The following is a 262697-nucleotide window of genomic DNA, read 5'->3' on the forward strand; positions in this document are numbered from 1 at the left end:
GATGATCTACCATAAGTTAACAATATCTTGCTGTTCCAAAAAAGACAAATGCCATGCTGAGATGTACAAACAGGGCTGTAGCCTGCAAGACACACACAGTAATTCTACTACTTTACTCAGTGCTTGTAAGGGCCAAACAAGGACACTGTCCATTTCTGGGCACTGGTCTGCACTAAATGTGGAGACATGCTGGAGAGAGGCCAGAGAAATGAATCAGTTATAATCTGAGCTCAGAAAAGCACCTTTATGAAAAAAAAAATTAAATTAAATTTGCTTTGTCTAAAAAAAAGAGTAAAAGGGGAGGTGAATCAAATCCCAAATAAGGTGATTATGAGCAGGGAGGCACTGGCCTGCACGTGGTAGATGGGAGAAGAAGACATGCTTAAGTTGTAACAAAAAGCACTAAAGGTAGATGTGAGAGAACGTTTTCTTTGTAAGAGCAGAGAAGCCTTGCAGCAGGCTGCCCTGAGTGTCTGATGGGTCTTCTTCCCGACAAGGTTTCAGAGAAAATATGCCTGGAACTGCACTACTATTGCTGAGCCCTTCTTGGGCTAAGGGGCTGCTTCATGGTCCCTTGAGATCCTTCCCATGCCAGCTATTAGATGAACCTGAGCACTGCTGTTGAGAGTTGTGGTTAGTTACTGTTTGATTAGTAAGTACTTCATAAGTAATGCATGCCATGAGTGTGCCAGTCAGCTTTTTCCACCCAAAATCCCAAAGATGTATTGAACATTTCTGGCTTTTCTGCATGATTTAGTCTGACAACTAAAACTTTCATTCAGCTGGCAAAATGGTACCGATTGCTGCAAGCTTTTCAAACTCACAACTCTACCCTGGGTACCATCCCTCCCCACCCCAGCTACTGCTCCTGCCATGACAGTAGTTGCCTGATAGTGCATCCTGTTCCTGGAACCAGTTCAAGTTCCTCCACTGAAGCTTAGAAACTCTCTTCCAAGACAGTTCAGAACAAAAATGTCAGATAGTTGACAAAACAGTGGGAAAACTGGTGAGGATTATTTTTAAAAGGGAAGGGGGATTAAAAATCAGGCCATGTTAAAAAAAAAAAAGAGAAAATTGCTATTCATTTTTTATATTTTTCTTGCAAAAGTAATCTTATGGAATTGTATTTGCTGAATATATGTACAGCAAAAATGTGTTCTGCATTGAAGAGTTCATAATCAAAGAATTTATGTGCTAATACTAAATAATGTTTTACATGCAAAAACATTCGCAAAGGAAAAAAATAACAATGGATTACAAACTTCCATCTTAATTCAGTTGCTTGTTAATTTAATCTTTTTTTTTAAATTTATTATCTGAAAACTGCAGGACCACAGTAATTTGTTCTATTAGTAGTATAATTTCCACCTGTAGTATACTAAGTTTTATGTCTGGAAGCATACATCAGCAGGTAATTCAATCATTGACTGTGTAATGCTCTCCTTTAATAAGGAAGAGGCTCATAATCTTAATCTAATTAAAGAAAAGAGAACTGAAGAAAAATTTGCCACAACAGAAGTTGATACTGGAGGATATTATCTGGGCCACTGGCAGCAAGCCCACAACTATTCATCAGGAAACCAGTATCTTCAAATATTTTCATCTTTAGGTGTGGAGGGTACTTGAAAGCAGCTGGCAGTCCCATGTCTCCCATTAAATGAGGGGTTTTTTCCAGCTATAGCTGGATTTAGGTATGGAGAGTTGTACATTTGGACACTGAGATTTATGAGGAGCTGAGCATACACTTAGTTTTGCTTTTTTGTGCCAGTGCATCTTTGGACATTTATCCTTCAGTTTGCTGCCTCAGGGATGTGCTTTATATATACACAGCCCATCTTATTCCCAGACATCACCTCTGATGTTATTTCAACTCTATGTCCTCCCTGAGAACTACGAGTTCCAAATTATACAGGGGGATACCAACTATTGCCCTGTACCATGAATGAATAATTTTGTTTTCATTGTCTCTTCCACTGTCATGCTCTTGAATGACATTTTGGACTAATAAGTGCTGCAAATGCTGTTTTAAAATTGAGTGTATTTTACCAGTTTGGATCTTTTGACTTTGTCTGCTGTGAGAAAAGAGAAATAAGAATGTGAATTTAATTTTTCTACACTTCATACTTCAGCCATGTACTGTCTGGTGGTGAGAGCTCCTAAATATTCAGTAGCATCAGCCCAAACCCCTCCACAGCATCCCAGCAAACTAAATTATATTGTCTGACTGCTGCTGATGGAAATAGTTTCCTTTTTCATAAGCGAATAACCCCAAAGGCAAAAGAAAGCCTTATTAAAGTAAAAGCAGAAAAATAGAGTAGTAAATCAGCAGGCTGTGGTCTTCCCACAATACGTGGGGGAGTCACTGATCCCATCCCACCTTGGATAAGTCCCACACATGGTTCCTTGCCCACTCTCCAGAGACCCCATCCCTGCACCTGTCAGGGCATGCAGTTCCCCAGGTCCCTGCCATCCCAGAGGGAGCTGGGGGAGGGCATGAGCTGGGCTAAATAGCATTAGTCAGACCACCCCATGCCTTTGCAGTGTCTCTTCAGAAATTACTCTCCCTCTTTTAAACGTCTCACCTCTAAGCGCTGGCCTTGCCTGTGCTGGTCCTCACCTCAGGACACTGTATCAGCACTTCACTAGTGTTTGTATCTTTCCTGAAACCACAGGTGATGGGAGGAAGATGACATTTCTCTGACTGAAATATAGAAAAGTGTTTTGTTCTTTATTCTGTTGTGCACTGAAGGAGCCAAAACCACTGTCCATCTGCCAGGAAAGATCAAAACCCAAACCTTCGGGACACTCACTCGTTGCACAGCTCTGTCCCTTCCTAATCCTGTTTCTGGTTAAAATTCTATCATCCAGCTGTTAAAGGGCCCCATGCCAATACCTAGACATATTTGGATATCTAGCCAAAGATTTGATTGCCCTTGCCAATAAAAATGCACTTGTTCAAGCCAGGGCCAAAGAATAGTTTAGAGTGGACCCGCCACAGAGAATTGCAGTGTCTGCCCAGCTGTCTAAGTGCAGTGACCACAGAGGCATGAGAATAACAGGAGCTTTGTCTCTCCTCTCTCATTGACTGCTGCTTCCAGACCTTCATTGTAATGAAAATGTATGAAATAGTTCCACATGCTTGGTGGTCATGCAACATGCATGATCATCCAGACAGGCTATTAGAAGAAGCCTCGTGATCACAGTTTTTCCCTGCAGTAGCTCTTTTTTTGACCTAGGTGAAGATCAAATCCATCTCGGTGCATTTAGTGATAGTAAGTCATCCTCATAAAAAGGTTCTCAGCGCTTAAAAACTGTTGATGACTTGCTTCAGAAATTAATTGTCCTCAGGATTAGCAATTTATGCCTAGCTTCTCCTCTAAATTTGACTAACTTCAGATTTTTACTAGTAGCTTTTAGACCTGTTTCAAATAGGCTGAAGAGCTGTTAATTGTGAATTTTCTGTGCTATCTCCTCTCCTGTAGCCATAGTCATTTTCATATGCCATAATTAAGTTAGTTCTTCATTTGGGAGGCCTGTAGATGTGCTGCAGAGAAAATGTATTGAGCATGGAGAAGCTGCAGTTATTTTTCATCCCCAGGAAACAGGCTTCAAAGGCTGCTGTAGCTAAGCTTTCAATGGCATGATTACCAAACCTTTCAAGCCTTCATGATTTATTATGGAGAAGTATCTTGGTTTCAAATGCTTCCCTGGAATTCTTTCTCCTTTTCAATGTGGAAGAACCCTTTCTGGTGACCCGGTTTTATTTTCAGCAAGGATAAGTTCAAACCAGAGGGTTAAGAGTGATCAATGGCCAGGAGATGATGGATCAACACTAAAAGATTATTATGGTTACTTGCTTAAGAGAAAGGCTTGATTCTTACTATTTTTGATGCTTCCTTATTCCCCAGTTGCCCACCCAGGTCTCCTAGTGTGCTCTACTCATGGACATTGATCACAGGTTTTACAGCATCCGCTATGGCCAGAGTCACACAGAACCGTAGGAAGATTTAGCAACCCACATTGGGTATGCAGCAGAAAAACAGGCATCTGACATTGAGGAGGTGTGGCTGGTGTCACCGGGGTGCCTGGCTGACTTTGCCAAGGCTGTGATATGTCCCAGGTGGGTTGTTGAGTGGGGGCAGCTTCAGGGGCATATTGAGGGCTTGGTTTGACAAAGCAGAACCATCATGGCAAAGTGGGGTCCTGGTGTATAGCTGGAATCACTGTTCAAATCTTTCTCTTACAGTTCGCAGAGATGGGCTCTCCATAATACTTCAGTTATGAAGGAAGAAGGGCAGCTGAATTGTTGTTTTGCAATGGAGAAGACAGAGGGAGAAGCACCAGCACTGTGGTACCCACCTTGTTGCTTATCTCCCTGCAAACATGTGCCCCAAATCCTCTCCGTGCTGTATTAAGGAAAGGAAAAGCTTCAACATCTGCTCTCTTACATCATCTTTTCCAATTTTGCATCCTATAACCCCCTGGTGAAAAGAGGAACAATGACTTCATATAGCTGCTGCTTGATTCTTTTGCTGTTTACCTGGAACACTGCTGCCTATGGGCCAAACCAACGGGCACAGAAGAAGGGAGACATTATTCTTGGAGGATTGTTCCCCATTCATTTTGGAGTGGCTGCTAAAGATCAGGATCTAAAATCAAGGCCAGAATCAGTGGAGTGTATAAGGTAAGCTAGTAAAAGGGAAATAAAAAGTTCTGGTGGGGAAGTCTTCACATTTCTTGACTTTAAATTGTGTAAACATGGTCTGTAATCTGATGCTTGCAATTGGAAGGTATGATGTAAATAATAGAAAAAACAAGTGTGCTGTTAAACAGTAACATAAACAATATTTGGACACTAAAAGAGGCCACCTACCTGGAGCTGCCAAAACATTAATATACTGATGTATCTGGCCATTCACAGGGAACATTTGAATAGTATCTGAAAATGATCTTTCCTAGCAGAAGGACAGAAAATTACCAATAATGCCCTTTAGTTCATTTGATTAAAGTAATGCATGGCAAAATAGCTTAGAAATAATTTTTTGTCCAGTTCTGCCTGTCATCTTCTAAGACTTTACAAACTGATTAGTTGCCTAAACAAGTGAATAGGTGAGAGTGAGATAGGTCATGGCTTTTGAAAAATCCCACTGAACAGATAAATGTCTCTTTAGGAGTTTGTGAAAGTCCCAAACTTGAGCCCAGGCTTTCCTCACCCAGAGTTCTTTTCTTTTGTGTAAACAATGCATATATGTTTTGTCTTAAGTGTTTGGCAGTTAACCTTGGAAGGAGAAATGCACATGAAAACAATTTCTCTTATTATTAAAGTGTAGACATTTTTTGATGAAATGTGAGGACTTTTTAATCTGACAACCCTGCACATAATACACAGAACAAGTGGAAAATGTGACAGAACCTGATTGCAACTGGAACATCATATGAACGAAATATAAGAAATTCATGTGGAATTCTGTCATGGCAGTGCATGGGAAAACACTTCAGTGTTATGGGACTTCTGTTGCCATATGTGAAAAACTGTGCATCTGGAATTATTTGGACCACTCATCCTAGACTGGGGATCTAATACAGTTTTGTTGCAGATGACAAGGATGGCTGAGAGCATTCCTGTTACACTCAGATTTCAGGTGTGGTTTCCCACTGAGACACTGAGCAAGACACATACTTCTAGGTTATGAGATCATCCCCAGGACCTGTCATAGGGAGGACACACAAGTGCAATTAAGCTGGGATTATTTTGGCTTCTTCTGTGTGTGCACAGGAAAGTTGTGAAATAAATGTGTGTGCAACGTCTACTTCATGGAGCAAGAATCTCTGCCAGCTTTTCAGCATTTTTTTCTTTCCCAAATGCAGCATTTTACAAGTGGAATGCTGGAAAGCAATGCATGTTTTCAGCTCCATTGTCGTCTTCTCCTGCTCCAGCTGGCAGGCAGGACAATGCAGATATTTGCAAACTAAACAGCTTTCATTTCTGTCGAGTCTGGATCAGCTTCAGTGACTGTCTTGACATGGTCACATTATTGGAAGAGATCATTGGAAAATGTTCTGCCACAAGTACTACAAGTGTGTGATTGCCAAAAGGCATGTTAATGAGGTAGCATTGCCAACAACAGGAGAATCCTGAAAAGCCAGACTAGCTGTTTTAAGGACACAATGGGAGATCGTTCTGGGTGGCATTCAGTCGGCTAAAAGGTATCCTCCAGCTGAAATCTGCCTGGATAAAATCCCTGTTCTTCTTACCCCTGCACCAAGAACATGCAGGTGCAAAAGAGAAAAACAGTGGCTGCAGAGGCAGGCATTTGTGGCATATATCCTTCAGGGAGCTGGATGAATTGTGAGTTGATAACATAATGCTGTTGGAGAAAGAATGAAGGTCAGAGATCTAGCTGCAGAGGTAGTAGAAACTACAAAAGGAACAAGGGGATGATTGGACCAGAAATGACTGGAAGTTACTTCATTGCACACATCTCTACCAGAAAATGTCCATTTGCAGGAAGTGTTTAATTCAAAAGAGGTTGGATTGAGTCATCAGGTTTTAATAATGGCGATGATAAATACATGGGAATGTTTGTGTGTATTCCCTGTTATTGGTCAAATTGAGAGCAGAGGTATTTCCTGAAAGGATTTTCTATTTTAAGCAGTACTGAAGTCGGAAAATTCCTCCTGCTGGAGTCGTACAGAAATGTCTCAACACAACCACGGTGGTCCTTTTTGGTTTTGGACCCTGTGATCAGGCATTAGCCCACGGCAGGGTTGTGCATGCTGACTCTAGGAGTCCAATACATTCTTCAAGGTATTTGGTAGAATCTCACATTATCACATGTGAGTTTCCTAAGTTGCAGGCAATTGACCAGTCTGGAATTATCAAACTTATATTTTTGGGGGGAGAAAAAAAATATGTGTTCTAGTTTCTTCACAAAGTAAATCTCCCAAGTCTTGTAGTGTCAAAAACTTCTGTAGGGTAGGAAATCCAATAAAGAGGCATAAATGTGACTGTACACGGTCAAACCAAAGGTGCTAAATCTGTCCCATACCTTTAACTCCCTTGTTGCCCTTCTCTGAGCCTTCTCCAGCATTGCTGTATCTTTTCAAAGCTGAGTTTTATGCCTGCCCCCTTTTCAGACAGCTGCATACAGCTTTTAATCTCTTTACAACATAGAAAAACGTGTCTCATATCATGTAAGAAAATTAGACCCAGATCACTCTGGGAGTATGAGCATCCTCTCTCTCCTCATGCTCTCTCGCAGCAGCAAGTCATCAGACCATATGAAAAGCTCCACGACAAGACCTAAGGATCCCACTGAAACCCTGTGGGTGGTTTGTTTTAGAGTTCAGTATCAAACAACTTAAGATAACATGGTTTTCCTCTCTTTTGAGGACTGTTCAACCTGATCTGTGCTGTTTGGACATTTTCCCACACATTTAGCTGTGTTTAGTGCCATCCCTATGCTCCCAAACTGGGCTTCCCAATGGATAGGACAACTTTCTCTCCACTGTTCCAGTTTTTATGTTCTTCATGCTCTTTAGGTGGTTTAGCACCTTTCTCTCCAGCTCAGCAAACATACTGGCCTGAACCTACTGTGCATGCCTGGCACATGATTATTCAGAAGCCACATACATAACTCAGCATTGAAAGGAAAAGGGAACAGTAACAATCTGTTCTCCATTCTTTTTGTGCTGTTGCTACTGAAAATGCATCCTTGTGCCCTAAACACTGAGTTGCGGAGTCCGAAGTGAAAACATACTCATGATTTTGCCACACTAAATGTCAGAAAGGAATACACAAAGCGAGAGCAGTTTTGTTTCCTGTTTACTGTTTCAGCAATCACGGATCCTGCACTTGATATAAATACACTTCCTATCTTTGTATGCCTCAGGTGCTGCTGCAGCAACTTTCCTTATAACATTTGCTGATGCATATCTGATGTGTGCAGTAGAGGCAGAGACTAAGCACAGCACCAGCAAGCCCTGACCCCCATTCCATTCCCTGTCAGCACCCCCAGAAGCCTATTCATAACCTGATTTCTCTGCCCTTTCTTGATTTCAGGGAGATTAGCAGTACTCCGGTATTCTGATCATCAGTCTAGCCGAGGTCCCACACTGTGACACAAAGCTTTCAAGCTGTGAAACTGTGGTGAGACACCGTCCCCACGTCCTAGTGCAAGACTCACAGGGCATGGCTCCAGGACTCTTTAGCTCACTGAGTTCCTCTGTCCATCTGAGAGAACAGAATTTTAATTCTAGCTCTTGCAGATATATTTGCTAATCCCTTTGCAGACCTGAATGTATAACAAGATATTTAGAATTTCTTCCCTAGGATGAAATTACATCCTTTTCTCTCTCTTCCATTCACCTTCTGAATTGTAATTTTTTAATTTTTTATTTTCTTTGTTCTGCATAATTCCCCTTGCCCACAGTCCTTGATTGTAAGACTGGTAAGCAACTCATTATACCCGTGACTGCAGGAATTCAGCAAATGACTGAAGGTCTCCCCTTTGCATAGCTTAGAAATAACAGTGGTAGTAGCAGCAATAACATGCAATTAATGTACTGGAAATCTAGAAAGAACTGAGAAAATAGTATGTGCATGCAGCTACTAGAGAAAGAGGGGTGCTGGTGTGATCGAAAGACATACGCAGGCTCTGCCACCATTTCTGAGTGTAAGTACCTGTCAGATATGGGAGGGTAAGAGAAAGCTGTATTCAGAGCTTTCACATCACTTTCTCCTCTTTTTCCTTCATATTCCATTGCTTAGTCCCTTGCAAGTATGATAAATGCAGGTCATGAATACACATGAGGCTGTGAATTATTTCTTTATGGAGACTAGCAAGAATCAGGACCAATTTCCCTGCCGGATCCAAACAATAAGAGCTGTTAAGACCAAACCGTACAAACAAACAGGGGATGGAGCTATGAGGAACTTAAACCATGCAGAGAGCTTTGTGTCCCTTAATTTACATAGCCTTGCTTTGGAACATTTACTCAGACTTTTAAGCCATCCTGAGCACCATTTGACAGACATGTTTGGTATCTAGCAAACTGGTCTGCTGCACAGCTGTGCTCTGCAGATGTGACAGTTACAGTGAAGTATTGTTCCCGATTTCTCTCTCCCTGTTTGTGCTCCTCCCTGGGAAGAGAAAGATCGGTGGGTTGAATACTCTGAGAGGTGGGAGAACAGGCATCAGAAGGGGAACCTTTAAGGAAGGAGTGTAAATAAAAATTCCCACCTGCACCTGTGGGCTCTGAATTATTCACATTAAAATCTCATTTAGAGCTTAATGGCCACTTTTCATAGCACCACATCTCAGAAACGTTAAAATGTAAGACTATGTGAACATACCTGTAAAGTAATATGGCAGAAAATGAGCTTTGGAGCCTGCTTCTTTTCCACCAAGAAAATACCAGTGGCTATTTAAATATTCTGGAAATCTAATGAAAGCTTGTTTCTGATAGTAAATCCTGTACAGTTTCTTTGTGGAAATTACCAGTCAGATTTCTGCATGGTTGACAGAGCATTCCAGTGACTGATCATATTAATCACAGCAGCAGCATAGCACAGGAGGTCAGCTGCATCAGTGGGACCTACTGCCAGGTTCAAAGGCTGCTCTTAGCAATCCCTCATGTACACACCAAGCCAAGAGGAACCTATCTGCAGCCCCTTGCTGGGATCTTACAGTACAGTGGGAGAGAAATTATCCACAAAATATCCATTCATAGAAATTGAAAGAATCTTGTTTCATTTAGAGCAGTCTGGCAGCACTGCCTTTGTCTGCCCATATCTGTGTTACAGAACTGATTACAACACTGTCTCAGATGACTAAAAGAGAGCTTGTCTGAAACTCTATCAGGTGTTGGAGCAGGCAGAGTGAGGGGTGTTGTCTTCATCCCGCCTGATCCTGTCCTCCTGAGCTGCTGATGCTGCTATCAGGAGAGGTGCAAGTGAAGAGAACCGCATGTCTCCTGCCTAGGTTAGTTCAAGATAAATTATTGAAAGCATTTCAAAAATATTTTGGAGTCTGGCTCCCAGAAAATAGCTCCTACTCTGCTTTCCCTCCAAAATAAAATTAATCCAATGCAAGTACATGAAGTAGAGGCTTTATATGGTAAATATACACTAATCAGGAGCATTTGTCAAAAAGGAAAATAAACTGTGTATCATGGGCCTTAGTCTGCATTTACTGAATTAAATGCCAAATATTTCTTTGAAGTGAAGTATAAGACAATCCAGTTCACTGCTTTCAAAGATACCCTCTCTGAAGATACCACCTTGTGGCATTTAAAAACAATAAAGCCAAATTCCTTTCAAGCAGGTAAAATAATTTTGTGTCAGACTTTGCCTGCATAATTTAAAGTGAGCAGGTTTACATTTGCTTTTACATATACTCAAATGTGTGAAGCTTTTCCCAGTAGTATAGTGGTATCTTTGAAATTCCCAGATTCTCAGTAGTCTTCCCTTTAAATATAGAAAATGCGATCAAATTTTTCTCTTTTACATCAGGAGCCTGAATATGGCTCCTTGCTTCAAATCCTATTCATATTAAAAATATCTGTAAACATGTGTATCTTTTTAAAAAGAAGTGTCACAAACCCCTTCCTTGTTTCCATTTATCCCAGTGCACATTACTGACCACGTGAGGTAACACTGTGTGCTGAACACATCTTCTTCCTGTGCACAGCACTCACTGACTCAATCCCTCTGAGACTTGCCCTTTTATTTCAGAGCTCTCTCATTGCATCTCATCTCTTAATGGTTTGAAACTAGACCAAAAAGTATTCTAAATTACCAAATTACTTGTATCGGTAACCCACACTCCCATGCTTCTAAAGGCTAATCTTAATAAAGCTAACTGTCTCTTTGGTAATAAGTTATAACTAAGGACTCAAACTTTCTGGCCTGAGGAGATCTGTACTGAAATTGTGCTGTCTGGGCTTTGAGGTACAACCTCAGAGCTGAACCTCATTTGGAATTTGGCCAAAGATGTCTGGAGAGGTGAAGTCAAGTTGAATAAATGAAGTTTTTGAGACTTAAAGATAAACCTTAGATGTGATATCTTTAGAAATTCTGATCCCAGATGAATCAGATAAAACTCATGGAATGGAAGTAATGTGGCTTTGTTCATTCAGCTTTGAAAAAGTCAGATATAGCTAACATCAACTTTGGAAGCAATTAATTTAGTCCAGCAATTAAAAATGTTCAGGTCATATACCTCAGAGACTGGAAGGTTGCAATTTCGTGAAGCTTGTCTTTAAAATCTTCACCTTAGTAATGGAAACATTTCCCTAAGCATTTCAAAATGTAACTCATGTGAAACTTACAATTTACCATTTCATATAGAACCTGTTCTTGGGCATGCTATTTCCCCAGGCTTTTCCAGTTTTGGGGCCCATCACCTTTCCCAGTGGATCTCAAGCATAACAGCATTGATACTTTCCTGTTTTCACCTGCAACTCAGCACAAAACTGCAAACTAACTGGTATCCTGACCCACAGTGCATTCCAAGGAAGGACAGGTTTCAGTTCATGAAAGTTTCTGCCATTCCAGCTGCATTGCCCTAAAACACAGCAGCCCCTCAGGCACACAACTGGTTGCCAGGGCAGCTTTATAGGAGAAAACACAGTAAAACTTCAGAATAACGTGTCAAAGGTACTTTCTTCCTCCTGCTTTCCTCAAAGAAATTTTTCTCCTTTTTGGATAAGCAATCATCCTGTTTCAGATTCTTCCACTGCCTGCCTACTGATGCCATAAACAGGGACTCCCAGCTCCTGCAGCACATTTGCCGCCAATACACATCTCCGGGTTAGCTCCATACACAGGTGCAAGACAATCAGAAAACTCAGCTTCTCCATCTTAGGGACAAGAGAAGGCTTCAAAAAAACAGTTTCAGTTTCACAGGCCAGCTCAGGGGGCATCTTCTGAGTTCATGTCTAAACCAAATGTGTGAGAGCACCATAATAATGAGAAAAGTTACTCCTTCAGTGAAGGCACTGAAGTATCTAATAAACGAGTTACCAGTTTACACCAGGATTTATATTTATAGCTTATCTCTGTTCTCTGGTATGAACAGTGCGGCTGTGCTCTCTCTCACAAAGTGAAGTGTGTCATGTGAGGCCGAATTTCCCTGAGCAGAGCTCCCAGGCACCTCTGCATCCAGAAGCATGCCAGTGCTGTGGCTCAGCCTGCTCTGCCTGCCCAAAGCCAAGAGGAGCTGACACACTCCAGGAGTATCCCTGAGCCTAAGTCCCAGGCAGCATCAGCACAGGCTTAGCAGACACTGCCATCTGCATTCAGAAACATGTCAGAGGAGCCTGGAAGCAAACCTGGTAAGTGTAGCTTTGAGTCAGAGGATCACAAGTGATCCATTTCCTCAGGGATCACAAGATCAGGTTTAGGGTCCTGAGCACAAGGGACAGGCCAGAGTCATCAGTCCACACATGCTGTCTTTCAACTTTCCCAGATTTTAGGGGACTTAGAAAACTTCACCTCTGGAGTGAGGTCCCAAACTGAAAAGTTGAGAGCCAGAACTAAACCTCATAGCATCAGGGCGCCTCTTCTGTAAACACTGGAGACAAAAGCAAAACTTTCCAAATTTAGTAGGATGAAAGAAATAGTGTAAGTTGCTTTTGCCTTTTTGTATCTGGAATTTTACCCTCTGTCTTTGCCTCATTCCTGATCTCCTCTTCTTGGTTTTCCTCCTTCTCACTCTATTTTGTTTTTAATTTTGCTCCCCCAGGTATAATTTCCGAGGCTTCCGCTGGCTCCAGGCTATGATCTTTGCCATAGAAGAAATAAACAGTAGCCCAACTCTCCTTCCCAACATGACCCTGGGATACAGGATATTTGACACTTGCAATACAGTCTCAAAAGCCCTGGAGGCCACACTGAGTTTTGTGGCCCAGAACAAGATAGACTCCTTGAACCTGGACGAATTCTGTAACTGCTCAGAACATATCCCTTCCACCATTGCAGTCGTGGGAGCAACTGGCTCTGGCATCTCCACTGCTGTGGCCAATCTGCTGGGACTCTTTTACATACCTCAGGTATGGTTCCACCTCACTTGTTTAGGTTACAAGAAGTGGCCTGCTTCTCTACTCTGCAGAGGTTAAGTAAAGATCACTTAATCTTTGCCATTTCCAATAGAACTTTAAGGAGAAAAACAATAAAATGGGGGTTGGGAGGGGGGTGGGTGTTGTTATGATAGAAATGTGTCTGGCTAGCACTTTGCAGTCCCCAAATACAAGTGTTACTGAGCAGCCAGTAACAACATTTGGCCAACAGCAGCTTAGTCTAGGAGGACTGAAGTCCTCTAGAGTGGTTTAATCTGTGAATACAGGTATTTTAGGTCAGCCAATGACAGTTGCCAGCCCTGACAGCTTAGTCATGCTGTTACTTCACAGTGGTGACTCTCTGGTCTGGCCCAGCTCCCACAGAGAGCCCACTCAAGGCAGAGTTCAGTCGCTGCCAGCTGCTCTTTAGGTCTCTCACCATCTCTGATCATTCAGGTAGGTGACCTGTAAAGTTGTTGCTTATGCTGATCAGGTGCTGTGGAGGTTTCTTCTGCCTTTCTTTTGCCCTAGGGGACCCAAAACAAGGTTTGTGAAATCACATGGATATGGCCCTTTGTCCTGAGGTCCTCCGTGCGGTGATGTGGTTGTACCAATTCCTGTGTCACAGCATCCTTCGGGCTGCATTCTGACTCTGCTGGGGCCAGTGCCAGCCTCCATGGTCCCATCCTTTTGTTTAAGAGGCTTGTTGCTCTGCCAAGACCTTAAGCAAAGTACAAGGCTGGCTTAACGTTGTTGCTCTTGACTTTAGATTTCTACACTGAAGTCAACTTTGGAAAAAATGCTTGGCCTTATCCATTTAAGTGTTACCTTGTATAGCCTAACACTTCCAATTCCTCTTCTAAAATTGATACAGGTGCCAGAGCTCACAAGAGGCCTTATAACAAGATTGTGTCACTATGTGCTCTCAGTCTGTCTTGAGAGATATAACTTCGCTTCACCCAGGGTTCCAATTCCCATCTGCATCATGAACGAAGAAGGAAGGATTGCCCTGTGCACAGTAATATATCTTGTCTGTTGAGTCTTATCAGTCTGACTTCTTTGCAGGAGTCTGAAAAACTGGACATTTGGTCGCTAAGCAGGGCAGGAATGGTTTAAGATGTGATATCTGGGTATTGCCCAGAGTGGCATTAGAAGTTGGCATGTAATAAACACCCTGATGACATCTTATGAGGCATTGTTGATTTACACACCACATTACCAGGTGAACAAGGGCAGCTGAGAAGGGTTGGTGAGTTCAACTGAACATAAGAGATGTTTGCAGTTTGCAGACTTTCTCTTTAAACAGAGAATGACATTTGTCCTGTGAGGCAGTAGCCTTATCTAGAGGCTGCAGAAAAGGGTAGATGTCAAAAGGTTCCATTCTGGAACGAAGTCTCAGCCAGGTGGTTGAAGCATGACAACTGAAAACAGGCTTTTAGACTGGCAGTTGTCAGGTAGAATTGTCACAGCCATTTTTAGCAAGGCCATTAGCAAATCCAGGCTTGTTAGGCATTGCATTTCAGTACAAGTTGAAGGTGTATTTTACAATTAATGTACAGCTCATTACTCATTCTGTTGACGTAGACACTGAAAATGTTATGACTTCTGCTCTGTTTCTCAGTACCCCACCTCAGTGTCCCCTTACAGCACGTGTGGCAGTGGGACACACTGCCTGTACCTCTTGGCAAAAGGTTGAAGGGCCTGAGAGTAGCACTGGGCAAGAGCCTGTCCAGGGGGGAGTACAGCTCTGTGAAAGGAGGGTTTACTCCTGTGGCCGTTGAAACTGCACTGGAAGACCTCCTTTTCTTTCTTCTTGCAGAAACATTAAATAACAGAGTTTAAGGAGGAGATAAGGTTTTCTGTAAATTTCCACTTTGTACAAAATGTACTGTTTATAAAAGACTTTTTCAAATGAGAGTAAGTCTTAAAGAATTCAGATACCAATCTCAAAATACATTTTAGAAGTTCTTGAGATCTTTAAACAGTTATTATCTGGAGTTTATGGATTTCTTCCTACTTGTAGGTAATTCACATTATAACTTAAGAGCGTATGGCACTTGTTCTGATTAGGGAAAATAAAATATTTCTTGGTAGTTTTAGAAAAGGAAATAAAATCCAATTTAAACCATAAAACATGGTGGCTTATAAAGCATGGAATGCCCACTGGCTTCTTTGCTTATTCTGGCCAGCAATCAGGAAACGCTGCTAAAGTAGCATTACCATAACATTCTGCAGGATCAAAGGAGCTGATACGCATCACATTCTTCTTATGCCAACTGACAGGGATTGTATATAAAAGGCATATGGTGCCTGATAGAGCCTGTTTAAGGATAGGGATGGATGTCAAATCCAAGGAGAGACAGACGGAGTAGCTTCAGGATGGCAGTACCACTGTGCTGTCTCATGTCTGCTTCAGAACAGAGAAAACCTGTGGTTTGCCTTAATTAAGTGCATTGCCCTCATTTATCTAGATGGCACATTCTTTTTATTTCTGGATTTGACAGAAATCTTTGCCATTCCTCCAATCTAGTGTCTATTTCTCTCTCCCTCAGATCCTTGACCTTGCAGGTAGGCATAAGCTGGCATAAGGTCTGAGCAGCTGCTCCTGTGTGTGTGCCTCTGTAGGACAGGCACAGCTACAAGAACATGCAGGCTCTCGGAGTGGATCACCTGCAAACACAGACTAAGAAAATGGGGCTGCCAGTGTGGTGCTCAGCTCCCTCCCTGCCCCATCTGGGGTTACACAGGCTGACAGTGATGCTAGGTAAATGGATGTAATTTATTTCTAGGCATTTCACTTTATGGTGTGTTTTGCTTGTTTGCTGTGCTCTGACAGGTCAGCTATGCCTCATCCAGTCGCCTCCTGAGCAATAAGAACCAGTTCAAGTCCTTCCTGCGCACAATCCCCAATGATGAGCATCAGGCCACAGCCATGGCAGACATCATCGAGTACTTTCGCTGGAACTGGGTGGGAACAATCGCAGCTGATGATGACTATGGCCGGCCAGGGATTGAAAAGTTTCGGGAAGAGGCGGAGGAGAGAGATATCTGCATTGATTTCAGCGAGCTCATCTCCCAGTACTCAGATGAAGAGGAGATCCAGCAGGTGGTAGAGGTCATCCAGAACTCCACAGCAAGAGTGATTGTTGTTTTCTCCAGTGGCCCAGACCTAGAGCCTCTCATCAAAGAGATTGTCAGGCGAAACATCACTGGCAAGATCTGGCTGGCAAGCGAGGCCTGGGCCAGTTCTTCCCTAATAGCCATGCCAGAGTTCTTCCGTGTGATCGGCAGCACCATTGGGTTTGCACTGAAGGCAGGACAGATCCCAGGCTTTCGTGAGTTCCTGCAGAAGGTGCATCCCAAGAAGTCCACCAACAATGGCTTTGCCAAGGAGTTTTGGGAGGAGACATTTAACTGCTATCTCCCTGATGGGTCCAAAAATTCTCCTGCTTCAACTTCCTTCCACAAGGGCCATGAAGAGGGGCTGGGAGCTGGAAATGGAACATCTGCCTTCCGACCTCCATGCACAGGGGATGAGAACATCACGAGCGTGGAGACGCCGTACATGGACTACACACACTTGCGGATATCCTATAACGTGTACTTGGCAGTGTATTCGATTGCCCATGCCTTGCAGGATATTTATACCTGTACCCCTGGGAAGGGACTCTTCACCAATGGGTCCTGTGCAGACATTAAGAAGGTGGAGGCGTGGCAGGTAAGCCCTTCATTCTTGTGCTTGTGTAATGTATCTGCAGAAGGAAAGGCAAGCTGTCCCAAATGCCCTTTAGGGTGCCTTTCATAATCCTGGGTCTCAGACACAGCATAAGGCTCCTGGGTTGCAGTGTGTGACTGTGTGTGAGGTAGGTGCATGCTCCCACCCCACAGGAAATGTAAGGTAAGTTGGATTAGGCCTGCAGTGAAAGAGGCTTAAACCAAGTTAAATTTTCTTGCATTTGCTGCGGGCCAAAAGTGCACACACAGACAATTACCACAGCCTGGCTGACGCAAGGTAACTTGATCATATATTGAGCCTTACATAAACAAGAGGGCCTGGAGAGAACACATAAACAAGGAAAACAGTTTTTAGAGTTCATTTTCTTTGGCAAGCTTTACATCTTTTGCAATCCCACGACAATTTTCCATACAGGCTGTATTTTTTTCCTCACAGTTTTAAGCTTATATACGATCAAACTAAAGAAGATTGAGTAATGAAGGAAAATAATGTGTGGCTCCTGGGCAGAAAATAGATAGCTGCTTTGATTTGGTAGTGGTATTTGTGAATTGATGAAATTATACTAATGACTTAGTCCAATCTACCCATTCATTCAATGCATTCTGCCCAATGGCACATGGATCATATTCTGGCATTTTGTCTCCTGATCCTTTATGAATGCTCTATACCCTACTATGTGTTTGATCGTGCTATCCAATGTGGTATTCACTTTGTGGTTTTAATATCTACTTCATTCTTAACACAATTAGCATGGACTATCAAATGATGATATGTAGCAAATTCTGTCTGCCTCATTCTAGTTGTCACAAAATGCTTGAGTCCAAACATGCCTGAAATCAGAACAGCGCAGGTGAATAAATGGGAAATCACCTCTCCATTTGCATGGGTAATTTCCTTTCTTTGGGATAGCCTAACCAAAACAAAGTCTGTCCTTGCCACAAACTGCAGATGTCAGGTCACATTCACGTGGGAACTGCAGTTTGGTTCCTGTCTAGTCTCAGTTAACTCAAAAACATCAGCCAGATCAAAGTAAAAGGCTTTGTCTTGGCATTTATAGGAAACCTGCCCTGCTCTAGGTGCCTGATTGGGTTTAACAAAACCACTTTACTCAGAGTTGATGAGTGCAAGGTTTGACCCTGATTTAGAGGAATCCTGCAATTGCTGGCTGTCTCTGAAGTTTCTGTCTTTCAAAGCTATTCTGCTTTTCAGGAAAATACTGGTAGAAATGGGCAAGTTACAGACAGATTTAGCTTTCACTGTTGTCAGTAAAAACGATCCAGAATAAATGTAGTTCATTCCTTTATGCCTTGTCAACTTGGAAAGTGGAGCTGGATATTCATGCCATTGCTAAGTAAAATAATGTGTTTGTTGAAGATTCCACAGTTGGGAAGAACAACCTCTCATTTCTTTGTTGCTTGTCAGGTGCTGAAGGATATATGCATCAAAATGTAAGGCATCCTGCTGATCTAGGCATTTGGATATATATACTTGCCTGAGAGGAGGGAATCAGCATCAAGGATTATGTAGAGAATAACCTGACTGGGCAGGAATAGGGAGTGCTACAAAGGATCAGGCTATACTTACAATGACCACCATCACATGTGTTGGCTTTCAAGCCTACTTGCACATTTTTTTCACTTTGTTTCAAAATCAAACGCATGAATAGCAGGTAAATGCCAAATTTGTGTGCACACCTACTTCATACTAGGCATTGCAGCTCATTACCCTCAGGAAGCTTTCCTCAGCCCTGGGAATAATGAGTTCACCTCACAAACACGCAGCCTCCAGCATCTCCAGAGAGTGGTTTTCTCACAATCATGCAGAAGAAAATCATTCTAGTAAAGTCAATCTCATTTGCAGTGGTACTTCTGCCAGTGTTCACTGCCTGCTCCCTTTTTCACAATCAGCTCTGGGTTTTCTTGATGGGAAGTGACCCAAGAGAGCAGGGACAGTGTTATGAGGCCCCCATACCTGTGACTGGAGGGCAGCTGCTCACAGTGTCTGCACTTACTGGCCAGGTGCTGTGTGGTACAAATAAGGTGAACCTGCTGAACTCGTGGCTCCATTAGCCTGAGCTCCTGTCCAGAGCAGCACTTGCCAGCAGGGTCGGTGGCTGAGGACCAAAAATGGTACATTCCACAATTTAATTATATACCATTTAATTTTGTTGCCTTTCAATGGCAACCATATTAACACATAGGAGATTTTATTGTTGTCTGCTAATTGCTAATTTTATGTACTTATAATACAAATCTTTTGGGGGATGTGTTCTATATCATTTGTGGAGGGTGCTTGTGTGGGTCCATATATAAACCCAGCATTTTTACCTCAGTGATCAAGTCGTTTGAAGTGGACAGCCTAACAGAGAATCAGTGCGAGCTGGTTAAACTAAGTGAAGTTCTCCTATTAAGAATTTACCATCTACAGTTTAAGAAGGCTCTACATATATTTCAGGATGAGGAGTGCAGGATTTTTCTGTCTCCTAAGCTGAAATATCATATACTACCATTTTTCATATTTACTTATTTATAGCTACTTGTTTAAGGAACTGTTTGCTCATTTTCTCCACCTGAGTCAGTGATCTTTGACAGATCCTGTCCATAAACCCAGTCATGCTTCCTTTTGTTTTACCAGTGCCTCTGAAGCTGGCTGTGGACAGTTCCACTGGAGATGGGACTGTCCGGCTGCCTTGGCATGTGCAGAGATGCAGACACAGGCAGAGCTGGTGAGCAGGCAGGACGGCTTCCAGGCTGTGCTCAAAGGAACCTGTGCCACTCATTCTACATGCAGAGCTGGCCAGGGAATTCAGAATCCTTTATCTGAAAATGGGACAGCTGGCACTTCAGAATTCTGCAGACAGTTGCAGATTTTATTAGGATGTCTGTGCTGCCCTTACTCTGGGCCATCTGAGCTGTCTTAAGAATCTGTGCTGCTTCAAGGCAGAAGATAATCGAGGTGCACACCTTTGCAAGATGCCTTGCAAAGGGCAGACAGTATTGTCTGCATGTGCCATTGTTGTGTCCTGCACAGTATTGAACAAGATCAGATCAATTACTTTTTGCACTGTTTTTCTCAGGTAACAAAAAGGTGCAGAGCAACCCAGAACAAAATGTATAAATTCTGTCACTTTGGGGCAAGACAAAATTTTACAAAAAGCACTAAGAATTGAAGTGCATGAGTGCAAATAGTGCAACAGAAAAAATCCTCCTAAGCGTTTCCAGTACCTCTGGCTGTCACAAGACCACTGTCTTCTGCTGAGGGGTTGTGACTTTACAGGAGACCGTATCAAGTAGAGCTAATTCTGTGTGTTGCTCTCATTCATGGACTTGCCCAAACACAAGCTCCCATAAGCTACAAAATGGAAGCAGGAAGTTATGGCAAGAGGTGGGCTACCGGCTCAGAACTGCTGTACTGATGTTGCCTCTTTGTCAAAATTCCCTGCATTTTCAGCCTGTTTCTCCATAACTTCTTTAACAGTCTGGTTTGAAGCCCTTTTTCTTAACATATTCCCTCATAAGATTTCTCAGCTCCCTCAAGTTCCTTCATTTTCTTGGTCTCTGCTCATGAGGCTATTTCCATGGTCACTTCTAGGAAAAAGTCCATCTGCTCTTTTTTCAGTTCCCCTCTGAGCATTTACAGGAGCCTCTCTGGTGTCTCTATCTCACTTCAAGCATTGTGTGATCCTGCAAAAAAAGGGAGAAAACTAATAGGGAATCCTAATCTGTCCTTCAGGGCAAATATTTACTTCTCCATATTATTAATGTGTGAGAAGATGAAAGACCTGTCTTTTCTTCGGACTGAGTTCACTCGGTTTCTGCCCGTTCATCTGGATTCTTGATGAGCATCTTTGGGCCTCTCTTTGTGTCTTGCATTAAAAGCATTGTGATTAAATGGGGAAGACAGGCTCCCAAGGATTTGAGAAGGCAAAGATGTGCGGTCACAGGGTCATTGAGCAGAGCATCTTTGGGTCGTCTCCGAGACAATTTGCAGGTTGCTGTTAAATTGGAGGCTGTGAACTTTGGCATGAATGAAAAATGAGAGCTCCTCTAGGCACCAAGGCAAAGCACAGTGCAATGGGTGAAATATGTGTTGTGCTAATGACTCACAGGTTAGAGACATAGTCATGCATTTTTCTATGCCTGGAAATCTGATTGACCTCAGACTTAGTAAAAAGCTGCCATATGCTGTTCCACAAAATAAAATCAAATACAATTTGACTTCACCTAGCAACACCTAAAGTCTTTTATTACACTTGTGCACCTCCCAGCCAACAGCTCCTTCCTCAGTGCTGGTGATGTGCATTGTGAAGAGGCAAAAATGGATTGGCACCTTCTCCAGCTTTACATTTAGGCATGTCTGCCTGGCTGGAAATTGATTCTGCAGAGCTTTAAAGAAGAAAATAATGCCTTAGATGACATAGACCTTTGAGCCTAATGGCTTATCTAATCAATTTTTGTGTCTATTAAACTATGGAGGCCTGTCTGAACAATTCAAAATCAGCTGCTTTGTGCTATACAGAATTAAACAGTATCAGAACCTCTATTAACTATGGCTGGTGTGAACATTAGTCATTTGGGAAGAATCTCAATGAAAACAGAGGAAGCTGTTGAATGTCAGGCAACTGCAAAACCTCGCCTACTCTGCATTACAAATGCACTGAAGATGTATTTGTTGTGAACAGAAGGCAAGAGGTGTGCCTTTGTTGTGGGAGACAGAATTGAGAGGGACACAATTTGGGCCATGCACAGAAATGTTGGGGGTCAATAGAGCAAACACAGATATTTCCCTACCAGGGCAACAACAGACAATTGCTTATTCATCAATTTGAAGATAACAACTTGCCATCAGCTGAGAGCATCACTTGAGAGATCTTCCACTAAGCAGACAACAGATGGAGTATTATTTAGATGTCTCTACAGCTAAAAGGAGAAAGACCTAACTGGACTCACCAGTAGAAAAGGTGCTGGGAAACGATGGCCCTGACAAGGCTGCTAGAAGAAGGGTGAATGACCTGCACGCAGCAAATACAACAAAGGAGTTATGGTTAATAATTCCTAAGTAAAGAATGGCTGAGATTCTTCTGAGTTGGGGTAGGACACACTGCCTGATGACCAAACCCACAGTATTCTTCTCTGCCCCTAAACACGTTGAATTTTTCATAAAAGTCACTTTCAATAGAGTCACTTATGTGCTGCTTTACAACAGAAGCTGTATTTGAAAAGAACTTTTTCATATTTATGAAGCTCATTTATGAAGTTCTTTTGTCAGTTGGGGAAAAGTCAGTTTTGCAGCCTATAGTGGGAATTTTAGGGAAGGCTCCATTAAATGCTCCTATAATATATCGCTGTAGCAACTTCAGATAACAATTATCCCTTGAATTACCAAGACATCAGACACCAGTATCTGTTATAAAGACACAGCATGTCTTTGTTACAGAAAAGAATGTAAAGTTTCTTCTGGCACTGATACTACTCACAAATGGAGCTGGTGATAAAGGGCACCTTGGGAGCTTCCTAACAGCACTCACAAAGCGGGATGAGGAAACAAGTGGATTTATAAAAAATTTCCATTTATCCCAAGGTAGGGTTGAAGCTATCTTCAAAGGCATGATACTCATAACATAGTTTATTATTTCATTTTTTTATGGGTAGTCAGCCATCTTCACAAACGCTTTACTAACCAGCCACAGAGTTTTATCCCCAAAGTGAACTTTCATGCACTATGAAGGACTGGTGTTGCTCCGCACACAAGTTAGAAGGAATGAGAACAAATTACTTTTTATGGTGACCCTTTTGTCTTGTAGAATTATAGGAGTGGTCTTCCAACTGGACTAGAAGCAATACTTTGCTCTGAAAGGACTTTCACTCGTGTCTGTAGGAAGAATGACATGAAAGACTGAAAATCAAAGTCTTGACATGAGATTTCTTTGTTGGCCAAGACTCACGTTGGTAGAGGAAATGGAAAAAATGGATGTAAGCCAGTAGCCAAGTGGAACATGTGCCCAGACACAGTAACTGAATCCCCTGGAAAGTTAGTTGACCACTGATGGGACCTATGACTGTGCTTGCCCACTCTGAATGTCTGAAACACTTGCATGAGTTCAGTCAACTCGCTGTGACTGTAGGAAACTTAGGGACTCTTTTTTTTCCCCCCATGGATAGTACTTCTTGAATAGATTATAAATAAGCATTGAACCCAGGTTTCATGAATTACCATGGTTTTGTTAAAAGAAATAACTCCTTGAGTGCAGAATCTGTTGGTTCTCATTCCAACAAAGAGTTTACCCAAGCATTGAAGTAATTCATCCTATAGCTCCAAATAGGAAAGAATTTACAGTCAAAAGTTATGGCATTCTCCTGGTCTAGAGAGCAGAACAGTTCTTCAAAGCAGTATCAGCAGTGCTTTGTGCAGGATGCAGTTTCAGACCTCACTGGGACTTTGAAGACACTGATCCATAAAGGGCTGTTTGAAGAAAGTGACAGCAAAGGGGTGTAAAGGGACACATGTACACAATTGTTCTCTGCACAGCTGCATAGGGATGGCATTAAACACCTTCCAGAAAAATCATTTCAATCAAACTTCAATTACACAAGACAACATATGTGAATTATACTACTTGAAAACACTGAGCACTTGAACCTTTGAATCTATTAGTAGCTTTAATAATATGACAATTTTAAATGTATTATTTAATATTAAACTTAAATTAATATGAAGAGCTCTATCTTAAGTTGTTAGATACTTCACCATAACAGTTATTGTGCAGTGTGGTGATGTCCCAAGAGCATTAAAGCATCATTTACTCAGTTAGGACTTCTGCCAATAGATCCCTCAACGTTAGTACACAGCAACCTGGGCTATCGTACCCAATGGATTTCTCCATATTATATTTGCTGCAAGTGAAAACCAAAGCAATTATGGCAGTAAGTCTAGACTAAGTGGCTCTGATTTCTTTTCATGTCATGGCTGTAGGTAAAGACAGGAGCACACAGCACAAAGTACCGTCTAACAGCACTGACAATTAGTTTTCATTGTACCTGTACAATTATGTTTTTCTGTCCAGAGACCATCCCTCCCCACAAAACCTTAACAGAAACCTAAAAAATGTTCAAATGGGGTCACTTTCCAAATGATCATGCAGCTTGAAATCCTTTGTATAATTAACTATGTAAATTTATGCCACGTTCAGGAAAGCAAGTAATCTTGATCCAGCTGAGGGCTGCTTCACATTGGATGTAAAACCTAGGTATTTCACTTCTGAAGGGCTGTGTTTGACAGCCAAACTTGTGTTTAGCAAGATTTATTTTCCCCAAAGACATGCTGGCTAGTAGACCTTTTTTTTAATTAGTATGATCCATGGCAAGCCACATCTCTTGTCACAGATTGTGTCTGATTTCCAGTTGGAATTTACTGACCTTTAGTTTCATTGGTCCTTACTTGGGCTTGCTTTATTAGATTTAAAAGTCCAGATGAAGTATGCATCATTTTTCTCCATATAATATTTATGCACATTGATCAAATTATCCCTCAGTCTTACCTTGATAATTTAAACAGAGTGGACTTTTAGTCATAAGGTAGGTTTTGCGCTTTAGTTCTGTATCTTGTCCATTCACTCATCCTTCTTTTGGCACGTATTCAGTATTCCTTCAACAGACTCAGCACAGCCAGACAGTGAAAAAATCCCACATTTGCATACTCCTCTTACTTCCTCATTTGTAGGAGCACAAGGTGCCTGACCCTTCCATGCCGCTGCATGCAATGGAAAGGTCACATTTAGTAGCCAGTAATACTTTGCAGCAGATGGTACCCTTTCTGTGCCTGGTGTGAATTCCTTATGCCTTGATGCACAAGCCCAAATTTCTCTGTATTAAACACAGATGTTTGAAAGCAATCTGGGGGCCAGTGCTTTTTCTTGAATATTATTTACCGTTACCTTAATCCATGAATTTTCTGCGAATTTTCCCAGCAGTGCTTTTGTAGCTGCTGCCAGAGTACTGTTGAACATATGGTTACTGAGGCTGGAGGAATTCCCCATGAACTGATGATCTGCCTCTGTTCATATCTGTTGGGCAATTCTTGATCCACGTTACATAAAGTGTAAAGCTCAGTTACTTCACTTCTGAAGGGCTATGTCTGTCAACCCAACTTGAATTTAAGAAGATCTGTATTCCTCTAATGTTATTAGGTGGCAGCAATTATGTTTTAGACCAATAGTTTTGTATTAATTGCTCCTCAGCCCTAAACTCTTGTTTTCCATTGTTTTTCCTGTGATTGATGTCAGGCTAACCAGCCTTTGGCTACAGAGGACATCCCTCTGCCTTTTATAGTATTGTTTTTTCTTGGCAGCCGTTGCAGCCCACCAGAGGCTGACACGGAGCAGAACTTTGGACACAGGGCTGGGAATGCACTACACTCGCAGGTGTAGCAAAAAGGTGGATTGGGGTTGCTGTGGAATAAGATTAGATAGCATATTGGCTTTATCATTCAAAGCCAGTGGCATTTTTATGTGTATATCATAAACCTGCTGTATTAGTGCTCTCTTTATTGCTTATGGAGTGCTGTGATGAACTGTCTGGTTCTGTCAGCCTTTTAGATCCAATTTATATTCCTCAGGCTGCCCTCTAATCCCTCTTTAAGGACCTTCTACCTCAGTTAATGTCACATTATGGTTCCAAAACAAGTGCCCTTGAGATAAGAATGTCTGGCTTTTTTTCTGATAGTAAGGGCACTAACATATCATTCATTTAGCTATTTAGCTCTCCTGCTTCTCCTCAGCTCTCTCTTTAGCTTTCCATCCTCTTTAGCTGTCTCTTACAGCCTTAATATCATGAGGATCTGGCATACATGACACCTTTCAATTTTAATATGTACAAGGAACTCCTTAATACATTGCCTGGTGATTTTTTTCTTCTTTGTTCTCCAGGATTTTTTATGTTCTACTTTCTGCCAATACAACACCTGTGTTTTTCAGCCTTATTTGGATGTTCTGTGTTGGATTAGTGCTTTTAGAGCCCACCATAATAAATACTGCTGTTTGAGCTCTATTTGTATGATGAGGATGGCATCAAATTACTCCCTAATTAATGAGCTTCTATTTCAATGAACACAGGCAACATTCTGAACTGATGAGTTTATCATGCATAAGGTACCATCAGTCAGTCCCTTCCTGTAGCTTGTCTATGGATTTTTTCCATTCTGTGGAGTTCAGAGGCCTCCATCCTCACTGTCCTATGCTTGTACATCACCAGAGCAGAGACTAGTCAGAAGCCTCTTTGATTTTATATAGCATTATATCCTGCATCTAGGGGTTTTCCACAGACATTATTTTTCATTTTGCTACCATTATTTTTGTCCTGATTCCTAGGAACTGAATTAATGCTTACAGGATTTGTAAGGAGGGGAGAGGTGCTGTCACCAGCCATCTCTCCCCAGAAGAAACTTACTGCAGTCAGTAGATCAGATTAAGTCTGTTTGGAATGGCACTGAACTGGGACTGAGGCTACTCCAGGATGCCCCAGCTCCTGAAGTTGCATGTAGGAAAGATTTTTTGGACTCTAGGGAACTAATATTACAACATCATGCTTTGGGCCATACAAATATGTTGGGGTACCATCATACAGCTGGGTCTTGATTTAAAACAGAAAAAGGGAAAATGTTAGCGGTAAAAAGTATTTTGTCATCTCTTTTCTACTCTAGAGCTAATCAAACTCACTAATTGCAGTTAATGGAAACATCACTGTCCAAACCAGCATTTTGACAGACTCAAAATGAGTTGTTTCCCCTTTTTTCCACTAAAAAAAATGTAATTACAGTTGAAAATGGAACCGGCACTTGAAGGTCACATTTTTGAGTTTGACTTTAAAAAATATATTTGTACTGAATTTCATTTGACAAGATTTCACATGATGTTTTCCTATGCAAATCTTTGGTCACACTGAGCCAAATCATTATTCTTTACCATGGCACATCTGTGTGAGGTGCTGTTTGCTATCAGCTAAGCATTACGCAGTACAGGCTCAGGACTGGTGTTCTATGGACAACTGCATTTAGAACTGTAGGTGTGCACAGGGCCAGCAGGAGTTGTGGAGGACCTTGGGGAAACAAAATATCCTGGTCCCATCCTTACTGTGTCCTGCGACCTCCTAACTGATGGTTAAATCAGTCTGGAAAAGCAGCCACGCAATGCCAAAATGTTGCAAGATCATTTCTTGATTCCTTTGGGAGCCTCTGTGACTCATCAGACAGGTCTTTCAGAAGCATTTCAGACCCAGATTTGTAATGGAATTGAGGCATCTGCAAACACCAGTAAATACCTAATGGGTTTTTCTGAAGTATCTCAGTTGGACCTGACTTGTGCAGCCTCTGTTGTGAAATCCACTAGGCCTGGGTTTTGATTTCTCTCTGGACATCCTTGTAAATATGGTACTGTAGTAAATCTAATCCTAAATCAGATTACTTCCATTTTTTATCAAGTTCCATTTAGAAATGCTTGCCTTTGACATTTTTGGTTTAAGTTGCTTCTACTGCTGTAGTAGTAGCTATTAATTTGTTAGTTTTGTCACCTTTCATCATCAAGAAAGCATCAAAGCTGCTGCAGGTTTTAATCAGCAGAGCAGGCTTGCTGGGCTGCTGGTGAGAAGACACATAAACTGACCCATCAAGTCCAGTTACAGGCAAAAAACTGGTCCTTGTCTTCGGAAATTCTAGGCTTCACCAGTTTCCAAGCAGACTAAGCACTCACAGCACCAAATGAGACAAGGGAAGCACCAAGCACCTTCTTCTGAGCAGAAGGTGATGGTGTTTTCAGCGCAGTCCACATGAGTTCCTTCCTCTCCCAATTTCTGCAAGTTTCTGTTGGAGATCCTGCTTCTCTCTCACAAAGAAAGGACATCCCGTATGTATGGGTCCCCACATCAGCACCAGTGCTGCCCCTCCTCAAGGACAGGGCATTGGTCAATGGAAGAGGCAGAGAGAGATCCAGCCCCCATCTGCCCAGGGATCATATCCTTGACAGAAGCAGAATGGAACCAATTGTCAGTTACAATATGACAACCAGCACATCTTGTCATGTCAGCTTGATATCCTGTACTTCTCTGCAGACCTGAATAAAGTCAGTTGCTTTTGCACAGACAGGGGTCTCTGCTTCTGTGAGAATATATCACCTCTCTCCCACAAGTCACTACATGTTTCATAAACAATTAAATAATTCCATGCTTTCATCTCTCTTGAAATGGAAGACTGACTGTCCAAGAGCTATCATCACCACTTCTGGACTTCTCTGATCTTTCTTTAATTTTATTCTTCTTTTCTGATTAAATGAATAGAACTAAGAGCTTTTTTCCAGAGGAGACTTGTACTACTGGCACTAGATTTTCAGTATCATTTTCCTTCTTACTTTCATATCCTAATATTTTGTTTGTTCCTTCTGCTGCATAATGCACAGAGTGTTTTTACTGACCTGCCTACAATAATGAACAGGTCTTTGTCCTCAGCAGTTAGTTAATTTTCTTCAATAAAGGTTATGAATAGCTTAAATTATTACTTCTAACATATGGCACATTGTTTTTGTCATACACATTTAATTGTGTTATCCAATGACCTTCCTAGATTTTACAAGGAAGTCATTCTGTTCTTATCAAAGCATAACGACATTGAATGTTCTTGAGTTATTCTCAGGCTTCACACAGCTATTCTTGAGTATTGAATGAACTTTTGCTTTCACTCTGTTTTTCAAGTCAGTGCAGATCTAGCATTTCACCAGAGCTGAGATGTCCATCCCATCTTGCCAAATTTCCCTTGGAGTATTGTCAGTGTATCTCTGGCTGACTATCAATTCCTCTCTCTTTGACACCAGCCCTTCCAGAGTCTGTCTCCTTTTGTTCATCTGCCCTGTTGCCAACCCGACAGTTTCAATCCTGGAGTACAGCCCAGGCCTTGCACAGTAGGTGCTGACTGGTTTTCATTATTTTGGCATTAAGTGCTCAGTATCCCAACTACACACCAGGCATTCCTTGTGCATGAAACTGGATGTGTGTGACAGGAAGACATCCAAGTTTTTTGTGAGGTATTTACAGTGAGAATCATAGCTCTGTTCCTGAGTCCCTTTCAGCTTCTCCACCTGAGTTACCCTTATAGTGATAAAAAGTATTAACAGTCACTTCTTCAGAGCAGAAAACCAATAGAAAACAGGCAGCTTAGGTGGAATCTGGTCACCAGAGATAGGAGTTAAGAGAATGGGCTGAAACTGTGTCAAGGGAGGTTTAGATTAGATATTAAGAAAAGATTCTTCACCCAGAGGGTGGCTGGGCACTGGAACAGGCTCCCCAGGGCAGTGGTCACAGCACCAAGCCTGACAGAGTTCAAGAAGCATTTGAACAACACTCTCAGGCACAGGGTATGACTCCTGGTGTGTCCCATGCAGGGCCAGGAGTTGGACTTGATGATCCTTGTGGGTCTCTTCCAACTTAGAATATTCTATGATTCTGTGAATATAGCAAGTGGTGTGAGGCAATGAATCACATCCTTCACTGGCTGAAGAATTCTGTTGTCTTCTGAACGGCCTTTGGAAAAAGGTGAGATTAATAGTGCTGGCATATTCTGGCAGCTTGGTTTTAAAAACAAGATCAGCACTACAACACTACTGTCCCGCTTGGTGTGCAAAGGGCAGCAGGGAAGGAGGAGAGGTAGAGGGGAAGGAAGGTGCATCTCCTGCTAGCAAGAAGAATGCTTTGGAGAGAAGGGTGAAATTCATCTTCCCCTGCCTCAGGCTTCTGGAAACAGGTGTTACTGACACAAGGGGTCAGGGCCAGCACCTTCCTGTCTGCTTGGGTCCTGTGTGTCAGGACTGCTTGATGCTTTGATAACAGCACTACCTTTCAGAGAGCCTAAGAGTTGGCCCTACATAAAAAACCAGGCAGAACAAGATATTCCAAAGTAGAGGATGCAGCAGGAATTAAGGATTTGATACAGAAACTAAAAATTAGAGTTTTGCTAGCCTGTAAATGAAGATTGACACATAGGTAGTTGAAAGTGAAAGGAAGAAAGAAAAAAACACCAAAAAACTATTGCTTCAGATAACATTTCTCTTAAAGCATTTTACAAGCAGCTGGGCCTATTTCTTCATGACACTTGACCACAGGCAAAACCCAAGCCCTGTGCACCATGAGCCCTGGCCTAATGCAATAACTGATCTCTCAAGTCCTTACGCCTGTTACAGAATTATGAAGGCAGCTTCTCCATGTACTTGATGAGGGATCCAAAACAAGAAAGGGGATTGGGCTCTCTGCAATTCAAAATGAAAGTCAGGACTTGCCATCTTGAGGACAGTTGCCATCTTTTCATCTTCATTCGCATTTAGCCATTACATGGTATTGTTGGCTGCAGAAAAACTTTTGGTACCTATCAGTCCAGAACAGTTTTACAGGCCTGCAGAGGGATAGGTAGACAGAAATTAAAACTTAAGTGGGAAAATGTATATTAATTGTTAAGACAGGATTGCTTGCAACTGTGTGTTAGGAGGGGAAATTTTTTGTCCTTTATGGTGACAGACACCTATAAGGTGCCCAGGTTCTCTTCCATAGCAGGACCATTTGACCTAGGGAGGAAACACATCAGAAAGTAGCTGCAGAAGGAAGCCAAGGATATTAACCCTTGACAGTATATGGAGACTAGTTAAGGACCTGGCACAGATGGGACAGCTCATAGCACACCTAGATACTGATGTTTATTTACATGTATTTAAGAATTAAAAAGACTGCAGCTTTTAACAACTTTTGGTATCTCACACACTCTTGCTCTCCCCACAGCTCTACATCATCAAGTCTTACCTTCCCTTCCTGGCAGGGATATGATGGAGGTTGGCCAAGGTGGAAGTTGTCCATTTATGCTGTGCAGCTCCTCTCAGTTGCCTTTCCTTGAGCATTACTGGCCTAGGTTACTGAGCATCCCCCAACATTTGTCTCCACACATCTCCTTCATCTCCAAGATCTTTCCCTACTTCCAGTGTTTTTCATGCAGACATGATCTTTGCTTTCTTTTTTCTAGCTCTGAGCGCTAGGTTTTGGTTGCAATCAGCCTCCAAACTGGGGGATCTGTCTCCTATCTTGTTACTAATTGGCGTATTTAGGACACACCACTATTGTTTAGTCCAGCTGCTATCAAAATGTCCAACTAGTCCATGGCATGTGCTTCAGAGGACAGCTCAAAGTTCAGCTTTAGGCATGCATACACACACACAGTTCTCTGCTATCCGACAGCGTTCAAAATTTTAAATGGATGTTTTTGCCTGCCACCAGCCTCAATACTAGTGACAGAAAGTAAGTGTATACTGCAGATCAAGAAAAGGTGGAGAAAGGAAGCTGGCAAGACAAAACAAAGGTATTAGGTGGTGTTTGTTAAAAGTGAGGACAGCATCCTTCAAATAAATGAGTTATGTCCAGTGAGTAAAATTGGAAGATTCATAAACTCTGGCAGGTTAAATGTAAAAATAAAATAAGGCAGATCAAAAAACCGAATGAGCAACAGCTTGTAAATGGGGCAAAAGCTCATAAATCCTTTTTTAAACATTTCAGGAGTAGGACTGTCTGTTGAGCTGTAGATTATCACTGCAAAAGACAAGCTAAGGCCATGACAGAAGAAAAGTGTGCTCCTCATGGACAAACTTAAGAAGGTTTATTTATTTATGGGGAACTTTAGAGGATCTGTCTAATTGAACTGACTATAGAAGAAACTATGGTACACGAGCAAAATGAACCTTGATACTTCAGGGCAAGTGAACAATATTCACCCAAGGGATCTGCCAGAGCTCACAGAAGAAGTAGCTGAACAGCTGGCTGTGGTGTCCACCTCCTCAGACGTGAAGAGTGTTAGGCCCTGAGGACAAGAAATGTGACAGAAGTGACATCAGTTTTCTAAAAGGGTTGTGGGGGAGATCCGAGGAACTAGCAGAGCCTGATTGAGCCCATTATTAGAAACTGGGGTAAAAAAAAAAAAAATCAGGAAGAAAAAATGGAGTAAAAAACCAGAGGAAGAGTGACCATGATTTCTCTAAAGAGAAACCTTACCTCACAAACTTCCTGAAGTGCTTGGAAGACTTTGGGATGTGTATGGATAAGGGAACTTCTATTCATAGGGTTTGCTCAGGCTTCTTAAAGACATCCTCTGGTAGTCGGTCACCAAATTCAGAACTTACGTGTATGTTGGTTGAAAGATACTCAGCAGAGTATAAAAATAAATTACGAGACCTGACTTATCTGAAATGAAGTTGATCAAGTCTATGGGTGGATCCTCAGGTCTGTCTGAATAGTAGTCAAAAAAAGCAAACACACTTCTAAGAATAGTCACACTGGAAAAGGGACAGAGAGGTAAACAGAGTGTCCTGGGGCCACTTTCTCAACCCTTTGGTGCATCTCACTTCAGTATCATGTGCATGATGAAGAAGACTGGGAATGTTTAGAGAAGGATTAGTGGAACATCTTCTGTACAAAACGTAGCAACATCAGATAGGGCTCATCAACCTGAAAAAGAGGTGTCTGAAGAGAGATCTGACAAACGTTTGTAGAATCGTGAGAGGCATGGAAGAGATGACTGGCAAATGACAGTTCTTTGCCAATATAAGCATGAAGATCATCAAAAGAGATTAGTAGCTGCTCTGTTCCAAAAGAGATGAAGAGGTGCTTGTCTCATAAAACGTTGGTCTCTGTGCTGTAGGGGGTTGTGGCTGTGAAAAGTTTGCACAGGTGCAGAACACAAATGTGCAACATCATGGAAGAAAAATCCACCCAAAGGTTATCAGGTACAAAGCCTCTGGCTCAGGAAGTCACGGAGCTGCAAAATGTATGAGAGTGTTCAGGGGTAGTATCACATCACTGTATGCTCCTGTGTAGGTATTTGCTGTTGGCCACAGTCAGAAACAGGTCCTGGGCAGGTGAGCTGCCACCTGCTCTAATACAACTGTATTTATGTTATGGCTTTATGATCCTCCTATAAGAGTGGAAACAACATGTCCCAGAATATCTAGCCTGAATAAAGCATGGGGTGCTGCATGGCTGGGAATGGCCTTACCAGGAATTATGGGAGGGTGAACTAGAGGGCAGCTTGCAAGTCCTTTCAGATAAGAGGTGTTTTAATTAAAAGGCATTGCAATTCAACCTGAAGTCTGTGACAGAGAGAAAAGAAAAGAAGGAAAAATTACAGAAAGAAATATCTGAAGACAGCAGCTTGCACAATGCTCTCCCTGCAGGAGCAGCTGCTCCACCAGCAGCTGATGGTATATCCAAGCCACAAGGTCAACACTTCTTCCATAAATTCTTGGTTCCAGGGTATGGTACATGTACCCCTGACACATACTCTTGGCCTGGCTGCAGCAGAGTCTTTTAGGTGTTTGTAGATTGAGTCCGGGTTATTTATGTTTCTATCTTTAGTTACAAAACATAGTGACACATTTTTAACTGAAAAGCCTTTAGCTAATCATTGATAGTCTGGTGACTATAAAATAGTGCTGTAGTTATTCAGAGCCTACAACTTCCTCTTTCAACATTTAGTGCATATATATTCCTTGTCTGCATTTTCACCCTGTAAAGAGCAGAACTTGTGAGATACAGAGATATGATCCTGGGATCTTCTTGCTCTCTAAAAAAGGAACATGTTCTGGTAGTTGTTCATTTTACAAGCTGCCCCTCAGGATTTAGATTTGAAGCTAAACTTCAGTGTTTCCTGTAAAGAAAAAAACAGGCTTTGTTACTTCTGTTGTTCCTGCTGCCTCTCCATTTGGGATTTTAATCAAGTCACATGCCTTTCCTGCATGAACTGATACATATTCTTCTGCTCCCTAGCTACAGCTGCAGATCTGAAGCTGCTATGCTGTGCCTGGGGAAAGACAACATTAATTGCAAATCAGTGCTTTTATATGAATTAACAGTCAGATAGACATATCAGGTCATACATGAAATTATTTATAACCTGAATCCTCAGGTGTAGAGTGTGTGTGACCAAGGGAAAGATCCTGTCAAACTAATCCTACAAAACCCCACTAAAAGCCAGGAGTATGTACTGCTTTTGAAGCAACCTAGTGTCAGGAGGGAAGGCAGACTAATTGAGGTGAATGTTATGAAATTAAACAAACAAAAAATTGCATTCAGGGAATCCAGAAGTTCTTCACCATTCATCTTGTTGACTCTAAGACCAGTGAGCCTCCTGCTGCTGCAGCTGACCAGGAGAGGCAGGACTTGAACTGAAGAATCCTCAATATTTCTCTTGCAAGATTGTCTCCTAGTGTGTGCAGCAACTGCAGTCAAAACAAGGGCAAGGTCTCCTGTCTAAACAGGTAACAGTCAACCCAGCAGTGATACCCAGTCAGGACATCCTGGTGTCATTCAGAAGGATGCAGTACTGCTCAGAGAGAGTGCCATGCTGAGTTGGAGTGAGGAGAAACACAGCATTAGGCTCAGTGTAAGGACAAACCTGATCTGGACATCAAAGCTGCAGCTGTCACCCTGTGGTAGGTGCCAGAGCCTGCAGAGGAATGTGAGCTGCCCTGCTGAGCACCTGCACTGCTGATGGACAAAGTTTCTGGTAACAACCAGGCCAAGACTGCAGCCCCCATGCAGATGAGGCCAAAGGGAGGTGAGGCACTACAACACATCACTGTGCATCTGCAGACCCTGTCACCCGTTCTGACCTCAGAGCTGCTTCTGTTCTGTTCTCACTGTCCCCTGATGGAGCTGGGCAAGTAGCATCTTCCTGGGTACGGTACCCTGAGGTAATGAGGGGAATGAGAGGGGAGCAGTGTGGGTATTTCCTTACCCACAGCAGGCAATGTCCCAGCTCTCCACAGCAAAGTGCCAGCACAGAGCACCTTCTTTTGCTGTGTCCACCACAGGGTGAGATCTTCCAAGGACAGGTCCTGGCTCTTCAGTGAGATCATTCCAGCTGCACACCTTATGGGTGAGCTGGTCTGCAGAGGAGGGGCAGCATGGATGAGAAAGACAGAAAAAAATCCTGCCTTCTCTGTCTCACCCATTATTCAAAGACTAAATACTGTGGAAATATTTTTATATCCTTCCATCAGCATCACACAAGCTGAAAAGGTATTGTTGGCCACATCCTGTGTAGTACTACAAAGATTTTTCCGGACTCTCTCAGGCTGGCAGTGATATAGGCAGTGAGAGGAGGGTATCTGTGGCTCTGGGGATTTTAGCTTGAGATAGGAGGATCCCAAAAGGAAACAGCAAAAAATGAGACAATTTAGCAAAACTGACAGGAATTAATGAAGTGATTCTGTTCCCCTGTCCCTGTGTTTCCAGGTAAAAAGGATTCATCAAAACAATATTGTCTGTTCTGTCTGTGGGGTGAAGAGGGCTCTGCCTGCCCAGACAAATTGATTTAGTTTGGTTTCCATTACATTTTGCCATCCAGAGTTGTATGTTTGGGCACTCGCAGGTGGGGGGGTTACTGGGCTTACAAGCTGTCACAGGTAGTAGAACCAGAGCAGCAACTATGTTGCAGTGGTCTAGGGGCAGCTGACAGCCAGGTGCCCTCACAGTCACCTCATCTTTCCATAGGTGAGCATGGGGAGAAATCTGGTAAGTGCATAAACCAGTAAGTAACTTTTGAACAGCAATACAGTGTGGATGAATTGTATCACAGTTGCCAGTACAGGCTTGCTTTCATGCTGCAGTTTCTTAGGTCTGCTTGGCAGGCTATCTAGATCATGAACTTTACAACTGCAGTTGTCCCTGGGATTAGGGACATGCAGCATACTGATTGAGAGCCAGCTGAACACGAGCCAACTGTGCCCAGGTGACCAAAAAGGCCAATGGCACCGGGCCTGTATCAGCAATAGTGTGTCCAGCAGGGCCAGGGCAGTGATTGTCCCCTGTACTTGGCACTGCTGAGGCCACACCTTGAGTGCTGTGTCCAGTTGTGGGCCCTTCACTACAAGATGGACATTGAGGTGCTGGAGCACATCCAGAGAAGGGCAACAGAGTTAGTGAAGGGTCTGGAAAACAAGTCTGATGAGGAGTGGCTGAGGGAAGGGGGGCCTGTTTAGCTGTTGAAAAGGAGGCTTAGGGGGACCTTATCACTCTCTATAACTCCCTAAAAGGAGGTTGTGGCAAGAAGGGGGTTGGTCTTTTCTCACAGGTAACAAGTGACGTGATGACAGGAAATGGCCTTAAGTTGTGCCAGAGAAGGCTTAGATTGAATATTAAGAAAAATTTCTTCACTGAAATGGTGATCAGGCATTGGAATAGGCTGTCAAGGAAAGTGGGACAATCATCGTTCCTGGAAGTGTTCAAAAATGTGTGGAGATGGCACCTGGGGACATGGTTTAGTGGTGAATACAGCAGTGCTGGGTTAATGGTTGGACTTGATGATCTTGGAGATATTTTTCAGCCTTAATGATTTTGTGATTGTATACGACACTTTAAGGCATGAGGTGAAAATTACAGGGAAGGACTCCTGAAAACAGGCAGAACGTAGTTACTTTCAACTGTGCAACCAGGAGACAGAAGCCAAAAAAGTGGTAAGAATTCTCCAGGTCTGCCATAAGGCAAATGATCTTGATTTGTTGGGGTTTTCTTACTGAAGTGCATTGGGCTTGGGTCTTTTCAATCCAGAGTCAAGTCCGAGTTGTTTCTCAAGCACTCCTGTTTCTGAGTGATTGATCATTCAGAGACTAGAGATACCAACTGAGAGCATTTATGCGGTGGTTTTGAGAGCAGGGTGGGAGCGATGCATGGGTGACTGAAACACATCAGAGGCTGCTGCCACTTCTCTTGCCCTAAGAAAGAGCTCTGGGCTTGCAGAGGTGACTCAGAGGACCAAAGAGGAATGCTAAGTGGATGATGGGAGAGCATCAGTAAGTGTTACAGATGGGCTGCCAACCACTCTGAGGGCCATGATACCATGTGTAGTCTACAAAGTTTGTACAGGCTGTGTGTGTTCATGTGATAGAAAGCTTCCTACTGCTGTGAGTAAAACATTTGGAGAGGTTAAGGTCTGTAGTAAAGAGATTCTTCCTAGTTCTCTCCCCATAGCAGATGTGTGCTGCGGTAGGGTTGTAACACACAGGCATTCATAGTGTCTCTCTGTCTCTCTCTAGGTTCTCAAGCATCTGCGACACTTAAATTTCACCAATAATATGGGGGAGCAAGTGGATTTTGATGAGTTTGGGGACCTGGTAGGAAATTACTCAATAATCAATTGGCATCTCTCTCCGGAGGATGGCTCAGTCGTCTTTGAAGAGGTTGGGCACTACAACGTTTATGCCAAGAAAGGGGAGAGGCTTTTTATCAATGAAAACAAGATCCTATGGGGTGGACTGTCTAAGGAGGTAAGTGCTTAAATCCTCACAACAATGTTTTCCAGGTTTCCACAAGCTGAAATTTGAACTAGCCCTGCAGACTCCTCATATTATGCCTTCATGTCTCATTAAAAGATCCATTCACCTTACTGTATACACAGTCTCTACCACAGTCTTTCATACCCTTCTTATACACTGAAATAACAGACAACATCTCCTCCCCTCCTGTACGTTTGATGACCCTGGGTGTTAATGTTTTAAATGAAGTCTTTTTCTCCTTGCCCAAACAGATAGAGTAGAATTTTATAGCACTATTTCAACAGGGATGAGAAATTCATTACCCAAGTCTGCTTGTTGACTAAATCAAGTTTTCCTGAGCTCAGTAGTTTCATTGCTGAAAAGAACCATCTCTTTCACTCCCATTATCTCTGTATCAAGAAGTGTCTCTTCTTGCTCTGTTATATTTGCAACTCTTTCTGCTGGCTTCACCCATCCAGTCTCAGAGCCTTCCTCACACCCTTGCCTTGCAAACCAACAGAACAACCCCTGTCAATCTGCCTGGGTTAACTTGGACATGGTGCTCAAATAGTGGAAGATGCCAACACCTGCTACCTTTCTTTTTATTCTCCTTGAGGGTGCTTCTGCAGTCTCATAAGCAGTGATCTCATGATGTATTAATTGACTTCAGTCAGGCCTAAGTCCTTCTCCACTGTCCTGAATATGTTAAATCTTTTCAGCATAATTATTGTCACTAGGAGCCAGGCTGTGTCTGACCCACAGGCTGGAAACATGGTGCAGACATCTCCAGACAAGAGCCAGATGAACTGCAGCCATAGCTCTGACTCACAGAGGGAATACTGAGTGGGCATATGGTTTGTGGTCTGCGAATTGACACAGGGAGTAGAGTATTCACTCAGAAATGTCACTGCCAGGCCCTGCCGCGATGTTTAGATGTGTTAAACCAGCACCTGATTAATGAGCAAGGCAATTCACTTCCAGGTGATTACTCACATTGGCTGGCAGATCAGGTAATGCTTCTGCCTTAGCTACACTTGCCCAAAACAGCTACAGCATCAGTTCAGCCTTGCCTTTACTCTAGCTTCACTTCTGGTTCAAGTGCAGAGCACTCTGAAGGAGGCATGAATTGAACAGAGCATACTACCACAGAAATACTGAGCTCAGAGCTTTTCTAAGCCCAGCTGGAGACTCTAAGCACAAACTATAAGTGGAACTTTAAAAACCATGATATTCTAATCCCTCCTTCTGGTTGTTGCAAATGAAACTTACTTACTTTTCCAACAGTTAGGATTTACTGTTTTTTACTTAAACTGAATAATTGTGTTCTCTTGGTCTAAATATTTCTAGCAGTGCAATATTTAACTTCATTCTCTGTCCTAAACTGTTGAAGATGTGACAGGATGTTGCTGAGTGTAATGCCAGGGCATGTAAAATTTGCGCAGTGGAGGGGTTTGCAATCCCTATGTCTGCAGCATTTGTTTTCCAGTTTATAGACTTCTAATTTCTTTCAGATAAAAGGACCTGTTCAAAAAGAGTAGTCAATACTTCACTCACTGTGCCTCTTGTCATCCCCAACAAAAGTTTAAATGTAGGTAATTTTAACATAGGAATTTCAAGCATTGGGCAGATTTGCAAAAGAATGAGTTAAGGAGTAGGTAAGATAGATAGGTTCATTTTGGCAGAACTTGATAAAACTCCCCACAGAATACTTAAGGATTCAGCCAAAGCAATCACAAAAGTACTAGCAATTCATCTTTGAGAAATGTGGAGGATGCATGATGTCTCAAAGGATTAGAGAGTAATCGTAATACCTGTTTTTAAAGCAGTTACAGGAGAGCCAAGGGAATTACACACAATTGAGTTGAATTTCAGTAACCTAAAAGACTTGATAAAAAAATTGAACAGTTTATAAACACTTAGATGATAATAAACTGATAAGAACAGACCAACATATATTTGTCAAGATAAAATCATGCCAAACCAATTTAATTTTCCTCCTTAGAAGCTCAATCAGCTTAGTAGATAATGGGGAAGCAGTGTGTGACTTGAGCCAGGCCTTTGATTCAGCCCTGTTCAAAATCACTGTTGGCAGCCTAGGGAAAGACAACCTAGACTGATGAAGTCCTCTTGATGGATGCACTCTCTGCTCAAAGACTGTCCCGAGGAACAGGAACACTGTGTTAATAGCAATAGGCACTAACAGCAAAGAGGGCTTCAAGTGGGGAGCTGCAGGGATCTGCCCTGGGTATGTGTCCATCCAATCAATCATGTAATCCTGATGAACAACTTAGGAACAGCATTCCCAAACTCTGCTGCAGCTACATTTCAGAGTGAAAGGCAACAGAGCCAACGTTCACCTGAGCCACAGAGTGGTCATCTTTGCATAGGAGTTGCCATTACTGAGGGCTTGCTTCCCCTAGGGCTGAGGTCAGTGCCTGCATACAGGCAACCTCCAAACCATGCCTAGGACTCATTGTGTAAGTGCATCAGCACAGGAGGTTCCTGGTTGGCAGCACTTGGGTAAAGTAGCATCAAACATCCAAAAAGGTGAATGGAGGCTTCCAAACAGAACAGCCCTTAAGTATGTATGGGTCATGGTACAGTGCTAGCAGAGGAAAGTGTAGGTTTAACCCTCCTGAGCTGAGAAAGCCATGTTCTGTGTCATCTGTCTTTCCTTAATTTAGTTGGGGAAAGGTGAGCTCAACCTCAGGTCATGACTCGGTGTGACAAAGGCCCAGGCTTCCATTTATCATGCTGAAGTCCTTGTGTCAGTGCACTTCAGGCATGCAGTGAGTGTGCCCATGCAACCACTTGGTGCCAAGACACGACAATGCTCACGTGGGCTCAGGCACAGCATAAATACACAGCCAGCAGTTGACATAATTTACAGCAGCAGAGGTCTGGAAACCCTTGGATCTGTATAGCGCTACTGATTTGCATCTTTACATGCTCAGTGTTCCTAAAGAAGAAGTGAGTTTCAGAAAACCATTTTAATTTCCATAAATTATTAGCAGACAAATACGCAATATACAGGATTGGGGATCAGAAGTCAGAGCCCATCATCTCCAAGGCTGACTCAAATTCCTGTCAATAGAGATTGATTGTCTTTTCTTTTAACCATCTAATGACTGTTTTTGGATTATGTATATCATGGTCACATCCCGGTTTGCAATGCCTACACAGCACAGATTACAAAGGTCTGCTGATATTCTTTACCATCCCTTGATGTGCTCCTTCAAAGAAATCCCACTGTAGTGGGTTAGGGAAGAACTCTTGTGCAAAATGTCTGTTCTGGCAGGGAGAAGAGGTAAGCATTTGAGGCTCTTCATCCAGCACGCCAACCAAGCAATAACACCCTTGGAAGAAGCCCAAGGTCTTGCCATAGAAAGGCACTGGCACCATTAATCTGCTTGGGCTCTTTTCTTGCAGGTGCCTTTTTCCAACTGCAGCCGGGACTGCCTGCCAGGCACGAGGAAGGGCATCATTGAGGGGGAGCCCACCTGCTGCTTCGAGTGCGTGGACTGTCCCGATGGGGAGTACAGCGACGAGACAGGTAACACCCATAGAGCTGCTCTGGGCCTTGAGCGAGGGCGGTGCCCGCCGGGCATCGCCGGCAGTCGTGCTGAAATCGCTTCCCTGCAGTGCTGGGCTGGCGCCTGCCTTGCCAAGAGGCTTCACAGAAAGTCTGAGGGACTTCTGAAAAGCTTACAGGAGATGAGTGCTGTGGTCCTCAGGTCCTGTCTACTGCTAAGCCTGATTGTCCCTTCTGCTCTGCATTTGGAAAATTAAGGCAGAGAACTTGAAAAACAACTTGCATATAGAAAGCCTCTCAGGCAGCCACAAGCAAACTCTATTGCACAGTAGCAGTAGCTTTTCTTCCTCCAAAAACCTGGAGGAGGGAGATATTCCCCATCCTAAATTCTGTAGTTACGTCTGCCTCCATCTTTTCCTCATGTTGCCGGGGTTTTATTTCATGCTTTACAAAGAAATAAAATCCATTACATCCCAGATTTCATATGCAGAGAGGAATACTGCCCTTTATGGACTCAACAACTACAGGTCCTGTTGATCACTGGCACTGCAAAAGATCAGAATCTGTGGATCCTACCAAGCACCCACAGACATGCTTTTTGTTTCTTTTGTTGGTAGCTTGGATCAAGCCACTCAGGTCCAGCAGTAGATTGGAAAAGGTAACCTCAGTTTTAGAAATGGTTGAAAAATTTTGAATTTCCAACACCACTAATGCTCTCTCAGTGTTGGGCACTCCCAGGGTAACAAAGGCAAGTGAATTCTATCAGGATATCAGTCGTCCCCACGCTGTAGGGCACTTGGGACCTCCTTACACCCTCTCCAGTGCACTGGTCCCAGCAAACACTGCAGACCTTCACCGAGATGAACAATTCGGTAAACTGCTTGCAAAACTGTACAAGTGTTCTTTGGGAGAATCTAATTTGTGTCCTATCAGACAGGAATGATATTTTTTTAGCATGACCATATAGTACTACAGGATGCTTGAAAGCAGCATTTTCAGATTGAATAGAAGCAATTCTGGTCATGTGTAAAAGGGGTCTTCTGGTGTTTGTCACATAATTTTGGGAGCTAGCTCTTGTGTGGAGGTGAAATTTATGGGGCTGAGGTGATGACTGTCTTCTGCCTCTACAGTTTCCTGCTGCAATTTCAGCTGACAGGAATGGTCTTTATTTCCTGAGCTTGCCAGTTTTATAGACATAGAGAGCAGTTTTACAACCAGTTTCATCCAGCTGAGACGGGGATGCTACCAAAGGAAACAATCTGTCCTTTCCCAGCTGTTTCCTCCTACCCTTTGTCTGGGAGCAGTACTGGTACTTGTGCAACCATAGAGCGAGTTGGATCAGGTCATTGGAGTTCCCGAAAACAAGCTCTTGGGAGGCTGAGTTTCCAACTAGAATGATAAGCTGCACGCCCTCTAGTGTTACCAACACAAAAGAGGGGGCAAGAATGAGCAGCCTTGCAGGAGGAGGGAGACCTGGTGGCAGCACGGTCTCTAAGCCACCACAGGGCAGCAGTGAAAGCGTATCTTTAGGATGCAGTGCTAAATAGCTGTCACTGGTAGAGGCAGCTGGATTCCCTGCTACACAAAATTAGCTTTGCTTTGTCTGCAGCTTGCAGTTTGCAGTGAGCTTTCAGGTAAAAGGCACAAGAAAAATAAGAATTATTGTCTGAATGGATGTAAATGAAATGACCTGGTGATGACAGCTTCTGACTGAGCTTTTGCATCTAGTGCCAGGTTTTCAAATGAACAGCTTAGGTGAGGCAAAAAGTCCTTAGGAAAGCAGTACCATATCAGGTCATGGATGTTCCAACCACACCTCAAGACCAAGAGAGCTTGAAAACATTTGCCCTTGTTAGCTGGGCATTCCTGACTTTCCCATTAGCATCCACCTCTGCTCTGGAAGCTATGGTCAGAGTCTCTGTCTGTGCTCAGGTGCAAAGCTCAGAGGGTGCTTGCTGTCAAAGGGGTTTGTGAACTCACCACATCCCCTTGCCATCCTGCTGGGATCCCAAAAGCAGAGGTAATTTGAGACCTCCAACTCTCTGCTCTTAGCCCCTTTCTACTGCCATCAAAGGAGTCATGACCCTCCCTGCTGGACCACGAAACCCATTTGAATTAAAGAAGAAGAGCAGAAGCAGCAGGTCTTCGCTTTTTGATCATGCCAGCCATTGGCATGACCATGCCATCTCAGCAGGCACAACTTCTTTCATGTAGAGGAAGGAGATGGAGGCACCAATTTGCCCTTTGCAAGTGTTAATGGGACATTTGCTGGGTGTAGGGAGAGTGATATCATTAACACACATCTTCCCCTGGCATTCCAACATGAAATGAGAATGTGCTGGGAATCAAGGGCATTGCCTGCCTTCAGGGAAGAGCAATTAAAACACTAAGACTTGCCTCCATGGAATATGAAATAGGCTCTCAAAAGCATTTAAGGAGGCAAGAACGTTTTTAATTTTCTCTAGAATAGAAAAAGGCAGGATACTCAAATGATGATAAAAGTGTGAGAGGTATGAAGACAGACAGAAGTAGAAGATAAAAGTGAAGGAACAAGGAAGAGGGAAAAACAGAGCCTACATAAGAGCTGATAACAATCGAAGTTTGCAACGTTTTGCCAAGAAATGGATTACAAAAAACATGAGTGCAGGGGCAGGACTTCTTTTAAGCTGGAACCAAGTACACTTTGTGCTTTACTCTGTAGCCCATGGGAGGTTGGGTGTTTCAGTGTAAGAAACTCAGACATCAATATATGACTCGGGGGATCTGCAGACACAGGAGTGGAACACGCCTTGTGTTTAAGATCAAGGCTGGTGCACAGCTGCCATATATGTCATCCCATATTTCAGCCTCTCATTCTGACAAACCTTCCCTCTCGTTATCACTTCTTTTTCAGATGCAAGTGCCTGTGACAAGTGCCCTGAGGACTACTGGTCCAATGAGAACCACACGTCCTGCATCCCCAAGCAGATAGAATTTTTGGCCTGGACTGAGCCCTTTGGGATTGCTCTGACTCTCTTTGCTGTGCTTGGAATTTTCCTGACTTCTTTTGTTCTGGGAGTCTTCACCAAATTTCGCAACACACCCATCGTCAAGGCCACAAACCGGGAGCTATCCTACCTCCTCCTCTTTTCCTTGCTATGCTGCTTCTCCAGCTCATTGTTCTTCATTGGCGAGCCCCAGAACTGGACTTGCCGTCTGCGGCAACCAGCTTTTGGCATCAGCTTTGTCCTCTGCATCTCCTGCATCCTGGTGAAAACCAACCGTGTCCTGCTCGTCTTCGAGGCAAAAATCCCCACGAGTCTCCACCGAAAGTGGTGGGGCCTCAACCTTCAGTTCCTCTTGGTCTTCTTGTGCACATTTGTGCAGATTGTCATCTGTGTGATTTGGCTCTATACGGCCCCACCATCCAGTTACAGAAACCATGAACTGGAGGATGAGATCATCTTCATCACCTGCCATGAAGGCTCCCTGATGGCCCTCGGCTTCCTCATTGGCTACACCTGCCTACTGGCAGCCATCTGTTTCTTCTTTGCCTTCAAGTCTCGAAAGCTGCCTGAGAATTTTAACGAGGCCAAGTTCATCACCTTCAGCATGTTGATATTCTTCATCGTGTGGATCTCTTTCATCCCGGCTTATGCCAGCACGTACGGCAAGTTTGTGTCTGCTGTGGAGGTGATTGCAATACTGGCTGCCAGCTTTGGGCTTCTGGCCTGCATCTTCTTCAACAAAGTCTACATCATCCTCTTCAAGCCCTCCCGCAACACAATCGAGGAGGTGCGCTGCAGCACAGCTGCCCACGCTTTCAAAGTGGCTGCCAGGGCCACGCTGAGACGGAGCAACGTGTCCCGCAAGCGCTCCAACAGCCTGGGGGGCTCCACCGGCTCCACCCCTTCCTCCTCCATCAGCAGCAAGAGCAACCACGAGGACCCTTTTCCTCTACCAGCCTGCGCAGAGCGGCAGCGCCAGCAGCAGCGTGGCTGCAAGCAAAAAGTCAGCTTTGGGAGTGGCACGGTGACCCTGTCGCTGAGCTTTGAGGAGCCGCAGAAGAACGCCATGGCCAACAGGAACGCCAAGCACAGGAACTCGCTGGAGGCCCAGAACAGTGACGACAGCCTGATGCGGCACCGGGCCCTGCTTCCCCTGCAGATCAACGAGCCCCTCGGGGCTGAGCCTGGCTTCCAGGCAGCTTCCAGCCCAGAGACCAGCTCACAGGAGTCGGTGGTGGGAGACAACAAAGAAGAAGTACCAAGCCCTGAGGCAGAGCCTTCCCTGCCATCGGCTAACTCCCGAAATTTTATAGGCACTGGAGGTGGCTCTGTCACAGAGAACACAGTACATTCCTAACGAAAGAAAATTGTGAAAAGTACACCAGCCCCTAAGAGGAACTTGCTCACCTCTTGCTTCTGAATGGGAAAGGCAACAAAGACACACCGCTGTGACACAGCCCCACCACACCTAAACGTTAGCGCCAGCAGGGTAACATATGTGCCTCCAGAGGAAGGACTGTGTCTGGGGAGCCTTGGATTGAATTTGCATTTGCTTTATTGAAACCAGGACATCTCAGAAGGACAAGTGAAGATCCCCTCTGGTGGGGCTTAAGCAGAAGTCTGCATGCTGCCTTGCCTCCATAAGCTTTTCCTGCCAGACTGCAACTCAGCTGACTATGGGAGGCACTAGGCAATTCCACTATACCCTGCTTTTACATTTATGTATAATATTCCTCTTTCCCACTATGTATAATATTCCCTCTTTATCCAGTATATGTGATCTGTAACCATGTGCATCAGGACTCTCAGCTCTACAAAAGCAAGGTACACGGTTTCACTTCAGGAAAGCACAGTCATGGGGAAAATAAAAAAGCCCCCAACATCCTGCATGCTGTGTACAGCCAAGGGTGTGAGCATGTAAAGTATTTAATGTGACAGAGCGCCCTGCTATTTATATTTAGTGATGTCCCAGTCTCTCCTTTCTGCCCAACAGGAAATATTGGACAATACTCTCCACAGACTCCATTGCACTAGACCAAGCTACTTAGGTTCCTACCAGTTCCCTCCAGCTGCAGTAGCTTTACCTCCAGCCTGCCTGCTTTGGTGGAGGGGGAGAACAGCTTGTAAATCCCTCCCGGAGAATGTTTCGAGAGCACAATGAGATGTATCCCTGACTGATTATGTCGCTAGTAGTTGTATGCTTAACCAAGTGTTGCTGCCATACTATCCCACATGGCTAACCCTTTCACACCATAGTCAGTGTTGTGCTTTGCCATATTAATCTGCCTCACACCTACGCGGAGCATTGCGCCAGTCCTGGCGGTACTGGTGGGCCTGACACAGCAAATGAAACAAGGAGAAAGGGAGGAGTTAGGAATGGAGGAGGAGCCCCCAGCTGTGGTAATAGGATCGCCAGAGCGGGTGAATATCTGAAGTGTGTGTGCTGGTAGATGACTGGGTGAGAAAGACATTCAGGCCTGGGTTCTTGGACACACATAGAGACAAATGGATGAACTGGATATAGCTTGGTGCCTACAGGCCACCTACTAGGTTATTTCCCGTTTTGAAGAGAGGGCACCTAGCACAAGAATGAAAGAAAAACAGTAAAGACTTCAGCAGAGAGCATAGCAGAACTTCATTACTCTTGTCCCACTCTTCCTAAGGCAGACATAAGTGCTCCTGGTTTTGCAAGGCATGCCTGGTTCTTTTTGATTCATGCTGGAAAAGTTGAAGAGAGTGATTAGAAGAGAGATTTGTCACAGCCTGGTGAGAGAAAAAGCACCCCTGGACAGCCTGGTGGGAGGGGCTAGGGTTACATTGCAGAATTTATTTCCCTCTTCCCAGATTCCCCATGCAAGAGCAAGCATCTGTCAGGAAGATGTCAGTACCCTCCCTCATTAAGCACGAAGGTATTCTAGACCTCTGTGGAAAGGTAGGTGGGCCTGCAGTTCAGTGTAAGCAGAGACAAAAGGACTGTGTTCGAATGCATTGGGGAAAACACCACAATTCTCTTGTTACTGTTTTTGCTTGGTTGTTGTTTTGCCAGGGCAGGCAAATAAAACTTACAGGTGACATTACTGCATAAAAACTTTGTTTTGCCACCTCCACTTGTTGTTGACAAGGAAGAGACGTTTTGACTTAGGAGAGCAAAGTGGAAGTCCAGAACCCCAAGAAGCAGACTGTTCAGAGAAGTTACTTTAACCCTTTTGTTGATCTGTTATATCCCCCTTGGAGTGCGCTCAAATTTTAATTACACCACATAAGAACCAATCAAACTATAACTGTAAGGCTTGCAAATGACAATATTTGATTAAGACTATGGCACAGATGGTTGGGGGGGGGAAAAAAGAGTGAGTTTGAAAACACGAATCCTTCCAACCTCAATTTTGGAAAATGCCTTCTACCCCTGGACTCAGTAAGAGTTGCTCACTTCTTCTGAAACCCCGGTCCCTTCCCTAAGCTGCTGGCTGTGGTGTGTGGGCTCAGTTTAGGGTACAGAATTGAGCCCTGAGGTCTCCCGAGTCTAACTGCACGAACAGGGATGAGCACTAGATGGCAGAAAGGGCTAAAAAGAGCATTTTGGTTATGGCCTACACTTCCCAAAATTCCAATAGCTGAGTAGTTTTAGTGCTAGTGAATCATTCCTATTGGAGCAAACCCTGCTCAGTAGCCCTCGAAGTGAAACTGACAGCATTGAAACATGTAAGAGTTCAATGAGTGAAATGAAAGTGATGCAATTTACAAACCAAAGGCTGTGTACAAACACAAGCAGTGTAAGAAACAGAAAGTCACCATCAGCTGCCTTGTTTGGAGAGCAATATTCACTAGCTATGTATACAGTAGATAATATTGACATTTGGGTGCTTTTCATTCCTTGGGTGTTCTTCACTCTTTACATTTACTTGAGAGGAACTTATACCTTGGCACACAATGAGTCTCCAAGACCTGCAATCATTTTTTAGCACAGCCAACTGTGTTGTATTTGCTGGGGAAGTCTCACCCATCCTCCCTGCTCTCATAGTTGGAGCCCTAAGCCTCCAGCTCCAATGCTGTGTGAGAGCTGCTGCTGCAGCTGATAGGTGTGACACACACCTGGACACAAGGGAAGTTCAGTAAGAAAGGACCCCTTTGGGAAGGTGCTTTTTAAGTAAACCCTTTTTCCCATGCACAAAGAGGGGGATATGTTCTCATCTTGCCAAGTCCAGGAGAAGAGAAGGCTTGATCAGGCACCTGTCCAAAAGCCTGTCAGTTTGTCACACACGACAACACTGATGAAGACACACCAGGGAACACTCTTCTATTGAAAGCATGAGCCTGAGAACCTCCACTGACATTTCCTACCAGAAGATGCTCACATGAATGGCTGCCTCATCCTACCCACCATGAATCAAAAACACACAGGAAAGCCTGCGCCAGTGTGGGGTTTCCTGAACCATCCAGTAGTGAAGCAACAACAGAGTGTGTCACATGGGATTTCCACTGGAAAACTTGGGAACCATCCCAAGCCTCCTCACAAACCTGGCAGAGCTCTGCCTATGCAAAGCCCCAGCAGAGAATTTATCTATAGATGATACCAGGAAAGAAAACCTTCCCCATTATATTGCATGCTTCTCACCGTGTCCTCCTTGTCAGTCCATGAGCTCTGCTCAGTTTGCAACACCTGCTGTTGTTAAATTTAGGTTTATATTGACCAATTTTACCAAGGGGCGTTGCAAAGCGGGAGGAGGAAGGTAGGTGTTTGTTGCTGGTTTTGCAAGGAGTCTGGATGTTTAAATTGTGGGGAAATTTAGGTAAAGACTTGAACATTTAGACTGAAATATCCCCAGGGAATTCAGAGGCTGGGTAATTCACCACCACCTTCAGCTTGCTGGCTGGGGAGCGGCACAATCAGCCTGGAAGAGGGAATGATGAACGAGGCGAACGAGGGAGTCTGGAGATGGAACTTTCCATACGGCTAAAGCGAACATGCCGCTGCTGGAAAAGGTGACACACGCAAAGGGAAAACGCAGAGGCTGAGGGCAGCCCCGTCCTCCCGCGGGGCTGTCACGGAGGCGCCGCTCGCTGAGGAGCGGCTGCAGCCCTTCTGTCCAGGGCGCAGAATAAATTCTGCCGGCAGCTTTCACTGCAAGTGTCGCTTTGCGCTATTTTTGTCTTCAATCAGCCCTCGGGCCGCGATATCCCCGCCAAGCGTGGGCAGCGCTGGCGCCGCTGGGCCGCGCTGAGGCCCCCCCGGGCTGGGTGGTGCCAGGCCCGAGCGCTCCCGCCCGCCGCCGCCTCGGGCTCTAGCCCCGGGCCCGGCACCGCCCCCGACACCGCCCCGGCACCGCCCGGGGAGCAGGATCGGCCCGGAGCAGAGCGGGGAGCACCGGAGCGGTGCCACCATGTTGTGCGGGGGTGCCTCGGCGGCCCGGCCCGCCACCGACGAGACGCAGCGGATCGCGGAGCAGGTGAGGGGCCGGGGCGCGCCCCGGGAGGGTCCCGCGGGCGGGGGAAAGGCCCGTGCAGGGCTCGTCCGGGGGCCCAGGGTGTGCTCGGCCATTGCTCTGCGCGGCCGAGCGCCGAGACACCGCCCCGCAGTGTGGAAGGTGGAAGGAATGGGGAACGCACGGAGCAGTGCAGTGGGCAGCGCTGTGTGCGCGGGGAGAGCTGGGATGGAGCCAGCGCCGGCCCCGGCGGGGCGGGGGATGTGCTGCGACCCCCGGGAAGCCGCGCACGGCCCGGCCCGGCCCGGCCCGGCCCCGACAGGGCCACTGGCTCGGGGAACGAGCTCCAGCGCGTCCTACAAGGCCTGAACCTCGTGCACACGTTGGGGTTTGCGTTTTGGTTGGCTTGAGGTTTTTGATTTGGTTTTTTTGCTTGGTTGGGTTTTGGGTTCTTTGGGGTTTGGTGTGGGTTTTTTTTTTTTGTTGTTGTTTTTTTTTTTTTTTTTTTTTTTTTTGCGGAGGCGGAATAGGGAATAAGCAAGAAGGCTTCTTCACTGCTTCTGCTTTTCCCCAACGCAGAAGTCAGCTCCAACCACTGCCAGCTCCAAATCCTGATACTACTTACTGTACCTTAGATTACTGCTCGTGTTATTGGAGCACATGCTTTTACTCTAAAAATGCCAGTGTGCAACTAAGATCTTTCAAAAGCACATGTTCATCTTTTTGTCATGGAAGCTCAAGTTTCTTCTGCTTTTTGCCTTTGTTGGCTAGGATGTGATAAGCTAGAGAGCAAAGGATGCAGTCCAGCTTCTGACGCTCTTTGTCATTGCCCGCGTTTGTTCTCCAGGCTGCACTAGTCACTGAAATTAGCATTTAGCTTGTAAAGTCTGATGAGTCTGTGTTTTTAAAAAAGGGAGAGATGTGCATCTCCTAAGCACCAACCTGAGTTTGCAGTACTAAGCAAATGATTGAGAATTGCTAAGGGAGTCACAAGTATTGCTTTGACCTGAAAAGGCCTACATGCCATGCTAAAGGTAATGCAAATATGCAATTAACTTTGCACATGATCCTGACTTTCTGTTTTGTGGCAGACTGCAGTGAAAATACAAAATCCCAAAATAAGGGAGTATGAAAATGAAACCCGTGGGGTACAGAAATGAACAGAATTAACCAAATATATTGTATTTTCATTTAAGTCACATAAATACTTCAAAGTTTGGCCAGCTGGTTTTGACTGGTAGTAGTTAAAATTACTTTATTGAAATACAGGTGGGAACACCCAAACCTGGAACTTGTCCATGCACTCATATCCTCATCTGGACACTGCTGGAGGAAACATTAGTTTTGTTAAATTGAGGTAGACTTTTCAAATAGTTTTGTTTGCTTAAAGTCAGATCTTTGTGGAGATTTATTAGAGCCTGCGAGTTTGCTTGCCATAAACATAGTTCCTATTCCTGCTTTTCCAGTTCTTGCCTTCATTTTACAGTTTCATAGGAATCCTTGTGATGACCGAATGTTGTTCAGTTTTCTGACCCAGAGCAGGTGTAGTGTCACACAGGGCAGGACAGCTTCCTTTGGCAGTGTCTGGCTTAGGAATCCTATAGGAACAGCCTCCTCACGGCAAGGATTTCCACCCAGGCCTGTTCAGCTTTGGCTTCTCAGTGGTGACTGTGGCAGAGCTTATTTAGTGTGATTCTGAAGCATCTGCTTTTTAGTTAACTGCTCTGGGAGTACATGACAAACAGGCCATGCAGGGCAGTGCAGAGCCTTCAGGCCGTGACTGAATCATGGGTTGTTTGTGTGGGAAGGGACTGCACCTCCTGCCTGAGCACAGGGTCAGCATCCTCAAGCTGCTCAGAACTTTGTCCTGTCAGGTCTTGAAAACTTCCAAGGATGGAAACTGCAGTTTCTCTGAACACTCCTGCTGTACTGCAGGAGAGTCATCAGGGGAAATGTTTCTCCTTATATCCAGTCTGAACCTCCAGTTTCAGTTTATGACCCTTGTGTCTCATTCTTCTGCCATCATCTCCCTGGGAAGAGCCTGGCTTCTTGTAGATACTGGGAAGTTTTCCTCAAAGCCTTTTCCTCAAGCTCATTTTCTTCTCACAGCACAAGTGCTCCAGCCTCCAGCCATCCTGGTGTGCTCATGGAGTGCTCCTGGCAGCCCTTCACTGAGCTCATTACGGTTTATTGGTGTCTGTCTTGTACTGGGGACCCAAAACTGGACACAGTATTCCACATTTTCTAACAAGGGCCAAGTAAACGGCAATAATCACTTGCCTGTCTTCTGGCTAGGCTCCTGCTGATGCAGCCCAGTATGCCATTAACTTTGGTACCACCAAGACAGTGCTGGCTCCTGTCCTCCAGGACTCCCACATCCAGACTGAGATCAGGAACCACGTCTTTGGGAGAGCACTTCTGTCTGGAATCTCCCTCTCCACACTGACTCAGGATGCTGGTTTGTCACATGCTGTGGTGACTCACTGCCACAAGTGATAACACCCTGATGAGCTTGCAGCTGCAGGACTCTGAGCTGTCTGCACGAAGGGCCCAGTGTTTGGCTCGCTGGTGGAAATACAAAATGTGCTGAGCTGGGGTGATTTAGAGACCTCAGAAACTAACATCACACGGTGCCTAGGATTGCTAAAGCAACACAGGACAGGATAGGGTCAGCAGGATACTTATGTCTGCCCTGCTGCTTAAAATTTACAAAAGTAGCTCTAGTGATGAAAACTGAAACCACTTGCTCCATCCTTTGACTCAGAAGAAGGGGAGGAGATAGGACTGAATCATGGTGCTTTCCGGTGCTGTGCCCTTCAGTGCATCTTTAGAATGCAGCTTGGATTTCCATATGGCAAAAAAAAACAAATAGAAAAGTGTCCAAACATCATTATCTTGCTTGTGACATACTGTTCATAACAGGAAGTGTAGAGGTATGGCCTCTGAGAGAAGATAAAAAGCATGGACACAGCTCCCAGGGACAGGATGGTCACGGGAAAGGCACCAGAGTTCCAGATGTTGGAGAGGTGGGAGAACATACCCTGTTGCAGGAATTGTTTCTCTTCCTGCTTCACCTACAGCACCTGAGCAGTGGCAAGCTGGCACTTGTTTTTCCCTAAGGAAGCATGTGGGATTTAGGCAGGAGAGCAGATATATCTATATCCCTTGAATTTGGGAAGAAGTACACCATATAGCTGGAGAATCTACTCATTGCTGATACTACTGCCCTGGGAGTGAAGGGAGGGCTAAGCAATGATGCAGTGCAGGAGGTACAGCCTGGAGCAGGCAAGGACTTGCAAGCAAGGACTCCAGGACTAACTCATCTTGCCCGGCAAAACAAAGGCTGAAACCTTCTGCTTCCCTGACCAGGAATTTTCCATATTGCCACAATGTTCTAAAGGGCCAAGGGCGGGAGAGAGGAGCTGCATCTCAGGAGTTCATGGCTCCCTCTAGGGTATTGGTCAGGTTATTTTGACTTCTTGAGCACTGATTTGCAGTTTGAAAAATAGATTCCATGCTGAAAGAACTGTCAAGTGTTGTCCAGACTCGGTGTCAGCCTGTAGTGACTGACTCCCACCACGGTTTTAGCTTTGCCACCTCCCTAGATTCCTGGTCCTGCTTTCACAAAACTTAACATGATTCATTTTGATCTTTTAATATCTTGGAAAAGCAGGAACTCTGTGTCTGGGAATTCAGCAGCAATGACCTGTAAGCCTTAAGTCCTAAATACTTGAATCAGTCTTAAAGAACCTGTTGTTTCCTTAAGGTAAAAGCTCAGCTAGAAGAAAAAGAAGGGAAAACCTTTGATGTCTTCACTGCAGTGGAGTTTAAAACTCAGGTGGTTGCTGGAACAAACTACTTCATCAAGGTAGAGGACACTGGGTTGTTTTTTTTATATTAATGTGTATAATCTTTGGAATGGTGGGGGGTTTTTTCTTTCTTAACTAGAAGAGAATGCTTATGATTTGGCCTTAATAAGAAAAAAATTGTGCATTAAAAAACTGCAAACATTCACCTCCCAGCCCCTCTCCCCTATCTGTTAAGTAGAAAGATTCTCTTTTCTCCATTTTTATGGGAAGATTAGGTGGTATTTCTGCAAAGTCATGGCTCCTAGCCTGGTTTAAAACAAGCCAATGGTTTTTCTTACTGCCTTTCTGCTGCTTCATCCTCAAACCAGCCCAGCCTCTGCCACCCCTCCTGCTGCAGGCTGCTGGATCTCACTGGGTTTCATGCTTTGCAGGTCCGTGTTGGGAATGAGGAGTTCATGCACCTGCGGGTGTTCAAGAGCCTCCCCCATGAGAATGAGCAGCTGAGCCTCCACAGTTACCAGGCCAGCAAGACAAAGCACGATGAACTGACTTATTTCTAGCAACCTCTGCTGTGTTTCCCTAACCTGGTTCTTATGTGCATTTTCTACAGGCTGCAAAATGTTGATTCCTGTGCCAACAAAGGCAGAAAAAAGTGTATTTTTTTTAACATAATGCTGGAAAAAATCAATTTCTTTTATGTCATTCCCTTCCTGTAAAATCTCTAAATCTGAGAGTCACAGGGCTCTCCTATTACCTACACTAATGTAAACCCAACTTTTGTTGCAGCTTAACTTAGACTTTAGTGCAACTTAACCAGAATACTGTGCCTGAGTCCTGTTTGTGGACTTCCTCGGTCTTGGAAATTGGAAGGGGAGTGACACCAGCACTCATATATTTGCAGCAAGGAACAAGAGGAAAGCCTGTCTTTTCTGTGCTGTTTTGCAACTGTGAATATATGTGTAGATTTAAATTGTACTTTGTATTTTATGGGCAAAGACCTGATGAGAAACTCGAGCTGAAGCAATTTTGCAAGGAAGAGAAAGAGGCTTACAGTAGTTTAAAACAAACATTCCCGTGGTAATCATGCTCATCCTCTTGCAGCAGCAGCATGTAATGTCCCATAGAGGGTGTGTGAGTTTAAGATATCAAACCAGCTTGCTTATGTTCTCGGTCCTATGGAAAAGTCCTGGAAAGGAACTTAAGCTGGACAAGCATTTCTGCATTTATAACAATAAACATTTCTTTTGACTTGAGATGGCCTCTTCGACTGGTGCTTTAGTGTTTTCACTGGTTTTCACTATTGGTTATTATCTTGCTCAGCTTTTTTCCTTAAGTGCTTTTTATATTCCAAATAACCTTATGTTTATTCTATATCTTAATTAGAAATACTTTATTTTAATCTTGTGACAGACATGAAAGATAACTTCTGCAGGTATATTAGCAGCAAAAGGAAAATATGGACAATAGCTTTCCAAACTTATTTTATTTACAGTCACGGGCAGAACCCCCATAGGACTTGCAGAGGTGAGGCCCTGCACCTCATCATCTCTCAGAAGTAGGTCAGAGGGTCATCTCTGGTTTTGCCAGTCTGAAAACCAACAAGGCTGGGGCCTTGGTTCTCATAAGGAAGACTCTGAAACACCTTTAAGTGGACATATTCGTCATCGGAAACTTGGACCTAGAGACCAAAAGAGTGGGGAAGTGAGGATCACAGGCTCAAAGCAGGTTCAAACAAAAGGCTGTTCTCTATTTCTTGAAAGAACATCTTTGCTCTTTCTTTTCAAAGAAATTCACCTTTTCCCCCACCCCCGAAAGTCATCACATAAAGACTTGGTAGGAAGCTGTAACATTTCATTCTTAAAGAGCCAAGCACAACAGGCACTAAAGTCTCCCTCAGAGGTACGTGGAAACTGGAATGCCTTATGCCCCAGGAGGTTTTTGCACGCTTTCCGGTGGCTGCAGTGTGGCACTATGCTTGGTCTGGGTTGCAGCTCAGCTGTAAGTCTCCTGGTAAAATATCAGTGATGTGGAACACTCAGAAATGTAAAAGACTGAATCTTGTGGCAGAACTTCTTCCAGTTAATGCTAAAATGAGTAACTGTTTTCCATCACTGGTAAAATCGGGAAAGAAGACACAAATCATCCATTTTGAGTGTTACAAATGGATTTCTTCCAAGTTCAGTAACACACCGATTTTCATTTCAGAGTAGTTTGGTCACAAGGCTTAGCAGGGACAGCAGACAAGTATTTTACATTGCCTAGGTCAGCAATAAGACGGAACTAAGCGTAGAAATCCAAGCAGGCCTGACTTCTGGCTGTACCTGGAAATTGTTACTCTTCATTACTCAGTGCTTTGTCCACAAAGTGAAAGCACATTTCACAGGAGCGACGGAAGGATAAACATCATTCATGTAGGTGAGACTCTGATTGGCCACATAATAGGTAGCCTGTCAGTACCATCTCCTGGTGCCCACAGAGCACAAATAGCAAAGTTATTTTAAGGAAGCACCTGGGAAAGAAGAAGGTTTGGCAGCACCTGTCCTTCCTGAGATCAGCTAAATATGAGAAGTGTGGAGCTAATGCTCACAGTGTCTCTCTGCAGAACTACTCGCCCCCAAACATTCCAGGCCAATTTCTCTAATAAAAGAACTCTTCCAATTCCCATGTCAAGGGAGTGTATCCTGCCAGGCATATGTCCACACACATGTGGGGTTTCAGACACAGCAGTCACAAGCCATGCCTGCCCTGCTCCAGAAGGCCAGCCTGCTGCTCAGCAGTGCTTGCTAGCCTTCAGATGCAAAATACATCCAGCCATTTCTTCTGTGCTACTTCACAGAAAGCTGCTCACATCCATCGGTCAGGGCTTCCAGTAAGAATGAATGGTGCCATCAGAGGACTGATTAAATTACCCATTCTTCCTCTGCAGCAGAGAGGGAGTTTTGAAAATACAGAAGAAACCAGCAGGCAGGCTGTACCTCTGCAGAACCTGATGCAGAACCAAAAGATCAACACACCTGCTTGCATGCAAAACTAGTCAGCAGAGATGCTTGCACTGCATTACACAATTGACTCTATCTCTCCATCAGTTTCTCAAGATGACTTCAGTTTCATCTGACACTACTTTGCCTTGAAAGCAAACAGGAGACCAGTTATGACTTGTTTAAATCATTTGAGTTGGGAAGGCAATCTATAGTCCTTGAGGGCGATGATCCCAAGAAGCCTACCAGTCACATCTGAATAGGTACAGGGCATGTTTTGTAATATTTCTATTCCTGCTTACAGTAGTGCCAAACAGGAATTTTATAAGTATTTGGAGGTAGTCCCCACTTCTTTTACTCACATCAGACAGTTTCCTATGATGTTTGCTTCTCTTTCTAGCTGTAAGCCACTCTGCAAGTCACCTGTATCATTTAATTCCAAAACACTCCCTCCTAAAATATACACAAACCTTAATAAAGTAGATTATCCCAGCAACTACTTGAGTCTTATATTCTACGGCTGCAAAGACAACACAGTTCATGTTTGCCTGGCTTTCAAACTGCACCTTCACCTGTAAAAAGAAAGGGAAAAATTACTGGCAGGTTGATATTTAGGGAATTCTTTCACATATACCACTCCCAATTTTCATCCTTTCAAACATACTCCCTTAATGGAAGTCTGCAAAGTGACTGAGGGCACCCTCAAACCCCTCATCCAAATCATCAGTAAAGATATTAAACAGGTCTGGCCCCAACACTGAGCCCTGGGTGCACCACCTCTGCCCAGCCAGATGTAACTCCATTCTCCACCTCTCCCTGGGTCCAGCCATCAAGCCAGTTTTTCACCCAGTGAGCAGTGCTTCTTCAGGAGAATGCTGCAGAAAGTGGTGTCAGAGGCTTTACTGAGGTCCAGGGAGACAACAACCACAGCCTTTCCCTCATCCACTCGGTAGGATCCCTGTCATGGAAAGAGATCAAGTTGATCAAGCAAAATCTGCCTTGCATGAACTTGCCTTGCATGAATCCATCATGGCTGGGCTTGAATCCCTGGTTGCCCTGCACATGCTGTGTCAGGATGAGCTGTTCCATGACCTTCCCCAGCACTGAGGTCAGCCTGACAGGTCTGTAGTTCCCTGGATCCTCCTTCCTGTCATTCTTGTAGATGTTCTTTTAGAGGAGCATCACATTAGCCAAACTCCAGTTGTGTGAGACCTCTCTGGTTCACCAGGACCTCTGGTAAATCACGGACAGTGGCTTGGAGAGCTCTTCCATGAGCTCCCTCAGTACCCTCAGGTGGATTCCATCCAGCCCCATAGATTTATGCATGTTTAAGTAGAGAAGCAGGTCACTAACTGTTTCCTGATGGATTGTGGGAGCTTCATTCTGCTCCTTGTCTCTGTCTTCCAGCTCAGGGAGCCGGTACCCTGAGGACAACTGGTCTGACTACTAATGACTGAGGCATTAAGTACCTCAGCCTTTATTTTTTGTAGCAATGATTTCCCTAGCATCCAGCAAATGATGGAGATTCTCCTTAGCCCTCTTTGTTGCTGATGTATTCATCAAAAAGAATAGTTTTCGTCATATCTTTTGGCAGTGGCCAGACTGAAGTTCTGATAGGGGTTTTACCTTTCTAACTTTCTCTCTGCATAACTTCACAACACCTTTGTAATCCTCCTGAGTTGCCTGCCCCATCTTCCAAAGCTCATAAACTCTATTTTTGACCCTGAGTTCCAGCCAAAACTCTCTGTTCAGCCAGTCCAGTCTTCTTCCCCACTGTCTCGTCTTTTGGCACAGGGGGACACCTTGCTCTTGCACCTTTAGGATTTCCTTCTTGAAGAATGCCCAGCTTTCCTGGATCTCTTTGCCCTTCAGAACTGCCTCCCAAGGGACTCTCTCAACCAGTCTCCCAAACAGGCCAAAGTCTGCCCTCCAGAAGTCCAAGGCAGTGGTTTTGCTGTTGCCCTTCCTTACTTCTCCAAGAACTAGAAACTCTCTCATTTCATGATCACTATGGGACCACCACCCAGAAAGCAGAAACAATCTTTCCTGGGCTGGGTGACGCGGTGCCCTTCTGCACATGACACCCACCCTGATGACTGGATGCATTACTGAGTTTGGGCAGAGAAGCAGCGTCAGTGTCAGCCTGCTCAGGCTGCCCTGGGCAGGGCCAGCAGCACCTCAGTGCTTCTCACCACCCACCTGTTTCAAAGGAATGCACAGAATTAATTTGGTTTCTCAGCACATGCACCTACAGCTGGCTGCCACTCCCATGACATTCCTTCCTAGCAGGAAGGCCATGGAAAGCACCCAAGGAACATCCAGATCATTTCCAGAGAGCCAGAAATTATCATCCTATTCAGCTTCCTCATGATCTCTTACTCTGCTCTTCTGCTGAGCAGCTTCCACAAGGTTTCTATCCCCAGGAACCAACAACTGTACTTTCAACTCAAGAGCTGCTAACTCTGGCAAACCTGGGAAACTTTAATTCCAAACACCCTTCCAGCTGACTGGGGCAGGGGCCTCCTAGAATGCTCCTAAGTGGCAACTTTTGGTACATCATATTCCTCTCTCAAAACAAAACAAAACAAGGCCACTTCTGTCCAGTTTTGCTCTCTCCCCTCTGGCCACTGTGTCCCCCATTTGTTATTTACAGACTGAGCCTTCAGTAAAATCAAGCAGGCAAACAGCTCCTTAATCCTCAAGTGAAAAAATAGAACATTCCTAAACTCTTATCTAACAGCACTCTAAAGCCAAAACATTCCTCAGTTTTGGGCAACAGCTGTAAAACAAGGAGACCAAATAAATAACATTCCCCAGCTCACTAATGATGGCTAGAGACAAGGCACAGGTATAAGTAAATAATTATGTGCTCCCAAGAGCAGACAGACCTTGAGCACCCCAAGCTCTGCAGATGCTCTTCACAACTTCACTGGAATCATAGGAATTGCTTCTCTGCTCAGCAGAGCATAAAATCCCACAGAATTGCTTCATAAAAGGGTGACACTTATGCTGGAAGCATAGCAGGATTTCCCCAACATAAGGTTTCCATAAGAATATTTTCCTTAGACAACTATACCAATGCCTCTGCAAGGGGGGAAAGGACCAGGAAGAGTGCTCTCTCCCACTGTCAGCACAGGGCAGAAATTTCGCCTTGCAGAAAATAAAGAGCAAAGAACAATCTGTTTTCATTTTCCTGAAGCTACTGAGAACAAAAGAACACTAAAATTAGGATCAGTCCTTTTCTGGAATCAAACAGAAACTCTGTACCATCCACATTTCAGATTCCATATTTGCCCTGTACCCCCTGGGAGCATTAGCACTGCCTGAAACCAACCTTCACATTTTTTAGTGCCTGTTTGCTCACGGACACCCAAGTGCTGTGCTTTCACCTCCAATACACACTGCAAGATTTCTGATCACCCATAAATAACACAGCCCAGCATTGAAAATGAAGCTCAGTATCTGGCATGGGTGCTTGAGGCATTTCACAGACTCATTAATTAAATTTCACAGCCCTCAGCTGGCCCCATCTTAAACATGAGGAAACAAGAATGGCAAATACACAAAGGTGCTACAAGTCCCTTGCTAGGGTCTCCCTTCCACAGGTAGAAGGGAATTTCTGATCTCTGCAAGTGCTGCTCCTTCAAGCATTCCTGCCAGCACAGAAGGAACAGTGATACTGCTCCCAAGTAATTCAGTCAGTGTCTCCCAAACAATTGTAGATCACCCATTTCTCTTTCTGGTCTACAGTAAATCATCTCTCCTCTGACTAACCTGTTATCCCAAACTCCAGCCCTCCCCCGTGTACGTGTTCCCCACTCTGGTGACCCCAGCTGGGACTGACCAATAAAGCCCTGCAGTGGAAGAAGGCTCAGAGGAGCTGAGGAGGGTGATGTGCCACCCATGAAACTCAGGGAATAATGCAGGGTGTGAATGACCACAGCTTTTGCAAATAAGCTGACTTTATCTCAACATAAAGGTTGAGCACATGTGGTTTAGATAGTCGAGAGGATCATGTGGTGGTGGAACTCCGTGAGTTCATTAAAAGAAAGTGAACACACACCTGAGTTAGCCAGATCAGCATGGGGGGAGTGAACACATGGCTCTGCCCAACCCTGAGTATAAAAACTAAACAGTGGACAAAAGAATTCTGAAGAAAACAGCTGACTAAAGCTGACTTAAACCCACCTCCCCTTTCCCAGTGACTGAGGCTGCCCAGTGTTGTGACACGGAGCTTGTTGTACAGACCAGGAGTGAAGAACATACTGGTGTCCTCAGGGACCTGGGATTGCAGTCGCTACATTTTGCTAAGAGTAACTTAGACCTGTATCAAGTGACCAGTATATTTGTATCACTCTGCTAAACCAGAAGCCTCGTGTAACATGGAATCTCTTCAAATCAGTAAACTGGATGTTAAACATTATCCCCTCCATCTGTGGACTATGGAAAAGAACCCTGTCAGAGTACTGGGCTGCCTGGTCTCAGCCTGCAAGATTGCAGGAGACATGGAAGGATGCTGGTGCAAACTCTGTCCTCGGTAGCACAGCAAAGGAGAGAGCTGGGAGCCCTGCACACCAGGTATAGAGAGTGTGCAGTGGTATTGGCCAATGCATTCAGCGCCAACTACTTCCTATTTTTGTTTCCTCAAAGAGCGCCTGAGTGCAATTGCCAAAGGAGAAGAGCTCTTCTTTCAGAGTCATAAGGGTGAAGAGGATTGGGTGGGTGGGAGCATAAGATGGGAATTTTCCCATGCCATGTTGTTCCCCTTTCATTCCTCAGGATGCACTTTATACTTTCTCTAACAAGAGCTGCTGCACTGCAGGGCATTAGAGGATCTGCAGAGCTGCTGCTCACACACCTGCTCCAGGACAGGAGCACTGCCTGTAACGTGGCAACTGGGCTCACTCGCTGGCCTGCCTTGTGCCAAGCTCACCTTGCTTCACCAGCAGCCCCTGCATCACAGCTGTGACTCTAGAATATAAACGCTGAATGCCAGCAGGCAACACACAATTTTAAAATAGCTTTGTCCTGCATATATAATTCTTTGCTGCATACTTGCATGTGGTTTGTCCTAGGCAGCCCTTCACTGAGGTATGAATTCTACCAGGTACAAGCTTTTCCCTTCCAATATGCCACCTCTTATTTCAAACAGGTGACCTCAGTGCTGGCATAGCAGAGCTAGGCTTTGAATTTCACATGGACATTAACTGAAGGTAGCCAGTACCATGCCCAGCCATGGACAGAGGAGACAGAGAAGTGGTTTGTCTCAGTCTTACCAGGGCACTGCCTACACAGAACGCTGAGCAAACACTGCCAGTCAAGGGGATTCCCACTTTCAGCACAGGCTTCTTCAGTTTAAACCCTGGCTCAGTCTCCCAGGTTCTACACAAGCTTCAGGAATGACATCCCTGCACACAAGTAACTTAATCTACAGACAGGGTAACAAATAACTCACCTGGTTAGCAATCTGCTGAACTTCTGGAGTAGCAGGCTTGGTGTCAGATAAGCCCCCAGGCATCATAGTGGCAGGTGACCTCTCTGAAGTGACAGGTGGCTCTGAAGAGGGAAGTTCAGTGCAGTCTGAGTGGAGTCCCTGGGTATCTCACATATATACACACACACATATGTGTCATAGAGTCATGTGACCTGCAACACATGGAGCCTACCATTACTGAACAAACGGGGAAGAGGGGGGAAAAGCAATGTAAAGCACTGGCAATATTAATAATAAATGTAAAAGCACTTAAAGAAGTGTTTATGGTCTTCACATCAAAAAGAAAGGCAAACATCAGCCTCCAGTCACCCCCATCTTAAAAGAGAGTTGGTTTGGGTTGCAACTGGAACCTTTTGCTCTCCACCCATGTGCAGATGACTAGGCTGAGCTCTTGGGAAACAGATCAAAGACACACCCAGTATTTCCCAACACCTTTCCTGATCAGAGGAAAGAATGCAGTTATTTCCTTAGCATAGGTCCCATTCATCTTGAAATTGTATTGTCTCAATATCCTTCTAAGCGGGGAAATGGGAGCAGATGGCATCTTACATTCAGTGACTTGACTTCCCTCTACCTCACCAGACAGGTGCCAAGGTAAACACCAGCACCAGAAGTGGAAATAAATTCGATCCCAGATTCAGGTAAGTACTGCAGATAAGGTATTTCTGCTTCTTTCCCATCAAACTGACAGGTGCATTCAGGCAATCATAGTAGCAACAGAATATGCAATAAAATCTACTTTTTAACTCTAGTGCCAATTTCCTGGAAGACAAAGTACAATTCCCCTCACTAGAGGAGTAGTGTGTACACAAAAGCCATCCTAATTTCAAGGTACGCTGCTGAAACACATAACATGAGAATATAGTTTAAGAAGTATTCATTCTGTAGTTACAGTCACATGGCACAGTCACATTCGTGAATGTGAATATACAAAGCTCAAAACCTACTGGGGGAAGGCTAACAACTCTAGCAGCCCTCCCTGGTAAGGGAGAACTAACGCTTCAAGACCACAGAAAAAGTTACTCCCTATCAGTATTCCTGACATTCCATCAAACACAAGGAATGTTGTTCCAGAGCAACTACCAGAGAAGCAGCAACAGACCAGACACTTTTTAGTCTCTAGGGGTGAGTACATGGGAGCAGGTGAAATGAGAATATGTGCTGTACACAGGCAATGGGCATTTCTACTGGAATCAGCATTAGGGAATTTGCTAGGAACAGGTGGGTTTATGGCCACAGCAAAAAACTTATCTTTGTCCTACCCATACTACTGACCCTCCTCTTCACAGATAACCAGTGATGCAACAGACTGTAAAAAAGTACTTCAGATCTGACTTCAAGGCCTGGTTTTGGTACAAAGCCCCTGAATTTGAGAAACTGGGGCTGTAGGGGCCCTACACTCAAGAGTATTGATGGATATTACAGCATGTTACTGAAAAAAGATACTGCAGAATTTTGAGCAGCAGTGTTATGGGAGTGGACAAAAAGCATGTGAGGAAAAACAATTGTCCTGAGACAACATTTTTGTGAACCAAGAGAAAAATCCTTCCAGTTCTCAGGAATAAAGGGAGTGGCAGCTCTTAAAAACGGAATTCTGCCACTTTTACCAACATCTCCTCTCCAGATAAGGAGTTCAAAGCCCTCTTCATGGAAGTGATGACAACTCAAACCTTCTTTGGCACAAGACCCTGCTGATTAACTCAAATATATGCTGATCATGTTCCACCATTTGTGCCTTACTCACACCCCAGGACAGATAAGGAACTGGAAGAGCCAGCTCACCTTACTGAAGCCAGAAGTCAGAGAATGTGTCCAACAACTGCGCAGCTAAAACAGGGTATTTTATAAACCTGTTGTACTAGTTTGAAAACAAACCAATGGGAGGCACCAAGTCAGTATAACAATTTAATAGGGAAATCAAAAAACAGGCAGAAAACACGGGGTTAAACTGACAGAGTCAGGATACAACCTGACACCCTGTTAGTCAGAGTGGTGGTAGCAGTCCCATAAGATGGTGGCTGCAGTCCTCCTGAAGTGATGGATGTGGTTCTGTCGAAGCAGTGATCCTGTAGAAGGGTGATCCTGTAGAATTCCTCAGAAGGTCCAGTGGTGGTTATGTAGCTACTGTCCTCTGGAAATCCAGTGGAAAGGGGGCCTGTGGTGTTCAGAAACTCAGATTATATCCAGGATGGGATGCTTGGTTCCTCCCTCTGGGTGGATCATCTCACAATGGGATGATGAGGCCAGGCATTGATGGGCTTATTAACAGAAGATAGTCCGGAGGGAGTTCTCTCTGAGTCTTGTGGCAGGACAATGATGGGCCATTAACCGGGGGGAGGAGGCAAGGAAACACTGCCCCACCTGGTTTCAACAGCTCATGAGGATGGTGATAGAATACACTGCAACCCAGGACACCTGTCCACTCACCAGGATACAGATCCTACTAACTTACTTGGGAAGGGATGTTAAGATCCCCAAGGCAGCAGTACACTCCTGGAGAACTCTTGATTCTGTCTAACAACAAATACACTGAGCACAAAGTCTAGGAGCGTTCATTTATAATCTTGGAAAGACTCTAGATGTGAAACTAAAGATGCTAATGTGAGGAAATCGTTCACCAGACTCTGTATTTCTGGGTTTGCTGGGTTTTGACTTTAAAGCATAGCAACTTCTTTTTCCCCAAAATGCACAGAGTTGTGCAGAAGGGAAGGAAAATCAACACTAATTGTCAGCAAGTTGATGCTGAAGTTTACAGAGGTGAATTAGACTGTTTCTTTTCCACAGCAGCGCTAATTATTGTCCCAAAATCCAGTGATATTTCTAAGACTGGAATGCAGTGCTTATCCTGCACAAGAATTTCATCAAACCACTTCGAATTGCTGATGTTTCACAAACCTGTGATCAAAGATGATCAGTGGCAATTGATCAACCTTATCTCGGGCAACCCCCACCTCCAGCCCTCTCTACCCTAAGTTTTGGATGTAATGAACCAGGAGCTGGAACACTGCCATGAAAAGAACAGCTGCCCCTACTCCATCTCTTGCACAACATGGATAAGCTGGTGAGCGTCCCCCCGTAGCGTTTGAGACGCAGCTGGTATCGCGTACCAGGCCAGCCTACGCGCTCCATCGGCACAGACGGCAGCTTCCCCTCACCTCACTGACTGCTGTTATCTTGGAGAATCTCTGCTGGGACACCACCACTGGCATTTCTGTACAGCCTTGAAGCTGAGTAACGTTGCACCATGTACTATTCCAACACAGAAGGAACAGATCTTTACAGCTTGCAGGCCACTACTCCCTGGTGTTGTTTAAGCAATTTTAAGAGGTACAAGCTACAGCTGATAAAAACACCAGCACAGTAACAAAATAAAGCAAACAAAATAAAATATTAAAATTAAAAATAATAAAAATTTTAAAATTAAGAAAAAAACACCCACCAAAATCCAAACCCCAGGGTTATGTATTTGCAAGTCATTTTTAAACCAGGAATGAAGTCAGCTCTGTAGAAATGACTGTGAAAGCCAAGTCAGTAAGGCCAGTCTTCTGGTTTCACAGTGACAAGACATGTAACTGTGACTGGACATGACACATGGTCTGAATGTCTACAAGAGCTTCTAGAGGAAAGCAGCCCTCCATGTACCAGCCGAGGATGTTTTCATCATCACAGGAACAACAGCCTTGATTTTCAGTGTGCTGGTCTGCAAAAAGGTTTCCCCTCCTGCTACACACCCTGATTTTAAAAGATTTCTGACATCATACATGAACAAGGATCAAGAGAAACCTGACCTTCAGCAGCACAAAGTTACCATAGCCTATGCTGAGCCTCTTCCTCTCAGTCTGCTTCAAGACAACTGAATTCTGCTGTTGAAAATGTCCTATAAAGAAATTACCTGTTTCATCAGTTTTTCATGCCTGCAGGTTGCAGAAGACAACAGCACTGAGTGCCAGAAAAAGAACACCTCTTTCTGTTTCACGGAAGGAAATACGCACAAGCTTGAGAGGACTTTCCAAGCAAGCAGGATCTGCCCACCTCTATTCACCACTTGCAAGCAATGGGAAAGCCCCAGCAGGAGGCAAGACACCCACAGGACTGTGGACAGGGCCATCAGTTGTGCTCAAGTGCCTTTACTTGCAGAAATAGAAGTTAAAACCAGGGAAAGGATGAAATCCTGCTGTTTGTAGGGTCCACTATTTGACCCCCATATGACAGCAAACAGCCCAGTAATTTTGTAACTAGCTCAGTGGTAACGTTGAAGCAAGGTTCAATCCCTGACTAAGCAGGATCCTGGAATCCTCAGGGGTCCCTAGACGCAGAGCATTTACCTGCCTGTGTTCAGTGTGGCACACAGCTCACACCGACGCCGTCTGCACACATCACAGACCATCCCACTCCACGCGCAGCTCTGAGGCGCTCAGGGAACAGCAGAGCCGCGTGCTCCTGCCCCGAGCCCCAAAGTGTGGCGTGCAATTCCATCCACTCACCTTCGTGTTCCATCGAGCTCAACAGCAACATTCAAACAGCTTCTGAGCCACCTGATTTGCCATGGACTACTGTTAAGAGACAATCCTCTGTGCTCAGAGAAAACTAAATACAGCAATTCAACTTCTTAGTGCAAGCCTCTGTGTGCCAGCTGCCAACAGCCAAAGAAAGGGATCTTGGGGATTTAGGAGTCTTCTCATGGTATCAGTTTTTCATACTCAGGTTTGTATAGGACTACTTGCTTGGCCTTATATTCAAACTGAAAATAATTCTATGTTGGGCTGATTTTTTGGGGTTGCAGGTTTTGGGGTTTTTTAACCGTTTCCTCATAACAAATGCAAAAAAAAAAAAAAAATCTGTATCACATCCATTTCACAGGTCATTTATCACAGCATCTGCTTAAGTGAAGAAGCTTTCCACAACAGCTGAGCAAACATCTGGATGGATAAAGGAAGACAATAATTAATTCTCATTACAGTCTCTAGTTTATACAGAATAAAAGATTATATTTCAAGACTATTGATCCAAGTCTATACACACTCATAGAAGTTTCTATCATACAACTGGCTTAAAAGGAAAATTTGCCCTTGCAGTTGATCCAAACCCTAGAGAGAACAAATATTTTAGACACCTATACTAGAGATCAATATTAAAATACCACCTTTGAAATCAAAACTGACTGTTCTCAGCATCTCATTAATTGATGTGTCCTGTGGAAATTACATTAGTGCCAATTCAGCCCAGAGTTCTGAGCAGTATTTGATTGACACTTTGATGATAAACAATTATAAGAATTTAACAGTTGAAGAATGAACACATTTTCTGCTTTCAGAGTAGCAGAACAACAATAAGAAATATTCAAGAATGAGTGCTCCAACTCAAGTAAAGTTCTCCATAAAGCAGTTGCAGTACCTTGAGAAAAAAATAAAGACAAAAAATGAAGTTTGAACATTAGGATTTACATCCTCAAAGACTTAAAATATGTTTCTGCCTCATTCTCAAAAAAAGGTGAGATGAAATTACCCTGGTGTCTAAAAATAAAAGGCCCCCAAGCAGTTTGAGTCTCTACTGCATAAACAACAGATAAAACAGATGCTGCTGCACACATCTTTGCCAGCTCTCAGTAACACAGGTACATTCCTCCATTTATTTCCCACTCCCTATATATGCAGAGCTTTAGGGATGTGAGAGTATATCCAGTAACCTCATTGCTGTTGCTGAATTCCGAAGTGTTTGCAAGACAGGTCCTGTATTTTTAGGGCTCTGTTTAAGTTCAGTGGTTCTTAAAGTCATATCACTAAGTAATAAAACCAGCTGGCAACCACACAGACCTTGTCACTTGACTGTCAGCCAATCTGAAATAAATACAAAATAAAAAGTAAAAATGTAAAATATACAGGTGTGATTGCAGCAATTCAGCTTTCCTCCTACTTATCTGCCTTTAAATGCTGTGTTACTGCAGGGGTGCTGCATTAAAGCTTTCTAAACACAACACCATGGCCAGGATCAACAGGATCAGGTATGCACAGCTGCTTCCTCAGCTCAAACACAATTCACCTTTACAACTGATCTTAAAGGTTCCAAGGAAGGGACAAAAAAGGATCCCTGGACAGTCTCATTCCCAAATGAGACACATCTTCAGCTCCAACCCAAAGTGGTTTTAATCTACACCACATTCCCTATATAAAGGAAAACTCCAGAACTTGGTAACACAGACCAGAAGAGAGTAAGCAACAGATGCTGCCTGTCAGCATTGCAGGAGCCATGGCAAACCTGTATCCACACACAACACGGGGCCTCTGCTGCTTGTGTTGAGCAGTTCAGAACAAGGCTGGTAACTTCTTACTTTAAGCGATGCTGAACTTACTACACTTGCTGATCAGTCTGCAATTTTCATTTCCTTTCAGGCTGTAGCAGATTATTTCCACAAAAAGACCATGTTCACTGGTATTTTAGTAGGCACCAGCTCAGGGAGAGCCTTGTTCTCCCTGCTCAGGATGGGTTTTACTGTTTCTTCCCCTCTGGGATCACTGCAGCTGTGGAAGTTCAAGAAAGATGCCAGTTTTGCATTGCATTTGAAAATTGTTTTAATACTATAAAACTCATTTGTTCACATATTTTGTACAAAAGATGAGTTGTTTTCTCTTAATTACAGGAGAATCATTTCAAGATTGAGAATTCAGCTAAGTAGGTCCAAAACAAAACAAGACTGGGTTCTACTGGTTCTGGAGGGTCCCAGTTCAGCTCACCCAAGGTCTCTTTCCAGTTTGGCTCTCACAGTTATGGACCACCTTGATGGAAAATACCCCACATCATCATTGACTCTTCGGAGGCTTGTAGTGAATTCGGCACCGCTCGTTAAATACCTGAGACACCAAAACAGAAGAGCAAAAGTGAATCAGCCCCATCCAGGAAATGAGCAGAACTTCACAGACAGTTCAGGCAACTACCTCGTCATGTAGCACCCATCTCAAGCTGCCCAGCTCTGAGGTATCAATGAATGGCACTTACCAAGACATCCATCTCCATTCACCTTCTCTCCTGGCTTTAGTAAATCCAGAGTTTGCAGCCTAATGCTGGGACACTGCACAGCACTAAGTGTTCTCCCTCAGATAATGCAGACTCTTAATCCTGGCAGCCTGTTATCATCAAAAATGGTGTTTTTAAACATCATTTTGATGATGTTATCATCAATTTTTTTTGTTTTTAAAAGGGAGGGAAATAATCAGTGGAAGGCTCCTGAATGGTAGTGTTCAGTCAGGTTCACTCTGGCATTCAAATTTGGACACTGCATTCCTGTTTTTCCTGAGCAGGCACATTTTAGATTGTCATGACAGCCAAGAAGAGGGGCAAGGGCTCCTGCAAGCCACGTGCACACTTCCAATGATCTGCCTGCCTTTGCCAATGCTACCAGCATGCCCTGCAAAGGGCACACCACTCCTGCCTCACTCACCTCTGGCACCTTCTTTGGGTAATATTTAGCCTACAGAACTGGATACTGAGGATCGTGTATATTTAGCCTGAACTGCTGCTGGCCTGCCCTGAGGAGGGCCAGTAAACGTGACTATTTAAAGTAAGGCAGTCTGAATCCAAAGCAAACCACACAGGCTCTCACCAAGGCTGCAGGTGCTCTTCACAAGCCATTTTGTTATCTATCAGTTTTTATCCAAACTCGTCCAGCACAAGTCCTGAAAGTGACACAAGCACCACCCAACACCAAGCTGAGGCTCTGGCAGGTGTTGGTTGTCCCAGCATTCCCACAAGAGCATATTTTGCCAAGCTGTCCAGGGATTTGGCAGACCCAAGTGCCTGTGATGATCAGGATATGAAGTTTCGCAAACTCTCCAATTGGCTTTATGTGCAAAGTGAGTGGACTTGTAATTTTGGGAAAGTTATCCAACACTTTATATAAATACACTATTTCAAGCTCTATCTTCCTACAATCTTCTACAGCTGATCTTCTTATTCACAGTTCAGAACCTATGGCAATTTCAGCAAAAGCAAAGCTTGGAGCATGCATTAGTTACAGCATTGGTTCTCAACAACTTTGGAGTAATTTTCAAGTTCCTTTCAAATTTAAAAGAAACAGACATGTATTACAAACTGCTTCATACTGCAGAAAACAAAAGCTGTGATATAGTTTCTTTCACACATAGAAATTGTGCTGCCATTATGTTACCACATGGAGTAGACACCTCTGGAAGGGTTCAGATAAGGTAAAGGTTTGAGATCACTGATAGGAGGGAACTGTAGAAATTAAGAGCAACAGGGGGTTCCAATTCAGAAACATTTTAGTACTAAACAAATTGCACCATTTTTTGTCCGTTGTCTGTTAATGACATTTTAATGGCATGTATGTCTAAAAGGGTGCTGGAAATACTCTCTAAAGCACCACAAGGGTCTCTAGCATCAAACAACACACCAGCTTGCTTGCTATCATGCAAACTTTTAAAGTGTCTTTAACAGTAACTCCACAACCTACGGAAGGAAGATCAACGCTGCAGTCTTACTAACACTGCCTCCTACTTTTAGGATAATTGAATCACAGATCTCCAGTTACTCAGGCCACTTAACTCCATTGGTCTACCTCTGAAGTGCTGTTCTCATTTTTCAGATATTTTTCAGCAAAAGCAAGGGCTGAGAAACCTTAATATTCATGTTATTATGCAGAAGTTTAATTTTGCTGGCTTTTACATATTTGTACAAACCACTCCAACAATAAACTCCAATGTGGAGGTGCTGGACAGAGACTAATGCAAGTGTCTTGTTTGAAAATCAATTCCTTTTTGGTATCATCCAAATTCCACTGCATGCATTTCTGTAAAGTAGCATCCTTCTGTATGCCACTATTGCTACAGTCAGCCAGCGTTTAAAAAACTGTTTCCTAATAAGATTTTTCCAATCAGTTTTCAGTTGTTTAGGGTTAATGGAAATACACAGGTGTACTTTCCAACCACAAGTCTGCAAGAGTAAAACACCAGCCTGCACACCAACAATCACTTCCATGTAACATATTGCATTTGGTCCGCAACCATGACTAGTTCTAATTCCATTAGTGGCATTTTCACAGGCAGCTAAATGAGCCATTTATGTGTATATTCAGAGCACAGTATAGCAGAGCTGGAGATAAAACCCAGAAATATTTATCTCTTCAAGCCCCACTCTGAACACTGGCTGAGGAATACACTAGCAGGCTAAAGTACCCCTGCACCATGCATACCTCACTGTTTATAAACTCTCCATCTTCGTGAAAAATTAGACAGTTCTGTCACCAGTAACAGCTTAATGCAGCTACAAGAAACCCCTGGGATCATTACTAAATCTGGTGCTTCAGAATGAATATTAGGGTGGGGGCTGTTCCCCTATAGCAGTGTCACCATAAAATATTTGCCCCTAGTGACCTGCAGCATATTGTTGTTAAGGCTGTGTCATTGCTTAACCAGATCTGAGCAGGTTTAAAATTAAACTGAAGTGCATGCTTAGCTTTGTGGGACAGTACAGAGGTGTACTGATGGCACAGCATATGAGGAAAACTGTGTAAATGCTAATTTCATCAGCCTGCACTGAGGTTACTGAAAAACACCCAAGACTTAAAGCTGCATTGGTTTTACACTGGTGCAATCTAGGGGACTAAAATCATGAAGTTGGGATTAAAAAGGAAGGTGCAGCTAGTACTAGCTATTTGCCAAAATCCTTTTTGCATTTAGAGAGGAAAAGAGGTTCTCTCTGCCATATTGAAAGCTCTGAAAGGCTACACCAAACCAGAAAAGGATGCCAGATGTGAGATGCTGCAGTGACACAATACAGCCACTTCAGAATTTAAGCTTGGTGTTAAAATCACCAGCTAGACTTCGGGGCCATCAATCCAGAGGGTGACCTGCACCCTCTGCTGACACAGGAGAGCAACGGCAAGGCTGCCCTTTGCACCAGGGAGTGTCGGTTCAGGCCTGAAAAAACTCCATCAGGAAAAGGTTCAGCTTCTACAGCCGTACCCTCCCCTGGGCTCTCCTCAGAGTTGTGATCAGCACCAGTGAAAGACCCATCTCTCTGATGCCCAGCAAAGCTTCTCAGAGAAGTTACCACAGAAAAGCCTACAAAGTCCTCAGCCACTGGGCAAGGGGGAAAAAGTGACATAGGGAATAATCCACAGTCCTTTCTCCCCCCAAAATCAGATGCTTTTCTTCCCTTGGCAGTGCAACTGAAAAGCTTTGATCTCTGCATCAGAACTGGGAAAATGACTGACTTGAAGCATTTGCCCCAGCACTGCCCTCATCTATTTCTAGTTAACCTGCTTCATAAGGCACCAGTCCCACACCTGGAGTGCAGGACTGTCTGTTGGGACAGAACATCATCACTGTTAAATCACTGAGTACCTTCCAGCTTCTGTCGTTTACCACTTCTTCAACATTGAGCTCCGACTGCATCAATTTCAACTGCAGGAAGTAACAGATAAAGAGGTTATTGTCAAACAGGTCTCCCTGCAGCCTTCAGTATTTACTACCATTGCAACTTTCCAGCTCCCAACCCCAGCACCAGGTGCACACCTCCTCTGATGGTGCAAACCAAAGGGCACAATGTGTAATCACCCTGGGAGCCTGGCCCTTCCAGTCAGCCGGTGCTTGGGGCACACACAAGTCTGCAAGGGCACAGTGAAGGCAGACTGGCAAAGCAAGCCTGGCAGTAGATCCTGGTCACTCGTGCTCTATTCCTAACTACTGCCCAGCAAGATTTGCTAGCAATTAACTGATTAACATTGATGGCTTCACAGGCATAAATAACTGCACCTAATTCAAGCACTCAGCACAGAGAATGCCAGGGCTGGGGAAGGCTCTGCAGCCTCGAGTTGCCACTCTTGCATTATTGGAGTCATACACGGAGCTGGCAGCAAAGCTAGGAACCCAGCTAGGATTCTGGATTTAAAACTAAGGTTATGAACAGACCCTCTCTGCTTCATTTGCCATCTATTCAGTGCACTGACCAAAAGGGGTCTGCAGTCTGATCACGTGTGCTCGTGCTGTCTGAACCAGTTCATATTTTATGTCATCACTGCAGAATAAATCAGCTCTACACAGATGCAAAAGCTCTGGCAAGAACTACCACAATACACAGTTGTTGAGCACTTACTTGACCCGTGAGAAGAGTTAGAACCTTTTCACACCTATTAAAAACCCCAAGGGGCAGGTGTGGCAGTTGTGTTCAGGTAATCTGGTCCTGAAGCAATAGTAGGAGATACAAGAATCATCTGCCATTTCCTCCCATATTTAGGATGTATTCTTGTTGGAGTCTTTAACACAACAGACTAAGAGTCAGAGTTTATCCATTTTCAATACATGGTTCCAATTAGAGGCCTGGTGAACAAGTGCAAGCCAAGACAGCAATCCCACTAAAAACTTTCCAAGTAAGATATCCAGGCACACAGAGTTGCTACAGCTGTTGGATGGACTTTCCCCAACTCAACGGGACTTCAAACTGTTTGAAATAACAATCCAGCATCCACAGAGTGACTGGATGACCAGGACAAGTCTCTATAAAATAAACACTCAGAGGATCTTTCAAAGAAACTGTTACTCCAAGTTCTCCCATTCAATGCCCCAGAAGTAATAATTTTGCATAAAGTCCTCCAATTTGTACAATAAGCAGGATGAGAGAAACACATATAACAAGGGAAAAAAGATCTGTATTGCAACCAACTGAATAGACATTTGAAATTCTCAGTCTTAAAACTAGGATGCGTTCTGTCAAGATAGCATTTCCGACTTGTAGAAAAACACACCTCTCATGGTGAGCCAAAAAAAAAGGCAGGGGGATCACACCTCATAAGGTCCAACTACAAATCTGAGGTGATCTCATAATTCTGAGATGTTTCTAAATCATGGATTGCTTTTAACATTTGAAGCTACCTCTGATCATAAAACACTATCATAGTGACCTTCCCCGTGCTTTCAGTGAGAAGTTTTGGGCTTAGTAACTAAATGATTTAAAGAATTGGTTCTGCCAACAAAATTTGTAGAAAATATTAAGCTACCATTCTAGTTTTCCAAACTAGTATCCATCCTTGTTAGCAGTTCAGTAAGTGAGGCTTTAAGAATAAAACCACTCACTGCCACACGGTTCTCTCAGTATCCTTTTCCTTACAAAGGGGCCCTGGAATTGGGGTGAGAGCTTCAGTGGGGTTCCTTTCTCCATTTCTGATACTCAATCACCTCTGGTCACCTCTGGTAAAGTACACTTTCCACCCAGAGGCCAGAAGGTTGAGAGGGCATTTGCACATTAGAATTCTGTAGGCAAACCCAGAAGTTTCTCTCACACCATCACAAGGTACTCCAAATATTAATCCAAGAAATACCAAACAGCAAAGAAGTGGTGTAAGTGGAATTCAAGGTTGCCCAGGAGCATCTTGTAGAGGACAGGAAAAGTTAAGCTGTGCCTCAGTGGTGTCAGTCAGAGAAGGTTAGAATCCACCATGGGGAAGAACACGTGTTTTTCTATGGCATTTGTGTAAAAGAATCTCAGAAAATGCTCCACTTGCAGGATGAAAGCAGCTCTCTGCCTTGAGGCCTTGGGATAATAGTTCTCACAAGACCCAACAAGAACCTTGGAAAAAAGACTGCGTGACTCAGGATCCACTTTGGGTTCTCTCCATCACACAGGTCCTTCCATTTGGGAAAGATACCGTCTTCTTCCTCTCTAAGTGATGTCTAGAAGGCTCCACCACTCACCTTTGTCTGCTCTTTCCTGAGTTGCTTTAATAATGCTGCATCTTCATGGGCCTTTTCCCTCTCTTCTTTGAGAGTTTTCACTACAGTAGAAGTCTGAGAGATGCAGTTTTTGATGATTCTTTCTCTACTGGTGTGAGCATCCATCAGCTAAGTGGGGAGAGAAAGAAAGTCACAGTGACTCATCAGGGAATAGAAACCTCTAAGTTACAAGTTTAAAGAAACACTTTCTAAAGTCATGGTATTGGAATTCATAATCCACATGTAGGAAACAACACTGCTTTGAGCAGCAGCTACTCCCAACTCAGACTATTCTGTGGTTCTTGTTCTTACCAAGTTGATCAAAAGTCAAAGGTAAACATGAGAAAGAGCCTTGCACACCAGTAGGAAAAGCAAGCATCCTTTTTAAAAGATCCTCAAAGGATCAGTATTGCAGAACAAAGAATTTCCCAGCATGGTTTTAAACTGAAGCAGTTGTTACATACACGGGTGTGTGGAGATGTTGAGCAGGACAGTTAGGAATACACAAAGCAGGATCTACCAAGGCAGTTTTCCTCACACACTGAGGATGCTTTACTGGCCACTGCACATGAGAAAGCAGCAGGAAGGGAGCTGGAAGTGGAAGGCGTGTGCACTCACAGACTGATACAGCTCTTTACACGTCTGGCCAGGATCAACTTTCCCCACAAAGGAAGCTGTTGGAATTGTAGTGTTTAATTCATGGACAATTCTATCATCGATCGTCCTCATCACCCTGAGCAGCTCCTGTATTAAAAAACAGAGAGAGAGATACTTGGTTATGAGAAAAGCCTACTACAAAAAAATTCGCATAGTTAAGCATTTTAATAGAAACTAAACAGGATTCCTTACAAAGAGTAGAAACACACCAAAGGAACAATCCCACATGCAGGAGTATGTGCTGCAAACCACAGAGTTTCCCTGGCAGCAAAGGCCAGAGCAGGGGTGAGTAACCGGTGTCCCCTGAAGTCCCCTGGCCCTGCAGGCAGCTGAAGAGCCTCTGCCCAAGTCCCCACCCCCGTTTCCAGATGGGAAACTGGGCACAACCTGCACCAAAACGGCAAACTTTAAATAAAACGCCCCACCATTCCAGGGGGAGTGAAGCTGAGCTGGGGGAGGTTTAGGTTGGAACACACGAAAAAGTTTTTCACCCAGAGGGTGGTTGGGCACTGGAACAGGCTCCTCAGGGAAGGGTCACAGCACCAAGCCTGACAAAGTTCAAGATGTGTTTGGACAACGCTCTCAGGCACACGGTGTGACCCTTGGGGCGTCCTGTGCCAGGTCAGGAGCTGGACTCGATGATTCCTGAGGGTCCCTTCCTACCCAGGATATTCTGGGATTCTGTGTTCGAGGAACAGGCCGGTTCCCACCGCCCCGCCGGCCTGGGCCCTGCTCGCACCGCTGAAGACACGGGTGGCACTTCACGCTCCGTTAAACGCCGCGGAGGCGCCCACGGAGCTCCCGCCGCCCGCGGGGGCTCCCGCGCCGCGAGCGCTCCGTCCCGGGAAAAGGACCCGTGGGGAAGGGGAGATACCTTCGGCCCCGCTCCTGCCGGAGGGATGAGGGACGGGGAGCGGCGGAAGGCCGGACCCTGCTCCCTTCCCGCCGCATCCCGCCGGCCGCGAGGCGCGGGGTGACCTCGCGCGCGGGGCACGCGCTCCCGCGGGGCCGCGCGCCGGGAGGCGGCGGGAGCGCGCGGGGCGCCGGAGCGGGGAGGGGGAGGGGGAGGAGGCGGCGGCGGCGGAGGCAGCGCCCGGCCCAGCCCGGCCCGTCCCCGCCCGCCCCGCGCGGGTTACCTGGAACTCGGCGAAGTCCTCGCAGCCCGCGGCTCCGCTGGGCGCCGCCATCCTGGATCGGCCGAGGGCGCGGCGGCGCCCAATCCGGCGGGGAGCCGGGATGACGCGCGGGGCGGAGCGGGGCGGGACCCGCCGGAGCGCGGCCCCCGGCGCAGCGGCCCCCGACGGGCATCTCCACCGGCAGCGGCTTCGCGGCCCCTTCGCCTCCTCCAGCTGCTGGGAGAGCTTCGGTCGCCCCCACCGGAGGCGGTCCCGGCCTCGGCTGCCCCGAGCGTCCCGCGGCGCGGCTCCCTCCAATCGCGGGCCCGGGGCGGGGCCCAGCGGTGACATTGAGGGCGCCGAGCAGGGCCGAGGCAGCGCCATGTGGGGCCGCGCGGGTGAGTGAGGCAGGGAGGCACGGAGTGACCGAGCTCCGGGGCCGGGCCCGGCCGGAGCTGCCGCCCGTTCGCCTTCTCCCCGGGACCCCGAGGGGCCGGGCCCCGAGCGGGGTGGCCCCGGCCGGCGCTGTGGCGGGGGTGAAGCCGAGCGTGAGGGGCCGTATCTGATGGACTGGCGTTAAAAACAATGATAGGAGTGGGGCTGTGCCCACTTTTCTCTGAAGAGCTTGAAAAGAGTCCGGTTTCGTTGGGGGCGACGCCTGTAAATGTAAATTACTGGTTTTTCAGAGCAGGAGTGTGTTATACCTCGAAAGTGAAGGGCCTTAGGAGAGACACCTTCAGACAGCATAATGAAGGAAAAAAAGAACTCATTTTATATTTTTTAAAGTGCCCTATTTGCCTTTCAGAGTTAGTTTGCTTGTTTCCTTGGGTTTTTTTCCAGAATTTTTTCATTATATTAATTAACGCGTTGAAGTGCCTTCTTTAAAGTATGCTTTTGTATATAAGGTGCCCAGGCCTTTTCTAATGCACTACAAAGTAGTTGCCTCTTAGCGCTGCAAGATTCTGCTTTTTTGGCTTTTCCTGTGACTCTGTCAATGGTTTTGGGATGTGACAAGATTGGTAGAATGCTGGTGTGGGGTCCTTGAAACAGCACCATCCAAAGCATAGGTATAGATGAGTTCCCGGAAATTGTGATATGTAATGTGTTTTAGAAATTGCTGGTAGGATGTTATCTTGCATTCTTTTTTTTTCCTAAATGAATTTAATTGCACTGACATTTTTCTACATAAGGTTAATGAGCAAGCTCAAGGCATAGCTTATAGACAAGTTTTAATTTCTTCAGTAAGCTGTTACAACTAACTCTGGTACTTCTTGTTAAATATTACATTTGTACCTATCAGTTTTCTTTCTTGTTTTCCTCTTGTGTTAAAAAAAAACCCCGAATGCTTCCATTGAAAAGCTGGTATTCCCACTTTCTACTACTCTGAGTTAAATTTGGCCTCTTTGCTTCCTCTGCTTTCTCTTCCAGACAGGGCTGTTAAACTGCTGGGAAGAAATATTCCCTCAGTTCTGAGGATGACTGAGGGAGTGGACCCGAAGATAAGCAGAAGGCTGTGCATTAAACCCCAGCAAGACCTTCAGTCAAAGAGTAAGAGTCTTTGATAAGATCCTGGAATGTTTCCTGCTACGAAATACTCACATATCCATGCTGCAGTTATCAAACAGGAATTTAGCTGACATAGATGTTCATATGATTTTGTGAGAGCAAGTTCTGATCTTTAGACTGAAAAATGGAGCATTCAGTTTAGTAAAGTCTTGTTTTCTGACAAAGCCAGGGGTCAATATTTCTTCTTGTGACGGTCACAGAGCTTTCACTTTGTAGCAGATCACCAGGACCTTGTCTGGCGTACACTCCTACACTGAGGCTCTTCAGCTGTGCTCTGGAACTGTCTGTTCAGCCCCCTGTAAACTATTCATGTTTAGGAATGCTGTGTGAGCTAAAAGACTTTTGCAGTTTTTCAGAGTGCAGCCAGCTCCAACTGCTCCAAAAATTGAACGTGCCCTGCAGGAAAGAGTCTGAATTGGTTCATGTTTAAGGGTAGAGCTGGCCAGGGAAAGCTGAGGTCATGAAAATTTTTTCACTATATATGGGACAGTTACTCTGCTCCCTGTGTCGCAGGTTCCTTATGGCCCACCCGTGGCACACAGATGTGAAGCATTTGGCATAATTCTGTGTTAAAAACAGAATTCAGCTGTACTGGGACAAAAGGTGTCCTTAAAAGTGTAATGTCTCCAGCAGGGGGCCGGTAAAGGAAGTCCCTTACATTTTTGTGAAGACAAGTGGGAATGGTGACCTACAGCAAGAACCTAAGGAAGAGAATAGGAAGAGGGCTCCTCTATACCACTGTGCCAGAGGTGGCATCTTGGTGTTTAATAGTCCTCACTGTATTTTTTTTCTCCCCACAAATTTGCCCAGTTTCTTGAAGCTGGATGTATTTTTAGCATCCACATTCTCTAAGAATGTGGATGCTAAAATTCTCTAAGAATTTCTTCTCTAAGAAGAAATTCCTCAGCTGAACCATGCTGTGAGAGAGCCAGTGCAGTCTTGTAGGTTTTTTTTAACCCGATGTGCACTGTTTTATAATCTGGTTTTCCTTTATTCAGTACCCCTTCCAAAACAGGACCTCATTATAACCCACACTCCCAAAGTCTCTTAGAGTGCTGTGTTGGGCTGAAGAGAGCTTCAGTCACTGCTTTTCCATGCCAAAGTGTCTCAGTCTGTGACACTGCTTCTTACATGGTGACCATTCCATACCTGTGGCTATCCTTACCAGTGTTCTCTGTGCCTGTTCTATTTCAGCTCCCTCTAAGTATTTCCCATGCTTTTCCAAATGCTGGAGTCACAGTTTTACACAGAGGCACAGTAATGCTGTTGTGCTTGTCTGTGCCTCTGATCATTGCCAGTTACGCTGTTTTCCTTTCTGTTACTGAACATTTTGCCAAAACCACTGTGAAACCCCGAGGCCTTGCTCAGGCTTAGGTAATGATTAATGACAGTGAGGGTAGAGTCTCCCATTTGTGTGTGAACTGGAATTGCTTCCTGTTTATATACTAGGGAGTTCCCAGGCCGGTTCATTGACTCTGGCTTCTGAAGCCCACAGCATTTTGGGCTCAGCCCTCTTCTTTATGTTTTTGAATAACGTGGCATTGTCAGCAAAACTGTGCATCCACCCCACGTCCTAGATAATTCGTGAATCCATGAGGGAGAACACAGCCATACAGGACACTGCCCGTTGTTTAAAAGAAAAAAGGAAGAAGCTGTCTATCTCTGCACTTTGTTTGCTAGATTTTAATGGTACGTTATATATGAAAAGCTTCCCCTGTTACATTATGAATATTTTGTATATGGAGTTTAAAAGACTGAACTGAAAATTATGTGTCTAATCTTTGCCTATGGTCATCTGTTTATTTATACCTTCAGATAAAATCTTACACTGCCTGAAAAAGTTAACATTCTGTGATGTTATATTGGCTTTTCTATCGCTGTTCCATTTATTTTTTTTTAACCTTATTTAAATGAAATAGAAAAACAGCACCTTAGGATGCTTAGACACTGGAGCAGCTTCTACATATTTAGACCTGCAGATACAGAGGTTTTGGGAAGGATTTGGTCTCTCTTACATGGCTTCATTTGAATCTACACTTACACGTTTGTTAATCTGTGGTACGGTTTTCATTCTCTAACCAACTCTAGCACTCCTATTTAGAGTTCTGCATTGCTCGCCCTAACTGGTTTTGTTACAGCCCTGGCCATCCAGCCTCTCTGACTGGTGTTTTTGGTGGTGTTTTGTTGTTTTGTTTTTGTTTGTGTGTTTTGTTGGGGGTTTTTAGGTCGATCTGCTTCGGGGGTGCCTGGATACAAGCCTACAGATTGGGAGAGAAGGTTTTTGTTGTGGGCAGGCCATTTCAAAAAGCCAGAGGATATACCAGAGACTGTCTCGTAAGTGTCGGTTTTGAAGCTGTAAAAGACTTTGTGCAGAAATAAGTTACATGAATGCAACTCCAGAATAACTTTTCTGAAAAAGCATGGGTTTGCACAGCTGAAAAATCTTACCCTGCTGTGTTTGGTGTGTCATCCTTGTAGATGAAATGACCTGAGCAATTCTCTTGTGCTAAGATAATGTGTCCCTCTTGATTTTTTTTTCGCCCCTTTTTTTTGCAAAGGGATGACCAGTATTTATCAGTTGTTTCATTACAAAAACGTGGCAGATCCGTTCATTGTTACTCTTCTCTCACAACTTGAAAGCTTTTTTCAAACATTAGTGTGAGCTTTTTTCTAGTGTTTTTCATTATATGTCAGTATCCCGCTGTGGGAAACTTTCATATATACAGCTATAAAATAACTGAAACTCATATGAAATACTTATTAATGAATACCTAAAGGGCATGGGCCAACTTCTTTACAGCTGGAATTTAAACTGACAAACAGTGTAAAGGCTCCCAAACCAGAGAGAGTCAAAATTTCCCTGTTGTTGCTGAGTCCAAATGTCAAAGCTTTGTCCAGTGTGAAAAGTAGAAAATAAAACTGGATATTCTGGTTTGCACATGAAAAATAAAGATCAAACTTATCAAAAATGGACAACTATTCATTTAAAAAACATTCCCAGTGGTAGTATAGTTATCTTTTAAAACATGCTCATAATGCTTTTAAATACATGTATTTATTTAAATTAAAAAGAAACAGTAAATCTTGCACTACTTGAGTAAGAAAATGACGTAGCTGCCCTCTAAATATTTTGTCTGTCTGGATGCACCACGTGAGAATTGAAAATCCACCCCTGTATTTAAATGTATCACAATGAATGAATTCTGTTTAAATGGAATCCTTCAATTCTGTATTGAATAATTTCTCTTAAAATTACATTTGAAATACATACAGGAGTAAATTATTATTCATATATATTTGTATACCAAGCACTTGTTATGAGTGTTTTTAAGAAAACAGCGTTAGCAAGAGTGATTGATTTCACTAGTTTATTGAAAGGACAAACCAACTTCTGATAAAAGCTGACCATTTTTGCAAGTGCAAAGGGAATTCTTTTTATTTAGACAAGTAATTCAGCCAAATCTGAGAAGACAATTGAGAACTATAAAAGCACAAAAACTTGTTTTCATGTTCTGAGATTAATTAATCTGAGGTTAATTGTGGGTTGTAAGGGCTTGTGATATAACTCAGTAATCTTGTAAAATGTGGTGAAGCAACCTATTTATTAAACAAATGTTAAACTTAGCTACTGAATTGATTTTAAAATGCAAGTTTTGTCCAGATATCTACCTTTTGCTCTTGTAAATTCTTAACACATCTAAGGTATTCCCAAAATTAACTAGCAAACTTTTTTTAATCCTACTACTGTGCATTTCAGCTTAATTGCAGCCTGCACTCAAGGCTTTCACTGCAGATTATTAGCAGAAGCAAATAACCTGGATGCTAAAATTAACCATTAGTTCATTATGAATGGATGTGTTTATTCCCTACGATCAGAAATCTTGTACTCAAATCAATATTCTGACAAAAACAAGAACAAAACTTCTCTCTCAGGTCCTGTGGGATTTACCACACTGAAGTGTCATGGATCCTTAAGTATCTTTTTTTTTTTCTTCCAAATATAAGGGTCAAAATTTAGTAAAATATTCCATATTCACTCATGTTTATGTTCAGTACTAATTTCCCAGTTCCATTGAATTCATTTTCCACGTTAGTTTTGGGGTATAATTAACCTAGTTTGCCTTTTTATTCTTTTCATCACACTATGTTGGTGCTTTTCTAGTCTTCTGGAATTTTATCATGTGCCAAATGTAATCAGTGAGAATATCAGACCTCCTTGAGAAGGGAGCCATCTGCTCTGTTCTGCAAGGAGAGTTAAATATACAGGGTGTAGGTCTTTGGTTATTGTGGAAAGCACTTCTAAAAAGCATTAATGTTTCACTGGCCCTTCTTGCATTGTTCTCTCTAACACAAACTTGAAATCTGCCGTAACCAAGATGGCATTTGAGTAGAATGTCCTTCAGAGTTTAACTCAAAATAAATGATTTGCTTTTTACTCTTCACATGTACAGCTGGAAGGTGTTAGTAACTGCTACTCTTCCAGTGGAAGACTTCTGGTTTTTAAAAGACAACAGCACAATAGGCAACAGGTTTCCCAAAAGGGTAGTACAGCTACTGGTGTGGCTAGGTAAGCCCCCTGGAATTAAAAAAAAGTTAAAAAAATTTAAAGAGTTCCTCTGTCCAAAGCTGATGTTGGAAAGCTGACGATCCTCCACACCTCCTTAGCTTCTCAGGAAAGCAGGTCACTTTAAGACTATTTACTCCAGCAGGAGTGGGAACCACTGGTCTTTTACCAAGTTCTCTTCAGAACTTCTCAGGAGTGCTGCATTCAGCAGCCTGTGTGTCACCTATAGCACTGTCAAGTCCTGTAGCAGAGGAAACACCTTGCTGGAAAATAAGACTGCATCATAAATGAAACCATTTTGAAGTTCAAGCAGAAGAAATTGCAAAGCTGTGATAATGCTTCCCTCTGCTCAAGGAACTCTCAACTGTTAAAACACCCTATTTTGGGTTTTACCATGCTTCTGCTATTGAGAGAAAAATGCATGTTTTACAATGTTAAATACCTCACAGTTATAATAAGGATGAGTTCTCCCTGACTTTGCAAGTATTGGAAGGTGGTAGTGAGCACAGAAGGAGCAGACAGTAAGAAAGATACTGCATTAGTAAAACCATCCCTCTCTTTTTCCAGTTCTTTCCATAATGAACATACATACTTAAATACTGCAGCCTTCCTCCTTTGCATGGCAGTCAAGTGGTCTGCAAAGGCAGTATTTTAACAGCTGAGTAACCAAAGCTTAAAACTGGGTTTGTTTCCAGCTTTGAGAGGAATGCCTTTGTGACCAAGTATCTCCCAAGGTACTTAGGGATCAGCGTCTCCTGTTCTTGTAAGACTTTTAGCATTATACAAACTACCGAGACAGCACGCAAGGAGAAATTAAATAATTAGCCAAGTGAATTATTTGGGTCTCTGATGATGAGTCTGTTCTTTCATTCTTTCTTGAGGCTTGAAACAGTGAGAGCAGCAAAGACCACGCTGCGTGTGAAGTTCAGCTATGTCATGATTGCCTTGACAATACTGGGATGCATCATCATGGTGGTCAGAGGGAAGCAGGTAAGCACAGAATTTGGGCTGATGAGGGCAAATAAATCTTCATATAAATGTCTCAGTTCCTCCATGGATTTTTAGTCCTGTCTTGCTTTGGGGGTTTGGGTTGTTGTTTGGTTTGGGTTTTTTGTCACTTTATCACTGAACAAAATTTTAACAAGTCCTCCTGGTTCCCCAGAAGTGACCCTCATTGACTAATTCCTATCAGAAAAGGATGATGGCACTGTTAAGATACTTCCTTTAAAAAAAAAAACAAACAAAAAACCCTGAGTGTAAAGCATTTGCATGGCAGAAGAACCTTATTTGTTATGCTGCCTTTCTCTGAAGCCTTTCTTCTGATGACAATGTTCAGGTCTTCTTTCTATGGACTGCTAAGTGTTCTAGAGAAACCTTAGAAGGAGTGACAGTCTTAACCCCAGCACTGTGAGCTACTGAATGTCACCTGACATTTCTGTCAGGATTTGTCTATTAGAATGAAAAGGATGCAGCACTCTTAAATGAAAACAGTGGAAGGATTTTTCCTGGTTTTAACAGCAGAGATCAAACACTGATGGTTGCCAGAGCATTTTCCTCTGTACTGGAGTAGTATGAATGCAAACACCAGGAAGAGAGGACAGCTACTTCAGAATCCTTTTCAAAGCAGCTGGAATTGTGTTTCCTGAGATGAGCTCAGTTGGCCAGGTGCTAATAATGCCAAGGTTGCAAGTTTGATTGCCCTGTGGGCCATTGACTGAAGAGCTGGAATTGATGATCTGTGTGGGTCCCTTCCATGTCAAAATATTCTGTGAATCTGTGATTGTTTAACTTTTGATTTGTTTCTAGTAACTCTGTCTTGTGAAAATCAGATCAGTACTACATTCTGTGCTTCTGGTCATTATTTATCTGCAAGTGCCTTGACAAAAGGGTTTACTTTATTCCCAGAGAAGTAATTTACTTTCAGCCAAAATAATCTCTCAATATTTTATTTTTACCCTCTTGGCTTCCTGGCGTTAAAACTGACAGAACTGTGCCTTGGTAAGGACAGGCCAGGTATTCTGTAAGTTATTGATTCACGCTTCAACTCTGTGGTCCTTCAGGTGATAACTGATGATCTTATCACGTTGTAGGCTATGAAAAGACATGAATCGCTTACGAACATAAACTTGGAGAAGAAAGCCCAGTGGAAAATGGAAAGCACATCTGCTAAACCTTAAGGGGAAAAAATGAAGAGACCAAGGACTGGGGTAAAAAAGCAAAGTCCTTTTCAGCACTGAGAGGAGGATATAGTCACATCTTTCTTGTCTGTTAGTTCTGTACACTCATGTTCAAGAAAGAATGAATACGTTGTCCTGTAATCAATAAAACCAGAACTACCTATTTTCTTTTCCTAATAACTGCCCCTTTCTTCCAAACTCTTTTCTTCATGGTTAGTGGGACAGGACACATGAGCACACTGAATAAGCAATGTAATTGTTTCCCACGTGCTGTGCACCAGACCAAGTATCTTTTGAACTACTGCAGGACCTGCACCTTCATTCTTGGTACCAAGCCCCTGCATGAAGTCTCATGTTCTTACTTACCCCTTACAGAAAGGTCACTGTAACACAAAAGGACAGTCCACTTGGTTTCCACTTGTACATCTGTGCTTGTACAAACAAAATACCTTCACTGGCCAGTCATCCGCTACCACTGGCTATTTCAGGTCCCCTCAGCAAGAATGGAACTGTATGTATTCTGTACTGGTACTGGCTACTTCAAATAATCCACATGTTCTTCTTTGTGCAAAACAGAACAATTATTAAGGGAGCCCTTGAACCAAGAGTTAATGCAAGTCAAACAATAACATCAGCAAAATGATCCTAAGTTATTAAAAAGCCCGCTTCCCTATTGTAGGTCCTATTATTCTGACTCTATTTGTTTAAGTGAGGATAACTTTCTGTGAAGAACTGCCTGCCTTCAATAAAACGAGAGGAAGAGTGAAATAGCATTCCAGAGAACCACAGTGGTGCAGCTGACACCCTAAGAGTGGTCCCACCAGAGCTGGCAGTGAGATGAGAGAACATCCAAGCTAAGGGAACAGAGATGACTATTTTGAGGAATATTGAGCAACAGCTTCAACTTGTACTGTCAGATTTACTATTTAGAGGCACGTTAGTATCAGAAAGTCAGTCAGTTCCTGCTCTCTGCTACTAAGTTCTTTCTTTACAAATCTCATTTAGATTTATACATATTTTGCTCTTTTAAATGGTTTAAATGTGCTTTCACGATGCTAGGCCCACCTAGAGATCACCTGCCTCAAGAGTGCTATTTCTGGCATTGAGCCCAGTCACACACTATTCATGTTGAACAGCCTGCAGCAACCAGGGAAAGTATTTTCCTTCTTCCTTTCAGTTCATTTGGAAGGAAATGTAGATTGGAAGTGTCAGCACTGCTCAAAACTATGTTCCTGCCCAGCACTGCCCTGCTGACTGGCCCTGGGGACTCCAAAACCAGAAGAGACATATCAGTTTGCCAGAATTATCTTGTGAACTTTCTCATAGTGGGAGGGGGATTATTTTTATTGTACGCCTAAAAATTAGCAGTATTGCTGAATAATCAAAAGCCCTACAAAAATGCAGGGTAAATCTTCACTAACTGCTGCAGTCCATCTATGAATTGCATTTCTGAGTACCACAATGAGCTGTAACCCATCAGACAAGCTGTGTAGTCAATTCCACCACAGAACTTGCAACCTTTAGGTGATACAATGACCTGTCATCAGATTCTCTGGGTGGAAATTATCGTAAGTACACTGTCAATCAAGCAGAGCAGGATTCCACAGGTTTGTCCACTTAATGAGCACTGAATCCAAGCCATGTTTAATTTCACTGCAGGTATGTGAACAGATTTTCCATGACAATTCTGGTTCTTTGCCACACCAGTAGGCACACAGGTGGGAACCAAAACAAAATCTTGCCAGATTACATGCCTGTGGTCACGTATGTACTAAATGACACCAAAAAAGAGAACGTGCATTTCAGACAGCATTTCAGCTTTCTATGAAGAAAAACTTGATTTATGCTTGGTGATGGCAAAGCTTACAACTGTGCATCTCAAAAATATTACCCCTTCAATACACACCTCTGAGTGCACTCTGTGAACAGAACTGGCAAGTACCTCTTCTACTTTTGGAAATAAAACTATTTGGACTCATCCAGCTGGTAAAGTACTTCAAATAAAAATATGCAAAATACCATTTAGAAAGCAACACTTCAGAGCAGCAACAGTCACCAGTTTTTCGTTTTACTTGAATTTCTATAAGCTTTATGCCATTTACTCAAAAACTGAAGTCTGGTCCAGTGGTTTGACAAAAGCTCCACGTATCTTTCTGTCACCCTGGTATCTCCACCATTTCAGTATCTGCCATAAAGACTCTGCATCACTGCCCAACTTTGTGTTTTCTTTCAGCTTCTGTGTAGGCTCAAGTCTCAAACAAAAGCCCAAGGAGCTTTGTGTGGTCTCCAGCTTGCTCCCAACCACTGCAGTATTTTCTTTCCAAGTAGCTGGGTACTAAAAAATAATGTAAATCTTTCTCAGAGAGGCAATGAAAGGAACCACCTCTTTCCTGGTGTGAGGGCTTCCAAGAAGCACTTCTAAACACAGACAGTGGTTACAAAACCAGCACACATTTCCAGCCAAAGCAGCCAGTCCAGCTGACCAGAGAACTTAACACCCCTCAGATCACTGACAGCTCACAGCTTCAGCCCAAAGCCTTTCAACAGTGCATGATGGAAGGAACATCCTAAGCCCTTGAATGGTATCTCATTTTCTTTTTCCCCTTTGGCTTGGTCTGTAACACCATTCCCATTTATCCAGAACAGTCCAATTTATCAATCCTATACCATGTGCCTTATTACTGAACCTGGTCCAAAGGCAACTGAAACTTTCTAATGCAATAATCACCTGACAACTTCAACACTGCCTCGGTGGAACATGCAGGAGCCCTATGGACACAGCTATAGCAGTACACAAAGAGGTCTTGCTTACTTCTCTACTAAGACTCAGGCAACTGAAGAAAGACCTTCATGTCTAAAATTGGCGTGGGAGAGTACTAATGGTGTGTTGTGCCAATTTCCAGAAGCAAAAAACAATCATACTGGAAGAGATGAGGATTTATGTTAAGCTGGCATAGAGATCGAAGTGCACAGAGGTAAGACAGCTGTTCTGGAAGTCCCCAGGGAAGCAGAGAAGTGTATTGCCAGGAGCACTGTCACATGTAGGATGACATTGGGCAATCTAGTTCTTCAATAGCCTTGGTGCTGACAGCAAAAAAAAAAAAAAAAAAGCAGGTACAAGAACACGTAGGTCCAGGGCCATTGCCTTCCTCCCTTCTTTTAACATTAGGCAAAGGGCCTTCAACCACCTGTATTTGGTTGGCATCAAGGAACAAACACAGGAATTTAAGAACAGGCTGAAGTCTCTAGGCAGCAGTTGCCTCAAATGATTGCGTGGTGTCTTCCAAGGAGCCCCCAGGTGCTGGTCCTGGCTTAGTTACTGAGCTTTCGATAACCTGCTCCATCATCCTTTGTATCCAAGACACTGTATCCAAGACACTGACCCTGCCTGCCATGTTCCACTGGGAAATTCAGCAACAGAAAGAACGATGGCTCCTGTCTGCTGCCCCAACAAAACCACAACTTTAATGGCATTACAGATCTGTGTGCTGGACTGCTAGATAGCAACCCCAGGCAGTCCTGCATCTTCCTTTCTCCAACACCCCATTTAAAACAGACATTGTTAAAACCTCAGTACAGTGCTTCTACCTCATTACTGATGTTTCAAAAAGCATTGAATAAATTCTCATTACCAGCCTGTGGGGCTTTTGGAAGGTGCTTAGATTGTGTCTCCACAAGCAGACAGAAACCAATGAGAGGATTTCAATTTTGAAGAAAATATGAGAACACTTTTCTAGCATTACATGCTGTCTCACAGAGCTAAGAGAAGAACCCAGGAACTCCAAGAGCTCCCTCAACGACCCTCTACATGAGACCACGCCACCTCCTGTTTAGACACAAACCAACAATAGGTCATTCAAAACAGCGTGACCTTCACACAAGTGGCAGCTAGAGGTGTTCTCTGAGATGGTCCCTGTCTGAGCACATCCTTCAGGAGAGCAGAGAATACTGGTTTCAGTGTTCCTAGCAGGGGACACAGCCACCCAGAACTGTGTTAGGAAGCAGTGTTCAAGCAATATGGTATAATGATCCTCATACTTTCAGTGGCACTTTTCCTCCAAGAGAGTCCTTCATCTGTGGCCTGAATGTTATTTATTACATGGGTAACGTTACACTACATGTTTGGCTCTGTTAAAATCCAAGTAGTTTACTTGCCCTTGGCTTACCAAGTAATTCTGATCAGTCTGTATAAGTGAGCTTTTCCTTTCATAAATCACAAGTCTAATCTCCCTTCTGTACCCATTTAATTTGCAGCCTTTGTTAGAAAGAGATATTGTTTCTTTTCAACCTATTAATAAAGCTAAGTAAAGCAACACCAAGAACTGGTTGCTGGAAGATCCTGATGAAAATACACTCAGTTAAGCACCATTTAAAATTACATTGAGACCTATGAGTTAGCCACATTTTAATCCGTTTAATGTGTGCCATGTTGATTCTTGTATTGGTGTGGTTTTCACTCAAAATATTATGCAGTACCAGTCAAATGCCTTACACAGTCTAAGTACTTATGACAACAATATTACCTGTGTCAACCAGGCCTGTCACTTCAAACAAACATACCAAGTTTAAAGGTTTATACTTATCTGCTCTGAATTCACATATCCACGGCAAAAGTAACATATACTGGCCAGGCTCCTTACACAGGAAGGCACACCAGTCAGCTTAAATGGACTCTTTTTTAATTCACTCATTTAGAGGCAATTGTCATTACTTTCTTGAGGGGCAGGGGAGGGAAACGCCAATGCACCACATTGTTTTCACTAGCCTGGAAGAGAAAACACTTATATATATAGATATATAGGTATGTATATATATACACACACTTTATGCATGTGTGTATATATATGTGTGTGTGTGTATATATGTATATATACACACTAGTGTATATATACACAGAATATACATATATGAATATACAGAATATATGCACACACACTTTGCTCAGATTTGTTTACAAAATATGTAGCATTTTTATACCATCCAATAAGAGGTACATGGTTTTAAACAAATCTTATAGAAATGACATGTTATTGGAAATTTACACGTAAAAAAATCCAGCACAAAAAAATCCAAAAGCTAAAACAAGATTTTGCTACTCATCAGTGCTTCTATCACCCTTCAAGAAAAGAGAAACACAGTTATTTATATGTGATGTAAAGGCAACATTGAGGGGTTTTTTTGCTTTTTTAAATTAACCACCAAATTTAACCCCTAAAATTACAAAGAATTGAAGTCCATTTACAGATCAAGTGCAGTAAACTAAATGTTCCTTCAGCACAAAGCAGCACTAGAGAAAATAACTGAGAGAGGGAAAGTGGAGGCCAACTGGCTTAGCTAGGGAGGCAGCAGGTGGCTTCTGCAGTGGCCACACAGGTCAGAGTCTCCATCCTGAAGCAGAGACAGAACAGAAGACTTTATTTAAATAATGGTCACACAGAGCTGATGTTCAGGCCTTTACCTAGCTTCTTTCAGCAGTATGACAAGTGACTTATGTGTTTTATAACTCTGTATCCAATGGGCTGGTTTTGCTTTTGCAGTGGCTTATCACTGAGAGGAGTCATGAGGATCTTGACAACAGTTCTGCCACAAACATTTACCACAGGTACATGACGCTGCAGTTGCCAGTGGCAATTTTGAAATGTTTACACTGGACAAATGTGTGTTCCAAGCATCCAAAATGGCTTGAAAGAACATAGCCCGATGCAGGAGGGAGCGGACGGCCTAGGGAATCCATTGCATTCTCTGAAATGGAACTACCACTTTCAATCACGTGGCATCTCCCCAGTTGTGTGAAGAGTTTGGTGTCAATGTCAGCTGAACTCAATGAGGAGTGGCTGGCCTTTGCATCAGAAGTCTGTGATCCAAGCAGGTTGCGGAGCCAAGAACATGCTGCTAGTAGAAGGGCAGTCTCCAGCTGCGCGCAGCAGCTGCCATGCAGTCAGCGACGTCTTACAGATGTCACCTGGAGGAACCATGCGTTCCATGCTAATTCACCTGAAGTCTCATAAACAGCAGAAGGGAAAAGTGAAATGAGAGGCCAGGTGGATCCAGATGTAATAGTACTATCCTGCGAATGTAGTGTCACTTGAGTTGTTAAATAAGGGCCTTGACCAGGAGGACTATATTCCATCAGGTGAGCTGGAGAGGAAGCTCTTGTCTCGTGAAAATGAAAAGGAGACCTAACGCTCCTTGTGCTAAGTTTTACAAATTAAGATTTCTGTATTCAGAAGTTAACTTTTCAGAAGACAAATTTGTTCAAGTCAAGCTGTGTAAAAATGTAAAGAGGCAGACAGGAACTTTTCAGCCATAACTAGAATACCAGGGACCAGACTGTGGAGCATGGAGCCAGAAAGGGCTTGATTTTTAAGGAAGGTCCAGCTGGATCATACTGTGCTGGCAAGCAGAAGTGGGGGCAGTTTCTCCATTCTAGAAGCTGTTTTGGAAAGTCATTTCTGGGGAGGTGTTAAGAGTGACCTATTCACAGGTTCTTTTTTTGTGGATGGAGAGAAAAAACTAGGAGGGTATACAAATCTCCACAGTGGTCTGCAATCCAACTTGGGAGCTCAGTGTTGAGACGGGATGGGGCCAGATGTGTTCAGTATTCCTAAGAACCACAAAACATGTCCGTTGCAGCCTGTTGTTGCAGGGGATAGAGAACTTACTCCATTGTTTGTAACGTGTTCCTCATGCCAATAACCCCAGCTGGCACATACAGCAAGGTAGATACATCGCGTGTGAAGGTTTAACGCATCTCTCGCAGCCATCCAAAGAGGCAACCATGGGGGATGAATTCAGCTACGTTCTCACAAAGGCTGAATGTCTCCCTGGACTGCAGGCACACTCTGCAGCAAATACAAGAGAAAGGCAGCCTTCTCTTGGATGTCAGGAGTGAGGGGCCAAGTGGAGGAGGGATTACTTTCCCGTAATAGGAACAGGGAATTTCTCAAAGTATAGAAAGGTGCCTCAACTCCACAAAGATGATAGTGGAGAGATTCAGAATCTAGAGGAGAAGGGTGATTCTGGTGACCCCTTGCCAAGGAGGGGACATCCTGCCACGGAGAGCCAAAAGTTTTCCAGACGTATGTAAGAGCATGTGCACAAGGCAAGCGAATGAGCGCAAACAAGGTTATGGAAAACATTGAGAGAATCACTCCACGGGTGGCTTGTGGCTCGACAACAGGATTGGCTAGGTAGAGGAGCACACAGCACAGGGGCACCTCAAAGCTGGAAGCCTTCCATGGGAGCCTCACACTGCTGGAAGATGTACTGTTGCTGGTTGATATCCACTTGTGGGGCAATGCTGCTGTCTTCATCCTCTGTTCCAAAGTAGTGCTCAATCAGATCAAAGGCCTTCTGATAAATCTCTTGATTCTCATGGCTCTGCAGGAATTCGATCTTGTCTAGGCCTGCAGAGAAAAGTAGTACATAGAAGTTACAGCTCAGCAAAAGGACATTACCACAGTAATTTCCAGTCTGTTCCATGATTCTCCCCACCTTCAGAAAGAACAGGCCCCTCTATGGAGACCTGTATCCAACTTGTACCCTCCAGTTTGAACTACAGAGATCTCTGTAACTGTGTTATGTCCTTCGCACTTTGTCTGCCTCTACCCTTTCACTCAAAAATTAAATCAACAAGCTTGAATGGGTAAAGAACAAGGCCTCAAACTCCAAGACTTTTTCTGAGGAGACTTTCAGGACTGTGTTTCCTAAAAGTGTGTTCACAGTGCTTTCTTTATGAAGACTGTGACTACAGAATCACCTAAGTGTAAGCTGAAATAGACTTCTGATAATCATCTAGTCCAACCTGCAGCCCAGCCCAGCCCAGCCCAGCCCAGCCCAGCAGTACTAACCAACACCAGATTAGATCTGATGCGTCTGAACAAGTATTCCAAACTGCCAAGGATGGAGACTCCATTTCCTAACCTGTATAGTATATATGTATACAATGCAGTTAAACTCAGGCAACCAGTTTTTGGGCAGGCATTAAGCAAATGGGCAAACTCAAGCCTTGTAGTCAGATACAAAGAAAAATAATACAGCAAGGAATGATGCTATAATCCAAGTGTTAGCCATTCTAGTAAATCTCTACTATTGGGAATTGTAGTGGTTTTCTTGTTAACACCTTTTACTCTGTATCAATCAAGAAAAGAAGATCTGCACATTCTGTCTCCAATCTATACACAGACAAAGATAATGGAGAAGATGGATTACACTGGAGATTTATCAAAGAACAGGTTATTTTCAGTCACAGTGATAACTGGGCCTACTGAGATTCCAGTGGGTTTGTGACCATTGCTGTATCCCCTGAGTCCCCCAGGTGTTTTGCTCCTACCATACGCTTCTTCAATAAGAGCGCAGTAAGGATTAATGCCAGTGCCACTGCGTTTGGATTCCTGCTCTCCAAGCCTCAGGATGTTCTCCAGCCCATTCAGTGCTACTTGCACAATCTTTGAGTCCATTACTGTAAGGAGGTCGCAGAGTGGTTTGATGCACCCCAGTTCTACTAAATACCTGAAAAATATCACATGGAACCCAGTAAATTGTCTGCAAAATTATAATTGGTGTAGCCATTTAAGTACTTAGCATGAAGGTCTAAGCATCAAAACAATCAGATAAAATATCAATTTGACTGGAAAAACTAGAGAAATTACACACATCTATTTCTATCTAGTCAATTCTGCTGAAACGATGACAATAACTTTAAAAGCCTTTCTCTGTCTCACTCTCTCTATATAGCTATGAAGTACTAATTTATTTTTTGTACCATAATTTATATTTCTATAATGGTAACTTATACATATTTTCTATAAAGAGCAATTATATTAACATGCTTACAAAGTAATTTTTCTTTATACAAAACTGCATAGAAGCATAATGTACTGGTATAAGCTAAACAGGAGAAACAATGCATGTCATGCCACTGTCCAAGGGGCTTCCTCTCCAGACTATTACTGCACTGTTACACTCTACACCACTCAGAAGTTAATTTAAAAGTTGCATTTAGTTTTTTCATATAAGACAAATGGTTCAATTATTTAAATAAGTATTACAGCTGAATACTTTTGTGACTTCTCCCTGGAGGGATGAAAGGCTCATTCATAACAAGGACATGGTCTCTCTGGATACAACACTGAAAGCATACTGAAAGGTTTTGCAGTTTCTAGGCTGACAGTTTGTTTTCTTGCACAAACACTAACTCAGTCAATTGCATTGAAAGATTTAAACTATTTCATACTTGATCTGTTCGGCAGAGCCTCCCGATGTCGCATTTGTGATTGCCCAAGCAGCTTCCTTCCTTGTCCGAAACTCAGCCGTTTGCAAAATGTTTATAAGAGCTGGGAAGATATGGGCATCTATGACTGTCTGCAAAAATAAATGACATAGCAGGGTCATAATAAAAATTAGAAATAACTGCTTTGTCCTGAGTGAATGTCCATGCCCAGCACAACATATTAAACAAAGAAATGTCACTTTATCAAACGTCAAAACTGATAAATCAGTTTTCAGCTTTACTTTCAAAACCTTAGTTATTCCTGTAGTCTATGCTTGTCCTAAATGAATTCAAAACACATTCAGACTGAAGTGACTGGCATATTTAATGAGTTACTTAATCATACCCTGACAGCAAAAGAATGCTGTACTTCCCTTATTTTATCAGGTAGTAAGCCACTCAGCTATGAAGTCAGTAAACCATTAAGTCATTAAGATCCCCATAACCTCATAGGGCTGTGTGCTATAATACATTTCCACTGGGAGAGACAACGGAGCAAAGTTGTTCATGTAAGAACTGCTCAAAACAAGCAGCCACCTAGTGAAAAGACGAAGCACTGATGGTTTGGCAGTGGGTTGGCTGCTTAGCTCAACAAAGTGATAGAAGTCAAATGAGCATTTGGGCAGCAACTCTAAGTTTCTAGTAACTCCTTCTGAAAATGGCCTTTTGCAATAAGATAAAAATGAAACCAGTTTTGTTACACACCTATGACAAGGATTTGAAACACTTGGATAAGGATCACTCAAACAAGCAAGATCTCAGGAATACTTTTTTAATCTACCGCTTTACAAGTATAAATCATCTCAGAACTAATGAAGGAAAATTTGAAGAAAGCCAAAAAGATCCTTTTCACAGAGCTCTGTAGAAGAAAACAGATTACATACAGCAAAAAGCTACAGTCAATTCACAATGTGAATGGCTAACCCGGTAAAAAAACCCAATTGTTTGATATTTTTTTTATCCTTCCTGTTTGTCTGGGCATCCACGCTGCCTCTGCTTTGTAAATCCATACAGCCTATCAGTTGTATCAACAGGCCCATGAACACTGTCTCCTATGCCAAAGAATCCACACTTCTAATACAGCAATCTGGGGTCCTCAAGGAAGACTATTACTTCCATCATGCCAGGTTGTATTACATTTGTACATTGCCAAGAATATTTGAAAAAAGTATCCTTCACTGAAAGTTTTGAACATGACTGCTGAAAGTGAGAGGTAATAAACAGGAGCCAGCTATTAAAAAAAAGAACCCTAAAAAGATAAAAGAAAGCATCTTGAAAAGAGATGCATTTTACCCCCTGACATATTTTACTGCAAAAAACCCCAACTGATTTGTAAAATTATCACTGTAAGGGTATGTGGAACACAAGACCTCCTGTTTCATTACGGTTAACAGATCAAGGACCTTTCCAGCTCAAAGGCAGATACAAATAACAGGAAAGTAATGAATAAAACACACAGCTACACAAACCTGATAGACAAGGGATAAGAGAAACAATCACAAAGAAAAAGTTCCAGTCACTAATTAATAGGTCATTAGGAAACTACAGGCAAGAGAGCCAGCCTGGACTTTGTAACTGATGACAGGGACAAGTACAACTGTGCGAATCTGAGTAACAAATCTTACCTTAACTATTTTACCGTGTAACCACTCTCTCTATCCCACCAGAGCACTCTAAGGATTACGTGCTAGCAACCCAGCACAACTCACTTTGGGCCAGGAATTGGACCAGACCTCAGGAGAACCCCTTGTGTCTGTAGGGCCAGCAGCTAGAGTGGGTGGGTAGATGTCTCAGCATCAGTAGCTGGAAGGGCCATGAAATCAGGTCCCATAAAACGTGAATTTGGGGCCAGCAACTGCTGTCAGGCCTTGGACGGAAGGGCCCCTGCAACTGGACCAGGTGAGGGTCCCAGCATCAGCCACTGGGGCAGGATCACAGCCTACAGGGCCCATGTACCTGGACGCCAGCTAGTAGAGGGACTGGAGTGAAATTAAGTGAAGATCCCAGCACCTCAGCTGCAATGGGACTCCAGGTCACAGGACCCACATGCCTGGGCACCACCTATGTGTTATCCCCAAAAGCAGCAGTGGGTGTGGAAGATCCCAGTGTACTTAGTTTTCTGGCAAACTGACTGAGCAGCAAGTGGGAGGCCCAGGATCCAGGCATGGACAGAGGGTTTGTGCTGATATTCAATGGGTCTGCAAGTGTGGAGATACCCAAGACAAACGTGTGCATCTGTTTGTTTGCCAGTGAGAATCAAGCTGAACCAGGCAGTGAGTAGAACCCCAGCACGGGGAGTTAAGAGAGCTCCTGATCCAGCCATGGACAGCAGCTGAGCAGAGCCCACACTGGTACTTGAGACATCTGTGACTGTGCATCTAGAGAGTGAGAGCATGAGTGTTTTCACTCATGAACTTCAGTCCTCATCAGATGGAGAGGAGAAAGGGGACTTTTCAGTCTACACTTTGCTTTATGTGAGTCCAGAGAATTCTACACAAGGGTGTTGTTGAGGCAGAAACCCTCACCAGAACAGTGTGTTACAGGATATCAAGCACTGCCTACTGAAAGATCTTGATATGGATCTAGGATAGGGATATTTGAGGGCATTAGGATTTTACGATTTTGGCAAAGAACAAGTCAAAAAAATCTCGTTATCACTTCTTAAATCCTCTCCCCAAAAAAACCCTTCTACAGGAGATTTATTTCCTTAGAAAACGTCTTCTTAAAACCAATTTCTAAAACAAGTACTAAAATCAGAGTATGTTACATGATAGCATGGCACTAAATCAGCATACCTTACCTGACAGGCAGTAACTAACACTTGAGTCTTCTTACTGCCAAAAACAAATGTTACCTTAAAATGTTTCAACTTAAAACTTGTAAAATAGTAAGCAAATTCCACAATAAAGGGAACTAGCAACAAGATGGCAATTAAGTGGGGGGAACACAAAAGATAATTACTGTTTTTCTTCTGGCTCAATCAATTTTCAACTCTGCTTCAGTGCTTGGATGCTTCGGTTCAGTGGATAAAATTACTCTTAAAAGCAGAGAAATATGTATTTGAACCTTCTTAGAAAGAACTGATCTCACATTTCTTGGGTGAGTACTCTTACTTCTGTTTCTATTGTATAAAAGGCTATGGGGACCTTGCTTAGTTTCTGCTCTACAATGAAGTTGACTATCTTTACCCAAGCAGAACAGGTTAAAGCACCACAATGAATCACAGCCTCTTGTAAGGCACTCCTCTGGAGGAGACTGACTCAAGAGAGATTACCAGTCAGTATATTTTTATGTTTCCTACTGCTTGAGAGGCAACACAAGTGCTGCCACCTCGCCCTAGCACAAGTATTAGTTAAAGGTTCTCAACTGTCTGTAATAGAGCCAAGCTTTTCCACTAGCACTCTCTCGACAGTTGAAACTCTCAGTGCTTACCTTTAAGGAAAAAGAATACATTAACTAGGTCAGAAAATGGTCTGCTTTCACCTTAATATCTTCACTAGATTTCAAAAGTCTAGTTAAGCTCAGCAAGGGTGGAAACAATGAAGTACCAATACAGAGTAAGTTCTTAGCAGCATCTATTATTTATACCCTGCAGACTTGCAGCCTGCCCACAGCAGTTACCCTTGAATGCCTAAGGATTCCTATCTCTATGATATTTTATGTGGGAACAACTGTTACTGTGGAAACAGGTCATGTTTCCCTTTCAGTTAAACTTCTTTTAAGTGATAAAATAGCAAATGCTAGAAGACAATTGGATTTTGTTGGGTTTTTTTTCCTTGAAGAAAAGCAAGCCTCAGGCAGAACAAAACCTTAAAGAGCTGTGGCAGGATGAAGCAACTTAAAACTTACAAGGATTTAGATTGGCTTAATTCAAATTACTTTTTTAGCATTCCTATTCTGCATGTGCCTGACGTGGAAGTGTGTTGAAGACCAAAGTAGTGTTTGTAGTGCATAGAAAATACTCAAGATAAGCATAGCTTTCAAACAAAAGAAACAGTTAAGGGATTTCAGTTCAACAAGAACTTGAAAAACGTGAAGGAAATAAAAATGTTTTAGGCTGCTACTACTAGGCACTGAGGTGCTATCTATAAAATACATTAGAAATCTCTTTTTTGCACAATAGGTAATCCAAAGCCCATCCTTCAATACATTAAACTAACACTGAAGCTTTTGCCCAGCTGCATCCATTGGTATTTGTTGGAACTGAACCCCCTCTTGAGTTGTAACCACGAGTCTTTTGGAAAACCAAAACTGAATTTTAACTGAAATTGAATTTTTATTGAAATATGGACTTTCAGATTTAATTTGTAATGCTCAGTACTTAGCAAATCTGGCCCTCACTTCTTAAGTGTCAACTTTTCTATGTTTGGCTTGGGATGTGTATGTTTTTTTGGGTTGGGGGCGATATTTTTAATAGTTGGTATCCCTGTGGTGTAGTCCTCCAAGAGGGCTGCCCGTCTCTTGGGAACATTCTACCTGTCTTATTTTAATCAAGCTTCTTCACTTCACAGTATTTGATTTTTAAACAGTGAAGCTAGATTAAAAATTGAATTTCTGAAGTACCATTACACCTGCATGGATGTTTAATCTAAATATGTTGTAGCTGCTGTTAGGGAGGCCTTCAGTCATAGCATATTAAATTTGTATTTTGAGCTGGTCAATACCATGTGAGAATTTGCTTGTCCCCCTTTGGGTTCCCACACCTAAATCACTTGTGATATGCAAACACACACATACACATTTAGTGTGCACGTACTGGCATCACATGTCTACATATCATTCATCACATAAATGTGAAAGCAAACAAGTCTTAGACTGTGACTGTTTCCCTGCTCCTGCAAGCTCTCTCATTACCTTTAACAAATCAAAATTACAGTCACCATATAACTGGCAGCTGCAAATACAGCCCTACTGCTATGATCCCCCCTCCTGGCTGGAAATTTTAGTTCATAGAGGCTTCTCAGTGACTTATTTTCCAGTTACCTTGTTTATTTATTCAATTTACAGCTCCTTTATAAATAACATAGCAAATATTTGTAAGCTAAAACTACTTCACACTATGGCATGAGTACAAAAAACCTCTGCCTTCCTAGAGCTGGAGAGGAAGCACTTCAGATCTCAGTTCTAGTGAACCTTTATGTTGTTGACACAGACACCTAAGCCTATATACTCCAAACTGCCTATAAAGCAAACTTCTAGCCAGTTTACGCAAAGCTGTTATTGCTGTCAGGAAGAACCTGCAGTATAATGACCAGCACCTTGTTGAGCTCTCTCCTGCTTTTAGGGTCGGTCAGTCGTAAAAAAACCAAAACAAAGAAAGAAAAAACCAAACCAAACAGACCAACCAACCTCCCAAATGCAGTAACACACCACTGACTGGTGTGGTTTTCAGCCAGAATAAAGGAATTAAAGATGTTCTAGCTCTGCTGCCCTTAATGTGGTATAAGGTATGTAGAAGCCTGAAAACAGATTTTGTACTTAAACACAAAGTTAAACCTGAAAGAGATTGATCTTTGACTTCCACTAGTCTGCAAACTAACATGACTTTGTCAGCAATGTCGTATTTTGCTCCTACTGGATATACTTTTTAAAGTTCTACTACCACAAAGAGCATGTTAAGATTCTTAGATTACTTATGCAAACTATGACATAAACTAAACACACTTCATATTTCAGGTAACTTGATGCCTGTGTAAACCCCAGCTCTGTGTGAACCATGTCATACCTTTTCCATGTCCCTAGCACTACTTTTGGAGTGGTCCCCAGTGGTCCTTTTGGAGAAGAGCCTCTGACAACTCTGAGCTTGTAACTTTACCACATGTTGTAAAAATGCATTTCATTCCAGAGTTTTTAAAACTGACAGGTAATACATCATTTGCTACATTTGCCCATGTCACCCTTCTGCAAGGTTAAGAAACCCTAGAGGAGGAAAAATATGGCACAGATCCCATTGCTACCATGCCTAGCCATACTCAGACTTCCAGATGTTCTTGTGAAAATTCAAGGTATGTTAGAAAAGAAGTGATAAGTTTCTTAACCTGTCAAGAGCAGAGAACTCCTATGATGTCTTCACTGTCAGACATGGAAGATTGTGTCTGATGTACTGCCCTTCATAGCTTTTCAACGGGTTGCGAAGTTAAGACACACAGAACATTTTCTGAGGTATGTGATAGCCTTTCATACCCTTCAGAAGGGTCGACAGTCAGGATTAAGCTTCAGTTGTGCAGTTCTCCTTCTGACTCCCAGGAAGATGTAGTTCCCCTTCTCCCTGACTGGGGAAGCTATCCACTGATGTACAGCAAAGCTGTATACAAACTAGGAAATTAACAAACAAAAACTATACTTAGTGACAATCACGACTGCATCAGGATATACACATCCACCCCAAACCTTGAAAGCACAGAAATAAAGAGGGGAAAGACTGCTGTATTCCACCACATTTTTCTGTTGCCTAGGCACTGTTGATAACACACTCTGAAAGGCTTTCACTTCCACCTTTGGTGGGGAAATAAACCCAAACCTCCTGTGCTTTAGTAAGAGCCACCAAAGAAAGTCCAGCACGCACTTTCACACATTTCATGCATGTTAATTTACACTGCCTTAACACTAGAAAGAGTTTACTTGATTGTGTTGGAGTGCAAATCTAATAGTGATAGGCTGCTGCCTTATCTTTTAGAAATGGCAGTGAAAGCCTTTGGAGTGTGCCACCAAACAGCATCATAGGCAGTATGGAGATGGATATAGAAGTCCTTCCCTCTGACTTTATATTTCTATACTTTATAGTGGGTGGATGGAGGGAGTGCAACCCAATGCAATCTTAAACACTAAATATAGTTCTGTCTGTTAATATTGGTTAGGTAAAATACCTGTCAGATCCACCAAAATATTTTAATGTCTCCTTGGTGTGCAGAAGGGACTGCTAGATTATGGCTTGAGCACTACTCAAAGTTTCCATAGTATTTCAACATCCCAACTGTTCTGGAGCAACAATCCACTAGTTAGATCAGCTGGTAACTCACAAAAATGTGGGTTACTATGCCAGGCAGATGTGAAAAAAATTATCATGTGCTGAAATCATTCTTGTTTGATTTCTAGCTAAAGACTGTGCATGTTCAAAATCTGGTAAATATCACAGATAGGGGAACAGACCTGCTCCAGTTTATGACCTCTAGTAGCAGCTCTTTAGCAATTTAGAGGGACTGGGAGGAAAGGAAAATAAATAATTTAATTTAGAGCTGCATCTAGTATCTTGGAATTTCTTCTGTAAGGAAGACCAGTTCTCAAGAAGTAATGTTTTAATTCATCACAACATGAAATAATGTAAAGACAAAAAAAAAAATCCTCAACTCACAGATGAAATAGGTTCACCCATGAACTTAGTTAAATCAAGTATCCATCCCGATGGGAATTGTCCTTTATCATCACTGCTATTAAAAACAGACTACACTTTTATTCTCCATTTTAGCATATGACCACCTTCAAGAAACATTTTATCAAACAGCATTTTTCAACTTCAGAAATTCTTTTTTCAAGTGCTTTTCAGCTCAAATGTTTACAGTGATTTTGCCATTAAATAGAAGTTGTCTGAAGTAATACCTCAAAGGCGTTTTCTGAGAAATGCAGACTTATCAGCTCTGGAGCTGAAAGGAGATTTCATCACACCTTGTATCTCACTCAACATTCTCTAAGTTGAGACTAGAAACTCAAGAATCAAGGGTCTTTCTGGAACTTGTTACACATCTGTGATTGAGTTTCAACAAAAGGTAATCACTGCAATCACACCTGCAATTGCCAATTTTACTTCCAAGAAACACTGGCTTTGAGCTCTCCAATCAAGCATGTTGTAAGCATTCTCCACTGTGCTTTACTTCACAACTTTCCTCTAATGGGCCATCTTCTGCAGTTCCAAAAATCAAGGCCTGATGACGGACACGACTTGCAGTATGTCATCATTACCAGGATAGTTATATTCCACTCACAGTCAGATATACTGTTTTTTAATTTAATTTTTGTAACTGTCAGTATAGATTAAATTGGGTATGTACTTAGGGCAGTCAGTGTTTCACTACAAAGCCTGTGTGTGCTTGGAGTTTGAAGGCAGATCAATTACTCTGAATGGGGCCCAAGGGACTCTTAAATGAAATACAGCTTTCACTTTTGAGAAGATGCTTCTTACATTCTTTTTCCCTGGACTTGCATAATGCACCAACACACTTCCAACCTTGTCTGTGACATATCCTAAGGCAGCTGCTTTTAAGCTGGACTCTTTTAAATCCACATGTATTCTGGTGATTTGTTTCACACTGTTTTCTTCTTGATACAAGACTCCTGAGAAAGAGAGCTTCTATCCACATAATCACAAGTATTTTTGTATGCATAGTTAAAGAGCTTTTTATGCACTTGTAAAGAGCCACTGCTAGAAATGAAGATGCAATACTAATGGCTCATAGCATTAATTTCCCTCTCCCTACCTTCTGACCTCACCTTTTCAAGTCACCTTGCAATTCTGATCTGTTCTCCATAGCACAGCAGCTGACCCGTGATAGAACACCCCAAAACATTTAAAAATTGCTAAACACACACATGCATAGACTAACAATTTTGTTCAGGTAGATTAGGCAAATTCTGTTTTAAAAGAGGAGATCATTTTATCCTTACTCCTTTTCAAATAAAGATGTGGTAACAGTTTAGAAGACCAAGGATTACCAGGGATACAGTTAAGACTCTCCAGCTAAAGCCTCACTTATGCCTGAGTAATGGATACCAGGTGTCAGAGTACTGTGCAAACAAGGACATTTCATTTGAAAACATGACAGTGTGGTACAGTGAATACTTATGAAGAAGTTACAGAAGTGAATACACTACTGCAGTAGTTTCTGGTGCACTAGAATTCAAGTTACCTCTATGACTCTTCATAACTGTATCTTAAGTAGGTCAAGAATATGAAAATAGAGAGCCAAAGTTTTGAAAAAATGTTCCAACAACAAACTACTTTCCATTGTCACTTCTGATACATCTTTATTGAATGACTTGTATAGATATCTGGCTTTCTAAAGCTCTTCTTACATTTGGAACATCTCCATACAATTACACATCCTGAAGCAACCCTCCAACAGACTTGAGAAAAAACACAAACTTAAGACAATGTATTTGGCTGGACTGTTCCTCAGAAAATACTCTTAGACTTTCCAGAAAAAGCAGAAATGCCCTTCTAGAGAGCAAATACTGGGTTTCAAAGGTGGTAGTTGAAAGGATAAAGAGCCAAAAGACTCTCTACTGCAAGAAACACAAAGGCAAAAACATTTTTACCTTGGTACAAGCAGCAGTAACTACCTACTCTGCACTGCTACTTGCACAGCAATTACAATTGCTGATGTGGGGAAAAAAACAGTGGTACAGCTGCTGATTTTACACAGCACTTTTCATTAGAAATTCAGCTAATCCACGGATTAACACACAAACCACAATAAAAGCAGAATCAAAATTCTTGGAGCTCTACCAAGGTTAGAGTGAGTAACCGTATCGTTCTCCATATCTGACAAAAAACATGAGCTCCAGTGGTAAATACAAAATCCTGACTGAGAAAGCCAGAGCAAATACCACTGCAGGGGGTTCCTTTCCTCACAGTCCCACTTCCATCTTAAGTCACATCTTTACATCAAACAAGAAGGACCTACAGGGCTTCACAAGTTTTTGGGCTTTGCATACTCATTTTCTAACATAAGGATCTCTGAATGTTAAATGAGCATTCGCTCTCATTTTCAGGAATTTCAGGAAGCTTAGCAAAGACTGAAATATCTTTCACAAAAGTATTAACTTTATTCCCTATGCTTTCTGAGATGAAGCCCTCATTGAAGTTATTAAGGCTTTATGCTGCCCCTTCAGCAGCTGAATGTTCTTTTTAAGGAAGAATGTAAACCCAAAAGATTCCAAGTGTCACCTGCAAAGGGTACAATACACTTATTCCTCAGGAAAAATATGCAGCCTTTTCATAATCTTGTGCAAGTTTTCTGCAAAAAGAGAAGTAATTCTACCCCATAGGTGGAGAGGGTTAACCACTTCATGCTAATTATGATCATATAGAATGACTAATCCAGACTCATCATTATAAGAGCAGCAATCAGGCTGCCTTCCAAGGAAAACAGAGCTAACAAGTACGCTCCGGCTACTCTGCCAATATATTAAGAGGCTTGATTCACTTTCTGTGTAAACACTGTTTCTTCCAGGTTACTAATGAGTAAGACAAGTATTTCAAGAGTCTAATATTTCTGACATTTATTGCCATTCCTCAAAGAATAAATGTCTCCACCCAGACTTTCATGCATCCTCTGCAATCTCTGAAAATACTTTCTGTATCCAGTGAGGGACAAAAGAATTGAAAAATGTAACCTCAGAACTAAATTTGATTTACATAAGACTGTTATTTGACTGCCTTGATGGAAACACTTGTATTTATCAGATCAAGCCTCGTTTCAGGGCCAGGTTGAACGGGGCCACGGGCAACCCAATCTAGTGAACGGCATCCCTGCCCATGGCAGGGGGGCTGGAATGAGATGATCTTTAAGGTCCCTTCCAAACCAAGCCTTCATGGTTCTATGATTCACTACAATCTCTTTTCCCAACACTTCTGCAAAAGAGAAGGAATGAGGCAATGTTCTTTGTATTGGGTTTGCATGGCAAGGTTTTGGCAGCAGTGGGGGGAGCTACAGGACTGGCTTCTGTGAGAAGCTGCCAGAAGTTTCCCCCATGTCTGACAGAGCCAATGCCAGCTGGCTCCAAGATGGACCTGCAACTGGCCAAGGCTGAGCCCATCAGTGACAGTGACAGCAGCTCTGTGATAACTTATTTAAGAAGGGGACAAAATTATTGGGTAAAAGTAACTGCAGCCAGAGAAGAGAGGAGTAAGAATATGTGAGAGAACCAGCCCTGCAGACACCAAGGTCAGTGCAGAAGGAAGGGCAGGAGGTGCTCCAGCCACCAGAGCTGAGATTCCCCTGCAGCCCCGTGAGGCAGACCATGGTGAGGCAGGATGCCCCCTCTGCAGCCCATGAACATCCATGGGGGAGCAGAGATCCACTTGCAGCCCACAGAGGACCCCAGAGCAGGTGGATATCTGATGGAGTCTGTGACCCCATGGGAAGCCCACAATGGACCAGAGTCCTGGTAGGACTTGTGGCCCTGTGGAGAGAGGAGCCCACACTGCACCGGTTTTGCTAGTGGGACTGGTGACCCCAGAGGGGACCCATGGTGGAACAGCCTGTTCCTGAAGACTGCACCCCATGCAGTTCATGAAGAAATGCAGCCTGTGGGAAGGACTCATGTTGGAGAAGTTCCTGGAGTACTGTCTCTCATGTGCAGGACCCCATGCTAGAGCAGGTGAAGGACTTCCCTCCCTAAGGAGGAAGCAGCAGCAGAAACAACCTGTGATGAACTGACTGTATTCTGCACTACCAAGGGGAGGAGGAAGAGAATCAGGGATAAAGTTAAGTCCAGAAAGGAGGGAGGGGTGGGGAAAAGGTGCTTTTAAGATTACTTTTACTTATCATTATCCTGCTCTGATTTTGATTGGTAATACTATTTATTTCTCAAGTCGAGTCTGGTTTTGCCTGTGACAGTAACCGGTGAGTGATCTCTCCCCGTCCTTAACCACAACTCATGAAATTTCCCTTGTATTTACTTTCCCCTGCCCAGTTGAGAAGAAGAGTGATAGAGCAGCTTTGGGGGACACCTGACATCCCACCAAGTCAAACCACATCCCTGAAAGACAAGCAAAAAATTCCCTAGTACAGCTGTTTTTAAACAGAACTCCATATTCAGGGAAAACAAAATATATTAAGCTGTTTCTTCTTTATCTAGCCAAAGACTTTTCTCTGGGGAAAAGATGTTCCATCTCTCATTTATACTACCTGGAGACAAGTCCTGGGAATTCTTCCTGACAACTGACACTCAGTCCAGACTCAGAACAATGATTTGATCTTTTGGAGCCTAATTATAATGACTGACATAAGGGAGTGGGACTCATTTGCTTCTGTGTGCTATCACTTAATATGAAGGGACTACAACATTTAGTGTAATCAGAAAGGACAAATCCCAGGGCAACATGTTAGATAGCCTCCATTATTGTTCAGTTTAATAAATAGCAGATACAGACTCGGCTAAGCACACATGCCTAGAATGGGGCATTATAAGGCCCATTTATGGAAGTTATACAAGGAATTTTAAGAAAATAGAAACAGAAATAAAGTACTTTCAAATATAGGTGTCTGTATCTAATGGTGAAACCAAGAAATATGTGAAGTTATTTGATTCTCAAAATTTGTAGAGTATTCTTTTCATACTTCAGAATTTCTGTATTTTAGTTATTGTCAAAAGCACAAAGCAAATTATTTAAGACGAAATTTTCTTGAGCTTAGCCACATTTTGTCATTTTCTACCATGACAGTCTTCCCCCTTATAATGTGCAGATGACTAGAAAATGAAATTATTTTAATTTGGAGATGACTGGGACATTGAAATATTCTAATTATACACAATAATATATTTCTTGTATGTAATTATATATCTGTGACAGTGCATACACACAAATACTCATTTTATGCACAAAAAACCACCTGTGTTTCCTTCTAGTCTGAAAGACAAAGATTACTGATCATAGCTGAAAAGGTTACCTGGATCTGGGCTTTGTTTCCAGCTGTTATATTAGATATTGTCCAGCATGCTTCCTTTTTGATAGATTCTTTTGGGCTGCTTAGCAAGTGCAGTAAGCTCTGCAGGGCTGAACAATTCAGAATTACCTGAATACAACAGAAAAAAACAAAACAAAACACACCTTAGAAGAACTTTAGGATAAAGAATCACAGGAACAAGGAATACAGTGTCTTGAAAATCTAAAAAGCATACCCCCATTAGATGCTCCCAGAGTTTGTTTTCTTTTTAAAAACCACTAAATACACACAAAACAAAAAAACCTGCAAGAACCAAGAAATAAATGTCTGCAGGAAAGCTAAAGAGCAAAACTACCAAGTCATTCAGGTAAGAAACCACACCTTCATAATGATTTCAGTGTGACCTGAAAACAAGAAGATACTAAGCACATTATGACCAAACAAAAACAAGATGATGGTATCTTCCTGTATTTTTGTACACTTGTAAGCTCCAACTACTTTGTCTTCCCCATCTGCTGGCACTGTGGTGCATACTGTGACCAGTGTTGTATCCAGTGACATTATGAATGGGCAATTCTTATTTAAAAAATTACAAAAATTGTAAAAACCCTGCAATTTTACAGTGCAGAAAAGGTGCAGCAAAATTTCCATCTCCTAAATAACCAAAGTACAACAGAAAATGCCCCAGAACTTAGATGTTGCAAGACAGCACAGTTGATTATGTCATGTGTGATAGTGAAGGACTTTTTGACCACCTAAAAGGGCCTAACAAGATTCAAAAAATGAAAAATTAATGACTTTTTTTTTTTAATTCCATTCCAACTTCTAACAATTAAGCCAAAAATTGGGAGAGTATACCAAGAAGCACAGTAGTTTTGCCTTGTGTGGCAAAAGCAGACACCTTAGAAAGAATAGTGTGCCATAGAATTTTATGAGAAATACTCCAGTCAAGCTGAATCATGGTCATGACTTCTGATCATGGAATTTGAGGACTTAATTCCCTTGCTTGTATCCCCCCAGCTCCATATTCTTAAAATCTTTGTACTCCCCACTAAGATTAAAGAAGAAAAGATTATGGTTCAGGATTTTATCAGGTGTCTGCTGGGACAAGTTGGTTTTTTTCTTCATGCATACTATCTATGGTTTTGGCCATCTCCAAGCACTCGCATTGTTAATACCTGAAAATGAGACAAAAAGTAAAAGCAAGTTTGTGCCCCAAGGTTTTACAGAGAAGTTCTTGAAGAACTGTCTTGTATGTTGCATTCATATTCAGAAATGGATCAGCTCTCAAAGCTGGCCTCTTCCTTCTGATTACTGATTTTTATATTCATCCTGTAACACTTTTTAGCATACAGCACAATCTGCAGGCAGGACTATCAAACTATCCTACTTACACAGTTCTCTAGAATTTTAGGAAAGCTCATGGTATGCTCCTCTGAAAAAATCATGTACAACAAAAAGGTTTAAACTAATTTTTAATTAAAATCTAAGGTTTATGCAATATTTAATAACCTGCATTGCATGTGAATTAGTGATCCCTTGTGGTTTTATCTTTAACAAAATTATGAAATCACACCTCAATCATTCTTTATGACTGATCTGCGAAACAAATGCCACTGCAAAAAAATAGAACAATGACTCTGCAATTCAGTTACACAAAATACATTGTAACAATCAAAAAATCATGTTATCTTCCTCCTAGCAATAAGACATTGAAACAGTGTCCTGGTGCTGGTAACACATCTTTAATTCCGGTCTCAGAGTCACAGAACTACAGAAGCATCCCAGTGACAACCTAGTGCCTCTGAAGAAACACATTTCCTGCCTTCCAATTTAAATCTAATACAGTGGTGGGAGTCACTGCCTCCTACTGATGCTTCTCCAAACAAATCCCCAGACACAGCTACACACCATCCAAAATCTGACCAGACACTTGTTCTTCCTCATAAATATGATATATTTTCATCATAGATATGATATATTCACCACAGATTGGCAATAGCACTGAATGTGACAGGCCTTTGATAGCACTACCAGGGTGCATCTCTCAGCATGAATTTCAGCCTAAGAGACAGATTTGCTTTAAATAAACCAAAAACATCCCATCCTTGAGGGGTATTGCATGGCTGCCCAAAAGTCCTAGACACAGCTACCTAAGAATCATCACCAGTTCAGGACTGAACAGGAAAACTGAAAACCACCACATTTTGAAGTAATTAGTATCATTAACCTTCACTTTCAAACTTCAAAAGGAACAAGAGGAGGTGCTTGTGAACAGGTTACCACAATTAACAGAAAGATGAACTGTGATACAACACAAGAGAAAGGTAATCCATACCTGGGTCTGGATATCATCTCCTGTAACGATGTTACCCACAGCTCGTAAGGCAGGAGATACGACTTTGTAGTCATTGTGCCTAAAATTGACAAAGAAAAATGTAAGTATTAACCTTCCCAAAGCATCTCCATCTTCACATTCTCAAGGAAGGACCATGTATCAGCCAGGGGAAAACTTCCCTGATAAATCTGACTTTCACTATCTAAATAGACACTGATTTTCAACAAATGGTAAGCCTTTCCAGGGTTTCTAAATATTTAAGACCTTTAGATGTCACTCAGCAACATAAAAATAAAATATTAAAAGGATAAAAGTACTTCAGAGTACTTCCAAGCATCCTTGGGAGGAAAAAGTAATTAGCTTTAATAATAAAATACACTTAATGTAGCACACACAAAGGCCAAGAATGAGACAGAAGAACAGGGGTAGAAGTTGTGTGTTTAACCCATAGAGCTGTTTGATCATCTTCTGTCATCATATGCATCCCTCCAGCATCATCGTTAAATCAGGACTGGAATAGGAAAGGTGAAGTAAGGAACTTGTTTCTCAAATGAAAACACTTCTTTACAAAAAAGCTACTTAGAGGCAGTATGTTCCATTAATTAATCCAGCATCACATTTGCTCTAATGTTAGAAACCTTAACAGTCTTTTTATTTACATCACTGAAAACCATTATTCCTTGCTCTTAGGCCATTGAATGGTCCATGTCCTGACCTTGGATCTGAAGCCATGGCTCTGAACAAGGCCAGTCTCAGCGACCCCAACTCTCACAGCTACACTTTACTGACCAAAGTGTGCATATACTCTTCTACAGCAAGGGTTGAGGAAATTACTTATATTTCAAGTCCCTGGTACTGTCAATTCTAGTAAATTGAACTATTTCTTACATTTTTATCTTTGATATCCTTAGGTAATTTCCTTGTTAGGTAACTATAACATGGACTTCAATGACACAAGGAAAATTCCAACGTATACTATGGATTTTACAAAAATGTAGCTCTTAGGTGCAGGAAAAAACCTCTTAAGAAACAGCAAAACTAGTACAAGAAATGTTCCATTGCTTTTGTTACTCATGACAAATAGAGAACACTGAACAGACGGGTAAAATTAAAACTCAAATCTTCCTCTCTGGAAATTACATCATTTCAAGGCATATTTAATTAAACTCCTTATTGGTATAATCTTGATTTCAAGGAAAAGAGTGACGCTTGCTTGCAACAGATTTCTTACATCAGCAGTTCCACAAGTCTTCTGCAGACTCCTGCATCAATCACAGCCTGGATTTTATCATTGGGGCCATCAGACAAGTAAGACAAAGCCCAGCAGGCATCAGCTAATACATCTGTATCATTGACAAAGAGCAGCCAGGAAAGCACACTAAGACAAGGTGAGACCTGTAAGACATTAAGAGGAGATACATACAGTTAAAAGGGCCAGAAGATCTATTATTATGTCAGCTAATTTTGTATATCATTATAGGACTTGGCACTGGAATCTTAAGATTCAATACTCAGAAAACTTCAGACCTAGCTAGCACTTCTATGCAGGGCTGTAGCTATACAAGCACAGAGGAGCATTACTGCAGAAAAGTACCACAGCAACTCTTCAGCCTCTACAGAATGACGTCTGCCAGTGAAACTCAGACTTGTCCACTCAGATGTGCCACCTGCTGCTCTACAGCAGCCAAGATGTAGAGTTTTGTTCTGCTATGGGACAGTCATCTCCAGTACACGAACAGGAACAAAAAGTTACAAGGCAGCTGTGTTAAAACAGTGGTTGTGAATGTCTGCCCAAAGGACTAAAAAAAAAACTTCAAAAAACTTCATCTGTAAGAAGCCCATCAAATATTTCAGAATTTCTCTGAAACATTACTTCTGTTTAGTTTAAGCTTCACCACCTGAAACTAATAATTTGGCTATCACCACTTCACAACACATTTTCATTCAAGCATCTCTTACCTTGGCAAAATCAGGAGGTGGATTTTTCCCTCTGCAGAGGTTGGACAGAGCCCATACAGCATTTCGGGTCATAGTGAGACGATTCTGTTTTGAAAGCAATCTAAAACAAACCAACAAAAAATTCCAACCCTTGCTTTTAAAAAATCAAAGCCAAGCAACCCCATCAACTGTATGAATCATTAAAACAAACTCTTTTTAACATATACCAGGGCAAAATGTGAGAGATTTTTTTTTTTCTATAAAAATACACCTGAGGAAAATCATTCTTGATGGCTACTAACACACATGCTAGATACAGGAATCTAGTATCCCAACAAGAACAGTAAACATTACACTAAATTTCTCTTAAACACTTAGATACTGACGTGGCAGATTAACAGTCAAAAGCTGCAGGAATTGTGACAAAATTACTCTAAGGAGGAGGACATGCAGGTAGTTTTGGAGAGTACTCTCTTAGCTAAATTGCATTTTTATGACCGTCTCAGACTATGAGTCCTACTTTGGCCTAGGAAAACGCAGAAAGGAAAGACCTAATTTTCCCACAAGAGTAACAATTCAGGGTTTTTTTCTCACAGCCATCCCCCACTGTACCACTGTCTATGACAGCACTGGAGAATTCCCCTGCTGCAGAGTCTGCAAAGGACACAGACTGAGTAATCGTAATTTGGACATGACAACACAAGATGGTGTCACTGTTTCAGCAATAATATGCTTCTTAAGCAGAGGACCATCAAGATAATTAGCAGGCCAGAGAAATGACATACAGTGGGATGTCAGTGACCTGGATTTGTTCAGCCTTAGAAGGAGATGGTGCAAGAGGAGATACAACTGCTGCCAACACCACTTTAACAGGTGGATACAGAAAACAGGAAGCCAGATCCTTCTCAAAGGTGCTCAGTGACAAGACAAGAGGCACTGTCACGAGGTAAAACACAGAAAATTCTGATTAGGTATCAGAACACTGTGTTTCACTATGCCATGGTCAAATACTGCAACAGGTTACACCAGGTAGTTATGAAATCTACTTTTGATGTTCCAAATTTGACTGGTTAAGTAGTTGAGCAATCTAATCTGATCTCACCTGCTATGAAGAAAGGCTTTGACTAGATGACCTCCAAAGGTGCCTTTCAACTTAAATTATTCTCTGACTCTAAAATAAGCCCAGACATTCACCAACACTGTAGAATAAAATAGTTCTAGCTTAGCTGCTTCTAAAGCATGTTTCCATTTTAGCTTCATTACAAAAGTAGTTCAGGACTCCCCATTAAAAACTCTGATTAGTCCACAATAAAAAAACCCGATATTATTATTCTTCAAGGCAAAACCCAAATTTCAGTCTTATCAGACACTCAAGCAAAATTCTGGAAAACACATTAAAACATACTTACTGCAATAAAGGGGGCAAGATATTACAGTCCAAAACATAGTCTCTGCACATAGTGCTGTCTCCAGCAATGTTGCCAAGAGCCCATACTGCCTGTAATGAAAAACAGAATAATAATTGCTTTTATTCTCAAAATTCCACCAGTTTAACATATGTATTAGAGTTGGGAGACAATCTGTTCTCACTGTTAGGTCCTGGACAATGTACAGAAGGGGAATGCATTCTGGTTGCATATTACATGTATACACTCAAGCTCACTATATGATTCAGGAATATTTATGGAGATCTAAGAAGAACACCATAACAGCAACCATGTATGTCTCCAACGATTGTGCAGGCAGACATACCCTTGCTCTGTCCACAATATAAGAGATGAGCTCAGCTCCTCAGGCTTATGAACACTGTAATTCTACACTCCTTGTTCACAGCTAAGTTAATCCCAGATGTTCGTAGCACAGGTCAAGCAAGTCTGTATCTACCCAAAAATGTTTGTATGGAACAGCCCATATTAGTATTTACTACAAAGCCATAAAAGCATGCATTGTTTACACAGTCATAGATAAAAATGAGAATCTATGTGCAAGATAAACCAATATTCAGAATTAAAGAGTTCAGATGGGCATTGACATACATTCTTTAAAATAAAACTATATGAGACAGAACCACTGTTGCTGATTAAGTCACGTGCATGGCAAAATGTAAGGGTTTGGACATCAGTACTACCCCTAACACTTCATTTTGAGAAGATCAAAAATACCAGAATTAAAGCAGCATGAAATCCATCTTCTGTAATATGATGAGAATAGAAGATTTAATTAGTTTTGATTTATACATTTGGGCCAAGTGCTGCTTTTTGTATCACTGTCCACTAGTATGAGAGCTATAACTTAAAAATTTACAAGTAGTCTATGTCAAGTATGAAAACGATTTTACTAATTCCTTGCAAATTACAATATTTTGTCACACGAGGAAGCTTATGAAGTTCACATTTGCTATTTATTTCAAGTTAGCAGAAGACTAAGTGTCATATCAAATAGATACACATATCTGCTTATTCGGTTGGTTTATTTGCCTTTGGGCTTTACAGATACATGTATCTGCACAACCACTGGAAATACTTCCAATTATGCATACAGAGGACAAAAGCAATCCTATTTGTCATGGATAGCAGCTGAATGTCCTCCCCAAATTTCTCTTCAATTGAAGGCTACGTATATAGCTGCAGTAGAACGTGTTAGAGTGCATAACTATTTCTCCAATTGAACAAAGCAAGTTCCTCACACAAAATGAACATGTTTTTTCCTCTCCCTATACCTATTTGAAATAAACTGCTCCTCTAAAAAAACTGACAGAATTGCCAAATTTTTTACCTAAAGGAAATTTTTGGATAACCTGAAATAAACGTATTTATTCATTTTCAATATGGTGTCAATTAATTTATTGCATTAGGTTTCTCCTGTAAAACGTTTTTAAACAGTGGCAAAAAAATGCTACTTGAAAAACAGACTTCAACCACTCTAGAGGCCCAAATTCACTAGCAAACCCTGCAAAACGAATACAGCTAAAACCAGAAGTATATACAGAATGTAGATAACAGATGTCAGCTTGCTAGATACAAAATAAAGAGAGTCCTCCTCTGTACCAGTACTACTGACAACAGCATAGGATTGGAGCCATTAAACTGCGAGTTGTGAAGAGAGTAGGCGACTGTTCTGGGGAAGGATTAGTTTGTTTTGTTTTCTACTGTTTTCCAGGCTTCTGCTGTCAGCCACAGTCAGAGGCAGGGCACGAGACTATACTGACCTTTGCCATGAAACAGCACAGCCATTACTACTATGCAGTGTTCCCCCAAAACTGATCTTCATCATTATTTTTCATTCTAATTCTTATCCTTTTTACAACTGTTGTGACAACAGTTTATCTAAGAAGTATAACCTTGGATCTGGCAGCCTCTTGGACTTAAGGCACAGAAGACGGCTACCAGAAAAATTTAGCTTAAGAGACAGAACATATGCCACCTCCTGCAAAATGTCAGTCGTGTTAGAACTTCAAGGAGCCACACCTGTTGCTCACCCCAATGTTTGCATTTCTGCAGCAAGAATAAGCCTGAAGAATGAACCAAAGATTTCAGACAGTTCTAAATAAACTTGTGAATCTTCTGAAAACATTTAGTGAGGGGAAAAAGTTAGAATTTATAATAATTCCCTTTCACTGAAGATGTGAATAATTTTGTATGAAGACACAGTCTCTTTGCCTGGACACCCTTACACAGGTAAAAAACAAGGAAGCCCTATTCCATCTGTCTGTGGTCTTTGTTTCTGCCATTATAACAGTATCTATTTTTAGGGTTGACAAGACTGATAATCACTTAATCCAAGAATCCATTCTGACCCTGAATGACTGACTGGTTTTGCAACAGCAAATCTCACATCAAAAAGTCTGACCAGAGAAGTCAAATAGCACCTCTACTGCTTTCCCACTCTTCATTTTTTTTATGGCAAGGAAAGTCTGGCTGAGTAGTCTGGTATCACAGGACCTGGTAAGAGAAGATGTTGCAAGAAATCCTTGTAATGCTAATGACTGATAGAACACAAGATGCCAATAAATTGAAATATCTTTAGAAAAATATGCATTTCATTCAATAATGAAGATGTCTTTCATTAGGGAATTACTTCAGCTCTTCAGATAAGTAAGGAATGCAAGTTAAGCTCGTTTAAACTCATCAGACACTGCCATAAATGCAAAGCTCTGTCATGGTTTTCACAGACAACACATGAACAATGACAAGTTTCTTCAGAGTTTGTATGTCTGAATAATGTTCAATGGTTTCCATTTCTTCTTTTGAGCACTCCTCAAGATACAAATACTTGCCACAACATTATGGCTTTGGCTTCATTCTACACAACTCAAATGTTTTCATCTTCTTTCCTGCATAGTTGCAGAAGTAAAAGGATATTTAATTCCATTAAATTTCAGAGCTTATTAAATTAAAAAAATATTTGACCAAAAAAAAATCCATTTCAGTACTTTCTACTATCTAAATTCCAGCTTAAAGATGACAGCAATTTTAAGATTTGTAGCCTGGTTTTTTAACCCACATCTTAGGGAGAAAGCTGTGTGCAAACCCAAAGTGCAAATGTTGCCTTGTTAATTAACAGCACCTATTTTTATACACGCGTATAAATTTCCATTTATTGCTAACAGTGGAGTAGGGCTTGGTGCAAATCTGTGGTTTATTTTACTCATCACTGACCTCCAATGTTTTTTCCTGCAGTGCTGGACAACTTCAGTAGTCAGTAAAAGTAAAGTACAAGTCTTGTAGAGCACTGTTGAACCATATGGTGCCTTCTGTGAATAATCCCTGTGCTTTTTGACAACTCTCCACTTTCCCCTGGATTCTGAGGATTCTCAGCCATTATTTCTTCGGATATTTAACTAAGTGCTTAAGCCAATCACCAACAGCGTGCAGACTTTGCCTCTCAGTGGAGAAGAAATATTATAAAGAATCAGCACTTTCTCAACATTTGGATGCTGACTTGGGAAAAGGATCTAATGCTGGGATGCAGATGATAAAGATTAGCTTGCATACAAGTGTGATTGGGTAAGTGAACACAAGGAAGGATACCAGAAGGACGCATTCCTAAGAGATGACTGCTACTTTGTCCTACCACAGAAAACATCTTTCTTTCAGTGGCTGGAGTGGTCCTTCTTCTCACATCTCACCTGCCAAACAGAGAAAGTAGCTCAAACTCATACCTTGACTGTTTGTCCTGATTGTGATTATCAAGAGTTTGTTAATAGGACTGCTGATGTAAAAGCCTAACAGAGCCTGAACATGACTCACAGGTCAGCTCTGCCAAGCAAGTGATGGTGTCCTGGTTTGAGACAAATTCGGAGGAACATCCGAAAGGAACATCCTCTGATAGAAGGCAGGTTACAGCCACCTCTCCCCCACAAGATTCAGAAAGAATGTTTCCTCGGAGGAAAGTGAAAGGAAAAGAATTTATTTAGCAAACACAGTGCACACAGACACAGGAAAAGAATAATGCTAAATAATAAAACCTCTCAGTGTGGAGAGAACCTGGGTAGATCTCAGAGTCCCTTCTGTGGGTGTGACTTTCTCTCTTTCAGAGCTGGGTTGGCTTGGGCCCCTCTGGGCCAAGGTGTAAAGGTCTCCCAGATGATGTTCTGGTGGTAGCAAGTCCAGAAGAGAAGAAACTGAAGTATCAGGAAAACTCCTTCCTTTAGCTAACGAACAAAAAGCTAACTACAAAGTGGGAGAATGCCACTCTCTTCCCTGCTGCAGAAAGCCAAGCTGAGCAGCCAGGCAGGAGAAGCCAGCAAGCTGATCTGCGTTTTGGAAGACAGTGCCAAAGGAATTCCACTGGCTACACCCCGCTCTCTCTTAAAGGTCTGCCTTAAAGCTACAGAAAAGGACACAGGGTTCGTGTCTGGGCATAGAGCAGGCGATAGGGGATACACATCATAAAGTCACCCCCAGACATTCCTCCCCTCATCCCATATCATCGGCTGAATGTCCAAATTAACATATTCTAGCTTTACACACACACATTAATACATACATACATACGTATGTATGTATGTCACCCCAAGACAGATGGTTACCAAAAGGAATAGCAATACAACTAGAAATGGAAAAATACCGAGGGAGAAGCGTACTGGTTGCATCAGCTGAAAATGCAAACTTTCCCAAAGGAGAACAGGGCAGCTGGGGATGCTCATGCCACCAGCTGTCCAGCGCAGCACGATGACACATATCTGTCACTGTGAGACAGTATCAATCCTCTTCGACAGGCAGCACAATGCCTTGCATGGTTTTTGAAGGAAATTCAATGTTCATCAAGGAAACTCGAGCTGACATCTGGGTTTTAAGTACCACAGAAGGGGAAGTCAGGAAAGAATTGCAGCTAAGACACTGCGGAAGCCACATCAACCTTTAAGCATGTCTAAAGGGTTTTGATGCAGTCTTTCAATATAAATAATTTCAGGCAGGCAGATCAAAATTTCTAGATGTCTTTTTGAAGAAAAAACCTGTGGTAAGTGGAAGAGGGCTAGGACATATGCCACTGACTAAACCTAAAAATCAGTACACCAAAAACAGAAATGGGGAGAAGCAGGGAGATGTAGCCAAGGTGTTTTTCATAAATAATACTGATGTAGATTCTGTGATAAATTCAATTTCTCTGATGGGAAAAATGTATGCCAAATGGTTTGACCACTGACCACAAAGAAAGACTGACACACAGTGCAAGTAATTAAAGAGTTAAAGGATGGTAGGCTAATTAAATGAGGCCTGCATAGCTTAATGGGAAACAGATCTTGCAAAAGTACGTAAGGTATAATTTCATTAACATGCATGTTGCTTATTAAACATAGCTATAAAGATTCCCTCACAGACTTCTATAAAACAGCTGATTTATAATCTTCACTAGACTCAGAAACTAGCATATGCAAAGGGAAAAAGTGCCTCATGTTAGATTAAAACTGGCTTATAAATATGAAAAATACATGGGAAAATTGTGATCAGAAGGTAAGGTAAACTGGTATCTGTTCCTGAGCCACTGCTAAGGGAAGTTAGAAATAAAAGACAAAGTAAACATGTACATTTTTATGACTGACTTACTGTAAAACGAAAACAGTGGATAATGACTAGCCAGTAAGTAAAATATTATACATATTTTTTGTTTATGCTAGGATACATATTCAAAATTATGTTATCACCTAACATTTCCTTCTATAGAATTGCTATCCAAATTAGAACAAAGAATGACTTCCTAAACACAGCCTTCAATACTTCTTTTTCTCTTCATATTTTACTATATGATTATAGGGTTAGATTCTGGCCCCTGTGCCCTGAACATGTCATTATATTTTCTGTATTTTGCTGTATTTTTGTAACTTGTTACAAATGCAGTTGCTTGCAAATAATCATCTTCACAGTACTACAGTGAGACATAATTAGGGTGATCATTTTAGGAGAAAATCGTAGCCAAATATCAGCCAGTTTCAGAAATCCAACTAGAGAAGCCCAGGATCAGACCCGCTCAAAACACAGGCCTAACTATAAAAATCACTACTGAGTTGTCCTCAACTACGAAATGAAAAAGAAATATTTCACCTTGAGCATTTAAAAACCACAGAACAAGTATCCACCTACTGAAAACTGATAGAAGGAAATCGTCCAGCATCAGACACTAAGCAGTAGAAACATTTTTCTCACAAACCTACAATCGGTTTAATTGTAAGAATTTCTTCCCTATTCTCCTCCATGCACTATAATTTGTTCCAACTTCAACAAACAGGGTCACAGTGTGACAAATAAAAGCCTCCTTTACTACCCACTCATCTGTTACCAGGGCAACAATCTGTGCATATACTGAATGAGACAAGAGTCATCTGGAAAAATACTATGGAATTGCGTACTACTGCTATCCTGTAATACAGAAGTACAAAAGCTAACTTCTCAGTGCTTATATGCTTTTAATTTTTGTTTCAGATGATACTATGGTGAAGTGCTTGAGGCTTTTTAAAGCTGTAGGGAAAAAAGCAGAATTCCTCTTATGTTGACCTGCATTAAACCCCAACTCAGCTGTGAGCAGGGCTGCCATCTCCAGAGCTGCAGCACAGAAACCCACTATGAAACAGTGTAGGTAACACTTTGCCATGGTACATTTTCCTTCTTCAGCACAGCTGACTACAGAGCAATTTGTAACTGGTATTTAGAGATTACCAGCAAGACAGAGATCGTGAATTTAGCAGCACCTGAACGGCACAGAAGAATATTTTCCAGTAATGACAACCAAGCCACTCTGCCTGCCTGCAATCTGAATTTTAACACATCAGCAGTTCATTAGGAGGCACAGAGGGGGGAAGGAGCCAGATAAACTACTTAACTGTGGCCCCTAAGCTCTTCCGTTAATTCACCCATCTTAAGATCGAAGGCCACACAACTTAATCTACACAGGTTTGCTCTTCCCACCTGCTCTCTGAACATCAGCAGGGATGATAAGAACCTAATAAAAAAAGCAAGTTAGCTCTTGCACAGAAGATCAATCATTAGGAGAAAAATAAGTAAGAGTAGCCTTTACCATATACAGAGCACCAATCCTTCTGCAGGAAACAGCACTCTTCAAGTGATGGCTGAATTTGGAAAGCAATGCTACCAAGTTCAACCCCCAAAATACAAAATCTAAAAGGCACCATATAGCTAAGTCTGGATGGATTTTCACATGGGCAGAACATAGCACTTATCTGCCATTTTGGCAAGTTCCCTATCACATTTCTGATTTCTACAACAACAGCAGACTCAATTCCTCAAAGCTGCAATAATAGACAAAACATACCTCTTGTTTTCTTTAATAGTTTTTCAAACACCTGAATCAATTCCTCTTTAAAAGCCTTCTCAACAATAACTCAGCCTGAGACAGAGCATTGAAAATGGAAAGATACAAAGTGGAATAACTTGAAAGCTACAAGCAACTAAGAAAAAAAAAAAATCTGTCTTGTGGCAAATGTTAGGCAACCTTAAGTACAGGTGGTACATTCTAAGCCAGCTCTACAAGAAAGAAAGGCAAGTTACACAAAGCAGTCCAATGTTTATGAGTTGGGACTCCTCCAATCATGCATCTCAATACAGCCAAATGCAAGGTCAGACATCTAGGAACACAGAATAGAGGTCACACTTACAGGATGGAGAACTGAACCCTGGAAGTCAGTGACTCTGAAAAGAACAACGGATCATATTGGATAATCAGCTTAAGCTGAGCTCACAGCCAGCTTCTGTGGCAAGGAGTCCGCAAAGACGCTGGATATTTACACACCAAAGTATCAAGCGGAAGTGAAAATGAGGTACTATCTCTGCAAACAACAGTGCCAAAAGAGTGCTACTGGAATAGCCAGTGCTCATTATTTCACCACCACAAAAGGATACGGAAACTAGAAGAAATGTTCAGAAAAAGCTCACCAAAAAACAAACCAACCACCACAGAAATATTCTCAAAATGAGAATTCAGTGCTTCATTTCATTTACTCAAGTAAAGCTTAAGCTATGGTCTGCAAGTAGCTATAGGAAAAAACACAGAACTTACTAATGGAGTAGAGAATGTAACAAAAGCAATACCTGGACCCAAAGCCGGTCAAATTTGTATAGTAAAGGTACATACTTTCACATTAGGATTAAGATTGGCTGAAACTAAATTTATTAACATCATTAATGTTTCATCACCCTAAGTCTTCAAAGCAAGATTACATGTCTGAAGTACATCCTTGTTCAAATACAAGTTATAGACCTCAAATGGAAACTACTGAATCAAATGTTTGGTCTGTGCTTTATACTGATCCCTGTGGGCCTTGAAGAATATTCATCTATGCTGTAAGGAACTTGGAGAACAAACTATAACTTCCACTCATGCTTTATCTTCAGGAGAAACAGGCATGAACTTTCCATATCTAAAGCAATTATTCAAACAAGGCTCGCTGAATTCCTCCATACACAGAAATATACTAACCTGTTAGAGAACAAAATGGATTACCCCATTAGCTATGTTTAAATACATAATTTCCAGAAAGAGAAAAAACCAATATTTGCTTAGATAACTTAACACATATTAAGCACAAAGCAACTATTGTGCAAAATTGCCAAATACTGCATTTTCTCTAAAGGCTTTCTTACAGAATAGCCTTGTTCCTTTCCAGAGAAGGGAAAAAACCCCCATCAAAACACCAAACAAACAAAAAGTCAAACAAAAAAGCTTCCAACTCCACAAATTAACACACACACACAAAATTCAACACTGTTCTCAGTCTTTACCTGTTCTTGTACATCTTCAAACTCTGAACTAAGCAGCTCTATGAAGATGGGGACAGCTCCTGCTTGAATCACTATTCGAGTCTGAAGGGAATTTCCCGAGGCAATATTTGTCAGCACCCACGCAGCTTCAAACTGGAAAACAAAATACAAGTCAGTTTACCAGGAGCTTTCTATGCCACACCAAACATGGAGACTAAATGTCTTCTAAAACCAGAGAGATTTGGCATAGGACAAATGTGAGATATGACTAATTAACAGACAATTTGCAAAGAATTAGAATCATATATTTCAGGGTTATCACTATCACTTGAAACAAAAATTTGCAGAAGTTCCTTACGAGAACATCGAGTTTGCTGTGGCTTTTCAAGTCTTTTTGGTTTTGCTATGCATTTACGTTACCTTTGCCTTTCTTAATGGCTAAGAACCTGTACACATAACAATGTGCCTTCCCACGTGACATGACACCTGCATTCACTGAATCACCAGTGATATTCCTGAAGATGCAGGAGAAGACATTGTTTGACAAAATTTCATGGATATGAAGCAAATAAAAGATCTAAAAGAGATTAAAAAAAAAAAACCTCAAACAAAACCAGATTTCTAAAAAACAACTCAAAGTACTCCTCTCCAACTCTGGTGATCAATGCCAAATGTTATTAGAGTACGATGTTCTTATTCAAGACTTGAAGCAAAAGTGAGATCCTGAACTAATATCCTGCATCTTTTAACTGTTTTTGTCATTTATTGTTTTAATCTCAACTTGCAAAAGCATTAACTTTTTAAGATTAAATGCAAATTTTAACCCTACCTGAGACCTCAGGCCTCAGAAAACGCAGATTCTAGAAATCCAAATCTGAGTAGGTTTCTGCATGCTTTCAGCCCAAAGATTATTACACTACACTAGCAAATTTAAATCTTATCAGGTACATCCAGAATCTATAGAATTAAAAGACTGTTAAAAGGTGAATGAAAAGTAAAAATCAACAAACAGTAAAAATGGAAAGTTGTAAACTATAAATGACCAATTTTGACATTACCAAAAGATGCTGATCCATCAGTATTCCAGTGAAAATACCAACATACCTTCAAAAACTATCTGTCTCTCTCTGAAGAGCAGCAAGGATTTATATTTCAGGTTTAATCATAAAAACAACTCCTGCTAAGGAATTGCACCAAATCCTGAAACATGCCTGAAATAGTAACTCGAGAATTAAGCCTAGACTTCCAAGGCTTTTCATTTTTAAGTGTTACTAAAGACTTTGGTTTTGAAAGTACAGTTAATCCTGCCCTTCTGATCAACTGAAGAAAAAACTATCTTCTTCTAGTAAGATGTGATCAGAATAAACAATTCCAAAATACATCACTGCAATACACAAGGAGTATGGGCTGCAAAACAAAGCAGAAACACACAAAATCAAAACTGCAAGATTCATAATTAATGAACTAGAAGCAAAACTGTGTGGACAGAGCCTAAGGCCAACATAAAATACTGCTTTCCTGTAACTTTACTTTCGCTGAAGTGAGTATCCAGTGTTTTGAGATACACTGTAACATAACTTTTTACTCATCTTTCAACCATAGAGGTTTCTTATCCGTATTTTAAAATTTGCCCTCTGGCTTCCCACTGGTGCCACCAGCTTGAACGATTCACAGCTTGGAGACTCACACTGTCTCCAGTGTAAGTCACAGAAAGGTTAGAGTGACAGTTTCTCTCCTGCTCCTTCTCTGTGGACACCTGATGCTCCAAGATGTATAACTAAGGAATAGTCACATGTTAATGGCAAAGATATCTGTGTGGTATTGTTCTTTTGTAAGACTCCTCTCTCCACAGGAGACAGATGTACTTGTTCATATACGGCCAAAATGACCCTGGAGAACTTTTTTAAGTCTTCCATTCACCTTAAGTAACAACAGGACAGAGGAATTCCTAACACATTAGGCCTTCCTATTACTGATCTCAGAGGCCTAGCTTTTACAGCATATTCTACTGACAACACAGAAGAAAAACAGATCATAAATTCCCATAAAGTTCAAAGTTCATTAACATGGAAGTTGTCATATTCAATCCACCATACAAGCAGCTATAAATTATATTTCACTGTCTCAGAATGTGTTGAAAATCCTTTCCTTCTACAACTAGGCTACAGTTAGAAATGCCAAGAATGCCAAGCCCAAAGGAATATTTTTGGGAACAATGACAGAACAAATATTAGAAAGTGAGGTCCAGAGAACTTCCCAACTAATCACAGCAAAAGGTTCTACCTGCAGACCCTAAACTGCCAAGCAGGCAGAGAGATTTGGCAAGATGGAGGAAAATTACCCAGGTAGAATGGAATATCGAGAGCAACATACTCAAGCTTGTATTTTCACTGCTTTCCTACAAACTCCTTAGGACAAGCTTTCCACATTTCCACTCTTGACTGATTTTTCCTATTTCCATGTAAAAATCAATAAATGTTACACCAGTAAGGCCACAAGAATTGCTTCCATTTATCTCCCTTAGGTTTCTGCGTTAGACCACTGTAAGTAATAAAAGGCATTCCATTTTTTTTTCCATCAGATAGCTTTACAAATTTTCCATTGGAGTTGCAAACCAACCAGCTTAAATCTGATACGTGTTCTTAGTTACTGTCCACAGACTCCTCAAAGGAAGCTAAGAGACCTCTGAAATTCTGTGGATAACAATTTGAAAAGTAATACCTGTAAATGATTTCTCTAATGTATAAGAAAACTGTAAATTTTTTGCATATTTCCAGTCAACAAAATTTGGATTTCACATGGCATTCACAAACCTGTTGCTTACGCATTTTGAAAGAACACCAATTCTAATTTAAGTGTTGTATTTAATGGTTACATGTTAACATATTTTTTAACTTAGATGATTTGTTTTTAACTAGGTGATTTGTTTTCTTTCACATTCTATTAGCCAAGAAAGACTGACCAGAAAAATGGACAGCTGGAAATAAGACAAAGGTCCAAAAAAATTAACCACCATTGTAGCACACATAATTCAGTTTTTTCAAACCACAATAAGGTTTCCAGCTTTCTATGCTTATCATTACAGATTGATTTCTAATTCTAAACTTTTTTTTTACTTTAATCAAAAATTTAAATCCTAATTCTGAAGATTTAAAACTGTCTTCAATTAGTACAAAGAAGACAAACATTAAGGTTTTGTTTAATAGCTTTTCATCTGCTAAGTTCCAAATTTCAAGCTCTTATTTTTGTTAAAGTCTGAAGACCCCATCCTATCAATCACTCAATGCATGTCAGACATCTCTCTCTCTTTCTCCTGTACCCAGAGGTCTTGCCAGAAATTCTGAAGATAAAATAGTTTTTTTAACATAGTGAAGAAAGAGAGGAAGTACAGCTGAACAAATCCTTAATTTTTTTTCCTTTCTAATTTGCATCACCCAATGCCTTCCTAAATTAGAAGACAGATACATTTATATTTTTATACCTGCAATGTACAATTTTCTTTTCTCTTCAGGAACTCCACAAACCTGGCCACCACTCCCTGTGTGCTTATGACTTCATCTATTGGAGGATTTGGTTCTGTTTAAAATAAAAAGTTAAGTTAGATACATTCATTTCTTTGTAAGGAAATTCTCAAATTACTGCATCAAAACAATATCCAGTGACATACTGACTGCTCTTTTCTTGGAGTGTGTTCTTTTTCTACAATACTTCACTAAAAGGCAATGGACTCCTATGTGTCAACATAAGGAAACTCCAATCTGAGTTTTGAGGTAATAAGATAACGTGATTCAAAGCACTGATGCACTCAGTAGTTTAGGCAGACTGATTCCACAGCAGCAGCTCTGTGCAGTCACTCGGGCATGCACACATGCAGAGGAACTTTGGTATATCAGCATATTTGAGCCACAGAGACACCGCCTACAACATTTAAACTTACATCCAAGAGGAGATCTCACATCTGCAACACTTAGTACAGATTTCAAGAAAAGAAGTGACTATTACATACATCAAGCTGACACTGTGTAATGCAGAGCTTGACCCAGAAATTTCAGTGTGAAACTCAATTTTTATTGCTGTCAAAGTAAAACCACATGCCAGAGAGGCTTCTACATTTTTCTCTAAGTAATTTCAGCCCTTACCTTTGGAAAGCAGCTTTCGGAACTTCTGGGTGGCTGAGAGCTGCTGTTCTGGACTATTGGAGAAAATCATCTCAATCATATCAGAGGTGATGACTGCACTCTAGGATTTAGGTAGGGAAACAGAATGAAGGTGATAGAGAGAAAAAGGGGGAAAAAAATCTGGGATTAGCGATAAACAGGTTACATTTGCTAAACCAGTATCAAGTTTATCTCTTATTGAATAAAAACTTAGGTAAGACCATTATGGACAACAAAGGAATCGTTATACATGTACATCCACATAAGGCAGCATCATTCTTAAGTGCAACTTTGCTTTACTGAAAGCCAAAATCCAAATTTTCCTCAAGATATAGCAAGAAAATTGCTCTTCAAAATTTTTCACTGGTATTTTCTCCCTTCCTCTAGAATAAATGTCAAATTGTCAGCTTCAACAAAAAGTAATTATGTTAGCATTTAGATTTCCCTAACATGTACCTTTTGACTTATTCTCTTACACCAAAATGTATAGGACCTGTCATTTCTAGAAGAGTTGACAAACCTTGATAATGCTTATCATCATCAAGTAGGAGTATTAAATTTTCCATAATACTGATGGTTTCCAATAATATGACTAAATTAAATCTGCAACCTCTCCTTATCCTAGGTAAAATCTGACATTCTGTTCACCACATGTGTACCCATGTAAAAAAGTGTAAGAAGTGTCAGATTTTTTTCTTCCACTTCTAATCTAAATCCTCAGATACATCTGATCCCAACCCTTAGACAGACAGGGAGACAGATGACAGTGCTGAAAATACTTAAGCGTTGTCTGTAACAGCCAACAGCTCCAACTGTTAAGAGCCTGAAATTAATGGCAAACTGTGTAATGACAATATCTATCAATGAGGCAAAATCCTTTCCTTACTTTTTACTATCTATCCATTTGTTTCACATAAGCTTCCACACAAATGATTAATGGTATTTAGGACTTGCCTGATATTTGAATACCATCTTGAAGAGCAAAACCATACATTCTATTATCAATCTACCACACTGTTTATGAGCACTTCTCTGTTTCTCAGTAATTTTCAAGGCTCATATAACCACCAATAGTTCAGTCTGATTTCTATGGAAACATCACTTGCATACTCTGAGCACAGACACTGTGAAGATCAGCGACACTTTTAAGTGAGAACTGCACTTTCCCTTAAATCTTCTGTAATAGAACTGAAACCATTACCATTTTTCTTTCCAGGAAGAAAGTAAAAAAGTGTAATTCCAACTAAAACTGTTTTTCTGTAGTATTAAATTCTAGCATGGGAAGGAGTTCAAGGCCTCATGCACACAGTTAAGCTAGGTCTAGCAGTGTTTCCAACACTTTGGTTAAAAATGGTGCCACTTGAAAGTCTGCTAAGAAAGATTTCCACTGAGCCCCTTTTTAACTTTGTGAATTGCAATAACACACTGCCTGATTTATATTTTCAAGTTTCAAGCATTATGAATTTCAGATTAAAAAATCCCCAACAACTCTGGGCAACAGTTGATAGAATCACCTGTAATGGTAAACACCAAATCCAGAAAGTGTGATCAGCCTGCCAGGACAATGAAATTTTATTTAATTTTCTTGACCACATATCCTCTGAAAAACCACTTGCTGTATCCCTGACATTTTTCTCTCATGTAATCTGTTTCAGGGCGGTTCACTGAGACAGGTGTCTCAGAGCTGTCCATCTCTGAATGCATTCTTCACGTTATTCTGGAATTTCATTCCCATCACATCACTGCACAACAGACCTGCCCAGTTTCAACAAACACTGTATTCATTTCTCATCACTTACAGAAGTCATCTCCATGTTGTTCATCTGAGCCTCATGGAAGCCCCCATCGGACATCACTTCCTCCTCTGCTTCCTCCTCGGCCGTTGCAACATTTCGGCGTTTAAACAACTAAAGAGATAAAGTGTTTAATATATATATATATTTAATATATATTGCATAGCCAATATTTACACAGCATGTTGTGTTAGGCTGCTATAAAAAATATATATGCTATCACCTGAAAGAAGGTAGTACACTGGCTACAGGACTTCAACTGACAACACACGGAGAAAGTTTGGCCATGGAGTAAAGGAAAACAGCAACCTGCTAAAATACCAGTTCCTAAAATTTCTGAGAATTTTTCACTGATATCCCCTTCTCTTCTTCACCATCTGCCTCCATCTACAAGCTGTCTAGCTTCCATACCATTGCTTTCTTGCAGAGGATGCTGGGGCTCAAAGACCTGATAAATTCCTGTGTATTACACATCTTCACAGAAAACATGCAGGGGCTCTGACAATAGAGTTACAGTGGCAAAGAGAGGGCTTTGGATGATGATCATACATAGGATATTATACTGGGATGAGCAGAATTTGGTTGCTATGACTTTAAAGAAGGTATCCAGTTCAAGATGTCACGAGGAGAGCCAGAGAGGCTAAGCTACTGGTCAGTTTTGTTCAAACCCTCAAGCTGCTCTGGCAATGTTACACTTGAGTGAATGAGGAGCACTCACTCTACGTCTTGTAAAGCCTGCAGAAGAGGCAGTGAAGTCTGCAAGTGATTCTGATTTCAGACTACGTATGAATGTGGAGGGCGGGAACAACTAAGAAGGGGCTTGGGAGAAGCAGAGAGCCAGACACTGCAAGACAGGACTGTTTAAGGACCGATCACAGGTATCAACTGCTGCGCATTACCTGCTCCTCTCTCTTTTGCTTCCGTAGCTGAAGACCCTCTTCCTCCCGCCTGCGACGCATCTCGTCAGGGTTTAGGGATTTGTTCTTGTAGCTCTTCAGCCGGAAATTCTCTTTTCCTGAGGTCGTCATGATTCCTTCACAACGCAATTTAAAAAAGACAGAATTACTCTTCAACAACACATCATTTTATATACTGTCTCCACTCCTTAAATTCTGTAGCCATGAACTTCCAGCCACTGCCCCCCTATATTCCATCACCCAACTTCCAATAAAGCTTAGAAGGTGGAAAGTAAAATTTCACAGAATTGTCACTTTGGTGGTGTCAGTTCTTCACATCAGTCTAACAAGCTTTTATTTTTTGAGGCTTCAGAGAGCAAATCTAATACTTTATTAAGAAAGAACTAAGGTCTATAAGGCAGTGTATATAGCCTGGGCTAAAAAGAAAACTGCGCTTAAAAATTTTAACATTTCTCCACACAGAGAATTTGCCAACTTACATACTCCTGTCTTTACTCAGAAGTGAAAGTGTCTTAGCTGCTTTTTAGCTTAATTTACTTTGCATGCCAGTACAGGGGCTTTTTTTTTTGCACTTCATATTCATGTTTTCAGTTAATTCAACACAACCCTGTTGAAGAAACCCTGTGTTCTTTCTCTCCAGACAAGGCCTACAAGGAAATTGAAATGAAAAGAAAAATTTTACGTGAAGATGGTTTAACCACTGAAAATGCTCAGTCCTGCAAAGAAAGCAGTGCTATTGTTCCCCTCCTCCCCACCCCAGTCCCTAATCCCGCCACTGTTTATGCAGAGGGGCCTTTCTTCAGTCTGTGATTTCCAAGTACCATCTGTCTTATGTAACTCAGTGGGTCAGCATTTATAGCTGCCCATGGTGATTTGCACATGTACAACACCGCACTTTGGAGCCACTTAGCATAAAGCAGTAGGTAAAGAACTGTGTGGAAAGAACTCATCCCCCTGAAAGCAATGGGTGTGGATTAGGTCTCTACTCTTAGTGCTCCATTCTGCTGCTACTCCTCTCCTTACATCACCCCTTTAAATCCAAAAGAGGTTGGGAATCAAATTCTCAACATGTCAGTGTTTCCATGTGTCTTCACAGAGATGTAGAATCTCCAACATATTGTAAATCCTGTAACACAAAATTTAGGAAACTGCACTATATAAAAAGTTACTCTACAGGACTTTCAAAGCTCTCTTTCAAATGCCTTAATGTGTTGTATTAAATAAGCTACCTTCCTCAAATTCCGTAAGCACAGAATCACCGGATGATAAACGATCTCCTGTGCACTTTTTACTTTAAAATGGAGCAACATGGGTCTATACAGATTCTCAACAGCTTAGGTTTCCTATTTAAAATACATCAAATGTATATCAAGTCTAACTACTTTTCTTTCAGTTAGCACAAAGAGTTGTAGGAGAATAAAAAAAAAAAAAAGGATACTCAAATATGCTTCTTGTTAGAGCCTCTTTTTAAGTTGCTGCTACCTGACAACCATTTATAAGAATTCTGACAATCAGAACTGACTTTTGCAGAAAACATTTTGGACATCACTTCAAGTGTTACTGTGCTCTGAAAACTGAGATTTAAAAAACTGTTCAGGGACACAAAACTACTACATTGATTGTCAGTCAGTCACAGTTTGCACCGAATGCAACATAAAAACCTGAGCATAAGGTAAGCAATTCAGCAGCCTCACTTTGCTGAAAAGGCTCCCCTGAAATGGCCTTTTTTAAATAAAGGTATGACAAAAAGATAAATCTCAGAGCACCAGAAGTTCCCTACTTCTTAACAGCTTTGAGACCCCTTTCTTCCTGTGTTTACATGTTTGATCTTCAAGTGTTAGTGTTTCTTAGAATATGCTTGGCAATTATATATTCTTCACATTTTTAGTTAAAGTGACTACTACCTATACTAAACACACACACTATTTGAAAAAGCCTGAGATTTTAACTGTAAAAAGAAGTTCAGTCAAAAAATACTCAAAATTTCTTTCATTCCTAAAATATTTTGAACAAAGTATTTTATATATTTTAGTATAAGCAAGTTGAACTCAAACACCAGGTGGACAACCGTGAGCTAGAAGGACATTCCTAACAGGAAAACAGCTTTGCAGACACTCTGGTCATTCTGTCCCTGACCATGAACAACGCAGGCATACACTACAGCCCAGATAACATCTCAGGCCTTCCATAATGTTATTAATAATTCTCCATTTTTGTCTGAAGTCTGTCTTCTCCAACTCATAAGACTGTATTTGCCTTTATTTGGGATTTCAGGACTTTGATAACTGCTTTGATAAAACTCCTGTGGTCATTTCACACCTTCACTTTCAATAACTACAAGTTTTTAATTTAATTGAATTCTTGACAGGGAACATCTTCATTCCTTAATACTGAATTCATCTAACTTCTATTATGTAGCCTCTCCATATGTTCCAATGTTTCTAAACATCAATGACACAACCAACTTCATTATAAGTAACTTTCCTTAAGTGTATTCTTCCTTCCCATACTTTTAAACTAGTTTCCCCTCCATCTCCCAACTTGCATATTGACTTTCTTTCGATTAATTTTGCTTCTGTCTTTAAGGTAGTAATTTCCATTTTCCTTTCAGAGTTCTCTTAGCTCCTCCTGTTGCACCTTATGCCATTGTTTCACTTACTGAAAATACAGGTACAGGATTTACTTGAATTCTTTCTCTGACTTTACCACACCCCTCTACCCAACAGCTTCACAAGAATTCCCCTTCTTACACCCTCTACAAGCTGTAGCTGCAAGTTTTGGCTATGCTTATTTCTGACTTTGAAGACAGCTCACTTTGCTGACTAACCCCTTCCTCTATTTCATGAGTAAACTCTACACTTAAAATCCTTTCAAAATAGTACATTGTCTTTTACCTGGGAGTACAAACGCCTACCACCAAATGACTGGGAAGAGAGTTTCTCTCATTAAAGGTGAAAAGATTGAACTCCATCACCAAGAAGTTACCAATTCAACTAGCGATGGGTTCAAGAATTTATTTTATAGTAGGCTGTCACTGGTAGTAAATAAACAAAATCCCAGCACATAGCCACATACCTATTTTATACACCTGTCTGTCTAACCTGTAGAACTGTTAAACCTATAGTTATTTTCTAGAAGTAGTTCTTACATCCTCATTGTATCTTTAAATCAATTCTTTCTTCACCATTCTTTCACTGGTTTCTTGACTACTGGTGAAAAATTCAATGAGCACATCAAAGATTCCATCCAGCCCACACATACCGCCAGCATCTTTGGACCTATTCAAATGTGTGAGCACACAATGGCTTTTTAGGACTAAAAGTGTGACAACTCTGTTAGTTGTTACAGTCATCTAAGGACTGTTACAAATCTCCTCCTCCATTTTCAAGGATGTAGCTTTTTCCCCAGACTAAACCACAGAAGCAAAACAACTTCAAATTGTCTCACTGGTCTTCAGCAGCTTTGGTGTGACTTAACTGAAAATCTTTCAATGGTCACTTTAAGTTCACCCATGCAGCAAATAGCAAACCCTGGATCTTCTCTGTATTGTCAAAACGCTACTTCTGGAGAAAATCTGTGGTGGTTGTCATGGAAATGTTCTACCCATCTTTTCTTTCCTAAAGATAGCACAGTATTGTCCACATTTTTTGATATTCCTGGCTACAGATAAAAACCTCTGGAGACCTGGTAAGGAATTTTCATTGTGTATTTCTTGGGCTTTTGTGCAACACCACTCAAACCCCATATGACACCTTCTCCTTCTCAGTTTGTCTGCCATAAAAACAAATTTTAGCAAAATTAATCCATTAAGCATAATTAACTATTCCTAAATGTCTGCATTTCCATAAGGAAAACATGATCCCAAATTTTTTTGCTGATTAAGAAAAGAACCCAACCAAATGTGGATGTGCTCTAAGCCCACATTTCTAGGGGAAATAAGATATACTGCATTTTTCCTTGCTCATCAAGTCAAAGAAGCTCTGAAGCACTGGGAAATACAGAGTCACTTACTGCCATGACCTACCTTGTCCCAAGCAATCATCTAGATAGGAACAAAAATGAACTCCCTGCCTTCTTAAATCAGCTATCACTGTCACTAGACTTAAGGGCTTTGCCAGAAGGAATACCATGTGACTCTTGGGTATTCCACACGTCAGAGGTACCAAGATGTAAAAATAAAGCCCTTACAAATCAATCAAGAGCTGCATAATTATACATATATCACTCCGTATTTTTTTACACATGCAAGAGCATATATGTACCATGTATATATAATGAAAATAAAATTACCGAATACACTCCTGATACTAAAGACTGTTAAGAAACAGACTTTCCGTCTTTGGAAATAGGGGCAAGAATAAGAAAAAAAATGTATTTCAGAAGTGTAGATCTACACATCGCATTCTATCTCACAATGGGAATAGGTCAGAAGGGGAAGTAAAATTAAGGCAGAAAATCAAAGCAGAAAAGGAGTTTGAAGATAAACAATGTGATAAAAAACTATCGAAATATCCATGATTTGCCACACTATGAGAGTATGTTTCCTAACTGAGGCAGTTGTCAGAAGGAAAGGACTCACTGGAGGCAGACTTGGGAGTTCTGCTGTGCTGTCAAACTGCTGTCTCTCCTTTAGATTGCTGCCAGAGAGACACAGAAAAGATACAGGAGGCACTGTCAGCCCTGAAAGGACAACTTGTGTTAGAAATGGCACTGTCAAGACAGAACTCCAAGCAGTGAGAGAAGCTGAAATTATTCAAGGGAAGAAAGCACAAAACCTTTACTTCCAAGGAGATTTTAGTTTGTTTACTGGCTCTGCTGTGAAATTCTAGATGTCCTAGAGAAGAAGTTTCCTCACAATCACACTTCTTGACATCAAGCCAAATACCTACAGCACAGCCTGGACAGATGTTTGAGCAATTCCCTGAGCTCTGATTACAGGATACATCACCTTCTAACATTCTTCAGTATGAGACTAGGAAACCTATCCAATTTTAAAAGCTAACCTGAAAGCAGCACTTGGTCTTTCATTGCTCTCATCAACACACTCCCAAAAAAAATAAACATTTTGGCCACAAATGTGTTTGGTTTTTCTCCCTATGAAGTGTAGATTTTGGAAAGTCCTTCTAATTTGCTTTTTGGTAATTCACAGACAACAAGTCAGGATGCTAAGGGAAGTATTTAAATCTCATAGAAGTAAATGTCAGCTTTCTTGGAGAGGACAGATAACAAAAGCCCTTCATAATAAAACCATGAACAATACAGGGCATAGAATGACAAAAATATCACCTGGGTTTAATGCTACCTCCCTGGAAAAACTTCTAGAGCAAAATCCTGCATTTGGCATCATCCTACAGAGATGAAAACACATCCACCAAGTGTTATCTGTTGTCAGTGTTATCTGAGAGAAAAACGAAAATAAAGGAAATCAACAGATGAACTTCTCTCTTCACTGCCATCTCTTGTCGTTGTAAAAACCAGCTCAGCCAGATAAACACTTTGATGAGGTTGTGCCTACTTCTTTTGCAAAATTATTTGACAAATCATTCTGGCTTATAGGGGTCTATGGGAATGCCCACCAGAAGAAACACCCATATCATCTGAGGGACAGGGGTGTTACTTTCTCTCTGTCTTCAGACTCTTGTAAAGCTCAGGACATCTACAGGAAAGGATGTTTAATCATCTCAACTACGAAAAGCTATTGTCAAGCAAAGCACAGCCAATTTCCAAAGCTCTGCTTACCTTCCTCTAGCTGTAAAATGGGATTGGGAAACACATCTCACAGGCCCTATAAAATTAGCACAGTATTTGTAAAGACCAGTAAAGTAAGTTTTGCTGATAATATATCAAACCCTAGCAATAACAAGGAAACAAAACAACCCTGTGAATTTCATTTTCTGTGGTTCATGAAAGCTGCAACAGCCAAACAGCAGGGATCCACATTCCTAGGGCAACCAGAACATAAGAACAATGGAGAAGAAAAGAACCACCACCCTCTGCTATGCAAAAGACCTGAAGATTAAAGGAGCTTCAAATGTAACATAAGAATTGTAGCCAAACATGAATAGAACATATAGCCTTGAAACAGGGTTCAAACTTTAAGGGACTGTCAAGAACTGGTATTAAGAAGTGGATTTCTTCATGGAACTGCTGCCCATCTCCATGTCTTTCAAATCTGCTTTATTTTGTAGGCTTTCTAGTCCTCTAAGAGTTTTTCCCTGCCCAATGGTAAGCCTTAATTCACAATTGTTTCTGTTCTAGCACTTTTATAACTCTGTGAAATAGCAAAACAAGTACTAACCCACCTAATCTATAGCTCATTTGGCATGTTCTAGCTCTAGACCACTTGGCAAGTTGGACTGGTTCTTGCTTAAAAATAATAATAATCTTAAAACTGAAAATAATTAATACAAGACCTAAAAGACAAACAACATTGCACAACATGGAATGTGATATTATAGACAAATTACACATTTAAATATTGACTGTTGCTCAAAAGCAAAAAAAAAAAAAAAAATACTGTGTGCTATCTGAAGAATGTTGAGACACCTATGTCAAATCTGCAGGGATGTCACATTTCAACACCTCATCTTGAGCTTCTCATCCACAAAAAAAAAGGGCTGAAAAGGTGGCTAAAGTAAAAATAAACAACTACCATATCAAAGGTATTTCTGCAAAATTACTGATCTTGAAGGGTAAATTGATTATCTCTCCAGGTAACATTCAGAAAGATCTTCCAAAAGATCTTCCAAGCTTCTTACAAAAAAAGTACCTATTTTTTAAGAGATGTACTTTAAATCAGGCCAACACTAGCTTGCCAGGCTCCTGATATTCTTTATACTAAAAAAAAAAAACAACAAAAAAACAAACAAACAAACATGGGGAAAACAAAACAAAACAAAAAATCAAGGCAGTGTATTTCTGGTTGCAGAAAAAAACCTGACCACCAACAGAAACAATTACCTGACACTTGGTGCTGTCTCAGAAACTGATCTGGCACATCAGCCTGTACTATTAGTAGGACCCACTAACAGCCACACAGCTGTACACTTAATTTTTAAAAGTTTGAGAATTATGTGCGCTTTTTTTGGCCCTTTTTTGAAGAAATACTGTTGAACAGATTAAGAAGCAATGCATTTACAAGGTTTATTGGAAAACAGTTTTAGCAAGGGGACACACCCACCCCACAATAAAAGACTATACACAGTGTATCTAGCACTTCACTCTACATTTACTACCATGAAGATATTTACAAGATGTTTTGAGTTCCATTTTTTAAAGGTCCATCTTGACTTAACAAGGCAGCAGATACAGCTTTCAAAGTTCCAGAAAGCTTTTAACTTGAGTAAGAGGGCAAAAAAAACTGTCAAAGCCAGGTCAATTTAAAATGAAAACATCTTCACACTTGTTAACTGAAAGTTTCTGACCAGAGTTGAAAACACAAAATTCCTTTACTGCATTCAAAGACACTGCAGTGTAATAAATCTGTTTCAATTAAAAAACCCTCACCTTCATTTCTATAACCCCACAGTCCACAATCAACCTGAGACCAAAAAGTTCCCACAAGTCATAAAACAAAGCAGCAAGTGATGGGGAATTAAACTTTTCAGTCACACAGGATTATACTGACATTAAAAAAATAACCTCATATTATTGTGCCCATCCACATGAAACAAGAGAAGTGATTATTCCTGTGTGCCAAAGGAATTTTAAAGAGGAGATACATTTGTATTTTGATTAAGATTACAGCACATCCTCCCTGCACTTACAGAATGGGCTGGCCAACAATGTATTTTCTGTAAGGTCATATCTGAAAAAGGGACTGTTTGGAGAACCACATTTAACAGTCATCTATCAGAAAAAAAAAATCACCCTAACATTTCTAAAATCCTAACATGCCCTAAAAATTCTTTATGAGTGAACAAGAATGCACCTTTTAGAATTTTGTATCATGAAAAGGAGAAATCTCTGACACTTTAAAACAAAATCGATTAAAAATACACTAAATTATTAATTAAGTTGACTTTGTAGCTTCAAGAAGCTTTTGTTTGGGGTTGGGAATATCAGAAGGCACGGAAACTAAAGCTACCCCATGCTTCCCACGATGACAAATCTGCCTGCAACAATTGTATTATTTGCTGTGACTCAGCACTATGGAAGATACATGTGCAAACCCACAAAATAACAGTAAGTCAAAATTCGACTGATTTCATCCTAGCTTTGGACATCAGCAATGAAAGAGTCACAAAACACTGAGGTATCAGCCACATCAAGCCAAAACCCAGAGGCACTTCAAAGCTTGGTTATGTTCATTCTGCCTCCCTCATCCCATTTACACCTAATACCCCTCCTACCAAAAGCTCCTGAATCCAACAAAAAGCACATTCACAGAGACACCTCTTTTCTGATCACTTATCAATGCAAAAAAAGGTAGAACAAGAACACGTAGGCAGTTGAAGACAGGATCATATGGAAGCTCTACAAGGAATCCCTGTGTCTTTTAAGAGGCAATCTCACCCTACTTCAGACAAAAACCACAACAATCTAATGCTAATCACAACATTATTATCTGACTTTACTTACAGTTTGTGATCCACTAATAGGTGGCTTTTTTGCCAAAATGACATTTTCATAATTCAACTGGTGAATTTGCTTTCAAGTATAACCTTAGCACTAAATTTGGTAGGCTTACAATGCCTTGTTTGGAGATACATTCAGGATGTTTAGCCACAGGGTATTTATTTTATGGTTTTAGAATCAGCACATCACCTACATGTAATCTCAACTCCATATAGAATAAGATAAAGATCGGTGTGTGCCAAACCCGTTGGTTTCTCACAGAACATACGAATCCTCCTTCTGAGACTGATACACACACTGAACTACCAAATAAAAACAGAAAAAGAGAAAGTAAGTTCTCTGAGTCACAGGGAAGGTGTCAGCAGCAGGTGACTGGCTGAATCTTATGTCACACTCTGAAAGCTGAGAGTCTTTTACTCTCCACACACATCCAGGAACAGTTGTATTTCTTTCAGTTCCAATGCATTTCAGCTTCTGCCTCCTCATGACACTAAGCAGTAATTATGTTTCAAGAAAGTAATCACATTATTCCAAACCAAATTTCTTCTGTCACTGAACTCTACTTACTCCTGTCTAACATGAACAGACCAGCAGAACTGACCCTGTGATGTCCAGTCTACCATTACTTTCTAGCATTTTTTCATACCCTCCTGCTACTAACACCCTTTATGAATCAGTTCTGGTGAAAGGAAATTTATTGTCACCTGTCTTAGACTTACCTCCACTTTTTATCCTCAAAATGAATTATTAAGTCTGCACAATGTTTAACGCAATTCAAGATATACAGGAGGTGGCATAATATAATTTCCAGTCCTACTGCTCTACAGATTTTATATTCAGTAGAGGTTTTCACTGAGTGTTTAGTTTAAAATTACCTTTTCTGTTTTTACCAAGTTCCTTTACCTTGTACACAATAATTTTAAAATACTGATATTTCTACAGGCCTTGCATTCTACTGTGGGCATTTTGTATCTTGAAAACTCCACATTCATTCCTGGAAATAACATCGAGCAGTTTAATCCACTTACTTGCTTAACAGACTTTAAAAACTGTAACAGACAAGATTTTTTTTTTTTCAGAGCAGAAAAAAAGCTGACTTGCTATCATAATGCTGCCTCTTTTCTCTGCAATTTACATCAGCATTTTAAAATTTGTATTATTATATTATTTAAACACGTGCATCCATTATGCTTTAGCCCCTTAGTATGAAGCTGAATAATTTTTCTATCAGTTCAGCTTCCACTTGTTCTCTGAAAAAAAAGGTGATCTGGTCTTTCTAACTTGTTTGTCCATTACATCCATTACATCATTCCAGAACCTCCTGTGCAGGTATTTCAGCCACTCAGAATATTTCATCAAGTGTGTAATTCCTTTAATGTCTTTTTCTTGACTTGCTCACAGCCCACTAGGCTTGCTCACTATTCCCTTTGGCCTTCAGAAATATTTAAACAAATACAATAGATTTAGCTATTTCGCTGCTGCTCTTCTATTTCTCTTATGTTTCAAATTTACGTTAAAGCCCCTAGCCCTAAATCACATCACTCTTTTTTTAATCTGCTATTTGCTATTTTGGAAAAACTTAATTTCAGGTTTGGGGGGGCACTGTTTGACATGTATTAACCTCTTGCAACAAAAGTTACATTTTCCAACTTAAGAACTTGTTTAGTTGCCTTTAAAGGCACACTGTTCTTTTGTGCTCTTAAAGATACAAGTTAAGCCCCCTCAAGAACACTTCAGAAGAAGAACTCCACAACCTTGTGGAGGGACAAACAGAAAGATTTTAAAGCAAGCCTGCAGAAACAGGACTGTAAAACAAAATGTACCATTCTGTTCACATTACCTTATTCAACAGAGGGGAGGAAATTAAAAAAAAGAAAAAAAGAAAGAAAGAAAGAAAAGAGCACTGTATAGAAACACTGAAGCTGAAATAAGACTATCAAATAACCGGCTTAAAATAAACATTTACACTTAGAAGTTTCTATAAAGAACCTTTCAGAAACTGCTCCAGCTGACTGTAGGACTTTTTAGTTCTCATGGTGACTTGGGCCAGTGCTGCTGACATGGGCTGTTGCTGCCTTTCCCTTTCTAAATGAACTAAACTGGGACTTCTCCAGGAGCCTGCACACAGCTGAATATACAGGACCACATGAGCATGCCAGCTCTGAAGTCATCAACACAGAGAACATCGCATCGGAAAAAATCAACACATGGCACACTGACGGCAGAAGGTGGACACCCTGGTACAGTGTCAGAATGAGATGGGATGTAACAAAGACTCTGTTTTGAAGTTGGGGGGCAGTAGGGGGATGCCAAGCCCCCAAAACAGCCACATCTCTCAGAACTGAAGCATCACTGAATCTGTTTGAAAGACTATGACAAGGAAAGTCATGCTGAGAAAAACCTCTACCTCACATGTCATCTTAAGTTACCATGCCTCAAGCTACGATTCATTTTGCCTGTGCCTGTGGGTATGTCTAAAGGGTAATTAAAAGGTGCAACCACAGCTCAAGTAGAAACTTCAAAACTTGTTTTGAACGAGCTAGTTCACGTGCAAGCAGTAACACTGAAGGGAGAACACAATGAAGTTACAATAAAAACAAGGCCAAATACACAAAAGATTAGCTTGATACAACCTATTAATTTAAACAGTGCTCCATTAACTATTCTGTTCTAACTACAAATTGCCAGAAGTATATACAAAATAGCTTTAAAATAGCTTCTAAGGATAAAGTTGCAATCCCATTTCCTGAGAGCTCATAGACATATCCCAACTTTGCTAAGTCTTTCATTAACATCAAGCAGTCAGAGCAGAAAATACGCCAGCAAACAAAAAATCCAGAGGAATAGCAGCTTGAATAAAGGATAAAGGGACCATTAAACACAACCATTCAGCACCATTTGGGAATTCTGCAGAAACAGCAGCCCGGTATTTTCACAGCTCATGACGTATCTTTTCAGCCCGGAGTTTCATTTTCATGAAACGCCCTCAAGAGGCAAAGCTGAAAATCATTGTTACATGGACCGCGCTACGGGCCACACAGATTTAGAGACTATGAATGGGACGAGTTTCTGTTGCATATAAAGTCTCTAGAACAGGACAACTGGAAACGGCTACCAAGCGCACACCTTCCATCGTATACAGGCAGTCAGAGAAATTACGTTGTAAGTGAGATAATGCGAGGCTACGAGATGATGTTTGCAGACAGAAGGCAGAGCTTTTTTAAGATCAACTATCATCACTAGGGAAAAATTTTTTTAAAAAGCACAAGCTTGGAAGATCCAGGAGAAAGCTTCCTTTCCCCTCCTCCTCCACAGACTCAATTAGGTTCGAAAAGACCTCTCAGATCACCGAGTCCAACCTATGACCTAACACCACCATGTCAAATAAACCATGGCAATGAGTGACACGTCCATCTTTCCTTAAACACCTCCAGGGACGGTGACTCCACCATCTCCTTGGGCAGCCCATTACAATGCTTAACCACCCTTCTCGTGAAGAAATTCCTCCTGATGTCCAACTAAACCTCCCCTGGCGCAGCTTACGACTATGTCCTCTCGTCCACTTGAGGCCCTGCCTCTGCTCGCACCCCGTCCCGCCGTGGGAGCAGCAGCACCAGGACAGCCCGTCCCCGCGCCACGGACTTGTCCGACTCTGCGCAGTCAATCCCCGCGACTTCCAAAGCCGGAGCGCGGCCCCGCCACCGGCACAAGCCAAGGGACTCCCTCCAGCCACGAGGAGCCTCTCCCGGAGCAGGGCACGACCGGCCCGTCTCTGCCCAGTTCCCCGGCGAGGTGCCGGTGCCGGTCCCGATCCCGGCCCACGCGCGCGCCGCTCCCGCCGCGCCGGCCCCGGCCCGGCCCGGCCCCGCCCCGCCCCGCGCGCGGCCCCCGCGCGCCTGTTGCGCGCGCGCGGGCGCGGGCCGGGGGTTCCTGAGGGGGCTCCCGCTGCGCGCGGCACCCCCGGCCCGGGCCTCCCCTCCCCTCCCCCACAACCCGAGCCGCCGGCAGCCGATCCCCACCCGGTCCCTCCTCCCACGGGGACGCGGCTCCGCGCACCGCCCGGCTGCCGTTACCCCCGCTCCTCCGGTGCCGAGGCAACGGGGCTCCCCCCCGGCCCCCGTACCTGCTGCCGGCCCGGCGCGGGGCCGCGCTGTCTCCTCTCGGGCCCGAGGCGCGCGAGCGCCGCTCCCTCCCTGCCTCCCTCCTTCCCTCCCTGCCTGCCCGGCGCTGGCTGGAGGAGGCACTGCGCACGCGCGGGGCGCGCCGCGGCGCCCTCTGGGAGGAAGAGCCCTTCCGGAGAGAGAGGCCGACGGCGGCGGCGCCCTCCTCAGGCCGGCGCGGTCCCGAGTGAAAGACTACGGCTCCCGGCAAGCAGCGCGCGCCCCCGCGCCGGAGCGGGCGCGCGTCTCCCGCCACGGGCATGCCGGGAGATGTAGTGCGACGGGCGGCGGAGCCGCGCCCGGGAGCGTCTGGGGAGCGGGGAGGCGGTACCGCGTCCCCTCCCCGCCTGACGGGCGGCGGCGGTCGACCCGGGGGGTCGCGTGCCGGGACACGGAGGCGGTGGTGGCGATGGCGCAGCAGGCGCTAGTGTCACCGCAGTGTTAGGCCCCAGCGCGCCGCCCGCCAGCGCCGCCGCCAGGGAGCTTCGTGCCGGGGGGCAGTGAAAGGGGCAGGGGCGCTCCCGGAGCTGTTACGGCCCAGGATAGCGCAGCGGGCTGGTATTTCTTCTTTAATTAATGCAGGTCCCGTAGCGGTGGCCTCGGTGTCACCGCAGACCGCGTCACTGCGGGTGCGGCTCACGGCGGAGCCATTTCACTTTGCTACGGGCAATCCCGCGGCAGCCACAGACACCGGGGGGCCGCTCGCCGGAGAGTCAGCACGAAAAGCCACCACAGCTGCTGGTCAGCCACGCTGTATGATGTGACAGACACGTACATTATTAGATTGTGTGGCACAAGCTGGCCCGCACACCCACATAGGAGCACAGGGCGATGATGGCAGGATGGGGAGCCCAAGCAGCACCTGCCAGGCTGCTTCCAGGCCCATCCCAGGAGCCATCAGCCCACTAAAGGCCCATTTCGAGGGACACAGAGGCACAGTGGCAGGTGGGAACCCAAATTAAGGACTCAGAGAAAGGAACACCCTGTCCAGCCCCCTCCCAGGGGAGCCTCAGCCCCAGAGCACCTTTAGGACTGGGGGTGTCACTGAGTTCAGGGGTGTGGGACACAGGACGGGATGCAGGGGAAGAGCACTGGGGAATTGGACTGGACTCATCAGGGAGTGTTTAGAGCAGGAACCAAAGGCAGGAAAGGGAGGGATCTAAGTGATTTATAGGGAAACGAATGTGGGATACAGGAATAAAAAGGGCCAGCCATATGCAAATGGTTTGTGATGGTTTGTCCATGTCCTGCCCCTGATCAGTGCAGCCTGTCCCGTCTTCTCATTAAACTTTCACACTTTGCCCTGGGTGAGGAACTTGTGGCCAGAGTACCACAGGGAGTTGGCTACTGGGGGGCTGGAGAGGTTGGGATCGAGGGACAGCTACTGGGCAGTGCCTGAGCCCAGCTGCTGGAAGGAGACACACTGTACACGTGTGAAAACTTCTATAAATACACAGATGCTCACTAGTGCTCCTCCATCCTGCTCAGCTGGAGCAGGGGCTGGGATGGCTGCCAGTGCTGTGTGGGAGTGCTCTGTGTGCATGGATGTGCAAGCTGTGTCCATGTGTATTTGCTTAATTGGGGTATATGTGAATTTGTGCATGTGCCTATTGGAAATACAAACTCAGCCTGGCTATTGCTTGGACATGGGCATGGGGCTGCAGCAGCCTCACCTCTTTCAGGCTACCAGACCTCAGTCAATTTTCCCACATCAGTAGATACATATATTTATGTACATATGTATATATGTACATACGTACATATACATATATGTATATATGTACATATGTATATACACTGGTATATTTCATAGGGCTTCATATAGAAGCACGGCATTTCTACCCATAGAATTGAGATAAGATAGATTAAAGCAGACAGGCAACAGCTTTCTCCCAAAGCATTTGGGCCAAAAAATAAGTAATAGTTCTGCTTTTCTTTCAGGGATTTCACATTTCTTGCACCCTACCTAAGCACTTCTGTAATGCAGCAGGAGGTCTGGTTACAGCAATGGTTGGCATTCCTGATATACCTTGAATCAAATGAGCACAGTTATGGGTGGCAGCAGAGATCTTCAGGTTCTCCTGGTTCTGATAAAAGTCTAGTTTCAGGTGCAGCTGAGCTAATGCAATGCAGGTACAAGGATGAATTCCTGTTTCCTCTCTCTCTGCTCTTCTGCTCCCTTCTCCCCACCAAGTACATATTTTCAGGCACGGTGAACTATGTTCATTTTGCATGTCTTGTGATAACCTGCCCTTAACAGCCACCATAGATGACACCTTTTGGATCACAGTCATCACCTGCAGGCAAGGATTTGCAAAACTTGGGGCCTTGTGTGGGGTGAGGCTGTGAGGTAGCGTACCAGATAGAGAGAGAGGCAGGTCCAGGCTCTCTGGGTCTGTGTGGTCACGGAGCAAAGCATGGAAACAGCAAAAAGCATCACCAGAGTTCAAACCATCTGAAAGCACAGAGATCTGAGACCAGGCTGACATCAGGTGCTGGTAAAATTGAGACCGAAGCAGCTTCTGAAGCCCTGAGTGTCTTTGTAATCTGAGTTAATTCAGCTGGACAGAATTTACTCTTAAACCAGTAGTACACAATTTTGAGAAGAATTTTTCTTCATGCAAGAGCGAGGCATGCCCTCAGCATGTTTTTAAACACAGCCTCAAAAGATGACGACAACATTGAAGGCTGACAAATGACCCGGAGCTGGGGGATGAAGAGTGGAAGTGGACAGAGTAAACAGATCAGCCATCATGCTGTGATTGGGTTAAATTCGAGTTTAAGCATATTATCCCTGACTCTTGTTTTCCCCAGTGCAATGGGATGCCAGAAAATGGTATCACGATAATACAGCCCTTTCTAAAAAAGGCCACACAGCCAGACTGCTGACCATATTTAGCTCTACTAAATTGCAATTGGCACCAGCAAGCCTTGGTTGTCACCCACTGACATTTTGTTCATCCCTAAAAATGAAAACAGTTGCCTGCACTCTTTCAAGCCATGAGAGCCACTGGGGACTCACAGATAGGAAAAGAAAAAGATAAGACAAAGTTAACAAGTTGATCGTGACTTAGGATCTCAAAGTCATCACAGCCAAAAGGGTTGTTCTGTGTTTCTGAGGTGGTGAGAGGTGTTTGTGTACAGCAGCAGGGTCACAAGGGATGTCTGCAGCCAGACAGGGTGAGCACCCACCAGGGAGAAGCAGCGCCTGCCCCATCTGCACCCCCGAACCTCAGTGGCATGGAGGACCTGTCCGTACTCACCATCAGTATGAAATGCTCACCATGGAAGTCACCATGAAATGCTTTAATGGGTCCATGCCTGCAGTAAAACATGAGTGCTCTCCTTTGCTCCTTTGCTTCCCCAGGTTTGGCTGAGGAAGGATGTTGCAGGGAGCTGTACCCTCAGGCTTACACTTGGTGACTGGTGGGACCTTTTCACTGTGCAGTGGAGGGATTGAAGTTTGGGAGTCTCCTGGGGGTCCCCAGAAGGAAGGTAGGCACATCTGCCCAGCTGCTCAAGTCAGGGCCATTCCCACTCTCTTTATGTCCCCCCTGCCCGGACAGATCAGAAACCCACCATTGCTGTCTGTGCCAGCTGCTACGTCTGGTGACAATGGGAACTGGGTGACAATTCCAACTGCAGAAACCACAAACTGGTGTGGACACCAAGGGGGGCAAGTTGTAAAGGGCAGACCTCCATCAGAGAGCAGCTGGGAGCTGATGCAGGGCTGGGGAACGGGTTTGATCTTTTTCTGTCATACAGGGGGCATGGAGTATTATTTGTTCTTCCTCTCTACTTGTCTGTGAAGTATCACTCCAGGAGTGACAGTGTTAACAAATACAGTGGAAGAGACAGCTCTGTAAGCTGAGCTACATGGTCACATGCACAGGTTTTATTTTTAACATCCCAAAACTACTTGATGTTTCTGCCAGGGCTTGCTCCGTGTCCTTCTGTTCTCCTCTCTTTCTTTGCTTGCAGCTCTCCCTCACCCACCTCACTTCAGCCCAGCTGAGCACAACCGGGAGAGAAGTGTTTGGTACGTGCACAGGGACTCTATGATCAAGGTAAGGCTTTGTGAATAGAGCTGGAGTCTTTTTTGGACAAACGTTATGCAATGTAATTGTTACTGTAGTGAGCTATGAAAATCAAGATATCTTCAAAACAGCCTTAGTAATTAAGATGAAACAGAATAATCATGAGCTGTCTTAAATGACACTCTAGAACAGAGGCAGCTGGTAACTCTGAGCGTTTCTGTGACATACTACTCTAAAAAAAAAAACCTTCCATAATGTATTCAGTGAATTAGCTGTAGTTTGCAGCACTGTATGCAGGATTTTAAAAAACTAAGATGCTGATTGTAAGATGGGAGCTTCAGCAGCAGGTCAGATGATAAATCAAAAATTTAATTTCTATTATTTTCAGGAACCTCAGAGAAGACAAGGAGATACAGTAAGGGTCAGAGGAGAGGCAAGAGCAATCTCATGGCAGAACTGCTTAGACTTAAAATCAAATTAGTTTTGTAGATTGAGACTGCAAACTTTATGTTGGCAATCTACACTGAATGAATGATGAAGAATTACAAGAGTTAAAGGTACTGCTGTACCATTTAGTCTTGTGACTGCTCAGCAATTTTTACTCATTAATCTCTTTTATTTTATTATTTAGATCTTAACCAATAGCTCTGAGATTCTTTATGCTGGGCACCTTTCAGAAAAGTATGTTAGTGAGATTGTTACCAGAGCATAATATAGAACCTGAGCCCAAAGAGAAAAAAACATGGTTTGGACCATTACTCACCCCCGCCTTTTTTTTTCTCAAACTGCAACAAAATTGGACTATTATTTTAAAGCACTTGTTGAACTCAAACCAAGACCAAACCCATTTCCTAGTTACCCATGCAAAGTGAAAGTTTGCTTGACTGTGTGTCTACCAAGGACAGCACTGACATGTCTGAGGAGCAGCAGAGCAGCTCCATGTCACAGCCTGCTGTTCTGCCTGTCTCCCACACGACTCCCCAACATGCCCAGCACAAGATGCTGTTGCTGGGCTATTCTGCACAATGCCACCAGCCCAGGGGACCATTTCAGTGCCTGGAATTTTTGGGTGGCTTTCTCTCAGGTGAGCTGTGGCTAGATTGCACCAGGTAGGGAGGAGCAAGAAACATTGCTGATCCAGGTCTTTTAGTGGGGAGTGCAGTGTGGGGTTCCCACCAGCAGTGCCCTGTGTTACCTGTGCCTCACTACTCTGAAGTCTCTCTGCTCCTCCTATGACAGCTCTAATGCATTTCACCAGTCAGAAACTGCACAAGCAAATTTTGGTGCCACTTTACTGCCTGTGTGCAGCACAGATTTTCCAGGCGAGGGGGAGGCCTCATGGTGCAACAGCTTCTCTTGATCTCCATGGTCCTGCATGTGGAGTGTAGGGAGCTGAGGAGAAGCTGATGTGCTGCTGTGAGAACCTGAGCAACAGGCATTCTCCAGAAGAAAAGCAAGGAGCATGGATTGAATTCTTTGCCCAACTGATGCACTATACTGTGGATCTACTTCATTCCTGACATTTTCAAGCCTATTTTTGGCAGTATAAAGCAATTCCAACCTGTTCAGTAACTCTGAAATAGTGGTTATTGCCATGAAACACCACAGCCTCATCCAGATGATCTCCAGGTAGAAAATACAGGCAGTAGCTCCCTAATTGTAACATCTTCATCCTTTTGTTGTTGGGCTTATCCAACAAGTCAGTTGTTTCACAGAAAACCTTACCCCTCCTCACATCTTATACTAAGGATCTGAAGTTCACCAGCATTGCCCTGTAATCAAAGTGCCGCTATGAAATCCATGTGAACTTGTTCAAGGTCACCTCAAAAGTAGGTCTTGCTCACGCTCACTGGAATGTTATTAGTGTTATTGATGAAGATTTCATCTACACCTTTAATTGTCCCTTTCCACCTCCCCTGAGCCATACCATTACTCACTGCCTGCCTCATTTAAAGCCTGGCTGGCAACTTGTGTGTGCAAGATCAGTCCAAATGGCAACTGCAAAGCAGGAGCGCCATGAAGGACAGTGACCCACAGTGCTGAGTGCCAGGGGGTCACTCAAGCTGTACTGTCCCTGCTGTGGGTGTTCAAGTGGGGAGTTTGACTTATTTAGAGGGCCCTGTGATTCTAGGTGGTGGCAATCCTGGATTTGCTTTTTATTTTGTATCTAAGGAGAGGACTCAAGAAATCTTGGGCTGCCGAGATTCATGTACAAATGCAGTACAGTATGGTTTCCAATGGCATAGTGATTTTTTCCTCAGCTCTAAGAAATAAAAATATCTGTTTAGCAAAAGGAGACCCAAGCTTGATTTCTTGACAAGGTTGTTAAGCAAGCAGTGATTGAGGAAGAGCAGTGCATGAAAGGAAAAGAAAATCACTAGTTTAAGAAGACTTACTTGGTGTCCTAGAAAATGTGATTCTACAGCTGGCTCTGCCAGGGTTTTTATGCAGGAGGCATGCAACTGCAAGTGAAACATCAGAACCTGAGCATCTCTATGCTTGGCATGTATATTTACGTATTTGTATAAAATACTGTATTTAATTCTATATATTTTCATCTTTCTAAACTTTAATTTTACATCTGCCAAATAGAAGCAATAGTATTTTTCAACCTCAAGTGCACCTCTAGTACTGCAAAGATAGATTCATTATTGTGAACATGATCAGATCTAAGATAGTAAATATACTGAAATGAAAATTTTTATACTGTAAGAAAATTAATAACTGTATTCTCCTCAAGATTTCAATATGATAAAGATGAGATAAACACTCTATACCAGGTAAGAAGGATTATAAGAAATAGAGAACATTGCCTATATGCCCTATACACTTCCCTGAAAGTATTCCCATTCTGTCTGTTGTAACATTATATATAACTTCAGCATTCTTGGCTCCAGCATTTGGATGTCAACTTCCATGAGATTTTTTTAGGAGCTTGTTATCATGTTGTAAAATTTAGAAAGACTGTTTTATGTTCATTTGGAATCTCATCTCAGAGGCACTCTTTAGGGTCCTTTATCTGGGTTTCTGGTGGCCCTTTTTGATGTTTCTTCAGACTGGGAGGTATCCCTTGATTCTGTGCAAGGAGCTCAGGTACAGTGTATGACCTTAGTATGTCAAATGATCAGTCACGTGTAGCACATGCCAAATGAGAAAACACTTTTATTATTTTGGCTCATTGTCTGCGACTTAATTAAATATATATCTCCTGAAAATAAATTTTAATTGGCTTATAAGCTGTACGTTATTATCACGGAACAGGTCCACTCCAGACACAGACTTAGCTGCAGTTAAAATAGCAGCTGTATATTTTTAAACATTACTTGATTTGCTGTCATGATGGTCTAAAAATAAAGATTTACCAAAGTGGACAGACTGTGGACTGTAATGTGCATTCTTTGTTTACACAGTAGCTTGAACATGATTGAAGTAATTATTTCTGGTTTGGTTTTTTTTGTTTCCTAACCCAGACCTTGAGACATTTTGCAAGTTGCAGGGAATCTGTAAGTTTATACATGTTTAGAGAAATGTTTTGTCACCTGACATATCTGTGTGTCGCCTGCCTCTGGATGTTATCTATCAAACCTACTGAGGCAAAATTTGCAAACTTTCTGCTGAGTGTTTTGAAAGCTTGTAGTTTGTTTACGTGCAATAATATCATCAATTAAACCACAGAGCTAACTAATTATCAATTAAAATACAGAGCTCCTGATTACTGTCATGTCAGAATAGAAGAAGCATTCAAGCCCTGATAAATATCAGAATAAAACTCTCTGTCCCTACTTCCTGTCCTCTATGTTCACAGATTTGACAATGAGAAAAGAAGCATAGATATCTTTTGTCTGAAAAGAACGGCATATACAAGTTAGAGATGAGGTAAACTAAACTAAAAAATGCCTGAATAATGAGGAAGACTGATTCTGCATCTGAATGCTGTGATATGGTCACTTTTCATAAACAAAGCATGTATTTTCTTTCTCTACCATGATTTGGATGGGGTTTATTTCAGCATACAGCAATGTGAAAGCAGGCTCCTCTCCAGAAACTTTGCCATCAGTCTTTTCTGTGTTTTGGAGAACAATAAGGCCTATGCCTCTGATGTAGTGGTTTGGGTTTTTTTTAATCAATTATTTCTCCCCAAGAGTTACTTTTGCAGTGGAAAGTATTGTTCACTTTCCAAAGTGAAAGTCATGTTTTTATTGCAGTGTAATGTACCCAGCCTTCCTCTGACCTTATGCAAGTAATGGCTGGGACTATTTTTAGAGATTATATTTGCAGCAAAATGCTACAAGAATGAGAGCAGCAAGGATGCCACCAGTGTGAAATAAATCCATCTGTATCTCCTGCTTCTCTGAGCTGCATAGAAGTAGATGTAACTCAACAGCCTAAAGCAGGACAGATGCCACCCCAAAGCACATGTATTTAAGGGCTTGGTGTGGCTGAGGCCACCCTGGCCAGTGCCCTGGTGTCACCTCTCTGCAGAAGCCAGTGCTTCCCAAGGCAAGGCAGGGACGTTAAAGTGGGAAGTAACAAAGTTTTATTTTCGGCATTGCTGTCTTCAGCTCTTTCCCTGAGCCTTATACGTGAGAGAGTGTAAGTTTGTCTCTGAGGAAAGGGACTACCAAGGATGTGTTCCTTTACTCTGCAGGGCCAAGAGAGAATGGGATTGATTCATGAGGAGGTGTAAGGAGGTATTGATCAGCTTTGGAAATTGCAAAAGATGGAACAAAGTTGTGTTGAGCAATTAATGCACATCAAATTTTCAAATGAGTGTTGGTATTTAGTGCAGGGACACACAAGCACTGCCTTTCCCAGGCATCTTTCCTTCTCCGGTGTTGTTCATGACTTCCTCTGCCAGGGTGTAAAAGTGTGAAAGACAGAAAGTTAAGAGAATACCTTCAAGAAACAGAGAGGACACTCTTCACATAGCATCTCTTCCCCTGGAGCCTGAGCCCACTTCCACAGCAGCACAGGTCTCCTCAGGGCTAGGTCACTTAAGCCTGGGGTTGCAAAAGAAAACACATCTAGGTAAACACTATTGTGTTTTCTTTAACCCTAGGAAAACTGAAACAAAGTCTAAATTATTTTACTACCAATATCTGTCTTTTCTCAGCGCCAAGTGAGAGTCTATTTGGCCTATGGTAGATCCTACTGCATGAAATGTGTGGTGGGAAGATTTGTCAAAAATCTTTTTCCTATTTTCACATAAAAAGAAAAGCACTCTGGGTTCTATTTGGAAACAAAACTCAAGTTCCTCCTTATCATTAGCTTTTTTCCTTTCACAAAGATTCGCAGTGATTCCAGAACGAGGCTGGAATGCAGCTCCTATAGTAAGGAGCAGGAAGTCAAAAGTCGGGAGGTTGCTACTTGCAGCAGGTCTTCTTTGGGCCAAGTTACAGATCCAGTTGAAGGTGTCCAAGGAAGTAGTTCCAAGTTATGACTGAGCAGCCTTTAGTTCTGTAATCCAACAACTGAAGTGTAAGAGTAAGTCAGGAAAACAGAGTAAAGAAGCCCAAGGAGATTAGCTCTTACCCAGTTTTCCACACTGGGAACTGGGATCCTGAAGATAATCCTCACTCTTGACCTTGCTGGTGTAGAGCAAAGGGAGGTTCATTTGTGCAACATTCATGTCTTTGTGGGGAGATGAGAAGATGCCTAGGCCACATCTAGATAGGAAAAAGGAATGTCATTTTTCTTGCTCAGTGTTGAGGAAGTGGGATGCTCCTTCACTGTGCCCCTGGAAGTCTTGATTTCAGCAGCTTGGTGAAATATAGGGACAGAAAACAGCTCATACCCTGGCTGCCTGGGCTAAGGAGTAAAGACCTTATCTATATCCGTGCTGCTACCAGGCCATGCTGTACCGTGGGGATCAGAGGTGGTACGTGACTGTATGGAGCTGGCAGTATCACTTTCTCACAGCCTTATTCCCACTAGAAGTGCGTGTGAGCACCCCATGTGTGGAAACCAAGTGTGGGCATGGAGGGTCTGTGGCCGTCCTCGCTCCTTCGGGCAATAACTCTTGTCTTCTTGTCTTCTTGTCTTTGCCACACACAGCACCGGGCCCAGAAAGCTCCCCCTGGGCAACACAGGCACTGTGAGCAGTGCTTCAGCCAGCACTGCCACGCACCCATTGAGGTCTCCGTGTCCTGCATGGTGATCAGCTGCCGCCTCCACTGTGGGGCCACCTTCCACATGTGCAAGGAGGAGGAGCACAAATTGCTCTGCCCCTTGGAGCAGGTGTCCTGCCTCAACTCAGCCTATGGCTGCCCTTTCTCCATGGCCCGCTTTAAGCTGGGGAAACACCTCCAGGTCTGTCCAGCCAGTGTTGTCTGCTGCTCAATGGAGTGGAATCGCTGGCCAAATGTGGATTCAGACACAACCCTGCACAAGAATATTATGAAAGAGACCGTGAATGAAGAATGTCTGGACATAGCTTTGGCACTCAGAGACCAGAAGATACTTTTCAGGACTTTGAAAATAGCTGAATTATTTCCAGAGTGGAGGAAAAAGGATGAACTGGAAGAGCTAATGGATCAAGCCATGGGTGGTGAAGCAGGTGCTGTGGGGGGAGCTGCCTGTAGTTCCCAAGAGGGCAGTGACCAGTCTGAGCTCAGCCAGCGTGAGCGGGAAGATTTGGCAAAGGACAAAGAGGGAATGGATCTGGGGAGTTACAAAACCTGGGAGAACATTTTCAGCAAAGAGCTTCTGGCTTGCCAGGTAACGGGCTCAGCACCCAGCACAGGACGAAAGACAGAGGAGGCTTCCAAGAAAACAGCATCAGCCCCTCGTGCTGCCAGCTCCACAGAGAAGGCAAAGGAAGGACCTGATGGTGCAGAAGAGGGAAAGGGCCAAAAGTCTGAACAAGTAACACCGAGTAGAGAACTGAATGGACTGGCTCCCTGGCAAGAAGGGGTCCTGGAGAGGCTGAAGAAGGAAGTCGGTGTAGCTGATTACAACATGTATCTGGTACATCATGGGGGAATGCTCATCCGCTTTGGCCAGATGGCTGCTTGCACTCCCAGAGAAAAAGACTTTGTCTATGGGAACTTGGAAGCCCAGGAGGTGAAGACTGTCTACACCTTCAAAGTGCCAGTTAGTTACTGTGGCAAAAGAGCACGACTAGGAGATGCACTGGGCCACAAGGTGCCAACTTCAGACAAGTCAGTGGATACCTCAGAACTGGGAATAAACATAGAAGAACTACCTAAGACAAACATAGTTGAAGCCACACTACTGTGTGCTCTGGAAAAAGAGCTGAAAGGCCATGAGATTTCTGAAGCAAGAGGTATTGATGGACTCTTTATGGATTTTGCAACACAGACATACAGCTTTCCTTTGGAGCCCTTCTCCTCCAGCGCAGTTCTAGCAGATATTCTGGATGAAAACAGCCCACCAGAGCTGCACATGGAACTCTACACTGAGTGTGTAACCAGAAGACACAACAAAAGCAGTTCAGCTTTCACGTTCACTTGCAGTCATTTCTTTAGGAGGGACGAGTTCCCATCGCACTTCAAGAATGTGCACGCTGATATCCAGTCATGCCTGGATGGATGGTTCCAGCATCGCTGCCCGCTGGCCTACTTGGGATGTCCTTTTGTTCAAAATCACTTCCGCCCTGAGGGACTTAAGGCCAAGGTTATTTACAGCAAGCCTCTCAAGACATTTGCTATTAAGCCAGAGGTGGACACGCTTCTTGCTGAACCGGGAAAGTGCAATTCCACAGTGGATAGTCGAGGGGAAAACAAGGACTTGCTGAGCAGCCTCCCAGTGGAAGTGCTCAAGTACATTGCGGGATTCCTGGACAGCTTCAGTTTATCTCAGCTGTCACAAGTGTCAGTGCTCATGAGGGACATCTGTGCCACTCTTCTTCAAGAGAGGGGGATGGTCCTGCTGGTCTGGGAGAAAAAAAGATATTCCCACGGTGGTACTTCGTGGAAAGCTCACAAAAAGGCAAGTGACTGTGACACTGGGAAAAAGAGTCATGAGTTCTCTTCAGATAAAACACAAGAATGGTGAGAAAAGCTGCATATAAACATGCAGACATTTATATGGGGGAGGTTCATGAGGTTGTGAATTTGCAGAGGGCTTTGTTGTCAGGGGCCAGGGCCATAGAGCGCAGTACATCTAGCAAAAGGATGAAGGTGTAACTAGACATTTTCTGACTAGCTGAAAGTCCCCACCCAAGCTCATCTTGGGTAACCCATTTGCATGTGCACCATTTCTAGGCACTGAGAAGTAAGAATTCCTGATATTTAAGCATTACACATGGATTTTTGAAGAACTTGAAATTCATACTTTTTTGTTGTTTTTGTTGTTATTTACAAGGCAATCTAGGGTATGTCAAAATGCTTTAGAATGCCAAAAAGGTAAAGATCAAAGAAAAATGTCTGTGAAAGGTGCTCAGGCATTCACATCAGTCTCCAAGGGCTTTCATAATTAGTTTTCATAGGATTACTATGAGTGAGGAAGCAGCTTAGGGATAGAAAACTACCTTCTGCAAAGCTGGTCTCCCACTGTTTGTGCTGGAACACTACCACTCTTATAGGCTGTTTAGGTTGTTTAGAAAGAAATATGTAGACACAACTTAGTCTAAGTCTTAGTTGAACATTAGTTTTTACAGGGATTTCTTTGGGTGATAGCCCTGCAGCTGCTCTAACACTGAATCATAGAGTCATAGAATCATTTAAGTTGGAAAAGACTTTGAAGATCATCAAGTCCAATGATTAACCTAACAGTGACAAGTCCACTGTTATATAAAACTGTTCAGAAGAGTAGCATGAGACTTCAGCCTAACCAAGATGACAAGACAAAGACCTAGAAACAAATAATTTAGAGATCCAGGAAAAACTCCCAGAGATTATGTAAGGATCTGGCTTCCAAGCAGAGCCGTGAAGATATCTACCTATTGATTCCTATCAAATAGAAGCTTATCAATTAATGACTCCTTATTAAGATAAAGCACTCTCTGTTAAAAAAAGACATGAAACGTGGTGAATTCAAAATCTGTGTAACAAAGTCTGGTGGCTGCAAGTTGAATTAGCCCAATCCAAATCAGGAATTAGCCACTGAAATAATTTACTGGAGGATGTGGCTTCCATCAGTAAAAGGAAGATATTCCAGTTCCCAATCATACAACAACTAACTTCAGTTATTGTAGCTCAGTTTCAAACCAGCAGCATTGAATTTAAGGACTGTCTAACCCTTTTCATTTTAGCTCTCTGTACTGGCCACACAGGGATCTTGTTTCCAATGCAGAGACTCTGCTTGAAAACATTGTTCGTAATTATTCCAAATTTCTGTACTACTGTGTGTAATAGCTATGATCACTTAGGACTAGGAGAGGGTCAGGCAATCTTAAGCAAGGAAGAAACATTTTTAGGGAGAAGAAATCTACTCTGACTAAAAATTAACTTGATTTAATGGTATACAGCAAATATTAAAGTCACTTAATCACAGTCATATCACTACATGCTAATATATTATTAAATGGTGCATGATATCACTGCAAACAGAATCGGAGAAGTTTAACAGCACATTTCTATTTTCTATGAGCTTATACGTCCTCTAGGAATAACTTCAACCTTAGATTTCCCAGACTTTTCTGGGGTGGGGTGAATAACAGCAGTGTTGTAATGTTAATTGCTTTGTAGGTGCCAATAGATGCTTTGGAAGGTCCTTATGAAGTCATGTTTCTTTGAGATATGTGTCTTTGAGATACAAAGGCATGCTGTGGTCCCCTTGCTTTACAGACACCTGGGATCACACTGCACATGTGATGGAGTTTTCTGTACAGGTGCAGTGGTCAGGTATCCTGAATTTCCTCATACCCTGCTCTGGATTGACACCGAACTGTAGGATACTTCCCCATTAAAAATGGCAGGCGATAACTAAAGCAGCAAAACCAGCAAGTATGAGGTACATAACAATACAGACCCCATTTTCACTTGCTATGCCAGGCCTGCACAATCAGATGTTCATTAGAGTGTCCAGGGTGAGTAATGCACACCCACTGTAAGCACAGACAGGTATTTTAAATCCTCATTTCCTCTCCCCAATTCCTTTCCCCTCTCTTGCATTAGATCTGGCAGTTCAGCAGCCTGTTCTCCAGAGTTCACAACTGGCAGTGCAGCGGCAGCCCGAGCATGTCGGAGCACCTGAGGAATTGTCCCTTCTACCAGGTGGAGCACAGGACGGAGCCTGTGCTGCTGACGGGCATGAGCGAATCTCGGGAGCAGACTCGAAAGACTTTGGTCTCTACTTTCAAGCGCAGAGTCTGAACAACTTGCTTCCCCTCTGCCATGCTCCCTTCAGGGCTCTTGAGATGAAGATTTGGGAATTCAGGTGTAAAGATTGTTGCTTCCAACTCTCCTTTGGACGTACAAAATTGGCTTCTCTCCAGCTGCATTTGAAACATCTGCATCGGTTTTTTCCTGCATTAATTTGTTAAAACTTCATCCACTGCTTACTAATACCACATGCTTTCTGTTTATGTTTCTGTTCCTGGTTTAATACAGCATCTTGAAGAAAGCAATGAGGATCTTACTTGAAATCAGCATTTTCACATCCTTGAAGGTAGGCTGCTGCTCCTGTACCATGTGCCTGAGAGAGGCAAGAGCAGTTAATGTACTTAGCTCAAATAGGTCTGAAACACCTTCATTTTGTCTGGAAAGCCGAGTTCTTGGAGCACAAGTAGATGCCCTCCTGCCTGGCAGACCTAGGGACTGCTAACCTGCTCTGAGACGGGGCAAAAGAAAAGGACGCCCCAAAATTATGTGAATTAATTAGAACTCAAGTGAAAACTCGGGAATTACTGCGCAGGCACAGACCATCATTTAGGACCCTGACTCAGGCAAGCACACCTAGTTGAGTGCAAGCCTAAAGCTGAGCTCATGGGAGCATTCAGACCAAACCAAAGCAAACAAACTTGCTCTTTGTTAGAAGTAACCAAGTAGCAAACAATTTTAGAGACTCAATCGACCTTTTATATTTTAAGGTAACAACTTTCTGTGTTTTATCTGAAAATTCATTAAAGCTATTAAAGAATATTTGAAGTCATTTTTAGAATGCCTTACCAAATCACTTTTGCAGTTGTAAATTGCAAATTCTAATTGTAAGCAATTGAAAACAAGATGTCAAAGAAATAATATTCTTTCTCATAAAAGAAAAGTAATTCAGCAACCCATTCAGTAACAGTATGGGTAATGTTTGCTTCAGTTAAATGGGCTGGAGCAGAGAAACTTTTCTTTTTTTACACAGCAGAAAAGTGGCTAGGATTTGGTTTATTTTTTAATAAATACACTAACTTAAACCAGAATGGGCTTGCTGAGGTAACAGATGAGAGAAAACAGGCAGGTTACCAGCAGTGTCTGTCTCATTACACTAATTGAACCCATTATCAGTGGTGCTAGTCTGAAATGCCATGGATGTGGTGGTGGGTGAGATTCCTCTGAAATGGCCATAAATTTATCTGTCAGCTTAGGACAGTTTCCAGCCACTGCACAGCCACAGGGTGCTGACTCACCCCCTTTCTTTTTTAAGCTTGTAACCAGAAGTGTGAGCTCAGGACTGAGGTCTGGCTTTCATCTCTCTGTCTCAGGCAGGAGAACCTCTCTGGGAGCCAGGATATTTGCTGGCCTGGACCACTGTCCTTCTCACCTGGGCTGGTCAGGTGAAAACTAGCTCAAGCAGATGGATACATGCCACACTTGCCATCCTCAATCTTGGTGCAGACCTGGGATGAGGTGGCCATGCAAGAAGGAGCCCTCTCTTACCCAGAGAGGCTGCTGATGAACCTGGGCTGAGAGCTTGGTAATCAAAGGCATGAATTGGGTGGTGACCAAAACCACCCTGAGTGCAGCTCTGCCTTGTCTACACTTGCAGCTTAAGTGGTGCCTGTGAGATTTTTAACCATATGAGGATGTTTTTAGTCTCCAGACACACACCCTCAGGAGCATACTGTCTGAGCTGTGAGGACTGTGGAATGGTCCCGGGAACAGGAGAAGCACTTTTTTTTTTTTTTTCTTAATGCTGCTCTGTTTTCTGCCCCTAGAGATCCTTTCTGGGAAGTCTCATAATGCTTTAGACATGAAAATAAACTTCTCTGCACAGATATCCTGCAGAAAATGCAAGTAGCATCCCAGGTTTATGAAGAGGGAGCTGAAGGAAATGAACACAGGGAACCTAAGCTGGGCCAGGAGCAGTTAGAACCAAACGCTCTGATCCTTCATCCTGAGGCTTAAGCCACTGCACAAAAACAAACTGGCCATCCTTTCAAGCTGCTTACAAAAACTCACCTGTCCTCAAAACATTCCATATAACATGAGTTGCTCAATATTATCACCTTCTTTTACCCAGCAAAGTTGACAGATGTGAAAACATACAGCCAGAATTCCTAGACTTCCTAGGCCTCTAGGAATTCCTAAGAGACCTAGAATTCCTAGGTCTCTACATCAGGGCCTCATTCTTCATTTATCATGTACCTGATTTTCAAAGATGCTGAGCATGTAACTGTATCTGCAGACTGCAGTATCTGCAAATGCATGTCCAAAAATTGGGTGCCAGTATCTATGCTGGGTACTAAATGGAGCCACATAATTTTATGGATAATTTGGGGGGAGTGGAAAAAAAGTTGCTTAAATAATAAGGTCGTAGAATAAGTCTGTGTTCAAGGCTGGCAGGAAACCATGAAAAATTTCAGCCTGTGAACAATCTCTCACATGATCAGCCACTTAGCTGCTGTAAACTGCTGTGGCTGCCCTGAAATTTTGGCCTATGTTAGGTGTGAATTTGGCTCATTTTACCTTTAGTGCCAGTGTACCAGCACCACTGCTATTCTGCTCCTGGCTTCCTTCTGTCAGTTGCAGAGGATTTTGTTCTTATCCCTCCCTGCTCCTGGAGATAGCATGACTTCAGTTCCAGCCTTATTGCGACAGATCCTGCTTCTTCCCTGCACAGGAGGTGCCTGAGTCACACTACAAGGGGATGCAACCTTTGGAAATATGATGGTTGATGGTCAGAGTTAGGAATATTGCAACCTCTGCCTCTTGGGATCAGCCAGGGTGTGCATAGGACATCCAGGAGATTGGATCATTTTCCTTCTGGTGTTCCTACAGAGCATGCTGGAGAGACAGAGGGTGTTCATTCACAGAGAGACATATTGCTCCTGTGAATATATAGGTGTATTTCTGTAAACTGTAAATTTGATTAAATAACCTTCAGCACATCCAGTGAAAGCTGAAAATCCACAGCCATCTTCAGATTAGTCTGGTTAACCTGACACGGGAGAGGCAAAGCTGTACAGGGAAGGGGAGATCACACTTCCACCTCTGCATACCCACCTGGCCAATGTCAGCAGGGAGCTGCTTCTCACTTCATCTCACCCTTACCAGGAGGGGAGAGGTGTGGGCTGGTGTCAGATGCAGTTTTATTAATCTAAGGGTCATGCCAAGCTAGCTCAGTGTTGATGGTCCTGCCCATTAGCAGAGTCAGCAGAAGATTTAGGAGCTGTAAGGAACTGAATTTTCCTGCCCTGTGTATCTTGGTGAGCACAATGCTGGCTTGTTTAAAAGGTGAGAGGCTTCAGTTTAGGTTCAGCAAGTTCCTAGCTCCTGGTTTAAGTTTGTAATTTGGCCAATAAAACTTTAGCTAAATTTCAGCTTGAGGAATTTGATTAGAAGAAACTGAGCATTTGGTGTTTTTCAAAATAGTCTTTTGTTTTGGCAGGGTCTGAACTGGAAAAGGGGATCCAGTTCCAGCAGAGCACTGAGGTTGTTCTCAATCCAGCCCCCACACTCTGGATCTTCATGACTTTAATCTTGTTTGTGCTGTCCACAAGTCCTGTGAGGGGCAAGAGCAATACTCCACACACTCCAAGCTGATGTATTTTGCAGTGTTTCCTCTCACTGGAAAAGTGGAAATGAAATTAAGGCATCATGGAAATCAGAAAGGTCAGAGCAGGGCAAAAATACTCAAGACAAGAGAAGACAGGAAACAGAAAAGATAATGAGTTTGGATAGAGAGACCTGCCTCTTTGTAGGTGTTGTGAGGAGAGACAAGAGGAGACAGGTAAAAAGGCAAAGGAATGAAAGAAGTTGGGGTGTCCTGCCAAAACCAGAGGTTTTCTGGATAAAGGCATTTCCTTGAGAAAGACTCTGGAAATTCCCAATTGGTGCTATACAGTAACATGGGGCAGATGATAATTTTTAAGGGTTGAAAGGGCAGGTGACCTACTGACATGTATCCTAAGTCTGGGTTGAAGGAAGGAATTTTTTGATGGCCCTGCAACTCCCAAAACTGAGTGAGTACAGATACAGTGAAGTTTATCTGAACAGTGCCTGTTATTTTGTGAAACTCTGTAACTCTTTGTTGCTTTCTTAGGAATAAAAATTACTATGGTTTTAAAAAATCCATCAAAATTCAGGTCTTAGCTTGTTTTCTTAGTTTCATCACATTAATGTATGTTTTGCCTTAAAATCAGGTGTGGCAGTTCCTGTACCCTCATATTCATTATGCTTCTGTCCTCTGCTACACTTTTCACTATCATTTTCCTGGTTGAGGACTATTATTAATATATGGTTTATATTTATTTAATTTTAGCAAATATTTTTAGGTTTGACCCCATCTTCTTTGCATAGCCACTTTCTCCTTCCTGGTTCAGTTACTTACTTATATGAAAAACTCTCTCTTCTTTTAAAAATCCATTTTCCACATTGATGCTACATTATATCTACAAACATTTGAAGAAAAGTTTTCTCCTTACCCTTCACTTTGGGGCTATCCAGGTAGCTACAGAAGGGCTTTTGCTTCTTTACTTTGCATGTTCCAGAGACACTGCACATCTCTGTCAGAAATTCTGGGCGTCTTTCCCATACAGTTTCCTTACCACTGCAGTCCACACTAAAGAGTCTCATATTCTTTGGGGTTCAATTTCTTTTGAAACAAAGCATGCATATGCAGTGCAGGCTTATTCTTATTTATCTTCCCTATCTATTCTACTGAATTTATATGTAAGGAAATTATGATCATGCACTCCAAATTTATTTTTGATGGCCACCTGCTCTATGACTTAATTGCTATTTACAACCAACGAATCTTTTGTAGGTTCAGTGATGGTTTTGTGAAGGAATTTGTCATGTCATGCTGAGAATTATAGGCCTGAGGCCCATTATGATGATGAGAGATGATTCGCTGGTCCATAACTCTAAAGTTAGTTTCCCCATGGCAGCAGAGTTCTTACTGGGGTTTATCTCTTTTAATATTTGCTCTCTCCCTACATATCCATGTATGAACTTGAGCAGTTCATGGCTGACACTGAGCTGCGCCAGAGAAAAGCCTCTTTTAACTTTCTGGGTTCCACCTAAACAACCTGTAACATCATACATGTGAGATTAATGAACTGTTTTTCTTTTCCTTTCTACCAGTCCTGAACAGCAGAATTTTTAATACCAGGGATGACTGTTATGCAACCAGGTTCCTGGTTGCATGATGTCTAGTTTACACCTTATATTGTTTCCTACCAATATCTGGAAGGTGGTTACAAAGATAAAGGAGCCAAGACCTTCTCAATAGTAACAAGTGATGTAACAAGGGGCAGTGGCAACAAGCTGAAACTTGGTAGGTTCGGGCTGAACTTCAGGAATTACTTTTTTACCAGAAAGGTAAAAAAGCAGCACTGGAACAGGTCCCCAGAAAGGTGGCAGTATCTCCACTCTTGGAGAGTTTCCAGATTTGGTTGGACAAAATTATGGTGACCTGACTGAGGTTGGACCAGAGACCTGTGGAGGTCTCCTCCCAGCATAACTTCTCTGATTCCGCAGCATCACTTGAGATTCCCTGCAGTGCACCGGCATCTGCCACTCTGGCCTCACCTGCTTCTCTGAGCTGATCTAGGTTGTCCTTTGGCTACGGCTATTGTCTGCTGCTGTTTCTCTCAGCACAATGAGTGTATTCTATCCCCTTGCTGTCTAGGCCTCTGCTGATTGATACCTCCTTATCTGTCATCACATAGTCATTTAACAGGTTTTCATCTCCCTGAGTAGGAAAACAGATACACAGCACTCTCCCAGCAGCTGTAGCACCACTGAATGGCTCTCTTGAACTCGATGCCTTCATGGTAAAGCTCTGCTTTGTTGGAATATGTGGGTGCTCTCTGAGAGCATGGATAATGCTGGACAATAATGTGTAGGGCCAGGCGAGCACAGATGAGTGCATCTCAGACTGGCAGGGACTCACAGGGTGTGCTGGTTGGTGTGATATTACCCTGGAGAAGCAGTGGGCACGCCAGGCAGAACAGCTTGGCCATGTCTGACAGCTCAGGGCTCCTAAACATAGCTTCTGCAGGAAGAGTTAATATTCCTTGTGAGACTTTTCCAAGAAGGACTGAAGTGGTGAGTGAGGATGGGACCGGAATGCAAAAGGTAAGTCTGTGTCCAGAGCCCATGCCTGGCCAGCACAAGCTGGGTGTCAGGAGGTTGTACTGGGAGAGCTGTGGCTGGGGGTTATCATGGTTTCTTGCAGGTGTGTATCCATGATTTTAGCTGGCCCCAGCAAGTGTGAGTTCTGTTACTGTGAGGAGAGGAAAAAGAGCAGCAGAGAAGCAGCCAGCTTCTCTCCGTGTGTTTGAAAGACAGGGAAAAGGCAGTAGTTAAATACCATCAGAGCTCATAGGTTTCCTTTCTCGCAGCTTTTTTCCCCCAGTGATATTTCTTACTGCAAAGCCAGGGTTGAATTGGCAGCTGCTGGTGGCCCTACATGCCCACTGGGCTAAAGGGAGCTGGAGGTGGCTCATGCCACTGCAGAGCAACCGTCTTCTTCCCAGTCGACGATGGTTTCGCACAGGGAAAACAAGAACAAAATCACAAACAAACAAACACACACACCAAAAAATAAACAAAAAAACCTAACAGCTTTAAAAAAAAAGGAAAGAAAAAGAAAGAAACTATCTTCAGCCTCCAAGTCTTTCACAAAGATGAAGTAGTCTAAAAAGCAAGTATGCAGACAGGTGATGCTTTCAGAGGCTGCAGGCTGGGAAGGGCTCCTCGATCCCAGAGGTTGTGCCTCATTTCCTGGCTGCCTTCAGGCTCCCAAGCTTGGTACAGGAAGAGTTAATGGGTTTAAATGTAGGGTTTTTTTTTTTCCTTTTAGCCTTGTCAGAGTGAAAGTGAAGCAGCTCTGGTGCCAGTGTGGGGCTTCTCCTGCACCCCCACCCCTTCAGTGAAGGTCACTCAATGAAAATAGGGTCCTCCTAAAGGTGAATGCTCTTCCAGAGAAGAAAATGGTTCAGGGTGAGAGGGATCCACTGGCAGTCAGGATCCATCCCACACACAGAATCCCTGCTGTGGACGGTCTAGGACGGGGAGGAGGTGGACCCTGACATCCCCACACACCGCTTCCAGCGGGCTGGTGAGGGCCCCTGCTGCACATCCTGGGTCATGGTCACTCTGTGGCTCTCCAGCAGGGTCAGCATCGCCCTGCTGTTCAGAGAACCCTGCTGCAGCAGTTAAGGAGGGAACATTGCTGACTACAGGTGACCAGGTGGCCAAAAGTCCATGTGGATGTATCAAAGCTGCTGGGAAGTGGGGACCCAACACTTGGCTGCAAGGACTGAGCCTGGGAGACAAGAGATGTAACATTTGTTTGTGTGACCACCCCACTGCACCAGGCCCAGCAATCACCCAGCTGAGTATGGCCAGTGAGGAAAGGAAGTGCCTGGGGACAACAAGAGTCCCCTGTCCTCAGGCACTGAAACTGCCCTGCACCCTAATCTCACTGCTCCCAACACTCATCATCACAGGCTGCTCATCTTCTTTCCCTTGTGGACAGACTTTTGTACTGTGCTATCAATAAATCAATTCCCTCCAGAGTTTCCAAGAGTTGATGTCATTCCAGCAGTGGCATCATTTGAGGGAGATGTGATGCCTAGTCTGGCCTGCCACAACACAGAAATTCCTCTCCCAAAACCACATTTCTCCAGCCACTGGCAAAGCTGAGATGGCACCTCCAGCATCACCTCCTGCCTCAGCATCAGCTCAGTCCCAACACAGGCACCAGCCACCTATAGCTGCCCTGGCAGAGCCCATGTCTGTGAGTGCCCATCTCAAGGCACCAGGTAGGTGTCAGGGGCAGAGGGACGAGTTCTTCATCCTGCCCAGACCTCCTCACACCTCATCTACCCACCACAGGGATCAAAACCTCTGAGTCATTCCACATCTTCCTGGTCCCCCATGCTTTCTTTCTGGTGTCCTCTCATACTCATTCTCTCTGTCCTCCTCTTCCCTTTCACTTCTTCAGCTTTTATTTGACTCCCTGAGGTTTTGAGGGAGCAAACATCTCATTTCCTTCAGGGGAAAAGAGATTTTATGACTGAAGGTGAAGCAACAGAACAAAAGGCTGTAGCAAGTGGGCTGGACCCCAGTGGACAGGTGCTAGAGAACAGCCATGCCCCAAGGAGTTAGACACACAGCTGGACCCAATGTTCAGCTGGAGACTGATGCTACCAAAGAACTGTAACAAAAAATGCTTCCCCCTGTTGGAGCTGTTGGGGTTCGCACTCTCCTTGCTGATGCGAGGTTGCTCCTGCGTCTCCTCCTGACCCAGCAGGGAAAAGAAAGCCATACCTGCAGTTTAACGAGTTATGAGACATCAGTGCAGCCAGTATAACTGGCCCTGGGCCTGTGTGGCTTTGGCTCACTTGTTTCCTGTCACACGTGTGTGCCTGGCAAGAGCATGCACACAGTCAGCTGCTGGGGAGCGCGGTTGTTCAGCTGTGACAACTTGCTGGCTATTCAGCTGCTCCAGGCAACACAACATCACTGATCCTTCTCTTCCTCTGCAGAGCAAGGGAGATCTCAAGGACAGGTGGGGGATGTCGTTGCTGCTGTCATCTTCTCATTGACCTCTTCATTGTGCTCAGGAGTAGAGCAGGTGGGAGTTTAAAATGCTGAGCCACTTCCCTTGTGGTCGAGATGCAGAGAAGAGCATCTGCCTTTCCCCTGCACCGCTGCTTCGGAGGGATGGAGGTCAGGATATCCCAGGATCCTGCAGGGAGAGGCATGGAGTGGATGAGCTGGAGACTCATTTCTGAAGGCAGCATGAGGTGATGTTTTGCATTGCTTTGGTCTTGCTGCATATTACTTCTTTTTTTCTCTCCTTTTCAGGTAAACCAAAGCCTCGGCAATTTCTAAGGGCTTCAGAATAGAGGACACCTTTGTGCCACTCACCTGCAGTCCTTTGCCTCCTATCCCTTGACATATCCTGCTCAGAAGAGCCAGCCCTGTCCAAATATTAACAGAGCCCTTGGTTGGTATGGGAGGGGGAGGTCTGCCCTTGGTGGAGAAGCTGAATGACCATTCAGGGATGGACTCACGGGAAAACACAACTTTGTCCAGGGAGGGCAGCCTGGACAGCCTCAGCTCCATGCTGCATTGCTGTGTTCCAGGCAACAGGCACACACTTTTGGAAATGCCTCTTCTCTGGTTCCAGAGAAGATTACATTGCATGTAGATGTGTTTGTATGACTACACATATGATGTGCATCTACAGGTACGTGCATGTAAGTAGACACACAACATGTATGTAGATGTAGATGTGCACCTGTATATAAGTACACTTGGGAAATGTCTACAAGGCATTAACCAAGATCTTTATGTATTTATGCATTTTATGTGTGAAGCTGAGCATATATGTAGGCAAAAATCAGTACTTCAAAATGGTAAATCCTCAAGCAGGGGAAGTTATGGGTTAAACTGAGAGCAAATCAAGCAATCAGAAAAATAGGACTCTCCAGGAGAAAGCTGCAATAAAATTTTTATTTATAGACGTTTCACTGCTGGGAGTTTACAAGATGAAGAAGATCTGTGGCTCTGTATTTGTGAAAAAGAAGACAGACATGATTAAACGCTTTTCTGGCCTAACAGGGAATCTGAAGGTTAACACTTAGAAACCTTGTATAAAACCAACAGGGGGAAAAAAAAAAAAAGAAAAACCAGAAGGAAGGGGTGTATGGAAAGGAGGTATATGGCACACAATAAAAGTGAGAATTTATGGAGCATACAAGGTGATAAGGAGTGTTCAAAATAATCTGGAAAAACTGGATTGCTGCAAGTGCTAACGGCACTTGGAGGCAGGTTTTTTTCAAAATACATTGAAAACTAAGAAATAGTAGTCACAGTCTAGGCTCTTACTGGGTGGATATAGGTAAAACTGTTGATAGTGAAGACTTTTGATGGAGGCTTCTTGATACAGAAAAGTTACTTGTTTGCATACAGAAAGAAATGGATTTATGTACTCACACTACATGAGGATAGTAAAAAACTTCCTCATCTTTCTGCAAACTAAGGAAAGTTTTAACAGCGTCTATTAAGCATAAGTATTTTCAGATCAGTAGCCAAACAAATTTGCATCTCATAATTGTAAAAAATTTGACTGAGGAGGCACCTGGCTCAATGGTTAGGTATTTAAAAATCCTGGTATACTAGAGAAATCCCAAGGTCTTGGAAAAATATGTGCCAGTGTCCAGAGAGAGAAAGCGAGATGACACCCGACTGTTAGATGGTTCTGCAGTAATAATCACAGGTAAGAGAGTGTCAAGTTATTACAAGTTAGCTAACATATGGTCTAACAAAATAATTTTAATAAGTTAGTGTTTAAAAAAAAAGTTGTGAGAAACAAACCTGACTTCATTCTTTGACAAAATAATACGTTTGGTTGATGAAAGCACTGGTGTAAATTTAATAAATCAAGAAATTTGTAAATTCTGAAGAAAAAAGAATGTATGTCTGTATACATCACAATTTGCATGGATTAATTACCAGCTAACAGTCAAAACTGTCCAAAAAGAAGCAGCAATCACTGCTGAAAATGTGTGTCTCTCTGTAAGGACTGTGCTTTTTAATAATTGCACCAGGAGATAGAACTGTAAAAACATTGTTGATAAAATTTGCAAATGTCAAGGTCAGTAGCTAAAGGAGAGGGAGTCCTTCAGGTGAGCACAAGTCACCCAGCCAGGTGAACACACTCAGCCAAGACAGGATGCTCAGCAGCGTTAGTGGAGTCTCTTCAGGTCCTGGACCACCATGCTCCCTCAATGCTGTTGATCCATGAATCCCTCTGAATTGTGTAACCTGAGGGAACACCTGAGAGTGACCAGGGGCAGAGTGTAACTGCTGCTGGAAGCAGTTCATGCTTAAATCCTTTCCTCTTCACTTTTGATGCTGCTGTTCTGGCTCAGGACTCACAGAAGCTTCGTGAGTGGCCCACTGGCCTCGGACACCCCCAGATAAGCCCAGATGGGTGTGTGACCGCTGGCTCCTGTGCAGACAGTGAGGAAGGACAAGCTGCCAAGAGCAGGAGCTTCACTGGCAACCCCTGGAGAAGTCACAGTCACCTGTGACTGACGATGTGGATTTGAAAGCCCAGCAAAGCCTGAAGCTGCAGCACCCACCCACAGAGCAGCCGCCCACACAGCTCTTCATTATCCTGAAAGCCTGGAGAGGGTCCAGAGCAAAATGACAGGAGCAATTAGAAGGGTCAGAAAACACCTGACAGGGGACACTCTGAGGCATTACTCTGGTCTCGCTAAACCAGTATCTCTTAGTCACACCACAGAAAATACAGAGTACTGGTGGCACCATCACCTGCAGAGAAAGGCTCGGGGACAATCAACTGCTGCAAGTTGTATTTAGGCCCCTTCAGACTAGAATAAGACATCACATCCTCAGCAGTGAGGATGACTGTCCTAGCTATCAGTCAAAGGGGTAGACTGTCTTTGAAGGTATTCAAATAAAGGTCAGGTTCGTTTTTTCAAGCTGTCCTTTCATAGTAATTAAAAAAAGAAGAAAATGAATGACATCAGTGAAAAGAGACACTGGGTAAAATTCCAAGGCCTGTGTTACACAGGAAATGAGAGCTGGCAGTTTGTCTACCTTTTTGGCCCATAAACTGACTTGGAAGGAAGGAAAAAATAATGGAGATATGGAAGAAATGCATTAGGAGTGGCCGTATTCCCCATAAGGAGAAATATACCGTGGCATTTGATTTTATTTTACTACCTGCTCTCTGATATTCCCCACTAGAGTCTACAATTACTGTGTCCCTGAAGGTCTGAAGCTGGATTTAATCCACAAAAACAAGTGAAGCAGATACTCTAAAGCAGAAAAAAGTAATACTCACTGATAAACAAGGTGACCTTGTGCTTAACAGCAATGTTTGTTCCATTTTAAATATAAAACACTTATTACAGAAAATGTCACTGAGACTAAGAGTGCATCAAATATAAACTTGACTGCATTAAGAAGACAGGGATAAATAATATTAGGCGTTCTGCTTCTCTGGGAGACAGCCATGCTGCCTTCCAAGGTCAAATGTGCCGTGGCCAAGTGCCACATGGCATCACTGCCTGGCCACATGGATCAAGGAGCAGGAATTTGGTCATCATCTGATTAGCTGCTGGGCACACCAGCCCATTGTAAGGCACACTGTGTCGGTGCAAATAAATACTAAATGTAGGTGTTTAAAACTAACCCTTTAGGAGGATTGTTGGATATAAGACACAATATTCTATACGTGTTTTGTCAACCTGCAAAACATAAGATTAAGTTCTTTGCACTTCAGCCAACAAAGATTACTTGGAGGCTGTGGCTGCATTGTTTTGTGGATATGGACAAGCCAGAACTTCTAAGGTGGTGTTGAAAGAGCAGATATTTTTCAAAGAATAAAGCCAAGCTCAAGATGATCTTTTCCCCATAGGTTCCCCTTGTTTGATTATGCCTCTGCTCATTCAGTTTAAGTTAGCAAAATAGATTCAGCAGTCTAACTACATTGGTTTAGAAGCACTTTATGAACACAGCTGAAGCTCAGCTGCCTCCAAGAGAGCATGCACTGACTAGAGGTAAAGCATTTAAACAAACTGTGTTTACCTCAACCTCACATTATATCACAATCACACATTCTGCAGTGCCTCCAAAGCAACTGTGGGCATTGTTTCTCCAGCACAGGTACAGCAGCACAGGCACTGTGTTCAGCCAAAGCCCTTTTGTGGAGCATGGCAGACACAGAGCAGGAGAGGCCACTCCCGACCCTCCAGCTCAGTGTGCCGGCCGTCACCAGCGGAATTCAGTGTAAGTGCATCACAGGAAATACTTACCAAGGATTGCTTTTTAAGCCATAGAGATGTCACTCTAGAGGTGTGTGAGAACACTGGATGGAGCTCTGAGCAACCTGGTCTAGTGAAAGGTGTCCCTGCCCAATGGCTTGGAACTAGACGATCTTTAACGTCCCTGACAGCCCAAACCACTCTCTGATTCTTTGACATCTCTGAAAATGTCAGAAGGCCTGAGAACTGTGCTCACCCCACATGTAATTCATCACAGATCAGACTGCAAAGAGCCCTTTATTGGGTCTGAAGGGTTACAAGGATACAGGTTCCTGAAGGGTTACAAGGATACAGGTCCCTGAAGAGTACAAAATGCTGACCAAAGACACGTCGTCACTAGTGCTGCATGTTTGATTCTCCTAGTGACACCAACCTTCTGCACCGAACACTTTCTCCTACGTGTCCTTCACCTGCACTTCAGTAACATGAGCAATGATAAAGTACAATGGAGACAGCAAAGTGCCTGTAACATTCCACATTCTCCAACTCTCAAAAAACCCAAAAACAAACAAAAACCACACACACACAAAAAAAGAACAAAAAGAGAAGGAAGAAAAGAGAAAAGGATTGATCTTTTCTTTTCTCAAGGTCTCCAGCTCTATTATAACCACACCTAAACTGTGTCCCAGACAAAAGCATGGGACTCATGCTTCCCTGTGATATTTCACACTAGGTCTGTCCAGCTCCTATCCACTGCAAAAACATGTTCCTCCTCCCAGGTCAGTTGAAAATTCCGCTTCTCCCAGCACACCCAGGTGGGTTTCCATGCACCTCCTTCAATGAGTGATGAGCTGATGCTGAAAAATGACAGATATTCCCCCGGATGAAAAATTAACTGAGAAGTTCAAAAAGCCCATCTGGAGTGGACAGGGTTGATTTCAGGCTCCAGGACCAGCAGCAGTTGGCAGCAGCCCCTGGTGAAGAGAGACAGCAGAGGAACAAGGAGGGAGCATCCCCACTCATGTCCTCAGGAAGTTGCAGCATTGGGAGTTCCTTTTCATGAATCAGGAGAGGAGGAAGGAGAGGGTCAGCACCAGCAGCTTCACTTCTGGTGCTGACACGAACACACCCCTCTGTCACTGCTGCTGTCACCTTCACCAGGAGCTGGGTCAAAGCACCTGGACCACCACATCCCTCATGTCCTGCAGCAAGAGCCAACCACTCCACAAGTCCTGGCTGGCTCCAGTACCACCAGGTAGCATTCATCCAAGCACACATCCAAACCTTCAGGAGGTGGACCAGAGAGCGCATACTGTCAGGTTGGCAGAGGACAGTATGGATTTCACAGCCTGCTGGGGATGTAAGCACCATGGAGTGGTGTGACAGGCTGCTCCAGACCCTCTTAGTCTCTAGCTGTACTAATCTCACATCTTTTTATTCATGTTATCTTCATCTGAAGCCCAAACAAGTCCCAGAAACTCTTCCACCATCTGCCCCTGGCCAAACTGGGGCATCACATTCAGCCCTTTCCCCTCCTGAGGTACTGCGCTGGGGTAGACGTGGGGTCACGCACTGCTCGGAGCAGTTTCAGCTACTTCATCCCGGAGATCCTTTAAGACTCTTGGACAAATGCCATTGCTCCCAGCAAGTTGTTACTGTTTGCTTTGTCAGTGTGTTGAACAGCCTATTCCGCAGCCGCTTCAGTTTCAGACATGTTGGCTGGCAAACCCCACCCTGCTGAAGAATGGGTTCTGCCAGCCTGATCTCATCACTCAACGCTTCACACACGCTGCAGAGGTGTCTGTCATGGCCTTATCTCTGCTGTGCGCTCCCTGCACAGCTTGATCACTGTTTTGCCCTTCAGAACATCTGGCAGGGGCCTGATGCATTTCAAGAGAGCTATGTTCGTTTTGATTCCTTTTGCTAGCTGTTCCTTGTTTGACCTGACTTGCTGCCTTTCTATATGCAACCTTACAAAGTTTCTCTAATTTTCCAGCTGTAGACAACTCCAGATGCTTTTTGTAACTTCCCTTACCCCACTGAACAATTGTTTCTGTATCCCACAAGAAAGGTGTTCACCCCATTTTTCAGCCCATGAGCATGCCCAGTTAGTAAGGATGGCAAAGCGTGACAGGAGTGAATTCAGGGGATGAAAATGTGAAAGGGGTGACACTTTTCTACACACAGAAGAGAACAGTTGTAGCAGGTGCTGTAATGGGCCATCAGTACTGGGCATTGGAATGTCAGAGAGAGAGTGAGAGAGAATTAAGAGGGAGCAGCAACACTGCCCCAGCAGGTACAGTGATGTGGTGACATGGTGTTACAACCTGAGGAGGCAAAAGTGGTTAGGGACAAAAGAAGGGCAGTGGCAGAGGGTTGTATGGGGTGACAACACTGACTTCCCACCATATCCAGGTGCAGCTCGCAGAGAAGGAGGGCAAGTTTTCTTCTCCTTTTGAGTTCATTCACTACTGTTCTTTCCATTCAGCTCCCTCTCCTTCCCTTGTTTTCAACCGTACTTTTATTGTTTCCTTTTCCCCCTTTTTGAAACACTTCTGAAATCCTGTGATTAGTTAGTATTGGTTTCTTTACAAATTGCTGGTTTTCCTTTCTTATGTGTTTCTGTATGTACCTAAATCATCCTCACAGACCTGTCCTCCCATGAAATACCACCAACATCTTATTAAGTCCTTAGCAGGAAAGATCAATTGCCTCAGCTGATAAATATCCACATTCTCATACCAGGAGCAAATACTTTGAGATTCTTTACTGGCAGGGGATATGAAAGACAAAAAGCCCTAGACCCCTTGAAGCAGACCATTTTTCAAGATACAGGGGAAGATTCTTTCTCTAAAAAAGCAACCTGTGTGTCTTACCTGATGAAAATGCCCTCCCAACCCCAAAATTTACCCAGGAGTATAAACTTGTTGGTACTTGAGATGTATCTGAAGCAACTGAAATCTTGATACAGAGTTAAGAAATGACAGAATGGGACAGTGACTATAATGAAGAAATCTCACTCTTCTCAGTATCACTAGAAGTGGTCACATGGCTTGACTAAGATTCATGTTTTGTTGGCCAGCCTTTTCTGCTTAAAAGAAAGGATGAAGCAAAAAAAAAAAAAAAAGAAAAATAATTAAGATATGAATCCAGATATTCCAAGTCCTACAGAAGACAAACCTCAGATTACTTCATTATAAAAACCAAGACAACACCAAAGGATATCTTGTTACCTAATGCTTCACTTGAATTTATCAAGCTACACCTTGAACAAAATTTAGGTTCTTTGCCTCCTGGACCATTCCAGAGCTTTCAGACCATTTCCAGACCACTGCGTCACTGCTAGCCTGAGATCTTGTGAGGGAAGACATAAAACCTCTCAAGCAGAAGAATGAATTGAATGCATTGGAACGAATAAAAGGGAGACTAGAAAGAGGGGGTGATGCCTTCTGCTCCTCCTTTTGAGAAGGGTGTGGTGGGAGGTGTTCCCTTGGGCCATTTGGCTATGAAATCTGGCCTTGCCCATAAAATAATTGGGATTTATAGATTAACTTTTCTTCTTAAGGGCCTAACTCCATTTGGATTCCCTTTCCAAGGGTATAAGTTTTGGCTTGTATTCCAGAGGAGAAGAGATCACCATCAGCAGAGCAGAGCCAAGAAGCAGAAGCAACATGAAACCACTGGGGTGGGAGTGCCTGGAGGGGCATTTGGAGAACTACATGAGGCAGTGTCAAAAATCAAGCTAAACATAAGCAAGGTTGTCCTATCACCAGCTCTCGCACAGCTGCAGGCAGGCAGCAGGGAGCACCTGTGTCCACCGAGCTGTGCCGAGGGGGGTGCTGCCTTGGGCTCACAGGGGACCAGCCCCAACCCTGGCATCTCTGTTGGCTGGGGAGCAGCAGCTGCCGGATAAAAAACTGGTCTGAGGTGGCTGCTTCTGCCTCCGATTTCCAGGAACAGGCAGGAGAGATCAAGAAAGGGGTGGGGACAGAGAGCCGGGGAGTCAGGTGGCTGTGATAGTGGTTATATTGTTAGGGCTGGAATGAGGAAATCGAAGATTTCACCTGGGGAGAGCAGGGAAGGGTGGGGGGACATCAAAGAGACTCCATCTTGATTGCCCACGTATTAATTGCCCCTCAGGACAAAGCAGATGGAGAAATCAGTTCTATAGCTTTGCTGCTGTTCCAGCCTGGACTGTTCACCCAGCTTCCAGATGTGTGTTAGCTTAGCTGTGCCAGTGGGTGGGAATTTTCATCTGGCCATTTCCACACTCAGTCCCATTGCAGCAGGACTGGACAGAGAGCAGTGTCTGTTGAGCTGTGGATCTGGCTGAGTGATCCTCCATGAGGGAACGTGCAGCAGAGGTAGAGCTTGGTGACTCTGATTCTCTCGTGCAGGACAATGGGTCACGAGTAGTGAAGATGGCAGCTGGCTCGGACACAAAGTAGTGTGGCTAAAGGGTCTGGGTCACTGGGCTTCTTCAACACCCTGTCTGATACACCGTTTCCAGGAAGCAATATCCCTTACCTTGAAATATGGACAACAGATGGGAGTCAGCCACACTTTTCAGAAGCTAATTCAGGTTTGCCAGCTGAGTCTTCTGGGGTCCACTCATCTTGGCTTCATTCCCCTAGGAAGAGAGACTGCATTCCCTCTATGCAGTCTTCAGCAGGACTTTCTCAGTCCTACAATATTTTATTTTCACGATTCTAGCCAGATTCTTTCATGCTGAAAGGTAAGGGTAACACATGCAGCTCCAGTTTTCCCCCAGGGATCCCTTTTGCTTCACCAGAATGGCTCTCTGCAGCCACTCTGCTCCTACAAGGTACAAATGAAGGCATGCATTGAAAATCAGCCTCCTGGGGACACAAAGGAGTAGAAGCATGTACATGGACATGCTCTTACTGCTGGGCTATCACTGGTTATTTGGAACAGACACCACTGCTGCCTTGGCAAGTTACATCAGTAGCAAAGGAGAAGGCATTCAACAGCCCAGTAGATTAGTTTGCAAATCCCTGCTGGCGTTTTGATAATGACCCTCTTTGGAGATCACCACCTCTGCCTCAAGGAAGTCCCTGCACCCTGGGGAAACACCTCCCTGCTGAAGACAGCAGCCATTCAATGTGTAGCCTCGCATCCACCCATCTTTGCCACCTACCGCGCTGGGGCTTCTTTGGCCAAACAAACTTCCAGCAACATCTGTGATGATATTCCTTGACTTCTTGGGTCACTAGTTTTAATGGAGAAAAATATAAGCAGCTGTAGGTAATCCAGACATAATCCCAAAATAATCACTGCTTTCTTGCAGTGAAGGAAAGTACAATTTCATTTACAGATATAAGAAAGAATTAAACTCATCGAAAGTCTTACAACTAGTTCAAAAACATGTATAATTTGTTACACTTGGAATCCATACCAGACAGGGAGAGATTTTTCTTTTTTCCCACCACAGTAGCAGTGTGTAGAAAAGAAATTTGTTCTATTTTAAAATGTTGTGTGTACTACAGATCATTATCAAATTCCTACCTGGGCAGATAATCGACATGGCTGGTAAGGAAACATTTCAAATTTGGTGCCATAAAGAGTGATTCATGTTTACTCAAAGGTTGTTCAGTAGCAATAAAGAGCAATCATGCATTCAGAGCTTGTGAAGATGTAATACACAGAAGCACTGCCCAGAACAACAGGGCGCTTCCCATTTCACAAGAGAAGGAACTAGTGACAAGGATCTTCTCAGCATAAAGCTCCTTGGATGTAAAATGTTGTTAGAGGTGGAGTAAATATGATGAACCAAAACTTCCAAAGAGGATTTGTAGTGCTTGATGGAAGATCTTTCATTCTATTGCAAGACTTGGGATCTCAGAAGACAAATTATCCCGTAATTGCTGAGCCTGAATGGCAGTGAGGGTAATAACCATCAGTGTCAAAACCAGTTCCATCAGGTGTGACTCACCTTGATAGGTCAATGCCTCAGTACAATGGAAATATCCAGAAAGTTGTGGATGGGCAAAATGCTCAGAAGACTCTTGTGAGAGGAAAGCTTGAGACAGAAGTGAACCTAATCACCTAAATGATCAACAGGAGCTGCTTTTGCAAACTGTACTAATTAGAACTCCTTACCACTGTCTTCTGTTACAGTGCAGTGTGCCTGAGGAGAATGGTACCATCTGTGACTGACAATCTGGGTGAGAAAATGGTCACTACAGTGATCTACTTCATGTACACACTAGGAAAAAAAAGCAGCACCAAAACTGGGAAGATATAAGTAGTAATTTAAAAAGCCCAACCCTGAAGTGTTAGCAAGTTCTGACTCCTTCTGATGGAGATTGAGACTGGCAGTTGAGCTGGCAACAGGAGACTTGTTTGCACTGTTTCTAAAGTATTTGGGGAATCAAGTGGTAATTGTAGCAATGTTAAAAATAAATTTTTGTTCCTTTGTGCATTGGCAGTTGATCTGCAGCACACCTGTGTGACCATGGGGACGCTGGGACTTTTACAGAGCCACGGCCAAAGTGTGATATTCGCATGACTGAAGCAACTGGGAGTCACCTCGGGGCTGATGCGTGCTCCGAGGTGTGCCACAGCAGCAGATAACGCACGGCAGCCCGAGCAGCACACCGCGGGGAGAAAGAGGGAAAGGGGAATTGCTCAGAGCACAGCTGTCACGCCCACTGAAAATGGTCAAAAGGCTAGTAAATGGCTTTTTCATTCTTATAAAACCCCCAAACAACACATGAATGGATAAAGTCTTCTGCAAAATAAATTTAGATGTGTGTGTGTATATAGAGATAGACAGATACATACATATTATAATTATCTGCTGTTCTTGTCCAAGCTTTGTCAAAGGCTGAAAGTTCTCCCAAACAACGTGGTGATGGAAATTGTTGGCCATGACAAAATGCTAAGAAAATTGCTTTAGAATGTCATTTGGATACAGCAAATCAGTCCAGATATTTGAGGTTTTAATTATTCCTCAAGCCAAAAGAAACCAAAAAATGTAAGTTACCTTTGTCTCACAGCAAGATCAATTGAAGACAATTTAAAATCCTTTCACATACTGTGGAAATCAGAGAATGCCTATGGGTTACCAAATTTGGCTCTAGCTGCTTAGTGGGTGCTGTTAACTTAAATGAGTATAAAAGGGGAATTTCCAGGGGCAAAATAGTTTTTGTTACTCCAGTAAGATAGAGTCACAATTCCAGTAAGAAAAAGGTGGTACTGGAGGATTAGTCCATTAGTGTAACAGTAATTCCAGGAAATTATAATAATGTAAGTCAAACAAGTTGCTCTCTGTGAAGCGACTGGACTAGAGCACCATTGGCTCCACTGGTAATTGCAAGCACCAATGCTGCATAATTGCTGGTCTCCAGGTCTATCTGAGTGCATGAAACTTGCAAGTGGTACGAGTCAGGAGAGCTCACATTCCTCCACTAAATGACATTTCCTACTGGCACTGCCCAAGATGGGATACGGAGCTGCACGGACTGTCGGTCCAGTCCAGGATACTTCTAATCATAGAATGGCTTGGGTTTGAAGGGGCCTTAAAGGTCATCTCATTCCAACCCCCGCTGAGACACCTTCCACTAGATCAGGCTGCTCAAAGCCCCGTCCAACCTGGCCTTGAACACTTCCAGGGATGTGGCACCTACAGTTTCTCTGGGAAACCTGTTGCAGTGCCCCACCAACGTCACAGTGAAAAATTTCTCCCTAATATCTAATCTAAACCTGCCCTCTTTAAGTTTGAAGCCATTCCCCTTTGTCCTGTCACTACATGCCGTGATAAATAGTCCCTTCCCAGGTCTCTTGTAGCCCTGTTAGATATTGGAAGGCAATAAGGTTTCCCTGCAGGCCTCTTTTCTCCAAGCTGAACAACCCCAACTCTCTCCTCGCAGCCTGCCTTCACAGGACAGGTGCTCCAGCCCTCTGATCATCTTCATGGCATCCTCTGGACTCTATCCAATAGGACCTTATCCTTCCTGAGTTGGGGGCCCCAGAAGTGGAAGCAGTAATGCTCTGAGGAAGCTGCTTTGTAGTAAGCATTTGATACAGTATTAGTCCATTCACCTCATCCCACCCACTTTTTGCAGCTTTCATCTTTGATGAAAGTTCAAAAATAATCTACTGGAGATATAATTAAGTTTAGAACTGCAGGAGAAATGATGCTCTTGCTTTGCATTGCTTTTTGTCAGAGGACGGAGCTAGCGGGACGCTCTAAGTTGTGGCTGTAGGTTTGCAACAAGCACCTGTCACAAGGCTGTTCCTGGCACACTGACACTTAACTGCTGGCCTCAAAAGTGTGCTGCTTGCCATTTTCAAGCATGGGATTTTGCAATATGAAGAGGTGAAAGTGGCTGAGTATTTTGAGTCACTAACCAAACCACAGCTAACTCTCATAAGGATCAAAATTCAGTGACCAAAGACTCTGAACAAGGACTTACCTGAAGGAGGTAAGCAGAAAGGAAAGAAATAAGTGAACACTTCAGAGAGAGCTAGTTTGAAAGAAAATCATTGGGAGAAAAGATTGGTAAAGAAGTTTCACGGTTATAATGATGGGGGGCGGATGTTTGGGACTTTTGGTCACATTTTGCTAAGAGGGTTCATTTCCGTGGTCCAAGGAAACACTGGAAGGTTTTGGGTAATGCCGGGAGGCCTTGATTTCCCAGGCACAGATCAGCGAAACAAGTTCCCACTCATGGTTGGGCCAGGCAGTTATGGACCCAAAAGATTTCTTCAGCCAAGGCACCAGCAAAGGCGGTGCGGTAACTGAGGTGTATCCCTGACTCGCCCCCAGCCTTCTCTGTCCCAGCTCCATCCCCCTCGCAGATATCACCCGAAACTCGCCGCTTTTCCCTTGGAAAGCACAATTTGGCGATGAAAGCCAGGCAGGAGCCCTCACCGCCGGTCGGTGACAGGGCACGGTCCCAGGGAGGACAAACCGGGGGGTGTTCCCGGCCGGCGGGCGCTGCCTCGGGGACCAGCGCTGCCAACTTTCTTTCTGCATCGCCTGGGCTCGCTGGGACGCGGCGTCCCCGCCGGAGGGGGTGGGAGGAGGAGGTTCAGGCTGTTGGGCGGCCGTCCCTGGCCGGGGCCGGGCTCTCTCGGGGGACCGGGGGGGCCCCGCTGTCCCCGGGAGCGCGGCGGCCGCGCCTTGACCCCGTCGGCACCGCCAAGGTCACCGCCCCGACGGGTCCCCGGTCCCCCGGCCGCTGCTGTCCCGCCGCCGACACTTGAGAGTTTAAAGAGGCTTTTCTTCCCCGGGAGCGGCGCCCGGGGGAAGGGGAAGGGGCAGGAGGGGGCAGGCAGGAGGGACAAGCGGGAGGGGCGGGGAGAGGCTGGCAGGGCAGGAGCCGGGCGGGGTGCTGGCTCCAACTGGAAAGGAACCGGTCCCAGCCCAGCCGGGGAGGCTGCGGGAGAGCCGGCAGCGCTGGGCATAGCACACCGGCCCCGGCCCCGGCCCCGGCCCCGGCCCCGGCCCCGGCCCCGGCCCGAGCAGCCGCCGCTCGCCATGGGCACCGCGCCCCGCGTTAGTGCCGCGGCCCCCGCGGGGCGGGCGGGAGGATCTCCCCGTGTCACATGTGGGACGGGAGGCTCGGAGGGGGACCTGCAGCCTGGGCGGGGGTCAGGGGGGAGCGGGAGAAAGCAGCGGGGCTTGGGGGAGATGGATGCAGAGCCAGTTGGTGAAGCGGGCATGGCTTCCCGGAGCTACAGTCTTGCTGGGCAACCCACTAATTCTGAGTTTGTACTGTAGGCTGGGTCTGTGAAGGCAGGGAAGATGCCAGAAGGGGAGAAAATGAGACAATGTAAGCAAGAAGAGGAGCAGCAGCAGAAAGAAGAGGAGCGGGAGGGTCTCATCGAATTCTACAGTTCCTACCAGGAGCTATTCCAGTTCTTCTGCAGCAACACAACCATCCACGGGGCTATCCGCCTGGTGTGCTCCAAAAAGAATAAGATGAAGACAGCCTTCTGGTCTGTTCTCTTCTTTCTCACCTTCGGCTTAATGTACTGGCAGTTTGGGATCCTCTACAGGGAGTACTTCAGCTACCCTGTCAACCTCAACCTCAACCTTAACTCGGACAGGCTGACTTTCCCGGCCGTGACGCTGTGCACCCTCAATCCGTACAGGTAAGAAACAGGCTGCAGAGATGTTGACTGCTGTGACTTTGATGGGTGTAGGAACACGGCACAAACTCACTGTGGTTCTCCTCATGATCCTCGACTGCCCACTGTTGTAGCGGTGCCGGTGGAAAGGACGCTTTTCAGAGGGAGGCCTTTGCTGCTGCAGGGCACTCACAGTGAGGCATGTGGGTTTAGGCAGCGCTCCTTGGTGGTGTATGTTAGCAGGCTGCAGTGTAAAGTGCCACAGGGCTAGAGCAGATTTACTTCTCTCCTGCAAGATAGCCTCCAGCAAGGGGTTAGATTTACAACTCGTGGCAGGAATGCCCGGAATCACCCCAGCAAACTTTGCTGCCTGTCTTATTCAGAGCTGTTTGTGTGCTGGTTTTCTCTCCCCCCTCTATAGATACAGTGCCATCCGAAAGCAGCTGGATCAGCTGGACCAAATCACCCACCAAACACTGCTGGACCTCTATGACTACAACATGTCTCTGCCACAAAGCGACTGGTCCACAGTGTCCACACAAAGACGTAGCTCAAGGAGCCTGCTCCATCATGTCCAGCGCCATCCTTTGCGGAGGCAGAAGCGGGATAACTTAGTCAACTTGCCAGAGAACAGTCCTTCAGTGGACAAGAATGACTGGAAAATTGGCTTTGTTCTGGTGAGATCCCTAGATACCCTGCGCCCTACCCACTCCAGTCTCTGCCTGGCTACTTTTGTCTTGTTAGACCCTTGGCCATGCCTCTCCTTACGTAGAAGTCTGATTAATCTCCACTGGCTATTGCTAATGACAGATAAAGGTAGAGCTGAATCCTTTGCTCCATACAGTCCCGCTCCCCAGATTCTGCCCCTGTCCATGTCCCAGGCCCCAGGGGACATGTCCGTGTCAGTGTACATCTCTTCCTAAGAGCAGCGAAACCTTGTCCTTCCTGAGGGTACATCAGCCTTGCAGTTGCCTTTGAGAGCTGTTTATCAGCATCAGCTGCTGCATTGCCCAATAATAGCAAAGGAGAAAGTATTTGATGGTCCTGGGCCGCCTGAAATGTGATCATGGTCGCAACTGCTCTTAGGTAGCAGCTTCCTCGCCCTAGGGTATCTGTGTTTGCATTTAAAAAGGCACTGAAGGACTGAGGCTAATCACTCTGCAGTTAACTGGAGTTCCCACAGGATCACAAACGTTTTTCTGGACACACCCTGAAGGAAGGGCTCCCCACGCAAGAATTTAAAGCTCCTGGTTTTATACCAGGTAGAATTTATGTGCAGATTGCCCTGCACACCTTGCTGCCTCCTGGGTTTTACTCAGCCTCGCTTATTCACCTGGCGTTTCCCTTCCACCGAGGAGCTGCCCTGTGTTTTCCCCATACCCTGCTGATCACCTGTTGGTCACACACAGGAGTTCTGTGTAACTCTTCACTGCCTCGGTCATCTCCTGCCTGTGCTGAGGGAGCACAGCTTATCCACAGGCAGAGCCTTGTCTCCTGGACAACAAGACTTCTCTGACATGGCTGGTTTTCTCCTTCTTAACAGTGCAATGAAAACAACGACTGTTTCCATCAGGCGTACTCCTCGGGAGTGGATGCCGTGCGGGAATGGTACAGCTTTCACTATATCAATATCCTGGCGCAGGTGCCTGATGCAAAAGCCCTGGATGAGTCTGACTTTGAGAATTTTATCTATGCTTGCCGCTTCAATGAGGCAACGTGTGACAAGGCGTAAGTAGTGGAAACATCCCTGCAAACACTTGTTTTGTGCCTGGGTTCGAGGGGAATCGAGGAACCCACATTAGAGAACCTCTTTTCTGAGGTGGGGTCGTTCCTTGTTCAGCTCCCATTGTGTCAAATGATCTTCCTTGAGTCTTTTCTGTGGGTTGTGCTTATCAGGGTCACAGGTTCATCCAGGTTCACCTGGAACTATGAACCTCAGAGGATGATTTCTCCTTTTTCTGGGTTCCACACAAATGAAATAATTATACTGGTACAAACGCCAGAGCGGGCACAGATGTACAGCGTAGAAGTATTTTTATTCTACTCTCCACAGTGGTAAAGTGGTACATATCAGCCCACATACAGGAAGAAGAGAAGAGAGAGTTGATACAAAAAGAAAGTAAAAAAATATCCCACTTTTCTCCTGCCATTATTGGTCAAAAATCCCCAAGGAGGTAGTGGAACGAAACCCATCTGCAAGGGAGGAAAAGGGGTAGGAAAAGCTAAGAGTTTCATCAGTATTAGGAAGATAATACAGTAATTGCTAGCACTGCTAAAACCCATTTGGGCTCTGAAAAGCAGTATGAAAAACCTCGTGGAAAAACCTGTCCAGCTCCGGGACATTTTTTACAGCACATTTTAATTGCTTTTCCGTGTTTGGGCGAGTTTACATAACAAATACTGCCCATCTGCTGTAAGCCCCTCTCCCTGCTGATGGAAAACAGAGTTGTTCCTTTCAGAAATCCCTTCCCCTTGATTTCACAGCCCTTCTCATTCTGTGTTAATGTTTATCTTCCCCTCTCAGGAATTATACCCACTTCCACCATCCCTTGTATGGGAACTGCTATACCTTTAATGACAACAGCAGCAGCCTGTGGACATCCTCGCTGCCTGGGATCAATAATGGTGGGTGAGAGGCACCCCTTGGTGAGTAAGGAGAACAGCTTAGCTCTGTTTTCCCTAGGAGTTATGGGCATCCTGCTGTGCTTAGTACTGGTGGTGGCAGATTGCAGCCCTGCTCTGTCTCGCCCAAGCTGTTTTCACCCATGTGGAGACAGCTGTCTCATGGACATGGCTGTCCCTCACTGCTGCCCACTGAACTCTCTCTCCCTCAGCAGTGCCTGATCCTTATGCTCTTTGCTTCCTCTGGTCTTGTGCTGGCCCTTCCTGAAGTCGGCTGCTGAGCCACAGTGCTGTGTTCCTGGTCTTCACCTTCTCCTTCTCCATTTTCCTCTTTCAAGAAACTGACCTATTTGTGTTCCTAAACTCCCTGAAACCTTTCTAGGCCAAATCTTCAGGCTTTTCTTCCATCCGGCTCCAAGTCTCTCCATGAAATCTCTCTCAATTCCCAGTTGTGTTTTTTCTCAGCCACAGTGATGAAATCCAGTTTTCTCTGGCCTCTTCTGGAGCCTCCAGCTTTGTCACTGGCCTCCCTCCAGCCACTCTCTATTGTTGCCAAGCTTTGGTGCAGCCCTGGTTGATGTCTGTCTTTTCCTTTATCTCTTTCAGACTCCCTTTTAACCACCCTGCTCTCCCTCCTCTGCTGCACCACAGCTGGCCATGACCTCCCTCGCTCTCTGATATTCCCTCAGGTCTCTCTCTGGTGGTGCGCACCGAACAGAATGATTTCATCCCTCTGCTGTCCACGGTGACAGGAGCCAGGGTCATGGTCCATGACCAGAATGAGCCAGCCTTCATGGATGATGGGGGTTTCAACGTTCGTCCTGGCATCGAGACCTCCATCAGCATGAGAAAGGTGAGGAAGCAGAAGGGGTGAGAGCTGTGGATGGGAGGTTATGGGGAGGTTCAACCTGTGGACCTAGTGTGTGTTTAAGGGAGGGGATTAATCACATGGAGTGAAGGGAGAGGAAGAACAGCTTGCTGGACTAGACAAGAAGCATTTGGCTGCAGTATATCAGTGAACAATGAAATGGGGGCAAGCAGGGGGAGCTGGCAGCCCGAGGAAAGCATAAAGAGCAGATACTGATGGATGAGCAGTGCAAGGCATGGGAGAGTGGGAAAAGCACAGCCAAGTGGCAGTGTTCTGTGCAGTGAGAGTTTGCTGTTGCAGGAGATGACCGTGCGCCTCGGGGGCAGTTACAGTGATTGCACAGAGGATGGCAGTGACGTGCCAGTGCAAAATCTGTACTCATCCCGCTACACCGAACAGGTAACTCGCCATCACCCCTCCTGGGCCACCTTGTTTCCCTACTTTCCTGAAATGCTTCAGCCCCCTAACGGCCATTCCTTTCCTTGGGCTGTGTTACTAGTATGATATGATACAGGCAGCAGTGGGTTTGGTTCCCTTGATCAGCCTTTTCCACCTTATGTGCCTCCCAGGTCTGCATTCGCTCCTGCTTTCAGCTCAACATGGTAGAACGCTGTGGCTGTGCGTATTACTTCTATCCCTTGCCCAGTGGAGCAGAGTACTGTGACTACAGAAAGCACACGGCCTGGGGTAAGTGGACAGCAGGGACAGCAGAGCTCATGCACCACCTCAACCTGTTTGGTCCAGCCCATGTCCCAGCACACCTCATTGTCTTCAATGAGCTTCCTGGTGTGGGACATCCAAAAGACAGTCTTGTCTTGGATGATTAGCCCCTTGTGGAAGGAAACCTCTTCTGGGTTCCCTTCGCAGTCACACATCACCTTTTGTGACACTGTGAGCTTACCTGGATTTACTTCCTTTGCTGTTCAGGCTACTGTTATTACAAACTGCTGGCTGAGTTCAAAGCTGATGTGCTGGGCTGTTTCCACAAGTGTCGGAAACCTTGCAAGTAAGTTATCATCAGTCAGGCAGGAAGATTGGAAACTATTCCTAGAAATGTTGGAAAGCATTCACTGACCAGGCAAAAGCTTGAGTCAATAGCTGAGCTCCAGCCTGAAATGGTATTTCTCCCATCAGGAAGCCAGAAGGGCTGAGGAGCATCAGGGCTGGCTTAGGGGTGAGCTCCCAAGGACTGTGCATTCCACATGGTGGGAAGTGGGTGGAACTTCAGCATGGGAGGGAATCTCCATGTGTGCCTGGGGATGGCGAGACCTGGCCCTGTGGCTCCCATAGCTTCAGAGCTAACACAGCCTCTGGTCTCGCAGGATGACAGAATACCAGCTGTCAGCTGGATACTCCCGCTGGCCTTCTGCTGTCTCAGAGGTAAGCAGAGGGTGTCCTGGCGCCTCAGCACTGCTCCCACCTCCCATTTAGTCCTTCCTCAGCTGGTACTAAACCTGCAGGAGGTGACTGTGATCATGTAACACAGTTTATTGCACTTTCATTTCAGGACTGGGTTTTCTACATGCTTTCACAACAGAACAAGTACAACATCACATCCAAGAGGTGAGAGCCCCTAAACAGAGACTGTGTGCAAATGAGAAACCATCCCAGTGCAGTGTGTGTGTTGGAAATGTCAGAGTCACTGATGGGAAGAGATCAGGCATGGGACCTGTGGACAAGGCCAGTGGATTTGAGTCAGAATAGATATATACTGAGACTTCAGCAAGAACTGGGGACTCAATGAAAAATTTTGAAAGGGTTCAGATGCTGATATGAAAATAGTAAGCCCCAGGCACTTGCTGTGTGTTCTGGAGTCACAGGAAGTGCTTGTGGAAGAGTGGGAAGGAGAGCTGTGCAGGAGCTTTTGCCACAAACATTGGGTTTTACAGGGCCGTGTCAGAAGTGCACTGTAAGTACCAAAGGTTGTATTTAGTGCAGAATGAGGGAGCTGCAGAGATGGGAGAAAGCCTCTGGGTGGTATGTGTGGGAGAAGGATGGGATGCAGAAGGGGACAGAGATAATTTGGTGTGGTGAAGAAATGCAGGGATTGTGGAGTTGGGGTTACTGAGCATCATCTTTCATTCACAGGAATGGAGTTGCCAAAGTTAATATCTTTTTTGAGGAGTGGAACTACAAGACCAATGGGGAGTCTCCAGCCTTCACGGTACACGCTTTACTACCACATCTTCTCTGGCCACCCATTCCCCCACGATGTCCCTCCACTGTGACAAGCTTTTGTTCCAGCACCATTGCTGGATATTGAGTCTCTTCCTGGGGCAGGGTGAGGGGAAGGCCCCAGTAACACAGGGAAGAGGGAACACGCAGGGAGGCAAAAGTCCCAGACAAGGGCTGTCCTCATTGTTCTTTCTCCATCTCCTGCAGGTAGTGACTCTGTTGTCCCAGCTTGGGAACCAGTGGAGCCTCTGGTTTGGATCCTCTGTCCTGTCTGTGATGGAGCTTGCAGAGCTGGTTCTGGATTTCATCGCCATCACCTTTATCCTGGCCTTCCGCTGGTTCCGCTCTCGGCAGAAGTTCTCCCCGCCGGGACCCGCTCCGAACAGCCAGGATAACACTGCTTTCCAAGACGAGGCACCAGCTCTCAGTGCTCCACATCGCTTCACTGTTGAGGCTGTAGTGACCACGCTGCCATCCTACAACAGCCTGGAACCACGTGGGCCAAGCAGGGACGGTGAGGTGGGACACGAGTGAGGCAGCTGTTCAGACGGGTGGCAATTGGAGCAAAGGTTGCACACTTTGTCTGTGGGGCCTGCGCTTCCTTCTTTCTGGGGTGCTGCACATGGACCATAGCAAAAGACTGCTCCATGGCTGGCCTGGGCTCATTGCTTTCACTTCTGTAGGCAAATTCTTCAGTCTCGTAAAATGCTATTGCTCTGGGGATCACCAGGCTTGAGAGTTGATCAAGTGTATGTACAGGGGAGATGTCCTCTTGATTTCCTTACCCTCTGTGCATGTGCACACCTTGATGTGCATGCATGCTTTCTTTCCCCTCCAACAAGGATGCTGCCACAGTTCTGGTCTGTCATTCATTAAAGAGGTTTGACAGGTGTGACTGGCCTCCTCTGTGGTATGACAAGGAACAGGAATGGAGTCTCAGCTGGGCTACAGATCTCTCAACAGGCTGAGCTTTGTTAAGCTTTCACTAAACTGGTTGCTTTTCCTCATTCTTCATGTCCAGCTCTGATCCCAAGACTGTGTCACCTACCCTCTCCTCCCCCAAGGAGAGGCTACTTGAGACAAGAGCCACTGGCACGATCTCAATCTGTATTACACACAATGCTCTGGAGAGGTGCTCAATGCTTGCTGCCAGTCCCAGGCCTGGGACAGAACACTCCTGGCAAAGTAAAGGCTCCCTTTTCAAGCTGCCTTTGTGGCATTGGTAGATCTTGGGTGTCCCCCCTTCCTTGGGATACACCATACATGTGTACATCCAGCTGTTTGATTGTTTGCCAACAACTCCGGGACAAATTGATCTCTACATTTGCTTGGCCCTCCCTGCTTTCTTCCGGAGGGAAACAAAGAGAGCTTGGCAGGATTATGCACACCCCCCAAAAATCCCAAACACTACCTCTGCTGCCACAGGGTCCTGCAAGAGAGGATCGGAGCAGCGCAGGTCATGCAGTGCCTGCTCTGCTCCACTCAGCCCTTGTCTGCTCCACCCACAGAGACTGCTTCTTCCTGAGGGAAGCACAGGAAAGTACTGCAGGCTTTAATCAAAAGTCCTTCCAAGGAAAGCCTTAGCCTATTTAATTGGACCACATAGGCAAAAATGGTCCTCTTCTCAGGAACTAACTTGGGAATCTTTGCACAAGAGAACACGTTTCTTGCAGTGAGCTTGCCATACTCTTTTCTTACAAATACTCAGACTTCTGCTGCAATGGTGTTTGCACTGCACTTTATGGGGCATCAAGAGAGCAAGGGTGATGTCCTTAACAAACAGGATTATCCACTTCACAGGACAAACACAGATACCAGAATTTAAGCAGTTTAGGCAAAGACCTGTGGTACCCTGTACCAAATCACATTGTGAACACCCACTATTTGTTAATCATAACAAAAGAAAAACTTAAAGTTATTTTAAAAATTAAGGTAGATACACTGCCCTTGGGAAGTTGGAAGGGTTTACTGCAGTATCTAAATGTTTGCCTAATTTTTCCCTTTGAGATGCTAAACACGTGCTGCTTGTACTGCTCTTGCCTTGATTACCTAAATGCACTTTTCAATTCCCAGCAGAGAGTGATTTTATTCTTCTTCACATACACAAATGCTATGTTCTTTATTGCACAAATAGACATGGTTTTTCAAATTTTATCCCAGTGCTCACCTGATGACTCTTGTTTGAAAGTGAAGATAATGTCTCTCTGCTGGGAATAGAAGCAAGTAATTCAGGGGGTGTCCTTCAGCAAGGGTGGCAGCCCAGCAGGAGGGAGAGTCCTGCAACAAGCACTTAGAGGTGTGGGAACATGTATTCCTCCTTGGGGGCCCCCACTTGAAAAAATATCAGAATTTCTGCAAACATGAAAAAATCCATTTTCTGTGTCTGATTTTAAATGGAATAAAAAAGAGTAATGAATGAAATCTCAAAGTTGCCTCAGTGAAGGGACTTTCATGTTCTGTAAAAGCACTGCCCAAGAGGCAGAGCTAAAAGCTAGGTTTAGTTGCTGAAAGTAACTGGCCACAATTAAAACACAAAAACAGGCAGATAGAGGAGCTAGGATGCTGCACCCAGTTCTTGGTCACCAATTCAAAACTGCAGACTGATGCCTTGGGTATTTTCTAGCACATGAATGAGCAAAAACCTGACACTGGACACAAAGCTGTTTGCTTCACAAAGCCACCTTCCAATCAAGAAAGGAGAAAGAGCAGGTGCAACACCTAAAACAGTCTTTGTATACCATAAACATACGATGACTCATATGGTAAGCATGATCTTTCCTGAGTATCCAAAGAGTGAGACACAATTCTTCACATCACAGAACTATAAATAACCCTGTAATAACCATAAAATTGATGAGACCTGCTGCATCATGCATAGTTAAGTGGGTGATTAAAGCAAGATTAATCAGAGGCATAACTACTTGAAACACTAAGTTCTCTTCATCATAAAGAAATACAGCTGCAGAAGGTGGTCATGTATTTCCTGGGGGAAGCTTGAACCGTATTCTATCTCTTCTGTAAGAGCATTAAAATGCAAAAAAAAAAATGAGCTTTGACTGATGAACTCAAAGTAATGGCACCATTCAGGATAGCTGTAAATCCAGAGTTAAAAGCCTGTACAAACGTGAAGAAGCAGTTATACAAGTTGGTAAATAGATTAGCCCTCCCTGTCCTGTGAATCAGTGCAAAAATTGCCATCTTGGGAGAAATCAGGTGATTGTTCCAGAAATAATCCCTACATTTCTTGTAGGCTGACAAGTCCACAAATGAGCTCAGCAGATGTATAGTGAGCTTGGTCTGGCTGAGAACAAGAGGCAAGGCCAGCAGTGCTGGAGTAAGAGCCCCAAAAATGGGAGTGTTTCACTGAGAATGTGAAAAAACCTGGAGAAAAGGGAAGAAAGCATGCATGCATGGGGATCTGCAGGTCAGCAAAAGGCAAATTAAAGGTCTGAGCTGGAGTGAATTTGTACAAGAGGAGAAAGTTGAGGGGATGTGAACGCTCAGTAGTCACATGTGTGTTAGAGGCATAGCACAGTTATTTTGAGGACATGGAAAACATGCAGGGAACAGCTGAAGGTTGTGTCTTTTTGGACTGAGAACAGATACCAAAACTATTGTTTTTCCATAAGAATTAAGGTAATAGAGGAAATGCAGGGAAGTACAACATAAGTGTCTAGGGAAGCTAGAAAAAAAATGAGAAAGCCATCACTTGGGAGAATAAACAATATATTTAGAAGAACTAAACCCTGCTTACTGGAAGGCTTAGAGAAGCTGGACAGATAGGTCAAGGTTTGTCTGCACAGACTGAGGTCAAACCAAGAAGGAATTTGAGCAAAGGGTTACCAGGCTCTTGGGACAGGTTCAATAAAATCTAAGGGGTTACAGGCTACATCAAGAAATGAAAAGGGCAGCAGTGCTGTGGGTGAAAGGACACAGGAACCACAGAGATCAGGAACATACCACAGGCACAGCCACATTCAGTCACAGTTCTTTGTATTTAACAATATGCAATATTTAAAGGGGGCTTGTAAGCACAAGAGGGCAAAGTGCCTTCAGCTTCCAAGTGCATGCAATGAACTAAAAAAAGCTTATGATCTTTATTAATCTTTTAATAAATTTATGGCAAATTTATTTTTTAAAAAAAATAGTACAAAGGCTTTTGGAAAAGAAGCCTGGGAAGAAAGAACATAAAAAGAAAGTGTCATTTTGTCCTCTGCAGAAATCATTTAATGGGTCTGTGCACTGAAGGAAAGGACATTATGGGGCTGTTCATATTTGAAACCTGGGGAGCAAGTAAGGGTGTTCTGAACAGGTGTTGCACTCTATCTCAAGCAAAAAATAGGTCAAAGATTATCAGGAGTATGGAGGCTCAGGTATCCAACAGACATGGCTGAGTTGCCTGTTTGTAAAACCTGTATCTTTATCTGTTACATCTCTCAGAAGAATTATTTGCTTAGAGGTCAGAACAAAGATAAAACCTCCCCATTATTACCTCTCTTCACCAAGTTAAGGCTTCCAACCCCAGTGGATACATCAGAGCAGGGACCTCTGTCACTTCCCAAGGAAGCTAGGTTCATTTAAAAAGTGTTGATGCTGCATTCCGGCTCTGAAGGAAAATCTGTCTTCCCAGCCATCATTTGGTTACTCTCCAGCTGAGACAACAAACCCCACCACTGATGAGAGCCTGCAGCCTGCTTTGATCAGCACAGAGACACCTCAGGAGAGGCCAGAGCAATGCCTCAGGCATCTAGAAATATGAAGGTTTAAGGTATATCGATTTAGGAGCAGTATAGTTGAGGCTTTTCTTCCACCACATCTGAAGACATCAGGATGAAGCAGCTGCTATGGGAGCTGCACATTGCACAGAATGGTTTGGTTTGGAAGGGACCTTAAATATCATCTTAGTTCCAACTCCCTGCCATGGACAGGGACACCTTTCACTAGACAAGGCTGCTCAAAGCCCAATCCAACCCAGCCTGGAACACCTCCAGAGATGGGGCATTCATGGCTTCTCTGGGCAACCTGTTCCCATTCAAAGGCATGTTAAGCATGTTCCATGTTTAAAGGCAGAGCTTGAGTTTTTAATTAGACATATGAAGAACTATTCTCCCAAAGCCTTGGCCTTGCTTTTGGAGCACATTTTGAACCCTGTTTTGTCTAGGATAACAAAGTGCAGGAGCAGCAGAAAGGCTGATGCAGTAAAGGATGGCACCTCAGAAGAGCTTCCGGTAGAACATGGTATTTCAATGCCTTCCAGAGGATTTATGGTTAGGCATGCAAGTCTTTGCAGACATCCACAACATGACTCATGAACTGGGCTCAACCCTGGGACAACCTTCAGCAGTATGTTCAGTCCCAGCTCTGTGCTCCAGAGCAGCTGCCAGCTTTGGAAAATGACCATTCAACACCCAGCCTTGGCTAGGGACTTGGACACTGCATCATCAACAGTCTAAAAATGCATCTGTCCTAAGAAAACATCTTCCCCATCCCCCTACATGAATGAGGCTGAAAACTAACAGGAAGGCAACACACAACACTTGGCAGGAATTGTAGCACAACTAGTTTGTTTGGGTTGTGCAGGCTTGAACTGTGTGGAATTTTAGACTGTACATGCTGCTTTAGTCCACCAGCCAGTCCAGACACCTTCCTTTCCCAGGAAGGCTTCCATCTTTGAAGAATTACTCTAGCTGCCTTGCTCCACATTCACCATTGTGAGTTGTTCTGGTGAGTTCGTTGTTCTGGTGTGATTTTGGTGATGTTTAAGACTGGATAATGATTGATCATAAGGGAACCAGAAGCCACAGGGAAGACTGTTTTACAAGCCAGCTTTCATAGCAGTAGGGGCAGATAAGGGCACAAGTATCTAAATTTAAAAGAAGTCTGCACTGGACAAAGCTCTGTCATTTCCTTTTAATTAGTTTCAAGGGTACAGTGAAGCTGAACAAAGGGGCACTTACCTTTATTCCAGCCATGCTCCAAGATACGCTGTGAACAGCATCCTGCTCTTGGAGGTCTTCATTTGGGTCCTGAACTTATATTCCAGCACCAATGGAGAATTGTTTCTGGGTTTAAGGATCGGAGGTTATTGAAATCTAAAGGCAGCACAGCCTGAGAGCCAGAGCTGCCACTAACACACTGATGCACAGGAAGGTAGTCCCCTGACCAGGACAGTGGCTGGACATTTGGTGGCTAAAAGTAGACTTGGCTTGGGCAGCCTCTTCCCCCAAAGCTGCTGGTTCACACATCTTGTTACAGACTTACCAGAGTCAGTCCAGCACAACTGGAACTACCATCACTTTGCAATGGGAAACCAGCCACTGCTTTGAGGGACAGAACTTCAGGTACGTGTATGCTATGGAAGCGACAAAAGAAAAAAAAAAGCCAAAACCAGTTTGGCATCCCAACCCCTTCCCACTCACTGACAGACCAGACAGACTCAGTAAGGTGGTAAATTGTGTTTCTTAGAGACCATTAAAAGTACAGGAGCTGATTTCTAGAACATGCCAGAGGAGATTACAGTTGTGATTGTAGAGGAGGTAAATAAACTGCACGTGCATGAGTGGCTGCGATGCCGTGGGCAGCAGAGTCCCTTGCTTTTACTAAGAGGGCCTTGGTGATTTGTTTTGCCCATGCACAGAGAGACAAAGGAGAGGAAAGGGAGCAGACACACAACATCTAAGGCAAGGAAATTAAAGAGACAGCCTAGGGGGACCTCAGCTCCCAGAGAGACAGGAGGAATGGGGCACCAAAGGCTTGTTTAGAAGAGTTCGAGAGAATTGCTGGTCTGGGGGCCTCAAGCTTGTAAGCCTACCCCCTAAAATGAGAGCAGGAAGTAGCACAAGCAGGCCCTGGCTCCTCTTCAGTAGATGCACTTCTGACCATCCATCACATCTCAGTTCCACAGGGAATTAGGGAAGTGCTCAGGGGACGAGGGCTGCTTCACTCCAGATCTTCATCTCTGCCCTCCCCCGAGGTGAAGAGGAATGGAATTGCAGGGAGATGAACTCAAATGAAATGCCGGGGCATGGAAGTGAGCATGCAAAACTTAGCCCCTTTCCAGGTGCCCTGGGAGGTGGAAAGGGGCTTCCCCAGCACACCCAATGAAACAAAAAGCATCTGCTCCTCCCATCTTTTGTACTTTGCTCTTATCTGGGAATTCCACTGATGTCCTCCCTGCCTCCTCTTAAGCCTAAACAGATCCCAGTGTATTCTAGAACAGAGGCAGAGCTTTCTAAATTAAAGGAGTACCCTCTTTCCAGTCTAGATTACAGGCTACGGCTCAGCTTGTTAAAAAAAGTTAAAAGACAAGATACACATACCTCAGAAGACTCTACAGAAACAGGGCAGCTCATTTAACCCATGTCTGACAATACATTCAAACAACTCACAGCTCTTGTTACTTTTGATGGAGAAGAACAAGGGAATTGCTCACAAAGCCACAAGTTTACTTCCATCAGAGACCACCCCTGGACCTAAATTCAAGAGAACCCATAGCAATTAGGAGGATTCAGTTCAATAGGCAAGACCTCTAGAGACCTAAGTTGCCAAACTGGGACATCTGATGTCACTTTGCAAGATCCATGCCCAGAGCACCATCTCCCTTTGAATCCCCAGCTAACCATTTCAAGGTTTTCTAACTCCTGCTGAAAGTTAGGGCTTTGTGGCAGCAGAAACAGAGCAGATATTCTTAATCAGAAAGCTGTGCAGCTCATTCAGTCTCATCTGGAATACCTCCAGTCCCCTTCACCTCTATCTGCTATGGCAGTGAGCTTCCTTGATGTTCAACCTAGGCACATAAAAGTAAAACACCAATTCCCATTTTTCCACTACTCCAAAGTCTTCCTTCTGGAGAGCTACAAGATAGTAGGAAGCTACAGGGTCCTGGCTTGTGTGTGCATAGATGAAAGGCATATTTGGCACTCCCCACCAGACTAATTGCTGTTCTTTTGTTCCTTGTGGAGGGAGACTTTACTCCCACACATGCCTTTTAGATAGTGGCAATGCTCCTTTCATTGAACTGTGTTTAGCCTTTTGCACTTGACTGAGGTAATCATGTAGGCCCTCCTTTATAAAAACTGAAATGGCCATGTTCAGGCAGCAAGTCATCTGGAAATGAGGACAGGCAGAATAAATCATTTCTTCAAGTGCTCACCTCTCCATGGCTAGAGAAATCTACATCACTACGTGTAGCTTAGATGGCTCACAGCCACTGGCCAACACAAACTAGCTTTTATTTCAGAAGCTCAATGAAAAGCTCAAGTCATGCTGCCACTCTTTTTAGGCAGAACACTAAAGACTCTCACATGCTGAAGTCCTTCATCCCAAAAGGCACTGTGTTAAGGCATTCTTATTTTGCTAGAGTTCACACAGGCACTATTTGACAAGCTTACACCCAAAAATAAACACAAAAAGTTCCCTGTAGAAGAGCAGGAGCAAATAACTACCCACTCCTCCTCAACTTCCCTTTCCTCTAAACTTAGAGGATGCTCCCTAAAGCTGCAGCAGCTATTGAAAAATCTATCTATGTTTAGTAAGCAGCTCAGAGTCCTATACACAAGATAAAACCAATAAAGAAATCAATGAAGAAGCTAGGTGAAAGGGAAGGAAAGGGAAGGAAAGGAAAAATTCAGAGGCAAGAAGAGACAGGCAAGGTAATAGGGGACAGTACGTTGCAGACTGAAGACCTTTTTTAAGTAAAAAAGTAGACTGGAGACAAAGCAACACAAAAAAGAAAAAAGAACAAAAGGGCAAGTTACACCAAAGGTCCCTCAGAGAACTCCAAACCACCCACCAGGGCAGGAATTTGCCAACCCACCCACGCCAGGGTAAGTGCCCCTCATACTTACAGGTTTACCTGACCTGGCAGGCAGAATTCCCCATTTCTACAATGATGGCATCCCCCATTCCTCATATGCTAGGTAAAGCATACCATTTCCACACTAAGTGAGGGAGTTCCAGCACTTCCACCTCCCTTCCCCAGAGACTGGAGATAACACTTATGCAACTAAAACCCTCGAGATCCCAAACCAAAAAGGAAAAGTTTAAAGTACTCTAGAGCTGGTGTTTCCTCACCTTTGAGCCTGAGGTTTTTGGTACTTACTTGCAATCACCACCACCACAATGGCACCAATCACTCCCATCATGATCATCATCTGGAGAAAAAGATTGTCCAAGAGCAACACTCAGAACAGACTGACAAATTCACATCCTTCCTGACAGCCAGGGAACGTAAGCCAGGCCCTGAAGGTGTGACAGCCGAGGCCTCAAAGCCTTCCCACAGTGAAAGAATCTTAAGCATTTGAAATTGTTACTAAGCCCCAGCTACACTTGCAAAGCCCTGCAGGAGAGGGGTAGCCCAGTTCCCTCCTGATGAAGGAGATGATGGTACTAGGAAACTCACCTTGCAGTTCTTCCACCAGTACTTCCTTTTCAGTTTTGCTGCACTACTTTCAAATATTGAGGCACCAGCCTGAAGTGCATCTGCCCGGTTATCCAGCTCTGACAGCATCTCATCTCGTTCCATCACCTTGTCTACATTTACACACATTATATCAACCACCTGCAGGAGGGAGAACAGTGGGAGCAGTTATAGGGGTAAAGACAGTTGAAAAAGAGGAGTAACTTAGCCAATAACTGATGTTGTGATACTAAGAAACAAAAAACATAAACAAGGGGGGGGGGGGGGGAAGGATCAGGGTAAGAAAGAAGTTGTTTCAAGTCACTGCCTACTCTGAAATGAAAAAAAACCCGAGACTCACTGTTAAAATATCAGTTCAATACACTCCAGCCAGGTCCTCAGCCTCACATTCTCATCTGCTTTTAAGAGCTCTCCATTCCAGCAGCACGCCAAAGCCACCCTCCTCATGAGAGGAGTCATATGCTCACTTCCCGAGAGCTGCAAAATTAACTTATGAGCTTCATGTTGCTGCCCCGGTGAGGCACAAAGGCGCTACTGCGCGTCAGCAGCCAAGCCACTGACATTGATCCCGGGAAGCCAGGCAAGGATTCCCCCACATCACCGCACACGCTGTTCCCTTGAAGCAGCCCGCAGGGATTAAGAGCTGTCCTGGATGCTGTACAGCTTTATTTCCATAAGAGATGCACGATTACGAGGTAACAAAAAAAAAAAAAAAAAATCTAACAAGCCTGGTCCGTGGAAGTCGTATCTGGAATTAAGCAGCTTTTAAACATAAAGCAATTTCTCCTCCAGCCTCTTTAATAGGTTTGCCGCCCTATTTTTGAGTATCGAGTATTAATTAATTTCTGGCATTGGCATAACAAAAGGAGCCACCCCTCCGCCACAGACACTGGTCAAGAACATCGCTGCTGCAGAGCAGTGGGAGAAGGGTCCAGGCATCCCTCAGGGAAGCCAGCCGGGCTGGCAGAGCTACTGACCTCCTGCACCTGGGCCTGCGTCTGCTGCAGGCGGCGACTGCTGCTCAGATTGGTGGGAGCCCCGGGGGGACCCCCACCGGGGGCTGCCCCTTCGGGAGCTCCTCCTTCGGGAGCCCCTCCTTCGGGAGCCCCGGGAGCAGGCTGCTGAGCTGGGTCAGACCTAAGGAAACACACACATGAGCCAAGACAAAACTCAGCCGCTCGAGAGAGAGCCTCCCCAAATCCATGCGAACCCGTGTCCCCAGGCTGGAGCAGTGCTGGCAGCAGCCTCGGGAGCCCGCAGCCTCCCTGGATGCCCCCGGACCGGGAGCAGGCGGGCTCGTGGGAGAGCCCGAAGCAGAGGCAAGCCCAGGGGTCACCGGGAATGGAACCAGCCCCTTGTCGAAGGAGCTTGCGGGTGCGCCCGCGCCAAGCACTGCGGCCTCCCGGGGGGAACAGCGACCTGGCCGCAGGGAGGTGACCAGGAGACAGGAAAGGAAGATGGGGAAAGAGGGACAGGGAGGCAGCGCGGGGACACTCCGGGAGGGGCACGGCAGCCACCGGGCCGGGCACAGCGGTGGCCGCCAGACAGGCTAGCTCCAGCTGGGGCCCCGCACATCACCGGCGGGGCACGGCCCGCACACCCACGCACCCACGCAGTCGGTGGGGAAGCAGGACCGCCCGGGGGCGGTGTGGGCAACCCTGCCTGCGGCTGCTGCAATGCGCCACCCGACCCCACAGCCGCCGGCCAGGACACGAGCTCTGCATTGACCCCGCTCCCGCACGGTCCAGCCACCACCCCCACGCCGCGCCCCCCGCAGCTCGCCCACGGCCGGTCGGGCGGACACTCACATGGCCTGGCCGGGCCGGACAGAACGACGGCACACCCAACACCGAACTTCACACCCACAGCCCCGCGACCCCCACTTATAACCGATGGGGCCCCGCCCACAGAGCCAGCAGCCAATCAAAAGTTGTTTCTCGGGAGCGGCAGCTCGGCACCGCCCCTGGGCTCCTCCTCAGCCAATCAGCGCTGCGCGCCCTGCGGAAACGGCCACACTATTGGCCCCGCCCCAAGGGCGCCGGGGACAAGCCCCGCCCCGCCCCGGGGCTGCCCAATGGCAGCAGCGCCCTGCGCCCCGCCCTGGCCCCGCCCCCTGCGGGGGTCCCGGGGTGCGCGGGCCGGGGCTGCCCGGTGCTCCCCCCGCCTCACCGGGCCGCGGGCTCGCAGGGCCCCGGTCCCGATCCACGGCTCTGCCGCTGGACCCTCCGCCCCCGACAGCCCTGAGCGGGTCCGCCGCGCTCCGTGCAGGTCACGCAGGGCCTGATCGTGGTTACCTGCCCCGTTCAGCTTTCGTCTTGGAGCCGAGCCCGGCTGGCGCCGTTGTGGTGGGGGCTGCGGAGCGCTCCCGAAATCCCACCTCCGCAGTGTGTCTGTTGGCTCTGGTTAATCCGCTGTCCTTGCAATTAAGAGATGGTGTCGCTGGCCCACTTCCATCATACAGCACGGCACGAAAGCGAACCTGAACAAGTACCAATCGAGCTTCTGCAGCCTGCTGGGAGAAATGAGGCTCCCACAGCAGCCCCAAGAACAGCAATGTGTTTGGGGTTTTCCCATCTAAAGATCTGAGGAAGCCAGCTGGATCAGAAGGGGAGATTCTCCAATTCATGACAAAAAAGGGGGCAGGAGTGTACTGGAGCAAGAAGACTCTTCATACAGAATTTTGCATGGTGAGTAGAGTGACAAGCATGGGCTCACACTTACATTACCTTTTCCTTCCATAAGGACATTCATGTAAGTTTTTAGTGTCAGATCCCATAGATTATTAGGTGCACAAGACAGATACGGTACAGATTACAGCACAGTAACTAGAAGATCGTGGTTACAAGATGAAGATGTAATGCAGCGTTGTGACTAGAGACAGGTGATTTGCAGATGGGAGCAGACTGGCACTGACCTCAGCACTCAAGATTTTTAAACTCTGCGTTCAGACAGAAAGGACGAGTTGAGGAAGAAGTTTCTGTAGCCTGGCAGCCTTTTTACTGCAGTCTAAGGACCATTCCAATAACCATTGCAAATAAGTGAAGTTTGAGCTTATGGAATTAGTGGCCACAGAGCCCTAGCCAGGCTAGTGCTTAGGGATTAAGAGATGACAAAGGGTACGAGATACTTTCTCTGATACTCTCCCAGTTTCTGACATGTTTTCAGTCAAGGATTTGCTATACCTGCTCAGTCTCCACTTGGATCTGTGCATGCTTCCTGAATCCACAACATCTTTTGACAAAGTCCCACAGGTCTGCCACCCTGCTCCTGAGAATGTGGACTTCAGCTGTTTAAACAGAGAGTTTGCCTTCACTTTCCTCAGGCTTAGATCTAAAGACAGTTCTTTCCATTCATTCTTTGCCACTTCCAACCAAATACTTTTGGAGACAGAGCAGCCTTGCTCTGTAGCACGATACAGTCAGCAGATAACTCCCCAATTGCTTAGCAGCTAAATTAATGACTAAGGCACATTTGGCACGCAAATGCCTGCTCATCGTATGGATTTTTCCCAAGTGTACAGTGGTTTGACGTTGCACTGGAGGGATGCCAGCTGTGACTTAGTCTCCTCTAAAGGAATTGGCAACGCTTACGGAAACAACTAGAAACAAGAGTTTTCAAAAACATTTAAATACCTGAGTTACTTTTGCAAATTCTGCCTAATTATAAACAAAAGGCCATTTGGTCATTAAGTGTCACTAGTAGGGGATCAAGTCACCATGAGTGTGGAATGAGCCAAATCTCATTCTTAAGACTAGTTTTGATGCATTTCAACTAACATTTGAATCATTCACACTTAATCACAGACAAGTAGAGGGCAAGGGGGAAAGCAGTTAGCAGGAAGACATATTGGCAGGACCTCGTGGCACTAACTTGAAAAATTTGGCTATGAGGAAAAACCTAAGCTGGAGAGTACTGGAATTGTCATGTTAGATGTGAGAACCTGTGGCTCAGAGACTGAAAGGATGCTAGAAGCCTGGCGAAAAAACCAGAGGACCAGAGGGTCAAGTTCAGGGATTCAGGTTTGAACAGATGGCTGCAAGAAGTATGTCAGAAATGACTGAGGGGGCACAGAAATGACTGCTGGAGCAGCAGCAGGACCTTGAGACCAGGGTAGAAATACACAGCAAAGATTGTAGAAAGTACTGGGAACTCAGATGTGTGAGAGCTGGCTTTATTCTGACTGCAATGCCACAAAACTACACTCCACATGCTGAAGCCACTGCTGTTCCCTAGCGGTGCTTTCCGGTGCGATTGAAGCGCCTGTACAAGTACCGGATCCTCTTGTTCAGTTTGTGATAGTCCTCTGCAAACATCCGATCGCCCACCATCTGCTTCTTGCGGAGGCACCTCTGCAGCTCGTTCCCCCGCCAGCCTCGCAGCCAAGTGGGTCCCATGATGAGATTCTTCGGGTGGATCTGGAAGCCGCCTGAGAATAGGGGAGCAGAGACAGATGAAGCCAGCCACTGGAGAAGGCTGTTCCCAGGGCGGCCGGCCCAGATGCTCCTTGCCCTGTCACTGCTGGCAGAGGCGCCAGCCCTCAGGTGGGTCCAGCCTCGCTCCCCTCCCGCCCCAGGGCCACAGCGCTGGGGACATGCGGGCGGGGTATGTGTCTTACCGAGGATCCCCACGTTATCATACACCCCGAATAAGGCCCGCTTCTTCGTCCACCGATCCACCGGCTTGCGCTTGGGCGGTTCCTTGATGCGGATGGGCCGGGTGAGCCCTGCCAAGGGCGAGGAGAGCGGCACGGGGAGGCCGGGCCGCACAGGCGCCCAGCGCGCCCCGCCGCAGTCGCTAATGCCCCGCTCGGCGCGGGGCAGGGGAGCGGCACGGCCCAGCAAGGCTCGGCCCGCCGCCCGCAGCAGCAGCGTTGCCGCTGCCGCCGCCATGGGGATGACCCCCGGTGCCCCGGGGAAGGGCCGAGACGGGACGGGAAGAGCGGCGCTGCCGCCGGGCCGCCCCTTCCGCCGGGGAGCGCAGGGGCGCGCGGGTGACGTCGCGCCAACGGTCGGGAGGGCAGGGGAGCCGGCGATTGGGCGAGGGGCCGGCGCGCGGCGCAGCCGCCGGGCGCTGATAGGCCCGTGGCGGGAAGGGGCGGGGCGAGCGCGGCCCGCGCGCGCAGTTTTGAGCGCCCGGGGCCGTGCGGGGTGGTGGCCATGGCGGCGGTTCCGGAGTTCCATCTGCCCCTCGCCCCCGCCGATCTGCTGCGGGATGGCGGCCCCGGGCGCTACATGGTGCAGGAAGTGCTGTCCACCGACGAGCTGCCGCCCACACTCGCAGGTAAGGTGTCCGCACGCCCTCCTCCCGGTCGGGCCTGGTCCTGCCGCCGGCTCACGGCCATCCCCCTCGTCTCTCTCCGTGTTTTCCCGCAGCTTTCCGGGCCGCCTTCCGTGCGCGGGGCGCGCTGGCCGTGCTGCAGCACTTCGACTGCGTGTACAGCGTGCTGCAGTGAGTACCGGGCAGGGAGGGGGCGGCGGGGCGGGCGCTTGCCCCTCTGCTAGGCGCTCTGTGCTCGCCGCCCTTACGCCCTGTGTTTGCCCCGCAGCCACTTCCGAACCGTGGGCACGGCTGTCAAGGAGGACACCCTGGAGCTGATGATGCACGGTGGGTACCCGCTGTTTCCGGCCGCCGCGGCACTAACGGAGAGGTTGTTTTCCCTTGGCAGCTCAATGATGATATAAAGGCTAATGTGACTCGGCCAGCTGGGCTGCACCCTCAGCCCATTCCTGTCATACGGGTCTGTAATCTTGGTGGACGATGCTGAGTTGTGCATGTTCGCTGTAAGGGCAGACCGACAGAAAATCCTCTTGCCCATGTCCCTGGAAAATACATCTGTGGGATGTATCAGCTCAGAGCGAGTGTTTCTCTGAGCTGACAAAGGGCTGTGGGGATAGGACAAGACAGCACGCCCAAGGTTTGCGTTGCAGGGGGCAGCCTGTGTTACAGCTGGTGAGATGTGAGCACACATCTTTGGTAATCTGATGACTGCTCTAAGCCTTCAAAAGAGAGCATGTCTGAGGGACCTGGCAAGGAGTGCTCATGACTTTCTGCTTCTCCTCAGTGGTTTCCCACCATTCCAATGAACTTCCTGCTATCTTGAGCGACTCTGGGCTGAGCCATGCAGACCGTGCTGCTCATCTCAATGCTCTTAAGATGAACTGCTATTTGCTGACTGGTCTGATGAATGCCTTTGAAATGGAAACCTGCAAGAACAGTTGTTTGGAGGCAGATCCTGGTAGGAAGGTAGGTGAGGGGGCTGGGGGAAAGATGATAAAAGTCAGAATAAAATTTTAAGCTTGCTGAACTCTGTGCCATCTGTCAGATGTTATAGCTGGGTTTATATAAACATAATGCCAGCAAGAGCAGTGCATAATGTGGAGCGCTGGTGCTCCTGTGAAACTGTGCATGGAAAACAGCCAAAGGGACAATCGTGTGTCTAAACATCAGCAGACACTTGGATGCCTAGGCCTTTCTATTTCACTCTTCAGTTTCTGGCTGGAACTTAGTGTGCCAGTATTTTCTGAAGATTTCCTGTCTGTGGGCAGAGATGATGGCAGTGGATGCAGGTAGAATCCTTAAACCACACAAGGCACCGGTGCTGGCCTGAGCTGAGAGGAAAGAACTGGGGAAAAAAAGCCCACTGTGATCTCACACATCTCACTGTGTGTCTCTTAATGCTGTAGAATTTAGCGGACTTTTTATATTTTGAAGGAAGCAGGGTAGTAATGGGTTTTTGTGTGTTGTGAAGCTGCTGATGTATCTCACTGTGTAATCTTCTTTCTAGAACAGGAAGAACCTTGCCAAGACTTCTGGATCCTTGTGGGAAGAGGAGAGGGAGCCGCTCTTACGGCTCCTTACACAGCTGCTGCAGCTGGATCTCCGTCAGCTTTGGGGTCGTTTAGCCATGGAAGAAGAGTTTGTCAGGTATGGGTTGAAGCAGATGTATATGTGGAATGAGTGACTGCTTCTGAGGGATAAAAGGTTAAATTATAAATCTACCAGTGAGGTGGTATTACAGCCCTCTGTGGGGTGCAGATCATTGGGAAACTGAGGAAACAGCTGGAGGCAAAAGCAGTGTATATAGGAACCGCTTCCTTTCCTCATGTAGGCCTTAAAAATTCAGATGTTTGCTAATTTTTAGGGGATACTGGAGAATCTCTCAAACAGAAATGTGTGGTGTGCTAGAATGATGTTTGTTCAAGTTGTTATAGTGAGGTTTGCTGTCTGTCTTTTATTGGTTTTAGTTTAATGACAGGAAACTGCTACCGTATCCTGGAGAATCCAAGTATCGGCCTTCAGAGGTACCGGGTCACGCGGGAGGCTGTGACACATCTGCTTGCTGCAGCTCTGGTTCACTGTGACCACATGTTCAGTGAGTTCCTGCTCTTCTGCCTTCTTCCTGAAGCCATTCCCAGTTACTTTCCCTGACTTCTTTCTTCCTTGTCACGTGTGAAAGGTGCCACTCTGAAGATCACACAGATGTTGCAGCACTTCGAACATGTAGCCCCAGTGTTTGCACAGGCTGTGAGCCTCTGGGCTAAAGAGTATGGTCTGAAAAGCATGGTGGGTGAATTGCTAAGGTGAGAGAAATACCTCAAGGCTTGTCCTTCTATCTCAAGCAACTTGAGGCACCCCATTCCTTGTTTCATCTTTTTGTGCAGGGAAATTGGACAGAAATGTCCTCAGGATTTGGCTCGTGAGGCTTCTGGAGTCAAGGGTTATGCTACCTTTATAAGTGAACTGGCTGAACAGATTCCAGCTCTGGTGCTCTCCAACATGAGTGTTCTCCTGCCTCACCTGGATGGGGAGGTACGTTTCTGCAAAGTCACCTGTCCAGAAAAGTCAAATGGTAGAGATGCTGCTATCCAGTTTTTCTGTCTGAAAACAGAACCTCTTTCACAGAGCTCAAGTAACCAAAACCTGCTCTGTGGGATAGGTTCTGCCCTTACCTAAAAGATGCAAAGGGAACAGAAACCATGACATCTCCTGTCTGGTTGTCACTATCAGATGTCAGAGAACAGGAGACTGCCACTTGTCTGAGGTCCCAGCTGTTGTCCCTTGTTCTTCAGTACTTAATGAGTTTGTCATTGTCTTACCTTTTCTTTACCTGCTGTAAGTGTTTCTCATGTCAGTTCTTGGCTTCTATGAACCTACCTGGATAGCAGGGTTTGAGTTGGAAGGGACCTTAACACCTCTGCCATGGGCAGGGACACCTTCCACTAGACCAGGTTGCTCAAAGCCCCATCCAACCTGGCCTTGAACAGTTCCAGGGATGGGGCATCCACAGCTTCTCTGGGCAACCTGTTCAAGTGTCTCACCACACTCTTAGTAAAAAATTTCTTCCTAATATCTAATCTAGACCTACCTTCACTTTGAAGCCATTCTCTCTTGTCCTACCACTGCATGCCCTGGTAAAAAGTTCCTCTCCAGCTCTCTCATAGCCCCCTTTAGGTACTGGAAGGTGCCTCCCCAGAGCCTTCTCTTCTGCAGGCTGAACAAGACCAACTCTCTCTGTCTTCATAGCAGAGGTTACTCTGTCTTGCAGGCACAGCTATGTTCACCCAAGTTTAGTACAACGTCCGTACTGCAAACAATCACTTAAAACTGGAGCCTGGGCCTTGGAAGGCCCAAACTCTGGGCATATCAAGTCATGTCTTTTTGTCTGCTCCTAGTTCAGTAAGTCCTGTCTTGGCAGAGTTACACGATGCGAAATGCCATTCTGACAGCTATGGCAGAAGTGCTGGTGCAGCTGCTGGAAGGTGATCAGCTGGAGGAAGCTGCCCGTGCTACTCGGGACAAGTTCCTGGATATGCTGCAGGCCCACGTGTGTGACATCCATAGCTTTGTGCGCAGCCGTGTGCTGCAGCTCTTCACTCGAATCGTTCAGCACAAGGCAAGTCTGTGCTGGGGAAATGGTGTTGCCTCAGTCATCCCTTCCCCTCTTGTGTGTTCTAAGGGAATTTCTGCCACCCTGCTTTTTGTTTGAAGGGATTGAAGTTTTAACAGAGAAAGGTATTGTCCCTGTGTATTGTAGTGTCTGCAGTTTCTTCCAAGAGACCAAAGATCCCAGGGGTGGGGGAACAAGGGGGTGGAAATTAAAAGCTGCTCTTTGTTACTGGGACAAACTAGAAGAAAGAGCACAGCATACAGCCTCTTTTCACACACTGGGAAAACATCACAATTACTAGATATTCTAAGACTCGACTCAACAGGATCCTGGATAGCCTAAATCCTTGCTTTCAATGGAGGCTGGACCAGAATATATCCAGAGGTCTTTTGAGCCCTAGACTTTTCTGTAAATCTACAATCTGTGCCGTTTAGTACATGAATATATCTGCAGTAAACTTTTCCCAAGTCTCTGAGCCTCCTTGATAACTTTATCTGTGCTCTTGTTGTGTGCCAGGCCCTGCCTTTGACTCAGTTTCAGTCTGTGGTGTCGCTGGCTGTTGGGCGGCTCAAAGACAAATCTGTCATAGTGGTTAAAAATGCGATCCAGCTCCTGGCTGCGTTTTTGTCCAACAACCCCTTCTCCAGCAAGGTAATTCCAACTAATATGGTGGATGGATTAGATGTCTGTTTGCAGGCTGAATATCTGCAGTCTGCTATAGCCAGGGCAGTAGCATTTCTGTGTCTTGTGAGAGGAACAAGGTAGCCTTTGACTCTGCAGGTGGGAGCTTTCTGGTTTTCCCAGGTTCAGATCTTGCTTTCTTGGGCTCATCCCTCTCTTGGTGTAATTCACAGCTATGCAGAAGACCAGGAGGGATGTAATTGGTTGAGGTAAAAACCTGCAGCAGTTTTATTGGAATCCACTGTGGGGTTTCTCTCCTTAGGATCAGAATTAGTTTTTTAGAATATTCTTCATGAATCTGCAGCTCTTTGTGTTTAGCTGCACCTTCTCCTGAGTTTCTGAGCCTTAGACTGGCAACTTAGAGCAGTTCTCATTCTAAGATCAGGGCCAGAGTCTATTATTCCAGTTTCCCAAAACAGGGTTATCTATGGGGATTGACAACTAAAGCAGGGAGTGGAAGAGAGAGAATTCTGGCATTTCAGGAAAAGGAGAATAACTGACGTATTTCTTCTTCTCTTGCTGGCATCTTCAGCTAAACTGGACTGACTTGGATGAGCCACTGAAGAAAGAAGTGCAGAAACTGCAAGAAATGAAGGATCGTAGGAGGCCCACAGCAGGTAATTTCCTTTCTTCCTCTTTCCACTTTCTAGGACAGTCCAGAATTTACTTTTCTTCATATTAAGTTTGCTCCCAGGTTGTGACAGCTTTTGTCTCAGATCTTACCTGTGTGAGATGGTGAGACCAGATAACTGGGATTAAACTCACAACAGTTTTCCTTATGGTGGTGTTATAAAAGGATCATATGAATGTCCATGCCTAAATCAACAGTCCTTATAGCTATATATCCTATTTTCAGGGTAAGAACTGAAAACATCTATGAATACCCTCCCAGGTTTCTCTTTTCTACCACTCAAGAACTGCTAGAGTCATGATTTTGGTCAGATATTATTTAAACTTGATTTGTAGGCAGCACCAAGTCCAAGGCTAATGATGGTTGCCTTACCCATCTTTTTTTTTTTTCTACCTTCAGTGGTTTCTTTTTCTTTTCTTTTCTTTTCTTTTCTTTTCTTTTCTTTTCTTTTCTTTTCTTTTCTTTTCTTTTCTTTTCTTTTCTTTTCTTTTCTTTTCTTTTCTTTTCTTTTCTTTTCTTTTCTTTTCTTTTCTTTTCTTTTTTTTTTTAATATCAGAGTTCTTGTCTTATTCTTATGGCAGTCTGGGTGAGATCAGCAATGGGAGCAGTGCCTGCCTGGGGAGGGGGTAGGGGAAGTAGAACTCCTGAGTTCCAGATGAGATTTCCTTCCCATTAAAGGTGTCACCTGAGTCTGTGTTCTTCATTCCGTCTGATTTTTAAGTAGCTCCAGTGACTGCCCCAGAGGAAGAGTGGGAAGCAATGCTGCCAGAAGTTAGGGCTGCCACACAGCAGCTCTTTCAAGCACTGCAGGAAGGGGAAGAGGAGGAGCTGGAAGTTGAAGAAACAGTGGAGGGTACAGTGGAGCAAATCACTGGGCTATTGAAGAAGCTGAATTACAAGTAAGAAGTCAAGCAGTTTGACAGTGTTTATCCCAAGGGGTGATTTCCAGTAACATTACTCTGTGGAAAGAGATTGACGTGGGCACCCAGCACAAGATGCTGGTAGGAGCTGCTTTCCCAGGTGTTCAGGGCAAAGTTGGATGCTTTCCCTTATGTTCTGCTCTGACATGTTGCTGATACTGTCTTGGGCAATGTCATTGTCCAGGAGCGCGGCCCGCCTTACGCAGAAGGCCCTGTGTCGCTTCCAGGGGAAGGAACCTTTCAATGGCCCTGGGGAGGAGAACAAAGAGGCAACAATCCTGGGTGTTCTGAAGAGACTTTACACAGGTAACTGTATCACTCTGTTCCCTAAGTCCAGGATAATGCCAGAGCCAGACTAAAACTGTCTGTAATACTCTGTCCCTCCTTCTGACCTGTGGGGCTCAGTCTGTGTGTACTTGGCGGCTCATAGAGCTGCAGCATCTCTGGATTGTTTGTTCATCTAGTACCTTGGCATTTTAGCTGGATCATATTGATCTTAATTTCTGGTTGGAACAGTTCCATGGTCCCAGTAGAAGTGGATTTCTGGTGCTTTAACTCACGTAATGTCTGAGAGGAGTGAAGCCAGTGTTGCCACTCACACCCTTCTGCCATGTCTGAATTTGTCAGGAGTTCTGCTTCCTGAACAGGTGGTGGCACATAATGCTTACCCTTAGCAGCCTTGACCAAGTATCTGGTTCAAGCAAAGTCTTGGTTATCTGAGGCCTGAGCCTCTGGGTGTATTTTTAAGACTTTGCATACTTTGTTTGGTGTTTGTTTCAGCATAAGGTTGCTTAGCCAATTGCCTTGAGTGTATTTCTGTTGGAAGTCTATTGTCTAAAAATCTTCTTAACTTTGTCAACTCTCCATACTTGCACAAACTTTGTTGAGGAGTAGTAGTGTTTGCCTTCTCCCTGGTTCCCTTTTAGGGCCCTCATCTATCTTTGGGGAATTATCAAGTTCAGATTAACCCCATCAGCATTTTAATGGAGTTTACCCCAACTGGACCATGCCTTTCTATACCATTATACTAAGCTGGCATGTCTCTGGAGCATCACACTGTAGCACTGGAACTTTTTCCACAGCCTGCTGAGATTTTGTAGCTAGGTCTGATGGCAGAATTTGGATTTTTGTATCCTGGCTCTCGGGAGGTGTCACTGTGGCATGGGGGAGAGGAGGGTTAAAATGCCCTGAACCGCCTGTTTCTCTTGTATCTTGAGTACTGCTCACAAACAAATGTGCTGTATAGGTTCATGCCCAGGTGAGAACAGTGAGGATCCTCCACATGACAACAGTAGTGATAAGATTGAAGAAGTACAGGAAGAGGAGCCTCCAGCAGAGCTGGTCAAACAGGAGATGTTGGTGCAATACCTGCAGGATGCTTACAACTTCTCAGTGAAAATCACAGAAGCTCTGAACCTGATCAGCAAGATGATGTACGAAAACTCTGTCTCAGGTATGTGAAATAACCATGGAGCCCTTTTATCCCCATTCATCATTTCTAGATCTTTCCCCTTGCTTGAGAGAAGATGTTGGAGTGGTGGAGCTACAGGGGAAGGAGAAAAGATTGAAGGGGCTGCTCTTCATTGAGTAGATGTCATAGATACTTCCAGGATATTGGAAAAGCAAGCATCATCTAAATGGGTGTCATGAAGGGGTTGAACAGGGCATGAACAGACTTTTTAGGAGTTCATTTTTTTAAAATATCAAAGTTGAAAAATGTATTTCTAAATGTTTAAAAGTTGTTTTTAAAGACATTTGAAATAAAATGTTTTTGAACTTTCTGAAATGAAAAAAACAGCCAGGGGACCAAAGTGAGTTCACTTGTGGAAGCTGCCCTGCCTCCTGTGGGGAGGGATGTATGTTCATCATCTCAGCTGAGGTTCTCCCAAAGTAAGCCTGGCCAGTGAAGCTGGGTTTGGTTACGTGCTCAGTGTGCTGACACAGCTTCAGGTGTTATGCTGACCTCAAGAGGGGAACTAAGCAGCTGGTCTCATCCACTTCACCTTTCTTCAAACTTTATTCTATGGTTAAACATGAGCCTGATCAACAGGTTCTGTGGCCTGGTCCTCTTCAGTGCTGTAGAGAAAGGTGGTGATGAGAAGGCCTTTGAGTTAATTCAGCTGTTCATATTTAGTATTAGAACTACTGTAATCACTTAGACTTTTTTGCAGTGTTTATCAGAAATTGGCATTTCCAAGGGATGAGGGGCACAACTCCCTCTCCCATCCTCTCCAGCACATCCACTTGCACAGATCTGGGGTGTGGGTGTGGGCATTGCAGTGCCCTGGGCTTCATGCAAACACTTCTGAGGCTTCATCTCTGTTGAGGGCTCACGTTACTTGTGATCAGCATGTGGGCTTCCCCAGCAAGGTTTGGTGTCATTAGCTATTTGCACACACAGAAATGAACTCCTGGGTTCAGTGCCTTTACAGGTCCTTTGAAGTTCAAGGCCAAGAAAGTGCCCTACCTGATACTTAAACACCTGGGGTTTGATTGTGGGAGTGTTTTTTTATGGATGCATGAATTTTACTAACTTTTCATCTCCCTGTTGTCCTGTGCTGTAGTGTAAGGAAGGCAAATTCAGTGTCTGAACAGCAGAGCTCTTTTGAGATACTGTCTCCAAATGGAAACAGTATGCTGCTGGGTGAGGGACTGGTGCTAGGGGGATGTGTGTGCTCAGATTTAGCCTTTTTAAATTAAAGATTTAATAGTTGAAGATATATATTTTTTTTTTTTCTGTTGCATATTTATGTATTCTCATGTGACTGGGGACAGGGAAAGCATACCAGCTTGCCTGATAGATGTTCTTAACTCTGATTTTAAGTTGGGGCTTATACTGGTAAAAGCTCTTACTTAACCAGAGGTCAGACTCTGTGAGCTGTTTGTTGTACAACTCCTCAATCACTGCTGTGGATGCCTTGTGATGCTGTCTATCTTAATGGTTTTTTCTTGTCTTGTGAGCAGAAAACTGGGCAGTGTATTTCAGGAGTAGTCAAGCTGGAACCAAACACAGTATTCCTTACCCCATTTGTACATCAAAAAGCTTAGTTCCTCTGGTTATAGCATTGCACTGGGGCTTATATTCAGCTGTTTGCTGTGACTATGAGATCTTTTTTCCCAAAGCTACTGTTTCCCAGAAGAGAATTTTGTTCTTTATCAAAGATAAGTCTCTCTGCTCTTTCCCTAACTGTATCACATTGGATTTAGCTACAATACTGTTAACTTGTTAATTCTTTTTTCTGGGACATCTACATCTTTGTACTAGTGATCCCATTCTGACTCAAGCCCTCTGCTGACAGTAGCAGTGATTTCTAGATGCTTGTAGAGCTTGCTGTGAGACCACTACTCCTATGAATTTATTTTAATGGCCTCTCTAATGGGAAGTGGGGAAGAACTGCACTAACACAATTGTTCTCTCTGCAGTGGTGCAGGAGGCCATTGAGTTCTTCGTGACGGTCTCGCAGTTTGGTGTGCCCCAGGCACTGCTTGGAGTCCGCAGGATGCTGCCCCTCATATGGTCAAAGGAGCCTGGAATTAAGGAGGCTGTGCTGAATGCCTACAGACAGCTCTATCTGAACCCCACTGAGGATTCAGAGAGGTATGGATCTTCCTAATCAGATGGTTGGGTTTTTTTTCTCCTTTCCCACCCACATCCCCTTTCTGCTGTTGGGAATGGGGTATGGACAGGAAGAGAACTAAAAGTTGCCATACTCCATGCTGAACTGAAAGGTAAGGTTATTATCTGAATATCCCGGTCTTCCTGCAGGACCTACTGCTGAGCTTGGTTCTTGGTTTGTCATCCCTGGGGAGATGCATCATAACTCACCCTCATTTGTACCATCAGGGCAATAAAGGGCACCTGCTGCTTCTTATTTCTCCCCGATAATATTGCCTGGAGACAGCACTTCTACAGTTTGTGCTCCGTCCTCACTTGTTCATAGAGAGATTTGCAGTTTCTTATGTTCTGGGGAATTGTACTTTGACTTGTGGTTGTAAATAAACTGGGAAGTGGCTGCTTAGTGCTTCTGATTGGATCTTTGAGCACCAGAAGGAGCACCAGTGCACAAGGCAATGGACTTTTAAGCCCACATCATGGTCATTGGCACTTGAGTTGGGTGACTTCGAGAACTCAAGCTTGTGGTGGGAGAAGTTTTCCTGATCCTAGGGATCAACTCTGTTATCCAATAGATGTTTTCAGCTCTCCCAATAGGGCACTAATTTTGACAGTTGCTTTTTCTTTACATTTTAATTTTTTATTGTTATTTTTCCCCTTTCAAAGGGCCAAGGCACAGAGCCTGGTGCATTCTCTCTCTCTCATCATGGTGGATGCGTCACTGGGAACGATACAGTGCTTAGAGGAAATAGTGAGTATTTGCCTTGAGTTTGGATTGTGTCTGTTTTATTAAAGTGGTAGTCATTGCAGTTTATGTCTTTACTTTGAGGTTCATTCTCCTTTGCCTCTGTCTAATTTTTTAACTGCATTGCTTTTGCAGATCTCAGAGTTTGTGCAGAAAGATGAAATAAGGCCTGCTGTGACCCAGCTGCTTTGGGAGCGATTCACGGAAAAATCTCCATGCTCGGCGCTCGAACGCCGCGCTGCTGTGGTGCTGCTGGGGATGATGGCACGGTGAGCCTGGGGCCAGGTCAAAGCCTGTGAGTGGAAGGATGTACAGGGAGTCGATTTTTATTGAAGAACTGTGGGTGCTGCATCAGCTGACTCTTGGCTCTAGCTTCAAAAATAGTAACCTTCTCATGGGGTAATGAAGCCTGGAACTAAACACAGTTGTTGCTGGGTCCCACCAGCACGGCCTCTGAATGATTATGATTAGATTATTTTCCCTGTGTTCTGAATGTCCATCCCTTCTCAGAGTTTACAGTGTCACAGCTCTGCAGCTTTGTCTGTGTTTGGATAAGAACAGTGAGAAGCTGCTGAGTAGAGATGTCTGGAGCCTTTAGCATGAAGAAAAATGAATGTTTCACTTTCAGAGGGCAAAAAAGAATGTATCTGCACTAAAAGGTTTTTACTTCCTCAGTTTCTCAGCCCAGTAACCCTTTGGCATTCAACTTACCTGCTCTTCTTGCTGTTCTTACTTCAGTCCTTCACGAGTCAGAAACAGGCCTGCACAGTGATGATCCTAAAGTTCTTTCACAAGCAGAAAGGGGAACGGGTGGGTGTGGATTTGGGATTGGCTTCTTTTGGATGATGTTGGTTTGGTTTGGTTCCCGCAGCAGGGGAAGAAGTGGCATATGTCACAAGTCCTGAGCTCCTGGACTCTTTTCTACTTTCCAACATTTCTGTTTTTCTTATCCTTGTAAGTTTTGGTCCTTTCTGATCAAAAAGAAGAGTCAAGAATCTTCTTTCTTTACAAAGAAGTGTTGATCACTTTGGAGAAACTTGTCTCCTAGTGGAAAGTGGATTATACTGGCTTCTGTGGAATATTATTTGCTGCTCCACTAGCTGTATCTTGAGTCGTTGGATGGGTTTTATTTTTTTGTCCTCTTACTCAAACCACTCCCTTCCACAAGGTACAAGGAGTATTTCTCTTGGTTATCCATACTTCTGTAAACTTTCAGCAGCACCTCATGTGATACCCCCATCCCTTCCATTCCACAGAGGGAAGCCAGAGATCGTAGGTAGCAACCTGGACATCTTGGTGACAGTGGGGCTGTCTGAGAAGGCATGTGAAGACTACAGGCTGCCTCAAGAAGTATGCAATGTTATTTCCAAGCTTGCCAGTAACCCTAAGGTAAGGCTCTGGATTTGTTCTTGAGGTCACCCAGAAACAAAGGGGGAAAATGGTTTGTATGGAAGAAGAGAGAGAGGTAATTAAATTTTTACAGATTTTGAAATTAAGTAGGTTGAGACCATTCAGCAGCACTGTCTGGAAAGCTTAGCACACATCAGTGAACATGTAATAAAAGAATTTTCATTAGGCAACAGGCTGAGTTCAATTAGTAAAGAGTTCAGTGCACAAGAAAATATGTTTTCCTTTCAATTCTCTTCTTCAGACTCCCAATTTGAAACTGATTTGTGTTTTCTCAACCATGAAGCCCTTTCCTCTACTGATGTTCTGGTGGTGTGATTCTTTTGCCCTCCCTATTAATTGATATTCAGGAGTTGTCAGCTGTACAGCAGAATATAAAACATGAAAGGTTTTCAAACCTGTCCGTGTTACTTAGAACAACACGATGGTTGATGGCTTCTTTCCCTGGGAAACAATTTATACTTTTTTTTTTTTAGTGCACTTGGAAAAAAGTCTCTGTTTTTTTTGACTCAATTATTTGGGGCATTTTGGTTCAGGAGTTCTACCACAAAAGCAACCCTCCTTCACAAAGCAGCATCGTTCTCTGACAGCCTGTCCCACTTGGGTTGTTGCTGCACAAACTTCATGAGTTAACACAATTCAGAACATTCTTAAATGTTCTAAAGATGGCTGTAATTCAATTTGTGGTTGACTTAAGTCTGCAGTTAAGCTTGTATGTGAAAAGGGACTGAACCAAAAATATTTGACTGACTGACTGGAAGTAGCTCTTCTTCTTCCCCCACCCATCCTCCCAACCAGAAATTCAGTACAGAGGACAGGATTGTGGTGAATCAGGAATTTTTGTTTCAAGCTACTGAAAGCTGGTAAATCCTCAAGTAAATTCTATTTTGTTCAAGTATATATTCATCAGGCAGACAGAGGTGTGCTGGGACACCTCAGATACTGTCATACTTGGTTTAGTAGCCCTCTAGGTTATCTTATTCCCAGCTAAAATGTGGTGTGACTGATACAGAATATATGCAACAACCTAAGTGTGAGGTGGTCTTGGACCCAGACCTATCCTCTGTTATTTCCACTGGTGGTATTTTGTTTTTAAACAAACCCTTATGGTTCTGGAGTACCCCAAGGCAAGTTGACTTATTGTTGATGGCTCTAAGATGCTCTAAAGGTTTCCCTCTTCATTCATTCTGGAGAAGGAGTAAATAATATCAGATTTTAAATTAATCCTTTTGAAATTTCAAAAGAGTTATTTTGATTTAAGGTGAGATAGTGGAACTGTCTGGGTTGGCCTGGGATCATCATTTGGCCAAGCTTCAAATCCACCCAATGTTGTCACCATGCCGTCACAAGTGACAGTAATGTCCCTGCTGCATGTTTAGCTGCAGAGCAGTACTGGATATCCCTGCTATGGGCCCGGCATGGGCTTGATTAACACTGTGCACACAGCAAGGTTAAGTACTGGGAAGGGCATGGGGGGATCTCACGTGCTGCTCTCATGGGAGTAACTTGCCTGTTGTCTCTGCAGCCAGCACTGGAGAAGGACAGTGCCCCTTTTCGACTGCCACAGAACCACATGCTCTTTGGTTGCCTGAGTGAGACTGTGAGTAAAGGTGAGCTCAGGTCAGCAGGAGGTTTGGAGGAGATGGGGTTGGGCTGCAAGACCGCCTGTGTTGTCACTGGTATGTGTGGGTACATTGCTCCCTCTTCTCATCAGGCTTTGCCCAGCCAAGCAGTCACTGGATCCCCTTCATGGAGGCAGCAGTAATGCTCATCTACCAGCTGGCAGAAGGGGCAGAGGAGATCTGTGCTGACATCCTGCATGTGTGCAGTCAGCAAGCTCTAGAGAAGCTGCAGGAGGCTGATGAGCAGAAAGCTGGTGAGGAAAAAAGTTGATGAAGGAAATCTGTACCTGTGGTTTCCAGTGCTGCTTCAGGTGGCCTAGAGTAACTGCAGGAGAACAGAGCTGAGGGGCTGCTGGTGGTGTTGGCATGGGAGGGTGCGAGTGCTGTGAAGGAGTCTGTGGAGTGTGGAGATGGGTTATACAGTGAGGCTTGGCACTAACTGATGGAGAAGAGGTCTAGATTAACACTGAACTGTGGTAATTTTTCTCCTTTAGATGCAGGGGATTCTCCAAGCAGAGTCTCTGATGGTGCTGGCAGTCTGCCCACATTCCTGTTGCTACACCTGGTGTCCCTTGTGGGACAGGTGGCACTGCAGCAGGTAGCATATTTGGAAGTGTCAGTGAGTGCAGAGCTACGCAGACGCCGCATGCTCAAAGAGGAGAAGACCAAGAAACAATCTGACACCAGCACAAAGAAGCAGAGACCCCAGGTGAGAACCAAGGGGTTTTTTTTCTATGGGCAGCTCTTGTAATGTCCCAGCTACAGCAAACATCTGGAGAATGCAATCCTGAGGTTGCATGAGGTCCAGAGCAATGTGTGCTTCAGGAATAGAAACAGACACATATTGGTTAGGATTGACAGGGAGAGTTAAGGTCCTTGAATGACCCTATTCACTAAAACTCCCACACTGGTCTTGAGTTTTGAAGAGGCAGAGGGGAGGGAGTGAAAGATTATGTCCTGACCATGGTTATCTTCCTGCTTCAGGCAAACATTTCCTTTGTATTCATCACCTCCTTTCTTACCAGAGCAATCTTTTGCAACTGATGCAGTAGTGGTGAAAAACATCCATTTGTACCCTGAGTTCTGGAAAAAAGCTTCCTAGAACCCTGGTCCAGAAGATTTGAGAGTCCTATCCTCTGTTAGGTAGAAATGATGAAGGTTTAAGAGTAGACTTTCTAATGTGATTTGGATGCTACAAATGCCCTGTTTGGTTAGGTCTACCTTGGGATGTTTTCTAGACTGTAATGTGGCTGACTTTCCTGGGTAAGAACAGGGAAAAATGTGTCCCCCTAGGTATCCAGTTGGTAAGTTGCTATTAGATGCTTACCCTGCTGAGTCCACAGAGAAATTTGTAGTTCATTTCCTCATCCACCTGCTTATCAGTGTCACTACCACTTTCCACAAAGGAGGAGGTTATGATGAGATTTTCAAAAAGGTAGCAGTTGGATACAGATTTGGTCCCCATTGCAATGCCCACGTCTCTTCTTCCCTTATGTTGCTTTTTCCTTGCTATAAGGTTTCCCATAATCTTGCTCACAAAACCAGCAATTCAAAGGCTGCTCTGAACTTCTTGCTTTTGGGATTTGAATGTTCCTTAAGTTATGCAGGACTCACACACTGATGCTGGATGTCTCTTAGGTCTGTCTTACCTTAGTAGTGTCAGTAGTTCAGGCTTTCTTTACATTCTGGGCTCCTTAGTATGAGAGACATGGAACTCCTGGAGCAGGTCCAGTGGAGGGCAATAAAGATGATTAAGGGACTGGAGTATCTCTCTTAGAAGGAAAGGCTGAGGGAGCTGGGCCTCCTAGGCCTCAAGACTGAGAGCAGGACCTCACCAATGTCTGTAAATATTTGAGGAGGGGGTGCCAAGAGGATGGAGCCAGGCTGTTCTTGGTGGTGCCAAGCACTAGGACATGAGGCAATGGGCAGAAACTGATGCACAGGAAGTTCCACCTGAGTATTAGGATGAACTTCTTTACTGTGGGGATGACCAAGCACTGGAACAGGTTGCTCAGAGAGGTTGTGGAGTCTCCCTCACTTGAGATGCTCAAGAACCATCTAGACACAATCCTGTGCAATGTGCTCTAGGAAGACCCTGCTGGAGCAGGAGGGCTGGACCTGATGACCCACTGTGGTCCCTTCCAACCTTACTATGTGATCCTGTGACCAGTGTTCTGTGGCATGTGGACTGGCAAATCCTGGACTACCCTTCACAGCTTCATTCAGTTCTTGGGGGAAAGTGGGTTATTAAACTCTGTCAGTCTGTTCCCCGCTCTAGTTGTGCAGCTGGTAACGTGCATATACCTCACACCTGAGAGAAGAGAAGAGAACCCTGAGAAGGAAGAGGTTATTGTTGCCTGACAGCTTTCTTACAGTCTCCTCTCTGCACAGAGCACAGGGAATGAGACCATTATGGAGGAGGAGCTGGGCCTTGTGGGAGCCACGGCTGATGACACTGAGGCCGAGCTCATCCGCAGTATTTGTGAGACAGAACTCCTAGATGGTAAGTGTGGCTGCCACCAAGGAATACTGGCTCTGCCTGCCTGTGTGAAAGAGCAGGTACAGTGGGTAACAGATCCTGAAGGAGGAAGGCTGTTTCCTTTGGAAGGAAGCACTGTCATTTTCCATGGTGTCCGTTTCCATATGGGCTGTCTGTTTCTTGGCTCTGCCTTTCTGGAGGTGGTTGTTCAGTGGTGAAAGTGAGTCAACCAGTAACTGTAGCTTGCAGCAGCTCTGGGATAAATGGAGTCATTGTTCTTAAAGTGGGATGCACAAACAGTGCTCTCATGCTCACTGTCTTTATCCCCACTCTAGGGAAGCACCTGTTCTCTGCCTTTGTTCCACTGGTGCTGAAGATCTGCAACAGCCCTGGACTCTACAGTGACTCGGCGCTGTCAGCTGCTGCAGCCCTCGCTCTTGGCAAATTCTGCATGATCAGGTACTGCTGAGCCATGCCAGAGTTCTTTTCCCAGCCTTCCTAGCACTAAAGGACAAGCAAATGTTGCAATTCCTTTCCCAAGGAAAGAACAAACACAGAAGAGTGTTCATAGATCACTGTTTTTTAAGCTGGTTTTTTTCCTCTGCTCTCTGAGAGATGGAATTTTGCTATCTGTCCCTTCTTTCCTGTACCCTGTCTTGTTAGCTCTGAGTTCTGTGACTCACACTTGCGTCTGCTGTTCACGATGATGGAGAAGTCCGCTCTGCCTGGTGTGAGATCCAACCTCATTATTGCAGCAGGAGATCTGGCCATCCGCTTCCCCAACCTGGTGGAGCCTTGGACATCTCATCTCTATGCCAGGTAATGCTACACTCATTGTTGGAAGAGGACATGTGATGAAAACCCTGTGGAAGAGTGACACCAGGCCCCCAGAAGGTGAGAATGACCCAAGGAAGCAAATTGAAGGTGTTGGTGCAGGGAGACCAGAGCTGTGGTTCCCTGGGCTGTGGAATAGGCTGTCATGAGTACCAGTAACTCAGAGGCACTCCCTCGCTGCGTGCTGCAGTAACTGTTTGCTCCTGTCAGGTTGCGGGACCCCTGTCCCAGCGTGAGGCAGACGGCTGGGCTGGTGATGACTCACCTCATCCTCAAAGACATGGTAAAGGTGAAGGGCCAAGTGAGCGAAATGGCAGCTCTGCTCATAGACCCAGAGGAGGCAATCGTCGGAGTGGCTCAGAACTTCTTCGGTGAACTCGCCAACAAGGCAAGTGGTTGCTCTGGGACCTTATTTCACAAGAGCAGGGAAGGGCTGTTGGAGGCTGCATCAATTACATGGGTTCTGGAGAAGGTGTGTTAATGGTGTAGAGCCATTGGTGTGTCTTTCTGTGGACTAAATAAGGGGAGTTGAAAGAAATACAAGCTTTGCTTCATCCCTGCCTGATGTTGCTGAATTTGACCTCATCCATTGACATTGGAAGGCAGGCTCCAAACCACTGCCTTTTTCCTTTGCTTGTGTTTGCCCAGCACAGGGTTGGGAACAGCTTTCTGTAGCTCACCTTTAGGCCTTACAGCAGAGTTCCCTGACCTTATGGCTCAGGCAATGCACCTTCTCTGAAATCTTTCCGGGTAGTTCTTGGCTGTGGGACACTGAGATACTTAAATTGCAGCAGTTTCTGCCCAAGCAGGTAAGAACAGGAGCAGTGTTACCCCCTGTACACTGTTCATTCCATGTGCAGCCTCACATGGGCCCTTCAGAGTTTGAGATGTACTGCCTGAGAGGCTGCAGTGACACTGGGGCTTTTCTGTCTCAGTCTGCTTTGTTGAAGCAGAGCTGGCCACCTGACTGCACTGACTCGCTATCTCTGCAGTGTGTATGACAAATCTATAAGCAGTGGGAAAGAGAATATGGACTGGACCTTTTGAGGCAAGATGCAAAGCAGTTCCATGAACTGAAAGGCTGTTTCCTTTATCAGGAAGCTTTTTTTGTTGGGTTGTGATAAGGTTGGAAAGCAAAGAAACTGCATCCAAGTCTGCCAAAGAGCAGAGCTGAGGTGCAGTATTTAGCTTGTTGGTTAGCTGGGATTTTTCCCCCCAGCCAAATACTCCTGGGTAGGCATGGCTGGCTATGTACAGCTCATTTAAAAAAACTGGTGCTTTCAGTCAGTAGATTTGGGATCAAGTGGGCAGCTTATTTGGCTTGACTCAAAATATCCTTTATAGTGCTGTATCTCATGTAGAAACTTGTGTTCTGCACAGGGTAATGCTGTCTATAACCTGCTTCCAGACATCATCAGTCATCTCTCAGATCCTAACAGCGGCATAGAGGAGGAATCCTTCCACACTATTATGAGGTATTCTGAGGTTACATAAATCTCTTATTGCCAGGACTATGTTTATGCAAAGGGGGTGCCATACCAAGGGAAGAAAAACTACACTGACATGTAGAAAATGCTTTTTCAGTTGGTCTCTTTGATCTTACTTTTTCAGTCTGTACTGGAAATGGAGTCATGCTGAGGGGAATTGATTTTAAAGCCACACAGCTGGGAGTGAGGAGAGACTCTACAAAGAGTTACCACTAACTCAAAATTACTTTCCCTCTAGAAAAGGAAAATAGTTGGTTTTACACATGGGAACATGGATACACAACACTAGGAAAACACAACAGGTTTTTAAGACTCTGCTGCCTTTGTCATTTTGGCAGCTACTGAAGTTTTGTAAGCAGTTTTAGTAAAGCAGTAGTTATAGTAACAGGTTTGGGTCTGGGGTGCCTTTCTGGTGGTTTGTTTTATGGGGTTTTTTTTTTGGTTTGGTGTTTTGGTTTTTTTCAAGAAAGCCTTAGTCTGGACTATAGAGATGTTGGAATATTTCAGTCTGAGGTTATTGGTTGCTCATAGACAGCACTAATAATGTCTTTATTGGTAAAGCACAGAAATTTTCCTCTCATTTCTGGAACTTAACCACATGAGGGTTTTTCTGAGTCATTTGAATTCCTATGGATTATAGAGGGGAGTGTTAGACAAAAGTATTGCTGTTGCTGAAGAGAGGAACAATAAAATCTCCCATGATTTTTCAACTAGCCTTTCCACCTATGAGAATCCAGTGCATTTAGGAAGAGGGATGGGATTTAGGATAGGTAGGAATTGCAAGACACAGAAAAAGTCTATTAGGGAGGGTGTAACTGAGACTGAAATTAATTTATGGTGGCAAAAGTAGATGGATATTTTGCTTCGGTTTTAATTAAGGAGGGTAATGTGCAATACTGGGAAATACAGCTTGTGGTTCCTGACAGCACACATAGAAGTGGAAGTTAATGTCTGAAGTGAAGCAAACCATCACAGGGAGACAAGAGGCAGCATGTAGAAAAATTCCAAATAATTTTGGAATTTTCAGTACTGTTTTTAATTAATGTAATTTAATTAATTAATTACCACAGACTTAGAGCATAATAAGTGTAACAATTTCATTAAAGTGTGATTGGTGGGGTTAAGGAAGGTGTAAGATGGACTTTTGACTTCCAGCAACATACACAGAGAGAACTGGAAGTGTCTGGCAAATAAGAGAAGAGGCAGTATTGATTTAACAAAATAGACAGGTATCAAATTAGTATAAGGATAATTAATTTTAAAGACCTGATCATCAGTTAACACACCACATATTGTTTAAATAGGAAAATAAGAGAATTAGTAGTTGAAACTGAACTATTTCCCCATGCAGCATTATATGAAATGCTTACATTGTGGAGAGGATCAGGTTTAACTTGGAAACCATGGTGGACAAAAGCACAGGCTAGGTATGAAGCAGTGCCTTATGCTCCAGGGATACTTGCCAACTGGAGAACAGAGAGGTTTAAAAAAGATGGGGATAGTGGTGGGACCATCACTGTTAAAGGACTAACTGGAGAGTGCAAGAGTTAGTGATTAAAAACTGAGATGGAAACTAGCAGAGCAGAGTATAAGGCTGAATGTTTAGAAGTTGTTTAACCTCTTCTGTAAAGGTATGGCTAAAGTTAGAGATGCATTCTACTTCCTGCTTTAGCAGCCCAGTTTCTTCTGGTGTAGAGAAGCACTGGCAGTGCTGGTGAGACCTTGCCTGGAGTACTGCCATAGTTCTGGTCATTGAAGTTAAAGATGAATTGATGCTGGAACAAATGCAAAGGGAGGACTCTTGAGAATGCTGTCTCTGTTATGTATCTTAGAAAAGCAGCTTGGTGTGGTGGTAGTAGACATAACAAAGACTGAACAAGGAAGTGCTTTAGAACAATTGTATCAAGGCCAGTGGCAACCTGACTGAACTAAAGTTAACAGAAATGTTGGTACGAGAAAAAGGGAGAGCAGCAGGACCTTCTTAATAAATAGAAGTTATTCAGTAATTTCTAAGAGAACATAGTGCAAAATGCACAAGTACTTAACTGGGCTAAAGTCCAGGTATCTCTATTCCTCAAGAAGCTAAGAAAAAAATGAGATTAGATTAGCATTTAAATTCTGTGTTAGGCTTTGTTCCCATTTTAGTGCAAAATAATGCTCACTTTTGCATTGATCCAAAATGCAACAACACACTTCCAGCAAATTAGTAATGAAAAAGTCACAAGCATGGTTTTGAGGGGGGAAAAACATACTGCACAGTGCTCCCCTCAAGGTCTGCTTGTCAGACAAACCAGTCTGTCAGTGCAACTTGTGAAGGGAGGAAATTGTCTGGACATGCTGCACGCTCTTAAAACTGGATGGAAGGAGCAGATTAGAAGTCAGCACTGCTGCCTTTTCAATACCCCTCCCACCTGAAATGGGGATTCCTCTATGGGCTCTGAACTTTTTTTTTTTTTTTTTTTTTTTTCCCCCTCTTGCAGACATCTGTTCTCATATATTACAAAAGAAAAACAAACAGAGAGCTTGGTGGAGAAACTTTGTCAGAGATTCCGGACTGCCAGGTGGGTTGTAATCTTCATTTTCCGGCCAAGTGCTTCTGCTTCTCAGGAATTTTTAGAAGAAATGAGCTTGTATGTGGTGGTTCTAACAGGTTCCCATTATATTCTTCACATGGCAAAGTGACAAATGCTGACTTAACTTGGATTAAGTTCCTTTTTTTTTTTTTTTTTTAAGTACCTTCTCCTAAAAATACATGAATACTTATAAATTAAGGTTTCTGGTTTTATTATGCAGTGATTTATCTCCTCTTCCTTCCTTTTTTAAGGAAAAAGTTTTGTGACAGTCTAGATCTGCATTACAGCTGAGCAAGGAGACATCCTGCACGTGGATTTTACATACCTTTGTGATTCTTCTCTACAGGCTATTGTAACTCAGCTATGAAATGAGTGTGTTCAGCTGAGAAGCTGGGATCTCTCCAGCCATCCTGCCTGGGGTGATCTCAACTATCAAGCTGATATAGGCCTGTCCTTGTTCTGCATGCATGGGCTGCTCAGTCTATGCCTGGGATTCTGTTTTGGTTTTTTATTATTATTATTTTATTCAAGGGCTTGTGCCACCATACACTTTGGCTTTTGCTTTGCTCTGTCTCCAAGATGTGCACGCCTTGCTCGTTGTGCTGATTACAGAGCGCAGGATGCACACTGTGAATCTGGGATAACATTTTTCTTTCTGGGTTTTTGCTGCTTTTTCCCCGCTCCCCAAGCTATAATTTCATTCACCCAGGTGTACACTTTTTGTTTCCTTCCAAGAAGAAGAATAATAGAAATTTATCTTCTTCCCTGTCATGTACTTCCAGTTAGATATCTTCATTTTAACTTCCACTGGCTTTGGTGTACCCTGCTTTCCCCCATTCCTGTGGTTTTCCTTCTCCATTGTTGTGGCTTTGCCCTTGAGATTTAAGCTGTGTCTGCTTATCTTGGCCATTTGTACACAGTGCCTGGGCATGTGATCTGCTCAGCTGCCTCAGGGAGTTGCATATTTCCCAAAATATTTGGATTTTGTTTCCTGAGCAAGAGTGGAGAGTGGTCCCTCTCTCCCAAGTTGCCTCCCAGGAGCACTGGTGAGCTCTTCACACCACATTTGTAAATAACCATCTGTATGTAAGTTGTGTCCAGCCTTTAGGAGAATGTCCTGATATTTCTGTACCTCAAAGATGATCAGCTTGATGCACACTAGTAGTACTGCTAGAGCAAGACTGTTGCTCCAGGCTAAAACAGGGGCGTATCAGAAAAGATTTTGTAGCCACCATCACCCTCCTCAGCATTTCTGGAGTTCTAAACATAGCAACTTGCCAGGTGTCATTCAGGTTTTAAAGGTGGAAACACCTGGATGCTGCACCTTTGTTCTCCACCTGTCTGGGTTTGAGCAGAACATCCTGAGACAGCATGTGCAGGACAGACTTCGGGCCCTCGCTTTGTGTATATTAAAAATAGGGGCTTTGGCCTCACTTTTTTGCCTCCCATTCCATCACAGTGATCTACATTAGGGATGTTAGTATGTGCTTTTGTTTTTCTTTCCCTTTGGTTTTATTCCAGTGATTTTTTTCTGGAATTTGAATGTAGTCCTTCTCTGATACAGCATTTGTTATTTGTTGTCTTTATAACTTAATGACTATGACCTTCTTTATGTAACTAGCCAGGAAAGAAAGAGAGAACATCAAATGCAGCTTCTGCTTGAGATCATCTCAAACATGCAAAAATTAACAGTCAAGGGGGGGTTTGTTATGTGGTTAAAATAAGGCCCTTCAAGAGGAATCCTGACCTGAGTCTTCTCCTCCTGGTTAGCAATAACTTCTGACACTTTTCAAACAAATGACTGTGTTCTTTAGCAGTGGAGCCTTCCTGTTTTTCCAACAGGCACTAAGTCAGTGTCATGGAATACAGTGGTGGTTGTGTATGGTATGGCACAGCACCCTGTCACTGACTTGTAACAGAACAACCTGAATCTCATGTTCTGCAGGGCAGAAGCACCTGCAGGAAATGCTATTAGCTCATCTTCATACACCCCTTTTTGAAAGAACTAATGGTGATCTTTGCCTTTCCCAGGACTGAGCGTCAGTATCGGGATCTGTCCCACTGCCTTACTCTGCTTCCAGTCTCGGAGCGGGGCCTTCACAAGCTGCAGGACAACTATGACTGCTTTGCAGACAAGCTCCAAGATCCAACTGTCTACACTTGTTTCCAAACTGTGCTGGCTCGATTCCGCAGAGCAGGCATCAAACCTGAGACTAAAGTAAGGATGTGGGACAAGAGTCCAGGCCAGAAAAACAATTGCTTTTTACATACAGTGACTGGAGAGCCCTGCAGTGTTCCATTTTAGGCAGACTATTCCTCATCCCAAACAATTTATCAATTCATTTATTTAACTTGATGGCAGTTCTGCTATGGATGTCATACTTCTCTCCCCTCACCTTCTCTTTTTTTTTTTTTTTTTTTCCTTTCCACCACTCTTTTACATCTCCCTCAGGCTCTAGCTGAAGAGCTGGAGCAGAAGCTCTCTGCCTCCCATAACCAAGGACTGGATTCAACAGAGACATGCCAGGATGGTAGTCAAACTCCAATGCCAGTGCCAGCCAAGCGGAAACCAATAGGAAGTATGTTCCTTTTTGTGAGACTGCAGCCTTCCCCTGATCCTGTAGTCCAGCAGAGACACCTAGGGACTTTTCCTCACTCTTACAGACAGAAAGCTGCTACCTTTCTCTATTTTTTTTTCCCTATTTCTTGACAGGTTCACGCCGCCAGCCCCTGGGCCCAGTCAACACAGATGACGATTTTGTCACACCCCCGTCTCGCACCCTCCGAAATCGTAAGCGTGCCCAAAAGCGCCCTCCACGCAAAAAAGCCATCGTTACCTTCTCCAGCGACGAGGAGAACAGCTCTGAGGATGGTAAGGCACTGCACATGTGTGCTCTGAGGGTGAAAGGGGAGAAGGACTACACATTTGGCCCAACAGAGATGTCCCTTTGGTCATGGGCTTCAGAGCACTGTGGAGGCTGCCTGTAGCTTTCTCTGCTCAGAGCAGTGGAGTGATCATTACTGACACATTTTACTCTCTTTAGAGCTATCGGCAGAATTAAGAGAGGAGGAAAACCCCACCAAAACAACTCCCATCACCAGATCTTCAGGCCGACGGCTGCGCTGAGAGAACCATCTGCCACTGTCTTTTACTAAAAATAAAACTCCCTTTATGCAACAGTCTCCTTCTCTTGTCTGAACTACCCCATAATATGACAGTGCTTTAAATGAGGACAAAATGGAAGTTAACACCAGGCTGAAGCAATTCCAAGCCTGTCTTTTGATATCTCCACAAAGAAAGGCAGTGATGATGAACATAGCTGCCACTTGGCCTGATTTTGCCCTGGCTTTGCAGATGAGAATAAGCTGCTCTTATTAAAATAAAAATAAAATCTTCGGAAGAAAGTCTTTCTAAGAAGAGCCAAACTACCCATGGAGTACAAAATGCTCATTCCTTTCTCATTTTGTATGTGCTTATACTACACTATTCAGCTTTTAACACAGGACCAATCTGCTTGTGCTGGGTTTAGGCCCTTTTATATTTCATCCTTTTTGAAGCTCTTGTCCTGTAAAGCCAAGCAGGGTTTTGAGGGGAAGGTACCTGCATCTTTTTCTTGTACAAAAAACAAAGATACCCAGCACTAAAACTTTAGAATTAACTTTTAATAATGCTAATTTGATAACTTACTAAGTATCCTGATACCCTTGATTGTCTCATTGCTTTCTGGAAGGTTGTTGCTGCAAATCCAATTATGTTTCAAGTAAAACTGGCACTAATGTTCTTTCCTTTCAGGAATGCCACATCAGTTTTCAAGTCAGTCCTGGCACTCCTTGAACGGCCCTGTGAACATGAAGTGCCCTAAATTAGATTTTGTGTTAATCACATAAATAACCTTTAACCTTCTGTCTAGAGGCAAGTTGGCATTTGTCCCAGAGCTCTTATTTCCTCTTACCTTGTCAGCTGTCTAGAAAGCAGACTAGTCACCAGCTGGGCAGGAATGGGAAGGGTCCTCCTCCTTTCTGCTGCAGAGCTGCAGTCTCTGTCTCTGAGGATCTACCACCTTCCTGCAGTTGTGATCATCCTGGGTTCACCCAGCAACTCGAGCATGCTGCTCTGTTCCCTTCTGGCCTGGCTGCAGAAGCAGCTGCTGTAGCTTATTTTGATCCCTATTTAAAAAGCAATCATTAGGATATGCATAGTTTTGCACTGACCTGAGCATATGTTTTTTCATGCTGATACCTGAATGGACATAATCATGTTAAATGCTTACAGAAGTAAATAGAGGGGGGAATGATGGGGTGACAGGTGTATTTACAAACAGCACACTTGAGTCCCATGACTCAGTGAAAACACCTGCCCACTTGCCACCAGCCTAATAGCCAAATACCAATACACAGAGGTTCCAACTCCAGAACACACCAGTAGCAACAGGACAATCATGTGAAATACAAAGATCAGAAAGCTACAGCAATATTGTCCCTCTCCCCTCCTCCCTGATATAATATTCAGTGAAGGCTCCAGGAGGCAGAGCAGCTACAGCATTGACAGTAAATACAGTCATGCACACCATATGTGATTCCTCCACCACCCACAGGGTATGACACTCACATATGGGAATAAAAAAAGAACAGGACAGCAGATATGGGTGTCTGCCCAGGCTCAAGGCTTTACAAGCAATAAATCTTGCGTAGATGTGAGATAATATGTTGACAATGAGGTAGTAGGGAGATATGCATGGGTAGATAGAGGAAGTGAGGTGGCCCTAAAACTCTAAGTATTGGCTCACCTTTGGGCCATACTTCTCCACTACAAGTGTTGAACTTTTTCCTTCAGGAGATCCACACAGTCACCTTTCTGGAAGGAGGGTTTGGCAATCAGTGACTGGACTGACATGCTGGCTCCTTCACTGCTGTGCAGTGTATACTTTGCTCAGTCCCAGACACCGCTCTGCCTGGGCAAGCAAGTGAAAAGTCAGTGAGTGAGAGCTCTGATTGGTCCCTTTCTGCAGGCTGTTCAGGTCCTCTCCTCACTGTCCTCTTCTGACATGGGAAGAATTAGCAGTTCTGTGTCATTGACAAAGGAAATCCTGAAGAAAGATGAGGCAAAACCCAAGAGGGGTTTGGGCAGTTACACAGTGGCTACAGCCTTAAGTAGATATTTGCTGCCCTTCTGTTCCTCACAAATATATATTTTGGTGGCTACCACAATGACCAGAACTCACTGCTTAAGGAGTAATCCCACTCCCTTGCTCCTGAGGCAGTGGGATTACTCAGTGCTAACATCAATGGTGTTTCCATTCTGTAGGGACTCCTGACCATGGTTGCTCTGAACTCCTACAAATGGTACCAGTGAATGTGAATATTGTATGCTTCTAGAGCCTGCAGCAATCATCGTCCCTTTCTATCACCTTGGGCCAAGGAGTGTTCCTTCAGGGTACTTCACTCAGCTCTCAGATCTCCCAGGCTCCAGTTCCCCTGCTCCTTCCCTATATAAGCAACTGTTTGTAGAAGGCTGATTGTGATTCAGCAGGAGACCACTTTTCTGGTCTTGCAAGCTCTAGAGTCAGTGCCCCAGCATCCAAGGGGGAAGGGTTTTTATAAAGGAAACTTGTTAGCATCAGAGAGGAAAGAAGGACAATAACCTATTTGAGTCTGAGAAAACTGGGGCAATTGGGGACTCGTCTGCCAAAGCCTTTTCACTTCACAGTCATTGCCAGGACATGTCAGAGTAACTATTCAGTTCGACTGCAGTCCCAGCAAGGATCTGGGATGCAGAGCAGCTGCAGTGTCACGGCACCTGTGTCACTGAGCACCTGCATTTTATCCAGGCTTTGCTGGATTTGGAAGAACGTACAAAGAATCTGCAAGAAAATTTGCAAATTTTCTGCAGTCTCTAAAGTTTCTTGATTGATATGGGAGAGTGATGGCTCTTTCCCTCTTGCCAGCCCCAGCTCTTGCTCAACCCAAGGAGGGCACTTGTCATTTGAGTTCTCAGAGCCTGTCCACCTGCAGGGCTCAGTTTTTGTGCAAGTGGACTGGAATTTTGGAGCAGATGCAAACACATTTCTGGCATTCCTCTTGCAGTACGGGGGCCACCCCATTCAAGGGATGACAGATCAAACTTGCTACATTTTGTATCAAAACCAAAGCGTTGTTGCTTTTGCACTTACCTTTCACTCAGGAAAGGACTGACTCTGACTCATGCAACCGGGGCGTTCCAGCAGAGCTGCGCCTGCCTGCGGCCGTCCTGCGGCAGCAGGAGTCCTCGAGCACACTGACTCAGCTGTTTCTGGATGGCCACATGCGACTGGGAAGTACAGAACAGCATCCTCTGGGACACCCTGCATGCAGCATGAACATGTACTCATTTCCCGTCCTTCCTTTCTTTTCCATCCCTCTGAAACTTTCACACCACACAGCTCCATACCCTACTGCATCCAGCACAAGGAGGGGCTGGCTGTGTGCACACATCCCGTACTCTGCTTGTGCCCAGGCACCCCATCCGAACGCCCACAGGGGGAGTGCGTCCCGCGACTCTCCAGCAGTGCCCTGTGCTTTGTAGATTAAATGGTTGGTATGAAAGTAATTCTGTTTCCCACAAATGTCTCAGTGGGGCCTCGGGAGCCCCCTCCATGTGCTGGCCCAGGTAAGAGGGTGACAGGATCACCAGAGCATCACATTGCTCTGGAAACAGCACCAGCCATGGGTCGCAGCCATCGGGTGGAGCTAACAAAATTGGATGTCCCCACCTGTGCAAAGCAATGCTTCCAGCATCAGTGCTCCAGACTGAAGCCCCCTACTCACTTTCCATGGACTGGATGCAAAATGGTGCATAAAACTTTGTCTCCTTGGGCAGGGAAGAAATGGACCCAAAAATCTGCATCTGCAAGTGCAAAATGCTTGGAAGGAAGAAAGGGAGGGAAGGAGGGAAAGACAGACATATCTGAACTGTGACTTTTGTTATCTCTGCAGAAGACTTTTTTCCAATTTTCTTCTTTCCTTGAAAAAAATACACAAAAGCAGGCAGCAGAACACCTCCTGTCAAGTTCTGATCTGACTGTTTTGTGCAACAATACTGAACAAAGGGAAGTTTGGGGTGTTGCTAAACTCTCCCAGCACATCCATTGCTAATCCTGGGGTCCCCCCATTCCTCTCCCCTGTCAAACTTTGCTGATTACTTTCTGTCTTCACACCCAGGCTGACTTGTGCACCCTGATCTCCAAACAGTGACCTCATTGCCTTGTTCAGCTGGTGAGAAACTACAGTAAAATGGAAGATGTAAACAAAGTGGGGGGAACTAATGGCCAGAAGATTTAGGAGGTAGGAATCTGCTCCTTGCTGTCCTGCTCCCATTGTGCGCCTGAGCTTGACAAAGTGCAAGCTGAGTCTCGACAAGATCTTTTCTGTGACGGTTCCTCTGGAAACTCAGCCCAGTCCTCCAGATGGTGACTTGGGACAAACAGCCTGCAAATTATATGCCAAATAGTATTAGACCCATGCTCCAGTCACTGCTATGAATTCTGTATAGTACTGGAATTCACCCATCTTCTGCAGCAGAAGCTCTTCATTCCCAGCCCGTCTCACCAAGATATAAATATTAAAAACAAAAGCCTGTGTTGTCACAGAGCTGAATTTGTGTCCCCTCTGTGCAGCCAGCAGTGTGCCTAGCTCTAGCTGAGCTGCAGTTCATGCTTACACTGATTAGAGAAACAGCATTAACAGCACTCTGCCTGTGAGGACTATGTTTAATACTCTGACACAATGCAGCCTTCAATATTCTCTTTTCGAGACGTGTTTCAAAGTGTCACCCCGTCCCTGACCCTGACAGACACCTCCAGGTCCTGGCCAGCAGCAGCTCAACTCACATTTGTCTTTCCAGACACTCAGTAAACACCTTTGTGTCCTTTTTCTTTAGAGGAAGGGGTCTTGCTGAGCTCACCCTGAAATACATCACCCTGGACAAAAGGGCTGAAAGGTTAAGGAGCTCCAGGGGGTGGTTCAGCAGGGAGCTGGGGCCAGTCGTCTGCCAGAACGAAAGCTATAAAGGCAGAGAGGGGCAAGGGACCACATCCAACACGGATGCTGCGAGTCCTGCCTTGCTTCCCGCCAGCCCTGGGCTAAGAAGAAGATGCTGGGGCTTCAGTCGTGGCCTTGCTCATTTTTCCTCTTCTTGGTTCTGCTCTCTGCCAGTGTTCAGACTGTGTCCTTACCAGGACAGAGGCTACAGGTAGGAGGGACTGGGAGAGAGCTGAGGTTGATTTCAGGACGGGAGGAGGAGGGGAGGTTGTGTTTGAACCTCGAATGAGAGGTGGTCGCAAATTCCAGCTACAAAGAGGCTGCTGTCTATTCTTGTTGGACTCTCCCCTTCAGCAGACTCAGCTCTAGGCTGACTTTACAACCCAGCCCCTAAGGAGCACCAGCATTTCCAGACAGGAAACAGACAAAAGCTTTTTAGCGCTCTGCAAAAGCTTTTAACAGGGCAGAGCCTAGTCCTCTCTAAGCCCACTCTGTGTCAGCAGCCACCAGATATTACAGTCATGTCTTTCATCATGTTCAGTGCCTGGTTCTGATGTTTCAGAGAGAATATGCATTCTGTTAGGCCAGGAGTTTTGCTCCTAAGCTCAGTACTATCCCCCTTAAAGATCCTCCTTAAGGCCAAGAGCCCTGTCAGGATGCTAGCTAAGGGCTTCTTCACTTGAGTAAATCTTTTATCCTCAGCAATTACAGCAATAATATTTTTGGCTTTCAAATCTAGCCAGCTCCCTTTACCCAAACCCTAACCTGAGCCCCAGCACCTTGCCTTTACATCACCCTGGGAAAGCCACAGGGAAATAGTCAGGACATGAACTAAAATCACAAGACTGATCCTGCTATGACTCACCACTTTCGCTCCTTGCTGATGCCCGTGCCCGCTTCACTTAACTTGCTACCACTAAGAGCTGCACAAAGGCATCTTCAGCCTTAGCTCAGCATCCATGTGAGAGACAGATGTGGAACGGCACCCGCAGGCTGCTTCTCTGGGCAGCCATGCCATGCCTCCACTGTATCCAACACACCCCCCAACCCTTGTCTCCCAGCAGTGCTGGGGGTTTACAGTCAGCACAGCTAACCTAGAGGATTTCCAGCAGATGGGGAGTCCCCCTTCCTCACACCTGCTCTGCTCCTGCCTCTCCCTCATCTTTTATCAGCAGGTATTTGAGGCAGGCCCATCCTTCCCAGCAGCCGTCTGGAAAAAATGAAATGCTGCACAGCAGCCTGAGCACACAGAGGTGCTCAGCAGCCACAAAAGGAGCAAGGACTGAAGACAGTTACCTTCTAAATCCAGGGCAGGGTGGGATGTGTGTGCAGTTTCACAAGAGCAGGGCAATCTGCCCAGAGGCAGAGCTCATAGCAGCTGTCTGCCTGCTGTTTCGGACAGCAAAGTCATTTCAGACAGTGGGAGCTGCTGGTCAAGCCCTTCCCTGTGTCTGGGTGCAATGTCATAGGCACAGTGCTGTGGGCAGGCATCACTTCATGTCCTGCCTGAGCCCTAAGGAGGATGTGGGCAGTGGGGTACCAGGGGTACAAGGCTTACCACCAGAAGCACAGGCATCATCCTGCTCTCCTCTGTTTATCCCAGATGCTCCTTTCACGATTGCTGCCCCTGGAGCCCGAGTCCACGCTGACCGAAGAGGACACAAAGGAGGGCTCCAGCTTTGGTCCTCAGCTGCTCTCCTCCACTCTCCCCTTCCTCCCATCTGGGGCTAGAGCTGCCCGTCCATCCCTCTGGCGCAAAAACCTTGCCAGTCGCAAGTGGGCACTGCCTGGAGATTGGGCCTGGAAGGCCATGCCCAGGGGTTGCTTTGGGCTGAAACTGGACCGAATCGGGACCTTCAGTGGTTTGGGGTGTTAGCTTTGGAGGGTCCCGAGGTGAGAGGGCCAACAGTGCGGGCTCGAGCAAGCTGGCAAGGAAGTTCAGGGCAGACTTGAGCACACAGACAGCGAGGGGATGGGGGCAGCGGGGCAGGCTGTGGGGCCAGTCGCCGGGACAAGGGCCGGGACCAGGGCCGCCCCGGGCTGCCGGCGCTGTGCTGGGGCCCGGCCGGGGCTAGAGCAGGCGGGCGGGACGCCGCTGGGCGGCTCACCGGGCCCGCTTCCCCGCAGCCGGAGTGCACCCAGTCTCGGGAACCTGCACGGCTCGGGAACAGCACCGGCTCGGGAACCAGCCCGGCGCGGCGCTGCGCGAAGCCCTGAAGCTCCCGCCCCGAAGAAGGGAGGCAGCGGCAGCGAGGAAGCGGCACGGCGGTACGAGAAAGAGCTGTCCGGCTCCGCAGCTGCCCCCCGCGGCCGCTGAACCCCCGTTCCGCCGGCAGCCCCCTCCCTGCCCCCCGTGCCTGAGGACTCGCTCATTAAACAAGCTGTACTGATTTGCCGCGTCCGCGCTCGGCGGTGGCTGCCCCCGGCCGGGGGGCGGGCGGGAGGCGGCGGCAGAGCCCGCCCGGCGCCCCCGGCCCCACGCGCGAGGCCGTGCCGGGTCCTGCCGCCGCCATTCCGCGTGGGGCGTGCGGCACGCGCGGCTGCGGCGCGGTGCGGCCGGGGAGGCGGACACGGGTGAGGTATCGACCGGGCACGGGGCACACGGGCCGCGTTGGCTCACCCCGGCCGCACTCTGCCCCCGCCAGAGCAAACACTGGGGCCTCCTGTTTGCGCTGAAGCTTTCCCCGAGAGCCTCCCTCGGTGGGCTGCGGCTGGGGCACCACGGACCCCGGCACGAGTTGGTAGCTCTGCTGCTGTGCCCCGCGAGCCATCACCATGTCCTGGCCTTTAAGAAAAGGTTGTAACCTCAGCTGGGTCTAAACTTAGCCACCAGCCCCTCAGCAGCACCGGGAATAGCAGTGGTATAAGAAGAGTAGGGTTACGTTTGAGGTGCATGACCCCTCTCTGTCCCCCACCCCACTACCTGCGTGGTTCCCCCAGCCTGTCCCCGCTTTATCCTCAAAGCCCTGCTCAGCCGAGCAGCCTGAGGGACATTCCAGCCCCCACCACCCCCACCGGCTCCGTCAGTTCAGATTTGCATCCCCACTGTTCCCACACCTTCCTCCAGGACGGGAGCTTTGGGGTTTGTGCCTGCTCTGGGCGTTGTACCTAACACGGGTTTGTCCCGCCGCACCTGCCCCACGCGGAGCCGGGGGATGCAGACAGCAGGGCTCGGGGAGGGAGCCCAGCATGGATGGGGGCGGGGAGCCGGGCAGCGGCCATGCCAGGAGCGCTTCCTCCTCGCAGGCAGCCGGGGAAGGCGGGCCAAGGCGGCAGACGAACAGGATTTCCGCCGTCACGTCCCGCGGGCAGCGGCAGCAGTGCCGCAGTGCCTCATTAAGATGGTGCTCACGCTGCAGTCCGTGGCCTGCCGGGGCAGCGCCCGGCCAGGTACCCCGTCCAGAGCACCCCTGGATAAACCACCCAGACGGGCGTCCCAGGCTGGGGGCAGGAGAACTCCCAGCTAACCCCCGTGCCGGGGGGAATGGGGGACACCTAGAGACACGCTGCTCCCTCGCGGTGACCACAGCATCCCTGCAGTCCCTTTGCCCTTGCAGCCATAGAATCATGGAATGTTAAGGGGTTGGAGTGGACCTTAAAGATTATCCAGTTCCAATCCCCGTGCCACGTGCACGGACGCCTCCTACTAGAGCAGGTCGCTCAAGGCCTTATCCAGCCTGGTTTGGAACACTGCCATGGTTGGGGCATCCACAACCTCCCTGGGCAACGTGTTAACAGTGCCTCACCACCCTCACAGTAAAGAATTTCTTCCTAATATCCACCCTAAATTTCCCCCCTTTCAATTTGTACCCATTACTCCTCGTCCTATGACTACAGCTCCTGACAACGAGTCCCTCTCCGGCTTCCCTGTAGGTCCCTTCGGATACTGGATACTACTCCATCCAAGGGGGCACAGGCTGCAGCCGGGGCGGGCGGCTGCCTGCCCTTTGTTACCAGGTGAAAGCAGCGCATACCATCCTCCGGAGCGGCAGCGAGCCCGGCGGGAGCAGCCCCTGACCGGCCATCACCCGGGGGTCCCTCCCCGCCCCCTCGGGCAGGGGCGCAGACACCCATCCCCGCCCTGGGGGCACCTCCCCGCAAGGACCGGTGCATCTTTCACCACCGCCATCACCACCACCAACCCCCTTCGGGTGGCTCGACAGGAGGGTGATCGCTGCGGACCCCCCGTTCCCGGCGCGGGGCCTTTGTTACCGGGGGGCGGCGGGGCGGGGGAAGCAGGGGGGGTCTTCGGCGGCCGCGCCCGCAACACGGGCGCACGTAGCCCGACTCGGCCCCCGCGCTGCCATTCGACGGCGTCGCGGCGGGGCGGGCCCCAGCCCTATCCTCACGCGGCTATAAAGGGCGGCGGAGCGGCACTGCGCCACCTTCTCACTGCGCGCCAGGCGGGTCGGAGGCAGCAGGTACCGGGCGGGGGAGATGCGCGGGGGGAGGGAGAGGCGGCGGGGGATGGGCGTGTGAGAAACCATCTCCCCACACAAGCTCACCGCCCACTGGCGGGGGCGGCGGCAGCCCCCGGGCGGAGCGGGGCCGCGTGGCGGCGGGGCCCACGGGCACAAAGGCGGCGCGGCGCAAAATGGCGGGGGCGGCGTGAGGGGGGCGGTGAGGCGAGGAGGGATAAGGGTGGGGGGGGGGGGGGGGGTGGTCGCCTAAGGAGGAGGAGGAGGAGAAGGAGGCGGATGGTTGTCGCGGGGGGGGGAGGCGGGTTGATCGCCCAGGGCGGGGGAGTGATCGCCCGGGGGGGGGGGGGTGGGGCGAGCTCGGAGCGCGGCCCCCCCCGCGCGCCCCCCCCGCCGTGCCCCCCCCTCGCTCGCCCCTCGGCGCGGGTGGGACGGTAACGGCGCGGCTGCCGGGGGCGGTTATTGCCCGTTCCCCTCATGCCCCCCCCGGTGGTTTTTGCCCGCAGGAACATCCCGAACAGGCAAAGATGGTGAAAGTCGGAGTCAATGGGTAAGTGCCGGGGCCGGCGGTGCCAGCAGGGATTTAGGGGGGGCCGATGGGGGAGGGGGGGCAAGGTCGCCTCAAGGGCGAGGGGAAAGATTTGAGGAGAGGGAGAGGTTGAATCCCGGCGGTCCCGCTCCGCCGGCGCCCCCCGGGCAGAGCGGTGCTGCTGACTCATTTCCCTTCGGATTCGGGGTGACTCACCCCGGAAGGGGCTGCCGTTGCTCGGCTGCCCCAATTTCCCCTTCCCCCCAGTTCTCAGGGATCCCTGCAGCCCCCCACCAGAAGGTCTCCCGGTGGATCGTGTGTCGATGGCGGCCCCGGGGATGTGACCTTCTCGTGCCGGGCCGAGGAGTAACCGGATCCCCGGGGCTCTCAGTAAATTTAGCGATTGACCTTTCCGGGGCGGGGGTCGCTCTTAATCTTTAACCGGGGCGCCTTGGCCTTTGGACGAGCTGCAGGGCTTCCTCCCACCCTGCCGGGCAGGGAGCAGCGGATGATCCCGAGGGAAGGCTGCCAAGAACTGCCTCCCATTCCCAGCTGGGCAGGTTCCCTGTTGTGCCTCCTCACCCTTGTCTTTCTCTCTCCAGATTTGGCCGCATTGGCCGCCTGGTCACCCGGGCTGCCGTCCTCTCTGGCAAAGTCCAAGTGGTGGCCATCAACGATCCCTTCATTGATCTGAACTACATGGTGAGTTGCCTTGCAGTGCCCCCTCTGGGCCTTTCCGAGTAGGGCTCCTCTGGATCTGTTCTAGTAGCTTCCCAGGGTGTTAGAGGATGATGGCAGCCTGAATGCCTGACCTTTCACTCCCCCGCTCTTTATTAGGTTTACATGTTCAAATATGACTCTACTCACGGCCACTTCCGGGGCACTGTCAAGGCTGAGAATGGGAAACTTGTGATTAATGGGAATGCTATCACCATCTTCCAGGAGTAAGTATTTTTTTTCCCTATTGCACCTCTGGAGATTGAAAGCAGGTGTGTCATGGAGCAGCTCTTAAAATTTTGTTCCTCCTTAGGCGTGACCCCAGCAACATCAAGTGGGCAGATGCTGGTGCTGAATATGTTGTGGAGTCCACTGGTGTCTTCACCACCATGGAGAAGGCCGGGGTGAGTATGTCACATAGGCACAGGAGAGAACGGGATAGTGCTGCTTCTGCCTGTGGGGCATATCACCATGTACAGAGCTGCTCAAAATGGAGCTGTGAAGAAGAGATCTGAAGAAGCAAGCTTGGAAGGATCCTGAGTTATGTAATCTCTTATCTCTCTTTTCAGGCTCACCTGAAGGGTGGTGCCAAGCGTGTGATCATCTCTGCCCCCTCTGCTGATGCTCCCATGTTTGTGATGGGTGTCAACCATGAGAAGTATGACAAGTCTCTGAAAATTGTCAGGTAAGGAGAGAGGAACATGCTTTCTGGCCTGCAGCTCTTACCAGCTGCCAGGAGTCTCACTTCACCTCAGTGGACGTGTTGCCTCTGGCTGATGAGCCTTTATCTCTCTACCCCAGCAATGCTTCCTGCACTACTAACTGCCTGGCGCCCTTGGCCAAGGTCATCCATGACAACTTTGGCATCGTGGAGGGTCTTATGGTAGGTCTGCAGCTTGGTGCTGAGGAGGGTGACCCATCCACAGATTCCCTCGTGTGAGAGGGAAGGCATCTGTTCTCCCGGTGTCACCTGGGATGCTCTTTCTGGAGAGTATTGGCTGTGTTCTTAGTCCTGTGCTCTTTCTTCAGACCACTGTCCATGCCATCACAGCCACACAGAAGACAGTGGATGGGCCCTCTGGGAAGCTCTGGAGGGATGGTAGAGGTGCTGCTCAGAACATTATCCCAGCATCTACTGGAGCTGCTAAGGCTGTGGGAAAAGTCATTCCTGAGCTCAATGGGTGAGTGTTGTCCCTTCTCGGGTGTCAGGAGGAGGCAGAACATTCCTAGGCTGATGGAGAAGTGCCAGATGCCGTTCCTTGCTGACTCCTGTCTCTCACAGGAAACTTACTGGAATGGCTTTCCGTGTGCCAACCCCTAATGTCTCTGTTGTGGACCTGACCTGCCGTCTGGAAAAACCAGTAAGTGTTGTGGATGAGGTCCTAACAACTTCCAGATTTGCCCCTCCTTCCTCTAAGCTCTGTCTTGCACCTGGAATTACCCTCTCTGCATCCATCTTGTCCTGAAGATGTGATCTTTGTGAAAAGAGCACGTGCTGGGGTGTGCCCATGTGTGTCTCCTCCCTCCCCTATCCCCGTGGACATCTTGTGTGAGTTGGGATCTGAGCACCGTGCATCTGTCTATTCTCAGGCCAAGTATGATGATATCAAGAGGGTAGTGAAGGCTGCTGCTGATGGGCCCCTGAAGGGCATCCTGGCATACACAGAGGACCAGGTAAGGAACGCCTGCTCTCTTGGCCTGTGGTTATTGGCACTTGCCTCATTTTTCTAAAAGACTCTTGGCAGCAGCATTGCCAGGATCCTGGTTTGGGCACTTGGGATTCAGGCTGTGGGCAACCATATGCGTTACAATTTCTTCTGTTTCAGGTGGTCTCCTGTGACTTCAATGGTGACAGCCATTCCTCCACCTTTGATGCGGGTGCTGGCATTGCACTGAACGACCATTTTGTCAAGCTGGTTTCCTGGTAGGTGCAGCCCTGGGGGATGTGGGGGCTGGCACAGACAGGTTACAGATTTGGGTCCTATTGGTTACTGCTGGTGATCCAGGTGGATGCACAGACCCCTGTGGTGTAGAGTGGCTCCAGTCCCACTGTGGAGTGAGATTGTTTCTTACCTGAAGTTACTGTAGCTGCCTCCTTCCTGCCCCCCGAGGGTGGGTGGGAGTTCAGTTGTTTTGGGGATGGGGCAGAGGAGCAGGAAGAATGGAAGAATGGGTGCAAGAAATGGGTCAGCCCTGACAGCACTTGTTTTCTGTCCCCAGGTATGATAATGAATATGGATACAGCAACCGTGTTGTGGACTTGATGGTCCACATGGCATCCAAGGAGTAAGCCGAGCACACAGCCCCCCTGCTGCCTAGGGAAGCAGGACTCTCCTTTGTTGGAGCCCCTGCCCTTGTTCACCACCGCTTAGCTCTGCATCCTGCAGTGAGAGGCCAGTTCTGTTCCCTTGTCTCCCCCACTCCTCCAACTTCTCCCCGAACCTGGGGGAGGTGGAGAGGCTGATAGAAACTGATCTGTTTGTGTACCACCTTACATCAATAAAAGTGATCACCATCTGAAAAGCCTTGTCTGTCTGTCAGGGGGAGATGGGAGAAGAGGGCATGTATGTAACGAGCAGCTGCAGGTGCCTGCATGGCACAGTCACCACCAAGCTGCCTGCTGAGCTGCTTGTTCCACATGGGAGAGCCCAGACTCCAGCCCGTGAGCCAAAACAAGGTGTGGTGCTGGGCTGTGCTCTACAGCAGGACTGTGTGGCAGGATGGGAAGCAGCTCTGTGGCTCCATCCACCTTTTACCTCTGCATTCGCTTGTCTGACAGGCATATGCACAATAAAAGTGCTGAGCAGATGACTCTCACATTTGGTTTGGTAAAGGGGTGCAAGAAACAAATTAATTCTTTTCCTGCCTCTCCCTCAGTGAGGGACAAGGAAGATACTTCCTGGTGTTACAAGGAGGGTGTTTCAGTTGCTTTTACCTTTTAAAATGAATTGGTTTTGCCCAAGAGGAAATGGCTGCCTAGGGACGTGTGGGAGGCCGGTGTCGGCATGGTGGTGGCCAGTCTTAATTCTGGCTTAATTCTCTGCGTAAGGAAGGGCAGCTGCAGTTAAGCTGCTGAGCAGCAAATCTCTGCAAGGTGAGTGTCAGCCCTCTGCCTGCATTAGTTCTGGAAGCATGAATGCTGCTGGGCAGGGACGGGAGCCTTCCATGACCTGTGAGCAGTAGGACAGATAAGCGATACACTGCACAAAATCACATGGCCCTCTGTTTTCAGCAGCTTAATTTAGCATCTCAGGGCTGATGTGTTCTCTCCCTGGCAGGCATGGCTGGAGCTGTTGTCCAGACCCCAGCTGCTTTAGACTCTGATCTGGATGCAGCAAGGATGTAAGCCAGAGGAGTTAAACTCTCAGGATCAAGGTATGCTGGACATGGTTTCCTGGAGCCCCTTATCTCCAGCAGTTGGGCTGGGTAAGAATTAAAAGTTTACTTGGCTAGAGGGCAATGACTCAAAGTTGTATTGCTAAGAGAAGAAGGTTGAATAACCAGCCTCTGGATAGGAACTGGGACTCTGAGCAGCTTGTTAGCCCTGGGACAGCAGAAATACTTGGATTACACCACAAATGGCCCCGTGGGAGCTTTAGGTAACTCTGGTGTTAAGTGGGAAGTGCCTGGTGCTGGAGCTCAGTGGAGGCAGCCCTCCTGTGGAGCTGGGTTTCTGCCGGGATGCTGTGTAGCTTGGAGACCTCTCAGGCTTACAAATGAGTCTCGGGTTGGTCCCATCCTGTTCTTGATTGCTGTGCTTGGATGCTTTGAATGGCTGTGCTGTGTGCTGCTGCCTGCACATTTGTGTGCGTGCCAGTCATCATCTCACTTGATAATCTGGAAGTGCAGAGAGGCTACTAAAGCATCTCATGGGGGAAAAGGATGGATGTCCTGTTTTCCCGTGTAAAACATATTTTGAACTGGGTTAAAAGCTGGAAAGTTTCTATGAGTCAACTTTTTCCCTTAAAAAGCCTTATGTTTCCTAATTGAGATAAGGCTACCTGAAAATTGGAAGAGCAAAGAATTCCTGTTATTTAACAAGTCTGAGCCTTATCCAACCTGAGCTCGAATGGCTCTGGGAATGAGCAAAGTCATTCAGCCTGGGGGTGGAGGAAGAGGATGTGCTCTCAGACCAGCTGGTGCTGGGAGCATCTTGAATAAAGGTTCACTCTGTTTTAAAATACTCTGTTTAAAATAGTTTCAACTGGTTTACAGTCTTGCTTGAAATTCCTAGAAAAATTGTATGGTACTGAGGTGAGGAAAGCCAGGAATCACAGCGTTGAAAACATGGTTGGTCCTGTATGGAAACAGGGAGAGTGAGTGTGGCAAACTAGTCATGCAGCTTTTGGACTGCCTGGAGGGCTTGGTTTCCTCTCTCTAATATGCACAGCTCTTCCACCTCCTCATTTTGCATCCAGACACTGTGCCTGCAGATGGCACCACAGCAAGGCCCCCTCTGGACAGATGGAAAAACTAGCCCAGTGGCCAGCCTGTCTGAGAACTGCAACCCTGACCTAAAAAACCCCATTTAATTCTTTTTTTTCCAATCAGTTTGGAAATTGACATATATGACTGTGGATGATATTGGGATAAAGATGGGAGATCTGCTGTGGCAGCTGCTTCTGTCTCTGGAGAAGAGTTTTCCCCCAAGGAGAGGGGAGCTCTAGGTTTGTTCTGATGGTGTTTCTGAGGAAAGCAGATAGAAATGCTTGGTAAGGCAAGGCAGGTGCTCAGGCAGACGTAAAGAGGCTCTGTTCAGCAAATGAGTGAAAAGCAATTGTGCCACTTTTCTGGGACAAACCAACTCCAAGAGCAGCTGCCACAAGCCAGAATCCATCCTGGTTTGTGAGCACCTTGCCAGGGGAAGATACAGAAAGACACTGATCCTAGCTGAAGGGTTGACTCTGCATTCCTTGGCTGGCCAGGTACCAGGGCTCACTGTGCAGAGCCGTTGTAGGAGAGGGATGCACCTAGGAAAGTTCTCTGGCTGACCCAAGGGACAGCTTCTCTGATGGCAGCCAACCATTTCTAGGGGTGGTAAGCTCTACCTTTTATTCTCCTTTTTTTAAGACATCTAAGGGTAATTAGCAGTGGTGTTACAGGAAAATTTAGTTTTATGGTAATTTTGAACATTTAGAGAAATTATTTTATACTTCCTTGGCATTTCCACAGAGTTCTACACATGCACTGCCTTCCCCAAGAAAGGTCCTCAGACCACCTTCATGTTGAGATGTCAGCATGAAACTTCAGCATTAAGGAAGATGCCATGTAGTGAAAATCAGCTTGAGCAGATGTGGAAAATAATTAAGTTCACTTGGAAAATCACTCCAAAACATAACAAAATGGTGACTGTGTAAGCACAGTGAAAAAACGTCTTGGACATTTAAAACATCCTGTGTCCACTTCTGAGGTAAATCAGTCTTTGAGCAAAGCAATTGACAAGACCAGGGCAAGGAAGAGGAGATACAGGTCTCTGAAAGACTATGACACAGTTAAAAAAGACAAACATCTTAAAGAGTAATGTTTCAACCTCCTTCATAACAGATGCCATTCACAAAATGCAGGTTCATGAATTAGGGTAAGCAAACACCCCTGCAGGCTCCAGCAGTACTCACATTTCATCAAAACCACGGTGCCTCCATTTGGGCAATCACCCTGGGTACATGCTGCAAAAACAAGTTATTTGTTACTTACTCTGCTGAGCCAAATGTAATCTCTTACTCTAGGACAGCTGACTTACCTCCATGTATTACCTTACTACAGAAGTATCATCTTCTTGAGGGAGTTATTCTCAATTAAGTGTTCCTAGAAGGAACAGTAGTGCTGGGTTATACTTTACAGCATAAGATTTGAAAAGGCAGCTGTCAAAAAGCAGAAGCTGTAGTCAAATGAAAATAAAAGAAAAACTCATAAATAGTAGTAAATGAAACTTAATAACCCCCCCAAAAAAAGGAGATTCTGTGATAAATAGAAAAGGAAGAATGAAAACCTCTTTCAAATGCATCTTGGAGATAAGAAACTTGCCAAAGAGCTGTAAGATGCTGCGGGAAGCTTAAGGCCATGAATGAAGAGTAAAGTTGATGTTTTGCAGTCAGAGGAGCTTTGGGGTGTTGCCAGACAGGAGATTTTTCATTGGCAGCAATGAGATGAAGCCACCACTGAAAACTGAAGCATCAGGACTTGAGAACGTGTCTGTGGCATGAAGGGCAGCAAACCAGAGTCAGGTGGTCTTCAGCATGAAATGGAGGAACAGGTAACTGTGCTGCAAGTAATTCACCACTCACCTCAACCCCCTCCCATGATGAAAAGCAATGGGATTTAGGAAAAAAACGGCCTGGCAAAACCTTTCAAAGAACTGTCCTAGGACAGGGAAGACGTGTCCAGGTTGAAAACTAGTGGCAAGGCTGGTGGCAACTGAGAGAAAGTGTCAGTGGCCAGCATCTGAGGCCCTCTGTCCCACCAATCAACACCTTCAGAATAATTTGGAGCATGGGGTGCCAAGGTTTGATGATTATACAAAATGACCCAAAACGCTCAGCCCTGAATCAGCCTGTGGAAAGGTGCAGAAGGATCTTGTGACCGAGTGACTGGGTTATTAAAATGCTGGGTGAAATTCAAGGTTGCTAAGTGAGAAATACTACGTGTAGTGGGGGACACAGCTCTGACATTGCAGGTCTCAAAGCCCTCCTCTGACATTGCCCAAACCTGCAACAAACAAGTGAGCAACTTTTGTTTATCTTGCTCTGAGTCCCAGGCCAGAAGGGGAAAAAAAAAGATGGTTTGTAATCTCTGTAATCTCCAGGTTTTTAGTTGCCAAGGTGGATACTGGTTTAGGTGCTGGACACCAAGCACCAAATCTTACCTGGCCTCCAGCTTCCCCACCTCCTCAGAAGCCTTGTATGCCTTTATCAGCCTGATAAACTGCCATCTAGACCAACATCATGAAGTGACTTTAGGCACTGCGCAAAACCATTTGTCTTTCTTTTAAGGAGCAAAGTAACTATTAAACTTTTCATTCTCAAAACATTTTTTTCCAGCCTGGAATCATGGTTAGAAGTCTTTGGTCCATCTATTCCAATTTCTAATGCAAAGCAGGACAAAGGACACCAACATCCCATGCAGATAAAAGATGTTTAAAGATGTCTTCAGTGTCTGGCTGAGAACTTGCACAAGGTTGCATGTGAGTCCCGCTCTCTAGGTCTTTCCAACCCTTCTGTTGTCCCAGGGAAGGTCAGTCACTATTTCTTGCTCTTGGATATATCTATGCATGGCTATATATGTATGGCAACAGAACTCCTCTTTTGACCCTATTCAGAAATATCCTGTAATGCCTCTTGGCACTTTTGACCAACATATTTACTCCTTTTGAGAGTCTGTATCATTTCTACATATCAAAAATGGTATCAGTTTTGTCTGTCAATTCCTTGTCCTTCTATAAATGTGACTTAAATTGCAGATTTTTTCCATTCCTTCATGATTTCTCCCCTCCTCCCCCCTCCATTGGTTTCTCATTGGCTTTTGTCCATGCCCTGTCAGACTAAGCACTGACGTCATTTGCTTGCCCATCCACCCAGGCTTTTCTTTAAATGTCTTCCCTGATGCTTTTAAAACTGACCTCACAAACCACGGATTTCAGCAGCCAGTGCTTTTTTGTCAGTGTGGAGGTTACTGTGCTTTGCAGAACACCGTTTGCAGGAGCACAGCGACAGTGCCGTGTTTTATTTTCAGCATTGCTCACTCCAACTCCCCAGGCAGCCTCAGGCTTTGTGTGGGGGCTTGTTCATCCCTACGGCACTCCGTGCACCCCACACATTAGTGTGCTCCAGGTCATCTGTGCCTGGAATTGTTACAGTGCTCATCTGGAGATCCTGTCAAGGATCCTCCTTATTGCTAACTACCTGGAAAGTACTTCATCATTCCCTTCTGACCACATTCTGTATTTTCCATATACAGAACAGACTTATCTGGTGAGTACTTCTCTTTTTTTTTGCCTTCTTTTGATTTTTTTCCCCCAATTTCAGCCAGTAAAAAAAAACAATATTACTGTTAGGATTGATTTTTCTTTAAATATAACTAGAACAGCATGTTAGTTCCTTAGACATTCAGGTATTGTTTTTTTCTTCTGAGGTATATGAGCAGCTGAAGACCTTTTTCATACAGCTGCATTATTTTGTTGTCCCTCTATTCCTTTTCTCCTAACCACAGTTGCTGTAGTTGTTACAAGGTTTATTTTTGTTAATGTAGGTCAAGCTTTATTATTGTTTCTATTAGTTACTCTTATTTCTAAGTACTTCTGTCACATAGCCACTTACTCAAGGAAGTTTACTCACTGAAAGCTATCTTATGTTTCTAAATCACAGCTTTTTGAAAAAACTGGAAAAATCCTGCTCTTTCCATGATCTGCCTCGTATTTCACTCTAAGAAAAAGCTACATAACACCACACAGTTCTCAGCTGTGACATTTTGTCCTGGCTGATGTCTCAGTTTGTTTCTCGGTTGATCCCATCAGTCTTAACCCAATATTCATCTGTCATAAGGACATCTAAAATCCTTGCCTTACTTGGGCATGCCATCATTTGTAAATTGATGAGAAATTCCCCCTGGCATAGCATATTCTTTGGTATCCCAAGCTGAAGTCTCCCACTGACAACACAATTTTCTTTGTCAAGCAAAGCAGGGAGGTACTTACAAATTAAATCAACATGTTGGGGGGGGGGTGGGGGTGGGATTCAGGAGTATATAAAAGACCCTTCAATGCTTTGATGAAATTGTGTGTCAGAGCATGTTTGGCTCTCAGCTCTAGAGTGAATATGACTTTTATCACAGCTTGTAAACCAAACTTACAATGGCTCTTGCCTATTCCTTTATTCAACAGGTTAGACTGATCTAGCATTTCTACCATGTGGCTGTGACCCTTAAAAATATCAATTACCTACATTTCTACCTACTCTGGTGATTTCTCTTTCCTCTTGCACTTTGCCCAGATGCAGTCTGCTCTCAAAGCTGAAAATGCTGCCTCTTCCCTTCTGTTGTGACATTTGTCCAGCTTGATCATGATGGCTTTTGGTAGCCGCTTGAGCTCCTTTTCCATAGTGTTATCTCAACACCCAGCTCTTACAGCTGCTCTCTAAGCTATGACATCTATACACCACCCACCCAAGGACCTACAGCATCACCTCCTTGCTCTGTCCCAGGGGAAGTGTCCCAAGCATTTAGAAAATTCGCATCTAAAACACCTCTCAGAGTTTCATACATCCAGTGGAAGATTAAGCAATGACTGGGCTTCCCTAAAGCTGACTGTAGCCCTTCCATTCTCCGTGCTGCCTTACCATCACTCCTAGCATTAAATCACCATGTGCAGGGGCCTGCCAGATGTCTTCAGGAGCCTGTCCGTGCATCATCCAGGTGCATTCCCAATGAGACAGCACTCCACTGTGTTCTGCATTAATTCTGACCTCTCCTCTTGAAAGGAGGTTTCTTACCTGTAGCCAGAGTACTTGACCTACTTGATCATCACGTGCAAGTTCTGGCATACCCTGTGCCACAGGTACCTGAGACACAACAACCTTAAATGTATAAAGAATATGGCCAAAGGTATAAGGCTTAGGAAAGTCAAGCTCCCAGCTCAAACCTAGAAACAAAAACAAGTCAGACTCTTCCAGTGATATGATCTAAAAGAGATGGGATCCAGGAATGAAATGAAGAGAGGGTGCAGGTTCACTTAACACAAGGAAGAAGATGTGGGCTACTTAGTGGTTAGGTTTCCTCAATCCTCTAAAGCAAGTAAGCACCATCCCACACTTGTGCAGTCAGGAGCAAGGAAAGTCATGCTCCCCACTCTCTCTGTGGGAACATCTGCTAGTATTCACCAAGCAATTCAGTGGGCCTGGTCAGAATCCCAGAATGGGTAAGGTTGGAAGGGACTACCAGTGGAGTAATCTGGTCCAGCCTCTCTCCTCAAGCAGGGTCATCCCAGAGCACATGACACAGGATTGCCTCCAGATGGTTCTGGAGTATCTCCAGTGAGGAAGACTCCACAACTTCTCTGGGCAAGTTGTTCCAGTAAAGAAGTGTTCACTGTGTGTCACCCACACACTAAAGAAGTTCTTCCTTTGTTCAGTTTCTGCCCATTGCCTCTTGTCCTAGTGCTTGGCACCACCAAGAAGAGGAGCCTGGCTCCTTCCTCTGACACCCAGCCCACAGATACTTATAGACATTGATGAGGTCCCCTCTCAGACATCTCCTCTCAAGGCTGAACAGGCCCAAATCCCTCAGCCTTTCCTCATGAGGTGCTTCCTCACCTAATGACTTTCATTTCCCTCTGGTGGACCTGCTCCAGGAGCTCCATGTCTCTCTGGGACTGAGGAGCCCAGAACTGGACACAGCACTCCAGATTCACCTTACCAGGGCTGACTGCAGGGGCAGGATCACCTCCCTCGTCCCACTGGCAATGTTCTTCCTAATGCACCCAGGACACCATTGGTCTTTTTGGCCACCAGAACCACCATGTCCTTCTCTGCAGAGCTGCTTTCCAGCAGGTCAGCCCCCAGCCTGTGCAGGTACATGGAGCTATTCCTCCCCAGGTGCAGAACCCTGCATTTACCTCTGCTGAATTTCAGAAGGTTCCTCTCTCCCCATCTCTCCAAGCTGTTGTCCTTCTGAAAGGCAGCACAGCCCTATGGGGTATCAGCCACTCCTCCCAGCTTTGTGTCAGCAGTGAACTTGATGAGGAGGCATCTCCCCTTCATCCAAGTCATTGATGAATAAGTTAAACAATGATGGGCCTGGTACTGAACCTTGGGGGACATCACTAGTGACAGGCCTTCAGCTAGACCCTGTGCCACTGACTGTGCCATCCCACCCTCTGGGATCTGCTGTTCAGCCAGTTCTCAATCCACCTTACTGTCTACTCATCCAATCCACACTTCCTAAGTTTGTCCATGAGGATCTTCTGAGAGAGTGTCAAAACCCTTGCTGAGGTTGAGGTAGACAATACCCACTGCTCTGCCCTCATCCATCCTGGTAGTTTTCTCCTGGTAGAAGGCAATCATGTTGGTCAAGCATAATTTGCCTTTAGTGAATTCAAGCTGACTCTCCTGCTCACCTTCTTGTATTCCACATGCTTAGAGATAACCTCCAGAATGAGGTGCTCCATCACCTAGTTGGGATTGAGGTGAGGCTGACTGCCTGGTAGTTTCCTGGGTTCTCCTTCTTGCCCTCTTTGAAGACTGGGATGACATTTGCTTTCTTCCAGGTCTCAGGCACCTCTCCTGATCTCCAGACCTTTCAAAGATGATCGCTGTGGTGTCCACCAGCTCCTTAGCACTTGTGGATGCATCCCAACAGGGCCCACGGATCTGTGGATATCACATTTCTCTAGGTGATCTCTAACCCAATCCTCCCTGCCCAAGGGAGAATCTTCCTGCCAACATTCATTTTCCCTGGTCTCCTGGGTCAGAGATTCCTGAGGGCTGGTCTTGTAAGTGAAGACTGATACAAAGAAAGCATTCAGTACATTTGCCTTTTCTGTGTCCTCTGTCACCAGGGTCCCCGCTCCATTTAGTAGTAGGCCCACATTTCCCTTTAGTTTTCCTTTTGTTTTTATACATTTGAAAAAGCCCTTCTTGCTGTCCTTGATATCTCCTTGGCCTGATTTAATTCCAGATGGGCCTTACTCTGACAAAATCCCTGTATTTTTTTCAAGTAGCCTGTTCCTGATTCTACATCCTGTGTATCTCCTGCTTGTGCTTGACAGTTCCTGTTGATCCACAGAGTTCTCTTGCCCCCTTTGCTTGATTTCTTGCTCATGGGGATGTACCATTCTTGAGCCTGGAGGAAGTGGTGCTTGAATACTGACCAGCTCTCTTAGAATCCTCTTGCTTGCAAGGCCTGTTGCCACAGGATTCTTCCAAGGAGGTCCCTGAAGAGGCTGAAGTTAGCTCAAAGCCACGTTGAAGACAGGGTCTCCGAGGATGAGAGCTCACCTTTCAGATGAGTCCTAGGGAACACCACCAGGGAAGGGGTAGGGGAGGTGACTGCATGCCACAGGATGAGAAATGCATTCAGTGGGGAGCCAGGACTCACTTTGGAGCATGGCTGGCACTGCCTGCTGAAGTCCTTTGCCAAGAGGCTGATCTCAGCACGGGGAGCACGGAGTGCAGCAGCCATGGCGGAGACCTGTGTGTCTCACCCCAGCTCAAAGGCTGATCGTGTCCCTCAGTGCCTCATGGAGGCAGGATGCTCACAAGTGGGTCTCTCCCAACCCCAAGAGGGACAGCTCTTGCCTCAAGGGAGGGGTTTTGTGCCACTCCTGTGGCTGACAGTGAAAGTTGTGCCTGTCCTCATCTGGACACAAAAACCCAAATGCTGGGGGGGAAGAAGGCAGAGCAATCACCAGCACCATTCCAGACTGTCCAAGTAAGTCTCTGCCAACATGGACTTCTGAGGGGTAAGAAGCTGATGAACCAGTCTGCCTAAATATTCAATGGGAAGACCTTATTGCCAATCCAGAGATATGATCCTCAAAGGATAATGCTGGACAAATGTTCAAGAGGTCAGCACTCAGCAACCACAGTCCTGAGTTGAATGCTGACAGAGGGACTGCCCAGATGCATCCTGCCATGGAACCCCATTCAGTTCGTGCTTGGACTGTTCTTGGACATTAAACACTCACATTAATGCACGGACACTGAGCTAGACAGGTCTTGTTATTGCTTCCTGAGTGGGCACTGCCGAGAGGTGTCCTGGAAGGGGTGACATTAGGGACTCAAGAAGCAATACGGCACTGAGTAGTTCCTAGACATCACAGTTCCCAGCAGGGCTCATGGTGGAGAAAAGCAGACTAAATACTCCCCAAAGAATGAACAGGAGTCCACAAAGAAGAATTCAATAGCTGGAGGGACCACATCTCCTCATTCCAGCATCAAAGATGTGGGGTCACCACTGCTGGACAGGTAGGTGGTCCAGCTAACACCAGAGGCCTTGGGCTGTGCTTCCCACACTGAGAAATTGCTGAGGCAAAGGACCCATGTCGCATATCCTGCCAGAGAGATCTTGGAGGCTGTCAAACTGGTGGGGGAACAGAGCCTCTTACTGGTGATACCATTCACCAGGGAACAGCATCTTGCACGTGTGGGTGGTGGAGATTTCGGTTTCACTGCAAATGGAGTCCTGGCAGGCAGTGTGGGACCAGGCTCCCCACGTGTCCTGGGACACGGGTGTCTAGCAGCACCTACTGTTCCTCTGGGCAACAACTGCTTGAGGCAGAGATGTCAGTCCTTCTGTGCTTCACACCTCAAATCTCTCAGGGTATGTACTCTGCAGACTTGTGGGTTCCTTAAGCAGGACCAAGGCAAAGGTATGCACATCCTGGATTGTGCACGGGGGAAGCCAGAAGTTGTTGGCCACTCTCAGAACTCTCCACAAGCCAGAAAGAGCAGAAAATACTGCAAAGACACCTCCAGGAAAGGGGATTTGCATGAAACAGAAGAGCCTCCAGGCAGCATAGGAAGTGACCCCTGATCTACTGTGTGTGAGGCATCATCACTTGAAAGTAGAAGACTGAAATACTAAAATACTTCCTCTGGCTTTAGCTCTTTTAGGTAGAAAAATAAAGAGGGAAGAGGGAAAGGAAATGCAAACAGTTGAGCAAGGTGGCATGGAGGTGAGGGCCATGGCAGGCACTGAGGCATGCACCTCCCATCCACCTGCACACCCATAGGCAGCCAGGGCTTCTGCTACTTCCCAGCACCCTGCTGCTCCTGTGAAACACCTTCCCAACCTCCTGCAAGAAGCGAAGACGGCAGTCAGGAGTCGGAGCCCAGCCACAGCAGACCCCAGGCTGAGGAATTGCCATTCCCCAGCAGCAGCAGTGCTCCACCTGCACCCTGATTTCCTGTTTCCTGCTCAATTCTCCTGCCATTTGCAGGGACTCACCTCCCTGCCAGCTCTAACCAGCCAGCTCAGCCCCTGCTGAAATGCCAACACATGCCCTAACACATCTTGCAGGCACGGGCAGAGCACCTCACCCTGCCCAAACACGGACACTGTGTGCTGGGGTGCATGGATGCTACAGCGCTCCCAGCTCAAGCACCCGGCAGCATCAGCCACCCAGGCCACACTTACAGAGGAACTCTTGTATCCCTCAGCCCCCATTTTATCTTCCATACCTAGTCTTAGAGATGATCCAAAAACTCTGCTGCCATGTACATTCTCTTCAGTACCTTTAGTGAGGAGCACATTTTTCTCTGGAGCTTCATCTGCCTTGGCTATGCAGCCTGTGTCCATTTTTCAGTGATCCCACTGCCTTTCTGGATCACACTGCTCGCTCCCTCCTGACACCCTGCTAGACCCCAGCCTCCTGTCACCATCACCGGAGGAGCAGGAGCTGCAGCCAGCCAGGAAAATGCTACAAGAGATGGTGGGACAGGGGATCCCCCACTGCAAGGTGGGATATGGGACTGAGGGCGGGCAGGAAGGTGCTCTGGGATGCCCTGGTGTGGCAGAGGAGACCAGGCAACAGGAAGAGAGGAAGGTTCACAAGTCACAAGCCAGGATCAGCTTCATTTCCAATCCCTCAGCCTCTGCATCGATGATGCTCCAGGTCAAAAACAAGGCAGCCCATGCAGCAGCAGTGCCTGTCGAGGGCCAGTGGCTCTCACAACAGGGGTCTCACCACTGTCCCATCTGCCAGTCCCACCTGGCATGCCCAAGGGATGGGACTGTCCCATGGGGGGACCCACTGATGTGGGCTTGGTGTCTGATGGAGGACAGCCCCACCTCAAGCCACATGTCGCACAGGGAGAGCCCACACCCAGTGCAGCTGTAGAAAAGGAAATTGTCCCATTTAATGACCTCGCCCCCGTAACACAGACGTGAGCGCATCGCCGACGGGCGGCAAAGCAAAGTGCACAGTGAGCAGGACTCAGCCCCCGCCCTGGAGAAGGCGTGGCAGGGCTCGGGATGCCCGGCACGGCGTGGGGACCAGCCAGGTGCCCGGCCAGCAGCAAGGACAGGGAGAGCCCTGGGCTCGGTCCAGTTGGCACCAGTGTCAGGTCCAGTTTGCAAGGAGGTACGGCTCTCGTTCGGCTCCAGGTAGCGCAGGGAGGGCAGGGGCAGGTCAAGTGTACCAGGATGGAGGCCAGAGGAGGTGGGTCTGGGGGCGCCTGGGAGCAGGTCCTGCAGAACGCCACCATGGCAGGTTTGGAGCCTCCCTGCCCGAACCATGGTTTAACCAAAGCAGGGAAAGGGAATAGAGAAGGGGCTGAAGGCAAAGCAGCCCGGGCGAGGGCCCTCAGGTCTATGTAGCTATTCCCATTTGCAAGGTATCCGGTGAGGGGGTGTGTGGGATCTGCCAAGCACCCCAAAACGGGAGTGAGCCTGGGCGACAGACGTTTACCAGCGGTTCCACGTCCCTGACAGTCTCTCCCAGGTGTGACTCAGGCACCCCCATGCCAGGAAGGGGGTCCGAGAGAGCAGGGCCTCCCCTCATTATCTGATGGAAGCATCGCTGGGGGGATCACGGTCAGATTCCTCGCTCTCCTCATTCGGGGCTGACTCGCTGTTGGAGGTCGGGGTGAAGGCAGGGGACTTTCTGCAGAGAAGAGTAAAGGGCAGTAGTCAGAGCATTGCCCAGGGGGAGGGAAAGGACCCAGTTTGGTGTGGGCAGGGGTCACCAGAGCAAGGAAGAGAGAAGCTGAAGTGCCCTTGTGCTCCTTGGGGCATGTGTGGGTCTGCAGGAATCCCGGGGTGCTGGGAGGGTGCTCCAGAGGACACTGAGCAAGAGCATGAAGCAGAGCTGAAGGAGATGCTGGAGGGGTGGGCCCACAGCAGGACCCTGGCAAGGCATGAAAGGCTAGGGGTCTGTGAAAGTCCACCACAGGGGTCCCCAGCCTGGAGCCACCCTGGCTGCACAGGCTTTTGGGGACTTACACAGTGTCCCTGCACAACGGCAGCTCCTCTCTCCATGGGGGTGTCTGGCTTCACCTGTCAAAGTTGACTCCCGTGTGTTGCCTACCTTCTGCAGAGGTGGCACCGTGACCTGTGTGAAGGCCAGCCAGGAGTCCAACAGCCTCTGGGAACTGCCCTCTCTCTGTGCCACATGAGGGCAGGGCAGGAGCACTACCCAGCCCTTCAGCTCCCTCTCACCACCACCCTGGCTTCAGACCCAGAGCACGAGTATCCTGGCTCTCCTGCTGAAGCTCACCTGTCCCCAGACTGGGTGATGAGCCGCCGGCAGGTCTCCATCTGCACATCCAAGCCTCGCTTCATGCTGCACATCTCCATGTACTCGTGGAGGTGCCGGTTCATGTCATTCTTGGCTGTGGCCAGTTCCAGCTGGGCAAGGGAAACGGTGCAGAGATGACCCCAGGGCATGTGGTGCAGGGCAGTGGGCATGGCCAGACCCAGGGCTGTCGCCCACATTACCAGTGACCTGCTCCAGCATTGTGTCTCCCTCCCCCAGGGACCCACTCCCCCATTTCACACCCTTCTGTGCCATGTCCTCCCTATCTCCTCCTTCTCCCACCTCTATTTGGTCGATGGTTTCCTGGTACTCCTTCTCACGGCTCTTGAACAGCGACTCCGTGTCCTTGATCACCTTCTCCAGGCTGTCGTCCTGCTGCTGAGGAGAGCAGACAGCAGGTTTAGAGGCGGGGAAGCGTCCAACATGAGAAACCAAAGGCAAGAGAGAGACAAATCAGAGAAAGAACTGGCAGCACTGGGAAAAGAGGAAGAAACATATACAGTGTAGTACAAATAAGACATGAGTCAGTCCTGCCAACATGGACTTGAGAGACTCAGGACTCGCCACACTGGGCAGTGACCACATCAACCCGAACAAGCCCAGCATTGCACTGAAGATTTGGAGAACACAGACCATTCCCGAGCATGACACATCCCCAGGGGACTGCCAAGGGCCAGAGATTTGGGATGACAAGGGCTTTGGCCAGACACTGAGGCCTCTGTTGGGGCAGTTTTGCTGCACAGTGGGTAGGTGGGCTGGAGAACATGAACAAAGATCACCAGAGACCAGTCCAGCCAGAGGAAGTCTTCTCTTCTGGATGGGCTGTGGCTCCCCCAACGTGTGTGCACCCTTCCCTCAGCACACCCCTCAGGTCCCTGGCCCGTCTCTAACAAGGAGAGCTCGACAGGGATGCTGTAATGTATTCATGCAGAAAAGGTAGGAAAGCATCTGTACAGGCCTGCAAAGGGAAAGGGGCTGAAATCTGGTCTTTGAGAGAGCATCTCCCCAGGCTCAGGCAGGACCGAGTGTCCCAACCCAATGTGACCTCAGGGCCCTGACACCACTGTTACCTCCCCCTGCACCTCTGCCGCTGCAATGGCGTATCCGGAGAAGTCCTCCCAGAGGAGCAGTGTTTCTTCTGTCTCCTCCCACGTGAGGCTGTCACAGTCATCCTCGAAGTCATATTCTCTCCTGGGCACAAGGGAACAGCACATCAGCACCCAGCAGGAGAGCCATGGCAGGCAGGGGGCTGCGTCAGTGCCAAAGCCTTGCTCTCGCTCACGGGCAAGGCTGCAGCTCTTGGCGGTCAGGGTGAGCTCTGCTGTGCCCAAACCCAACAGCTGACAGGGAAGGGGCTGGCTTTATGGTCAGGAGCCCCCAGCAAATTCGGGCACGGACTCCCAAAAGGTGGGATGGGGGGCAAGAGGAGGGGAGTTGGACCAGCTCCCACTCTCAGCAGGAGTGGGCTCAGGTCTCCCAGGGGGTCAGTCCCACTGCGCCACAGAGCACAGGGTGAACATACTCCACAGCAGCATCTCCCATCTTGCCCTCACCTAGGAAGGGAAGCCACAGACCACCCTTGCCCTCCCCATCCCGGGACCAGCAGGGAGCCCAGTCCTGGAGCCTGGCTCAACACCGTGGGCAGAGGTGCACGGCAGCCGCACTCACAGCTGGTTCAGCATCCTTTGCATTTCCTCATTGATACTCATGGCCGTGGTCTCGTCCTCCTCCTCCTCGTCAGGCTTCCGGGAGGCATCGCTCTCTGACAGCGAGGTGTCCTCGTCGCTGACCTGCTTGCGCTCCCGCTTCCGCCCCACCGAGGCTGGGACCTTAACGGGAGACAAGTGCAGAGACTACAGAAACGAAGCCGGGTCCGAGGTCAGGAGCAGGGAGTTGGGAGGAGATGGAGGGACAGAAAGGCAGGGAAAGAGAGAAAGACAGAAATAAAGGAAGGAAGAAAAGAGAGAGAGAGAGAGATGGGCTCATTATGATCAGGTTAAAGATGGGTGAAATGGATAAAACATGGTTTTAGCATTTTCTAAAATTAAAACTAAGCAACTAAAGATGGAATCTGTGAATCTGATGAGAAAAAACAATGGGTTTTACTGCAGAAAAACTCAAATCACCCACCACCCCAGTCCAGAGACAGGGAAACACAGTGACAGAAACAGGAAAAAAGAGACAGTCTGAAAAAGGTGAAATATGTCAATATTTATAGTCCAACCTTTTTTATAGAAAGTTTAAAATTTGTAAAATTTCTCAACTGAATGGAACTAACCAGTTGCTTCTGTAGGGACAAAGAGCGAGACAGAAAGGCAGCAACATCCAGAAAGAGAAAAGAGACAGAGACAGAGAAGAGAGACAGAGAGAAGATGACGGAGAGGGGAAGGGGAAGGAGAGAGATGGAGTTAGAGACAGACGCTCAAGCAACTTGTCTCCCTCCTGCAGCTGTTCCCCTACCACTGTGGGGTCCCCAGGCCCAACACAACAGGTCAGCAAGAGGTTGAGGGGACTCTAGATGTCCAAAGCAACATCTGGAGCTTTCCACCTCCTCTCTGTGCCCTTTTGCCTGGTCCTCCCGAGAGAGACAGAAAGCAAGGGACCGCAAGGAACAAGGGCGAGGGTGACCAAGTGTCTCCCCTAGCAGGGGGCTGGTGTCGTCTCTTCTACCTCCTTTGGGAACTCTCCTCCCCAGAGCTGGTGGCTGAGTCTGGAGCAGCAGCGGGCGCTTCTCACCTGAAACATCTTGATCATGTCCTCGCAGTTCCGCTGCTGTGCCACATCACACAGCTTGGCAGTGATGTCGATGCGACGGCAGATGTCCATGTCCACCTTCATGGCCTTCTCCTGGATCTTGGTGTCCAGCTCCGTGATGTTCTGAACCCACAGCACCACAGAAAGGGCACAAAGGAGGAATATTAGGAAAACAAATGGCAATCAGTGCCCCCACTTTCCCCCTCGTGCAGGACTGCTCCCACATCCCTACTTTGCTCACTGCACCCCGGACCAACCCTGCCAGTGCTGGATGGGCCCCACCAAGGAACTGCTTTTCTACATAGCCAGACCACTTGGATAGGACACTGCTGTGGGGTCAGAGAGGGATTAGGGACTCACATTGCTCATCAGTCCCTTGAAGACAACAAGCTCTGCCTTGAGCTGCTCCACCTTCATGGCCAGCTCCTCCTGGCAAGCTTCAGCCTCCTGGGCTTCCTGCACCGGGGAGAGGGAGATGTGCAAATCAGCACCAGTGTGGGGCAGATGGGGTGCAGGGGAAGGGGGGACAGCGATGCTCACCTCCTGCAGCTCAGTCACCCTGTCCTGAAGCTGGACACGCACCGTGTACTCCTCTTCCCATCTAGGGAGACAAACGCCGGTCAGATCCCATCGGCCTTGCCTTGCTGGCTGCCAAAGGGAGAGGACAGAGCAGCAGCTGCTCACCCCAAAGCTATCCGAGAGCGGGGCACGACAGCACCGGGGTGGGAAGGAGAACGTGCCCAGGAATGCATAGCCTCTTGTTTTCAGGCCATGGCAGCTGCCAAGCCCATTGGCCCCCCCGGCCACGAGCCCTGCCCCAGCACAGCCGCCCGCCCTGCGATGGGGGGAGCTGGGGACACCGACCGCAGGCTCTGCACGGCAGCTGCGCTGCAGGCCCTGCCACACTGGGGCTGGCCCATGGCCCGTCACAGCCCACTGGCCTCTCCATCTGCCCCCGAGCCCCACGGCCCTGGGTGACATTAAGTTCAGCTCCAACACTCAACAACCGGTTTGCAGATATAATCCAGAGTTGCCTCCATCTACATCATTTTTGTGACCACATTTGTGTGCCTGCAGTGTTGCAGTTCAGGCAATCCAGAAGCACAAACCTGACCTTGACACCAAACCACCTCACAGCATGAGTGACCACCATGTGCATGAAGGGCTGCTCCTCTGCCTGTCCCAACGAAGAGGGCTGCCCTGTGCCAGGCCATGCTGCCCGGGCAGGGGCACAAGACTCCTTGGCTCTACTGCCGCATAACAGGTTGGATTAAAGAACACTGTTTTATCCCACAAGGAAGCAGAATGGATTGTGCCACTTTATGCCAGGCTGTCCAGTGGGTATTAGGCTCTGCAGCTTTGCAAAAAGTGGAGCTGCAAGGCTCCTGACCTTGCTGTGCAAAGACACATCCCCATGCAATTATTATATTATATTTCACTGCATGAGATCAACATCTTGGGTCACGCTGCAGTGTTGGCCCAGCCCATGGTCTGTTGGGAGGCCATCAAGCCGTACTGCTCTTGGCTAAATGATGATCCCATGGAGCACGGGGGTTGGCATGCGCTGCGGTGCGGCATGGGGCAGGGCTGCTGCATTCTTACCCAGCTCCTGGCTCTTCTGGGAGAGCCAGATTTTTCTGAGAAAGCGAGATCACTCTGGGAAAGCAACCAGAGCTGGGCCCTTCCTGGGGCTGTGAGCTCTGGTTTCTATTTAATGCCTGCAAGCACCAACACAGACACTGCGACTCTGCACAAGGATGTGAAAAATCTCTCACTTACTGACACCAAGTTTGAACAATAAATCCTAAGGCCTAGGAGGCCAGAAAGTGTATGAAAAGCCCTCACATTTGTTATCTCGGGGTATCTGGACAATGTGACAACATGGGAGAGCCCTGGCTTGTGAATTTCTAAGCTCTTAAAGCTAGCAACGCTGCTCCTTACTCTAACAAGGACAAAAGTGTGCACTCCTCGTGTTGGTGTTGGATCCATACCACAGCTTCAGAAGGGGAATCAAAGAGTGTTCCCATCCCTTTGGGGAAAGAGAGATGAAGCAAAAAGGAAGGAGAAACTTAAAAGGTAGAATTGCCCTTATATGGGAACTGCTCAAACAAAGCCTCCCTCCCCAGGGACAAAAACGCCTTCCACCACAAGAAAAAAATTTCAGCATCTTTCTCGGTCTGGCACTGCCTCTTTTTTGGTCCCCGCCTCCCTGTGGGTCTCTATATAGCCCAGACTCACTGGGGACGTAAAGCATAGCTGCAAATCCTGGTAAGAGTTCACTGAACACCACTGCTACAGAAGACGAGTGCAGGTCACATAAACACCGACTTAAAAGGCAGGAGAAAACAGCCATTCACCCCACAAGGGACAAACCCGTGCACCCATCCATTGCAAACCTCTCCCCTGCTCATCTCCTGCCTGGCTCCTTCTCCCCTGCTCCCTCCTGCAATGCACCACTCCTAATAATAACCTGCCTGCAGCGCTGCACCCGCAGCCCCGCATGGCCGCCAGCCGCTGCCAGGTCGCTGCCAGCTGGAAGCGAGGCTGCCCCACACAACCCCACGGCCACCGGTGCCCACCAAGAGGAGATGGGGGCCCTTCCTGCACTGCTGCAAAGCAACAACCTCCCCAAAGGCAGACAGCGAGGGCAGGAGGGTCCCAGCTGCAGGCGGACCTGACCATCTCCTTGCCAGCTATGGGACAGCCCTCCCAAAGGCAGGGACGTGAAAAGATGCAGTGCTGTCCCTGCCAGGTGTGTCCCTTCAACAAATTCACTTAGCAAAAGAAACAATTCCCCCATCTTTAAAAATCCTGCTCACTGCAGCAGGCACTGGGGGTGTTTTACCCCATCCTGCAGGGTCAGGGCACACCGGGGCTTTGGGCTGCTCTGGGCCTGAAGCTCCACTTATCCCCCTCTTGCCACATCTGAACTATATTTGAGCTTACCTTAATGGGGAAGGCCCTGCAGCCTGGCACAGCTCCTTGGAGGGCAATCACAACAACAAAAGACCTTCTTGAAGCATTTTAATAAACAAGGGGGCTTGTAAGAATGATGGAGAGACTTTTTACCAGACCTTTTGCCTGCGGTGACAGGAGGCGAAAGTTTTAAACTGAAAGAAGGTAGGTTTAGATTGGACATGAGGGAGAAATTTTTATGATGGTGGTGAGACACTTGGAGCAGGTTGCCCAGAGAAGATGTGGATGGCCCATCACTGGAAATGTTCAAGGTCAGCGCTTTGAGCAACCTGATCTAGTGAAACCCCACAGCAGGGGGATTGGACTAGATAATCCCCAGAGGTCCTTTCCAACCCAAACCACTCTGTGACTCTAACACACTGTGTCATAGCACTACTCATTCCATACCTCCAGCGTGTCCTTGCAACATCCAACATAAGAACTACTTGTGAACGCAAGCAGTAGATGTAGCAGACAGCACAAACGTGATGAGACTCCCAGATCCCCAGCACTTAGCAGGTCTGTATAATACAGGCACCCTTTGCCCCTATCCAGGCCACCTAATTTCAGTCTGCTCCTCCCAAGTGCCGCTCCTATGAGCCTCTCTCCTGCTGCTGCAACTATTCTCATCTCTCCCTACGGCCCCCACACCCCTCCTGGATCCCTGACTTGAATTTCAGGCCCTGCATATCCAGAGGGAAGCTCCTGCTGCACTGCTGCAAGTGCTGTGGGATGCATGGTGGCAACACTGTCCTGAAAAAAACACAAGCTCCAGCACCCAAGCCATGGGTCAGAGAACTGGGAAGTCCTGTGTTAATATGGGCTCTTCCATCTGTCTCCAGGCAGGTGGCAAAGGCATGACACCAGCTGCACTGTTCCCATGGCAGATCACAGCCCACCATGGCAGGGAACTCTCAGCTCCCAAGGGATGTTGGTGTCAGCCCCCAGCATGAAGAAGGGTGTGGAAACGGGATCCTCCTGTCCCATTCCCCTGTTTGGGACCTGGCTGTACCCGTCAGAAAGTTCCCAGTGCTGGATAGGGTCTGGGGGTGGGGTCTGCTTTCCCCCAGCTCTTGGTAACACACTCCAAAAATAGATCCCACCAATAACATTGGTTCATGGCAGCTTGTGGTGCCCCCCCTGCTCACCCTCAGCGGTCCCTCTGTCACCCCCTCTGCAACCTTCCCTGAAGCTCACTTGCCAGAGAGGGACAACGTGGAAAAGCTCTCCATTCTCCCAAAGTTTCAGCAGCACCAACAAACCCAGCTTGATCCTCTCTGGCTGACCCACTTTGAGGCTCAAGCTTTCCTGGCTAAAAAATTGGCTCTAGCTTCCCACTGCCCGATCTGAAAATGCAAGGCAAGGAGTGCTGCTCCCCTCTGGAGAAGGAGCCTGCCCACTGGCTTAAAAAAAAAGGCCTTAGGTACATGCAGCAGCTGGCGGGAAAGAAGAGATGCCAACTCTTCCTTTCCATGTGCCGTGCTCAGTGCCCTCACAGCATCTGACAGGCCAGTTTGCTCAGCCTAAGCCTTATAAAGCCAAAAGCATAAGGTGTCATCTTGGACCCCAGCCTTGACCTTGGCACCAGAGCCCGTGGCTGTGCAGAACCGGTCAGTGGCACAGTTCCTGCGGGGAGTTGGGTGTGGAATCAGAAACTTTCTAACTGCTTCTAAAGCATCGTAAAGTGACTTCTGAAAAACCCCAAAACCAGTCACTGGGGTGGTGTCAGTTGCCAGTGACGCTCTCACCCGGCCCTGTGCTCTGACCCCGCGACCAGCCCCAGCCTGATCTCATCCTACGTGCAGATCCGGGAGCAGCCTCGCAAACTGGCCTGAAACAAAAGCGGTGCCGGCGCGCGGCGAGAGCAGCGGCCACCCTGCACAGGAAAGAAGAACCGGCCAAGAGATTAGCTTTACATTCTGCTTCACCCTTCTCCAAGGCACGTACCAAGCCACAGCTATTTTGGGTCGGGAGGAAAGCCCCCGAGGAGTGGGGTGTCCCGCCCTGGCTCTCTGCTGCTGAGGGGCCAGCTGGAGCGCACTGGCGAGGGAAAGGGCCTAGGGGAGCCAGTCATCCTGCTGAGGGGCTTCTCGACACCTTCCAACGCGTCCTGAGAACTTTTCTCTTCCCAGCAGCCTTTTCCAATCCGAACCCGCTCACTGCTGCATGTCCACCTTCCTCACCTACTTTCAGGCGGCTCCTCCTTCCCAAGCATTTCCAGATCCCCTTGCCTTTACAACACAGCTCCTGGAGTCATTCCTCAAGTTATTCCTTCCTTGCTTGGAAAGGCATTTCTAGTCCCTCATGCCAGGTTGGCAAGATGGAAAAAGGCTCGACGAACATCCGTAGAGAGTTCACACACCAGGTGGCAAGGGAGGAGACACAGGCACAAACAAATGCTTTCAGGGGTCCACATTGTTCCTCATGCTGCCTGCAGCCCGTGCTCCCGAGAAGTCTGGCCAGGACTGCCGCCTTCCCTCCCTGCTTCTCCCGCACAGCGCCCACCGGGCAGAGCCCTGCAGCCTCCCCGGCGATAGTTTCGGTCCCTCGGGGATGCCGCCGGTGCCCTTCCCTCCCGCCGCCCCTTCTCACCTGCGCTTGTACTCGTCGCGCTCCCTCTTCACCTTGGCCAGCACATTGTAGAGGGCCCGGATCTCGGGGGTGATGGTGTCGATCTGCACCCCCACCCCGTCGGGGTGGACCCAGGAGACGCCCGGTCCCTGCACCAGGGTGGTCTCGGGCCCCGGGCCGAGCCGCCGGGCTTGCGAGAAGGACCAGATGGTGCCGGGCATGAAGCGGGAGCCGGCGGAGAAGGCGGAGGGCTGGCCGGGACCACCGGGGCGGGAACCGGGGGACCCCAGCGCCCGGGCCGAGCCCAGCCCCAGCCCCAGCCCCGGCCCCAGCCCCAGCCCCAGGGTGCGGATGGGACCCACGAAGCCGGTCTGCACCGCCTGGTCCCGGCGCGGGGGTCCCCGGCCGCGGCCGCCCGCCCCCTCCTCCAGCGCCTGCTGCAGCTGCTTCTCCAGCTGCCGGTTGCGCCGCTCCAGCTCGTGGACCTTGGCCAGGAAGCAGCGGAACCGCAGGTTCAGCGTCTTGAGGACGCTGATGTTGGAGCCCAGGTCGTTGCGGAGGGCCATGGCGGCGGGCGGCGCGGGGAAGGGGCCGGCGGGCGGCTCCCCGGCCAGGGGCTCGGCGGCGGGCGGCGGCGGCAGCTCGGGGCCCGGCAGCCCCTGCTGCTCCTGTGGCAGGAGGAAGAGGTTGGGGCCGAAGAGCGGGTTCATGGCGGCGGCGGGACGGGGCGGGGAGCGCCGGGCGGGGGGGATGCGCCCGGCCAGCCCCGGCGGCGGGGGCGCGGCTTCCGCTGCGGCGGGGATGCGGCGGCGGCGGCGGGCTCCGAGAGCCGCCCCCGCTCCCCTCCGCGCCCCGCCGCCGGCCCCGGGCGGAGCGAGCAGAGGAGGGGACACGGCAGAACCTCCCTTTCCTCCGCCCGCCCCCCGCCTCTCCCCCCGCCGTGGGGCGGCTCGGCCTCCCCGGAGGGTTTCGGGGCGCCCCCGGGCGAAGGGACGCGGCCGGCTCCAGTAGGATTCCCCGGGGGAAAGTCCCTCTCCGGCACCGCTAGCTGAAGCCCCGCCTGGTACCGATTCCCGTAACTAGCCCAGCCGCAACACAGTGTGCCTCTGCCTCCTAATTTTTAATATTTTATTATTTTTTTGCATAGAATTTAGTGCTTTCCCAGAGCTGCCCCCCCTTGAAGAGGGTAGAACTTTGCCTCTGCACCCCCAAACCCTCTCGTTATCCTCGCTCGAGCCCCCCAAGACAGCCCTGCCCTTGCTGTGCTGGCAGCCCGCCTACGGGCAGCTGCCGCTGGACAATGGCGAGCCAGCGGGCAGAGGAGGCTGTGTGGAGGCAGCCTCTCAGATGTCATGCTTGGCTTGCAACTGGCTTCCTCCTTCCTTGTTCACAAAGCAGCCTCGTGTCTTGTTTCATGTCCCTCATTTTAGCCTTCTTTAGGTCATTCCCTCTTACCGCCGACCCCGACCCCAGGTGAATTTTGCAAGAAGCGCTGCCGTCGCCCCTCACCCCGTTATCTGGTGTGAGGAGGCTGCGCACAAATCAATCCCTACATAAATATTTTATGGATGTAGACACCTGTGTTCCCTTGCTGTCTGTGTGCTCCTGGCCCGTTCCCCCAGGACTTCCAGTGAGGAGCTGAGCCGAGTGCGGCATTTGCACAAAGCGGTCTCAGCCAAGCTGTCAGCAAGGGGTGAGCGAGTGGTGGGTTTGAATTCAAAGAGATGCCCAGCACCACACTACACTGAGCTCTGTGGAAGGAGCTGGGCGTGCTCCAGTGGGGCAGTGTGCTACAGCCCTTCCCTTGGGATCAAAGGTATGGCTCAATCCACACTGCCAGGAACTTCCCAGCTCCACTGAGGACGTCCAGCTTTGTGAGTCTTGACTGAGAGTCTGCCTATTGAATCTTCCCTGCTGCTTCTCCTCTTTGGCTACAAGTCTCCTCCATCCCTCCATTAGTCTTCTGCCTTCCTGGCCTGGGAGCAGGCCAAATCAAATTTGTTCCCCTCTCCTGCCTTGCTGTGTCCAGCATCAGTTATATCCTGTGGCCTGCCTGTCTCCCCTGTCCTGCCTGTGACTCAAGGCTCCCCACAGCAGCCCCCAGCTGCATTTATAATATCTCCTCTCCCACTAGTAACTGTCTGCATCCCCCCGGCACACCCATGACCACTGGAACTCAACTGGACTTCAGTCCCTCTGAGATGGGCTTAGGTTGGGAAAGAAGTGAGCTTTCCTCTTCTGTCACCTCCTTTTTAACACTTTCCCTCTTCTCAAGCAGATGTTCCTGTGCTCTGCCTTTGACTGGAGAGGCTGAGTGGTGGCCAGCAGTGCTTTTGTCCAGGGAGAGGAGGGCAGGAAGGCTTTCCTCATAGACAAGCAGAAGAGATTCCCATCTTCCAAAAACCAGCACTGCAACAGCAGCTGGTAGGGAGCAATGTGCCCAGCAGCAATGCTACCAAATAAACAGGGAAAAGAGAAGGACAGATGGACAAGAGGGATCCCAGTCAAGAAGCTTGTTTTGAAGCAGCAGTGACAGCTCCAGCTCGGAAACCTCCCAGCATGTGACCTTTTAGCCACTGCTGACTCCCTCCTTCCTGCTGCCACGTCCTGTCACCCGCCCCCCACGCTGCCACAGCCTGCCAGTGTGCCTGGCAGCCCGTGCTTTCTGCCAGCATCCTCCCCCCTCACGTACTCCTGGTTTTACCCCTCCACGCCCTTGTACCTGGGCGAGCAGGGTCAGACCGGAGGGAGCTGCTGCTGCATGCAGCCAGCAAGGAACACAGGCAAGAGCAACGCCACAAACCGTGGAGCAAGTGCTTTCCCAAGCTCTGCTTGGCCTGCTCCTGTCCTGCTGGGGAAACCCAGCAAGTGGAGCTGATTAATGAAATGCCAGTGGAGGAAAGCATTGCCATCCATCAGGAAAAGCTTTTTTTACCGGGAGGCCAGCACAGCACTGGAGCAGGTGGTGGGATCTCCGTCCGTGGTGGTTCTCAGAGCTCAGCTATGCAAATCCAGTGATGTGACCTCGTGCCGGGACAGCAGGGACTGGGCTACAGACCTCCAGCACCTCTTCTCACCAACACTTCTGCTGTCTCCTGGAGAGGACAGGGCCTCCTTTTTTCTCTAACTTCCCTTACTTAGGATACTTGCTGGGGTAAAGGATTCCTATTGATACAGAAGATGGCTGGGGCAAAAGGCCGACTTATTCTAGTTATTCCTGCAGCAACCAGGGGACCACAGCACTCCTCTTCTGGGCCTCAGTCTCACTGCACCACAGCAGCTCCTTCTCCTCATCTTCACCTCCTGGTTCACCAAACCTCTGACGCTTCTCCAGACCCTCCAACCGCTCCTGCCCCCAGTTTATCAGCTCAGGGTCAACAGTGGCACTGCTGGACTGCAGCTGCTGACATGCAGAGTTGCTCATTACAGCTTAAAATCATACCTGTAGCCAATGTAAGAGAAGACACTTATTCACAAACATGGTGATACTTACCTTACTTGCACAGATTTTAAGGCCAAAAAATTTTCTGACCCTGTACAAAACAGGCAATGCAAACTCCTGTAGTTCAGGTCAGGTACTCATGTGGCACTGTGTCTAATTGCTGACAGCACAGTAAAAAGAGATTAAGCCTCTACCACTGTCCTCCACGGGCAAATCAAGGTAGGTTCCCCAGGTGGCAACCCCCTGTTAAAATCACCTGTCTCCTTTGCATTTGCCCAGCTGTAGCATCCATTGCCTGGTTGAGAGGCTCCTCCTCTCCCAGATCTCAGAACCTTGTGGTAGCTAACACGTCCTCCTTGCAAAGGTGCTTCATAGCTGAAACCTGTCCAAATTGGCTCCACAGCTTTCACAGAGGCTCTTTTTGTAAGGCATAGGTCCCATTGGTGTGTCTATACCTCACCTCCCTGCTCTCCTTCCCTCCGAGTACCTCTGCGGTATCTTCTCCCTTGCACCACACTGCTGAAATATTTCAGTGTAAACTCTCCAAGTCTTCCAACTTCCAAGATTCTTCACTGAAACTGACCCCTAAAATTGCTTCTATCCAATTCAATACAATCAGAGGAAGATGTTGCAATGAACACACAAGTTTTGAGCCTAGCAAAGCCATCAGCCCAGTCAGCTGCCTGGATTTGGGTGCAAATGTGGAGAAATTGGCGCAGAGGAGCAGCTGCCACCTGCGGCTGGGTGATGGCCACACTTAACAACACACAGAAATGTTCCTGTCTAACAGCAAAGGAAAGAATGGATTTTCTTCTAAAAATACACAACCACCAGTCCAGGAGGGAGTTTTGGAGCCAGGTGTTCATGACAAGGCAGTTCTAGGCACTACTACAGCCCAGGACCTCACTGACCTTACCTTCTCAGCACTTCCCTACTGACTCCATCAGGCAGGTGAGACCTCCTCAGGAGCTCTCCACGTCCTCCCTAGCAGGGATGGACAGCCTGGAGGAGCAAGACCCACTGATGGGACTTCAGCCATTTGTGGATTCAGCCCCTACAAAAGTGCCCATATCTATGGGTGTTATGTGCAAGGCAGTGTGTGCACAAAGATCCAAATTTCATACCCAAGTCCCTGAAACGTGCAGTGCGGGACATCCTTCCTCTGGATACAGCCAGACATGAGGCAATACAACCAGAGGCTGCATGCCTGGCCCCGAGCAGACATTACAGCCCATGACATCACTGGAATCAGTGACTGACCCCCGTCCCTGCTGGAGTCTCTTCTCTTTCCATTACGCACTATTGTCCCCAGAAGTCTTCCTTTTCCTTCCTGCACCACCCCAAGGGTGCAGCAGCACAGTGCCTGCCTCTCCCTCCCGGCATGTAGAGGGGAGCTGGCAGCTCTTTGGAGCCTGCAAGGCAGGAGCTGCCAGCTGGCTGTCTTCATGGTGCCCTGATAAGGCTTCTCCAACAAACTCCCAGTTCGGGGAGAAGGACTGGGCGCAGCACAGCGGAACAGATATCACGACTTCTCTCAACCAGCTTTTAATCTATGACAGCATTTTTACCCCTCAGATCTGCTTTCAATCCTTGCTCTGCCTCAGTTCTTGCTTTGCTCTGTCTCAGCTCTCGCAAGCCACGTTATCAGCAGCTTTCAGATATTAAAACACATTAAAGGAAGGCACTGAAAGGTGATCCAGCAGTCACATTTTCGAGAAATCTCAGCTTTCAGGTAACAAAAGATTCCCAGAGTAAGCAGGCAGCTGCAAAGCACCAACCTAATGTGACCACAGCCTTGTACCAGAATGCAGAGGAAACCACCAAGCTTTGTCCCCCCAGCTGCTGCATTCCCAGTACTGCTTTGGAAGCTCGACAGTGGCATTTCAATGTCACACTCAACATTATCTCTCTGAGCAGCAATAACTACCATGGCTGAAATCAAGAGCAGAAGGAGATCAAACCACCAAAGGGAGATGAAAATTTCCCGTCTCTTCCCAGCTATAACGAAAGGTTTGCAGGCATGCCAAGTGATTGGAACAATGCTCGGCAAGAGAGAAGTTTTATTGACACAGTTAAAGCAGCAGCTATTCCTGCATTTCAGGGCTGAACTTCCATCGTATTTTGGAGATTGCTAGAAACCACACAGTTACCTTGGGATTCGAACCAGGAAAACTGGTTTCCAAGCAGGAAAACTGCTGCTGGGGTTATCAGGATAAACTGGTTCTCAAGCTGAGGTGGCACACTCACATGGGGACCTCAGCAGGCAGTGGGACAGATCAGCATTGCTCCCGAAAGGACAGGCCCAGGCCTTAAAGAGGCACTGAGGTACTCTTGCTGCTTCTCTCACCAAAATTTAGGATGTACTTGACCTCTCTGAACACTTCCCAGTTTCACAGTCTTTATTCAGATGGGGGGCACTAGAAATGCAGTATTGAAGCAAAAATTCCTTCCCTTGGGTCCTATTGCACCCAGCATTTATTTAATTATTCTGAAAGGCACCGAAAAGCTTCCCTTGGAGCCTCTATATCCAGCAATCCAGACCTCACCACACAAGCCCAGAGATGGTCATGTTCAGAGGCTCCTCCCTGCCCTAATTCACTGGGGAAGCATGGGGAAAAAGTTAATTTTCAACTATGAATATATTTGGTTAATGGCTATTCAACACAAAAAAGTCAACCCCCCCTCCCCCCCCCAACAGGG

General features: G+C 45.4%; 15 protein-coding genes, 1 long non-coding RNA gene and 1 other non-coding gene across 35 annotated transcripts; 10 read left to right on the forward strand and 7 right to left on the reverse strand.

Annotated features, from left to right (window-relative positions):
• The first annotated feature begins 4250 nt into the window (after positions 1–4250).
• Positions 4251–45882, forward strand: CASR (calcium sensing receptor). Its single transcript, XM_048295681.1, has 6 exons — positions 4251–4684; positions 12747–13053; positions 15896–16777; positions 36897–37127; positions 40545–40668; positions 43541–45882. Exons 1-6 carry the CDS (start codon positions 4500–4502, stop codon positions 44989–44991), a joined length of 3180 nt encoding a protein of 1059 aa, XP_048151638.1. The 5' UTR covers positions 4251–4499; the 3' UTR covers positions 44992–45882.
• A 3004-nt stretch (positions 45883–48886) lies between these two features.
• LOC125321363 (cystatin-B-like) lies at positions 48887–54119 on the forward strand. The gene is made up of 3 exons (XM_048294070.1): positions 48887–49081; positions 52824–52925; positions 53298–54119. The coding sequence occupies exons 1-3, from the start codon at positions 49016–49018 to the stop codon at positions 53424–53426; spliced, it is 297 nt and encodes a 98-aa protein (XP_048150027.1). The 5' UTR covers positions 48887–49015; the 3' UTR covers positions 53427–54119.
• Positions 54120–54330: 211 nt separating this feature from the next.
• Positions 54331–61449, reverse strand: LOC125321364 (cystatin-A-like). Its single transcript, XM_048294071.1, has 3 exons — positions 61300–61449; positions 56315–56416; positions 54331–54544 (listed from the first exon to the last, which is right to left on the reverse strand). The coding sequence occupies exons 1-3, from the start codon at positions 61363–61365 to the stop codon at positions 54416–54418; spliced, it is 297 nt and encodes a 98-aa protein (XP_048150028.1). The 5' UTR covers positions 61366–61449; the 3' UTR covers positions 54331–54415.
• Positions 61450–67889: 6440 nt separating this feature from the next.
• Positions 67890–75959, reverse strand: MIX23 (mitochondrial matrix import factor 23). The gene is made up of 5 exons (XM_048294069.1): positions 75851–75959; positions 74676–74801; positions 74040–74186; positions 71694–71753; positions 67890–68186 (listed from the first exon to the last, which is right to left on the reverse strand). Exons 1-5 carry the CDS (start codon positions 75899–75901, stop codon positions 68136–68138), a joined length of 435 nt encoding a protein of 144 aa, XP_048150026.1. The 5' UTR covers positions 75902–75959; the 3' UTR covers positions 67890–68135.
• Positions 75936–84313, forward strand: FAM162A (family with sequence similarity 162 member A). Its single transcript, XM_048294068.1, has 5 exons — positions 75936–76227; positions 77258–77377; positions 79621–79729; positions 82841–82949; positions 84050–84313. The coding sequence occupies exons 1-5, from the start codon at positions 75951–75953 to the stop codon at positions 84134–84136; spliced, it is 702 nt and encodes a 233-aa protein (XP_048150025.1). The 5' UTR covers positions 75936–75950; the 3' UTR covers positions 84137–84313.
• A 1431-nt stretch (positions 84314–85744) lies between these two features.
• Positions 85745–140243, reverse strand: KPNA1 (karyopherin subunit alpha 1). Its single transcript, XM_048294067.1, has 14 exons — positions 140130–140243; positions 127412–127545; positions 126519–126626; positions 124702–124801; positions 124044–124138; positions 120584–120715; positions 111758–111846; positions 110370–110469; positions 109642–109805; positions 108411–108489; positions 106076–106201; positions 93372–93499; positions 92469–92647; positions 85745–91542 (listed from the first exon to the last, which is right to left on the reverse strand). The coding sequence occupies exons 2-14, from the start codon at positions 127538–127540 to the stop codon at positions 91355–91357; spliced, it is 1617 nt and encodes a 538-aa protein (XP_048150024.1). The 5' UTR covers positions 127541–127545; positions 140130–140243; the 3' UTR covers positions 85745–91354.
• A 3908-nt stretch (positions 140244–144151) lies between these two features.
• FBXO40 (F-box protein 40) lies at positions 144152–164982 on the forward strand. Of its 2 annotated transcripts, XM_048295446.1 has the most exons (4): positions 144152–144233; positions 150258–152153; positions 154283–154775; positions 163358–164982. In XM_048295446.1, exons 1-3 carry the CDS (start codon positions 144225–144227, stop codon positions 154478–154480), a joined length of 2103 nt encoding a protein of 700 aa, XP_048151403.1. In that variant the 5' UTR covers positions 144152–144224; the 3' UTR covers positions 154481–154775; positions 163358–164982. The 2 variants fall into 2 exon arrangements, with proteins under 2 accessions (XP_048151403.1, XP_048151404.1); XM_048295447.1 differs by lacking the exon at positions 163358–164982 and having other exon boundaries at positions 150258–152215; positions 154283–154366.
• An 11401-nt stretch (positions 164983–176383) lies between these two features.
• On the forward strand, positions 176384–185471 carry SCNN1A (sodium channel epithelial 1 subunit alpha). 2 transcript variants are annotated; one of them, XM_048294073.1, is made up of 13 exons: positions 176384–176463; positions 177041–177414; positions 177812–178067; positions 178934–179118; positions 179915–180015; positions 180702–180865; positions 181181–181279; positions 181450–181567; positions 181808–181886; positions 182203–182260; positions 182388–182443; positions 182969–183044; positions 183263–185471. In XM_048294073.1, exons 2-13 carry the CDS (start codon positions 177065–177067, stop codon positions 183587–183589), a joined length of 1869 nt encoding a protein of 622 aa, XP_048150030.1. In that variant the 5' UTR covers positions 176384–176463; positions 177041–177064; the 3' UTR covers positions 183590–185471. The 2 variants fall into 2 exon arrangements, with proteins under 2 accessions (XP_048150030.1, XP_048150029.1); XM_048294072.1 differs by lacking the exon at positions 176384–176463 and adding an exon at positions 176697–176815.
• Positions 182354–194385, reverse strand: VAMP1 (vesicle associated membrane protein 1). 3 transcript variants are annotated; one of them, XM_048294076.1, is made up of 6 exons: positions 194282–194385; positions 193451–193610; positions 192456–192614; positions 192156–192207; positions 189317–189407; positions 182354–183960 (listed from the first exon to the last, which is right to left on the reverse strand). In XM_048294076.1, coding segments are annotated over exons 1-5 (459 nt in total). In that variant the 5' UTR covers positions 194284–194385; the 3' UTR covers positions 182354–183960; positions 189317–189321. The 3 variants fall into 3 exon arrangements, with proteins under 3 accessions (XP_048150033.1, XP_048150032.1, XP_048150034.1); XM_048294075.1 differs by lacking the exon at positions 182354–183960 and having other exon boundaries at positions 188796–189407; XM_048294077.1 differs by lacking the exons at positions 182354–183960; positions 189317–189407 and adding an exon at positions 189496–191761.
• Positions 194386–194583: 198 nt separating this feature from the next.
• On the forward strand, positions 194584–221532 carry NCAPD2 (non-SMC condensin I complex subunit D2). Of its 5 annotated transcripts, none has more exons than XM_048294081.1 (31): positions 194584–195160; positions 197846–197921; positions 198019–198077; positions 198535–198716; positions 199258–199397; positions 199718–199845; positions 199930–200053; positions 200135–200282; positions 201169–201366; positions 201877–202011; positions 202574–202658; positions 203394–203571; positions 203777–203898; positions 204839–205045; positions 207016–207190; positions 207872–207956; positions 208086–208219; positions 209207–209339; positions 210883–210967; positions 211072–211233; positions 211474–211688; positions 213371–213482; positions 213794–213917; positions 214122–214277; positions 214503–214680; positions 215673–215767; positions 218260–218340; positions 220384–220570; positions 220805–220931; positions 221066–221224; positions 221397–221532. In XM_048294081.1, the coding sequence occupies exons 3-31, from the start codon at positions 198068–198070 to the stop codon at positions 221477–221479; spliced, it is 3948 nt and encodes a 1315-aa protein (XP_048150038.1). In that variant the 5' UTR covers positions 194584–195160; positions 197846–197921; positions 198019–198067; the 3' UTR covers positions 221480–221532. The 5 variants fall into 5 exon arrangements, with proteins under 5 accessions (XP_048150038.1, XP_048150037.1, XP_048150035.1 ...); XM_048294080.1 differs by lacking the exon at positions 194584–195160 and adding an exon at positions 196899–197014; XM_048294078.1 differs by lacking the exon at positions 194584–195160 and adding an exon at positions 197603–197753.
• On the reverse strand, positions 196629–197441 carry MRPL51 (mitochondrial ribosomal protein L51). Its single transcript, XM_048294084.1, has 2 exons — positions 197089–197441; positions 196629–196899 (listed from the first exon to the last, which is right to left on the reverse strand). The coding sequence occupies exons 1-2, from the start codon at positions 197360–197362 to the stop codon at positions 196703–196705; spliced, it is 471 nt and encodes a 156-aa protein (XP_048150041.1). The 5' UTR covers positions 197363–197441; the 3' UTR covers positions 196629–196702.
• On the forward strand, positions 198138–198460 carry LOC125322278. Its single transcript, XR_007201931.1, has one exon. It is a non-coding gene; the product is annotated as a small nucleolar RNA U85 (small nucleolar RNA).
• A 287-nt stretch (positions 221533–221819) lies between the features above and the next one.
• Positions 221820–228203, reverse strand: LOC125321370. Its single transcript, XR_007201526.1, has 5 exons — positions 227927–228203; positions 224523–224693; positions 223140–223304; positions 222306–222519; positions 221820–222193 (listed from the first exon to the last, which is right to left on the reverse strand). It is a non-coding gene; the product is annotated as an uncharacterized LOC125321370 (long non-coding RNA).
• On the forward strand, positions 226416–228244 carry LOC125321369 (C-type natriuretic peptide 2-like). The gene is made up of 2 exons (XM_048294085.1): positions 226416–226579; positions 227972–228244. Exons 1-2 carry the CDS (start codon positions 226481–226483, stop codon positions 228242–228244), a joined length of 372 nt encoding a protein of 123 aa, XP_048150042.1. The 5' UTR covers positions 226416–226480.
• A 96-nt stretch (positions 228245–228340) lies between these two features.
• LOC125317091 (translation initiation factor IF-2-like) lies at positions 228341–230980 on the forward strand. The gene is made up of 4 exons (XM_048286739.1): positions 228341–228361; positions 228444–228636; positions 230242–230782; positions 230869–230980. Exons 1-4 carry the CDS (start codon positions 228341–228343, stop codon positions 230978–230980), a joined length of 867 nt encoding a protein of 288 aa, XP_048142696.1.
• Positions 230695–234555, forward strand: GAPDH (glyceraldehyde-3-phosphate dehydrogenase). The gene is made up of 12 exons (XM_048294098.1): positions 230695–230789; positions 231293–231336; positions 231918–232017; positions 232153–232259; positions 232346–232436; positions 232602–232717; positions 232834–232915; positions 233062–233213; positions 233315–233393; positions 233623–233706; positions 233859–233956; positions 234253–234555. Exons 2-12 carry the CDS (start codon positions 231314–231316, stop codon positions 234320–234322), a joined length of 1002 nt encoding a protein of 333 aa, XP_048150055.1. The 5' UTR covers positions 230695–230789; positions 231293–231313; the 3' UTR covers positions 234323–234555.
• Positions 234556–246854: 12299 nt separating this feature from the next.
• Positions 246855–257291, reverse strand: IFFO1 (intermediate filament family orphan 1). Of its 11 annotated transcripts, none has more exons than XM_048294094.1 (10): positions 256577–257291; positions 251570–251630; positions 251390–251485; positions 251012–251152; positions 250554–250562; positions 249944–250104; positions 249346–249466; positions 248558–248650; positions 248237–248367; positions 246855–247624 (listed from the first exon to the last, which is right to left on the reverse strand). In XM_048294094.1, exons 1-10 carry the CDS (start codon positions 257263–257265, stop codon positions 247522–247524), a joined length of 1605 nt encoding a protein of 534 aa, XP_048150051.1. In that variant the 5' UTR covers positions 257266–257291; the 3' UTR covers positions 246855–247521. The 11 variants fall into 11 exon arrangements, with proteins under 11 accessions (XP_048150051.1, XP_048150050.1, XP_048150048.1 ...); XM_048294093.1 differs by having other exon boundaries at positions 248558–248653; XM_048294091.1 differs by having other exon boundaries at positions 249944–250128.
• Between the last annotated feature and the right edge of the window lie 5406 nt (positions 257292–262697).

The sequence above is a fragment of the Corvus hawaiiensis genome, chromosome 2 (assembly GCF_020740725.1).
Source record: "Corvus hawaiiensis isolate bCorHaw1 chromosome 2, bCorHaw1.pri.cur, whole genome shotgun sequence".
NCBI lineage: Eukaryota > Metazoa > Chordata > Aves > Passeriformes > Corvidae > Corvus > Corvus hawaiiensis.

Coding starts and splice junctions, on each gene's coding strand:
- CASR (XM_048295681.1), top strand. CDS start 4,500: ATGACTTCATATAGCTGCTGCTTGATTCTTTTGCTGTTTACCTGGAAC. Junction 37,128..40,544: donor GGGGTGGACTGTCTAAGGAG/GTAAGTGCTTAA, acceptor CTTTTCTTGCAG/GTGCCTTTTTCCAACTGCAG. Junction 40,669..43,540: donor GGAGTACAGCGACGAGACAG/GTAACACCCATA, acceptor CTTCTTTTTCAG/ATGCAAGTGCCTGTGACAAG.
- LOC125321363 (XM_048294070.1), top strand. CDS start 49,016: ATGTTGTGCGGGGGTGCCTCGGCGGCCCGGCCCGCCACCGACGAGACG. Junction 49,082..52,823: donor CGCAGCGGATCGCGGAGCAG/GTGAGGGGCCGG, acceptor TGTTTCCTTAAG/GTAAAAGCTCAGCTAGAAGA. Junction 52,926..53,297: donor GAACAAACTACTTCATCAAG/GTAGAGGACACT, acceptor CATGCTTTGCAG/GTCCGTGTTGGGAATGAGGA.
- LOC125321364 (XM_048294071.1), bottom strand. CDS start 61,365: ATGATGCCTGGGGGCTTATCTGACACCAAGCCTGCTACTCCAGAAGTT. Junction 56,417..61,299: donor TTCAGCAGATTGCTAACCAG/GTGAGTTATTTG, acceptor TTCTTTTTACAG/GTGAAGGTGCAGTTTGAAAG. Junction 54,545..56,314: donor GGATAATCTACTTTATTAAG/GTTTGTGTATAT, acceptor TTTGGTCTCTAG/GTCCAAGTTTCCGATGACGA.
- MIX23 (XM_048294069.1), bottom strand. CDS start 75,901: ATGGCGGCGCCCAGCGGAGCCGCGGGCTGCGAGGACTTCGCCGAGTTC. Junction 74,187..74,675: donor GTAAAGAGCTGTATCAGTCT/GTGAGTGCACAC, acceptor CTCCCCACTTAG/CTGATGGATGCTCACACCAG. Junction 68,187..71,693: donor TAAACGACAGAAGCTGGAAG/GTACTCAGTGAT, acceptor TTGGTGTCTCAG/GTATTTAACGAGCGGTGCCG.
- FAM162A (XM_048294068.1), top strand. CDS start 75,951: ATGACGCGCGGGGCGGAGCGGGGCGGGACCCGCCGGAGCGCGGCCCCC. Junction 76,228..77,257: donor CGCCATGTGGGGCCGCGCGG/GTGAGTGAGGCA, acceptor TTTCTCTTCCAG/ACAGGGCTGTTAAACTGCTG. Junction 82,950..84,049: donor TGGTGGTCAGAGGGAAGCAG/GTAAGCACAGAA, acceptor ATCACGTTGTAG/GCTATGAAAAGACATGAATC.
- KPNA1 (XM_048294067.1), bottom strand. CDS start 127,540: ATGACGACCTCAGGAAAAGAGAATTTCCGGCTGAAGAGCTACAAGAAC. Junction 124,802..126,518: donor ACAACATGGAGATGACTTCT/GTAAGTGATGAG, acceptor CCTAAATCCTAG/AGTGCAGTCATCACCTCTGA. Junction 110,470..111,757: donor ATCTTGCCCCCTTTATTGCA/GTAAGTATGTTT, acceptor GGTTTGTTTTAG/ATTGCTTTCAAAACAGAATC.
- FBXO40 (XM_048295446.1), top strand. Junction 152,154..154,282: donor CGTGGAAAGCTCACAAAAAG/GCAAGTGACTGT, acceptor CTCTTGCATTAG/ATCTGGCAGTTCAGCAGCCT.
- SCNN1A (XM_048294072.1), top strand. Junction 180,016..180,701: donor GCTGCCTGGGATCAATAATG/GTGGGTGAGAGG, acceptor ATATTCCCTCAG/GTCTCTCTCTGGTGGTGCGC. Junction 181,887..182,202: donor AAGTGTCGGAAACCTTGCAA/GTAAGTTATCAT, acceptor CTGGTCTCGCAG/GATGACAGAATACCAGCTGT.
- VAMP1 (XM_048294076.1), bottom strand. Junction 192,615..193,450: donor CGCAGGCCCAGGTGCAGGAG/GTCAGTAGCTCT, acceptor TCCCTCCTGCAG/GTGGTTGATATAATGTGTGT. Junction 192,208..192,455: donor ACTGGTGGAAGAACTGCAAG/GTGAGTTTCCTA, acceptor CTTTTTCTCCAG/ATGATGATCATGATGGGAGT.
- MRPL51 (XM_048294084.1), bottom strand. CDS start 197,362: ATGGCGGCGGCAGCGGCAACGCTGCTGCTGCGGGCGGCGGGCCGAGCC. Junction 196,900..197,088: donor TGATAACGTGGGGATCCTCG/GTAAGACACATA, acceptor CCCTATTCTCAG/GCGGCTTCCAGATCCACCCG.
- NCAPD2 (XM_048294078.1), top strand. CDS start 197,630: ATGGCGGCGGTTCCGGAGTTCCATCTGCCCCTCGCCCCCGCCGATCTG. Junction 197,754..197,845: donor GCTGCCGCCCACACTCGCAG/GTAAGGTGTCCG, acceptor GTTTTCCCGCAG/CTTTCCGGGCCGCCTTCCGT. Junction 198,078..198,534: donor CCTGGAGCTGATGATGCACG/GTGGGTACCCGC, acceptor GCTTCTCCTCAG/TGGTTTCCCACCATTCCAAT.
- LOC125321369 (XM_048294085.1), top strand. CDS start 226,481: ATGCTGGGGCTTCAGTCGTGGCCTTGCTCATTTTTCCTCTTCTTGGTT. Junction 226,580..227,971: donor TACCAGGACAGAGGCTACAG/GTAGGAGGGACT, acceptor TGTTTATCCCAG/ATGCTCCTTTCACGATTGCT.
- LOC125317091 (XM_048286739.1), top strand. CDS start 228,341: ATGGGGGCAGCGGGGCAGGCT. Junction 228,637..230,241: donor AGCGAGGAAGCGGCACGGCG/GTACGAGAAAGA, acceptor GCTTCCCTGTAG/GTCCCTTCGGATACTGGATA. Junction 230,783..230,868: donor GCGCGCCAGGCGGGTCGGAG/GCAGCAGGTACC, acceptor TCCCCACACAAG/CTCACCGCCCACTGGCGGGG.
- GAPDH (XM_048294098.1), top strand. CDS start 231,314: ATGGTGAAAGTCGGAGTCAATGG. Junction 232,018..232,152: donor TCATTGATCTGAACTACATG/GTGAGTTGCCTT, acceptor GCTCTTTATTAG/GTTTACATGTTCAAATATGA. Junction 232,916..233,061: donor GCATCGTGGAGGGTCTTATG/GTAGGTCTGCAG, acceptor CTCTTTCTTCAG/ACCACTGTCCATGCCATCAC.
- IFFO1 (XM_048294086.1), bottom strand. CDS start 257,265: ATGAACCCGCTCTTCGGCCCCAACCTCTTCCTCCTGCCACAGGAGCAG. Junction 251,153..251,389: donor TCAAGGGACTGATGAGCAAT/GTGAGTCCCTAA, acceptor CTGTGGGTTCAG/AACATCACGGAGCTGGACAC. Junction 248,368..248,557: donor AAACCATCGACCAAATAGAG/GTGGGAGAAGGA, acceptor TCCCTTGCCCAG/CTGGAACTGGCCACAGCCAA.